This window comes from Erinaceus europaeus, chromosome 9 (genome assembly GCF_950295315.1).
Source record: "Erinaceus europaeus chromosome 9, mEriEur2.1, whole genome shotgun sequence".
Classification (NCBI taxonomy): Eukaryota; Metazoa; Chordata; class Mammalia; order Eulipotyphla; family Erinaceidae; genus Erinaceus; species Erinaceus europaeus.
This window is the reverse complement of record NC_080170.1, coordinates 23,897,828-24,186,185: the sequence shown is the minus strand read 5'-3', so window position 1 is coordinate 24,186,185 and position 288,358 is coordinate 23,897,828. Positions and strand designations below refer to the sequence as shown.

Sequence of the window (288,358 nt, the reverse complement as noted above, 5' to 3'; positions counted from 1 at the left end):
ACCTAGAGATAGTGTGTTGTTTTGTAGAAGTTACTGGATTGGATTCCCTACAATTTTGCTAAGAATTATTTTTTCATTTTTTTAAGTTCTTTTTTTTTTTTTTTTTTACTTTTTTCTTTTTACCAGAGCACTGCTCAGTTCTGGTTTATATTGATGCAGGAGATTGAACCTGAGACTTTGGACCTCAGGCATGAAAGTCTCTTTGCATAACCATTATGCTATCTACCCCCACCTGGATTTTTTTTCTTTTAAAATATTTTTATTAGTGATTTAATAATTGGTTTACAAAATTACAAGATAACAGGAGAAGAATCCCACTACCAGAGTTCTGTGTCCCCATTTCCTCCACTGGAAACTGCAGTGGCTCTCCAAAGGTCACAGATATGGGTTGACTATTATTCCTTATAGCTATTTGTCTATCCATCTCTCTATATTTCTGCCCATTTTTTCCTATGGTCCTGCCTCCTCTTCCTTTCTAAATCACACCTACACTTATTACTACTTCCATATGCCTTTCCTTTTTTCCTCTTCTCTCTCTGGGTCCAAATGGAAATGGAGTCATTTTCCCCTAACATTTCTCCCCCTCTGAAAGTATTGACTAAAATTCTTTTTGGGGTGACTTCTGTAACAGCTTCTCCACTGGACTTGGACTTTAGCAGGTTGATCCATACCCCCTCTCCCAGCCTTTTCTTTCCCCAGTTGGGTAGGACTATGGAGAGGTGAGGTCCTCTGCCTACAGAGTTCAAGATGGAATCATAGTACCATCTGCTATTTGGTATCTGAAAGGTAGTAAGTTATGAAACAGGGCAAAATATTTAATAAAAAGGAGCCAGAGGGGTCGGACGGTAGTGCAGTGGGTAAGGTACACATGACACAAAGCACAAGGACCAACATAAGGATCCCTGTTTCAGCCACCGGCTCCCCACCTGCAGGGGATAGCTTCATATGCAGTGAAGCAGGTCTGCAGGTGTCTTTCTCTCTCCCTCTCTGTCTTCCCATTCTTTCTCAATTTTTCTCTGTTCTATCCAACAATGACAGCAATAACAGCAATAGTAACAACAATGATAAACAACAAGGGCAACAAAAGGGAAAAAATAGCCTTCAGGAGCAGTGGATTCATAGTGCAGGCACTGAGCCCCAGCAATAACCCTGGAGACAAAAAAAAAAAAAAAAAAAAAAAAAACAGGAGCCAGAAAGGAAGAATGGAGCAGGTGAGAATGGGAATTTTAGGGTGGTAAGAAGCTAGGAAGTCTATATTAGGTATATTCCTATGGGTCCATGACTTTAGTAATTTTTGCTTTAGAATATTGTCTGGGAAGATGCAGAGTCCAGAATAGATCCAGAAAGCTGGATTAGTACAGAGAGTAGCTCCTAAACTTGAAGAGAATATATAATAACAATTAACTGTTTATCACATTAGATTTTTTTTTTTTGCTAAACACTCACAGGAGATGTGTAGTTTCTCTTATTTATTTATTCCTTTTGTTGCCCTTATTGTTTTATTATTGTAGTTACTGTTGATGTCATTGTTGTTGGATAGGGCAGAGAGAAATGGTGAGAGGCGGGGAAGACAGAGAGGAGGAGAGAAAGATAGACACCTGCAGACGTGCTTCACCGCCTGTGAAGTGACTCCCCTGCAGGTGGGGAGCCCGGGCTTGAACCGGGATCCTTCCTCTGGTCCTTGTGCTTAGCGCCACCTGCGCTTAACCCTCTGCGATACGGCCCGACTCCCCGTGTAGTTTCTCTTGATGTCTTAACTCATTACCATCTCAGAGTGATATTGAATTCAGGATACTGACTCTGGAAGTAATCTTTCTCTTCTGTTTGGGAGAAAAGTTGTATGGACAACTTGTGCTACCTCTTCCTTCAATGTTTGATTACTATATATTTCTGTTTTAAAAAGGGGATCAGATAGCATGTCCATCAGGAGAAAATCAATGCCCAGCCCTCCCACCTCAATTTTTTTTTTAATTTATCTGTGGGGGCCTGGTGCTGGCACATCAGGTTAAGCGCATAGGAGTAAAGACTGGGGTCCAAGCTCCTGCTCCCCACCTACAAGGGGGTCACTTCAGAAGCTGTGAAGTAGGTTTGTACGTGTCTATCTTTCGCCCTTCCTCTTTATCTTCCCCCTCCTCCACTCTCAATTTCTCTCTGTCCTGTCAAATAGAATAGAAATTAAAAGGAAAAGAGAAGAGTAGTGAAAAGAAAAAAGAAACTGACCAGTGGGCATGGTGGTGACAGCATTGAGCCCTAGCGATAACACTGGTGATGATGAAAAAAATAAAATTACATTTAAAAGATTTGTTTATTCATTTATTTCATGAGAGATGAACCCACTGCATCACATGCAGTGACTATGCTGTGCAAAGAACCCCTTACACAACGAAAAGGGTAGGAGACTCACTCTGTTATCTTGAAATTCCTCTATGGGAATCTATAGTTCCCAAATGAGATTGTTGGAGTCTAAGTTTCAGGAAAGAGGAAGAAGTGTCCTGATTTGTCCTTAAAACTTTTTCTAAGTGTATGACTTACAAGAAGTCGGGGGAAAGCAGCCCTACATCTGGACATACACTGATGCTTGGGGACGCCCCCCCAGCTGCCTTCCCTTGGGCGATCCCCTCCCTGCTCAGGGTCCCAGATGCGCGCAGACCAGAGAGGTGACACCCAGGAGGTGAGTGGCATCATCCTGCTGGCTTCAGCCTCCAGAAAAGGAGAAGAGGCTGGGCCCGGAGGGTCTCCCGAGGCGGGGCGGAGGAGGAGGGAATGCAAAACAGAGCCTCGCCCCTGGCGCCTGCAGAGCAGCCAGCAACGCCCATCTCTATAAAGGCTGAGCTGCCCTGGCGGAGAGGATTCCCGCAGCTGTCAGAGTCCTTGGCCACGGTCTTCCGGGCGACCACGGGCGGGCAGGCAGGCAGCAGCACCCTGGCTGATGCGAGGCAGCCCTAGCGGAGCCCAGCAGTGAGAGCTCAGGGTGAGCGCGCAGCCAGCTCTGGGGCCCTACGTGGGTGCAGTGCCCGGGCAGCAGAGGGTGAGTACCAGGGCCACCCCGCGCGCACTGGGGCAGCGGGGCCCAGGCTCCGATCGCAGGGTCCCCACTGTGGGCGTGCTACCCAGGTGTGCCACCCAAACGGGGTGGGAAGCTGGGTCCCCGCGTTCACCCCGAGTGGCGCTTGCACGGGGACCTGGAGCTCAAGCTTTAGGCTGTTTCTCAATCCCATGTGACCCAACTCTGGAGAGGACGCGCCAGAAAAAAAAAAAAAAGGGGGGAAGGGGGGGGACCCAGGAAACTTTTTCCCTCCAGGAGGCTTTTTTTTTTTTTTCCTGGAACTATGCTCTTTTCACCTGGACCACAGTGGGAAGTCTGCAGACAGTTTCCACCCAGGGCAACAAGTAACAAGTTGTGATGTTTCTAAGGTGATACAAGTGATCCCCAGCCTTCCCCTCTGCTTTCTAGGGCGTCACCCCCACTTCACTTAATATCTCCCTGTTTCCCTGCCTACAGACCAAGCATCCCCCACCCCTTGGGGCAAAGTCTCCCACCCACAAGTATATCCAGTTGTCCTTGGACTTCTCAAATTTAAGACAAGAGAAACCAGGGTGTCTTCATGCCCTCAACCACCTAGTCCTGGCTCCTGCTTATATCTGACAAGGCAGGACTATGGGATCTTTTCTACTCCCATGAATGAACAGAAACCCCTCCCCACTGACCCCTACCTCCTCTCCACCACTCATTCTGGCATCTCCATGTTCCAGTTCTCTCAAAGGTCTATCTCACTCGCCTGCTATGCCAACCTCAAACATTTCCCCCAGCCTTCAGCAGCTTCTTGCAACCAACCTCTGCCCCATTCACTTCATCTCCTAAGATCTAACCCTAAGACCTAACTGGAGCCTTCACTTCCCTCTCCCCCCCCCCACCCCTCCCAATTTTTGCTTGCTGGTGACCTCAGTAGCCATCCCCACCATACCATAGTCACCACCCCAGGGCTCACTTCCTCTGAGTTCACATTTGTTACTTGGCTATAAGTACTTCCAGAGTCCTTTCAGTAAGCAAAAAGGAACAGCCAGGGAGAGAGAAGAAGGTGGCACGCTGAGTTCTATTGTGTAAATTCATTGAGGAGCAACTGGTAGCTTCCTGGGAAGCTGGCCTGGGCCCCAACAACCATCTCCTGTGAGTGAGCACCTGAGGGACCTCAGCGAGGGCCCCGGGCTTTCTTCCTCTAAGCAGAAATTACACCCCTACAACCACTACCATCATAAGCCTTTTTTCAAAAGCACCTGTATGCTTCCCTTGTCCCAGGTATGTTTCTTGGACTCCAATACCCTCCCATCCCCATCCCTTTCTTCCAGTTTGGTTTCACCCCCTTCATGACAGACAACAGGATCAAGGAAGTCCCCCCCAAAACCACCGCCATTACCACTACCATACCAGAGTGGAGACACCTACTGAACCAGCTGTGAGCACTTAAGGGACATTTAAATCTCTGAACCTCTGGCAGCATCTTTGTAGAAAGTTCTCTCCAGTGGTGAAATTATTTCATTCTTCTTGTATTAGTATTATTATTATTACTATTATTATTATTATTATTCTCAAGTCTACAAAAATTTCCCACTGGCCCACGGCTGGAGTTCTCAAAGCTACCTCATTAACCCTTCTGTTACAGTATCTGCTCTAGAAAAAAATCATGATGTTTTGACAGTGCTAGTGCCAAGTGCCCCCCTCCCCTTCACCCCGCCCTCCTCTTTTTTTTTTTTTTTTACAGCTATGGTGACTGTAACCTGGCTTAAGGTTCAGGACTGGCCCCTGGTTGCTAGGTCTCAACATTTATAGTTGTGTGATGACCAATGTCAAGTCTGTCATCTACATTGTCATCCATACCCCCCCCCCACACACACACACACACACACTACCTCTCCACTCCCTTTCCTTGACTTTTTTGTCTTTTGTTCTTGTCATGAGGCCTTGATTTCTGGTGTGGCTCTTCTTTGACCTTAAAGGGAGTCAAGTGCCCCAACTCAGAAGACAACTGATTTTTTTTTCTTCCACTGGTGTTTCATGATGCCAACATGTCTTCTTAGAGATTTATATAGTGTCTCTCTGTCTCTCTCTGTTTGCAAATTTTTCCTATCCTCTTTAACCTTGGATAGTGTTCAGAATAAATAAATAAATACATAAATAAATAAATAAGACAAATCTGTGGATAGTTCAGGTTTCTTAACTTACTCATATTCTTATACCTTGGGGCTGAGATTTCTGTGCCTGTGTGTATTTAATGTTTAATTTTTTGCTGGTACCATTTATTGCCATGGTTTTGATCATCTCTAAGTGGCTGTTTACTATACCTCAGCTGGAAGGAGGATAGTGAAAGAAAAGTTCCCCTGCTGTTTATCCAATGCCCAGGAAAAATGCCTAGCTGGCAAGGCATTTTGACACCCATAGCTGACATGCCTGGTGCAATTACAGTTTTGTCTGTGCTGTGCTAGTGTCCCCTTCAAGCAGCTGAGGAGTTGCTGTGTAGTATCGTGCGTTCAAATGAATTACATGGACCAAGTCCGAGTCCCAGCACACGTCCACATCCTGGCTGCCGGGTGCAGGCGCCTGCCCTTTAGCCTCACGCTCCTTAAGTTTATTCACTGCTTCCCCCACCCTCCTGCTCATCCCAGAGGACAGGATGCCTGAGACTTCCAACAAGGCTAGCAAGTGAAGAATTACTTCTACAAACTTGAAATTCATCCAAACCTTATAAAGTTGAAAAAGCTGTCCTGAAGATACCCCATAGCCATGAACAAATAGGAGCCAAAGCAACAAACTAAGACAAAGATGACACCAAGTATGGGTTAGAAACACACTGCCCCTGCATTATCTAGCACACTGGACACATTAGCTTTTAAATCCATAGACACGGGGGGAAGAGTCGCTGTTTCTCTTCATAATATCCACTCAAAGTCATTAGATGATGTTTTTCTTCTTTTTTTAAATAGAGAAGAAGAAACAGAGAGGGAAAGAGAGAAACAGACACAGAGGCAGAAAGACAGTGATGTAACTGCCCCACTCACGAAGCTTCCCCTGTACATGGTGCTCCCATGTGGTAGTCTAGATTGAACCCAGGTTCTTCTTGAATGTGATAAAGTATGCACTATACCAGGCCTCTACATGGTTTGTGTTTCCAACATAGGTGACTATTAAAATAGTGTAGCGAGGGGCTGGGCGTTGGTGCACCTGATTGAGCAAACACATTACCATGTGAAATGATCAGGCTTCAAGCCCCGGCCCCCACCTATGAGGGGGCAACTTTATAAGTGGTAAAGTAGTGCTACATATGTCTCTTTTCTCCCTTTTCCTCCCCCCCACCCAAATTCTCTCTGTGCTATCAAGTGAAAAAGAAAGGAGAAAAAGGAGAGAAAAAAAATAGTCTCTGGGAGTAACAGATTCTTCAGTCACCAAGCCGAAGCAATAACCTTGGTGACAAAACCAAACAGGTTGTAAAGCTCCCATTAGCCAAATAAAGATTCTTCTATTTCTAGTCTTAAGTGTAACTATTACTGTTCATTTTCTATTTTCTATGGAATAGAGATATTTCTCACTCTTGAAATAGCCTCCTATATAAAGTCATTCTCTTCAAAGAATATCCATAAAGATTTTTTGAATATCCGTAAAGATTTACAGTGATGTTCAGCTACTTTGGCAAGTGAGCACCATTGTCCTATTAACCTTTTTAAATAAAATGTTTTAATCCAAGCAAAAAAAAAAGTTACAAATCTGTTACATATTTCAGTAGTTAGTGGCTATTCCACTAACTATATTGTATTACATATTATCTAGTTGTGTAAGTATAACTACACAATATAATAACTATAATACATTTCAGGGTTGGAAATAGAAACAAAATATATATATATATATTTAGAGCAGTCACAGATAATGACAACTGAATCTTTATTATTCACTGCAATTGTTTCAACATTTCAAGTTTAGTATCTGATGTTGATGCTTTCTCTTTAATGCAGATGGCCACAGGGAGAAAAAAAATCTTTACATATGAAAACCAAAATTATCTTTCAAAATATTCTACTAATACAGAGTTCACAATACACCTTAAATATTATATAACTACTTTACAGTGTTTATCTCTTCAGAGCTTGACTTAGAAGTGTTTTTGTGTTCTTCAATTCCTAAATAGGTGCTTAATCTAAGTGTCTTAACTAGCATCTATTTCTTTCCTAGACCAAGAATATTTTAAAATGTACTGTCTTACATTGAATTTTCAAACATTTGCAAGTTTAGAAAATGGGTGTGCATTATTTTTCATAGCTAATGTTTCCTTCTTTATTTTTTTAAATTTTTTATGTTTATTTATTTTCCCTTTTGTTGCCCTTGTTGTTTTTTTATTATTGCTGTAGTTATTATTGTTGTTGTTATTGATGTCATAGTTGTTAGATAAGACAGAGAGAAATGGAGACAGGAGGGGAAGACAGAGAGAGGGAGAGAAAGATAGACACCTGCAGACCTGCTTCACGGCCTGCAGGTAGGGAGCCAGGGTTCGCCTGTCCTTGGCGCTTTGTGCCATGCCATGTGTACTTAACCGCCCGACTCCCTAACTGTAATGTTTCCTAATGTTCAAAGTTCTTAGCTGTCCCTAAATTTTAAATCATAGACTTAAGCATAATTAAGGTTGGATCTATTTTTTTGCATCTTCTTGTTCATTTTATATACCCACAAGTGGCTTTGTTCCTCACCAATTTCTGTTTAAATCTTATTTGGATCACTATAAGCCCAAGCTGAGCAACACACTGGTTTAAACATAATTTTTTTGAAAATGCTAATTTGCTTTCTACATTTACTTTAGTTTTTTTTTTTTTTTCATTTTCTAATAGTCAAATATGTTCTTGTCTGCTTTAGAAAATGAATTTTTGTCTGTGGAATTTACTAATAATAGTAGTAGATAAAGGTAGATGGAAACTACAGATTTGAATGATATTAGGTTACTTGGATCCTGTAGTTTTAGAGATGAAAAGGTAAGAGAGAAAGAATTTTTCTGATCTCATTGACGTGTATTATCCTATTACCTGCAATAGAATGACTCAAAATTGATGCTTTATTATTTGTAGTTGGATAACTAAGTATTAATGTCATTTTTTTTTTTTTGTCTAAAGCAGTTATGGCAAAGGGAAAGTAGAGGAAATGATTGGAAAAAGAAAAATTGAAAAGAATAAAAGATTAAAACATCAAATCAGTGATTCTTAAGATTTAGGGAAAAGGTAGGGTAGTCATATTACAATTATCTAGGGAACACTGATTTTTTTATTTTTGTTGACATGAAATTGATTTAAAACTTTGTGTGTGTGTGTGTGTGTGTGTGTGTGTGTGTGTGTGTGTGTATGTGTGTGTGTGTTTATATAGGTTTCAGGTATATAGCATTATGTCAACTTTTTTTTTTTTTTTTTTTTTTTACCAGAGCACTATTCAGCTCTGGCTTATGGTGGTGCAGGGAATTGAACCTGGGGCTTTGGAGCCTCAGGCACTTTGCATAACCATTATGCTATCTACCCTCTGCCCTATAAGTCAACATTTTTAATACTACATTATAATAATCACTAAGTCTAGTTTCTATCTACCAACATACAATTGACATCCTTCACTGTCTTTCTTCTCTGACAAAAACCATTTTGGGAGGCCAGGCAGTGGTGCACCTGCTTAAATAAACATAGTATTAAGCACAAAGATACATGTAAGAGCCCCCACTCCCCACTAGCAGGGGGGACACTTGACAAGTGGTAAAGCAGGTCTGAAGGTGTCTTTATCTCTCCCTCTATCTCTTTCCTTCCTCACTCGATTTATCTCTGTCCTATCCAATAAAATGGGAAAGGAAGGAAAGAAAAGAAAAGAAAAGAAAAGAAAAGAAAAGAAAAGAAAAGAAAAGGCTGCTATGAGCAGTGGATTTGTAGTGCAGGCACTGAACCCAAGCAATAATCCTGGAAAAAAATAAAATAAGACAAAAACTATTTTGTTCCTATAATCTAAGAGTTTGTGTTTGTTTTGTTTATTTAAAAATAGAGGGACTGTTTTTATTTTTATTTTTTAAAATTTTACTTATTTATTAATGAGAAAGATAGGAGGAAAGAGAGAGGGAGAGAGAGAGGGAAAGAGAGACAGACAGAGAGAGAGAGAAAGAACTAGATATCACTCTGGTACGTGTGCTGCCGGGGATTGAATTTGGGACCTTATGCTTGAGATTCCAATGCTTTATACTCAGTGCTGCCTTTTGGACCACAGAATTGTGTTTCTTTATTTTCCATGTGTGAGTGAAATCCCACACAATTTTCCTTTCTCAATCTTATTCGATATAGCATAATTCCCTCTGGGCTTATTCATAATATGGCAAATGAAAAACAATCTATCTTTTTTAGCATTCCATTGTGTGTATACATCTCATCTTCTTTGTCTAATCATCAGTTACAGGGAACTTAAGTTTGTTCCCATATCTTGGCTATTAGGAATAATGCCACAATGTACCAAAAGGTACTTAATATCTCTTCAGATTAATATCCTGTAAACAGCATTTCAATTTGTCATCTGCCATCTTTATCCCCTCCCCTCCTCCCTATACCCCTGAGGAAAAGCAGAACTATAGAAATACAGGGGTAGTAACAGTTTACAGGCAGTGACAGTAAAATGACCATCTTGCAAGTTTTGAATTATACACACAAATGCCCTGCAGATAGTAAGCAAAGTTTCTTAGGGCTCATAAACAAAAAAATGTCAGGTTTTTCTCATAACCCTTTAGAGTCTTGCTACCCTCGTGAAGCCCCCATATTCCTGACCATAGCCGAATGTAATCAGCATTTAATGTTGTATTTGTTTTCGTGGAAGATTAAAATGTCTCATAGAATTTCTTTAAGCAGACTTCATGCATCTAGGATTTTACTGTCAAGTTCATGTGTCAAAATCTTTTGACTAAAACTCTTCTTATTATCCAACACAAATGAAGTTTATATTCTTCTAAATCCATGGATTATGCCCTAAGAACAAGAATGTCCCATTCATCCAGATTTCTGTCCATTTAAGTGATATTTATTTTCCTAAAGCACATCTTATCATGGTATCTTCTAGCCCTTAATCTTCATACACTTAGTTGTTGCTACTTTATCAAGAATGAAAAAAAGAATGGGTGGGGCTAGGCAGCGGAGCACCTGGTTAAGCACACATGTTACAGTGTACAATGTCCCAGGTTCAATCCGCTGACCCCCACCTGCAGGGGGGAAAGCTTCATAAGTGGTAAAACAGGGCTACAGATGTCTCTCTGTCTCTCTCTGCCTCTACCTCCCCCCTCACCTCAATTTCTGTCTCTAATAATAAATAAAAATATTTTAAAAGAAAAGAAAAAAGAATGGGAGATGACTACTGCATAATGGTTCCTTCAGTTTGTCTTGACTTTGATCTAGTACTTTAACAGTAGAGAAATACAAATCTATTTCTCTTCTTCTTCTTCTTCTTCTTCTTCTTCTTCTTCTTCTTCTTCTTCTTCTTCTTCTTCTTCTTCTCCTTTCTCTTCCTCCTCCTCTCCTCCTCCTCCTCCTCCTCGTTCTTCTTCTTCTCTCTCTCTCTTTCTCCCAGAGTACTCCTCAGCTCCGGTTTATGGTAGTGCCTGGGATTGAAGCTGGACCTCTGGTTAATTCTCACTGGTTTAAACCATATGATAGAACACCGTATAGTCATTACATATTTATGTAAACACACTAAATGTTTATAAAGACTTGTTATACATACTTTTGAAATTTAATGCCAAGGAAAGAAAACAAGAACTGAAAGTAGCAGTACAGAAAACATAAATCATGAGTGTGGTCCAGTGTGTGTATACAATTGTTCAACTACTGTTCAGAGTTCAACTGCCGTACAATAACCATCAAAAGTTTAGTTTTCGATAAGGCATTGGACTCTCAAGCATGAGGTCCTGAGTTCAGTCCCCAGCTGCACACGTACCAGAGTGGTGTCTGGTTCTTTCTCTCTCTCCTATCATTTCTCATGAATGAATAAATACAATTTTAAAAAGAATGCTTTTTAAAAAGGTTAGTTTTCATACAACACCTGCAGCTTGTGTTGTTTGTGTTTGTGTGTGTGTTTTTGTGTGTGTGTGTTTGTCTCCAGGGTTATTGCTGGGGCTCAGGGCTGGCACTATGAATCCATTGCTTCTGGAGGCCTTTATTTTTTTTTCTTTCCCTTTTGTTGCCCTTGTTATTTAGCACGGTTGTTGTCATTATTGTTGTTGTTATTGCTGTCATTGTTGTTGGACAGGACAGAGAGAAATTGAGAGAGAAATTGAGAGAGATGGGAAGACAGAGAGGAAGAAAGAAAACAGACATCTACAGATCTGCTTCACTGCTTGAGAAGCGACTCCCCTGCAGGTGGGGAGCCTGCGGCTCCAACTCAGATCCTTAGGCTGATCCTTGTACTTCAAATCATGTGCGCTTAACCTGCTGTGCAACTGCCCAGCCCCTGTTTACTTCCTTTGATTGCTCTGTTTCTTTATAATCCACAAATTCGTGAGATCACGTGCGTTTGTCTTTCTCCATCTAACTTATTTTCCTAGCATAATACCTTCCAAGTCCACTCACACAATAACTTTTTCCTCTTGATTTTTCTTGCTGTGCTCTCAAAATTTTCTTTCTTTTTAAAAGTATTTTATTATCTTTATTTATTGGATAAAGATCCAAGAGGGAAGGGGGAGCTAGAGAGGGAAAGAGACAGAGAGACACCTGCAGGCCTGCTTCACCATTTACAAAGCTTTCCCCCTGCAAGTAGGGACTGGGGGCTCAAACCCAGGTACTTTCGCTTTATAGCATATGTGTTCAACCATGAGCACCCACCATCTGATCCCATCAAAATTTTCTATAACAGACTTTTATTATTTTTATGCTTCTTGCTTGGTCTTGGAGTTTCTGTTACTTTCTGGCTAACTCTCTCTGTATTTCAGACAAACTCTCTTAGGGAGTTGGGTGGTGGCATCGTGGGTTAAGCGCAGGTGGTGCAAAGTGCAAGCACCAGCACAAGGATCCTGGTTCGAGCCCCTGGCTTCCCACCTGCAGGGGAGTCACTTCACAAGTGGTGAAGCAGGTCAGCAGGTGTCTGTCTTTCTCTCCCCCTCTGTCTTCCCCTCCTCTCTCCATTTCTCTCTCTGTCCTCTCCAACAACAACGACATCAATAACCACAACAATGTTAAACAACAAGGGAAACAAAAGGGAAAATAAATAAATAAAATAAAAATTCTAAAAAAAAAAAGACAAACTCTTGACTCTCTAGAGAATGATGCTATCAAAGCTGACTCTGATTCTTTTTTTTTTTTTTCCATGAAGAACACTAACATCTTATATCAGAGTTCACAGTCTTCATACCACAGTGGTGTTTTACAGGAGAAACCATCTTATGGGAAACTTCTCCTGCTATAACAACAAAACTACCAAGAAATGGGGATTCAAAATCGATGCTTTTAATCTGAAATTCTTCCATATAGCTGTTCTAGCACAGCTATTTAGAAAAAGACTGTTACCTAAAAAGTATCCTATCCACACATGTTGAATAAATCTTCAGCATTAAAATTTTTTTATTATTTTTTATTTATTCACTTTTGTTGCCCTTATTATTTTATTGTTGTAGTTCTTATTGTTGTTGTTACTGATGTCATCGCTGCTGGATAAGACAGAGAGAAATGGAGAGAGGAGGGGAAGACAGAGAGGGGGAGAGAAAGACAGATACCTGCAGACCTGCTTCACCGCCTGTGAAGCGACTCCCTTGCAGGTGGGGAGCCGGGGGCTCAAACCAGGATCCTTCTGCTGATCCTTGCACTTGGTGCCACGTGCGCTTAACCCGATACGTTACTGCCTGACTCCCAGCATTAAAATTTCTTATATATAAAAAAATCCTCCAAATACATAACAAAAAGTATTAATGGCTTTATCTACATAGGTTAAGAAGTACCACAAACAAAGTTATAAAATAAATAGGAACTTGGGAAAGGCATCTGCTCCATGTTAAATATAAAATTTCAGTTTCCTTATCATATCATGGGCTCTTTAAAATGGGAAACGATAAACATTTAATTAAAAAATGAGCTAAGGCTATAACTGAGCAAAAAGATAAGTACACAGAATGATAAGAAACAACAGCAACAAAAAAGAAACTCAATTCCATTCATAACTAAAGTAATACAAATCAAAATAATTATAAATTATTTCACTGGCAAGTTAAGAAAAAATTAAGATGTGATAAAAGCCTACATTTTTTGCTGTCATAAATGGTGCAACCTTTATAGAGGAGAGTTTGCAAGCATTTTTTTTTTTTCAAAAACTTGTTGCTTCGACAATTAATGTCTGGATCATATCAGATTGATATAATTATGTTAGAACAACAACAACAAAAAAAAAAGCTTCTGTGCAAATATGATCATTTAGGTATTTAGCCGCCAAAAGGGAAACTGAACTGGAAACTGTAAAGCTCATTATATGGAAGGAGTTGGCAGAGTTAATAAATAGTCATGCACTGGGGAAACAGAAGACTCCCTGACCTTCAAATGAATGAGTAGATTTAAGCCTGCTTGTGTTGAAAGTTGTGTGAATTAGATCATCAGCTTTAAAAACAAAGAACAGAATAGTGTGATAGGTAAAAAGAAACAAAAAGGATGTGCACATTTAGATACATGGCCTGTACTTTACAATCCTACAAGGGTACATAAGCAACTGGGAGTGTGGGGGAGCAGGGTGCACCCCGGAGAGCACAAGCATCAGCACAGGCTACCAGACACAAGGACCTGACTTCAAGTTGCCAGTTCCCACCTGCAGGGAGGAAAGTTCACAAGCAGTGGAGTGGAGCTGCAGGTGTGTCTTTCTTTCTCCCACCCTTTCCTGCTCTCGCCCTCTCTGTTCTTTCTCTGACTCTATGGGATAAAGAAAGACATGGTCCCCTAGACCAGTGAAGTCATCATTAAGGCAGCAAGTCCCAATGATAACTCTGGTGCCAAAGGAACGGAAAGGGGACAAAAGGGCGGGGGTGGGGGTGGGTGGGGTGGGCGGTAGCACAGTGGGTTAAGCGCTCAAGGACTGGCACAGAGATTCTGGTTCGAGCTCCCGGCCCCCCACCTGCAGAGGGATTGCTTCACAGGTGGTGAAGCGAGTCTGCAGGTGTCTATCTTTCTCTCCCCTTCTCTTTCCCTCTTCTCTCCATTTCTCTCTACCCTATCCAGCAACAATAACAACAATAACAACCACAACAGGGCAACAAAAGAAATGGGGGAAATAGCCTCCAGGAGCAATGGATTAATATTGCAGGCACCGAGCCCCAGCAATAACCCTGGAGAGGGAAAAAAAAAAAAAAGAAGAAAGAAAAAGGAAAAAAGAAACTCATAGTAGAATCCCTGAGAAGCAGATGCAGAGAGACAACTCAAAAGGACTAGGAGATGTTTACTTTCATTTTATAGTCTTGTTTATATTCTTGCAGTTTGACAGTTAATACTATGAATGATTATTACATGAAAAATAAAAACAGAAAGAAAAAAATCTGAGCTTTATGAGGCTTTTCTTTAGCTATGAAGCAATGGCTCTCATGTGAACTTGACATTAAAAAGGATCATGTATCAAAGTTGATTTTACAGATATCAAAATAAAAACAAAAACCAATCTGTTTCTTACATTTAGTAGGAAGTTAACAAAAGGTTCTGAGAATAAGGTGGCTCAGTTTGGGGGCCAGGCGATAGCTCAACCAGTAGAGCACATGCCTTAGTATGTGTGCCTCCCTGGTACTACATGAGAGCATCCTGGATAGCACTGGTGAAGCTCCATGGGGGCTGGGGTCTCTGTCTCCCACTATTTCTCTCTATCAGCAGTAAAAACAATCCAGGGCTGAGGTGGTGTTACACCTTGTTGAGCACACATGTTACAATGCGCAAGGACCCGGGTTCAAGCCCCCAGTCCCCACCAGCAAGGGGAAAGTTTTGCAAGTGGTGAAGCAGGACTGCAGGTGTCTCTCTTCCTCTCTCCCTCTCTTATCTCTCCCTCCCCTCTTGATTTCTGGCTATCTCTGTCTAATAGATGAAGATAATTTTAAAAAATTAAAAGAAATAAAAATAATTCTAATTAATCCAATCTGGAAAAGTAGAATTGTGTATTTTCGAGGTCAGGTGTGCATGCACACACACACACACACACACACACACACACACAGACACACGTTGTTTGCACCATTCTACAACACACATTCTTTTTCCTTTTCTCTTTCCCTTGTGGATAGCTGCAAGAATGTGGGTGAAGACAGTGGCAACAAGCAGGAAGGAGATGAAACTTGGTGCCCCCAGTCTCCCAACATAACCTTATGCTACATAAGTCAAATTGTCTTTTGTATGTGGGCCAGATGGTTCCATTCCCTCCAAAAACACCCTGAAGATGTAGCATTAACACTGACCCTAAAATAAAAACCGTCTAATCATACTCAGTGAACCGCATTGATCTTTTTTTATATTTCTTTCCAGATTGAATGCGTGGAATAAAAAAACAACTGGTGTAAAATGACTGGACTCTGAATAAGTCGCTGAGGCCATCCCAGGAATTCTGAATCCAGGTAAAGATCTGACAGCTCTAACACAGTCTTGGCCAGTGGATTTTCTCTAACGTGTCAGTTGTAGGGTAGAACAAGAAGCCACTCACCTGTGTGTGGAGAGACAGAAAGAGAGGAAACAGAAAAGAGTGAAATTCTGATCTTCCCCCAGCCTGTTCGCTGTATAGCTTCAGGACATATTTGTTTAAGCAGTGTCAGCATTACCTGGTCGTTTATTGATAAACTATGGGAGAGACCGTCAACCCCTTGGCTCTCCTAGAAGCCTCAGGTAAGGACTCAAAGGTGCTTTCCATAGTTGGATCATAGGAAAACCAAGTAGAAGGAAGCAGGTTCAGGCCCCTAGTCCCCACTTATACAGGGGAAGCTTCATGAGTGGTGAAGCAGTGCTAGAGTGCTCTCTCTATCTATCTATCTCCCTATTCCCCTTTTCCATATCAATTAGTCTTTGTCTTTATCAAATTAATAAAATATTTTTTAAAAGAAACTTATTAATAAAGGGATCTTTAGCAATACCCATGCAATCCAGGTACATGTCTTGTTGTGTTACACAGTGGCTATTACATTCAGAACGGGTCAACCAAGGACTGTTGGCTTGTCACAAAGGCAAAAAGAAAACAAATGAACAAAAAAAGAAAACAAAAAACAAACAAAAGAAAAAGGTTGGATTTACCCATCACACATATTTATTTTTCTTTTTTTAATATTTTATTGATTGATTAGTGAGAAAAATAGGAGGAGAGAAAGAACCAGACATCATTCTGGTACATGTGCTACCGAGGACTAAACCCAGGACCTCATGCTTGAGGGTCCAATGCTTTACCATTGTGCCACCTCCCAGACCACCACATATTTCTTTTTCTACTGACCTTCCCCCACTCAAAATTTTAGCTCAAAGAAAAAACCTTCAGTTTCTCAGGAGAGTCATTTCTTAAGTCCCTTCAAGAAGAATAGAAAGAAAGAACATTGTTCCCTTCTGCATATGTCCTGTATATCCATTTTCTCAAAGAAAACACTGAGAGGCAAGGATGTAGACAGACAGGCATAGGTTAGGAATGACTTTATTCTGTGTTCAATGGGCAAATAGGGAACTCACTCAGGAAGGCATTCTATGATGGTGTTAGGAAGCTATTTAGGACTGTGTTAATCTTGGAGACAAAAATAGTAACATTCTGCAAGGTTCTGTTACTGGAAATCTTTAGGGGATGTTTTTGAGGTGGAGTCAAACATGGGAAGCTAGGTTAGGCAGGCATGTTTTTTGACAAAAATCAACCACTAGAAAAGTGATTTAAAATGCATGTGCTTGAGAGGCAGATTCTTAAAACAGAAATCTCTTTAGCTTTTGTTTTTTAGACAGAGATAGAGAGACACATAGGGGGAGAGAGAGAGAAGAGAGAGAGAGAGAGAGAGACCCTGAGACCACAGCACTGAAGCTTTCTTCATTATGGTAGTGGCTGGACTCAAACCTGGGTCAAGTTCACTATCCATGTGAGCTATTTCACCAGCCCTGAAATCTTTTCGTTATAGCCCACGAGCACTGAACAGACAAGAGTTCTAGTCTGTAGCATCCTGTCCTCATCAGCTTTGCAGCAGAAGTAAGGACATTACTCAAGGGGTTCCTGTGGAAAATACAGTTCTAACATCAGCCTCTTCTACTGTTCTCTTTGAAGTCCTTAGTTTCTGACAAATGTTCATGCACTTGTAGCAAACATTTCAAAATAACTATTCCCTTTGCTTAGAGATAACAAAACCCTACAGAAAGTTTTTAAAAACTTAACTTTTACACAGCTTTGATATCTTTAGATGAGTAAGCAACTCATGTGTAATTTTTATCCTAACCCATATGAAATGTGAAATACAAAAAAAAAAAGTTTCCTTCTTGCTTTCTTTCTTCCTTCCTTCTTCTTTATTTTTTCAGAAAGACCTCTGAACTTTGCATTGTCATTTAAAACTCTTGCCAACTCAGGATGAAAGAATTTTGGTCTCTTATTGACTTCAAACAGAAGAGTGTAAACAGCACTCCAGAGCACTGTTTTAGAGACCAAAAAGGATTTATGTTGCAGGCTCTATTTGGAAAATAGGAAAAACCTAAATAGGACATTTTTGAAAGAATAGATAAAGATTAACTCTAGTGTTTGACAAGATGTGCACTATCCACTATGGCAGCCATCTGCCACATGTGGCTATTTAAGTTTAGATCAAGTACAGTTAAATTAAAAACTCATCTCCTCAGTTTACTATTGCATTCCAGGTACTTAACAGACAGAAAAAGATCTGAGTTTTTTTGTTTGTTTGTTTGTTTGTTTTGCTGGGGCTTATTCCTGGGGCTTCATGCCTACACTATGAATCCACAGCTCCTGGAAGCCATTTTTTCCCCCGTTGTTATTGTTTTTTTATTGTTTTTGTTGTTGTTGTTTTATAGGAGAGAGGAAGAGAAAAAGACACCTTCAGACCAGCTTCACTATTTGTGAAGCGAGCCCCATCTTGCAGGTGGGGATCTGGGGGCTCAAACTGGGATCTTTGCTCCAGTGAACCATGTGCACTTAACCTGGTGTGCCACCGCCCAGCCCCTGGGGGATCTTTTATCATTACAGAACTTTGTATTGGACAATACAATCATTTGCTAAAAACAAATAATTTCATCGCTACTGGATGGGGGGGATGTTTAAAGTTTATTTGGGAATGTTTAAATATTTTTAAAGTTCAGGAGCTAGGTGGTAGCGCAGCGGTCTAAGGGCAAATGATGTGAAGTACAAGGACCAGCACAAGGATCCCGGTTCGAGCCCTGGGCTTCCCACTGGCAGGTGCATTGCTTCACATGTAGTGAAGCAGGTCTGCAGGTGACTATCTTTCTCTCCCCCTCTCTATCTTCCCCTCCTCTCTCCATTTCTCTCTGTCCTGTCCAAGAGTAATAACAACAACAAGGGCAACAAAAATGGGGGAAAAAATGGCCTCCAGGAGCAATAGATTTGTAGCGCAGGCACCAAGCCCCAGCAATAATCCTAGAGGATATATATATATTTCCAGTTTTTTCATTTGTAAACTATACAGTTATTACTTATCTTCATACTAAAGTATATAGAGGGAGTCGGGCGGTAGCACAGTGAGTTAAGCGCAGGTGGCGCAAAGTGCAAGGACCAGTGTAAGGATCCAGTTTGAGCCCCCGGCTCCCCACCTGCAGGGGAGTCGCTTTGCAAGCAGTGAAGCAGGTCCAGAGGTGTCTATCTTTCTGTCCCCTTCTCGGTCTTCCCCTCCTCTCTCCATTTCTCTCTGTCCTATCCAACGAGGACATCAACAACAATAACTACAACAATAAAACAACAAGGTCAACAAAAAGGAATAAATAAATATTAAGAAATGAATAAAGTATATAGAACTGAGTCGGCAAAGGTAGCTCACTACAGCTGCTTTGCTATACACATAACCCAGATTTGAATACAGCCCCTAATTCAGTGCTGTGGCATCTTTCTCTCTCTGTCAATCTTTCTTTGTCCCCATCACTTTCTATATAAAATAGTTGGCTTAAAGTGGTGAATCCCCGGCAAAAATAAACAAACCTATAGATCTGTGTATATGTCTATATGCACTTCACAATGTTAAGAGATATTCCTATTTTCCAGGGAGATCATGCAGAAGTAGAGCACAGGGCTTGTATGTGAGAGGTCCCAAGTTCAATCCCCAGCTATCAGGTTCCATAGCCAGAACTGAGTAGTACTCAGATCAAAAAAAAAAAAAAAATTCTGAAAAGAAGTACACATAAGTATGGTAAGCAAAGTATATAGCTATTGGCTGTTTCACCTGCACCAGATGACATCTGCAAATATGCAAGACTACAAAAGATATAGTATCATTTTTAAAGGTCAATGTTTTTTTTTTCCTTTCTTCTTTATATCCTATGAGATTTCTTTTCCTACAGTGACTAATATGTCAAAGTTGTACTGATTCAATGACATTTCATCATTTTTGGTAGCAAACTATAGAAATGATACCTGAAAGTACGGCCTTAAGCTCATCTTTTTTTAAAGAAACCAGCTGAAATATATATATATCCCCTTATGCTTTTACCATGCTTATAAATAAGACGTTCCAGTTTCCATTTCCCAATTATATGCATCATAGATAATAGTACTTTATTTTTTAATTTTTTTTTTAATATATATTTATTTATTCCCTTTTGTTGCCCTTGTTTCATTGTTGTAGTTATTATTGTTGTCGTCATTGTTGGATAGGACAGAGAGAAACGGAGAGAGAGGAGGGGAAGACAGAGGGTGAGAGAAAGACCACTTGTGAAGCGACTCCCCTGAGGTGGGGAGCTGGGGGCTGGAACCTGGATCCTCACGCCACCCATCCTTGCGCTTTGCACCACGTGTGCTTAACCCGCTGCACTATCGCCCGACTCCCCTATTTTTATTTTAACATGCTCACCACCTGTTATAATATATTATTATTATTGTTATTATTTTGTGCCTCCAGCGTTATCGCTGCGGCTCGGTGCCTGCACTGTGAATCCACAGCTCCTGGAGGCCATTTTTCCCATTTTGTTGCCCTTGTCGTTGTTATTGTTGTTGGAGAGGATAGAGAGAAATTAAGAGAGATGGGGAAGACAGAGGTGGGCCGAGAAAGACACCTACAGACCTGCTTCACCGCTTGTGAGGCAACCCCTTACAGGTGGGGAACCAAGGGTTCAAACCGGGAAACTTATGCTGGTCCTAGCTCTCGGCACTATCTGCGCTTAACCCGCTGTGCTACCACCCAGCCCCCTATAATATATTCTTACAGTCGTGAGTCATCCTTTTTTCCACTAACTGGATCTCATTATTAAGATTTCAATCTCAATTACTTCCCAGTCATACCTAGTAATTCAATTATACATTAATGGTTGTGTGTTACACAGGCAAAAAAATTAAAGAATTAATTTGTCTTTGAGTTATTGAACTATCAAGGGTTTGGGGGGGAAATGCTATGTAACTATCTATGAGAAAAACACGCATTCAGCCAACATTCCTTTTGCAATTTCAAGACTGTTCAGTGAAAACCTTGAATAATAAGAGTTTGGTTGTTAGGAAGACGTATCAAAGATGTATCCCAAAGTTCCAACAAAGAAAGAAAGGTAAAGATTAGCTATTGCTTCTTTAATAAAAGATAAAATTTTCTTTATAGAGTATAACTTCATATAGTGCCTTACACAGGTTGCCGACAGTAACATTGTTCTTCAACTTGCATAATATAGCTAGAAATGATTAACACATCATTGACTGTGTAAGAGATTCTGAATGTGATTTCTATCAGTCATTCTAACAATTAAAGAAACTCAGAGAATCTTCTTAAAATGTGTATGCTCTCTTTTGTCGATAGTAAGAAGTTTGACTAGTACCAAAAGTATACCCATCTATCTTCATCTGGTTGGTCATTCTATTTAAGACTCTTGACTTCAGAGATACTGGAGTCATTTCTGTCTGAGGTTTTTTTTTTTTTTTTTTTTCACCAGAGAGGGACAGAGAGAAGAGAATGAGAGAGGAAGAACAGAATACTGTTCCGCTCTGGCATATGCATTACCAGGGATAAAATCTTGGACCTGGGGGTTGCCAAACCCTGTGTTTATCATTGACTTATCTCTCCAGGATTCTTTTTTAATTCCAAAAAATTAAATTTTGTGCCTGAAGTCACAAAGTTTCCAGGTTCAATTCCCAAAACAACCATAAACCAGAGTTGAGTAGGGCTCTGGCTTCTCTCACTCTTCTGAAAATGAATAAATGAATCTTGAAGTAAATATATTTCAGAAAGGCCTCTAATACATTAGAATTGTAACAATATAGTACAGTCCTAAAATTTGTTATCTTTGACACATTTTCCAAATTAGAACAAATGCTGGACTGTGCTCAAGAGACTCTGTTATAACTTAGGGTCCAAAGACAAGCCCATGTCATAACTCATGTCTCATAATTCAGCTCACAGCTCCTCTCATAACTTCAGGCTAAAATTCAGTCAGTAGGGACACAGAGTCGCAGCACCAAGTGAAAACTTTGCATACACGAAGCCTTGCCCCCCCCCCCCAATATCGCATTAAAAACAAAAAGACAGGGGAGTTAGGCAGTGGGTTAAGCGCACATAGCATGAAGCACAAGGACCGGAGTAAGGATCCCGGTTCAAGCCCCCAGCTCCCCACTTGCAGGGGAGTCGCTCTTCAGGCAGTGAAGCAGGTCTGCAGGTGTCTATCTTTCTCTCCCCCTCTCTGTCTTCCCCTCCTCTCTCCATTTCTCTCTGTCCTCTCTAACAACAACATCAATAACAACAACAATAACTACAACAACAATAAAAAACAAGGGCAACAAAAGGGAAAATGAATAAATATATAACATTTTTTAAAAAGAAACAAATAGAGCATCATAAATTTCAGAGCCGTGCTTTGATCGCTTGATCTCTCTCATAAAATAAAATCCAATCAGTAGCAACCTCTTCCTCTTTTCATGTAGGCAAAGCACTCTCTACACAGCATGATCACCACAGAAATCTTTCAGAAGCACTATCAATAAAATCAAGCAGTGGGGGGATGGCTGTCTGTAATCTAGAACCTGGGCCTTGGTTTCCTCAATCATACTCCCATGTCAAAGAGAACTAGTTGGCTATTATGTTGTCTCCTGACTCTTTCAGCCCTCTGGGGTGGTGGAGTGGGAGGATAAAGCATCAGTCTTTCTCAAAATTAATTAGGGCCTGCTTTGATATGTGGCATTTGAGTCAAGGATGACAACTGGTTTCTCATAAAATACATAGTACTGCTATGTACCACTAAGGAGCCAGCCATACTTCACTCACTAAACCATGAGTGAATGAGTGCCCTTGTCTAACATAGAGATGATTTTATTTTTTATTTAATTTTAATTTTATTAATTTAATTTAATTTTATCTTATTTTTGCCTCCAGGATAGTGCTGGGGCTTGGTGTCTGCCCTATAAATCCACTGCTCCTGGAGGCCATTTTTTTTCCATTTTGTTGCCACTGTTGTTATTGCTGTTGTTATTATTGGTGTTGTTGGATAGGACAGAGAGAAATCAAGAGAGGAGGAGATGACAGAGGTGAAGCGAAAGATAAACACCTGCAGACCTACTTCAAGGCATGTGAAGCCACATCCCTACAGGTGGGGAGCCAAGGACTCGAACCAGGATCCTTGAACCAGGATCCTTAAGCTGGTCCTTGCGCTTCACACCATGTATACTTAACCCTCTGCGCTACTGCCCAGAGTAGGAACAAATTTTTAGGAACAACGGAACAAATATGGAAAGTTGCCCTGCAAGAAGTATTAACTCACAATGCATCAGCTTTGGAGCAACTGAAATAGTAATAGGGTCCCCCCCAGCCGGCTTTCTATTGGAATTTACATTTAATTAGACAGATGACTTAAAGCATACCATCTGAATCAAGGAGTGAGAAATATAATATGAATAAATTAAAGGGGAGGGAAATATATAATATAAATAATGAATGCCAGACAGTTTTTTTTATTATTCTAGCTTCCTCAAGATGTATGATAAACTTAGCAGGCTTAATTTGACATGTTAAAATGAAGACATCTGTGTAATCTATTGCGTGATTTTTACCTCCCAAGGAAAACATGTTTTTTTTGGTTTTGTTTTTTTAGTTTCTATATGGTTACCACCTATAAATGCATATCAGTTGGAATATATGTATATGTTTCCCAAGGAAAAGTAATTCAGCAATCCTCTTAAGCAATTCATTCTAACAGTTAAGACCCATTAAGCTAAATGGAAAAATTAATTTTGCAGGAAACTTCTATTCACTGTGTATAATTAGTTTTAGTTAACTTTATTAATGAAATGTCGCAAATCAATTAGGTTTGCAATAATCAGATGCTGAGGACCCAAGAGGAGCCATGCCTCTCAGAAGAGGGAAAGGTGTTAGACAATTTAGTGGCAAGAAAATGTAATTAGAGTTGATCACTGGAGTGCTCCTGTCCTGATGTGGAACAGTCATGTAACCAAGTCTGAGTATTTGTAGTTGCAAAGAGGTGTTAAAAAAGTGTCACTTAGAATATGTCTCCATGGTTCTATGGACCATTGAGTTGGTTCCAAGGAGACCTTGCAGGTCACAGGTAGATAGATAGGTTTTCTTCTTCTTCTTCTAGCGTTTGCCCTTCTTCAACCGTAGCCAGTCAACAGCATCAGGTTGAGCCTGATGTAAAGTTTCGAGACCTCATTTGAATCTGGAGAGGTGGCAGTCATTGACTATGTGGGTCATAGTCTGTCTGTAGCCGCAGGGGCAGTTCAGGTCGTCTCTGGCTCCCCAGCGATGGAACATAGCGGAACATAGCGGCGCACCAGCCATGGCCTGTTCGATAGCGATTGAGGAGGGCCCAATCATAACGTGCTAGGTCAAAGCCGGGTTGACGCTTGCAGGGGTCTGTGATGAGGTGTTTGTTCTTTACCTCAGCTGACTGCCAACTCTGTTTCCAAGAGACTGGAACAGAGAAGTTCAGTGTAGGCGTAGGGGACCAGATTGGGTGACGAGACGTCAAGCGTTGAACAGGGTGGGCGAAGATATCCGCGTATATTGGCAGGTCCGGTCGAGCGTAGACGTGGGAAATGAACTTAGATGATGCCGCATCCCGACGAATATCTGGCGGGGCGATGTTGCTAAGAACTGGCAGCCATGGAACCGGGGTGGAACGGATGGTTCCAGAAATTATCCTCATGGAGGAATATAATTTGGAATCGACCAAGTGGACATGGGGGCTGCGGAACCATACTGGGGCACAGTATTCTGCAGTGGAATCGCATAATGCCAGAGATGATGATCGTAGTGTGGAAGCGCTCGCGCCCCATGAGGAGCTGGCCAGTCTTGCAATGATGTGATTCCTCGCGCCCACCTTTGCTGCAGTTTTTATGAGATGTTCGTGAAATGACAGAGTGCGATCGAGAGTAACGCCAAGACAGACTGGCTGGGCTTCATGCCGGATTCTTGTATCGCCAAGCTGCACATTAAGCTCACGCGAGGCCGAGGCATGGTGTAGATGGAAAACAGATGATACCGTTTTTGCAGTGCTAGGGATTAGTCGCCATTTTTTACAGTAATCAGATATCAGAGACATGTCTTTCGTGAGTGTTTCCTTGAGGATGTCGAACTTTGATGCTAAAGAATATTTTCAATGTCAGGTAGTAATCACACTTTGATTTTTGTATTTATTTATCCATTTTATTTATTTATTTATATATAAGTGTTTTTGTTTTTTTTTTTAACAGAGCACTACTCAGCTCTGGCTTATGGTGGTGCAGGGGATTGAACCTGGGACTTTGGAGCTTCAGGCATGAAAGTCTATTTGCATAACGATTATGCTATCTACTCCTGCCCTATGTTTTTGTTTTTAACCAGAGCACTGCTCAACTCTGGCTGAAGGTGGTGGTAAGAACTGAAGCTGGAAACTCTAGCCTCAGGCATGAAAGTCTTACATAAAACACTATGCTATTTCCCCTAGTCCTGAACCCGAAAGTCTGTGAATTAGGTAGTGCATGAAGTCTCTGTCACTGACCTTTCTGCTCACACATGGCACTCACTGCCCAGATTCTTCCTGGCACAGAACTTCAAGGCCACGTGAGCTGCAAATTAAAATGCGGAATTTTAATTTGCAGCTCACGTGGCCCTGAAGTTTGGTTATTGAGCATGTCAGAGCAATCCTAAACTTTCATCCCTGGGACTCTAAAATTGGAAGATCAAATAAATGTCATGACATGAACAATCCTTTTGAATGAGAATCACAAGAAACAAAAGGGGCTTCTTTTCAAGTTTAAGTTTGTTGTTTGTGACAGACTCTGCTGCAGGTCAGACAACTGGTACTTTTCCTGGACACCTACTGTTCTCAGCACAGTTCTAGCTATTCTCAGCATGGTGGACAAAAGCCACACAGACAGAAATGCCTGGCCTCACAGAACTTCCATCTAACTCATGAAGGTAAAAACAATGGCATCAAGTATACAGTATGTTGGTGACATGAAGACTGGGAATAGAGTGGAGATACATCAGTGAGGAGGATGGCAGTTTTAACTGGGGGATGATGCAGTCTTAAATACCTTTTTAGGGAAGGAAAGAGCTCTGGACTGTTTGGGGGCAAAATGCAAATGCAAAAGCCTTGAGGCACTATTATGCTATTATATTCAATGTTCAGCAAATAACCTCATATCCTCAAGAACCACAAAAGAAGAATGGATAACAAAAGAGACGGCAGGGATTGAAGAGCATAAATGGACAGAAGAAAGGAGACTCTGAAGGAGCTAGAGACAGATCTAGAATGCACAGTAGAAAAGGGAGACAGAGTGGTCTGGGAGGTGGTGCAGTGGCTAAGGAACTAGACTCTCAAGCATGAGGTCCTGAGTTCAATCCCCTGCAGCACATGTACCAGAGTGATGTCTGGCTCTTTCTCACTCGTCCTATCTTTCTCATTAGTAAATAAATAAAATCTTAAAAAAAAAAAAAAAGGGGAGACAAAGAAAGAAAAAAAAAGGAAAGGGAGGCAAATGCTTTTAGTGGTGACCACAATAAAGTATATCCTGACGCTGACTTGTAATTATACATACTTGAAACATAGATATACCTGATTCTACTTGAATACAGATACTAATAAAACAATCTAAGTGGTTTAAAGGCCTAACATACCTTGAAATATTCTTTAAAAATGCTTTCAAATTTGGAGTTGGTTTTTTTTTTTTTCAATTCAACCCCCACTAGGTCCTCCTCTTTCATCATGTTCCAGGACCTGACCCCTCCCACCTCCCCACCCCACAGTCTTTTACTCTGGTGCAGTACACCAACTCCAGTCCAAGTCTGCAGTGTTTTCCCTTCTGATCTTGTTTTTCAACTTCTGTCTTTGAGTGAGCTCATCCCATATTCATCCTTCTCTTTCTGATTTATCTCACTTACAGTGATTCCTTCAAGCTCCATTCAAGATGGGGTGAAGAAGGTAAATTCACCATTTTTAATAGCTGAGTAGTATTCCACTGTAAATATATATATTAACTTACTCAGCCACTCATCTATTGTTGGACAGCTGGGGTTGCTCCCAGGTTTTGACTATTACAAATCTGGAGGTTTTGAAAAGAAGTCAGGTCCATGATTCTGTTGTTGTTGTTGTTGTTGAATTATTTTGGTCAGTTTACTGCTCAGCTCTGATTTATAGTGTTGCTGCTGATTAAATTTGGGACCACCAAGCCTGAGACAAGACAGTCTGTTCTATAAACCATTAAGCTGGGGGCTGGGCTGTAACACAGAAGGTTAAGTGTTCATGGCACAAAGCACAAGGACCCATGTAAGGATCCCAGTTCAAGACCCTGGCTCCCCACCTGCAGGGGAGTTGCTTTGCAAGCAGTGAAGCAGGTCTGCAGGTGTTTTATCTTTCTCTTCTCCATCTCTGTCTTCCCCTCCTCTCTCCATTTCTCTCTGTCCTATCCAACAGCAAAGACAACAATAATAATAACAACAATAAACAACAAGGGCAACAAAAAAGAAAAAAATAGCCTCCAGGAGCAGTGGATTTGAAGTGCAGCCTCCAGAAGCAGTGGATTTGAAGTGCAGGCATTGAGCCCCAACAATAACCCTGGAGGCAAAAAAAATAAAAAATTAAGGTACCCCCTTACCCCAGGTCTATGATTTAATCTCCAATGACCAGTTCTGTGACTGCCACTCAAACTTTGGAGATTTGCATCTGATGCTAATTCCCCCCCCACCCCACCCCACCCCCCCCACCCCCCCCCCCCCCGCTTTATTTGGCACTTTTGGTTTACCTCAGAAACACTTTGCTTGTAACTGATGGAGAATCCCATGTCTCCAGATCTGGAAACAGAACTCCGCCAGTCACAGACAATTAGAGGTACACAGAGCTGCCAGTGAAAACTGCCTTCTGAGAGAACAGCACCAAATTGCAAAGTGATCACCTTTAGTGATTTTTGAAATCTTTTTATTATCTTTATTTATTTATTGGATAGAGACCATCAGAAATTGAGAGGAAGGGGGGGACAGAGAGGGAGAGAGACACCTGAAACCCTACTTTACCACTTGTGAAGTTTTCCCCTTGTAGGTGGGGACCAAGGGCTCAAACCTGGGGCCTTGCACACTGTAACATGTGCGCTCAACCCGGTGCACCACCACCCAGATCCCTGATTACTATTTTTTTTAATGTTTACTTATAAAATGGAAATGCTGACAAAACCTTTACTGATTATTGTGTTTCAGCTATTTTATCTCCTAGCCTAACAGGAACAAAATTCTAAATGACTATAACTAGAGATTATTTGTGTCTAAATGAATATAACTGGAGATTATTTGTGTCTAAATGAATATAACTGGAGATTATTTGTGACGGTCTCTATCCAATAAATAAAGATAATAAAAAAATTAAAAATCACTAAAGGTGATCACTTTCAATTTGGTGCAGTTCTCTCAGAAGGCAGTTTTCACTGGCACCTCTGTGTACCTCTAATTGTTACTGGCGGAGTTCTGTTTCCAGGTCTAGAGACATGGGATTCTCTATCAGTTACAAGCAAAGTGTTTCTGAAGTAGACCAAAATATATTTATTTTGATACAAAATAAATATATAGATGATATACAGTTAAAATGTAACTAATCATAAAATCATTGCTAACTATACTTAAGAATAAAATTATGTAAATGGAAATTTTTTTAATTCAACTCACTCTGTGTACAGAGAATCTAGATGAAAAGGAACATACTTGACTTTGTATTATTTCTTAGTGGTACTGTTTTTCTCAGAACGCCCAAGCTTTTTCCCTGTCCTGCTATGCTTCAAGATTTCCTAATGGGGATGAGGGGGGAAGAGGCACACTTAGCAATCTGCATTTGCAGGTTGAAAATAAGAAAATGAAGACTAATAGTTTCTCTCCTGCTAATTTGATTTTCTACAGCTTCTCTCCTACCAGCATAGACAAAGGATTTAGTTACTATTTCCAGCAGATGGGGCCAAGAAAAGACTAACATCTGTGATATCATACTTTCCCCCAAATGGGCTGGCTGCCTTACAGACCCTCCATTAGAGACTTCCCAATGAGGAAGGAATGAGAAATGATCATGAACAGAGTGAGGGGGGAAAAAGGGGGAAAAAAAGAAAGGGGAAAAAAAAAAAGCCATTTGCTTTATTCTAGAAAAACAATGGCCCATGGTTAGGACATTCCATGACCCAAATGTTTTTAAAAATAAGTTGACTTCCCATCAAATAAATGCCATTATTTTTTAATTGATTCTTGTGAGTTTTATCAAATAAGATTGTAGCAAGTGCTTTTCTTTTTTAATTTTTAATATGTATTTTTATTTATTTATTTTCCTTTGTTGTAGTTATTATTAACGTTGTTGTTATTGATGTCATCATTGTTGGATAGGACAGAGAGAAATGGAGAGTGGAGGGGAAGACAGAGAGGGGGAGAGAAAGATAGACACCTGCAGATCTGCTTCACCGCCTGTGAAGCGACTCCCCTGCAGGTGGGGAGCCAGGGTCTCAAACTGGGATCCTTATGCTGGTCCCTGCGCTTTGCAACACATGCACTTAACCTGCTGCACTACCACCTGACCCTGTAGCAAGTGTTTTTCAAATTATTCTAAACTTGAGAAAATTCATCAATAGCTATACACAATTATTAGAAAACATTTTAATATCAGAAAAATTAAGCTTCAGGAGTGGTGTAGGGCTGCAGGTGTCTCTCTGTCTCTCTCCTCTATCTCACCAACCCTCTCAACTTCTCTCTGTCTCTATCCAATAATAAATAAATAAAATTTTAAAATAATTAAATAAACATTAAATACAAAATTAAAAACAAGCCATAAAAAGTTGATACGTTTAGATCTGGGGAAATAACATAAAGATTTTACAGAAAGACTTCTATGCTTGAGGCACCAGTGTTTCTAGGTTCAATGTCCCCCACCACCATAAGTCTGAGCTGAGCAGAGATAGATAAAAAGAAAGCTAGATAGAAAGAAAGATAGGGGGCCGGGTGGTGGCGCACCTCGTTGAGCGCACATGTTGCAGTGCACAAGGACCGGGGTTCGAGCCCCCGGTCCCCACCTGCAGATGGAAAGCTTTGCAAGTGGTGAAGCAGGGCTGCAGGTGTGTCTCTGTCTCTCTCCCTCTCTATCTGCCCTACCCTCTCGATTTCTGACTGTCTCTATCCAATAAATAAAGATAATTAAAAAATTTTTTTAAAGAAAGAAAGATGGAAGGAAGGAAGGGAAAAAAGGAAGGAAGGAAGGAAGGAAGGGAGGGAGGAAGGATAAAGAGAGAGAAATGGAGGGAGGGTGAAGAAAGGGGGGAGAAAGAAAGGGAGAAAATGGAGAAAGGAAGGAAGAAAAAGAGGGAGGGAGGGAAAGGAGAAGGAGAAGGAGGGAGAAAAGGAAAGAGAAAGTTTATTTTGAATAGTATTCATTAAATCGAGTTAATTATTTGTGAGATCTTGTGGCATGTGATCACACTAAATCTCCACACCGAGACCCAGAGAGTCTGTGACTTGAACAGATTAGGAACAATGAGTATCCTGATTTGAACCCAGAATATTTTTAACCCATACCATAACTACATTCTTTATCACTGAGCTACTGTGGCTCTTAACCCTGAACTGTGTCCTGGCCTAGTGCCGCTTTGGCACAATAGAACTGAGCCCTTTGTCCTCAAGAGGCGTGGAGCTGCTCAGTGGAATCCCAGCCTCCACCTGCAGTGGCGCCACACAGAATCACAGTTACCTCCTCAAAGCCGTGGTCTCTCAGAACTAAGCAGGAGACTACTAGAAACAGGTTTCGACTCAGTCCCTCCCTGAATTGAGAGAGACCTGGTTGGGAGGTTTAGTCTGTCTGTGTGTGGTTAGTGTTGGTCTCTGCATCAAAATTTAACCCTAACTGAACTTCTGGTGTCATTCCAGTTCTTGCTTAATGGTACAAAAAGCTATTTATAAACATAGAGGAATTCATTCCTAGTACCATTTATGCCATTAGCATCTTATAAAATCAGTCCTCTGAGGAAAATAGAACACTTTGAGACTATGACGATAAATAACTTTGAGGTTTGGAAGACAGTTCAGCGGTGGAACACAAGATTTAGGAACCTGAGGGCCCAGGTTCCATCCCCCAACATGGCATATGCCTGAGTTAAGTGTGTTCTGGTGTCTTTCTCTCTCATAAACAAACATGTCTTTAGAAGCAAGCTTAAAACAGGGGCTTCTATTTTCCTCAAACCAAAACTTAAATGTTGGTTTGAACTAATCTGCACTTTGTGTCCCTAAAAATGGCTACACCGAGGCCAAGCTGCCAGAATCACCTCATTTACATTTTCTTACTCCACCAGAAAGATCAAAACCTCTAGAGGCTAGATTCTCCTATTTGCCTCACTTTGTTACACACAGGGGAGTCTGGGGGCCCTCAAAGCTAACCAGTGCCAGAACCAGAACTGGAATTTGGGACTGACTCCAATACCCAGTTCTGATCATTTCTTTCCCAGCTGTAAGCCATCAAACTCTCCAGAGCCTGACATCTTCCTACTGCTAGTTAATTAACTGCTACATTATCTGCATTATTTTTTACATATATGTATACAAGCGAACGCTGTGCTGGTATTTAATTATAGGTCTGTACTGATATTGGGTGCAAGTGTAAACCGGCATCTCTTTGGGGGTAATTGTAGAAGAGACAAGAGTTCTGACAATAACAATGTGTAGGACTGGGTAAAGCAGATATTTTTCTGTCACATTTCAGTAGGGAGATTATTCATTCACATGCCGTCATCCATACACAGAAATGCAATAGGACCTGGAGGGAGGGGGGAAATTACTGCTTTAACTAATGTGATCTGTAGTCCAAATTACTGCACTGTGTACTAGTTTCCCTTCTGCTGAGGAATTGATCATTTGGATTATGTAGACAAGCAGAGTGAGACATTATTACTAAAATTATCTTTGAATCCCAGCTTTGAGGACTGTATAAAAACACTAAGCAATTCACCTTCGAATACAGAAAACGTTTTTTTTTTTTTTAAAGGATCAGTGTGGATCCTTTTTCCCTCTGTTAAATATTAGCCTTTGAAAAGTAACACTTGCAAATCAATGTGTTTTAATAGAGTGACAAGAAAAGCTACACTAGACCTGGGTGTGTTTCTGGAGGCTAGCCTGTGAACATTATGCAATAAATGCCTTAGAAGAAGAAAGAGCCTCTTAGCATTCCTCCTTGTGGGGCAACAAATGTAGCCACTTGATCGATTTGCAGGCACCATTAGAATCTATGAAAATCTAGTATGAGAATCCCAAGTTCCTGGGCTATACTCAGTAGATCACAACTTTTATGCCTGGGACGTTTCTGAATCTCTTAGTATGTGAACATATGTGTGTTCTATGCTTTCTGAGGCCTGCCACAAACACCGCAGAAGGTTGCATCAGATCATCAGGTGTAAAATGGAGCACCCCATTTTTAGCTTCCTGGAGTTCAGAGTCTGCACTGTTGATATTAAAAAGGATTCCCCTGTGAGCTTTCAAGTCAAAAGCCCCAAAAGAAATCAGGAGAATCCAGCTAATAGCGGGTTACCACTAGAGTCAGCACCACTATTATAGTTCTAACTAGTCAACTTCAGGCTCGTACTTCTGTTTATAAAAACTGCAGAGGAGTGGGGATAGATAGCATAACGGTTATGTAAAGAGACTCTCATGCTTGAGGCTGCAAAGTCCCAAGTTCAATCCCCAGCAACACCAGGGGGAAAAGACAGCTCTGAGGTGGAAAAGAGACAAAAACCTGCAGCAGACTCCTCTAAAGGAAGCCTATAAGAAAATTTACTTTTATTGTAAGCTTGCATGATCAGGAGAAGAAAATTTTGTTAAAACTTTAAAATAAACAACTGAGAATTCGACTTTTCTTTTGTTGCAAGGGGGAAAAAATCTTTAAAAATTAGATAAAATATAATCATCCTAAAATATGTTGTGGTGAAAAAATTATTTTTTTCATTACTGCGGGGATTAATGGTTTACAGTCAACAGTGAAATACAGTAGTTTGTACATATGTAACATTTCTCAGTTTTCCACATAACAATCTAACCCCATCCCACCCCCACCCCCTGGTTATCTTGTGCCAACATGTTCCAGGACCTGAACCCAGCCCCCAACCCCAGAGTCTTTTACTTTAGTGCAATACAAGAAAAATGTTTTTTTTTATAGGAGAATTCATTCTCCTGACTTGTGGCTGATGGATTTCTTCATTTCAGTAGGTAAAAGTGAACCCTGTTGTCCAGCAAGAGAGACTAAACTCGCCTTCCAAATGGAAGGGCTCCTGTTAGTATTTCCCTTTCTCATTTCCTAAAACACTATTATTTTTATTCTCTAATGCTATAGCCTTAAAATAGTTTAAACCCTAAAACATAAGGATGCGTACAAAAAAAGTGCAAGCTGAAAGGCTGAGTTAGTGGAGTATGATTTTGTAAAATAGGTAATACAGACCTCTAGTGGTTGAATAGCTTGAAAATCTCTGCAAGGAAGGGGAATTGTATGGCAAGGGGAGGGGGAAATTACTAGTGAAAATCAGTCACAGCACACACACACACACACACACACACACACACAGCATGTCTTTATTTATCTTTCCTATAAACCACAAAGTAAGATTATGCTTCTAGGGAAGGTGGGGGGCTTTCCTGAATTCTAGAATCAGCAAGGACCCTCTCACCACTGTCCAGCAACAAGTCTGGACCTGTCTTGCTTTACTTCTAAAAGGCTAGCATTTGTTTAAGAATTGGGCTTTCGGGGTACCAGGCAGTGGTGGGTCAAGCGCACATGGCACAAAGAGCAAGGACCCACCCATTCAAGGATCTGAGTTCCAGCCCTCCTCCCCACTTGTGTGTGTGTAGGTGTGGGGGAGTCACTTTGAAAGCGTTGAGGCAGGTCTGCAGCTGCCTTTCTTTCCACCTCCTGTCTTGGTTTGTCTCTGCTCTATCCAGCAGCAGCAACAACAACAAAGGAAAAAGGTGCCCTCCAGGAAAAAAGACGCCTTCTGGATTCAGAGTGAAGGCACTGAGCCCCAGCAATAACACTGGAGGCAAAAATAAGGGAGGGGGGGCTTGCAAATGTTTGTTATTTCTAAGAGCAAAACCCTGGCATAAGGTTTTGCTCTCCCCTCCCCCCCATCCCCATGGGGCTCTTTTCTCTGTATTCCAGATTCCCTGTGACCACACAGGAGCCTCTCTCCAAGTGCACAATAAGGGAAAAACTATTATAATACAAACTTAAATGATGGCTAAATGTCCCTTTAGACTATGTTTATCAAACTGAATGGACACCAGTATCTCAAAGAGAATCTCATTTAAATGCAGTTTATAACTCAGTAGGTGTGAAGAGAGGCCCCAAGGTGGTTTTACTAAGATGTTCCCAGGTCGAGACTGTGCCTTGTGCCCGGGAACACACAGTGGTCAGCAAGGTGATGCTACATTTCTGTCTTTTTTTTTTTAATTTTTTTATTTTTTTTAATATTTATTTATTCCCTTTTGTTGTCCTTGTTGTTTTATTGTTGTAGTTATTATTGATGTCATCGTTGTTGGATAGGACAGAGAGAAATGGAGAGAGGAAGGGAAGACAGAGAGGGGGAGAGAAAGACAGACACCTGCATACCTGCTTCACCGCCTGTGAAGCGACTCCCCTGCAGGTGGGGAGCCAGGGGCTTTGCGCCACATGTGCTTAATCCACTGTGCTACCGCCTGACTCCCTCTACATTTCTGTCTTCCGTGACATTTTCTGTTGTCCTGGTTTCATCTTTTTATCATTAATGGTTTCATCTTCTTTTTCATTTGATAAATTGAGTTTTCTTTAATTCTTTGCTTATTGGATAGAGACAGCCAGAAACTGAGAAGAAGATGAGCTAGAGAGGGAAGGGAATAGAGAGATACCTGCAGCCCTGCTTCACCATTTGTGAAGCTCTCCCCCTGCAGGTGGGAGCTGGGAGCTTGAACCCAGGTCCTTGTGCGGTGTAACATGTGTGCTCAACCAGTTGTGCCACCACGCGGCCCCGATAAATTGAATTACTGAAGCTTTACAAGTATGCCTTCACTTTGCTAGACATAAATGTAACTGAGCCCTGTTATTCAAATCTTGTAGCATTAATCATACTTGTAAAAAATGTATTCAATGCCCACTGTTTACACTGGAGAGTTGATGGAGGTGTTGGGAGAATGGATGAGATCCGGATCTGTGCTTGTGAAAAAAACTATTAAAGACTCAAATATATCCACACTGTAAAATCAAGGAGAATAAAAAAGCACAAGCCAAAACCTTAAGAGTCCACAGATCCAAGTAAAACAGAAAATATATTTTTCTTTTTGAAAATATTTATTTATTTATTATTGGATAGAGACAAAGAGAAAGTGAAAAGTGAGCGGGTGATAGAGAGGGAAAGAGACAGACAGACACCTGTAGTCCTACTTCACCACTCGTGAAACTTTCCTCCTGCTGGTGGGGACCAGGGACTTGAGCCCAGGTCCCTGTGGACTATAATGTGTGTGCTCACCCAGGTGCACCACCACCTGGGCCCAGAAAATATATTTTTTTCTGATGAACTCTGGTATAATCCCATCATCCAAATAATGTCTTTACTATATAGCATGCTGTCAATGTTAATGTTAGAACTTATGTAATGTGGTAGTCTTAAAAAGCCTCATGCAAACTTATAACAATTGAGTCTGAAGTCAAAAATAATATATTAAGGAGCCATAGCATGGCAGGAGTACATAAATTATCATCATGGCTCTGCATGAGCTATAATTCACAGGTTTGGCTCAGGCACAACTCAGATGAAATAATTAACTATGTATAGTACTTTAAAAAGTACTATAAAAGTAATTACACTAACTGTCTCATACCGGTTTGACTTAAATAAACATGCAATGGAAAAGCCATATGATTTTTTGTTATTTTTTTCCTGATATTACTATTTAAGTAAATTGGAATTTTGGTATGTCATAAGAAACTATCTTCTCTTTAAAAAAAAATCACTTCCTTTTCAAATGCTAATAATACACTAATTCTAATTCTAAGCTGGATGAATTCCATATATTTATAACTGTAGACAGATGTTCTCAATTAATAGTTTTATATACTCCCTTTCACAGGAGTTTGGAGGAAATTATGATTTTAAATCAAGGTATAAATAATTTTTTTTTTTTGTAAGAATGTGCCAGGTAATTGTTTTTGCCTCATGGGTTTTAGGAAGAAGCAAGCTGCCTTTAGGCCCTTCCAGCAGGGCCACAAGGAAAAGGCAGGGTCATTGAACGGCAACAGGTAGAACAAATGGCCTCTTAAGTCAAAAATAAAAGATTCAGGAGATTCCTACTAGGGAGAAAAAACTCATACCATGTAGATCCCATTTGCAAAGTTTATTGTCAGTATATGGGCACTTTTTTGCTGGATTCATAGACTATAACATATCCTCCCTATCTTTAATCATTGACTTTTAAAAAACTTGGGTCCACTTATATGTGAATTTTCTTGCAACAGACACTTGTAAATGTATGGCATATAGCACTGTGAATGTGTTTCCTTTTCCTTGTAATGGCCTTAACATCTTTTCTCTAATCTCCTTCATTGTAAGAATGCAATAGTGGGACGGGTGGTGCTGCGCCTGGTTAAGTGCCCATATTACCAAGTGCAAGGACCTGGATTTGAGCTCCCTCTGCTCCCCACCTGCCAGGGGTCCACCACATGAGCGGTGAAACAGGTATGCAGGTCTCTCTCTCTCACTCTATCTATCTATCTCCCTACCCTCTCTCAATTTCTGCCTTTCTTACCTAATAAAAAGAATTTGACACCTAAAACTTGTACAAATTATATGTAAGTTATGCGTCTTACTAATAAAGCTTTCAGTAAAGTTTGGGGACAGTCACAAGTTATACATCTCCCCCACACCACCTTAAGCCAGAGCTGAGTAGTGTTCTCGTAAAAATTAAAAAAACAGAATAGAAAACAAAAGTTACATATTGATTGTTGACTCCACAGATATCGGTGCTCCTAAGCCCTGCCTTGCTTAAGGGTGTGCTCTATTACTGTCCACATTTTACAAGTTTTACTCAGTGGTTCTTCCAAAATCAAATAGCACACACAGATTAGGATCAAAATTCAAACCCAGACATGTGTACATCTCGCCGAGATGGAGTTACTGAAGTAACTCACCTTAAAAGAACAACTTTAAAAACAGACATAATTTCTTCCTTAGATCTGGGGTTCGATTCCAACAGTCTAAAATGTCCCATTAGTACCATAATGCCCCAGTGAATGCTTGCTTTAAGAAGGGGGTCTTTGTGGGCTGGCAAGATGGCTTACCTGGGAGTGTACCTGTGTAGTCATGCATGGGACCCAACTTCGAACTCAGCCCTTGTGGTACTTGGGGGAAGCTTTGGTGCTGTGAGGTCTTTGCTTCTCTTTCTCTGTCTCTCTTGTTCTATCTGAAAAACTCAACCCAGCTCCATGAAGCCCCAGAAACAATGACAAAACAAAAAAGAGGGGTAGTGGGAGGAGCAGGGGGCTTAGAAGCTAAAGACAGGAATTCCTAAGCTGTTCTCATTTCAGTTCCATCTGCCCTGGCTTGCTTCTGGATCACGGAACAGAATCCCTAACCTCCCATGAACTGACACCATTCTGCTCCATCATAAGGACTCCTCAGTAAAGCAGCCACCAGCTTTCCTCAGCAGGGTACCTGCTGAGCTCTCAGCCCACGTGCTCAGACCTCCATGCTCCACCTCTATTTCCTGTATCATCCTGGAAACTCTCTAGTTTGGTGCAAGGAAATGCACCTTTATTTCTCTGCCTAACATGAAATGAAAACAGAAGTCAGTACTCCTGGGAGTCGGGCTGTAGCACAGCGGGTTAAGCGCAGGTGGCGCAAAGCACAAGGACCGGCATAAGGATCCCGGTTTGAACCCCAGCTCCCCACCTGCAGGGGAGTCGCTTCACAGGCAGTGAAGCACGTCTGCAGGTGTCTGCATTTCTCTCTGTCCTATCCAACAACGACGACAACAACAATAATAACTACAACAATAAAACAACAAGGGCAACAAAAGGGAATAAATAAATAAAATAAAATATTTTTTAAAAAAAGAAGTCAGTACTCCTACAGTTTTCTTTGTTTAAAATATTTTTTCAAATATTTTATTGATTATTGGATACAATCTGAGAGAAATTAAAAGGGGAGGAAGAGATAGAATGGGAGAGCGACAGAGAGACACCTGCAGCCCTGCTTCAACACTTATGAAGCTTTCCCTCTGCAGGTGGGGACCAGGGGCTTGAACCCGGGTCATTGCACACTGGAATGTGTGTGCTTAACCAGGTGCGCTACCACCTGGCCCCCTTCCACAGCTTTCTACCCTTCCTAACCAAGACCCACTCTATAAAATCAGAAACTCTTTACCCAGCTAAGAAAATAATTAAGGCAAACATACCTCTTGTCCTTTTATGGAATTCAGCATATTCACATTAGAATCAAACTATTGGTCTTGCAAAACAGAGAGATCAGTTAACTTGACCAGAAAAGTTTAGAGAGCTAGAGTCCTCCTAAGTGTATATATGCTAGAAGCCCTTAAACCAGGTCAGAAGTGCAGGAGAGGTCTGTTTAGCATCTTTATGGGATTTTCCCCCCTTTGCATCCACTGAAAATATTTCAAAGCAGGTTACCTCACATAAAATTAGAAATACCTAGTGTATCTCAAAAATGCCAGCCTGTGTCTCATACAATAACAAGTGGCTGTAACTAGTGATACAAGGGCGGACTCTTTCTCCCCACTATTAACCTAACTCGCCCAAGAGACATTTGTGCATCTAGCAGAGATGGAAAAACTGAAGTAACTTCTCCTCACTCTCATCACCCCCGGACCTATGCTCCCATCTCTCTTGCCCTGTCTTTGTGTCCGTGAACCCTGGAGCAGGTAATTACTATGGACAATTCCAGCAATAAAATATTGTGAATTTCTGATTCAAGTCATTTCAATAAAGGCAAAACACAATAGAGAATAACAGTTTGACTCCATTATAGAGTAAAACAGACTCTACCTGCATAACCTCACACCGGAAACACCCTTTTAAACATAACAGTGCATGTTTAAAGGGATAAAGGACCTCTATACCTATATATCTGTATTTCTCTGAAGAAAAACAAAAAAAATCACCCATACACTTCCTTCTGTAGCAGAAATTTTTGACTTCCGTTTCCACATTGAGATAAACCAACTTTTCAAATCTAAATTAAAGGCCTTAGCTGCCCAGTGACTTTCTATAAAGAGAAAAATCTTCATTCATCATCATAATATAAGCTATGAAATTTATCTAGAGAATGGCTTTAAACTGATCACTGATATAGTACAACCATGGCTACTGCTATAGACTGATTTCTAAACATCTTTTCTCTGAGATGGAACCTGGTTATGTAAAGGCATCCAAAAAATATTAGCATATTGTGCTGTTTTCACAAAAAGTTCTAATGAACTTCACAAATCTGCTTGCTCTATTCAAAGCACAAAAATATTTAGCCTAATTTGCTTTTCTATGATTTTATATGGGGATAAAGTAATACCAAAAACGTTATTACCAGAAACAATATAGTGTTGCATAATTATTAGCAAGTGAGTCTCATGAAATCATAAAGAGTAGCAATTACAATGTATTGAGATGGATAATTCAAGAGAGATATGAATGCTAGGGGAACTAGGGGCAAAAAAAAGTTTCTTTCTCTGAATCCTACATTTTTAAGGAAACTATTACCGGTTAATCACTTGAGGTATGATTCCTCAAACATAGGTGTATAGTGTAATATTTTTATGACCAATTTAAGGTAGTAGTAGAGTGATCTAGATTTTAGTAATTTTTCTTTTTTTTTTTTTTTAGAAGAGCTCTGCTCAGTTCTGACCTATGGTGGTATGGAGGATTGAACTTGGGATTCAGACCCTCAAGAATGAGACTCTTTGCATAACCATTATGCTCTATGTTGTCTCCCATTCGTAGTCCTTCATCTGTACTTTGTACATTCATAGTTTCACTTCTCCTAACAAATAGGTCTTTGGGTTGTTTTCTGAGATGAACAACAGATTGGATTATATTGACAGCCTCCATACTGGAACTCCACAGATTGGAGTGTCGGGGTTCTAGCATCATTCTGACGTGTTTCTTGACCACTTTTAGCACATAGAGAGTAGGATTTTATGGGGTAGTTTATTTAGTATTTGTGTGGGGATATGTGAACATAGGTAAAGATTCAATCACAATATTTCTTGTTGAATTTATGCAATTTTGAATCTCCCCACGTTTTACTTAACCCCCCATCTTAAGTGAATAGAGTTAGTTTCTATCCCGTTTTAAAGATAAGCAGAATTAAGTCAAAGGGGATGAGTCAACTAGCCAATTGCTCTGCCTAGTCGGAGACAGAGCCAGGATTTTAGCTGGCCTCTGTGACCACAGAGCTCATGCTTTGTTTATTTCCTATGAGCCAATAGACTCAGATAGCAGTAATGTTCCCTTCTAAGAGTCTAAATGCTGAGCATACACCTCTTGATATATAAGCCAGCTTTGTACTTTAGCCATGTTATCAGGCTTGTTTTTATTGTGTCAACTCATACTAAGTAGATAGTCTATATCTTTTGATAAATACATATTTTTAAAAATATAATCTGGCAACATCTTTCCAAGGACAATGTAGAGGCTTTATCTTATTCTTATTTGTCAGATCAGAGTGCAATAAGGGTTCAGTGGTTTGCTTGAAAAGAATCTTAGTTTATATAGAGGCAAAGAAAAAGTCTTATACCCCCACCCCCAGCTCCCAGTCCTATAACCAAGTTCTCCACTAGTATCTGTTCTAAGGGTTCTCAATCTTTGATTCTCCTACTAAATCCTGCAATCAACTGATTTCTACTTTAGTTTCTTAAAGTATATTTCTTTCTTACTCACTGCTTTTGGTATTATATATTAAGATCAGTACTAGTATTCACTTTATCTTTCTACTAATTAATGTTCCCATCTGATTATCTACTTTTTAAAAATACTTTTATCTATTCATTATTGGATAGATACAGAAAGAAATTGAGAGGGAGTTAGATAGAGAGGGAGGGAGAGAGAGAGATACCTACAGCCCTGCTTCACCTCTCATGAAGCTTTGTCCCTGCAGGTGGGGACCAGGGGCTTGAACCTGAGTCCTTGCACACTGCAATATGAGTGCTTAACTAAGTGTGCCACTGCCTGGCCCCTGATTGCCTACTTTTGTACTTTGAGGTTTTTTTATCTTTTTTTCTTTATTTCTGTTCTTCGCTAACTACCCTGGAAAGGCTGCCTGAATCTTTTTTGAAATTATTATTTATTCTTAAGACAGAGAGTAGTAGAATAAGAGAGAGAGAGAGAGAGAGAGAGAGAATGAGAATGAATGAATAGATTACTGCTCAGTTTTGACACATAGTGGTGCTAGGAATTGAACCTGGATCGAACCCCCAAGCACGTTAAGTCTTCTGCACCAATGTACTGTGCTATCACCTTGGCCCTGCTTTCATCTTTTGATATCTCTAATGTTCTCAATTCAAAATCTTTGCAAATGACCTTGTTTATTTCCCATGTAGTCATCTACCATGACTTCAAATGCCCTGCTCAAGTGCTAATTATCTGGCAACAGTATGCAGAGAGACTACACTCTGTGATGAGAAAAATGTACAGTGGTATTTCCTTAGCAAAAAAAAAAAAAAAAATTACACACACACACAGAGAATGCTGTTAGGATGAGAAAAGAAATCATCATTTGCTCAGATTTTGGATGATATTGTAGACACAATGGTGATTCCCCCCTCCCCCCCGAATTCATCTGTAAAGAATTGTCAGGGAAAATACCATGGGACCAAAGAAACAAAACGTTTGTCAAAGAACTCTAGTAATATGCATCTTTTAGAAATTCCAGAATGGTCTTCTTTAGCTAGAAAAACAGTTACTCATTCCTTTCTGATCCAGGAAAGAAACTGGGGAGGGGAGAGAAGTAATAGAGACTCAAATCAAGTAATTGACACTCTTGAGTTGCCAACCTTCCAGAGATTGTCCTTTGTAACTAGGCATGTTTATCCTTTTCACTTCTCACTTTCCTCTAATTGCTTTAATTCTAATGAGAGTCTGGATGACAAGTTTCATTCAGCATGTTTCTCTACACAGCGAAAAGAGGAAATTCAAAGTTGAATTTGCGTTCAAATAATACTAAGTCAGTTTAGATTGACTCTTTGGCCTCAGTCAGGTTCCTGGCAGAGGTGGTGATGCCACCAGAGGGCAGGGTTGGTCTGACTTCTAGGCTTGACAGCAGCTTCCTCTGTCCAAAGACAACACTGAAGTTGAAGCAGCAGCCATTAAGTTCCCAGAAGGCCTCTAATTCTCTCTTCCGGTATAGCTGTGCATAAGCCCCAGAGTTCTGGACAACACTTAGGGTAATTTCTAGAAGGAAGTGGCACAACAGAGAGTCAGTCAACTGGAGGGTTCAGAGCTCCTCCAAAGTGTTCACCATGACCTTGGACTATTGAGAGTTATCTGACAGGATTTTATCTTTAGAAGGATCTATAGTTTTCCTAGGAGTATATGATTGCATATGTTTACTTTATTTATTTATTTATTTATTTATTTATTTATTTATTTATTTTGGATAGAGACCTAGAGAAATTGAAAGAGATTAGGGAAATAGGGAGAGGAGAAGAGAGAAACTTGCAGCACTGCTTTACCACCCACTTGTGAAGCTCCCCCGCCCTGCCCTTCAGGTGGGGACAGGGGGCTTGAACCAGTATCCTAGCAACATGTATGACTATGATACATGAAGCAATTTGGCAATTTCCCTGTAAGGTTAGGTTTCCCTCTGATAAAGAAGTGTTGATTTAGAGGATGAAGAGATGACCTTGCAAAAAACAATAAAGAGGGGGCTGGGCAATGGCACACCCAGTTCAGTGCACACATTACCATGTGTGAAAGCCGCTCCCCACATGAAGGGGAGAAGATTCACAAGCCAAGCAGTGAAGCAGATACTGCAGGTATCTAATCTCTCCTTCTTTCTGTGTGCCTATTGTCCCCTCCCCTCTCAATTTCTATCTGTACTATCAAACAAAAAATAAATAATTTTTTTTACAAAAAGGAAAAATGGCTTCTGGGAGTAGTGGATTAATTGTATAGGCATGAGCCCCAACAATAACCCCAGTGGCAAGAAAGAGAGAGAGAGAGAGAGAGAGAGAGAGGGAAAATTTGGCCAAAATGTAAAGATATTCTCTCTAGAAGAATCTTAATCTTCCCTCAAAAGCATTGTATTCACTTGTCAGGGATACCATGACAAAATACCACTAAGTGCCCAAAGCAACAAAAATATATTATCTTACAGATCTAAGGTTGGATGCTCAAGACCCAAGTGCCATCACAGTTCATTTCTGGTGAGACTTCTCTTCCTGCCTTGCAGACAGCACCTTCTCAACATAACCTCACAAGGCTTCCCCCCCCCCCCAAGCATGGTCTTAGTGTCTCTTCCATTTATTAGGTGAACATCAATCCTATTAGATCAGGGTGCAAGATTTATAACCATGATCAACCTTCACTGCCTCTTGAAAGGTATCATCTTCATGGACAGTCCCATGGGGGATTAGAGTTCAAGCTATGGATTTGGGATGGAGGGCACAATTCTGTCAGATTAGCACCACATTTGGCACAAAGCACACATTCAAAGAATCATAAATCAACAAAGTTACTATTGCTAATATTAAGTCACTACTGAAAAGCTTCATTGTGAACCAGATAGGAGCAGAAATAGCAGAGAATAAAACAACTGTACATCAGGCTATCTTACTTAAACATGAATATGTCACTTTGTGATAAAAATGATGAGGCTCAAAAGATTAAACTGAAGCTAATCACTTCAAGGATGTTTGTCCTTTAAGTGAAGGTCAAAGGGCAATGGCTCCTGCACCTGCAGCCTCTTATGATGAGTAATTAATGGCCCGGAAGTAAATGTTTAAGTGTTGGGCAGGGGGAGGTCCTATGCGTAAAGAATACTATGTAAATAGGTCTCCAAGAGGCAGCTTGAAAATGATCATTTACTTTCACCCTCTTAATTTGATTGATAAGCTTTACCTATCTCACAAGAGATAAGAACAAAATTAATTAGGAAGAAGGGGAGGCAGGGGCGGGGCCGGTTTAAACGGTCATGATCTTCAGCTAGAACCAGGCCACAGTGGAGATTTTGAAACTTCAAAGGAAGATGAGTCTTCTTCAGCCAAAAGCATCTGTTTAGAAAGTCCAACGCATGCCATATATATTGTCCTGGCGTATCATTAGGAGCTTTTTTGGATCAAGAGAAATTCTACTGTCACATTTCCTACTGCAAGTTTCCCTCCCTTGCTCCAGTTGCTTGGGAATAGACTGGGGGCTTGTAGTGCTGTGAATATGAACAGAGTAACCTCAGCTTATTGCAAAATAGTTGACCTGGGGGTCAGGCCATAGCGCAGCGGGTTAAGCGCACATGGCACAAAGCGCAAGAACTGATGTAAGGATCTCCGTTCAAGCCCTGGGCTCCCCACCTGCAGGGGGGGTCTGAAGGTGTCTTTCTCTTCCCCTCTCTGTCTTCCTCTCCTCTTTAAATTTCTCTCTCTTTCCCAACAACAACATCAATAACAATAACAATAATAATAACCACAACAAGGATAAAACAACCGGGCAACAAAAAGGAAATAGAAAAAAAAAAGTAAAAACCTAGCATGTCCAACAGAAAGGGCATGGCCAGTCATATAAGTACAATGCTGACATACCGTTCAATCATAAATAATCATGTTTAAATATAATGTGATAACAGGGTCACTGCTATGATAGCAAAGTAAAAAAAACAGTAATCTCCAAATCTGTACTAAATATGATACACATGCAAATATCCTGAAAAAATAACATCAACAGTTTTAAGACATGTTGAGAGCAAGCATCACTGATATACTGTAAAAAAAAAAATAGGAGACTTTGTTTTGGTAGGATAGAGAGAAATTGAGAGGGGAGGGGAAGATAGAGAAGGAAAAAGAAAGATAGACACCCATAGACTTGCTTCACAGCTTGTAAAGTGACCCCTTGCAGGTGGGGAGTCGGGGGGCTCAAACCAGGATCCTTGAGTTTCCTGCTATGTGTACTTAACCCACTTAACCCTGTGCTCTGCTACCAGATCCCAGGAGACTTTTAATACCATGGGGGGGTGGAGGGGCTAATAAGGTGTTTTTTTGTTTTTGTTTTTCCCCCAGCAAGCTCAGGAGATTGGCAGGCACCAACTTGAGCAGTTTTGTTGTTGGTAATAAAGGTACACAGCCCTTGAGGAAACTGAAGAGAGAAGAAGAAAACTTGTCAGGGCTACATCAGAAGATGGCGACCCCAGTGTGGTGCTGAATGTTTAAGAATCTCCTTTGGGGCTGGATGAATGCATGCACAGTATCATGTGCGAGGACTGGGGTTCAAGTTCCCAGTCCCCATTTGTGGGGAGAAGGCAGGAGCTTCATGATCAGTGGAGCAGTGCTGCAGGTGTTGCTTTTTTTACCATCTCTCCCTCCCTCTCTATCTCTCACTGTGTCTCATCCTCAGTCAAAAAAAAAAAAAAAAAAAAAAGGCCAGAAAGCGGTGCGTCCATGAAGAGTTACCCTGTGCAAGGACCTAATTTCAAGCCCCCAGTCCCCACCTGCAGGATGGAGCATGAGTAATGAGTGGAGCAGGAGCTTCAGGTGTTAAAAAAGAAAAAAATCCCTCCTGTCCTCAAGGAATGCTATTATAAGAGCATTCTGCACCTTTGGATACAGAAATAATCTATGTCCACTTTCCCAACCAAAATATTCATCCTATTCTGACACACAGAGGAGAAATAAGCAATGAGAGCCAACAGTGGTGTGTTAGCTTATTCAGCTCTCTGGAAAAGGCTTCCCTCCGCCCCTCCCCCCAACGCTCAGAGGACACCCAAATATCAGAAATACATTTTTAAATTTCAGGTCCAGTGTGGGACATCTGGCAACTCATTTATTGCTAATGAAGTTTCCACAGGAAGCTGCAGTTGCCGACGCCTCGTTCTATCTTTCAGTTGGCAGAGTGTTGTTTACCTGCCAGGGGCCCAGCACCTATGTATGTCTCTTAGCCCAGGCTATTTATTTAATTAGAAAGCACAAGTAGGGAGCCAGCTGGTGGCGCACCTGGTTGAATGCACATGTTACAATGCACAAGGACCAAGGTTCAAGCCCCCAGTCCCCACCTGCAGGGAGAAAGCTTTGCGAGCGGTGAAGCAGGGCTGCAGGTGTCTCTCTGTCTTTCTCATGCACTACTTCCCCCTTCCGCTCAATTTCTGGCTGTCTCTATCCAATAAATAAATAAAGATAATTTATAAAAAAAAGGAAGGAAGGAAGGAAGGAAGGAAGGAAGGAAGGAAGGAAGGAAGGAAGGAAGGGAAGAAAAGCACAAGTAGCCCCAGAAAAAAATGAGTGGAGCAACAAATAATAACAGATAGCAGAGTCTTGACTTTTCCTTACAGTCAGAGAGGCAGGAGCATTATAATTTATATTTTAAAATTCAGTTGGGATTTGGAAGAATGATTGCAGTGGCAAAACTCCACTCTGGGCAGCTTCTCAATTATGCTCTCAGTTTCTCTCTCGGCGCCTTTCCATCTTCCAGGTACTTCAGCTTCTAATTCCAACATCACATATGATTTCTTAGTTCCTCTTGCCTGCACTGGAGACAGGCATGGGGTTGTGGTGGTGGGGGAGGCAGGGAGATGGCCCTTTACACTATAGTGTGATTTTTTTTTCTTTTATTTAAGAAAGGATTAATTAACAAAACCATAGGGTAGGAGGGGTACAACTCCACACAATTCCCACCACCCAATCTCCATATCCCACCCCCTCCCCCATAGCTTTCCCATTCTCTATCCCTCTGGGAGCATGGACCCAGGGTCACTGTGGGTTGCAGAGGGTGGAAGGTCTGGCTTCTGTAATTGTTCCCCGCTATAGTGTGATTTTAACACAGCTGCCCCAAACTCCGTTACAGGAATTCACAGCATCTTCAAGATGCAAAACTTTACTATTTCATCTTCCCAACAATGCTGTTGTATTACTTTTTAAATTATTTTATTTTTTATTTATAAAAAGGAAACATTGACAAAACCAAAGGATGGGGGGGTACAAGTCCACACAATTCCCACCATCAGAACTCCATATCCCCTCCTCTCCCCAGAATGTGAGCTCAGATCTGCAAGGATGCAGAGGTCACACAGGCTCCTAAGCTGAATATGGGCCCCAGATCAGATCAAATTGATGAGGTTTACAGTCAATAATATTTATATATATATATATATATATATATTTATTCCCATATTTGGGAGCTACTCTCTTCCTTGATCCAGCTTTCTGGTCCTTTTTCCAGCCATGACATCATCTCCCCTAGACAATAACTTGGATCCACCTGCATATCAGATGTCAGATTCAGGGAAAAAAAAAAAAAAAAAACTAGTATAGTCACGGCCCCTTTGGAATATAACTAAAATAGGCCTACTAACTATCTACAAAACGGAGGGGCCCCCCCACCCCCACAACTCTTCATCTGCACTATTCCAGCCTTTAGGTTCATGACTTTTTTTTTTTTTTTTTTTTTTTAAGAAAAAGACAGAAAAGAAAGAGCGAAAGAGACCACAGCACAGAACCTTCTTTCAAAGCTGTGGGGCCCAGGTCATACTCATGGCAAAGTAGCACATTATCAAGTCAGCTATTTCATAGCCACTGCCAACAACATTGTAAAAGGGATTGAACAGGTTTTTGGTTTTTATTTATTTTTCTTTGTTTGTTCATGTTTGGCTTCTGTCTGGATTTTTGTTATCCCCAGGACTTCACTGCTCCGAGCCAGCTTTTTTTTTTTTTTAGGAGAAAAGAGATACCACAGTACCAAAGCACCTCCAGGGCTGTGAGGGATCTGAACAAGGACCTTCCTTCCTTCCTTCCTTCCTTCCTTCCTTCCTTCCTTCCTCCCTCTCTCCCTTCCTTCCTTCCTTCCTTCTTTCTATCTTATTGGATAGAGAAAGAAAGACATTGAGAAAGGGGAAATACAGAGGCAATATATTTCTTTCGAGTGTCATGACACTCAAAAGAAATGAAAATGAGTCTTCTTCTGACTATTTGCATTTTCCTAATTGTGGCTTTTAAAGAGGTAATTAAATTTAGCAGTATACTTTGTATATATATATATATATATATATATATATATATATATATATTTAAAAAAAAAAAACCAAACTCATGAACTACAAAGGATTCCAATCCCCAGGGAACAGAAGAAAACCTACAGGTCGATCAGATGTAGCCTGAGGCCCTTTCTCAAACATTTGCTGCCACAAGTATTATATGTAAAAGCTAGGCAATAATCGACTGCTTTACCTGTTTTTCAGCATTAATCAAATTCCTTATTACAGTTCTTGAAATAGGAGCAATAGGTTACAGTAATGAAAAAACTATTGAATTTCTGAATGAAAAATTCCATTAATCTTTGGCACTCCCAAGTTTCTTCTTATTAAATTCATCTTATTTGCAGTAGAAGAGATAGCTCAATAGGTAGGCTGCCTGCACTGCCATACTGATGGCCCAGATTCCAACCCAGGCACCACATAAAGAGGTGCTATGATAACAGAGGAAGCTCCAGTGCTATTTTCTCTCTGTGTGTGTTTTCGGGGGGAAAAAAAAAAAAAAAAAAAAGGGAGGGTCCAGAGGAACAACCCCCCTGTCTTGCATCATAAAATGCAAGATTACATTTTCAAAGTACTTTTGTGTTTCCCAAAGACCTTACTTTTTATCTTTAACAAATGATGAACCAGGTGTGAGCAAATGTTGATATTCCCATTTGAGTATTTATAGTCTTGAAGGGGAGAAGTAGAACTCTCCCACTGGCAGAGTTTGAACTACCAGCCTGCAATGGTTGGGCTGGTTAGTAAAGTTTGGCTTTGTGGCAGGCCTCAGGCACAGGGCTTCTCTGACAGCCTTCCTGCTTTCTCTCAGTTTTTAGATTGTTTTCATGTAATAAAAAGAACAGTATAGAGTATGCAAAACCAAGTGTAACCATATCATACAGTCAAATAAATATTACCCTTACAGAATTCATTTTCTTAGGACACAATGACTCTGCTCTTCAAAGCATTGACTAATACAATACTTCAAAGTGTTATAGTAAACAATATATCAATTACCTTGAGCTTCTTTTAGAATATTCTGACCTATTCTCTGCCTCTCTCTGGACCAACTGCATCATAGGAACTATCTGCTAAGTTTTAAATTAAGTGGTGTGTTCCCTACAAAGAACCTGGGAACTGGCTTATTGTGTTTTTATAAATAATCCGTACAATTCCATTTCAGACTCCTTTCAAGGGGTGATAAAGTTTTTGTTTTTGTTTTTGTTTTTGTTTTTCTACCAGAGCACTAGTCAGCTCTGGCTTTTATTGGTACAGGGAATTGAACCTGTAGCCTCAGAGCCTCAGGCATAACCTGAGGCATAAATCTTTTCACATCACCATTATGCTATCTTCCCTGCCCGGTTGATGATGTTATGCACTTCATAACTGCAGTGCATGCTTTGATTATTTTTTAACATTTATTTTACTTATTCAGTGAGAGAGAGTGGGTTGGGTGGTGGTGAGGGGCCGGGTGGTGGTGCACCTGGCTGAGCGCACATGTTACAATGTGAAAGGACCTGGGCTTGAGCCCCCAGTCTCCACCTGCAGGGGGAAAGTTTTATGTGCGGTGAAGCCTTGCTGTAGGTCTCTCTCTCACTCTCTATCACCCCTTCCCTCCCCTCTTGATTTCTGGCTCTCTCTATCCAATAAGTAAATAAAGAGAACAGAGAGAGAGAGATGGTGTGTTGGTATAGAACCCAGGACCTCAAGACATGCAAGTCCTGCACTACAGAGCTAAGTCATCCACTCAGCTATGCTTTTTATCCTCCCCTCCCTAGCCCTCCCCACCCCTCCCTCCTCCTCTTCCCTTCCCTTCCCTTTCTTCTTTGCCTCTAGGGCTATTGCTGAGGCTCCATGCTGGCACTACAAATCCACTGCTCCTGGCAGCCATTTTTTTTTTTTTTGCATGTTTATTGGATAGGACAAAGAGAAATTGAGAGAGGAGGGGGAGATAGAGAGGGAGGAGAGAGAGTAGACATGCTTTAAAAAAAATTTTTTTTGAAGCACAATCACAATTTTACATCATATTGCCAATGAATAGTACAGGGGAAGGCAGATAGGTTCACAGTCACTGGAGCAACACCAGTTAGTTAATCTAGACACAACTCAAAACCATAACTTTGAAATCCTTACCACTGAGTCACAATCACTACCCAAATACAGTTCTTTGAGTAGATGTTGATCTTAAAAGACCTGAGGGTGGGAGGAAGGACATAATCTTAGGTGTGTTTATGCAGCTTCTGTACTCCTCTACTGTAAACGTTAGAGGTCATTTTACTTTTAATGGGTTTAGTTTTTTAATATTATTAAATCATTGTATCATTAATATCTATCAATAAAAAGGTGACTGGTTTAGTGACGTACCAGGGTCATTCTGCAACAACCTTTGTCTTCAGAAATATTTACATATTTCAGCACTTCAGATTTCTCTGTGTGTCAACTCCTTGAGGATATATACATAAGTTGAGAAACTGATTGGTTCAAGGTCACTTTCAGACAACTGAAATTAAACCTACGGACAGGACCAACTATTTGTAAACCGTCATTCAGTGATTATTCCTCCTGCCATCAGGACATTGGAAATATGGAGAAACATGTACAATAGACTAAATATTTAACACTTCTAGCTTCACTGAAAAATTATAGTCATGAGATCTGCATAATGTTAAAAACCTTAATCTGCAATGAATCGCCACCAACATAAAACCCAGAGTTCATATAAATTCTACAATATTATCATAATTTCTTGAGGGAATAAATTAATTAGCACTTCCTTTCCCACCCTAACTTTCCTCAGATCCCTTAAAGAGGAATTTAAAATGAGGTAAGCAGCTTTGAGTGCCGATTCAAAGTCTCAAAGAAGCAAATGTAAAGATTCTGCACAGTGAAATCTTGGATGGTGCTCACATGTTGGATAAAGATGGCAACTGAGATGCCCACATCAGTACCATTTTTCTTCAACTATTGAAAAAGATTTGTGACCAGTCTCCAAGAGCCATATTATTCAAAATGGCATTTCCTTTCCCTTGACAGCCAAGATACTGCACCTTTGAAATGTGATTATGATTCCCCTGGGGAAATTCTGTAACTTCCTAAGTTGAAAGAACTTGGGAGTTTCAGAGAACAGGGATTTGTTTATATACATATTTCATTCTAAGAAAGCCTTCCATGGCCCTCTATGTTAACAGAATATGAATATTTTATCATGCAAACATGGCAAAGCAAGCTTTTTGAGCATGCAATTATACATATCACATATCTTCTACCTCTATCTGTTTCACTTTTTTTTTTTAATCAGGCAATTGAAAATAACCAAAAGCTTTGGATAGAGAAGAGTAGGAGTAATTGAAGGAATGAAGGGAATTTTGGGCTGGGGGGGGTCAGGACTTGGGATATTTATCACAACAGGGTTGTGTAATTTATGACAAGTAGCTTCTAGAGAAGAGCAAGAGAAATTCCAGATTATGACTATTACATTTTTAGATATCAAAGAATTGAGTAATATACCAGAAGCCGAAATGTGGAGTTAGCAGTTTAGTTACATATATATCCAGAAGGAATACCTGAATACCTTTTGATAAAGCTCAGTTTTTTTTAGGTTCCCAGTTATTTTTGGAATGGTGCAAAAGGGAGAGATATTTGGACAAGACAAAACATTTAATTACTATCACCCAGCTGGTTACAGTTGATCTATCCAGCAAGAATAAAGCAGCTTACACAGTTTTCTTGTGAAGGCAGACCACAGATGATACTGACCTAGAAAGAGGGTCAGAAGCCACTGTTTACCACTTAGACATATCACACAGCTATTTATTAAATATGAAGAGATCGAATATCCAGTATTCCACTAGTATTGCTTGAATAAAATTTGTTTTATATTTAAGAGAAGGATCCAGGAATTGCAGAAGTCAACAAAAGCAGCTCTACAGAAGAGGATTTAAGTCAGAAGAGTTCAGTTGCTGACCAAGAGAATGACTTGCTTTCTCATGGACACCTGACTTGAATGCAGTGCCCAGCACTTTCCCATGGTGCCAGGTTCTCTAGCAAGCTCCCTCTTTCTTGGAAGCCAGAATTATTTGAGTGGAGAAAAGAGCCAAACAAAAGGGATAGATGCTTCATCTAAGGGCATAACAAGGCTGGGAGGAAAACGAAGAAGGACAAGACAATAAGCCAAAATGTAGTGGATTCTAGCAATAGAGCAATTATCTCCAAGTAATGTGTAGAACAGTAACCACTGGTCTAAGCAGCCATGGGAACTCTCCTTCTTTGTCTAAACACATGACATACTATATCATATTTCTTTTTTAAGCTTCTGTATTTCTTTTTTAATTGCTTTTAATCATTTTTTAATTGATTTAATGTTGAAGAGAAACAGAGAAGAGAAAAGACAGAGAGAAACTGAGAGGAAAGGAGGACTGGGGACTTGAACACACAGGTCCTTGTGCACTGTGATGTGTGCACCTAACTAGGTACACCAACGCCTGGTCGCCATCACATTTCTAAATAAAAATTGAGAGTCCATGGGCCAGAGGAGAGCCAACACTAGAAATACAACTAAGATAAAAGTCAAGGCTGGAAGTCTAGAACTCTAGTCATATTCTGAAGGAAGCTGAAACTGGATTTATTTTTTTAATTTTATTTATTTATTTATTTTTGTTTTTGAGAGAGATGCAGACAAAGACACAGAGAGAAACACCAGAGCAGGGCTCAACTCTGGCTTCAAGGGAGAGATAAAGAAAATTACTTTTGAAACAGGATGCTTTGTTGAGTCGTCCAGTATGACAAGCAAATGACTCACAATCACTGGCCCACTCTTCTTGATATCCGATAAAGATGTTCCGATAAAAGATTATGTTAAAATATAATTACTTGGTCTTTTAGTTCTCTATTACCATAGGAAACTATGGAGTATTTTCTTCCTTTATATTGCTAACTCATTACAGAAAAAAAAGGAGTTCATAATGAACAATTTAATTAGATTGGTTCTGGGTGTGGGGGGGACATGCCTAAAAGCTTAAGACAGTATTAATATTCTAATCAAAAGTCTTGGGAAATATCTTAGTTTAAAAAAATAAAAGGAAAGGAAATCTTTCTTGGGCTTGTTTTGAAGGACCAAGAAGGTAATCAATGATTACAAGGCCATGGCTACAAAAACCAGCAGGGACAAAGAGCATCTGGGGCCATTAGCAAACTGAAAATTCCCACCTGACTCATGGCAAATTTATTCAGCTGCTTATGGCTAGTATTTACTCAGGCTATGAAGACCAGCCACTTAGTGTTTTGCCTTTCAATGGCAAGAGAAAGATCTTACCACTAATAATTTCTTTTTTTAATCTCTCTCCCTTTTTGGGGGGGGTTGTGTGTGTTTGATGGCTGTGTTAGGACTCATCTTGCATTAAAATAAAAATGATAAAAAAAAAAATCAAAAGCTTTATAAGTAACACTATCTCCTTTCTTCTTCTTCTAGCGTTTGCCACTATCTCCTTTAATTCCTATAGCAGCCAGATGTAGTTAGGATCACTGCCACTGTTCCCATGTCTTACAAATGAAGAAACTGAGGCTCAGATTCAGAGAAATGGGCAGACTTAGCCAGAGCCACATCAATTAGTCAGTGGCAAAGGAAGATTCCACTGCATGTGCATTCACTCCAGACTACATCGTCCCCAAGGAGTAACAGTGTATGGAATACACACAAGCCACAGAAGCTGGGAAACAAGCTAGGGGGAGAATCAAAATACGGGGCAGGTGACTCTGATTTTATGATTATCGTCCCATCTAAGAACCCTGCTGCAGGGTGGGGTGGGCAGTAGCACGGTAGGTTAAGTGCACATAGTGCAAAGCACAAGGATCCTGGTTTGATACCCCAGCTCCCCACCTGCAGGGGGGGTCACCTCACAAGCTGTGAAGCAAGTCTGCAATTGTCTTTCTCTCCCCCTCTCTGTTTTCCCCTCCTCTCTCAATTTCTCTCCATCCTAAAATAGTCCTAAAAACAATGGGAAAAAGATGACTGCCAGGATCAGTGGATTCATAGTGCAGGCATAGAGCCCCAGTAATAACCCTGGAGACAAAAAACAGAGCTGCTAGGGAAAGAAGCATTTTCTCTGGGGCCCCCAGGTAGCTTTTCCTAGAAGTTCCATCTCTCCTTCAGCTCCTCACCAAAACAGCGAACTTTCAGCTTCAAAAAGAAGAGAACCCCAGTCTATCCCAGTCATGTATGGTCAGTCCAACTCTAAGACTGTAAGACTTCCGTTTACCCCTCTTTATAGACAACTGAGTTCCTCTAGGACAGCTTGTGTTAACACTGCAGATGAGAGGATACTGTTTCTTATGTGTCGACCCAGTCTTTCTCTCCCTCCAGGGTTATGCCTAAGGATCAGTGCTGGCACTACGAATCCACTGCTCCTGTTGACCATTTTTATCCCCCTCCTGTTTTATTTGTCAGGACAGAGAAATTGAGAGGGGAGGGGAAGATGGAGGAGGGATAGACAAGAGAGAGACCTGCAGACCTGCTTCACTGCTTGTGAAGTGTTCCCTGGTCCTTAGGCAGATCCTTGTGTATAGTCCTAAGTGTGATTAACTGCTTAACCTGCTGTGCTACGGCCCACACCCCCAACACACACACACACACACACACACACACAGGCTATCTCATATCCTGAGCACATTCAAACCCCACGCCCTCTTCCAGATGGTTGAGCAACATCTATAAATTTACAAGAGCTATTTCCTATAGATGACAAGGTGAACATTAGCAAGAAGAAAGTTCAAGGGGGGTGGGGGGAGTCCCGGGGGGGAGTCAAGAATCTCTACTCCACATGGACTAGCCAACTGCTTATTTTTAAGTTCTACCCACTTCTCCCCCTCCATACCTCCCTCTACCCCCTCCAGGGTTATCATTGGCAGTTGGTGCCTGCACTACGAATTCACTGCTTCTGAAGGTTTTGTTTTGTTTCGTTTTGTTCTTCCTTTGATTTTATAGGATAGGACAGAGAGAAGTTGAGAAAGAAGGGGGAAGATAAAGAGGGAAAGAGAATGCTAAACACCTGCAATTTGCTTCACCACTGTGATGCGACTCCCCCCACCACCACCCGCAGGTGGGGAACCTGGGTTCATTCGTACCCAGATCCTTATATGGTTCCTTGTGCGGGTCCCTGTGCTTCCTGTGATGTGTGCTTAACCCAAAGTGAAAGTGCTACCTTCTCCAGGAAGCAGCCCTCACCACCATTCTGTGTGGGCCAGTGGCAAACAGGCCATCCTATATGCCTTTGGTATTCAACACAGTGAAGCTAATTCTATCTTTAAGGCTCTTATTCCCCTGACTGGACTTAAATGTCACAGTGGAGGAAGAGGCTATGGCTCCATTTATTTTGCCTCCCAGACCCCAGCACAGAGTAGGTGGTCAATCACTAGGGGGTGACAGGTTACCTGCCCATTAGCACACAGTCTTCTGCTCTTCCCTTCCCTCTCAAGGACCAGAAAATGTGTTTCTTTAGCAGATGGGAAATTCTTGTACATTCCTGACATAAACATTTATGTCAGATGCTCTTCTAACTAGTATATTTAGTGCTATATCTAAAGTTTTTCAAATGATCTGCTCACTAAAACAATAAATATCTCACTAAAAAAAAAAAGTCCAGGACTGCTCCCCTAGCTATTCAGAGCAATCCAGTAGATCCATGTGAACAGAAAGAGCACCTGACCTCAGCTTACCATGAAGAAGTTATTTATTTATTTATTCTCTTTTGTTGCTCTTGTTGTTTTATTGTTGTAGTTATTATTGTTGTTATTGATGTCATCATCATTGTTAGGACAGAGAGAAATGGAGAGAGGAGGGGAAGACAGAAAGGGAGAGAGAAAGACAGACACAGCAGACCTGTTTCACTGCTTATGAAGCGATTCCCCTGCAGGTGGGGAGCAGGGGCTCGAACCAGGATCCTTATGTGGGTCCTTGAGCTTCAGGCCATATGCACTGAACACTACTGCCCAACTCTCCGAAGATGAAGTTCTTAACTATGTTCATGAGTGAGTCCTTTCAAATGCAAACTTTTCCCCCAAAGAGATTCTATTACAAATGATGGTTCCAGATAAGTTGATACAATTCTATGAGCTCTAGACACAGACATTATGGAAAAAAGATGATCTGTAGGCCCTTCATAGTGGGGTCATGAGAGGAAAGAAGAATGTCTTGCCTTCTCTTAGGTACCAAGGACTCCCAATGCATCAAGTTTATCCTCTCCTATCTTTCAGCGTCCTTGTTCCCAAACTGAAGCAAATATTTTTTACCTCTGATCCAGTTTTCAGCTATGGAGCTCATCCAGATTCCTTTAAATCTTTGAGATTCTTTAACCTTGACATTTCCAGTTTTTTTTTCCCCTAGGCAAAAATCCAACTAATGTCAGCTGGATTTAGAAGAACAAATAAGCAAATCAACCTACATTAAGGCAGAAGTGACTGCTAACCCATGAAGCTTTGATGAAACATTTAATTTTTAATAGAGAATATTTGTGTGCCTAAATGAATGTATATATCTAAGTTGTCATTTCAGAAACTATAATAAAATGAACCTAGGGGAGGGGGGAGGAGCACAAGTCTAGGGAAATCCTTCGGGGTGAGGAAGAAATAGGACAGACCTCCCTGAAAGCCTAGAGCTAGTGTCTTTGAAATTGTTGTCCTCTGCCTACTGGGATGGGCCCCACTCTTAAACACCTGATAAAGAAACCCATGAAAAGACAAGTTTACAGGCATCACACAGCCTCCAAATCTGCCCGAGGCACCAGAGCAGCTCATATAATGGAACAGCCAGGGGCTGTCCAGAAAAGTCAGGAAGGCTCCACTAAGGAAAGGATCTTGGGGGATGATAGATAATGACTGTAGAAGCCAATGCCCCTATGAATGAAAGACAGAGAGAGAGAGAGAGAGAGAGAGAGAGGAAGAGAGAGAAAGAAAAGAGAGAGAGGAAAGGTCTTTGGATTATACAAGAAGCAGGCATTGAGGACACACAGTCAAAAATGTGGGTGTGGGTGGGAAGAATAATTGCCTACTTGGAAGAGGCAGAAAGGCAATTTAAGAGTCCTTTTCAGGAAAAGGGAGATAGTAAAGTCTTTTGCAAAAAGACTTTCATGCCTGAGGTACCACACAACCTAAGTTCAATTCCCAGCACTATCTCAAGTCAGAACTGAGTGGTGTTCTTACAGTCTTGTCCTGTCAGCACCACTTTGTAGCAGGATCTGTGCTCTTCAGTGGATGCCTTTGACTGGCCAGCACTGTTTGACTCATCTTCATCTGTAGATGCCATAATGAAATCTTTATCCAGTGCTTCTGTGTGTCCCGGTTTTCCTAGCCTGTGCCCATTGCTGACCCTGACTTCAGAGCTGGCTAGTGCCACATATGGGGGTGGTACCCTCACCTCACCGCTACTTCAACTTCCTGACGAACTTTTACAGGGTACGTTCATTTTCTATAGTACATACGAAAGCAGTTTTGCTGTTTCAGTAAAAGTGATCAAATTAATGGCAGAAGACTTTGTGGGGTTTATTCCTGAGGCATCTTTTACTTTTCCCTTTTGTTGCCCTTGTTGCTTTCACATTGTTGTGGTTGTTATTATTGTTATTGATGTCATTGTTATTGGATAGGACAGAGAGAAATGGAGAGAGGAATGGAAGACAGAGGAAGAGAGAAAGACACCTGCAGACCTGCTTCACTGCTTGTGAAGTGACCTCCCTGCAGGTGGGGAGCTGGGGACCTGAACTGGGATCCTTACACTAGTCCTTGCTTCACACCTTGTGCACTTAACCCTGACAATCCCTCTCCCGAAGACATCTTTTAAAAATATTTATTTATTTGCTAAATACAGAAATTGAGAGGGGAGCGGAAGACAGAAGGGGAGAAAAAGAGACACCTGCAACACTGCTTCACCACTTACAAAGCTTTCTCCTGAAGGCGATGGCTGGGGTCTTCAACCCAGTCGCTTGTGCATTATAACATGTGCACTTAGCCAGGTGCACCCAGCCCCCATCCTGAGGCACCTTATATTTGAAGAATTGCTTGCTTGTGCCTTACAAAATATATCTCTTATTGATAATCACAATCCAGAAATGCTTGTGAGGCACAAAAGATAAGAGTTTCAGACTTCTTCACTAGGCTGACTTTAAAGTTAAAGAATAGCAGGGGTCAGGCTGTAGTGCACTGGATTAAGTGCACATAGTGTGAAGCACAAGGATCCCAATTAGAGCCGTAGGCTCTACACCTGCGGGGGGGGGGGGGGGGTCACTTCACAAGCGGTGAAGCAGGTTTGCAAGTATCTACCTTTCACTCTCCCTCTCTTATCTTCTCCTCCCTTCTCAATTTCTCTGTGTCCTATCCAAATAAAATGGAAAAAATGGCCACCAGGAACAGTGGACTCATAGTGTAGGCATCAAGCACCAGCAAGAAGCCTGGGGTCAAAAATAAATAAATATAAAGAAATAAAGTTATATAATAGGTGGTTATCACCTCTCCAGAGCCTTACACCACTAGGGTAAGATAGAAACAGGCTGGAGACAGGGAGTTGGGTGGTAGCGAAGCGGATTAAGCACACATGGTGCAAAACACAAGGACCAACTTAAGGATCCCGGTTTGAGCCCCTGGCTCCCCACCTACAGGGGAGTTGCTTCACAGGTGGTGAAGCAGGTCTGCAGGTGTCTATCTTTCTCTCTCCCCTCTCTGTCTTCCCCTCCTCTCTCCATTTCTCTCTGTCCTATCCAACAATGACATCAATAACAACAATAATAATTACAACAACAAAACAACAAGGGCAACAAAAAGGGAATAAGTAAATTAAAAAAAAAAAAAACAGGCTGGAGGTATAGATCCACCTGCCAACCCCCATGTCCTGCAGAGAAACAATTATAGAATCCAGAACTCCCACCTCTGCACCCCTCAAAAAAATTTTTTGGTCCATCTTCCTGGAGGAAGGCAAATGTTAGGGGAAGATGACCAGAGGGCACAGAACTCCAATTCTATTAGGACCCAGAGACAGAAAAAGGAAAAGGGAAGGAAACTCAGAAGGACTAATGTGTGTAGGTGTCAATTAGAAGAGAATAAAAGGCAGGACCATAGAAAAAAGTGGGCAAAAATATAGACAGACAGACAGACAGTCAGTTACAGAAATAATAGTCAACCTATAACTGTGATCTTGGGAGAATCACTGCAGTTTCCAATGGAGTGGATAGGGACACAGAACTCTGATAGTGGGAATGGTGTGGAATTGTACCCCTATCATTTTGTAATTTTGCAAACCAATATTAAATTAATAATAGAAATATGAAAATTAGTTTATTAGGAAATATAGCAGATGTGTTAACTCCTCTGAAGTTAAAGATAAATTACTTAGCCCTGTTGACCTCAGGGAGAAACCGGAGTCTTTCTAAACAACTAATTAGATTGAGTAGTGTTTTCGGAGATTTTGATTGTTCTGTCATCAGTTTTGCATTTGCATCTGGATAGTGTACCACTTTACCATGTGTGCAACCCAGGTTCAAGCAAGACCCCATGGCACTAAAGGAAACTTTAGTGCTACTCTCTTTCTGTGTGTGTGTGTGTGTGTGTGTGTGTGTGTGTGTGTGTGTGTGTGTGTGTGAGAGAGAGAGAGAGAGAGAGAGAGAAAGTCGGCCCAGAGTGATGAATTCCCAGAGATCATTAAGAGAGAAAAGGAAAGATATAAGGAAAAGAATGGAACAGATAAAGTGACGCTATAACAAAATCTTGCTCTATAACTGCAGATCCAAGGTTTACTCGAGGGGAAGAAGAGTGGGGTCATGTGGGAGGCTTCCAGGGCTGTAAGAGGAAAAGGATATAGCACTTTGGTGGAGGGCGGGATGTATTGACACACATTTTGGGGAAGATATGAAATTGTACCCCTGAGCCAGGTGACAGAATACCTAGTTGGCCACACACATTACCATGCAAAAGGAACTGAGTTCAAGCCCCCCAAGTCTTCACTCGTAGAGAGGGAGAGCTTCACAGGGAAGCAGTGCTACAGGTATATCTCTTTCTCTTCCCATCTTCATCTCCCTCTCTTTTTTTTTCTTTTTTCTTCTTTCTCTTTCTTTCTTTCCTTCTTTCTTTTAAAAAAGAGACATTAACAAAACCATAGGGTATAACCTCCCTCTTCTTTTTTAACCTTTCTCTGTTCTATCAAATAAGGGGGGGGAGATATGAAATTATAAACCCTGAAAAAAGTCTCAAAATATTTCCTCAATAAAAATCTAATGAAATAAAAATAGAAATAAATAAGAGAACCTGGATAAGTTTGCCTACATAGGACATTACTTCTATTTTTTCCATGAGAGGGGATGTTTATCATGTCTTAGAAAGCACTATGTTATACTCTTAAAAAGTACATTTAAATATGTAGTCTTGAACTTGATCAGTTTAGTTTTTATTTAGAATATATTATCTAATTTCCCCCCAAGACAAACACTGAGTTACTGTAATTACAACTGAGAAATAAAGCTATTCACAGCCACAAGTTAATTATTCATATACTTCTTCATTTACCATTTGATTAGGGGGCTAATGGTTTATAATACATGTTAACACATGGGTAAATTTCTTGTTCCAAATAGTAGGCGTCTGCAAAATACTCTCACCCTCCCCAATTTAGGTCTTTTTCTCTCATCATACACTAGGGCCCCAAAGTACCCCCACCCCTTCCTTCCTTCCTTCCTTCCTTCCTTCCTTCCTTCCTTCCCTTTAGTGTAATGCACCAAACTTGTCCCTAGTTTTACTTTCTGTTTCCCCATTCTATTCTTGTGTCTTAAATTCTGTTCATGAGTGAGATCATCCCATATGCATCCTTCTCATTCTGGTTTATCTCACTTAGCATGCTTCCTTCAAACTCTATCCAGGATGAGGTGAAGACAGTGACTTCATCCTTCTTAACAGCTGAGTAGTATTCCACTATGTACATATACCCCATAACTTTTTTAACCACTCCTCTGTTGTTGGGAACATCAAATTTAGAAGTTTTAGCACGGCATTTACTTCTTTTTATTTTTTTCCAGGTGCATTTGCCACAGTGTCTGACACAAATCCCCCCCCCCCCCAGGTGATCAAAATGATGCTCAACGCCTCCACCGATGATGGCATCAAAAGAATTCAGGATGACTGTCCCAAAGCCGGCAGACACAACTACATATTCATCATGATCCCCACACTATACAGTATCATCTTTGTAGTGGGGATTTTTGGAAACAGCTTGGTGGTGATTGTCATCTACTTTTACATGAAACTGAAAACTGTGGCGAGTGTCTTTCTTTTGAATTTAGCCCTGGCCGACTTATGCTTCCTGCTGACTTTGCCACTCTGGGCAGTCTACACCGCCATGGGATACCGCTGGCCTTTTGGTAATTACCTGTGTAAGATTGCTTCCGGCAGCGTCAGTTTCAACCTGTACGCCAGTGTGTTTCTCCTCACCTGTCTGAGCATCGATCGCTACCTGGCGATTGTCCACCCCATGAAGTCCCGCCTTCGGCGCACCATGCTGGTGGCCAAACTCACCTGCATCGTCATTTGGCTGCTGGCTGGACTGGCCAGCTTGCCAACCATCATCCACCGCAATGTATTTTTCATTGAGAACACCAACATCACAGTGTGCGCTTTCCATTATGAATCCCAAAACTCAACCCTCCCCATCGGGCTGGGCCTAACCAAGAATATCCTGGGCTTCTTGTTTCCGTTTCTCATCATCCTGACAAGTTACACCCTCATCTGGAAGGCCCTGAAGAAAGCTTACGAGATTCAGAAGAACAAGCCAAGAAATGATGATATCTTCAAGATTATTATGGCCATTGTGCTTTTCTTCTTCTTTTCCTGGGTCCCCCACCAGATCTTCACGTTTCTGGATGTCCTGATTCAGCTGGGCATCATCCACGACTGCAGAATCGCAGACATTGTCGACACAGCCATGCCCATCACCATCTGCATTGCTTATTTTAATAACTGCCTCAACCCCATTTTCTATGGTTTCCTGGGGAAGAAATTTAAAAAGTATTTCCTCCAGCTTCTAAAATACATGCCCCCAAAGGCCAAGTCCCACTCAACCCTGTCAACAAAGATGAGCACGCTGTCCTACCGCCCTTCGGATAACGGAAGCTCATCCTCCAAGAAGCCAGTCCCTCGCCTTGAGGTGGAGTGACAGACATACTGTAACCCCGTCTCTGAAGTCATCTTGGGAAAAGAAGGGACAGAGAGCATTCCTACTCAGCACTTCACTCCCCTAAGAGCGCTAACTGACTTTTCCAAATTGAAAAAGATGGTTTATGCAGACTGATGTTTCTCTTAAGGTTCTGAAGAAAAGCTTTCCTTTCCCTTTGTAGCAAAAGCCAACCAAGACACATTCTGCATTATCTGAGAGATGAACACGTGAAGGTGGAAGTCAGAAACTGAATGGAATATTTTACTAGCAAAAAAAATATTTTACCGGCAAAAAAAAAAAAAAAGCACTCTAGAGCCGGGTGGTGGTTGAACCATGTGCAGAGACCTGAGTTAAAGCCCCTTATCCCCACCTGCAAAGAGAAAACTTCAAAAGTGTTGAAACAGTACTGTGCTGTAGGTGTTTCTTTTTTCTTCTCCATTTCTCTTTCTCTTGCCTGCTCAATTTCCCTCATCTGCCCTATCAAATATAAAGAAAAAAAAAAAGCACTCTCTTCAATCTACTCTTATCTTCCTCCTCCTCTCTCTCCTTTTTTTTTTAATGTGCACATAAATGTATTTAGAATATATTGGACCTTTAGAGGAACAATAGGAGATCAGAGCTCTCAGATTCACTCTGTTGGATTTCCATAAGGGCAGGAAAGCTTTTGTGCCTCGTTAGTGATTAACAACTGTGGCCCACGTGTTCCTGCTACGACACATTCTGTCAAGGACTGGCTAGGCTGTAGTTGTCAAGTTTCTAAAGTGTTTGTGGAATTCAACCAGTGTCTCGTAGCTTCATGCTAATAAAACAAGCCAGTTCAAATGGTTTACTTGTATAATGTTACTGAAGTCAGTGTATGTAAGTCAAACTACTTGTAAAAGTGTTTCTCTGGCACAAGGTAATTGTATCTTCCTGGTCATATTATTTCATTTCAGATCTGAGAAATACATATATTTTGTGATTAAAAAAAAAGGAAGAGTATGTATCACAAAGTATGCTTCACTATTTTGAAAACTATATAGTTTACCTGTATTTGTCTATGTACATCTATATCACTAGCTGTTGTTACTTGTTTAAAATTCAGCAGTTATATTTATATCAAAATAAAGGAATTTTGTTATGATGTATGTAATCTTCATTACTTAAAATAGAAGCAGATGACTTGTAACGTGTGATAGTTGTGGAGAAGGCAGACATATTCCCATCTCAATTTTGAAACAGCAGACAGCTGAATACCTTTAACTGATGTCTTCCTCAACCACTGTGCACTCTCTCAGATCCCTTCTGCCTTCCCTCAGAGTCCACAATTCTACTGCCATAGACAACAAGTCTCCTATTTATCTTTTATTCTCCCTGCCTTTATTTCTTAAATCTTAAGAAACAGCATTATTTAAGGGGTCAGTGGCGCCCTCGGTTAGGTGCACACATTACAGTGTGCAAGGATGGAGGTTCAAGCCCCTGGTCCCCAACCGCAGGAGGAGAAGCCTCATGGGTGGCGAAGCATTGCTGCAGGTGTCTCTCTGTCTCTCTCACTCACTTCCCCCACCCCCTCTCAATTTCTCTCTTTTTTCACTTATCCAATAATAAATAAATAAATTTTTTAAGTGAATTGTTATTTTAAAAACAGAAACAACATTATTTGTAATAGCCCAAGTTTGGAAATAACCCAAATATCTAAACACAGATGAGTGGTTAAGAAAGCTGTGCTGTGGGAATCAGGCACAGCGGGTTAAGCACACATGGCACGAAGCGCAAGGACCGGTGTAAGGATTCCAGTTTGAGCCGCCGCCCCCGCTCCCCTCCTGCAGGGGAGTCACTTCACACGCGGTGAAGCAGGTCTGCAGGTATCTATCTTTCTCTCCCCCTCTCTGCCTTCCCCTCCTCTCTCCATTTCTCTCTGTCCTAATAATGACGAGATTAATCACAACAATAATAATAACTACAACAATAAAACAACAAGGACAACAAAAGGGAATAAATAAAATAAATATTTTTTTTAAAAAAAAAGCTGTGCTGAACATATACAATGGATTACTACTCAGCTGTGAGAAATTATTAAAATATCCTTCCCTACATCTTAGATACTTTGAAGAATCCTGTTAAGTGAGGTTAAGTCAGAAGGATAAAACTGTAGGGAGGAAACTTCACAAGTGGTGAAACAGTGCTGTGCTCCAGGTGTCTCTCTTTCTCTCTCCATCTCTGTCTCCCTTGCCTGCTCAATTTCCCTCATCTGCCCTATCAAATATAAGGGGGGAAAATGCACTCTCTTCAATCTGCTCTTCTCTTCTTCCTCCTTCTCTCTCCCTTTTTTTAATGTCCACATAAATATATTTATAGTATATTTCACACACACACACACAATTATTTAAGTGAGGTAAGTCAGAAGGACAAAGCTGAGTACCCTATGATCTCACTTGTTTTTGATAGTGCATTGTGTTAAACTGTTTTCCAGAAGACATAATTTCAGTACTGCCATCTATATGGAAGCATACCTCACTACAGGCCCAGCATCATGAAACAGGCCATCGATTTCATCAAAAAAGGGGATTTTACTGGAAGGGTACAGTTGCCCCATGCGGGGACAGAGATACAAATGTCCTGAAGAAAGTGTTGGAGCCTTTCTGCTCTTCTGTCTCCAGAGAGTCTTTCACTTCTTCTAGAAGTTGAGGTGTTCATTTGGCCTAAAAAACAACTGTCAAAGGATTGAGGTGGCAGAAATGTGTCAGAAGGGGCCTTAGTGGACTGCACAGAATGTCCACAAGTCAGTCTATGACAGTCACCTTCTCAAGTACAGTTATTCTGTGAACATGGATGGGGGGGGGGTGTTGAGTGTTATGTGAAAATTGAGAAATGTTACGCATATATCAACTACTGCATTTTACTGTTGACTGTAAACCATTAACCTCCTCAGTAAAGGTAAAAAAAAATTCATTGTAAAAGTGAAAAAGAAACTTAAAAAAGTAAATAAATACAATATTAAGTTTTTTTTTTTTTTTTTTTAAAGAACTAGGTCTAGGACGCTCTTGAGATGCTTAGGTCCTTGGCCTTATCTGTGTCTAATGTCCACCTGTGTCCCTGCCCACCTTCCACTTGGGCATCAGAAGCCACGTCTGTAATTGCACCATAAAGCAGAAGGGCCTATAGCTGAGCTCTCTGCATGTGTTCCTTCCTGCTGGACTGATAAGAATTCCCCTTCTGTGGACGCCAGCCCATCACTCACTGTCCATTAGTGGAAAACATACCAGTCTAGGTCCCAAATTATCCGAGGGCCTATCTTAATAAAGGTCGTGTGGCCTGTCCCTCTCTCATCTCTCTTCTTTAGAGGGTGGAAACCAGAACACCCAGTACTGTGTGTGTTAAAGGGGGTTGGGGAGGGGAAAGAGAAGTGGCAACACAAAAGACCTGCAGGGATCTTTTGGGATGAAACTAAGGGAACATATCATTTTTTAATACTTATTATGAGTTAGAAAATGAGAAGGAGACTCTCATGCCTGAGACTCCTATATTCCAGGTTCAATCCCCCGCACCACCATAAACCAGAACTGAACAGTGTTCTGGTAAAATAAAATAAAATAAAATATAAATATAAAAAAAAATAAAAGGAGAAGGAAAGGAGAAGAGAGAGTATGGGAAATGGAACCAGAGACACACTGCCAGCTCTGACTTTTGCGGATGGGCTAGCTTTCTGGCCCACAAATCCATTTATTTATTTATTTATTTATTTATTTATTTATTTTACTTTTTGTCGCCCTTGAGTCTTTTTTATTATTGTTCTTGTTGTTATTGTAATTGTTAGATAGAACAGAGAGAAATGGAGAGAGGAGGGGAAGACAGAGAGGGGGAGAGAAAGATAGACACCTGCAGACCTGCTTCACAGCTTGTGAAATGACTCCCCTGCAAGTGGGGAGCCAGGGGCTCGAACCGGGGTCCTTATGCCTGTCCTTGCACTTTACATCACGTGCACTTAACCCACTGCACCACCACCTGACTTCCACCCACAAATTCTTTACCTCATTTCACTTTTAGTGGTTTACAGTATGGTTGTTGACACATAGGTACAGTTTCTCATTTTCTCACAGCAGATGTCTGCAGAACACTCCCACCCCAAGGGCACCTATTATTAAAAACTATTAGAAAACCCTTGACTTGGAACACTGGCAAATACTCTTCTTGTTACCTGAGAAGCAATAACATGTGATTTCGACTATGGCTCAGGTAAACTAGAAAGAAGAAATAAGCAACTCCCACACCCTCTGAGAGCACCTCCACATGACCTGTAAGCTCCTAGACCCCACCCTTTCTCTAGGACCTGGCTGTTCCCAGGCTCTACTGACTGAGCTAGCCAGGCCACCCATGAACCTGGCTGTTCTCAAAATGCCACAGAACACAGCATCATATGTTGCCAGGCCCTTCAGCAAAAGCCTTCCTTCGACAAGTTCATCCTCCTTAGTAGAGAAATCAGGTAACCACTATCTTTTTTTTATTATTTATTTTATTTATTTATTCCCTTTTGTTACCCTTGTTGTTTTATTGTTGTAGTTATTATTGTTGTTGTCGTCATTGTTGGATAGGACAGAGAGAAATGGAGAGAGGAGGGGAAGACAGAGAGGAGGAGAGAAAGACAGACACCTGCAGACCTGCTTCACCGCCTGTGAAGCGACTCCCCTGCAGGTGGGGAGCCGGGGTTCGAACCGGGATCCTTATGCCGGTCCTTGTGCTTTGCGCCACCTGCGCTTAACCCGCTGCGCTACAGCCCGACTCCCCGGTAACCACTATCTAAAGAAAGCATTTTCACCCTGAAAAATGCTCAATTTACACATAATAGCTTTTTAAAAATATTTATTTATTTATTACCTTTTGTTGCCCTTATTTTATTGTTGTAGTTATTGTTATGGATGTTATCATTGTTGGAATTGTTGGATAGGACAGAGAGAAAGAGAGAGAAGAAGGAAAGACAGAGAGGGGGAGAGAAAGATAGACAACTATAGACTTGCTTTACCGCTTGTGAAGCAACTACCCTGCAAGTGGGGAGCCGGGGGCTCGAACCAGGATCCTTATTCCAGTCCTTGCACTTTGTGCCACCTGCACTTAACCCACTGCGCTACCACCTGACTCCCTACACTTATTAGCTTTAACAAACAGTAACTTCCATGGTCGTGGAAATAGCTCAGCTGGTAGAGTGTGGGGCTTGCATGCCTCATAGTCAGAGTTTCAGCCCAACCCTGTATGTACCAAAGGTCTGTTCTACCATCTCGTCCCACCTCCCCATCTCTCTCCCTCTCTTTCTTTCCCTCTCTCACTCTCACATGAAACTCTCTTGATTTAATAGGGAATAAATAAACACATCTTTAAAAAGGAATAAAGCTACGCTAGCTCTCACAAATAAAGAAACAAGACAGCACAATAACCGGCAATGAGAGAATTTAGCTTTAATAATATTTAACTATAAATTATTCACACAGAGGCGCTTTGTACAGTAACCTAAATCTTTAAATATGCTGAGAATTATCCTTCAAGCAGTAAGATAGGCACATGTTAATCAGTGGACACATGGGAAGGAAAGTTGATGAATAAATGATGTTCATTTTGAAATTATTAAAAGTCAGTTTGCTATGATGGTTGTATTGCATCAAGTATTGAAATAGTGGCGAGTCCTATTTGCCCCTGGGACTAACTCTTAATTTTTTTTTTCCGTGTCTTGGAAAGCTTTAAAATGAACTGAACAACTTAAGAAATAGTAATGTGAAAGTCAGGGGCGGAGCCAAGATGGCAACTTTGGAGCCATAACTGCCCTGAGCTCAAAGAGACAGCAACCTGCATGCAACCCGGAATCCGCTGGATCTGATAGGATATTGGGCTGTTTGTAGGAGGGTGAACACAGCCTGGTCAGAGTGACACCAAAATACAGTCCCATAACTCTCTCTTGGGCTGACAAACTGAGATCAGGGAATAAACAAAGGAAAATGCTTTGATTATTTCTGAGCTCACCCCCCCACACACACACCCCAATACCAGCCCTCAGGGGCAGCTCAGCTGCTCCTAGCAGGCTCCCTGCTTAGCTATTTTCTTTAACAAGATTCCTGGCTCTTCACTGGTGTCATTCCAACCCTCTTCCTTTAACCTCTCTCTTTTATTTAAGTGGCTGGAGCTCTATATGAGTGACAATATACCTGACCAATCAGAGCCTCATCCCTACCTGGGAAAGACTACCTGGAGGGTTGTTGGTTTTTTGTTGTTGTTGTTGTTGTTGTTGTTGTTATTTTTTTTTATTCTTCTCACAATTGGCTGTCTTTGTCCAGGGTGTCTGCAGCCAATCAAGCAGTCCAAGCTGCAGACTGACTGTTAGGGGTTTTCTACTCTATTTTATTTTATTACTACTATTATTATATACACATATCCCTTTTCCATCCATCTTCTTCAGGTTGACCAAAATTAACCATTGTCGTTTTTTCCATTGCTAGACTACCGGGTGTCCTATCCATTGTGAGAGGAACTTGTTTCTCTCTACCTCTTCTCTCCACTCTCCTTTCTTCCTCCTCCTAGCTCATTAAAAAAAAAAAAAAAAAACTCTTTCCTTTCACTGCCCTTCCTTTATTCTTCTTTCTTTCTTTCTTCCTTCATTTTTTATTTATTCTTTTCTTCCTCCTTCTTTTGTTTTCTAAATTCCAGTGAACTGTCAGTTACTTGCTTATAAATGATTTAGGGGATGATATCTAACTGGAGTGGACTCTTTGTGTGGGGGTCTTCTCTACTTCCCTTTCTCCCCTTTCTATTCTTAGAATTTATAGTGGACAGTAGAATTGCATAATTGCCTATTCTTGCTCTCCCTTTTTTCCAGTCTCTTTCTTTTTCTTTTATTTGATTGCTATTTTTTCTTGGATTGGAGGTACTGTTAAGCTAAATGGTATTGGCTGAACTGCATTAATCCTTGCCTCAGTTACTATTGCTGTAATTTCTGAGGTTGGTGACTGCACTTGTCATAAAGGTCTTCATTATAGTGTGGCTTGTACTCAAAACACAACAACTGAAGAATGACAGAACAGAAGAATAAAAACCGGGAGTCGGGCTGTAGTGCAGTGGGTTAAGCACAGGTGGCACAAAGCACAAGGACTGGCATAAGGATCCCGGTTCGAACCCCGGCTCCTCACCTGCAGGGGAGTCGCTTCACAAGTGGTGAATCAGGTCTGCAGGTGTCTATCTTTCTCTCCTCCTCTCTGTCTTCCCCTCCTTTCTCCATTTCTCTCTGTCCTATCCAACAACGACAACAACAATAATAACTACAACAATAAAACAAGGGCAACAAAAGGGAATTAATAAGTAAAATAAATATTAAAAAAACAAATACCTAAAAAAGATAAATAAAAACCACATCAATTTAAAAAAATGGCTAAATTAAGAGCAAATAAAACTGCTGTCACAATGAATCAGGACAGGAGCCCAGAAGAAACTCCAAATCAATCAGAAGTAACCATAGATAGATAATAAAAGTATACAAGCAATAGTAAATCTAATAATCATAGAAATGAAGACTACTATGGAGGAAAGGGCTAACAGAATAAGGGAAACAACAGAGGATAACCTCAAAGAAAATACAAGCTACCTCTAGGTAATTAGAAAAATAAAAGCTGAAATAGCTGAGCTAAAAGGCCAATTAGCAGAACAAGCTAATACTATAACTGAACTGAATTAAAAAGTGAGGGGAGGGAAAGAAGATTTACAGAAGCAAAAAACAAAATTAGCTAGACAGAGGATGAGCTAGAGAAAACTAAGAAAGAGGCATAAGAGCTCAAAAAGAGATTGAGAGACACTGAAAACAACAACAGAGACATATGGGATGATCTCAAAAGAAGTAAAATTCATATAATTGGCCTACCAGAGGAAGAAAGAGAGGAAGAGGAAGTTAATATACTAGAGGAAATAATGGAAGAAAACTTCCAAAATCTAAACAACAGAAAGGACATTAAGATTCAAGAGGCCCAGAGAGTCACAAACAGAATCAACCCAGACCTGAAGACACCAAGACACATCATAGTTACAATGAAAGAAGCAAGGATAAAGAAAGGATCCTTAAGTCAGCAAGAGAAAAACAAAAAGTCACATACAGGGGAAAACCCATAAGACTATCAGTAGACTTCTTCACTTAAACTCTAAAAGCCAGAAAAGAATGGCAAGATATCAGGATTGAAACCTTGAATGAAAAAGGGTTTCAACCAAGGATACTATATCCTGCTAGACATTCATTCAGACTAGATGGAAGGATCAAAACCTTCTCAGACAACAGTTAAAGGAGGCAACCATCACCAAGCCTTGCCTGAACGGGGTACCAAATGACCTCTTATCAACAAGAACATCACTATAACACTTGCCATATGTCAGAGCAAATAAAGAATTGTTGAATAATAGCACTGCAATACATTCAATCCATAATATCAATAAATGTCAATTGATTAAATTCACCCATTAAAAGGCACAGAGTGGGAAGGTGGATTAGAAAGCACAACCCAACCATATGCTGCTTGCAAGAATCCCACCTGTCCCAATAAGACAAACACAGACTAAAAGTGAAAGGATGGAAAACTATCATACATGCTAATGGACCACAAAAAAAGGCAGGAACAGCCATTCTCAACTCTGACACCATAAACTTAAATTAAATAAAGTAATAAGAGATAGACAAAGCCACGACATAATGATTAGAGGATCCATCAATCAAGAAAATTTAACAATTATTAATATCTATGCACCCAATGAGGGACCATCTAAATACATCAAGCACCTACTGAAAGAACTACATAAATACAACAATAGTAATACAATAATAGTAGTAGATTTCAACACCCCACTCTCACACTTAGACAGCTCAGTGAAGCAGAGAATCAACAAAGAAACAAGAGAATTAAATGAAGAGATGGACAGACTACACCTCCTGGACATTTTCAGTCCTTCACCCAAAGAAACTGGAATACACATTCTTTTCAAATCCAAACAGCACATATTCAAGGATAGACCACATATTAGGCCACAAAGACAGTATCAACAAATTCAAGAGCATTGAAATAATCCCAAATATCTTCTCAGACCACAGTTGAGTAAAGCTAACATTCAACAACAAATAGAAAATTACAAAAAGTCACAGAATTTGGAAACTCAACAACATACTGCTTTAAGAACCACTCTGTCAGAGAGAAACTCAAGCAAGAAATTCAAATGTTCCTGGAAACAAATGAAAACGAAAACACAAGTTACCAAAATATTTGGGACACAGCTAAAGTTGTACTAAGAGGGAAATTCATAGCCATACAATCACATATTAAAGAACAAAAAAAGTTCAAATAAACAACTTTACTGCACACCTTAAGGACTTAGAGGAAGAGGAACAAAAGAACTTGAAAGCAACCAAAAGAACAAAAATCATTACAATTAGAGCACAAATAAACAACATGGAAAATAAGAAAACCATAAAAAAGATTAATGAAGCCAAATGCTGGTTCTTTGAAAAATAAGATTGACAAACCCATAGCCAGACTCACTAAAAAAAATGAGGGGAAGACTCAAATTAATAGAATTGTAAATGATAGAGGAGATATTACAATTGACACCACAGAAATACAGAAGATCATGCAAAACTTGTATGAAGAACTATATGCAACCAAGCTAGAGGATCTGGAAGAAATGGAAGAATTCCTAGAAAAATGTCCCTTTCCAAAACTGAACCAAGAGGAACTACAAAGCTTAAATGCACCAATCACAGACAAAGAAATCAAACAGTTATTAAGAATCTCCCCTGAAAACACTTAGAATTGCCAAAACCATCTTAAGGAAAAGAAACAGAAATGGAGGCATCACACTCCCAGACCTTAAACTATATTATAAAGCCATCATCATCAAAACAGCATGGTATTGGAACAAAAATAGGCACACAGACCAGTGGAAAAGAATTGAAAGCCCAGAACTAAACCCCCACACCTGTGGGCATCTAATCTTTGATAAGGGGGCCCAAAGTATTAAATGGAGAAAGGAGGCTCTCTTCAATAAATGATGCTGGGAAAACTGGGTTGAAGCATGCAGAAGAATGAAACTGAACCACCTTATCTCACCAGAAACAAAAAATCAACTCCAAATGGATCAAGAACCTGGATGGTAGACCAGAAACTATCAAATACTTAGAGGAAAACATTGATGGAACATTTTCCCACCTAAACCTCAAGGACATCTTTGATGATACAAATCTAATTGTAAGGAAGACTAAAGCAGAAACAAGCCAATGGGACTACATCAAATTGAAAAGCTTCTGCACAGCCAAAGAAACTATTAAACAAACAAAGAGACCCCTCACAGAATGGGAGAAGATCTTCACATGACATACATCAGACAAGAAACTAATCACCAAAATATATAAATAGCTCAGCAAACTTAGCACCAAAAAAGCAAATGACCCCATCCAAAAATGGGCAGAGGATATGAACAAAACATTCACCTCAGAGGAGATCCAAAAGGCTAACAAACACATGAAAAACTGCTCTAGGTCACTGATTGTCAGAGAAATGCAAATTAAGACAACACCTCACTCCTGTGAGAATGGCATACATCAAAAAGGACAGCAGCAACAAATGCTGGAGAGGCTGTGGGGACAGAGGAACCCTCTTGCATTGCTGGTGGGAATGTAAACTGGTCCAGCCTCTGTGGAGAGCAGTCTGGAAAACTCTCACAAGGCTAGACATGGACCTTCCATATGATCCAGTAATTCCTCTCCTGGTATTATACCCCAAGGACTCTGTAACACCCAACCAAAAAGAGGTGTGTACTCCTATATTCATAGCAGCACAATTCATAATAGCTAAAACCTGGAAGCAACCCAGGTGCCCAACAACAGATGAGTGGCTGAGAAAGCTGTGGTATATATACACAATGGAATACTACGCAGCTACTAAGAGCAATAAACTCAACTTCTCTGACCCATCTTGGTCAGATCTAGAAGGAATTATGTTAAGTGAGCTAAGTCAGAAAGATAAAGATGAGTATGGAATGATCCCACTCATCAACAGAAGTTGACTAAGAAGATCTGAAAGGGAAACTAAAAGCAGGACCTGAGCAAATTGTAAGTAGGGCACCAAAATAAAAACCCTGTAGTGAGGGGTAGACATGCAGCTTCCTGGGCCGGTGGGGGGTGGGAGTGGGTGGGAGGGATGGGTCACAGTCTTTCGGTGGTGGGAATGGTGTTTATGTACACTCCTAGTAAAATGTAGTCATATAAATCACTAGTTAATTAATATGAGGGGGGAAAATTAATTGTATGTCTCGAAGTTTTTTAAAACACAAACTTAGTCTTTTTAATATATAGGCTGTGTATTTGATATGCAGACTCTCTCAAAAGCCTAGACCAAGTAGATCAGAAGCAACCAATAGCACCACTATATACAAGATACTGGATACTTTACAGCAAACCCTTACAAAAGGACTTTTCAAAGTTAACCCAATTACCAAATAACATTAACTATCGATTGTCTTTTGGAACCCTAAGACAGCAGGAACCTCACATCTCCACTATAGAGCCTCTACTTCCCCCAATCCTGGAACCCTTGGATAGGGCCCACTTTCCCGTATGCCCCTCCCAATCCATATCAAATAATGTTGCATCTGCCGATCGCAACTTAATCAACGCAATGATTGCCACCTCAACATGATTCACCTCAGACTGTGTCCAGAGACTTCACATGTGGAAATGACAACCCTTCAGCTTCATTACTCTGGTGAGACCTTTCCTTTCATAGTATACTCTAATTCCATCCCAGGTGGTTCACTTTCTAACAAAGTCCCAAATCCTAGATATACACCAGTTTCTATGAGAGAGAGCATATGTTCACATGTATCCATAAACTACTGCAAAAATATACCTGAAAGCAGAAGTACACTAGAGTTTGCAGTGAGTACCCAACACTTCCTCTCCACTATTCCAAGCTTTGAGTCCATGATTGCTCAACAATTTGTTTGGCTTCATATGTTAACTCTCTTTTCAGTCACCAGGTTCCAGATGCCACCAGGATGCTGGCCAGGCTTCCCTGGACTGAAGACCCCACCAATGTGTCCTGGAGCTCCGCTTCCCCAGAGACCCACCCTACAAGGGAAAGAGAGAGGTAGACTGGGAGTATGGACCGACCAGTCAACGTCCATGTTCAGCGGGGAAGCAATTACAGAAGCCACACCTTCCACCTTCTGCAACCCACAAAGACCTTGGGTCGATGCTCCCAGAGGGATAGAGAATGGGAAAGCTATCAGGGGAGGGGGTGGGATATATGGAGATTGGGTGGTGGGAATTGTGTGGAGTTATACCCCTCCTACCCTATGGTTTTGTTAATTTATCCTTTATTAAATAAAAAAAATTTAAAAAAAAAAAAGAATTTCCCCATCAACAAAAGTCCTGGACCAGATGGCTTCACAAATGAATTCTACAAAACCTTCAGGAAACAGTTAATACCTATACTTCTAAAGCTTTTCCACAATATCGAAGAAACAGGAACACTACCTTCCACCTTCTATGAAGCCAACATCAGCCTGATTCCAAAAGCAGATAGGGACACAACAAAAAAGGAAAACTACAGACCAGTATCTCTCATGAACATAGATGCCAAAATATTAAACAAGATCTTGGCCAACCGGATACAGCAGTATATCAAAACAATTCTTCATCACGACCAAGTGGGATTTATCCCAGGAATTCAAGGTTGGTTCAACATATATAAGTCAATCAATGTCATTCACCACATCAATAGAAGCAAAACCAAACACCACATGATAATCTCAATAGATGCAGAGAAAACCTTTGACAAAAACCAATATCCATTCATGCTTAAAACACTACAAAAAATGGGAATAGACGGGAAATTCCTCAACAGTGGAGTCCATATATAGCAAACCTGCAGCCAGCATCATACTCAATGGACAGAAACTGAAAGCATTCCCCCTCAGATCAGGTACTACACAGGGTTGTTCACGATCACCATTACTGTTCAACATAGTATTGGAAGTTCTTTCCATTGCAATCAGGTAAGAGAAAGAAATCAAAGGAATACAGATCGGAAAGGAAAAATCAAGCTCTCACTGTTTGCAGATGATATGATAGTATACATAGAAAAACCTAAAGAATACTGCAGAAAACTTCTGGAAGTTATCAGGCAATTGAGCAAGATGTCAGGCCACAAAATCAATGTACAAAAATCAGTGGCATTTCTTTATGTAAACACTAAACCTGAAGAAGAAGACATCCAGAAATCACTCCCATTAACTGTAGAAGCAAAATCAATAAAATACCTAAGAATAATGCTGACCAAAGAAGTGAAAGACTTGTATACTGAAAACTATAAGTCACTATTCAAGGAAATAGAAAATGATACCAGGAAATGGAAAGACATACCATGCTCATGGATTGGAAAAATAAATATCATCAAAATTAATATTCTCCACAGGGCCATATACAAATTTAACAGGATACTCATCAAAGAGCCACCAAGCTTCTTTAAGAGAATAGAACAAAAACTACAATCACTTATCTGGAACCAGAAAACACCTAGAATTCCCAAAACATTCTTGAGGAAAAGAAACAGAAGTGGAGGCATCACACCCCCAGATCTCAAACTACATTATAGGGCCATCACCATCAAAACAGCCTGGTACTGGAACAAAAATAGGCACACAGACCAGTGGAAAAGAATTGAAAGCCCAGAACTAAACCCCCACACCTGTGGGCATTTAATCTTTGATAAGGGGGCCCAAAGTATTAAACGGAGGAAGGAGGCTCTCTTCAATAAATGATGCTGGGAAAACTGGGTTGAAGCATGCAGAAGAATGAAACTGAACCACCTTATCTCACTAGAAACAAAAAATCAACTCCAAATGGATCAAGAACCTGGATGTTAGACCAGAAACTATCAAATACTTAGAGGAAAACATTGATGGAACACTTTCCCACCTAAACCTCAAGGACATCTTTGATGATACAAATCTAATTGTAAGGAAGACTAAAGCAGAAACAAGCCAATGGGACTACATCAAATTGAAAAGCTTCTGCACAGCCAAAGAAACTATCATACAAACAAAGAGACCTCTCACAGAATTGAAGAAAATATTCACATGCCATACATCAGACAAGAGGCTAATAACCAAAATATACAAAAAGCTCAGAAAACTTAGCAACAAAAAAAGAAAATGGCCCTATCCAAAAATGGGCAGAGGATATAAACAGAACATTCACTACAGAAGAGAACCAAAAGGCTAACAAACACATGAAAAATTGCTCCAGGTCACTGATTGTCAGATAAATGCAAATTAGGACAACATTGAGATACCACCTCACTCCTGTGAGAATGGCATACATCAAAAAGGACAGCAGCAACAAATGCTGGAGAGGCTGTGGGGACAGAGGAACCCTTCTGCACTGCTGGTGGGAATGTAAACTGGTTCAGCCTCTGTGGAGAGCAGTCTGGAGAACATTCACAAGGCTAGACATGGACCTACCATATGACCCAGTAATTCCTCTCTTGAGTATATACCCCAAGGACTCCATAACACCCAACCAAAAAGATATCTGTACACCTATATTCATAGCAGCACAATTTGTAATAGCTAAAACTTGGAAGCAACCCAGGTGCCCAACAACAGATGAGTGGCTGAGAAAGCTGTGGTATATATACATAATGGAATACTATGCAGCTGTTAAGAACAATGAACCCACCTTCTCTGACCCATCATGGACAGAGCTAGAAGGAGTTATGAAAGTGAGCTAAGTCAGAAAGATAAAGATGAGTATGGGATGATCCCACTCATGAACAGAAATTGAGAAATAAGAACAGAAAGGAAAACTAAAAGCAGGATATGACTAAATCTGGAGTAGGGCACCAAAGTAAAAACCCTGGGGTGAGGGTGAGGGTGGACATTTGGCTTCCCGGCGCTGCGGAGGGAGGTGGGGGGGTTTGGGGGGTGGGATGGGACACAGTTTTTTGGTGATGGGAATGCTTTTTATGTACACTCCTATTAATTTGTAGTCATATAAATCTCTATGTAATTAATATAACGGGAAAAATTGATAGTATGTCTCAAACATTTTAAAGCACAGACTGAGTATTTTTATTACATAGGCTGAGTCTTTGATATGTTGACTCTCTCAAAAGCCTAGACCCTAAGACAGCAGAAACCTCACATTTCCACTATAGAGCCTCTATTTCCCCCAGTCCTGGAACCTTAGGGTGGGGTACACTTTCCTGCATGCTTCTCTTAATTCATATCGAATAATATTTTATCTGCCGATCCCAACCTAATCAACACAATGAGTGCCACCTCAGCATGCTTCACTTCAGACTGTGTCCAGAGACTTCACGTGTGGAATGACAACCCTTCAGCTTCATTACTTGGGTGAGACCTTTCCTTTCATAGCATTTTCTAATTCCATTCCAGGCGGTTCACTTCCTAACAAAGTCCCAAAACCTAGATATAGACCAGGTCCCGTGAGTTAGAGTATATGTTCACACGTATCCATAAACTAGGGCAAAATATATACCTGAAAGCAAAAGTACATAATAGTCTGCAATGAGTACCCCCCAACACTTCGCCTGCACTATTCCAGCCTTTAGATCCACAATTGTTCAACAATTTGTTTGGCTTTGTATGTTAACTCTCTTTTCAGCCACCAGGTTTCAGATGCCAGCATGATGCTGACCAGACTTCCCTGGACAGAGGACCTCACCAATGTGTCCTGGAGCTCCACTTCCCCAGAACCCTGCCCCATTAGGGAAAGAGTGAGGCAGGCTGGGAGTATGGGTCGACCAGTCAATGCCCATGTTCAGCAGGGAAGCAGTTACAGAAGCCAGACCTTCCACCTTCATATCACAATGACCTTGGGTCCATACTCCCAGAGGGATAAAGAATAGGAAAGCTCTCAGGGGAGGGGAATGGGATACGGAGATCTGGTGGTAGGAACTGTGTGGAGTTGTACCCCTCTTGTCCTATGGTTTTGTAATGTCTCCTTTTTAAAAGAAAGAAAGAAAGGGAGAGAGAGAGAGAGAGAGAGAAAGGAAGGAAGAAAGAAATAAAGAAAGAAAGAAAGAAAGAAAGAAAGAAAGAAAGAAAGAAAGAAAGAAAGAAATGTTAATGCTTGCTTAACCTTTCAGAGTTGGAATACAGCTCATAGAATTTCTTTCCCAAGCCTGACTAAGCTCTGCTATACTATATGGGAGCTTATAGGTTGCTAAATCACAATTTTCAGGAAACAAGCTTCACTGAGGTCAATAAAATAGCTCACTGAGATAGTGTACCTACTTCACCATGCACATGACCCAAGTCTGAGCCCAATACACATCATATTAGAGGAAGCTTCCATTTTGTGGTATATCCTCTCTCACTCTCACACACACACACACACCTCCATCCTCCTTCTCCCTCTCCCTCTCTCAAAAAGTTTACTCAGAGCAGCAAAGCCCCAACAATGATAAAAAAAAAAAAATCAGAAAGTAAGCTTTAAGTCTCCAATAACCACCGCCAACATTCATTAAAAAGCCCTCAGAGTGCACCAGAGAGGAGCTCAGGCACCAGGCACGCAGATTTCTGAGCAGGTGTGCTATGAATCAGTCAGCACTGTGTGAAAAACAACACCCTACATGTGATTTATTTTGACTGCTGGCATTCCCCTGACTGTTGTCATTCTGTAGAATTTTCCAAGTGGTACTGAACTGACACAGAGAAGATATATATTGCTCAGAGCATATCGTGGCAATTTTCTAAAGCTACACCTCAATCTGAATCATTAAAAACAGGTAACACAGCAACACACCGAGACCAAAAGAGAAGAATCTTCAAGTATAAAGTCTGACACCCTTGCAAGAGAAGTAACACTATTCGCATTCATTAACATGACAAATGAGTGGTTGTAAATATATATATATATATATATATATATATATATATATATATATAATCTTTTCCACCAATGCTATACAACCTGTACCGTAATTTCTTGAATCCCCTCCCATCTGCTCTACTTTATTCTAGATGTATCTTCTTAGTTCCCAGAATTATTGCAGATGAAGGGAGGGCTCACTCCCATGGGCAACTCATCCAACAAAGAATGCCAGAAGACCTAAGCCAAATTTATCTCTCCATGCCAGCTCACAGTGGGACAGGCACATGTGTTAACCGAAAGTTTCTATCCTGATTTTGTAAAAAGAAAATGAGGTATCACATTACACCTTTGAGAATGTCATATATTTGAAAAGACAGTAACAACAAATCTTGGAGAGGATGTGGGGAGAAATGGAGACACTCTGGGGCCGGGTGGTGGCTCACCTGGTTGGGTGCACAGGTTGCAATGCACAAGGACCTAGGTTCGAACCCCTGGTCCCCACCTACAAGGGGGAAGCCTTGTGAGTAGTGAATCAGTGATTCAGGTGTCTCTCTCTCTTCCTTTTCTACCACCCCCTTCACTCTTGACTTCTGGCTGTTTCTATCCAATAAATAAATAAAGGTAAATTAAAAAAAAAAAAAAAGACAGGAAAAAGGACACTCCTTCACTGTTAGTGGGAATATAAATTAATTCAACCTTTGTGGAAAACAGACTGCAGATTTCTCAGAACACTAGAAATACACCTGCTGTATGGCCCAGCAATTTCTTACTTGGGGATTTACCCCAAGGAAACAAAAACACCTATCAGAAGAGATCTCTGTATACCTTTGTCCGCAGAAGCACAATTTGTAATTGCCCAAGCTTGGAAGCAACACAGATGTCCAATGACTGATGAGTAGCTAAAAAAAAAAAAAAAAAAAAAGATGGTTATACTAGTTTCCCCACCACCACCGCTGCCACCCACCGAGCCTGAAATCTGATATGCAGGTGGATTCTAGCTATTGTCTGGGGAGATGATGTCATGGCTGGAAAAGGACTAGAAAGCTGGATCAGGGAAGAGAGTAGCTCCCTAATATGGGAAAGGGGTATAAATATTGTTGACTGTAAACCCCATCGATTTGATGTGATCTGAGGCCCATATTCAGCTTAGGAGCCTATGACCTCTGCATCCCTGTAGATCTGAGCTCACATTCTGTGGTCATGAGTAGGAACATTCCAACCAGGTTCCAGATGCTAGCATGATGCCGACCAGACTTCCCTGAACAGACAACCCCACCAATGTGTCCTAGAGCTACACTTCCTCAGAGCCCCACCTGACTAGGGAAAGAGGCAGGCTGGGTGTATGGATTGACCAGTCAATGCCCATGTTCAGCAGGGAAGCAATTACAGAAGCCAGACCTTCCACCTTCTGAATCCCACAATGATCTTGGGTCCAGAGGGTTAAAGAGTAGGAAAGTTATTAGGGGAGAGGATGGGATACAGAGTTCTGGTGGTGGGAATTATGTGTAGTTGTACTCCTCTTATCCTATGGTTTGTCAATGTTTCCTTTTTATAAGTAAAAAAAAAAAAACCTATGGTATATATACATGATGGAATACTACTCAGATATTAATGATAATGAAGTCATCTCCTTTGTGTCATCCTGGATGGAACTAGAAGACATATTATTAAGTGAGATAAGCCAAATAAAGGACAAATACCTCATGATTTCACTTGTAAGTGGTACGTAATCACTAGGGATAAGGAGGGAGAGCACAAAGCGAAACGTGAACCAGCATGGCGTATTGCATCAAAACAGGGAACTCTGGGGAAGGAGGAGTTGGAGAGGGTAGAAGAGGACTTTGGGACCCTAGTGCGTAATGAAATAATGCTCATGTGACAATGATTGCACTGTAAAGCATAAACCCCCTCAATAAAGTTAAATGCATAAATAAAAATAATATAATCCTTTGGTTGCTCCACAGGGAGAGGCAGGATTTTCTCGGGGTTTCCATTTGAAGCATAAGTGAAAAGCCAACATATGAAGCCGACATACTGAAAAACTGAACCGAGAAATGGAGAGAAACCACAACCTTATGACATCATTTGAGAATCGACTTTCTGTGCCAGGAGCTAGCATTAACTCTCTGGACATTGCTTTTTCCCTTTTCCTTCTTCCAGCTGATGATGGGTTTCCTATCAAAATGATCCACTGAAATCCAGTCTTCAACAAAATCATTACAGCTACCACTTAACAAGTTATTTTATGGAACAACAGTTATACAGTTATATTCATTATATTATTCAATACTCACAATGACTAATCTTATCATTTGTGTTATTATCCACTGAAACTAAAAAAATGGCTTAGAAATTTTGCATAAATAGCCCAAGAAAGTAGGATTGGTAAATGCTAGAGCTGAAATTTGAACAGTATGCTTTTATTTTTAAACAATATTATTGGTCGGGGGGTGACAGCGCACCAAGTTAAGCTTACATAGCACAAAGCACAAGTACCCACGCAAGGATCTCTGTTCAAGCCCCTGGCTCCCCACCTGCAGGGGGTCCCTTCACAAGCAGTGAAGCAGGTCTGCAGGTGTTTGTCTTTCTCTCTCCTTCTCTATCTTCCCCTCCCCTCTCATTTTCCCTCTGTCCTATCCAATGGGGGAAAAATGGCCCCCAGGAGCATAGTTCAGGCACCAAGCCCCAGAGAAAACCCTAGAGGCAAAAAAACAAACCAAAAGTAATATTGTCCTCTCTCCTCCAAAGAAAAGCATTACAAAACAGGGGCCACATAAGCACTCCCAAAATATGACTCATATCTACTTATTCAAAATCAGCAGGAACAATATTTTACTGTTTCTTAAATTCACATTTGGTAGTTTTCACACTAGAATTTCAGGAATCTTTATTGTAGAAAGCTGGGCTTGTTAACAAGAAACACTAATTTGCCCTTACACAGCATAACAGTGAGTTTTACATCTATTGTAACTTGATTAAGATGGGTTTATATTAAGCCTATCAAATAAACAGGCTATAATGGCTAACTATCACAGTAATTAGTTCAGTGAGCTTGTCCAGTCTGCAGCCAAGAATTTAGTGCTTATAAAACAAAAGAAGGAGGAGATTCCTACATTAATTTTTGTGTCAAAATACAACTTCTTCCTGTCTGATGGAATGATGTTCTTTTGGGGAAAAAAAAACTATTGTGAAAAACTATACTAGAGTCTGAAATGGGTTTCCTTTCAAAGCATACAGTTCAGAGTTGGCAATCAATTTAAATGAAGAATAGACCTGGCAGGAATCATGAAAGCAACAGTGTGGTTGATTTCATCAATTCTCAGAGACTCGGGGATATAGGTGTGATAAAATCACAGTCATGAATCCAAAAAACAGTGCTAGCAAGGGCACAGAGAATCATCCCAAAATCCAAGGCAATGTGAGCTAAGGAGATCAGCGCTACTGAACAGGTGAGTGGCAAATGCTAGAAGAAGAAGAACAGGTGAGTCATTCTCACTGCTGCAGCTTTTGGTTCTGGCCACTTAAAGGCAAAAACAAGTGGCTGCACATGAAGCTTTAAAAAAACAAGATAATGAGGGGGCCAGGCAGTATCGCATCTGGTTAAGCGCATGTAATGTGAAGCACAAGGATCCACGCAAGGATTCCGGTTCAAGCCCTGGCTCTCCACCTGCAGGGTGTGTAGGGGGGAGGTCATTTCACAAATGATGAAGCAGGTCTGTAGATGTCTCTCAATCTCTCTCCCTCTCTATCTCTCCCTCCTCCCTCAGTCAATTTCTCTCTATCCTATCAAAAACCATGGGGTAAAAAAAAAAAAAAAAGATGGCCACCTGGAGCGGTGGATTCGTACGTAGTGCAGGCACCGAGCCCCAGTGACAACCCTGGAGGCAAAATAAATAAATAAATAAATAAAAATTAAAAAGCAAGATGATTTATCCATGGAATAAGACACTGGCTGAAATCTGACATGGTCATCCTGGCAAAGATGAGTCAGAAATGATAAATAAAGCCCATCACAGTAAGGAAGTCAGTCAGAGGGATAGGTGGGTGATTCTCCAATCAGAATGGGTCTGATGAAAGCAGACATTGGCAGTCTGTGGAGAAATCACGCCTTATCCAATTCTGAGAGGAAGAGTTCTACTGAGATCCAGTGGGGAGAGGTCAGAGATGTAGCTAAACATCTAATGGCACAGTGGGGCTGGGTGGTGGCACACCGGGTTGATCGCACATGTGACAATGAGCAAGGACTGGGGTTTGAGCCCTCAGTTTCCATCTGCAGGGAAAAAGCTTTGTGAGTGGTGAAGCAGTGCTGCAGGTGTCTCTCTGTCTCTCTCCTTCTCTAGTACCCCCTTTCCTCTCGATCTCTGGCTGTCTCTATCCAATAAATAAGTACATAAAGATAATTTTTAAAAATCTAATGATATAGAGACAACCTACAAAAAATAATCTATTAATAGTCAAAAATATCACCAGTGCAAAGGCTGAAAATACTGGGGTAAAGAAATTATAGCGCCACTTAAGAAGTGTGAATTAGTTGTCATGCACAGTGACAAATACAAAGTGATGGTTTCTCTTTCTGTGTGTGTATGTAGATCCAGAAGTGGGATAATCAGATCATTGTAGACATTTTTTCTTTATTGGGGGATTAATGGTTTGCAGTTGATAGTAAAATATAATCTGTACATACGTAACATTTCCCAGTTGTCCACATAACAATTCAACCCCTTCTAGGTCCTCCTCTGCCATCATGTTCCAGGACCTGAACCCTCCCCCTCACCCCAGAGTCTTACTTTGGTGCAATACACCAACTCCAGTCCAAGTTCCATGTAGACTTTCTATTTTTGAATTTCTGAGGAATCACCAAGCTGTCTTTTCACAATGAGTATAATAATAAATAATTTGAAGCAATAACCCTTTGAGTCTGATCATACATACACACACACACACACACACACACACACATATTGCCACCAAGGGTTATCATTGAGGTTTGGTGCCAGCGCTGTGAATTCACCACTCCCTGTGGCCATTTTTTTCCTTTTTAATTTTCTATTTTATTGGATAGAACAGAGAGAAATTGAGAGGGACAAGGGAGATAGGGAGGGAGAAAGAGAGACACCTGAAGACCTGTTTCATCACTCATGAAGCTTCCCCCCTGCAAGTGGGAAGTGGGGGCTCAAACTCAGGTCCTTGAGCATGAAAATGTGTGTGCTTAACCAGGTGCACCACCATCCAACCCCCTTGAGTCAGTTTCTTATATGACTGTTGTAATGTTCAGCAAAAAGCCATGAACTTCTTACCACCAATTCAATGAAAGTGGTGACTTGAGTCCCTTCATTGGTGTACTGGACAGAGACGGCAGCAATGCACTTGTTGGGTCCCTACCAACCTTCCAGGAGATTGACTCAGAAACCCCAAGGAAGTCCAGGATTATTGGAATAGTCTATCAAGGATAGATTTTTATGGTCTGATCCTAGGAATATGCTTTTCCCAGTTTGGTTGAGAAGTCCTCTCCACTATTCCACACAAGCTGTGAAATGTCCCTGTTCACATGACACAGGTGGGAAGCAGTTGCAAATGTGTTACCCTTGTGCACGTGCACACACACTGACACACACACCGCACACACCTCATTCACAGGCACTAAGGGAGACAACTCTTGATTCAAAAATCCCTCCATTCCTCTGAGCATTTCTCCCAAGACCCAATCCCCTGATCCACAGTGCACCTTCATCCTATTTCACACATCACCCCTTTCCTTCTCTGCCCTCTGTGCTTTCTGACCATTACCTTCCTAAGGGAAGCAAACCCAGTTTCTCTAATTAGATCACAAAAAGCCTGACCACTCATCTCGTTACCAACACCCTGCTGACTCTCAGACCTGCCCTGGAAGGGACTCACGTCTTACACACACACACACGCACACACCAAGCATACCTGTAGAGAAACTTCAGCACACACCAGAAGGACAAGAAGCTGGTTAGCCCCTTGGTGACCTTCTGACAAGAAGGAGGACAGATTCTTAGTGAAAGGATGGTTTCAGAATTTGATTTTATCCAGAATGTCTGGTCCATCAATCCTCAAGCTTTTCTGCCAAGCTTCTATGTCACTTCCTGCTGTGTCTACTTTCCCAGACTCAGCCCCTAAGGTCCACGTGGACATTCATTCATGAGAGCACACCCAGGGGGTTCACTCAGTGAATTTTTAAGTGGAGACACCTTTTAGATACTTCCTTCACCACCACCACCCCCCAATCTATTTAACATGGCCCTGGGCTTGGTTTTTCGGAAGCTATCCTCCTGCACAGTTATTTGAAAACAATATCTTCCCTATTTTCAAACACAGACAACTGATTAGTGAGTACCTAGAAGCATGCATTCAAAGGGTTTTCTTCACTGACAAAGTCTGAAGTCTAAAAGTTATTAATTTTGTTAAAATAATCATACACAGAAAAAAGTACTCAGGTGCTGGAAAGACAACTCACAGGTAAGGTGCCTGAAAAGGCAGCCAAGGTTTGCTACCCAACACCATATGGGAGGTGCCACGCCACTGAAGGAAGCTCTGGGACTGTGGCTTCTGTCCTCTGACTCTCTCTCTTCCTCTGTCCCTCTATTTAAGTGAAGAAAAAAAAAGTGGCCTAGAAATACAGCGCCCCGCCCCCCGCCCCGGCTCAGAAACAAGTATATAAAAGTGGTGGCAGGTAACAAATTTGACTGACATTAAAGATTCATTGTTGTTCCCGTCCCATGAACTGTTCTTTCCATAGCCATCTTGGCTAAACTTTTGCTTGCCAAAAGGACCTAATTTTTTTTTTTAATTACCACCAAGTTGTCACTAGGATCTAGTGCCAACATGATCCACCAATCCAGGCAGCCATTTTGTGTGTGTGTGTGTGTGTGTGTGTGTGTGTGTGTGTGTGTATGTGTTTCTCTCCCTGACATTTATGCAGGCTGGCTTCTGTTTCATTAAAAATGTTCTATAAAGTCACTCAGGTTAACAATTGTGGAAAATAAAATTTCATTAGTCCTGAAGCCCTTTCACTTTGCAGCTGATCTCCACTCCCCACTACAACTCTCCTCTCTCTCTCTCTCTCTTTCTCTCTTTCTGTCTCTGTCTCTCTCTCTACCACCCTCCCTCCCTATGCACCCTTCTCTCTCCCCCACACCCCTTGAATAGAGACAAGAAAGCTCCCCCTTGGCTTTTGTCTTTGACACAAAACAAAGCCCCACTCAGGGAGTGAAAGTTAAGACATGGAACTCCAACTCTTAGTAACCAGACAGGAGGCAGTGAAGGCTAGAACAGATGTTTCCAGTTCTCTTAAAATCACGTATTAGCCACCAAGTTGCAGATGCTACCATGACACCATCCTGACCTCCCTGGACAAACAACCTCACCGCCAATGTGTCCTGGAGCCCTACCCCACTCAGGAAAGATAAAGACAGGCTGGGAGTATGGATCAACCTCTCACTGCCCATGTCCAGTGGAGAAGCCAGACCTTCCCCCTTCTGCTCCCCATAAAGATCTTTGGTCCATACTCCCAGAGGGATAAAGAACAGGGACTCTTCCAATGGAGGGAATGGTATATGGAACTCTGGTGGTGGGAACTATATAGAGTTGTACCCCTCTTATCCCACAACTTGTCAATCATTATTAAATCACTAATAAAAAAGGGGGAATCACATATTAGGTGGGTTGAGGAGACAACATAAAGACTTTCCTGCCTGTAGCTCTGAAGTTCCAGGTTCAATCCTCTGCACCACCATTAGCCAGAGCTGAGCAGTGCTCTAGCACCTCTCTCCCTCTCCCTATCCCTCTCCCTCTCCCTCTCTCTCCCGCTCTCTCTCATTAAAATAAAGTAAATCAGGGGCCAGGTGGTGGCGCACCTCGTTGAGCGCATGTATTACAATGTGCAAGGATGCAGGTTCCAGTCCCTGGTCCCCACCTGCAGGGGGAAAGCTTTGCGAGTGGAGAAGCAGGACTGCAGGTATCCCTCTGTTGCTCTCCCTCTCTATCACCCCTTTCCCTCTTGATTTTTGGCTTTCCTTATCCAATAAATAAAGATTTTAAAAAAATATAAAAAATTTTTTAAATAAAGTAAATATCCTTTGTAAAGGCAATCTTGATTACAGGAAAAATCAATTACAGGAAATGACGGCAGTCGGGCGATAGCGCAGCAGCTTAAGCTAACTTGGCGCAAGGAGCAGTGTAAGGATCCTGGTTCGAGCCCCCGGCTCCCCACCTGCAGGGGAGTCCCTTCACAGGCGGTGAAGCAGGTCTACAGGTGTCTATCTTTCTCTCCCCCTCTCTGTCTTCCCCTCCTCTCTCCATTTCTCTCTGTCCTATCCAACAATGATGACATCAATAAAAACAATAATTACAACAATAATTAAAAATAAATAAATAAATGGCATGTCATCTCCCCCAGAAGGCACTGCAAACTTAGAGCTGGGAAAAGCAAATTTGCAAAGTTGCTTTAATAAACCCAACACTGCTTGTCTTCACTAATCCTTCATAGTGACAACACCCAGGGATCCCTGCTTCCTACTAGGAAGTCCCACAGCTTGCAGTGCAAAGGGCCTATGGAGGGAGGAATGGAAAACTGCTTTAGGATTGCTCTCCTTCAGACCAGCTTTTCTCAGACTTCATGAAGAGTGTGGTGGTCAGACGTCAGAGGTCAGCCAGAGTTCAAACTCCAATCTCCCACTTCCTGGAGATGTAAGGCACATGCTGAGCAGAATTTCCTATATGTGAGTGTCACATAAACATAAGCCTTAGGGAGCTACTGCTGAAATTTATCTTGTGGAACTTTTTTCATTTAGCTTGAAAGACAGGGAGAGAAATTGCAGTCCAGCCCCACCTCCCCTGATGTGGCTCCACCTTCCCCCTGGGGTGCCTGGTCTTGAACCTGACCTGAGGCATGAAAAGGCAGGCTCCTTACTCAGTGAACTCTTTCTCAGGCCTCTCTGGTTGCTTCAGGTGTGGCAACTAATTGTGAAACACGGAGGATGCCTCCAAACAATCACAACAGAAACTAAAAGCCCTGAAAGAATTCAAATAAGAAAGGAAGGACTTTGCAGACCACAAACCAAGGACATGAGAGTGACTCTAGGATCCTTTTGAGTCTGTAGCATCTCTGACTCTGTCCTGGTTGTCTAATTTGGCCTTGCTTGGAGGAACACGTTGTGATTTCCTTGTCTGTCAGATGACCACATTCAGATTTTGTAGGGACAGTCAGACTCCGCCCGTGTGGCAAAGCTCCGTCTCACACAGGCCGTCTATTGAAAGATGCAGAGAGAGAGTCGTTCTATCTCTCAGGTTTATCTCCTCTCAGATGCATATGGGTGCACAGCAAGCAGGCAACAATGCCACACTTCCCTGGTCATTGAATTTCCTGTGGTGCACTTCTTAATTAAAACCAGCATCACATATATGACTGCCGAAAGTGCCAAAAACCTGGCCCGTTTAATGGCCAATCAGAGAATGGCATGATCATAAAATCCACTTGAAAACACTTTTTTTTCATCCCTCCCTGAGGTGAATACAAGTGAAGCTCTAATATTCTTAATTGTTTTCTACCCAGGCTTTCTGGTTGTCTTTTTTTTTTTTTTCAATACCGCCTCATTATTTTTTCAGTACCACAACTTCCATCTTACATTTGTCATCAGATGTAAGCCTGTGTTATAACAGTTCATTATGAGTTTGTTGTTCTTGTTGTTGTTTCTTAGCTCAAGTTTATAGCAATGCCAGGAATTAAGGAATAATTTGAGTGAGAGACACATACGGTGTTGCCTGGTAACACGGGCTGATCTGTACAAAGGCGTAAATTGCAAAATTTCATAGCAGCATAAAAACTTTTACTGGCACTTAAGCATATTTTTCCCTGATTGAAGCAGAATTCATGCAACAATTACAACCACATGACAAAAGCTGGTAATGATTAGCCTTCAAAAGCGGCTGTTATTTCCTGACAGTTCCAATGCTGTTTTTATTTGTTTCACAAGAAGAAAAGCATCAAATTCTTGAGGGACTGGTCTCAAGGACCAGGCAGAGTTGAGCCTCATAACTAGCCAGTGCCTCCATTTAAATTATAGCTTCCAAAGGAAAATGGAAGAACTTTATAATAAATTAGAATTGTAAGTAATCTGTGTCAACTAAGAGCAGCTCTAAACACGTGGATCAACACTTAGAAGCCGCCTTCTTGAAACATTCCCAAGACTCTTACTGACAAAAGAATTACATGATGCTAGAAGCCAAGAAGGTTATTTTCACTTGTTGGAACAAATATATATTTTTTTGTTGTGGTCACTGACGCTTCATAGCTCTAGGTCAACTTTTTTTCAGACAGAAAGACAGAAAGGGGGAGGTGGCAGTGGTGCACATGGTAGAGCACACATGCTAAAATGCACAAGGAGGGCCCAGGTTCAAGCCCCCATCCCCATCCCTGAAGAGGGAATGCTTCACAAGCAGTGATGCAAAGCTATGGGTATCTCTCTCCCACTCTATCTCCCCACCCCCTATTGATTTATACCTCTATCAAATAAATATTATTTATTTTTAAAAGAATGGACATATACCTTTAAATTAAAAAAAAAAAAAACAGTACTGAAGCTTCCTTCAGTGTGGTGGGGACAAGGTTTGAACCTGGGTCATGCCCATGACAAAGCAAGGGCATGATCCAAGTGAGCTATGCTGTCAAACCAATAACAAATACATTACGAAATTCTCTTTAAGATATCTTCAGAATGTGTAGCTATTGAAGGGAAAATCATACCCTGTTGTTTGCACATGAGCGCACGCGCACACACACACACACACACACACAGAGAGAGAGAGAGAGAGAGAGAGAGAGAAACTGTTTTCCTGATGGCTGGATACTGGGGTATTTCTTTTTCTCTAACAAACACATGTTGCTATGAATAGATTCACCTATGTCAAGGGATTCATCCCATAGCTCAATGAAATAGAGGGAGAAACACTTTGATCCTTTCATAAACTTTTCATTCTTCTAACTCTGGCTTGAATTTAAAAAAATGCTTTTAAAAGTCCACTAAGTGGTACAGACACAAAAGAAAGCATTATGAGACACATGGGGAGTCTTGGATATTCAGGTTTAGTTTTTCCAACATTTTTGCAGTGGGACTGCCTGGTATATAGTTTAATAAGTCCTAATTTTCACTCAGACCTCATAACATTAAAGCACTAGTTTGATTTCTCAGAATTTCCAAACCCAATATAGCTAAAGCAAGATGCTTACAAAGATGCTGCCAGTAGAAACTGAATAGGATGGGGAGTGGGGGGGAGAAACTGAATAGCATGGCAGTGTGAAAGAAATGGTGGGCATCTAAAAGTATGATAAAAATCAGCTAGAGGAATCCAGCTAATTCAAAGAGCCCATCAGTGACTCAGAGTCCATTAGTTCACTATAGAAATGACACTTGGAATTCATGAAATAGTCCAGAGACATGGCAAATCCACAACCTAGTTAATGGCTCTGGGTCCTTGAGAAAATTGCCCAGTTTCAGGAGTTTAAGTTTCCTTCCCCATAAAAGTAGGAGATTACATTGCTCCCTTGTGTCCTGGTACATGATGGAAGGAAAGGACCCAGGCTGGGGGTGAGAATATTTCTGCAGACCTGTCATGAGTAGTGGGAAAGGTACCTATGTGTGAAGAGCTATAATGTAAGCCATTAATTTGCCAATTTAAAAATTAGTTAGACACTGGATTCCATGAACTCTGAAATTCCTAACAGCTCCAGGATTCTATAATGCTTCCACTAGGCTGTAAGTCCCCATGGCTTTGCAGTTCTAAGAAGAAACACAGAAACAGGTGGTCTGAGCTCAGAAATTCAAATCGGGCATACTTATTCCACAATGACAGAGGTCTAATAAATTTGCAAGCACAGCATTTCGTATTTCAAAACTGAGACCTACTGAAGGCTGGGCGGTGGCATACCTGGTTAAGCACACATAGTACTAAGTGCAAGGATCAGAGCAGGGAACTGGGTTCAAGCCCCTGCTCCCCACCTCTTTGGGAATGCTTCACAAGTGATGAATCAGGTCTGCAGGTGTCTTTATCTATCCCTCCCCTCTCAATTTCTCTCTGTCCTATACAATAAAATGGAAAAAAAAAAAAAAAAAGACACCAGGAACAGTGACTTCATAGTGCCGGTGCCAAGTCCTAACAACAACCTTGAAAGCAAACAAAACAAACAAACAAAAAAAATCAAAAGCCACCTACCTAATGATTAAGCACAGTGCTCAGCATCTAGGGAAGACTAAGCATCTCCTGCCCAATCACTGTCCCTTCAGTAGACACACAAACAAGTTTTGCTTTTGGACCACAAGAGGCTGTATGGAGCAAGGCCTCTGAATATGCATGTCGACTACAGACTGAAAAATAACAAAATCTGAAAAACTTATTTGTAAAGTGCAGTGCATCGCCTAGCTCGTGTGTTGACTTGGTGACAATTTAGATACTAATTTCTGATTAAATTTTAAGGCTGATCCAGTCAGATATTTTGAAAATAAACTGACGTTTGTCAAATAAACCATAATGATAAATGAAACATGTTTTCCATGCTGTTAGAAAGCAGTAGGAACATCAAACTCTTGAATAATCACTAAACGGATTGGATGGATTATGAATATTTTATGTTCTATTAAAGCAAATAATTCATTCAGAAAAGAGGATAGGGAGTATGAATTTGATACTCTACTAAAGCTAAAAGAGGCATAATAAGAGTAAGTGAACCTCTGAGCCTCTTCCTAGAATTATCCCAAAAAGAATTAGTTATTAAATCCCTCCACAACTTGTTGCTAGTCTGAATAAAATAAAAGATACAGTCTCTGTAGAGTTTCAAAAACATATCCTTTGAGATTTCCCAAGTCTCTTTTAAAATTCATTTTATACTGCATTGTCAGAAAAGCCAGAGGCATTTCTGACAGCCCAATATTTTTACCTCAAACACTGAGGCAGACAGTCTAAACTCTCTGGAATATTAAAGCCATATGTCAACTGGCAGTATATGAGGCCAGCAAAATAGCTCATCTGGATAGTGTGCCTGCTTCTGTCATGATTCAGAGCCAGATTCAGTTCTGACGCCCACAGCACTGCAGGAAGCTTCAGTGCTCTGATGTATTTTCCTCTCTCCCTCTATTTCTCGCTCTCTCAAAAAGAAAATAAAAAATTGACATGCAGTGGTGGTGGAGGCGCTGTCACGGCTACTGTCAGACAAAGTCCAAGCAAGCCAGGACTGAACTGAAACTACCCATCCTTTTTGTGTAATGGTGGAGGTGACGTCACGTGTGTTGCCAGACAAAGTCTGAACAGACTGGAACCTACTGCAGAGCGGGAAGTTCTACACTAAACCGAAGCTATTTGTTTTTAATTACATTGATAATTTGAGGACTTATTAGCTATATTGCAAATACACAAATATAACCTGGGGACTATAGAAAGAGATCCCCAAGGGAAGTACAGGGTGACAACAATGATGGCAGTGAGTATGACAAGACTGAAAGTGGCCTAGGAGCAGAAGCTCATTGGGAGGCTTTCAGAAAAAGAGCTTCTTATCAGCACTACAGCTTCTCAATTAGTTGGACTCAGACCAAAAGCTTGTAGCATGAGTGGCAGACTGTGACCTCCACCTAAATATAAAGAGGCCCTATTGCTTACCCTCACCCACAAATACCATGCTTCCACTTACAGGCATCCATGATGAGTATTAGGTTGTGTAGTTAAATAGCTAATGTTAGGATATACGGGTAGAAGTAAGTAAACTTTCATTAGCTAAAAGTCAGTGAACTTTCATATATGCAAAGGCTAACCAGAAAAGAGCCCCCATGGTGTGTACTTACTTAACAGCAGAAGTTTTCTGTAGGTGGCCAGCCTACTATGATCTAGTTAGACCCAAGGTTAAGAAGAAAAGCTATTAGATTTAGCTCCAGGGGGAAAATGTTTATTCATACAGAAGGTCAGAACAGGGAGATGGTCAAAACACAGATGGTCATTTCAAGGGAAAATTTACACTACTCCAGACCAAGGAAACTTTCAAAGGTAGATTTAGGTAGATTTAGGATGTCCCAAGCCTAGGGAACTTTCTAAGGAAAACATACCTATAATAATAATAATGTTGTTGTTTAAGGTTATTCCTGATGCTAATGAAAACAATCATACATGATGTCATCTGTATCCTTGATGTTAATGAAAAAAATCTTACATAATGTCAATTACATCCAGGCAAAAAGTGTTTAAATAATAAACCTCTGTAGACAGAAGGCAAGGACGCCTCTCTCCAGCACCTGAAGCAGCTGATGTGTCTCTCACTTCATTCATCTCACCAACTCCCCCTTTCCTTCAGGGACTCTTAATTACTTTCGCCAGGGCCAGCTCCAGGCACAGTAGTGAAACCTCCCTCATAACCAGTGAATAAAAACTTACATTATTGAATTTTATTTTTTATTCAAAAATAAAATACTTTGGGGTAAATCTCATGAAGGAGGTAAAGGACCTTTACAAAAACTATAGGACATTTCTAAAAGAAATAGAGAAGGACACACAGAAGTGAAAGAACACTCCTTGTTCCTGGATTGGAAGAATAAACATTATTAATGTGGCCCTTCTACCAAAATCAATCTACGATTCCAGTGCAAATCCCTTTCAACAACATTCTAATAGCTTTAAGCAAAATAAACAACTTGTCCAAAAATTTCTGTGGAACCACAAAAGGCTATGAATTGCCAAAGCACTCCTGAGAAAAAAACAAAAAATATGAAGGTACCATGCTCCCCAACTTCATTTTATACTACAAAGCAACATTAATCAAAACAGCATGATACTGAAATAATTAAGAATGGAGACTTGGACCAATGGAGCAGAATCAAAAACCTAGAAATGAGCCCAAACTCAGATAGCCACATAATATACAACAAAGGGGCCAGAACAAGTAAAGGGGGTAAAGAAGGCTGCCTCAACATAGGATGATGGGACAACTGGCCATCCTCATGTAGAAAAGTGAAACTAGACCAGCCTCTACAACCTGTCACCAAAGTAAAATCAAAATGGATCAAAGATCTAGATATTAGACCAGAAACTCTAAACTTTATAGAAGAAAATATCAGTGAAACTTTGCAGGACCTTCACATCAAAGATGTATTTGGATATTCAACCTCCTGGGTATGACAATGAAAACAAGAGTAAATAAATAGGATTACTAAATGGGAAATAAACAGGAAACTAAGGAGCTTCTACACATCAAAAGCAAACTCCCCAAGAACAGCCACACAACCCAGAGTAAATGGGAGAAGATATTTGCACATCACACATCAGACAAGTGACTGACATCAAACTTCTATAAAGAATTGGTATGGTTCTACCAAAGAAGAAAAAGTAATCCAATAAAAAAAATGGAGCAAATAATTAAACAGACAGTTTTCTAAAGAAGAGCTACACATGGCCCACAGACACATAAAGAAATGCTCCATATCACTTACCATTAGAGAAATGAGAAGGGGCCTGATGGTGGCGCACCTGGTTAAGTGCATGTATTACCAAACACAAGGGCCCAAGGTCAAGTCACCTGCAGGGAGAGAAATGAAAATTAAGACTATACTGAGATACCATCTCACACCTGAGAGAACAGCTTACATTAACAAACCAGGAAATGACAGGTGTTGGAGAGGTTGTGGGAAAAAGGGAACTCTGTTATATTGCTGGTATAACTCTGTTATAACAAACTGGAACAGCCCCTTTGGAAAACTATATGGTTTTAACAATACTTAAATAAATAAAAACGGAATTACATTATGATCTAGAAATACCACTGTTAAGCATTTATGATCTAGAAATACCACTGTTAAGCATTTATCCACTGTTAAGCATTTATTTTAACAATACTTAAACAAATAAAAACGGAATTACATTATGGTCTAGAAATACCACTGTTAAGCATTTATCCAGTGGGCACTCAAACACTAATTAGAAGAGACACATGAACATTTAATAATTATTTTAGACTCAAATTGACAGATGGAAACTTTTGTGAATATGTTTTCTTTTTTTTTAAAAGCAAACTTACAAAGAGTGGGAAATCTGTTTTTTAAAAATGAAAAGCAAAATAGCAGCCAAACTATCTCTAAGACTTTGTGGGAACCATGCTCTGCTTGGGTCTTTCCCCACTTATATGAGTTATGTTGGATACAAACATTGCTTCAAGTTTAGAAGTAAACAAACTTTCTCTTTTTTTAAAAAATCTTTTTGTATTATCTTTCTTTATTTATTGGATTAAGACAGCCAAGAATCAAGAGGAAAGGCACTGATACAGGAGAGAGACAGAGAGACACTACAACACTACTTCACCACTTGTAAAGCTGTCCCCCTGCAGGTGGGGACTGGGAACTCGAACCCAGGTCTTCACACATTGTAACATGTGCGCTCAACCAGGTGCACCACCAGCCAACCCCAACAAGTTTCCTTTATAAATATAGACTTTAAAGTTCATCTAATAAATTTCCCTAACACAAGTGCATTAAAAGGTTCTATCTAAGGTGCTGGGGGAGGTAGGCAGTGGTGCACCTGATTGCACAAATTACAGTGCTCAAGGACCCAGGTTCAAGCCCCTGTTCCCCACTTGCAGGGGGAAAGTTTCATAAGTGGTGAAGCAGTGCTGCAAGTGTCTCTCTGTCTCTTTCCCTCTTTATCTCCTTCTCCCTTCTCAATTTATTCCTGTTTCTATCAAAAAATATTTTTAAAAAAAGAAGAAAGAGAGAGAGAGAGACCTGCAGTACTGCTTCACTACTGTGAAACTTTTCCCTCTGCATCTAGGAAGTGGGGGGCTTGAACCTAGGTCCTTGTGCATGGTAATATGTGCACTTGACCAGGTGCCCCACCATCTGGCCCTAGATGTTTTATTTTAAAACATTTCCCTTGAGAGAGGCAGACTGGGAGTATGGACCGACCAGTCAACGCCCATGTTCAGCGGGGAAGCAATTACAGAAGCCAGACCTTCTACCTTCTGCAACCCACAATGACCCTGAGTCCATGCTCCCAGAGGGATAGAGAATGGGAAAGCTATCAGGGGAGGGGGTGGGATATATGGAGATTGGGTGGTGGGAATTGTGTAGAGTTGTACCCCTCCTACCCTATGGTTTTGTTAAGTAATCCTTTCTTAAATAAAAAAGAAAAAATATTTCCCTTGTTATTTTTTTCCTTATTATTGAAAGGAATGATGTCAAAGCTGGATGGATGTTTTCATGCCCTAGACTTTTGAAAATGAGTTATCTAATGGATTACAGCAATACACTTTTTCATTTAAAAAATACCTTCAATCATGTTAAAAAAATTTTTTTAAATAAATGAAATGGTTCTGTCTGGACCAAAAAGATGATTCACTTGGTAAGTGCTATACAACAGAGGAAGCACCTGCAGTGTCTCTTTCTCTGTTTATTTATTTAATGTGTTTTGTATTATCTTTATTTACTTATCGGATAGAGACAGCCAGACAACAAGAAGGTAGAGGGAGGTAGAGAGGGAGAGAGACAGAGAGACACCTGCATCCCTGCTTCACCACTCATGAAGATTTCCCCCTTCAGGCAGGGGCCGGGGGCTCAAACCCGGGCCTTTGTGCATTCTAACATGTGCACTCAATCAGGTTGCCACCACCTAGCCCCTCTCTTTTTCTATCTGAATGAAAAAAGTGACCTGGAGTGATATTATGTATGGGTGAATCACCAGTTCCACACAAAAAAATGAATGGAAGGAAGGAAGGAAGGAAGGAAGGAAGGAAGGAAGGAAGGAAGGAAGGAAGGAAAGGAAAGGAAAGGAAAGGAAAGGAAAGGGAAGGAAAGGAAGGAAGGAAGGAAAGAAGGAAGGAAGGAAGGAAGGAAAGAAGGAAGGAAGGAAGGAAGGAAGGAAGGAAGGAAGGAAAGGGAAGAAAAGGAATGAAGGAAGGAAGGAAGGAAGGAAGGAAGGAAGGGGAAGGAAGGAAGGAAGGGAAAGAAAGAAAGAAAGAGAGGAAGGAAGAAGAAAGGAAGGGAGGAAAGAAGGAGAAAGAAAGAAAGAAAGAAAGAAAGAAAGAAAGAAAGAAAGAAAGAAAGAGAAAGAAAGAAAGATAGAAAGAAGGGATTTAGAAAAGAAGAGTTCTACCTTTTAAACAATGAGCAACAGACTTTCACAATCACCAGCTAGTCAAGGATTTGCAATGGGAGCGAAAGGGGTGGGGTGGAGAGGTTAAGCATGAATTCCAGTTTGTGTTGCTTTGCTCTTTGAGAGAGTGGTTCCCAAAACCTTACGGAAAAGTGGAAGAGCCAAAAAATCATTTCCAACTTGGAGACACTGAGAGTAAAATAGGTCAAAGTCCAATGCATCTATTTTCCATCATTCACACATCCAGTCCTCGAGCAGTTTGGAGTCCGCCAGAATTGTCTGAGACCTGGGGGATTATAATGAAAATATCTTACAGAACAATGTGTTCTCCATAGGTTTAAATGCAAAATGAGAGCCCAACTTTTTATTACTCGTTAAATGAAATGTGCAGTCTTCTTCCCCCCCTCTTAAGGTCAAGTATGCAGTCCTTTGGAAAAACAAGCCATAAAAGCAAGATTAGAGAGAACAGAGGAAGTCATCATTTTCTCCAGCCATAAAGGAGGCAGCATCGTTCCATCAATCTAATGTATTTCTGTAACAGCAGTGGCAGCATGCGGCGGAGCTTAAATTGTAGCGACAGTATTTAAGAAAAAGCTTGGATTAAAAGAACACCAAGTACGCAGTGTAAAGCACAAGAATCCCAGTTCGAGCTTCCGGCTCCCCACCTGCAGAGGGGGTCACTATGCAAGGGGTGAAGCAGATCTGCAGGTGTCTGTCTTTCTCTCTCCCCTTCTCTGCCTTCCCCTCCTCTCTCCATTTCTCTCTGTCCTATCCAACAACAGGAGCAGCAGAAACAACAACAATGGAAAAATGGCCGCCAGGAGCAGTGGATTTGTGGTGCAGGCACCGAGCCCCAGTGATAACCCTGAAGGCAAAAGAAGAAAAAACAAAAAGAAAGAGAGAAAGAGGAAGGAAGGGAGGAAGGAAGGGGGGAAGGGAGGGAGGGAGGGGGAAAGGAAGGAAGGAAGGAAGGAAGGAAGGAAGGAAGGAAGGAAGGAAGGAAGGGTACACCAAGATGAGATGGACAGCATCTACATAGGATAGGTTCTTTTTATCAATGCCATTTATTCCTCTAGCACCCACTTACTATTATATAACACTGTGTCCAACTTCCATGGAAACAATACCTTCATGAGGACCCCCCCCAAATAACATCATACTGTAAATCAAAATGTGCATAGCTAATGACCAATGGGGTACAGGTGGTCCATGCTGTGATCTATGAGGTGGGAAACCAAAGTAATCTATAAAGTCAGTAGACGCCAAACTTGAATCAATGAATGAATGTAATGTCTGTTAGTTCACTTCTGCTTTCTTGGAAAGATTTTATTTCTTTTTCTAAGAGAGAGGGGAGGGGTGGTTAGGTCAGAGGAATACTCAGTTCTAGTATGTTAAGGTTCCAGGGACTAAACATGGGACAACTGCGACCTCAGGTATACAAGTCCTGTGCTCTAATGTTAAGCAATAACCCCCCACCCCATCTCGTCTAGCCCCTCTTGGAAAGATTTATAACTCTAAAACTCAAGCAGGCAGGCTGCCCATCCTGAGTGTTGCTATCAGGACAGACATCACGCAACAGCTTATCACAAAGACAAATATTTTGGAGTGTGTGACTTCTGCAAAGCACCTCCCTTCATCACTGAGCCAGTTCCAAAGCAGCGTCCATTTTCAGCAACAGCTGTCAGCTATCTGTCATGTTCAGGGCAGTGAGGCTTTTGATGGACTCTACTCAAGGCATCTGGATCAACTGGAAGCCAGTTTGAAAAATGTGTTTAGGAAAGTCAAGGAAATGACCTGTAACATTACAAACACGCCACAGCGTAAGTGAGATCCTCACCCGTCTAGGCTTATCAAGTCAGGTCATCTAGGAAGGCTGGATATTGGGGCCACTGTTTAGGCTCCTCATTTCATGTTTCAGGGCTTTCTGGTGGCTTCCATTTCTTATCTGTCTTCTTTTCAATGATGTATGACATTCTCTACAGACTCTGGTGCCCCTCTAAGACAAAATGTGAAAGGCAACCCTACTGTCTAGAAGGTATGACAAACCAGAGCTAGAAAGAATAAATCCTGCCCTGGGGTGGGGGGAAGGCAGGCTGGGAGGAGGGGAGAGTGGGACAACTCCAGGATTCTGCAAGATCCACAGGAGAGGATTTGGGCTTGTTTGGACTGTGGCTTTGGGGGCTCAGTTATTTTTTTTGTTTGTTTGTTTTTTTCTAGATAGACGGATGTTGAAACCAAGTCTCTGTGCTAACATAGATTAAGAAAGATGCCTAAGCCTAGGCCAGTTTGGTGGTTTCTTTCTGGTCCAGTAGTCTGTTCCCCTAATAAACAAGAATCTGCACAAAAAAGAAAAACTGAACTGGTGGATAAGCTAAGGAAATAGCAAACCCCACTCAGCATTAAAAACACAGCAGAAACCTCCACAGGCCCAGGAGAACTGGAAGGGGGCCAGAGATATGAGTGCCAGAGAAACTCAAGAATCTCCTTCAGCCATCAGTGTTTGGTTTTGTTTGTTTCTCGTCGTATCTCATAATAAGACCCAGGATATGACTAGGCACTGCTAAGTAGGAATGCTGAGCTCAGCAGAAACTGGTTTAAAAGAAATCAAGGTTTAAGACTTTTCAAAGCAGTCTTCCTTATCACACTCTTTTCCCTAATTATTTTAATTATATTTATTTGCTTATTGGATACAGATAGACAGAAGTTGAGAGGAAAGGGGAAACAGACAGGGAAAGAGAGAGAGACTTACAGCCCTGCTTCAACATTTGCAAAGCTTTCCCCCTGCAGGTGGAGACTGGGGACTTGAACCTGGGTCCTTGCACATTGTAATGTGCGCTCAATAAGGTCTGCCACCACCTGGCTCATCTTATGATACTCTTAAGCTAGACATTCACCAGACTCTAAGCTGATGACCAATCTGAAAAGAACATTTACATCAAAAAAAATTTTGTGCTTTTTTTTTTTCCTCCTAGCAAGGCTATTGCTGGGGCTCAATGCATGCACTATGCCTGCACCATTCCTTGTGGCCATTGTCTCCCCCCCCCACTTTTTTGGTTAAAGGTACTTGACTTAAGAAAATATTTATTTATTTATTGCATATAGAGAGAGAGAAATTGAGAGGGAAGGGGAAGATGAAGGGGGAGAGATAAATACCTTCAGCACTGCTTCACCACTCACAAAGCTTTCCCCATGCAAGTAGGGATCAGGTCCTTAAACTTTATAATATTTGCACTTAGCCAGTTGCACTACCATCTGCCCCAAACTCTCTATTTTTTTTTTTTTACAAAAAGTGAGATACAGAGAAAGAGACAAATAGTGATAAGGAGGGAGAAAGAAAGAGATACAGAGAGAGAGAGAGAGAAAATGGGAGAAACACTGTTGCAGGTGTGTTTTTTTCTTTTTCTCTTACTCTTAATGTTCCCCTTCCCTCTCAATTTCTCTGTTTCTAGTTACTAAAGAAAAGAAACAAGAGAGGGAGGGAGGGATGGACAGAGTAAGGGAGAGAGTGGAGAAGGAGAGGGAGAAGGGAAGTGAAGAGAGAGAGAGAGACCATTGGTAATGGTAGATTCATGTAGATAAAGAGCCCCAGTGACAACCCTGACAGCAGTTGGAAAAGAAAAGAAGGAAGGAAGGAAAGAAGGAAGGAAGGAAGGAAGGAAGGAAGGAAGGAAGGAAGGAAGGAAGGAAGGAAAGAAGGAAGGAAAGAAGGGAAAAGGAAAGAAAGAAAGAAAGAAAGAGGAAAAGGTGAAATTTGCTTAATTTTAAATCTTAATCTTAAAGCTACTCACTTCATTTCTCTGAGCCTCTGTTTAATATTCTGACAAAAGGAGACACAATTCAACGTCAGGGATTTGGGAAAAGCAGAGCGAGAGATGTGTGTCAAAGCATGTGGTAGGTCCAGGGCTAATAAATGTTGATAACTGTGACGATAGATATCCGGAGACTGAAAAGGAACATCTCCCCAGTTCCTCAACTTGAGAATGTGGGAGATTAAAAGGTCTACATCTGGAGCATCTTAAAAACAAATGAATCCATTTTCACAGTCACGAGAGTTCCTAGTTGGTTTCCATTCCCGTGGCACTTTTCCAATACCAGGAAAATGGAATTGCACCCTCACTTCCAAGGTTCTGATGCTATGACAAGAAGTTAAGAAATCACTGAGTCTTCATAACTGCTGATAGAGGTAAATAATACTTCCATTTAATAGAAGAAGGCTCTGAACGTCTGGAAATTAGAGTGAAAACCTGAACCATACCCTCTCTCATGACAAAGTCTGTGCCCTCCCCACCACACCATGCTGCTCCTACAGTTTCCCAGCACCAACCCTGAATCATTACTTTCAAAATGGCTGACAAAGTACTTCCCAGTCACTTTCTCACATCAAATGATATAACTCTTACAATGATCCTACTGAACAGATGTTATCACTGTCCTTAGAGCACAGATATGGAAGCTGAAACCCAAAATAGGAAGCAACTCAACTTGTCCAAGGTTAAATGACTAGTGAGAGTTGGGATTTAATTCCAAACCCATGTAGGTAAGCATTAGCATTGGTGTCCTTTCTCCTCTCCTCTCCTCTCCTCTCCTCTCCTCTCCTCTCCTCTTCTTTCTCTTCTCTTCTCTTCTCTTTTTAAGGTGTATTTTGTGTAAGATGCTGAGAGAGAAGCACCACTCACTCTGGCATAACGTAGTGCCAAGACTGAACCTGGTGCTTCTGGGGCTTTAGTCATGCACATCCAGCTCTCCCAATGCTGTAATGCAGAGCTACCTCCTTATCCCTCTTGGTGCTCTTTTTTAAAAAAAAAAAAAAATTATTTCCTTCTTGTTGCCCTTGTTGTTTTTATTGTTATTGTTACTGATGTCACTGTTGTTGGATAAGACAGAGAAAAATAGAGAGAGGAAAGGAAGACAGAGAAGGGAAGAGAAAGATAGACACTTGCAGACCTGCTTCACCACCTGTGAAGCGACCCCCCTGCAGGTGAGGAGCAGGGGACTTGAAACAGGATCCTCACGCTGGTCCTTGCACTTTGTGACACATGCTCTTAACCCACTGTGCTACTGTGCAACTCCCCATCCTGGTGCTCTTAACCCTTGATGGATGTGAGGAATTTCATCACAGAAGCAAAATGACCTTCCTAAGAATACATAGCACAGAGACCAGAACTTAAACTGGGACTCAGTTCTCACTATTGCTGGGTTATCACTAGGGCTCAGGGCCTGCACTACAAAGCCACTGCTCCTGGCAGCCCTTTTTTCCATTGAATTGGATAGGACAGAGAGAAACTGAGAGGGTAGGGGGGGAAAAGAGGGGAATAGAAAGATAGATACCTACAGACCTGCTTCACCACTTGTGAAGCAACTCTCCCTATAGGTGGGAGACAGGGGCTCAAAGTGGGATCCTTGAGCCAGGTTCTTGTTCTTCATACTATGTGCGCTTAACCCACTGTGCTACCACCTGACATCCAAAACAAGATTTTTTTTTTTTTATGAAGAACCTACCAGTTGTTAGGCACCAAGCTACGCACTTGATGATTAACTTGATGTCTCAGAATGACCTGGGCGTGTGAAAAGCATTTTCTTCCTTAAATAGAACAACTGTAAGAAATGGTTATGGAAATTCTGTGAGGCTTGCTAAGCAGTAAGCTAGAAATTCTGGATTTAAACTCACTTGCATCAGTTTTTAATAAAGGAACAGGTGAGCTGCAGCATTTAAATGAGATAAGTAAGAATCATTCTGAGGAAGGAAAGAGACCATTCAGTAGGAAATGAGAGAGAGATCACAGTCATACGGGGATGTCATCAGTTCTAGTTGTGGTTCGTTGGAAGCAAAAGGCAAAAAATGGACAATGTAATTTGCGTTCAATTTAATTTATATTATATAATAATGTTAACAGATAATATATATTTTTATAATACTGAGGGACTAGTTGCTTGGGGGCTGGAAAGACAACATAATGGTTATGCAAAAAGTCTTTCAAGCCTGAGGATCTGAGGTACCAGGTTCAATCCCCAGCAACACTATAATCCAGAACTGAGCAGTATTTCTAGTGTCTCTCTTTCTCTCTCTCTCTGTCTCCGTGTGAGTATATTTCCCTTTGTATCTACTCTTTTGTATTGTTTATTTACCTCCTCCCGCCAGTCCTTAAATGGGGTGTTGTTGTTTGTTTTCTTTTCTTTTCTGTCACACTAATTCCAATTAACATCCCTTTCTGAAGACACAAGGGTCTGGAATTACTTTCTCCTGAGAAATGTGTCTAGATAGAGTTCTTTCCTTCTTCAGTAAGTGATTCCTCCACTGTAAGGAAATTGTTCAAAAATAAGTCATAGATTCTTCATACTCTTAAGGTTTTTCAAAGGACTCAAAGAAAAGAAGGAAGAGGAGAGGGGAAAGAAAGGGAAGGGTAGTGAAAGAAGGGAATTCAATCATATAAACCAGCATCTAAGATGTGTACAGGTTTGTATAGATGAGTTTCTCAAAATGCCAAGAATCAGTTGACAATTGTCTTCTCTTACATCCTCTTGTACACGTATCTCAAACTCCCAGTAATTTCATGTTGATGACAAGGACTGACATTCTTAGGTGCTGGTCATTCTTAAGTACTAGATGTAACTGATGACTTATTTCTTATTCAAGTATCAGTAACAGGTACATTTCACGTTTTGTTCACTTGCTCTAACAGAAATGGGGCAGGGGTGGGGGGTGTCAGGCAATGGAACCCCCAGTCAGATGCACATATTACCATGTATGAGGACCCAGATTCCAACTCCCAGACCCTACCTGCCAGGGAGAAGCTTCACAAGCAGTGAAGCAGGCCTATGGGTGTCTATTTTCCCTCTCTCCTCACTCCTCTGTCAATTTCTCTTTTCCATCAAATAGTAGGAAAAATGAAGGGGGGGAAATAGCCATCAAAGGTGGTAAATTGATAATGCTGGCTCTGGGCCCCAGCAGTAACCCTGATGGCAAAAAAAAAATAATAATAAAATAAAAAGTAAAAGTAAATGGTTTAGGTGAGACCATAGCCCTGGTTCCATGATTTATGAAACAGTTTCATATCGGAAGCTCTGAGACCACAGATTCAATCCCTGGCTGAGCCATAAACTGGAGTTGACAAAATAAGTAAAGAGATGCAAGGTCTCATTCTCTGTGTGTAGATGGTCTCACCCTCTGTGTACCATTCTCTCTGTAGCTCTCTCATTAAAATAAAATAAAATGCTTAAAAATGAAATAAAAGGGTAGACGGAGCCAAGATGGCAACGTGGACAAATAACCTGGTGTGAGCTCTGAAAATAAGCAGCTTTCAACTTGGGGTTCTCGGGAAAGGCCACCAGGTTCCAGATGCTACCATGATGCCAACCGGACTTCCCTGGGCAGACGACCCCACCAATGCGTCCTGGAGCCCCGCTTCCCCAGATCCCTGCCCCACTAGTGAAAGAGACAGAGAGGCTGGGAGAATGGGTTGACCTGCCAACGCCCATGTTCAGCGGGGAAGCAATTACAGAAGCCAGACCTTCCACCTTCTGCATCCCACAGTGACCCTGGGCCCATACTCCCAGAGGGATAAAGAATAGGAAAGCTCTCAGGGGAGGGGATGGGATATGGCACTCTGGTGGTAGGAATTGTGTGGAATTGTACCCCTCTTATCCTATGGTTTTTGTCAGTGTTTCCTTTTTATAAATAAAAATTTTTTGAAAATGAAGTAAAAGGGAAATACTGAATGATCTCGCTGATATGGGAAATATATTGTAAAATGAGGGAACAAAGTTAAATGAAATCAAAATTTTAAGGGGCTGGGTGGTGGCACACTGGATTGAGTGTAAATTTTATAATGAGCAAGGGCCTACATTGAAGCCCCCAGTCCCCACCTACACAAAAGTAAATATTTTTATTTGCTACTTTTCTTAAAGTTCAGAATCTCATTCTCTTGGGTGTATTTAAAGAGGAAAACAACTGGATGTAGTTATTCAGCTTTTAATTATAGAGCCAGATTTTAAAATACATTAATTTTTAGTGGTAACCATAAAAGTCTGCTTGAAAGCAAATATAGATGTGATTCCATGGACTGATAATTAGTAGCATTTCTTATTTCAGTGACTATAAAATTTAAATTGTAGTGCTTAGGGCACTAAGGGAGACCAAAGTTTGGCTAAGTTATAGAAGTTTATTTGAGCTTGATTTAAATAATCATACAACAGTTGTTCCTTATCCATATCATATTCCAATACTAGTGACAATATCCCTTTTAGAATGCTTGACAGTGATGTGAAATTAAAAGTACCTTGTTCATTTGCAAAATCTCTTTTTCACTCCCAAATATAGAAATAATCTTCCAAGTAAAACTCCTAGAAACAACTTGTATGGTCCCAGCTCTAACTTTCATATCCTCTCTCTCACTTTTCTCTCTTTCTCTGTCTTCTCTCTCTCTCTCTCTCTCTCTCTCCTTCAAAATAAAATCTCCAAGGCCATAGGAATGCAAATTTGTCCAAACTCTGTGGAGAGAAGTCTGAAGAACTCTCAGAAGGCTAGAAATGGACCTACCCTATGACCATGCAATTCCTCTCCTGGGGATATATCCTAAGGAACTCAACACACCCATGCAAAGAGATCTGTGTACACATTATGTTCATAGCAGAACAATCTGTAATACCTGGAAGAAGCAACCCAGGTGTCCAATGACAGATGAGTGCCTGAGTGGGTTGTGTTACATACAAATAATGAAATAGTCAACTATTAAAAATGGTGAATTCACCTTCACCTCATCTTGGATGGAGCTTGAAGAAATCATGTGAAGTGAGATAAGTCAGAAACAGAAAGACAAATATGAGATGATCTCACTCACATACAGAAGTTGTAAAACAAGATCAGAAGAGGAAATACAAAGCAGAACTTGGTCCTGCAGTAGGTATATTGCACCAAAGTAAAGGACTGTGTGTGTGTGGGGGGGGGGTGATTTGGGAGGGGGGTGTTCAGGCCCTGGAACATGATGACAGAGGGGGACTAGTGGAGGTTGAATTGTTCTATGGAAAACTGAGAAAAGTTTTGCATGTAGACTATTGTATTTTACTGTCAACTATAAACCATTAATCCCCCAATAAAGAAATTTTAAAAAATCTCCAAGGCCTGGGCAGTGATGCACTTGGTTGAGAGTGCACATTACTGTGTACAACGGTCTGAATTCAAGTCCCCCACCCCAACGTGCGGGAGGAAGCGTCATGAGTGGTGAAACAGTTTTGCAAGTATCTCTGTCTCTCTCCCTGTCTCCTTTTTCTCTCTCAATTTTTGTCTCTTTTCAAAATAAGGGAATAAAATAAAATGCCCATAGTCTTTGAGTATGTTATGCTTCTTTTGGTGTTTATTTTAAAAGCAAAAGCAAAATGGAAAGAAAAAGATCAGTTAGTTCTTAAATCACAATTTTAATTACTTAGTTTTTCCTGCTCCTCAGCTTTAAGTATCTTATTTTAACAAACATCCAGGTAAATCGCTAACATTCAATAATAATCCAAGCCAGAGGGATTTCTCTGAAGATTTTAGTTCTCATTTTTATTACACATTATTTTTACTGCCTTACATAACAGACACCTGATAATTGTGTATTATGTCTCCTAATTTAATCATAGTTCAGGAGTATCTTCAAGCTAATGTGTTGTTTTCGGCTACATTATTTGTAATAGTTACACATTATTCCATTCCATTATAACTTACCTCAACAGTCCACTGTACATTTTTTTCTTTATTGGGGGGATTAATGGTTTACAGTTGACAGTAAAATATAATATTTTGTCCATGTGTAACATTTCTCAAATTTCCACATAGCAATTTAACATCCCCTAGGTCTACCTCGGCCATCATGTTCCAGGGTGTGAATACTTCCCCCAACCTCAGAGTCTTTTACTGTTGCTTCATAGACCCTTGGTCCTTCATGTAGAGCTAGAACTGCAGACCCCTGGAGAAAGTGTTCGCTAGAGAACTGAACTTACAGAAGTGGAGGGGGTGGGTTGCAGGAGTAGAAGGGGTACACTGGAATTTGTTGGAGGGGTACTGATATTTTGGTAGTGCATATGGTGTTTCAACATTCTGAGGAGGTGTGAAATTGTACTTCCAAAACATTTATATTCATGCAAAGCCAGTTTACATACAAAGCAGATTAACTTTAAAAAAAAAAAGAGGGGGCTGGAAGGTAGCTCACCTGGTTGAGCACACATGTTACGGTACCCATGAACCAAGTGTAGGTATGACTTAGAAAGGAAGAGACGGTAAGACCATAGAAAAAAAATGGACATAAGTAGGGCACCAAAGAAAAAACCCAGTGGTGAGGGGTAGACATGTAGCTTTCTGGGCCAGTGGGGGGTGGGAATGGGCGGGAGGGATGGGTCACGGTCCTTTGGTGATGGGAATGGTGTTTATGTACACTCCTAGCAAAATGTAGACATATAAATCAGTAGTTAATTAATATGAGAGGGGGAAATCAATTGTATGTCTCAAAGGTTCTCAGGAGACAAACTGAATCTTTTTAATAGATAGGCTACGTATTTGATATGCGGACTCTCTCAAAAGCCTAGACCAAGTAGATTGGAGGCTTCCAATAGCACAGCTATATACAAGATACTGGGTACTGTACAGCAAACCATAACAAAGGGACTTTTCAAAGTTAACCCAATTAACAAATAATGTGATGATAATATTAACTATTGATTGTCTTTTTGAACCCTAAGACAGCAGGAACCTCACATCTTCACTATAGAGCCCCTACTTCCCCCAGTCCTGGCACCCATGGATAGGGCTCACTTTCCCGTATGCTTCTCCCAATCCATACCAAATAATATTGCATCCGCCGATCACAACCTAACCAAAGCAACGATTGCCATCTCAACATGCTTCACCTCAGAGTGTATCCAGAGACTTCACGTGTGGAATGACAACCCTTCAGCTTCATTACTTGGGTGAGACCTTTCCTTTTATAGTACACTCTAATTTCATCTCAGGTAGTTCACTTTCTAACAAAGTCCCATAACCTAGACATACACCAGTTTCTGTGAGAGAGAGCGTATGCGCACACGTATCCATAAACTACTGCAAAATATATACCTGAAAGCAGGATTACACTAGAGTTTGCAGTGAGTACCTCCCCAACACTTCCTCTCCACTATTCCAATCTTGGGATCCATGTTTGCTCAACAAATTGTTTGGCTTTGTATGTTAACTCTCTTTTCAATCACCAGGTTCCAGATGCCACCAGGATGCTGGCTAGGCTTCCCTGGATTGAAGACCCCACCAATGTGTCCTGGAGCTCAGCTTCCCCAGAGACACACCTTACTAGGGAAAGAGAGAGGCAGACTGGGAGTATGGACCGACCAGTCAACGCCCATGTTCAGCGGGGAAGCAATTACAGAAGCCAGACCCTCTACCTTCTGCAACCCTCAACGACCCTGGGTCCATGCTCCCAGAGGGCTAGAGAATGGGAAGGCTATCATGGGAGAGGGTGGGTTATGGGGATTGGGTGGTGGGAATTGTGTGGAGTTGTACCCCTCCTACCTTATGCTTTTGTTCACTAATCCTTTCTTAAATTAAAAATTTAAATAAAAAAAAAAAAAAAAAGAAAAAAAATGGACAAATATATATATAAATAGATAGCTCGAGAAATAATAGTCAATCCATATCTGTGACCTCAGGAGAACTACTGCAGTTTCCAATAAAGGGAAAGGGGACACAGAACTCTGGTGGTGGGAATGGTGGGAATTATACCCCCGTTATCTTGTAATTTTGTAAATCAGTATTAAATCACTAAAAACTGTTTAGTCAATAAACATACTTAGGATATACATGTGTGTATGTGCACATACACATTATACATGATCACGTTCTTAGAATTCCTAGAAACAGGGGTGTGAGTGGTGGTACACCTGGCTGAGCTCACACATTACCATTGATAAGGGCCTGGGTTTAAATCTCTGCTCCCCACCTCAAGGACCAACACTTCACAAGCAGTGAAGCAAGTCTATAGATGTCTCTCTTCCCCTATTCCTCTCCCCCCACCCTTTCAATTTACCTCTATCTCATTTAATGAAAAAAGAAAGGAAAGGAAAAAAATGGCTGCTGGGAATGGTGGACTTGCATTGCCAGCACCAAACCCCATTGACAAAAAGTAAAATAAAAATGCAAAGAAACAAAGAATTCCTAGAAATTTAATCACTATGTTATCAAAATTTATGTGTCCAGGGCCAGGCAGTAGGTAGCGCACTGGGTTAAGCATGCACAGTGCAAAGCACAAGGACTGGCACAAAGATCTGGGTTCAATCCCCCACCACCACCTTCAGGAAGGTCGCTTCACATGGTGAAGCAGATCTGCTGGTGTCTTTCTCTCCTCCTCTCTGTCTTCCCCTTTCTCAATTTCTCTGTCCTATCCAGTAAAAAACAACAATAACAGCAACAACAATGAGAAAAAGAGATGGCCTCCAGGAGCAGTAGATTTGTAGTGCAGGCACAAAGGCCCAGTGATAATTCTAGAGGCAAAAAAAAATATGTGCACAATTTCATGATAACATATGATAACTCAAATGATGGAGTAAATTAAGGTTTCACAGGATTTTGGTGGTGGGTGTAGTGTGGAACTGTAACCTGGTAAACCACTATTCAGTCACCAGTTTTAAAGATTTAACTAAGCTTTTACTTCAGTATGCTATATTTTTTATTAGTGATTTAATAATGACCAATAAGATTGTGGGATAAAAGGGGTACAATTCCCACCACCAGAGTTCTGTGTCCCATCCCCTCCCTTAGAACCTACACTATTCTTTATCTTTATCTTTCTGGAAATATGGACCAAATATCTTTATGGGGTGCAGAAGGTGGAAGGTCTGGCTTCTATAACTGCCTCTATATTGTACATGGGCATTGGCAGGCTGATCCATACCCCCCACCCCACCTGTCTCCGTCTTTCCCTAGTGGGGCAGGGCTCTGAGGAGGTGGGTTCTAGGACCCATTGGTAAGATCATCTGCTTAGGGAAGTCAGGTTGGTGTCATGGTAGCACCTGCAACTTGGTGGCTGAAAAGCATTAAGACATAAAGCAAAACAAATTGTTTAATGATCAGGAACATGGTCATAGTTTCCTACCAACATATGAGTGTGCCCAGCTCACAGCACCAGCCATCCCACATTTCTGTGCCTTTTTGCCCTCTGATAATCACCATAGTTTTCACAAAGTCAAAGAGACAGTTTGATTGCTATCTTGTGGTTCATTCTCTTTAGTTATCTATATTCCACACATGAGTGAAACCATCTAGTAGTTATCTTTTACATCTATACTGACCTAACTTAGCACAAATATGTCCAGTTCCATCTTATTTGTCCTCAACAAGGTAGTAACACCTTTTTAAAAGTGGAGACTACTCATCAACTGCCTTTGTCCAATTGTCTGTTGAAGGGCATTCAGGAGGACACCATACTTTGTCTACATATGTGGAGGTATATACATCTTTTCAAATTAATGTTTTCCATTTCCCTACTGAATCATAAGATAGTCCCATGATTATTTGTGTAAGGATTCCCCATACAGTTTTCCATAGGGTGCAGCAGAGATATTGTACTTTTAGTTTAGAAAACAGTAACTGCAGGGAGTCGGGCAGTAGCGCAGCGGGTTAAGCACACTTGGCACAAAGCACAAGGACCGGCATAAGGATCCTGGTTTGAGCCCCCAGCTCCCCACCTGCAGGGGAGTCACAACACAGACGGTGAAGCAGGTCTGCAGGTGTCTATCTTTCTCTCCCCGCCTCTATCTTCCCCTCCTCTCTCCATTTCTCTCTGTCCTATCCAACGACGACATCAGTAACAACAATAACAGCCACAACAATAATACAACAAGGGCAACAAAAGGAAATAAATAAGTAAATATTAAAAAAAAAAAAAAACAGTAACTGCAGAAGTCCAAGATGTAGTTTTCATTGCTCCATCCACTGATGATATTAGTCATGTTTTTCCAGTTGCTTCCAGTACCAGCCAACCTCTTTCTCGAAACAGAACCTTTCCATTCCGACATCCCATTATGAACTCTCTTTTCCTGATACTTTGTTTTTGATCAGGACACCACTCTGCTGTGGCTATTGATGGTGTTGGATATAGAACTTATGACCTCTTGCATGCAGATCCCATGTACTACCACTTGGCTGTCTCACGGGCACTAAATCAGCTCCTTTTGATCTTCCCACAATCTCCAAGTCCCCGGAGAAGTCCTGTTTCCACTTCTCCTTTGGGTGTCCCTGCTGGAAGGTCCCCTCCCATGAAACTTACAGTCACACTCTGCAGAAAACTTTGCACTTCTTTCTAAAAACTGCAGTGCAGTGTTGCCTTCTTATGTTAATTTTTATAGCGCACTCTTTCACACTTGACAGATTATATTCATTTTTTTCTTTCATAAATCAAGTTGCTAAGTGCTAATAAAACATGCAATAAAAAAGGTAAATGGTTCCAGTATTAATCTTAATTACTGCCTCCCAGAATATGAGTTTTAAAGCTATATCGTCATGTTACGTAAGCCCTGGGGACTGCTTGTCAGTGTCTTTTATACATAAGAAAGCCTCATTGTGACTGTCATCTAACTTGTGTCAAATCTGTTTTTTTTCTCCTCCTGGAAAAAAAAATGAAAAGAAAAGAAACCTCAATATACAGAGACTTATTGGGTAGTTTAGTGAGGGAGTAAGAAGCCCATAGTAACCTAACAGTGTCCATGACCTTGACTTAGCCACAGAGAAACACACTCCTATGGAGCTGGCCTGCTCATATGCACTTCAGAAAAGCAGATCCACTTGATAGATAGCGCATCAGGGAAGATCAGATTCTGGTGAAAGGTGAGGGGCCATGAAAATGCAAGTTTTTGCCATTTCCGGTAGGAAACATCCCGGACAAGCACAAATTCTGGGGCTGCCAGTGGCTGTCAGGTCTGAGCTGATGAACAATTAATATCATGAGTGCTGCCTGTAGTGCTCAGGATTTTCAGAGTGTTTTAGGGTCCCTTCTCTCAGTCGTGACTCACAAACTTGTGAGAGGAGCAGCTGCTGTCATGTTCGTTTTGCAATTTGGATGTGGATCCAGAAGAAAGTTAAACTCCATATCCGAGGTCACCCAGAGTTTTCCTGACATCGCCTACTTAAGCATTCATGACTGCTGACACAGGAATGGGGAGGACAGACTGGGAGAATGAATGCCATCTGCACCTCTCTGGGGACAGCCTTTCTGATAAATTACTACAGACAACTCCAAATGCCCAAGTACACCTAACCCTTGCTAATATTTGGTAACATTGCCTGCGGGATTCCTGCAAAACAGCAAAGCTGTGGGCTGAAATGCAATGGGAGGTGAGAAAAAGAAAGTACATTGCTTCCCCCCCCTCCATCATTTTATTGTGGGGTTAAAGGTTTACGGTACAGTTGTTGACACATGGGTACAATTTCTCATCTCGCCATGCTAAGTGTATGCAAACATTCTCATCCCCAACTTAGGTCCATTTCCACCATCACACACCAAGACCCCAACCCTCCTTCCCAGCCCCACTCCTTGTGCTTGCCCCTCCCCATCCCACCCCCCCAACCCCCACCCCCATCACACAGTAGCAACAAATGTTGGGAAGTTGTTGAGGTAAAGACACCCTCCTGCACTGCTGGAGGGAATTCAAATTGGTCCAGTGCCTGGACCAATTGGAGAGCAGTCTGGAGAATATTCAAAATGCTAGAAATGGACCTGCTCTATGACCCAGCAATTCCTCTCCTGAGGAATCAAAGGAATCAAAGGAGCCAAAGGAATCAAACACACCCATCAGGATCCCCGTCTACCTATGTTCATAGCAGCACAATCTGCAATAGCCCAAACTTGGAAATAACCCAAGTGTCCAACGTCAGTTTAGTAGCTAAGAAAGTCATTATATATATACATACATACAATGGAATACTATTCAGTTGTTAATGATGAAGCCATCTCTTTTGCTTCACTGTTGGATAAAGCTTGAAGGATTCATGTTAAGTGAGATAAACCAAAAACAGAAGGATGAATTGAATACTGGGTGATCTTCCTCACAGGTTGAACTTAAACAGTAAGGACAGACCAGGAAAGCACAAAATAAAATATGCACCTTTTTTTTTTTAATACCTGCCATGATCTACTCCTTCTCTATTGATAAATAACTTTTTGATGGAATTGGAATAGTTTTCATTTACAAACACTGAAGTAGACCGGTTGTATCTATGAAAGCACTAGATGTAATATATATATTTGCCTCCAGGATTATGGCTGGGGCTCAGTGCCTATAGTACAAATCCACTGCTCCTGGCAGCTATTTTTTTTTTTTGCATGTTTATTGGATAGGACAGAGAGAAATAGGACAGAGGGGAGGGGAAGGCAGGGGTGGTAAAGAAAGATATACACCTGCAGATCTGCTTCACCACTTATGAAGTAACTCCCTGCAAGTGGGGAGCCGAGGGCTTGAACTAGGACCCTTGTGGGGGCACCGGGGCCCTTGCACTTTGTACATCACAGCCCTGTCCTGGAACTCTGTCATTTTTCAGTATCTATACTGACTATACAATGACTATACATCATTCAGTATTCACCAATCCCCATCTGCCTTTTTTTTTTAATTTCTTTACTGTGTCCTATACTGAAAATATATTTTTTTCAGTGTTCAGGGAAGTTAAGTGACTTGCACATCACATAGCTACTTGACTCACCTTGTCCCCAGCCCAGTGTTCCATTCCCAAACCTTCCCTTCAACCTTTCCTCAGATGGTACAAATAATAGTCTCACATGTACACAAAACAAGACCAAGCAAGACACTTTAATATGGGAGAAGACCTAAGTAGAGGGAACAAATTAGCAATAAGAGCTCCTCACTCATTGAATTTGAAAGAAATGCTGAAGGGTGGGGGTAGACAGCATAATAGTTATGCAAAGAAACTCAAATACCCTAGAATCTTAAAGAAGGGGAATTCATCATTCAGTATTCACCAATCCCCATCTGCCTTTTTTTAAAAAATTTCTTTACTGGTGTATTAATGGTTTACAGTCAACAGTAAAACACAATAGTTTGTACATGCATAACATCTCCACATAACAATACAGCTCCCACTAGGTCTTCCTCTGCCATCATGCTTCAGGACCTGAACCCTTCCTCCTAATCCAGAGTCTTTTACTTTGGTGCAATACACCAACTCCAGTCCAAGTTCTGCTTAGAGTTTGCCCTTCTGATCTTGTTTTTCAACTTCTGCCTGTGAGTGAGATCATCCCATTCTTCTCTTTCTGACTTATTTCACTTAACATGATATCTTCGATCCAAGATGAAACTGAGACCTTGGAGCCTCAGGAATAAGAGTCTCTCTGAATAACCATTATGTCTTCTTCTACCCCCATTCACATTTCTCAGTTTTCCACATAACAATTCAACCCCCCCTCTAGGTCCTCTTCTGCCATCAGGTTCTAGGATCTGAACCCTCCCCCTCTACCCCAAAGTCCTTTACTTTGGTGCAATACACCACCCCACCTGCATTTTAACTTAAGAACATGAACAAAGAGAAGAGTAGAAACTTGGACTAGCCCTGGAAACTAAGTTCTTGGATCTATAAGCATCATCCATTCAATCAGATAGACTGCTGCACACAGAAGGAAATCATGTATATTTTCTACAGAAAGCAAAATCATAGTGAGTACATTAGAGCTGTAGTCTTGGTCCAAAGAGATAGTTCACTGGGTAGGGTTCTTGCCTTGCCATGCACATTGCCCAGGTTCAAGTCCTAGCAATATATGAGAGGAAGCTTCAATGTTTTGATATCTCTTCTTCCTGTTTCTCTCTGAAAATTTGGGGCCCTAGTCGAGGAGTCCTGAGATTCCCAAACAAACATGATGGGCCTAGACCTCAAATAAATCCATCTCTCCATTGTTACCGGTCATCTCTATCAGGAACAACAAAACAGACCCCTTTGTGGACCCCCATAGCACCTTTCCCTCCACTTGGATCAACAAAGGTAGAGAATGTTCCATCCTCTGAAGGGAGGCTGGACAACATACTCTATGCTACACCTGAGGAAGATGGGTCCTGATATTGGGGCAGCTTGGAATGTTCCTACTGATGACCACAGAATGTGAGGTTGGATCTACAGGGATACAGAAGTCACATAGGCTCCTAAGCTGACTATGGGCCCCAGATCAGATCTGCAGGGAAGCAGAGATCACATAGGCTCCTAACCTGAATATGGGCCCCAGATCAGATCAAATTGATGGGGTTTACAATCAACAATATTTATGCACCTTTCCCATATCTGGGAGCTACTCTCTTTCCAGATCCAGCTTTCTGGTCCTTTTTCCAGCCATGACATCTCCCCAGACAATAACTAGGATCCACCTGCATATCATATTTCAGACTCAGGGGAAACAAAAAACTAGTATAGCCACAGGCCCTTTTGAATATAACTAAAATATGCCTACTAGCTATCTACAGAATGGAGACCGCCCCTGCCCAACTCTTCATCTGCACTATATCAGCCTTGAGTTTCATGATTAGCCAATAACTTATTTGGCTTTATAAGTTAACTCTCTTTTCAGTCACCAGGTTCCAGATGCTAGCATGATACCAGCCAGACTTCCCTGGACAGACAACCCCACCAACGTGTCCTAGAGTTCTGCTTCCCCAGAACCCCTCCCCACTAGGGAAAGAGAGAGACAGGCTGGGAGTATGAATTGACCTGTCAATGCCCATGTTCAGCGGGGAAGCAATTACAGAAGCCAGACCTTCCACCTTCTGCATCCTATAATGACCTTGGGTCCATACTCCCAGAGGAATAAAGAATAGGAAAGTTATCAGTGGAGGGGATAGGATATGGAGTTCTGGTGGTGGGAATTGTGTGAGTTGTACCCCTCTTATCCTATGGTTTTGTCAGTGTTTCCTTTTCTAAATGAATAATTTTTTAAAAAGTGGCCTGGAGTTGCCATTTCTATAAAAATAATAATAACAATAATAAAAAACAAAGCTCTAGTTGTGTTTTTTCCTGTTTACTCCAGATACTAACTTTGATACCAAGATTCATGAATACATTGGATCAGAAAGAACTTGGCGGTGGAGTGGTTCTTGAGAGTTAAAGTTGTCTGACTTGGAGAAGAATGAACACCACTTGTGGCTCTGGAGCCAACTTGGAGCTTCAAAAAATTCCTTTTAGTCACACCATGCTCTAAGCAAAGTCCTAACATAGCCCTTTTAGCAGCAAGCCAAGGACTTTGCACTGAGGAGGTTGGGGATTTTATTTGTTTTCCCTTTACTCTGTAACCATGACTTTCCTAGCATTAAAGAGCACATTGTTCCTCTACTGAGCTCCCATACTGGTCCCCACAGAACTGACTTGGCACCCAAGGCAGTGGAGTTAGGAAGCCCACAAAGTCTCCAGAACAAGGAAGTGGTGGAGGCACATAACATGCAGTTGAGTGTTCTCCCTGGCAGGGTGAGGGCAAGCCTCATTTGGGCCTTAAAAGCTTGATGCCAACCACAAATGAGGCAGGCCTGAGAAGCCCACTTCTTTCTATACAAAGCAAGGAAGGCAATGTCAAAACTGCATTTTAGGTGTTTGCATAATCTCTCTACATTAAAAGAAGGAGGAGGAGGTGGAGGGAAAGGGGGAGGAGGAGGAAGAGGAAAAGAAGAAGAAGAAGAAGAGGATGAGGAGGAGAGGGGGAGGAGGAGGAGAAAGAGAAGGAGGAGGAGAAGGAGAAGAAGAAGGAGGAGGAGGAGGAGGAGGAGGAGAAGAAGAAGAAGAAGAGGAGGAGGAGGAGGAGGAGGAGGAGGAAGTGGAGGAGGAAGAAGAAGAGGAAGAAAAAGAAGAAGAAGAGGAAGAGGAAGAGGAAGGAGAAGGAGAAGGAGAAGGAGAAGGAGAAGGAGAAGGAGAGGGAGAGGGAGAGGGAGAGGGAGAAGAAGAGGAAGAAGAGGAAGAAGAATTACACTCCCATACATGGAGTCATTCAGCTGTGCACCCCTTGTGTCCCAGCCAAAGCTCTTCACATCTCTGACTGCCTCCCAGTACCTGCAGGTCAAGTGTCCCTCTGAGAGCTTGGAAAGACAAGCCAGAAAGATTTGGAGCCAGTGCTGGGGACTGAGGAGCGCAGATGGCCAGTTAGCGATGTAATCTGTGTATCTGAGAGGCATGTGCTAGGAGGAGGCAGCTGCACAACCAAATGAATCAGCCACAGTTTTTTTTCCGTTGTTGTTTGTTTGTTTGTTTTTGTTGTTGTTGTTTTTTTAAGAAGAGAGGGTAGGTTGGAAGAGGGAGAAAAGTTTCAAATGTATGCAGCTGTGTAGGGCTGTAATCACTGGCTAAAACTCAGAATGGGATGCCTAACTGATTCAGGGTTTTCCCAAAGCAAAAACATATGGTAGATGAGAGCTATCATCTACTTTACTAGGGGGACTGTGGGGTGAAAGAAGTATCATTCTCCAAACTGAACTTTAACATGCTAGGTCCAGCATGTTCCAGGTATGTTGGAACATGTGATGTTACAACTGGGCATTAAAAGAAGATAGAGAGGCCCACGTCTCAACAAAAGCATTAATCTATCCATATCATTTCCCTAAGGACAGAGTGCAGGCAACACTTCTACTCTGTTGATCACTTTAAGCATGTGGCCTGAGCTGTCTGGCGGCATACAATCAGAACATGCTCTCTGGGCCTGGTGTAATCCATAATGTTGGTGCAAGCTTGAGCCACATGAGCCATGCTGAATGCTAATCGCATTTCTCTATCTAAGCCTCAGAATGGAAACTGCCAAGATCAATTCATTTTGATAAATCAACTGTTTCTGATGACTATCTATGTTGAACTACAGCTGTTGTGCTTTTTTTTCCCCCCTAACAAAAATGATGATGAAGCAAGCCTGTTTAACTATTACTCGTGTTGTTTTAATGCATTAATGAATTTCTCTGGGAAGGCTCTTAGGAAGACTTTTGATCAATTATTGCATACAAATAGGTTAAAAGGAAATACATCATAATTAGACTAACAAATCTTCAATAAGGTGGCCTCTCCTGGTGAATGAATTCCTTGGAGATGGGAGAGGAGTGCTTTACATTTTTCTGTTTATTGATTTTCATACTTTACAACATGATGGATTGACCAAAACTAGCTTATAAGCATTCTTTGTCTATAGTTTAATGGAAGGGAAAATATACCTTTTGTTCTTTTTAAAAATCCCATAGAACTGTGGCAGTAAATAGGCATATGGTATCCAGCAATACTACTGAGAATGTCCACCCAGATCAAACTGAGGAAATGTATTTCAGCTGTCATTACATTTCATTACAGCCCCTCCTTGACTGTGTTGATGTTGCCAACAAGAATCCTCACTAGATCGAAGTGATTGGAATCAGGCCCAAGACAGCTGTGGCCTAAATGCAGAAAACTAAATGATCTCCAGTCTCCTGGATACCAAGAAATAGGCTATATCATCGATAGTAAGTGATCCTGTTCAGTACCTCAGTGTCACTCATCTAAGGAGGACACATTTTGTGCAGTCCGGTGGCTGCTGTTGTTGACTAAAGTTTCAGAAAATAAAGTGATTCTCTTTCCCTTCAAGTCTTTAGCGGCACAGGTGGGAGTCCAGATACTACGTGGCCCCGAGAAAATGTCAGGTGTCCAATAGAAAAGTCAACAAGCCAATCTGTTATGTTGCCTTCGTTCCTAGTGATTTTTATTGTCCAGTAATTGTGGCAAAACTGGCATGTAAGCATATTCTAGACTAGTGATTGCCAGGTAACATGTGCAGCACGATTCCAGATGACTAAAACGTGCACCTTACATATTATTTAAAAGGGAGTATAAGTAACTATGTGAAGAAAAAGTTGCCTGTCAAAACTCTCACAAGAAACCTTATCCTTTGGTAAGAAATTTGCCCTCTTATAGCTTCCTGCATTTAAAGACACTTAGCATTATGTTCTACCAGATGGAACTTGATGAACTGGAAACTTTATGGGTGAAATATGATCATAGCCACTGGGGCTTTATGCCCAAATAGAATAGTCTCTAATCACAGACGCATTCACGGAGAGAATCTGTGCACCACCTTTTCCTGTCCCAGAGAAGAAGCCAGAAATAATATCTTTAATGTGCCTTCATTTGCCCAGGGCAGTGAGTTATCTATTTGTGTCAGAGGGTCTCTCCCCTAGAAGTCTTGAGACTCCTAGTTCATACATCTTCTTGTTGCTTGAAGTTTTATTCCTCTCTGTAGTACAGCTTCTCTATAAAAAAAAAAAAAAAATCTCCTCTTCATTATCATCGTGATGTCATTTATGAGGTAATTTATAAAAGTGTGGATGTCTTTGGAAGACTGGTGCTGATTTAAGTCACTAATAACTAAGTTCTGTGTTTCTACAACTTTTCTTCTACCATCAAGGCCTGGATGGTGGTGCACCCAATTTAGCACATGTGTTATATTACATAAGGACATAGGTTCAGTCCCCACCTGCAGGAGGAAAGCTACAAGAGCAGTGAAGCAATGCTGCAGATTCTCTCTCTCTCTATCTCTCTCCTTTCCTTCTTGATTTCTCCCCAAATAAGTAAACAAGTTAAATATTTTTGAATAAAAGAATACATCAAGTCGATACTTGTTCCCAGTCTGCATGAGGTCAAGCAGTGCTGGACTTACTCCATCAGCTCCCACCCTGCCAGCCTGGGTTCTAAGGGTATAAACATCTCAGGCACATTGTAAACTGCTCACATGGGAAGCTCTGCTCTCCAGCTCAAGGTCTTAACTTTCTTTTTGTCATAGATCCCTTTAGTATCTGGTGATGCCCATGGATCCTCTCTGAGAATCTTTTTAAAACCACAAGATAAGGGAGTCGGGCGGTAGCACAGCGGGTTAAGCGCACGTGGCACAAAGCACAAGGACCGGTGTAAGGATCCCGGTTTGAGTCCCTGGCTCCCCACCTGCAGGGGAGTCGCTTCACAGGCAGTGAAGCAGGTCTGCAAGTGTCTATCTTTCTCTCCCCTACTCTGTCTTCCCCTCCTCTCTCCATTTCTCTCTGTCCTATCCAACAACAGTGACATCAATAACAACAATAATAACTGCAATAAATCAACAAGGGTGATAAAAAAGAATAAATAAATATTAAAAATCACAAGATAAAATCCATAGCATTGTGAAGAAAATGAATTGTGTGGAATCACAGTTGTGAATACTTAAAATACACAATGTGACATCTGCTTTTTATGAAAACATTGAATACAATGATCTAGTAGCAAGTCTATCCATGACCATGGTTTCAAAGAAGTTAAGATCATAAGCAATGTTTCAAGATATCTGCAACTGTAGCCTCATGCTATGAAAATATTTGCTGTCTCTGTTCAAGGCAAAGTCATGTATATTGCTAACATGACAGTAGTATGTACCAGTATTCATAGCTGAGCAAAATACTTTCAGCCAAGTGAAAAGAGACTGTAATTTTTCTAAATATTAATTCATGGGAGACCAGGCAGTGGCACACCAGGTTAAACACACATAGTATGAAGTGCAAAGATCTGGGTTCAAGCCCCCCAGCTCCCCACTTCACAAGCTGTGAAGCAGGTCTACAAGTATCTTTCTCTCTCCCTATCTCCCCCTCCTCTCTCAATTTCTCTCTCTACCCTATCGAATAAAAAATAGAAAAATGGCTGCCAGGAGCAGTGGATTCATAGCACAGGCACAGAGCCCCAGTGATGACCCCTGAGGCAAAACCAAAACAAAACAAAAAACTTAACTCATGAAATACCTGGATCTCAGGTGAAAAACTGATTTGGCAGTAGAAAGAAACAGGGAAGAGTCTTCTCTACGGATTTTTATTTGTCTTTTTCACCAGGCCTTGTCCTGAATCTCTCTAACCCCTTCCCTGCAATAGCTCTTATTATTTCACTGTATCTGTCTTCCTCTCAATCTTTCCTCCCTTCCTCCTCCATTTTGTTCTCTTATCTCACTTATTCATATAGTCCACTTCTCAATACACTCAGCATATGGGAAGCTCTATCAAAGACAGACCGCTAACTTGTTCTCTTCATGGCAAACTGTGAAGATCCACATAAAGAAAGAAATGCAGGATGAAATGCAGATACGGGTATGAGGTGGGTGTAGCTCACTCTAGATCAAAAGTTGCTGGAGCTCCAACCTCTTTGTCACAAGTAAAAAAATAAATAAGGAGTCGGGCGGTAGCGCAGAGGGTTAAGCGCAAGTGGTGCAAAGTGCTAGGACTGGGGTAAGGATCCCGGTTTGAGCCCCTGGCTCCCTACCTGCAGGGGAGTCGCTTCATAGGCGGTGAAGCAGGTCTGCAGGTGTCTATCTTTCTCTCCCCCTTTCTGTCTTCCCCTCCTCTCTCCATTTCTCTGTCCTATCCAACAACGACATCAATAACAACAATAATAACTACAACAACAATAAAAAGGGCAACAAAAGGGAAAATAAATTAATTTATTAAATAAAAATAAGTAAATAAATAAATAAAATGAGGAAATGCCTTCTAAAACTCACAGTATCCATACCCAATCCAGAAAGGAGTCAGTTCTCAGTAAATAATGTGTTGATCCATCCAACCAATATATCTTATATCAAATAATACCTCAAAATATGAGAACAAAGCACAGTTGGACCTTTGTTCAGTTCAATGATATGCAAGGAAGAAATCCCTTGACCTGTTTAGAAACCTATTTTGTTCTTCTGCCTGGTAAAAATGTGTACCAAATGATGCACTAATGCTGTGGCATTCCTACACACCAATGCTGACAAAAGTATGATTTTTAATTTCAACTATAAGCATCACGCCTAGGACTATGACATCTGTTTTGATAATACATTACAAAAAAAAAACATCATATCTGTGTGCAAAGAGAAAGGACAACAGGAGTATGATTTCCATTAAGGAGAATAAATTAAAATTTTGTGACTTGAGTACTTTGAAATCCAAAGCTCATTGATTTCACCTAGGAACTTTCAAAATAATGGACTCTTGAAAAAGGCATAATGATCTTGAAAAGTAGGGACGTGATTACAAATCCTCTCCTTTTATTCATCCCATTCAGATATAATATCTATAAAAACTTTACGTCAGGGCAATAATCCCTTACTATTTCCTCTTTCTCCTTGGTCTTTTCATTTATTCATTTCCCATTAATCGTAACATTGAAATAAAAAGAGAATGAATTTTTTAAAGTCACTTTCCATTCTGGAGCTTTGTTAATTTCTTCTACGTGCATTTCAGTGTTTTTAATTTGTATCTAGGGGTGAACATGGTGACTGCATTATGTGCTTATCGCTCCAGACAGCAGCCATTAGCTGGGTTAGCCAAATCCTCCACCTGGCCACCATCAACATATGCACAGCACCAGGAGCGAACAGGAGGCTGAGTGTTCCTTAGGGCCTGTTTCCTTTGGTATTCAAAAGCCACACTTTCTCCAGTGCTGCCGCTGGTGATGGAGGCAGATTTACAGAACTCACATCATCTCTGATCCTAATTCCAGCAGACAATGAACATAGTCGTATCTTTATTCTAATACTTCAGCACTGGGTGCAGTTTTCCTCTATTTAAAAGGTACTGTACTAACAAAAAAAAAATTAAGGTTGATTGATTGCTTGATTGATCTACTTATTTATAGAAAAAGAGAGAGCCAGAGCATTGCTGTCATAGTCTTGCAAGTCTTGTGTTCTACCCATGATACAACCTCCCTAGCTGTGAGGAATTTTTAAAGTGCCTTTAGTGATTTGGCATTGAATGAGAATTCTGGGGTGTGTGTATGAGAGTTGGGAGAAGAGAGAATGCTCTCAAACACATGCACCCATGTACTTTAATATGACAAAGGAATGTTCTGTGACATTTGTTGAGTTGTCCCACAATTTAACTCAACTCTGACACCATCTACCATCTCCCTGGAGATATTATCTTATCTAACCTACAAGTAGTTCAAGGTCCTACAAGATTGATGACACACCTGCATCAATTGTCAGCTGTCCTTCTGACCAATCTGCTACAGACTCAATGTCCCTATTGACTCTCTTCCCAAGTTTGTCTCATTTGCTAGAATGAGTCTCAGAACTAAAAAAAAAAAAACCCTTTTATTCCCTTGTCTATGATCTTACCATTAGTTTATTACACACACACACACACACACACACAATTTAGTAATGGCTAGATTAAAGAGTTGCACAGGGCAAGGTGTGAGGAAGATGTGCAAAACTGTATGCTATTGAATAATTGATGAGGCCTGTGTGTAATATATCCTCCACAAAGCAAATTATCTCATTTTTAGCTAGCTGGAAAAGTCATCTGCTAAATAGCTTGTTCTTGCTGTGTTTATTTAAACTGCTGTGTAGAACTGTAATGGAGGAGCCTAGTTCTAAGCCTAGCCCACAAATGATGTCACATCAGTAGCTTTAGAAATAATAGCAGGCTAGTTTAGCAAGTAGGTGAATGAATGAAACCATATTCTTGGTGTGACTGTATCACTACCAATTTAGCAGAAATGTTCTAGAAGTATTGTTACTGGGGTTATTTTGGCATTCATCACCATCACATTTCCACTCCTACAGCTAAAAAAAATGCAATTGGACTCCAGATACCTATCTCACTCTCTCATATTCTCTCTCTCTCTCTCTCTCTCTCTCTCTCTCTCTCACCTCCGGAGTCATTGCTGGACTTGGTGCTGGCATTACAAATCTACTGCTCCTGGACAACATGTTTTTCCATTTTTATTGGATTAAGAGAGGAGGGGGAGATAGGAGATAGAAAGACCTGCTTCACTACATATGAAGCATCCCACTGCAGATGTGGAGCTTGGGGCTCGAACCTGAATCCTCATATGGTTCCTTGTGCTTAACCAGGTGTGCCATCGCTCGGCCCCTGAATCTAAATTTCTCTGCAGTAGAAGAAGCCAGACAGTGGGGCTGGAAGAAATTTTCCAATCTCTTAATGTTTCTGGTAAGTTTGTAAACTGCACATGGTTCTTGATCTAAAGTAGTTTTAAGAACATTTTTTCCCTCTTGGCCCCTATGACAACCTTAGTCCTAGTTTTCAATTGTGAAAGAACCTTCAACCATTAAAGTGCAAAAAGTGGGGGGGGGGTAGGAGATAATACCTTCAAGGCTACAGTTTTAAAGATTTTAATAGCTATACTGACTCACAATCAATAGTCTAGAAGTTACAATCATAGGCTTTCTGGTAATATAAGCAGAGTAGTACATATAATGTATATGCTATTTTTATGGCAGACTAAAGCTTGCAGATAGTCACTAGTGAATGACAGCAAAATTGTACCAGATACCAAGAATTTTTTTTCATCTTTTAAGATTTTTAATGGGGGAATTAATGGTTTATAGTAAGAGGTAAAGACAGCTGTTGGTACATGTGTAAAATTTCTCAGTTTTCCGCAAGACATTCTAACAGCCTCCCCCACTTAGGTCTTTCTCTAACATTGTGCACCAGGATCTGAAAGCCTCCTCACCAGAATCCTTTGGTGCAACACACCAAACTCATCCCAAGTTCTGCTTTGTGTTACTCCTTCTTTTCTTATTTCTCAATTTCTGTCTATGAGTGAAATCATCCCATATTCTTCCTTCTCTTTCTAGCTTAGCTCACTTAACATGATTCCTTCCAGCTCCATCCAAGATGAGGTGAAGAAGGGGAAGCCATCATTTCTCATAGTCGAATACTATTTCATTGCGTATATAAGCCATAACTTTCTCAGCCACTCATCTGTTGTTAGACACTTAGGTTGCTCCCAGGTTTATGCTATTACAAATTGTGCTGCTGTGAACATAGGTATACACAGATCTTTTTAGATGGGTATGTTTGGTTTCTTAGGATATATCCCCTGGAGAGGAATTGCAGGGCCATAAGGTAGGTCCACTTCTAGCCTTCTGAGAATTCTCCAGACTGCTCTCCACAGGGATACCAAGATCTGTTGGTTGTGCTTTTCATATTCATACTCATTAGTATTTTAATTTTAAGTATATAGAAATGTCTCAACACAGAACCATGTTTAAAATCAAATAGGTCTCTTGAAATCATATCCTTAGTTTTATTAAGAAATCACTATATATTTACTCAAGGGGAAATATACACAAAAGTTTATATGGGAATATTTAATGGAACTACATAATAACCAAAGAGCAGGAATAATTCAAATGTCCGGCTTCCTACACCATTTACGAAGCTTCCCTTCTGCAGGTGAGGACTGGGTGCTTGAACCCAGGCCCTTGCACATGGTAGCATGTGCACTCTGCCAGGCAAGCCACCATATTGTCCCCTTGTTGGCGTGTTTCTGTTCATTTTTTAATTTAGTTTTATGAGTGACTTAATATAATTCCATACGGTTCCCACCACCAGAGTTCTGTGTTCCCACTCCCCCTGTTGGAAATGGTGATGGTTTTCTCAAGGTCATAGATATGGACTGACCTTATATCTATTACTATGCATCTATATATTTTTTTCTCATTGGCTTGTTTTTAATACTCAACTACATGTAAGTTGTTAATATGCACAAATCACTAGCAACACGCTTAAGAAGTGTCGGGCTTCATTGACAGGAGACAGACGACCCGGGACTCATGGCTGGGTTGTACGCCTATACCAAGCTAGACTAAACTAACAACTAACTAAAACGAACAACGTTGTCTTTATATATACTTCCCAAGTAGGGTGTGAACAGGATGTGATGCAGAGAGGGTGGAGAGAAAAGTGACTGGTGAAAATCAGGGTGTGACAAGGAGAGGATCAGGGTGTGACAAGGAGAGGGGGTGGAGCAGGTGAGAATTCTACCACTAAACCACCAATGCCCTGGAAGGAAGGTGGTGCTTTATGTAAATGTAAAAGTGATTTATGTAAAATAGACAGCAGTGGTTATGTAAATAGAATACAGTGTTTATGTAAATAGAATGCAGTGTTAAGCAGGGGGGATTTAAACCAAATGAAACAGAAGGGGTTTTTAAAAGCAGAATTAGAAGATACCAACAAAGAAGTACATGGAAGGGACAAGGTATTAACAGTGTCAGGGAGTCAGGCGGTAGTGCAGCGGGTTAAACACAGGTGGAGCAAAGCTAAAGGACCAGCGTATGGATCCCAGTTCGAGCCCCCGGCTCCCCACCTGCAGGGGAGTGGCTTCACAGGCGGTGAAGCAGGTCTGCAGGTGTCTATCTTTCTCTCCCCCTCTCTATCTTCCCCCCCTCTCTATTTCTCTCTGTTCTATCCTACAACGATGACATCAGTAACGACAATAATAAAACAACAAGGGCAACAAAATGGAATACATAAATAAATAAATAAATAATTAATTAACAGTGTCAGTGCACAACTTTCATATCTGAACTTGTCTCCAGTCTGTGTTTTGGTCTTCTGGCAACCATATATGCATTAAGCATGAGAGCTTCTCACCACAGCCATGAAGAACGCATGGAGCCCTCTGTCCTATCAGGGGATGTGAGCCTCCCACTGGACACCGTCTGGCCACAGTGGACATTACAGATCAATTGATCTGATGCTGTGATGAGATTCCATTGTGTGCTACTGACTTATGAGAACATTTTGTTTTTACTGCTTTTGTTGGGCACATGCTAAGCAGAAATGATGTCAAAGATGGGTATATATGGAAAACTAGAAAAGAAAAAAAAGACTGGGAGCAGAAAGAAAGATGAAGGGAAGGGAATGGAGAGATTTCTGTTTTGTTTTGCTTTGCTTTGTTTACTCATAAAGGCTTTTATGTCAGGGATGTGAGGATTAGTTTCTTCAGCTGTGTCCTCTCTGTCTCTGAACTCTTCACAGTTTGTCATTTGGTCCTGTCTTTCTCTTGATCCACTTGTCAGCCTGTCAGCTTAAATCTGCCATCAAACAAAACTTTTACCAAATGCACTGGACTTAAACCAGTTACCCTTCTCTGGATTTTATCCTCTGAACTAAATTGTGTGTGAAAATTACCTTTTATTGACTTGTGTGAGAGCCTTATACAAACAACTGAGGGCTGATTCCTACTGTCCACTGCCAAAAGCACCCTCTGTCCCATCTGTTGGCTGTACATACCATTAAGACTTTTATTGGCCTCAGAAACAGAAAACTCATTTTTATAGTTTGAGCTAAAAATAAAAAAAACGAAAAACCTACAAAAGGCCTTGAAAATCAGTTTCCACTGGTCCCATTAGCCACCGTATCTGAGCAAATGCTGCTAGAAGAGCAGGTTGGTAAAACCACATTGGTAATTACGGTGGAGCAATGAAGAAATGTAATTTCACATCTGTACATTCATGCTTTGCATTATACTGCTCAAGTATACCCACTGTCCCTCTACACCATGATTTTCAAAATTTAAGTGTCAAAAAAAGAATTAGAAGCTCTGCACCAAATATTGTAATTCCTTTAAAAAAAAAAAAAAAAAGAGCTGCACTACAAAGTAAAGACATGGGGGCAGGGGTAGATAGCATAATGGTTATGCAAACAGACTGTCACGCCTGAGGCTCCTAAGTCCTAGATTCAGTCTCCAGCACCACCATAAGCCAGAGCTGATCAGTGCTCTGATAAATAATAATAATAATAAATAAAGACATGGCACAATAATTACCAGAAGAAGTCAAGAACTTTCTTAGAAATGGCAAAGAAAAAAAAAAAAAAAAGAAAAGAAAGCTTAACCATTAGGGGTCCAAGAAGAACTAATGATCTTTTACCAGAAGAAAAGAATAAAATCATGGAGCCTAATATGGCTTTTTTACAGTTCTGCTTACAATTACGCATTAAACAATTTACCCCTTGTGGATGAGTTCCTAAAGCCTGCTGAGATGTTGCACTCAGAGAAAGGAGTCCATGCTGTTTTTCTTCTGCTGTGGCTTATTTTTATTAAAACAAAACAAACAAAAAAACTTACAATGACTAGAAAAAAAAATCCACTTCTGCTGAATTGTCCTCTCTCCAAGAAGATCAACTGCATGGGTGAACATTTGTCCAATGTTTGCAGTAAGTCCAACAATAAAAGACAATGAATGGCTCACACATGCATGCCCAGCCAATGTCCTATGGGCTGGAATTCATAAAATAAAGGCAACAGATGGCATACCTAAATTTAATCTGCTATTTGATTTACTCTTGTGTTACAAGTCTGAAATACTGATACTGAACATTTATCTAACGCTGTTAGGAAACACAAGGCCATGCTTTTAGCACCATTGGCATCGATTCTGCTGCAGAATCATCAATCCTGAGCCTGGAAAGTATAGCCCATCCAAAGAGGTGCCCTCCTCAGACTCAGAAAGGACCTGTCAGCAGTCAGCTATCTAAATAGTAGGAATGACACCTCATGAGGTTTGAAGTCATTACTCTCGACAGTAAAGCAACATCAGAATCAACCAAGAGGAAGACTGTGTCTTTGATTCTACTATTCTAATTTGAAATTTGAAAGGATCTCTTTGTGTATTTCAGTCTTACCTCCCAATATGCCCTGAGAAAACTAGAGTTATGAGTGACGGATCAGTGTGATCACTTTTCATTGTGTATTCTCTTGAACGCTGTGCCATGGTTTTGATTATCCATGGGTATGTATACAACAGACTTATCTTCTAGATCACCACATTCTACAGCGAAAACTTCTGGAGTCTTATGTTACTGCTTCTGGCAGCTGTCAAAATAATTCCTGCTGACATGGTCTTTAACAGACTTGCCTCCAAGTCAGATCAATGTTGGGGAGGGGTCACATGCTGTGCTGCAAAATTAGGTCATTAATTGTGAAATAAGTTCAACCCTCCTTGCATTCAGAGAACAAAATTCTGCAGGAAAAGAAAAATATGTAATCAAAGGCTCTGAAATCTTCTTAGAAATCTAAATCAAGGTGGCAATTTGGCTATTTAATTCTCAGAGTTCTCCAGGTGGATATGATTAGTTTTAAGTGTGGTGATGTAATGCTTCGTCTTCCAAAATATTGCTGCTATAGTACTTATTTCTCCATAAAATATCCCAGCATGAGAGTATGGATCGACCTGCCAATGCCCATATTCAGCAGGGAAGCAATTACAGAAGCCAGACCTTCCACCTTCTGCATCTCATAATGACCTTGGGTCCATACTCCCAGAGGGATAAAGAGTAGGAAAGCTATCAGGGCATGGGATGGGATATGGAGTTCTGGTGGTGGGAATTGTGTGGAGTTGTACCCCTCTTATCCTATGGTTTTGTCAGTGTTTCCTTTTTATAAATAAATATTTAAAAAAATAAATTAAATTAAAAATATCCCAGCGTTAAAATAATCTCTCTTCAGAGGGAAAATCCATGTGCTGACATACATCGCACCAATCACTTTACGGAGTGTTCCAATGTCAACCTCTCTGCAAATGACTCCAAGGGAATCTTGTTACCCACTTGTTACTATCAAATGTCAACCAGGGACATCATCACAGGACTAGTCTATACAATTACCTCCTAATAATATAATAGAGAAAAAATGCAGCCTCAATGACTTGGAATTTGAGAACATTAAAAAGGGAAACCTGCTGGTTTGAACCAGATTGCCAAATGATAGCATCAGCTGCGTTATCTGTGTGCCTGGGGCGGGGGGGGGGGGGGGGGGATGGCTGCCTTTCCAAACTAATTTTAAAAGTAAATTGAAATCGAACTAGAGCCATGCAAAGTAGAGCACAGACCTTTTCTGAAGATGTACAGTAAGCAAAGAGTAAACAGGTTGTCAAGAAATATCAACATTTTCCTTTTCTTAATTGATTTTATGCTTTTATTTCTCTACGGAAATGGCATTTGATACAATTAACATTTGTTTACTCTAACCCTGTCCTTTTCTCAAAGGTTTTAAGGATTTTTAATATTCCATGACATTAAGGGTAAATACAGCTCCCTGTTAACCTTGCCAACTTGGATAAAGCAAATATGTGACATACTTCAGTTAAAAGTGAAGTGTACATCTTACAAGTTTGTTTCTAATAAGAATTACTATGGAAATATTACTCCAATTATAATGTGGGATGTATTCACTTAAAAGTTCAAATGTAAGAGAATTTCCCCCCTAAAACTCATTATCTGAGACACGAAATATTAAGATGGGCTGTAGGAATTCATAAAGATAAATGTGAGTAAGAAAGCAGGTTGACTTATTTGGCATCATTCCAATTTACCTCCTCATTCCTCTGTCCTGATTAATTGCCCTCAGCAAGGTGCTGGAGCCTAGTAATGCTGTTTTCTTAATTCCTGTTGATAGAATGTTGATATAAGGATAGAAAAGGACCAACCACCTTTTAACTGCCCCATTCTTCATGAGTTAATCAATCATAACTTGTCCATGTTAATTATCTCCCAAATTCCAAATAGAGATATGCTTACAGTTTCTAAATATTTGCATGATTAAAGATGTTTTCTTTGTTTCAATAAAGGTCCTGAAATTGATGATTCAGGTGGTAAGATTTATGGGATGAAGATGTCCTGTTTATCGTCCAGAATTTCAAAAATGGTTTGTAATTTAATAACAAACAACATTTCCATCAGGGATATTCAGACTACTCCCATTAATGATGATAATCATGTTTAAATAGATGTACAAATATCTCAGCATCAATAAAAGCCAAGTAGAAAAAAAAATAGCCAAGAAAATGTTCACTCTCCCTATTCACATTCATAAGAAGACGAATTTGAATATAAAATACAATTATACAAAACTATCAGGCCATCATTGCACCTGGACAATTGCTTTTGCCCACTCCAGGCCAATACCAACAGATTGGGATCATCAATCAGCTATCCCCATCAAGTTATAGGAAGATTCTAGCTGTCCCACAAACACTGGACAGTTTGATCAAGATAAGAGGTCTGAGTAGAATTTTTACCAACTTGACTGAACCTATTAGCTATTTTGCTTAAATACAAACAAAGCTATGTCTTTCCAGAAATAACTCTCCACTTTAGTAGCTCCCCTTTTCTGTCACCCAAAATTTCTATTGTGTTTTTTAACAAGATTTGTTTTTTTAAGACTTTTTTTTAAATCTTTATTTATTTACTGGATAGAGACAGCCAGATATTGAGAAGGAAGGGAATGATAGGGAGAGAGACAGAGAGACACCTGCAGCCCTGCTTCACCACTCATGAAGCTTTCCCCCTGCAGGTGGGGGCTGGGGGCTCAGACGCAAGTCCTTGTGCATTGTAACATGTGCGCTCAACCAGGGGTGCCACCACCCGGCCCCTATTTTTTTTATTTTAATTATCTTTATTTATTTATTGGATAGAGACAGCCAGAAATCAAGAGGTAAGGGGGAGACAGAGACAGAGAGACACCTGCAACCCTACTTCACCACTCGTGAAGCTTTCCCCCTGCAGATGGGAACCAAGGACTCAAACCCGGGTCCTGTGTACTGTAACATGTGCGCTCAACCAGGTGTGCTACCACCTGGCCCCTCTACTGTGTTTTTAACCTCAAAATCAAAGCAACAAATATTCTGTAATGGTCTAACAATAGATAATTGAAGAAGGAGAAGGGACAGGAGGAGGGAAGAAGAGGAAGGAGGAGGAGAAAGAGAAGGAGGAGGAGAAGGAAGAGAAGAAGGGGAAGGAGAAGGAGGAGGAGAGACAAGATTTCTGAAGCTATAATTGTACATATTTTTTCCTGTTATCATGCAATTGACACAAATACATGCAATTGACACAAATATCATGCAATTGACACAAATGTAGAAAGTACTTAAATTGCTCTAGCTCACCTGTGATTTAAACAGAAAACTTAAATTCCCTGACTTACCACTCCTCACTGGTATCATCTAAGGACAATGTGAAAAACAGCCCTCAGCTTATCCCCACACCCATAGCTCCAACTAGCACTCAAATTGTGAGAATAGTTTACCCCAAATCATTAATTGACCCAATTGTTAAAACCACACCCTAAAACAAAGAAGGAAGATGTCAAGAAAACTCCTCCCTTGCTATTTGTACCTCACTGCTTGCACTCCTGGCACTGTGGGGCACAAACACCAGAAATCCAGACTTTTCCTCTCTGCATGTGTCATTGCATTTAGCCCAGGAATTACATTGCAGTAGCAACAAACTCTTTGGCCTTGAAACAGACTATGGAATTCACAAGGCCAAGCTTTAAGTTATCATGATTCCAATTGTGACCCTGGTCTAGAATTTCTCAAAACATATCCCCCAAATCACTGGTCAAAAGTGATGCTTTTGAAGAAAACGTTTCCTAGTGCAAAACATTAGTCTTTGAATATTTGCTGGACTTGGACAGACCAGCAGTCTACTTAGAGACATTTGGGAATCTCCATAGCAGAGTCTCTCTCTGATGATTTATAATACATATTAAGGACTTAAAAAAAAAACCTACAGTAAAGAAGCCTGTTTGTTTTAGAGTCTAAAGCAAATACATTTGACCTCAGAACCCTTTTCTATATAGCACCAAGGAACATGCTCGGGGAAATGCTTTCCAGAAACTGAGATATCACATAGGAGGAATTAAAAAACCACAGGGCAGTTTTCAGTTTCTGAAATCTCACGCTGGTACATGAAACACAAACAGACACAAAGGTGTCTCTTAGCTTATTAATCATCAAAGCTGTGCATAAATTTCAATAACTATGAAAAAATTATAGCAACATACAAGAAAATATTTTAATTAATGACTATAGATTCCAATTGTTGTTCATTTGAATTCACAACTCAAATAAACTCTAGTAGGTTTACAGTTCCAAGTACAACATTATAAGTTATCAACAGGAAGCTTGGCAGCAGCGCAGCAGGTTAAGTGTACATGGCACAAAGCACAAGGACCGGCTCAAGAATCCTGGTTAGAGCCCTTGGCTCCCCACCTGCATGGAGGTCTCTTCGCAAGTGGTGAAGCAGGTCTGCAGGTGTCTTTCTCTCCCTGCCTTCCCCTCCTCTCCTCCTCTCTCAATTTCTCTGTGTCCTATCCAACAACAATGACAATAACAACAACAATGATAAACCACAAGGGCAACAAAAGGGGAAAAAATAGCTTCCAGGAGCTGTAGATTTGTAGTGCATACTAAGAGCCCCAGCAATAACACTGGAAGCAAAAAAAAAAAAAAAAAAAAAAAAGTCATCTACAATTATTTACTCTGATAGTGTACATTTGTCATTCTTTTTTTAGCCATCTAGGTAGAAGATCCTTCTCTGTGTTTAGAGAATATTCTAGGCAAGGGTCAGAGCAGGTATGCATACTTCCTGCAATCAAAACTTAAAAGGATTTTAATTTTTCCAGCATGCATTGTAGTTAAAACATTGCCCTATTACAACTTTGACTTGGGAACTGGTGATAAACATAAGTAGAAAAGAAATTAAGAGAAGAAGATTTATTGTTCAAGATCCTTCCTTGAAAGTTTGGTGGCAAAAACATTAATAACTGTATTAGATATTTTGGTTGAGAATTATGCTAAGAGTCTACAGATAGTCCCATAACCTAAATCTGGCCCATTCACACAGTCAGCATACTGATCATAGAGCTGGTTCAAGGACAGAGAGGTGATGTCCCAAGCCAACCCCCTGAGACATAACCCGAATATTTAGGTCAGAGAAAAATAAATTTTCCTATATTTAGGTAAGAGGAAAATAAATCTTCCTATCTTCCTCCCTCCCTTCCTTCTTCCCTCCCCTCCTCCCTTCCTTCCTTCCTTTTTCGCCTCCAGGGTTATTGCTGGGGCTCAGTGTCTGCACCACAGATCCACTGATCCTGGTGGCCTTTTTTTCCCCCATTAGATAAAACAGAGAGAAATTGAGAGATGAGAGGGGACAGAAAGACAGACACCTGCAGACTTGCTTCACGGCTTCTGAACCGTGAGCTCGAACCTGGGATCCTTGTGTGGTTCCTTGCACTTCTTTCTATATGTGCCTAAGCTGGTGTGCCACCACCCAGCCCCTAAAGAAATTATCTTTCCAACAGGAGTCCCAATTCAATGAGATAAAAAGCTGGAGTGGTCAGGACGTGGTGCAGTGGAAAGCATTGGATTCTCAACCAGGAGGTCCCAAGTTCAATCCCTGGGCGCACATATACCAGAGTGATGTCTGGTTCTTTCTCTCTCTCCTGTCTTTCTCATGAATAAATACATAAATTCTTTAAAAAGAGAAAGAGAGAGAGAGAGATAAAAATCTGGATCTCTTAATGGCTATCCTGTTATCACATGGCAGAACTGACCAAAATGAGAAACTCCAACTTAACAACCCTCATCAACTGAACTTATAAAGCTAACAGTATTTCTAAACTTTGTAATTACAAGACTTTTCTATTTCACTCATCAGTTTAGATTGGTATTGTTATGGATGGTAGAACTGCCCTATAATCCCTCCTTTCAGGCCATGGTAAAGTTTATGCAACAGCTATTAGATCTTGTTGCACCTGTATTATTGCCTTGGACAAAGTGCAGCAGTCAGTACTAAAATTTAAGAAGAAATCTACTTGACTTTCTAAAACAGATACTAATTATTCATGGAATTTTTTCAGTTAGCTGACGCCAATGTTCCAGATTTGTTTTACCTTGCTAGCTGGTATCCTGTTGATATTAACATGATTAATTAGTTAAAAGCCATACTAAACCAATGAATGGATTTAGTCCCAGAATCTGTCAGATAATCAGTGACCAACATATTACACACATGAGAAAATTCATCAGAAGTTCAGAGTATGTAGAAAGGGATAGATACGGGGGGAGGAGCAGGGGAGCCAGTGGTGCACCTAGTTGAATGTTACAGTGCACAAGGACCAGGGTTCAAGACCCCAGTCCCCACCTGCAAGGAGAAAGCTTCACAAGTGATGAAGCAGTGCTGCAGGTGTCTCTCTCCCTTTCTATTTCCCCTTTCCCTCTCAATTTCTGGCTGTCTCTATCCAATAAATAAATAAATATAATTTTTTTATTTTTAAAAGGGATAGATACTCTTGAGAGACAGTTCTCAGGAGTCACTCTATTTCTGCACATCTTGGGACAGCTTGCTTTTTAAAAAATTTTCATTTAGTAATGACTTAATACTGATTCACACAATTATAAGATAACAGGGATATAATTCTGTACCATTTGGACCACCAGAGGTCTGTATCCCCATTCCCTCCACTGGAAGCTAAAGCAGATCCCCCCAAGGCTTCATACACAGGTCAACCACCATTTCTACAACTATCCATCTGTATTTACTATATTTGCCCCCCCTTTTTTTTGCTATGGTCCTACCCTCTCTTCCCTCCCAATCACATCCACACCTATTACTATTTCTTAATGTCCTTACTTTCTTCCTCTTCTCTCTCTAGGTCCTGATAGAATTGGGTTTCAGACCCCTCTAGTCATCTTCCCTAACATTTATCTCCCTCTGGGAGTATGGACCAAAATTCTCTATGGGGTACAGAAGATTGGAGTTGTGGCAGGTGTCTATCATTCTCTCTCCCTCTTTGTCTTCTCTTCCTGTCTATATTTTTCTCTGTCCTATCCAAAAAAAAAAATAAAAATAAAAAATGGCTGCAGGATCAGTGGATTAATACAGGCACTGGGTCCCAGCAATAACCCTGGAAGCAATATATATATTGTTTAGCATAATCACCTCCAGTTCCAGCTGTCTTGTCCTGAATGTTACATGTCATCTATTTAACAGCTGGGTTGTTTTCCATATAAAATATATTCAATAATGCCTTTACCTTGTCTTCTGTCAGTGGGTATTTAGTTTGATCCACTATGTTGACTACTGTAAATAGTAAAGCTACTAAGAGAGGGATGCATACATCCTCTTGAATGTGTGTTTTCATTGATTTACAGACACCAAATTAAAGGCTCAATTTGTAATTATTTCCATTCTCACCCAAATCAATTAATGAAGTCCCAATCAAAATTACAGCAAGATAATCTCACAGAAATTGGCAAGTTGGGGAGTCGGGCTGTAGCGCAGCGGGTTAAGCGCAGGTGGCGCAAAGCACAAGGACCGGCATAAGGATCCCGGTTCGAACCCCGGCTCCCCACCTGCAGGGGAGTCGCTTCACAGGTAGTGAAGCAGGTCTGCAGGTGTCTATCTTTCTCTCCTCCTCTCTGTCTTCCCCTCCTCTCTCCATTTCTCTCTGTCCTATCCAACAACGATTACAACAATAAAACAACAAGGGCAACAAAAGAGAATAAATAAATTAAATAAATATTAAAAAAAAGAAATTGGCAAGTTGATATTGAAATAATACATACATATACTAAGAATAACCAAAGTAATTTGGTAAAGAATTAAGTTGGAAAATTATATATGATCTGATAAAGACTATGAGGAATAGTAATCAAGACAATGTAATGATACACAAAATTAGAAAAATATATCAATGGAACATGACAGAAAAGTCCAGAAATTACTCCTACATGTGTCCAATTGATTGAAAAAGCAATAGTGAAAAACTCTCTTTTAAAATAGTACTGAATCTATTGGTCATCCATATTTTTAGATATCTTATTCACATTTTATACTATATATGTATGTATATATAGAATATATATATATATATATAGTACACAAAAGCATAAGCAATTAAATTTAAAACCTTAGGATAGAAAAATAATTCTTGGAAAGAACGAAAAAAACAAGGTTGAATAAACTGAATTTAAATCAACTCATCAAAAATTACATGGAGATAACAAAAATTCAAACAACATGGAAATATTTCTTTTTTAATATATTATTATTTATTTATCTTTTATGAAGAAGAGAACACAAGACTGCTCAATTCTGGCTTATGATGATGCTGGGGACTGAACCTAGGACCTTATAGCCTTAGGCATGGAAGTTTCTTACATAACTATTATGCTGTCTCTCTATCCCTAAAAGAAATATTTCTAATATGTAACTATAGCAAAAGACTGGTACCCACACCTATGGACATCTAATTTTTGATAAAGGAGCCCAAACTATTAAATGGAGGAGAAGGGTCTCTTTAATAAACGGTACTGGGAAAACTGGGTTGAAATGTGCAGAAGAATGAAACTGAACCACTTCATCTCCCCAGAAACAAAATTAAACTCCAAATGGATTAATGGACCTCCACATGACCCAATAATTCCACTCCAAGGAGTATACCCTAAGGAGTCAAGCACACCCATTCAAAAAGATACGTGAATATCTACATTCACAGCAGTACAATTCATAATAGCCAAAACCTGGAAACAACACAGGTACCAAACAAAAGATGAATGGCTGATACACTGTAATAGTACTCAGCTATTAAGAATAATGAACCCAGGGCAACAAAAGGGAATAAATAAATGAATAAATATTAAAAAATAATAATAAACCCAACTTCTCTGACTCATCCTGGATGAGCTAGAAGGAATTATGTTAAATGAGATAAGTCAGAAAGAGAAAGATGAATATGGGATGATCCCACCCATCCACAGAAGTTGAGAAAGAAGAATGGAAAAGGAAACACAAGCAGATAAACTGACTGAGTTTGGTGTATCGCACCAAAGTAAAAAAACTCTGAGTAGAGGGGGAGGGTAGGTTTTCACCTCCACTATAGGGGGTTGGGGGTAGGGACACAGACCTTCGGTGGCAAGAATGGTGTTAATATACACTCCTATGAATTTATAGTCTTATAAATCACTATTTAGTCAATCTGAGAGGGGAAAAATAGATTGACTCTCTCAAACTTTTTGATTCACAGACCCCAGTATATATTCTGAGTATATATTCCTTCAATCTAAGAACTAAAGGTTTCAAATTGGTAACCTGATTGAATTTTAACAGTGAGCTTAAATTGTTAATGAATTGCTAATATGACTTTTTTGAAATGTTAAATCATCTATAATCTTAGGCCAGGAAGAACAGAAGCACCTGGTTGTTTCACTATATAAGATATAGTTATTTGTAAATAGCATACAATGACATAAACCATGTGTAAGGTCTTGTATGGTACAGTAAATCCTAACCATAGAACTATCAAAGTAAACCAAATTTCCAAATAACTTGGTTATAACAATAGCTATCTGTTGCCTTCTTAAACTCTAAGACAGAAGGAACATTCCCCATTCTCTATAAAACCCATATTTCTTCCAGTCCTGGAACCTCTGGGGAGTGGTTCATTTTCCTTCATGCTTCTGTCTATCCAGATATACCATATGATAGTGCATCTGCTGATCTCAGCCAATCAGTACAACCAGTAGTACCACCTTGACATGTTTCACTTCAGACAGTTTCCAAAGATGCCAGGCCTGAGATGTCAGTGCTTCAGCTCCATTACTCTGGTGAGACCTCTCCTAGCTCTTAGGACCCCTTACTTCCGTTTTGGGTGGTGTACTTCCTAACAAAGCCACAGAACCTAAATATAGATCAGGGTCCATGAGCCAAAGCACCTGTGTATATGTATCCGTAAGTTAGGGGGAAATATATACCTTACAGTAAAAGTGCACAATTGATTATAATGACTCAATAAGTGCAGCAGGCAAAAAAAGAAAACATAAAATACTTAATCAAATAGCTTCTACTTAGATGTAGACACCCTCCTCACCTACATCCTATCTCACTTCCCTCAATCACTCTAAGGTTAACCTTGCCAGATAAAGTAAGGACTACAAAAGCTGAATATGGGCAAGAAACTGGCATAATTTAATGCTGGCTCTTTTGGTCACTACCAGGCCACCCCATCATCTTAGGCACTAATCAGGGAATCCTGGGATTCCCACATAGATATGATGGGCCTACACCTCTAACAGCTGCCTCTGTCCACCACTGATGGTCATCTCCATCAGAAACAGCTAGCATGCAGGTGGGCTACAGGTATTGTCTGTAGACACGGTGGCAAAGTTGGAAATAGGACGAGAAAGCTGTATCAGGAAAGAGAGTAGCTCACAAATATGGATAAGTATGTAAATGCTGTTGACTGTAAACCTCATCGATCTGATCTGGGGCCCATATTCAGCACAGGAGTCTGTGCAACCTCTGCATCCCTGTAGGTTTGAGCTCACATTCAGTGGTCATAGCAAGGGACATTCTAAGCTGCAAGTTAGCTGTCGGGCTTAGGCAAAAGTTAGTAAAGTCATGGGCCCCTTGGAATATACCTAAAATTGACTTCCTAGCTTTTTCCAAAATAAAGACCCCCAAATCTCATCTGCTATATTCTTTTCTTACCTTTGGGTTCCTGGTTATTAAACAATTTATTCTGCTTTTTATCTTAATGCTTTTCAGCCACCAAGTTGCAGATGCTACCTGATTTCCCTGGGCAGACAACCTCACCAATGTGAACTGGAACCTCACCTCACCAGAGCCCTTGCCCACTGGGGATAGAAACAGCTGGGAATATGGATGGACCTGCCAACTTCCATGTCTAGCAGAGAAGCAATTACAGAAGCCAGAATTTCCACTTTCAGCACCCCATAATGATTCTCCTAGAGGGATAAAGAAAAGGAAAGCTCCCAATGGAGGGCATGGGATACAGAACTCTGATAGTAGAAACTATGTAGAATTATACCCCTGTTGGCTTACAATCTTGTAAATAATTATTAAATCACTAATAAAAAATTTAAAAGGAGAAAAAATAATAATACTACCAAAATATTAGAACTAACTCAGAACAACAGGACACTGAGAGAAGACTTAGATGACTTAACTACTGTGGAAAAACATTTGGCAAAGTCTAGTAATGTTAAACCCTTGTCTACATCAATATTTGGCAATTCCACTTATGAGATTTTTACCTCTGCCAAAACCAAAAACCTATGTCAGCAAAAGCACTTACACCAAATAAAAGCTTATTGCATTTTCATTCATAGGTAACTCAGAATTGAAAACAACATAAGTGTTCATCAATATTAAATTAGATAAATGAATTTTATGTCCATATAATGGAATAATACTTGCTAATGAAAAGGAGCACACCAATAATACTAATAAATCATCAAAATGTTACCTTGAATGAAAGAAGCCACACACAAAAGAAAATATATACAATGGCTTTATTTACATGAAATTTGAGTAAAGGCAAAATCAAATTATGAAAGAAGAGTTCTGATTGGGCACTATGCTCTGCCCTGGTCCAGCTTTCTAGTTCTATTCTCAACTCTGACACCATCTTCCCAGACAGCAGTTTTAGCCCACTTGCATATTAACTGTCAGGCCCAGGCAAAAATTAGTAAAGTCATGGGTCCCTTGGAATATACCTAAAATAGACTTCATAGTTTCTTCCAACATGAAGACCCCAAATTTCACCAGCTATAGTCTTATAGTTCCTGATTATTAAGCAATTTGTTCTTATATCTTAATGATTTTCAGCCACCAATTTGCAGATGCTACCATGACACCAACCTGACTTCTCTGAGCAGGTGACCTCACCACCAATGTGTCCTGGAATACCTCTCTCCCCAGAGACCTATTGCAATAGGGAAAGATAGGAAAAACCTGGGGGTAAGGCTAGAACTGTCGATGTCCATGTCCAGCATAGAAGCAATTACAGAAGCCAGACCTCCCACCTTCTGCACCCCACAAAGATCTTTGGTCCATACTCCCAGAGGGATAAAGACAAGGGCAGCTTCCATTGGAGGGGATGGGATATAGAACTCTGATGGTGGGAACCATATGGAATTGTACCCCTCTTATTCTACAATCTTGTCAACCATTATTAACTTACTAATAAACAATGAAAATAAAAAGAAATAAGAGCTATGAATAGCAGCTATTTGTGAAAACAATGTAAGTGCACACTGGAAAGTGTGTCATGGAATTTGATAATGAATTTGTGTGTCATGGAATTTGATAATGCGTGTTGATCCCACAGGTACATACATTTACTAAAACACATCAAGCTTTACACCAAAGTCTATAGGACATATTATACGTAACTCTCAATTAAAAGTTAAAAATCCACAAAATTGCTTTTATGAAAAACACATTTAATTCCACACTAGTCAAGGTCAGACATCCAAATCAGATCACTTGAACTTGCAGTTATTTGCTCTGTTTACACAGGTGCTGAGAAAGATATCCCCTCATACTTTACACAGTTACCAAGACAACAATGCCAGGAAAAATCAATAATCAAAATTTGATAGTGCCTGCTTGTAATCAGAAGAAAAAAAAAAAAAGAACACCTTGGTTTATAAAAGCAGGTGAAATCCGTCCAAAAGACTGATTCAACACAATGTTGGCGTTTCTGGTTCTCCTGTCTGTGGCCTTAGCATCTGCTCACCTTCATGATGAGCACTTTGAAGGGTAAGTGAGTAGATCCTTGAAGAAGCAAGTTCCTCTTGCTTGCTAGGCCACCCCCACCCCACTCAAAATATGAATGCATTATTCTCTTTTAAAGTTTCTCTTCTGCTGCTCTCTCTTCAGTGACAAAGTGTTCCGGGTTGATGTTGAAGATGAAAGTCATATCAACTTACTGAAGGAGTTGGTGAACACCATGCAGGTAAATAACATTTCCATACTCTAGGTTGGCTTCACATGTACTGTAAAACCATAGATTGCATTGTGATTCCACCAAAAGACTGACACAAAATGTTAACTAGCAAGAAGACACCTGCAAAGGATTTAGTGACACAACACTGGTTTTTCCTGCCTAAATTACATTGCCATAGGCTCTGTGGTATTATAAATCTGTGGGAATGATTTAAAAGAGCTGACAGAGCATGACAAGTGGATGAGTTAGAACCGCCACAGAGGTCATAGAATAGCTAATGTACAGTCAGGTCCTTTCCAAGCCAAAAGAGAAAAGTGATCAACTTGGATATTACTGAAAAACTGGGCTCTTGTCCAACTTGAAATTCATTTTTGTATCCCATGGATTATCCGTTCTCTTTGATTTTATTTCAGTCCAAGTCAAGCAGCTTGAGTTTTCATGACCTTGATTCAAGACCTCTTAATGATACATCATGGGGTGTGGGAAGAAAGTAAAAAGCCATGAATGATTTCCATACTTTTCCTTTACTTAAAAGCCTTCAAATCTCTATGCTACTTTTACAAACTACATACAAAAGAGAACTGACATTATTAATTATATAGGCTATGGGGGGGGAGCTATTGCTGGCCACAAATAGTTTGCTTGGGTTACTGCTATATATATATATATATTATATGAATCAAAATTATATAAAAGTCTCTAAGCATCTATCCATACATCCACCATCTATTTGCCTATCCACCTTTCAATCTAGCTTTCTTTTTATGTGGTTTTTATTTTATTTATTTATTATTGGATAGAGACATAGAGAAATTGAGAGGGAAGGGGAAGACAGAGAGAGACAGAGAGACACCTGCCATCCTGCTTCACCACTTGTGAAGCTTTCTCCCTGCAGGTGGGGGCCAGGGGCTTGTGTGCACTTACCCAGGTGCACCACTGCCTGGCCCCTCAGTATAGTTTTCTACAGGTATAGCTTTCTATAGGTATTTGTATTTTAGCCTTTAATATGTGGAGTAGGGAAATAGAGAATGGCATAATCTAAAACAGATAGAAAACTTTAGAATCGAAAGAGAATATAGAGCTATATATTCCAGCCTTCCAATAAATTATTGAATATCTTCCCTGAAAATAGCTTCCCTAGTTGCTAATCCTGATAAAGCCTGTTTGAATATTTTCAGTCATAAGTCCAGTGAAATAGCTCACTTGGATATTGAGCTGCTTTGCCATGTGTGGGACCCAGGTTCAAGCCCAACCATCATTGCAATGAAGTGTCCTTTGGTGCTCTGTTCTCTTTCCATCTGTTTCTATCTACAGAAAGAGAGAGAGAGAGAGAGAGAGAGAGAGGAAGAGAGAGAAAGAAATACTTCCATTCATAATAGAAATATTACCTATCAGGATACCTCAACTGTCTTACAAGTCAATCCAATTGCTATACTCAATTGCTATACTCAAAGCTGAAAACTCCCTCCCCTAATTTTGACCAATGGATGATCCAAACATTATCTTACTTCTTTTTTTAATATTTATTTATTTTCCCTTTTGTTGCCCTTGTTGTTTTTTTATTGTTGTAGTAGTTATTGTTGTTATTGATGTCCTCATTGTTTGATAGGACAGAGAAATGAAGAAAGGAGGGGAAGACAGAGAGGGGGATAGAAAGAGAGACACCTGCAGACCTGCTTCACCACCTGTGAAGCAAATCCCCTGCACGTGGGGAGCTGGGGGCTCGAACCGGGATCCTTATGCCAGTCCTTGCGCTTTGCGCCAGGTGCGCTTAACCCACTGCAGTACCGCCCAACTCCCCATTGTCTTACTTCTAAGATTAGTCCTCTCCAGGTCATCCATCATTCTTCATAATTTCTCTTGGAACTCTAGACAAAGTTCGGTCTTTCTGTCTATATTTCTAATGGATTTCTGAATTGATAATGGATCTCCAGGTATTCTGTGATGACTAGTACATACTACAGGACCACTGTTTGCCTTTATCTAAACAGCAAGAACTTATTAATAGGAGCCAAGATCTCTTTAGCATCTTGAACAGTAATCTGAGTTTATGTTAAGTTTATGACCAACCAAAAAGTTTTCTTCTTACTTGAATCTCCTTCAAGCAGGACTTCTTCCTTACTCTGCTTGCCTAACTGATTTTGTTTTTCACCTAAAGGTGGGATGTTTTATTTACTGTTAAAATTTACCTTGATACATTATTTTCATCATACTAAGGTCATTTTAAAGATAAGTTCAGTCATGCAAGGAAAACGATTGTTCTCCTTAACTTTGTATTACCAGCATGATTGATAAGAATGCCTTCTCCATTTTTACCTCTGTCACTGGCAAAAAGAAATACGAAGTCAGGGGTCAGCACAAAATTAGAAGCTTCCTTCATGGTCTATTCATTCAATACTTATTTATCATGAGTCACCAATGTGCCGACACACTGTTAAGCACCACAAGTGATTCATTAATCAACTCTCCTTGGTTCCATTTGTTCAGTTTCCCATGTGAGGTGGGTGTTAACTTCAGCTAACACAGTGCCACTTTGCAGCATGGAAGGAAGAACAAAAATGCAATAAAAATTTGACTGAGTGCTTTATAAGATCAAGACTCAGTATTCTCTCATACTAGTGGGCTCTTCCAATAATAAGATGAAGTTAATTGGGCCTGATTTACACTCACTTTCACTGGTTCCCTGGTATTACAGCTTCCTTTTCTAAATATTCACAATCCATCTGCTTCTAGTTTGTCCTGTACCTTGGCCAGAGGCCATGTCTAACCTCAAGAACTCCTGCTTCTAAGATTCACCTACTTTTGAAATCCAAGACTTTCCCTTCCACAACTCAGCGGCCCCTTCAAGCATCAATTCTTGAACCCTTAACTGTAGAGAAAGCTTGGCAATAAATAACATCTGTGGGATATTTTTTGAGTGATGCAAAACCCAACATTTCAAAATTCAAGAACAGTAAATCTGGGCTTAGACCACCTGGGTTCAGCTCCAGGCTCTGCCACTTGCTAGCTGGATCTTGAACATCTCTCTAGGCTGCACATTTTCTGTGTGTAAGGTAAGGAGAATAATAATAACATTTACCCTACAAGAGAGCTGTGGGATTTAAAAGAAATAAGTAAAGCACTTAGGAAGACCTGTCATAATGAGAATGACATGCCTGCTTTTATTATTATCATTAGAACTGGGATTTTTGTTTGCAGCTTACTCGGCCAGTGTGAACACTTCTCCTCTCAGTTACCTTGGGCTTTAATATTCTCTTAATATTGCTGCTAAAATTAAGGGATGTTTTTCAGTGATCAAACACATGACTTGTATGCACAAGATGCTCAATCCAGTCCCTTGCACCACATATGCTGTGGTACTCTGGTCTCTCTTACTCTTCCACTAAAACAAACAGATAAATGTTTGGGGGGGTTGTTTGTTAGTTTTTAATAGTAGGAAATAGAATTGGGGAGATAGTTCAGCATCAAAGCACATAGAATTTGTATGTTCGAGTCCCCAAAGGTCCCCAGATGCAATTCACAACACCCATCATGTGGCAGAGTTGAGCCTGCTTTTATCTATCCTTCATTCTCTCCTTCTCCTTCACACATACTTCCTCTCTCTCTCTCTCTCTCTCTTGCTTTCATAAAAATAAAGATGCTTTACTGATGATAGTTGTATTTCTCAGTAGAACTAGAAGAAACAAAATACAATATGATCCAAAATAAGAAAAAAAACAAGCGACAGAAATCAAATTACTTTCCCTCCTTCAATTGCACACATCATGTTTTAGCTCTAAGCAGTGGAGCTGTATATTTCTTCTTTATTCACCTAACTTCCCACATTCCCAGAAAGAATGTCTGTATTTCCCTTATAAATCGTGGTAGTGTGACCTATTCAGGAAGTAGCCTTCCTGATAAAATAGTCATAAAGGCATCAAGTCTTTGTACACATCCTTGGCCATTCATCCTTCCTCCCAACTTTTCTTTTTTAATATTTTATTTGTTTGTTTTGGATAGAGACAAAAGCTGAGAGATAAGGGGGAGATAGAGAGAAATAGACTGAAGCACTGCTTCACCTGTCATGAAGCTTCCCCTCCAGGTGGGGACCAGGGGCTTGAACCAGGGTCCTTACGCATTGTAATGTGTGCACTCAACCAAGTACACCACCACATGACTCCCCTCCAAGTTCTCCTCCTTCCTCCTTCCTTCTTTCCTTCCTTCCTTCCTTCCTTCCTTCCTTCCTTCCTTCCTTCCTTCCTTCTTTCCTTCCTTTCTTCCTTCTATATATTTTTGCCACCAGGGTTATTGCTGGAACTTAGGTGCTGGCACTTCACATCCATTATTCCTGGTGGCCGTTTTTCCCATTTTTATTCCTAATTTATTTGATAGAAAGTGAGAAGAGCATGGGATTTAGAGAGGGAGAAAGCAAGACAGACACCTGAAGACCAGCTTTACCACTTATGAACCACCACCACCCCCCCCACTGCAGGTAAGGACCAGGGGCTTGATCCCAGGTCCTTGCACACAGTAACATGTGCTCAGCTGAGTGTGCCACCACCTGGCCTCCCCTCCCAGCTTTTCAACATGTCCTTTCACAAGCCGAATGCTTTGAAAAATCCTGTGGTCACAATGCACTCTAGCAGCACCCACCCCCATCCTGTGGTCACAATGGACTCTAGCAGCACCCACCACAGCCATCAGGACTATACATGTTCTTCATTGGAGACTTTCACAGTAAACTCTATTCTCTCTCCTCTGAACTTTCTTGTGTTATTGTTTCTCCAGTTTAAGGTGCATGCTTATGCCCAAAGTGGTACAGTGACTGTCTTCCAGTGTTTCCATCATTCCCACAATAACAAGTTTCTATCCGCTACTTGTAACTAGGTCTATAGTAGGATTGCATCATCAAAATAAATTGGGTTTAACAGCTGTATAATTCACAGTCAAATGCATTGTAAAGAAACAAATGTGTGAAGAAAAAAAAAGAGACCCACTATCACTATTCTTCTCTACAGTCATGTTATTCCTAAAAGAACTTAAAGTGGACACATGACTTTATCTTGATTTTGTGCTCATTTTGTCATAAAATTTATGAAGGTTCTTTCCTTACTTGGCTGATAACTAGAGGGCTAATGAAGCTGAAATTCTCATAATGTTACCATGTAAAGATATTCTTTTATAATAACCTTAGTTTCATAATATTTTTAAATGTAGTTCATGGGGGCTGGGTGTTGGCACACCTAGTCGAGTACACAATTCCAGTGTGCGAGACTCTAGGGTCAAGCTGCTGGCCCCACCTCAGAAGCTTCATGAGCAGTGCAGCAGTGCTACAGGTGTCTCTCTGTCTCTTTCCCTCTCTCTCTTTCCCTTATCTCTTGACTACTCTATGTCTCCCTGTTCAACAAATATACAATTCAAACCTTCACATCTTAGATCTATTCTATTTCTGTAATTTAGAGATGCCATTCACATGATCTTCTTTTTTTATTTTTATTTTCTTTATTTGATAGAGACATGAATCAAGAGGAAAGAAGGAGATAGACAGGAAGAGAGACAGAGAGACACTTGTAGCACTGCTTCACTACTCAGAAAGCTTTCCCCCTGCAGGTGGGGACTGGGGGCTTGAATCTGGGTCCTTGCGCATTGTAACATGTGCGTCCAAACAGGTGTGCCACCACCTGGCCCCCATGATCTTCTTATAGAATTTATCCCAATTTAGCTCCTGTGATAATGTTTTGAGTTTACTGATTGTAACCATACTGGTTATTTTGTTAAATAACTGTGAGGCTCTATAATTGCTCTAAATTTTTGGCTCCATTTCTTCTAAGAAACACTAAGGACTACCTCCAGGAATGAAAATCAGTATAGACATGCAAGACTCCACAGTGTAGGATCTTGATGTGGTTGATAATAAATTTTCTCTATGTCAAACTGAAAAATTTTAAGTGACCCCAGGTTAGGTCTGCATATCATCTGTCAAATAAATTTATGAGTTTTTTCTGCCTCATTTTAAAATATCCATCAACCTCTCAGCAGAATTTTAAATGCCATTCTCTCCCCATATACTCCCCCCACCCCAATATTTGCAAGAGCCAAAACCAATGAACAAGAAAGTAAGAGGTTAGAGAAAGCAAATTACAGTTTTGTAGCAGAAAGAGAACTTCTTTCTGTAAGGCACTCGGGCTGTTTTAAAATGGCATAATACAGTCATGTTAGTACTAGGAATATCAACAAAGATATTCTGCAGGTGTTTGTTGCTCTGTATGGAAAGTTGGCATCTTAGAACAGGTTCTTCAAAGCAGATTCTCAAAGATTCAAAGAGAAAGATTTCTGTTGAGTAGTGCAAGAAGCTTTAGTAGAGAAGTGGGGTATGATGTGGAGAAAGGAAGGCAGCCAACAAAGGGAAACACTAATCAGAAAGCTATTAGCGAGGTCAAATAGAGCTTAATCATAGAGGTGCAAACCATATGCCTACTGAGAAGAAAAGGAATTAGAGTATTCAGACATTCATTTTGGGGGGTCATTGGTTGAGCACCACTCTGGATATTTCTTTGGCAACTCCTGCCTGCTTTGAGCTCTTAGTGTAGTGTTTCCCAGTTCTAGGCAAAGAGCTTTGTGCTTTGAAGCAGAGCTTGGCAGTGGGGAGCCCCCTGAGTATACTTCAAATCCTAAGAGTTCTACATGGGAAAGGCTGTCAATTTGCCTAGAGATGCCTGAATGGGTTTTATGTACTTCATCAATTTCAAATATCTGCATCTATAATATATATATATATATATATATATATATATATATATATATACATACCACCCATCTATCACCCTACCTTGTGATGACAAGTGTTTATTAGGAACACAAATTCAGAGATAACTTCTAAAGATACGCTTTCTCCTAAGGTAAAGTTTCACTGCCCTTATCACCCTTCTATTCACTGGCTAGAATTTCTCACCAGTCTCTGGAGTTCTCTGTCCTTCTCATGATGTGCTCTCATGTTCCCTCTACTATCACTAACCTCTTATCTCTAGTCTTCCATCTTTGACTCACTGTATCATATACTGCAACCAATATTTATCAACTCTCCATCAACCTTTCTTTTCAACACCTTAGTGACAATCACACTCATACTCACTTTTTTTTTCTTTCAAGAATCCCTTCTGATATAATCCCAGTATCCCCAACTCCCACTGTCGCTAACATTTCATATGATTTGATTCAGGACTTGGTACCCACTGGGCTTCGGCAGTGGTTTGAAGATTACCAGAACTGGATAGGGGCTATTAAATTCTTCACAGCTGAATCTAAAATGGGGTCCTCTGAATTTCTCATCAGTTTCTACTAAGCAAACTCTAAGTCTGCTGAAACAAACTTCCATACTTCAAAGCAATGATACTGGTATCACCTAATACATCCCCAACTTCAGACTAGCTCATCCACATCTAGACAGGGATTATGTAAACCACAGAGGCAGAGAAAGGCCCAATATCAGGCTCTCCTCTGACATCCACATCTTTACCCAATTCACAAAAGAATTCAATGAGAGAAAGCATATCTTTGATTAAGGGTTTTTCATGAGAAATGGAAATCTGAATTCACATATCTCCAAGGAGAAAATGTTAAAATCATTAGCTATATGATCCTATTATTTAGGGGCATCATTTTGCTGGAAAATCATCTCCATGAGGACAGAATCTAAGTTTGATTTGCTCACTTGTATATTTCTAGGCTCAAGCACAGAGCTTAGCACACAGTAGGTCCTCAATGATAGCTGATGACTAACTGAACCAATGACAATGCCAATACATTACTGAATTCTTGAGGATATTTTGTTTTGAACCATGGTGCCAAAATGTTCACTGTGGAAAGATTTCCCACCCCTATCGCATCCTTCACAGACCAGAGATGGTTCTGGCCCCACATGTATCTGATATGTACAGCAATGAGTTCTAAGATAAACTCATTAAAATGAGTCCATAGAAAATGAAAGGGGGGGGGGAATTCGACTTCCGGAGGCGGAGCTACGAGCAGCAGATCGCTTTCTCTCCTCTCCTCTCCCAGATCAACTAGGAATACCAAAGGAGACCACCCGGACCGAAACAAGACAGGACTAGAATGACCACAGGAACCCAGTAAATCACCCATGAGTACAAACACGCGTGGCTGGTGACAGAGAGGAGAGAGGGGCCTAAGGAGAGATTAAGTGGCTGCTAACAGTTCAACAGTTTATCATTGGAGACATCACCTCCAGTCTGCTCCACAACAAGGGGACAGCTGAAGGGAGGAAAGGACTCTCCAGAGACTCACTAAGTGCAACTCTGAGTCTCCATTGCTACTACCCTCAGAATCTGGAGCAGCAACAGGGAGGGACACCAGGGGACAGAGATCTAACCGGGAAACTCAGGAGAAGACCTATACCTCGGTGGCATAGCTGAGGGGCTGTGAAAGTCTCTTTGCATAACCACTAGATTATCTCTGCCACACCCTGCTTTATCTCTTGGTCAGGAGTCAGTGATTAAGCTAATAAGCCTATTGATAGTTTAAAAGCCCTCAGGCTCCCATAGCCTACAGGGAAGAAAAAAAAAGAGGCTTTTACACCACTGAGCTCCAACTCAGGGATTGAAAAAACTGTTAACATATATGAAATGGTTAAAACAACAAGAAAAAATATTGGAGACTCGAACCAGGACAAGAGTCCAGCTAAAAGTCCTCCAGAGGGTGAAGCACAAAACAACGAGTTCAACATCCAAACATTAGCTAAGGAAATAATAATAGGAGTGAGTAAAGAATTTGAAAAAATTGTAATCAGAAATGCAGGAACAACAAATGAGAAAATGGAAGAAAATTCTAATTATCTCATGGTTATTAGAGAGCTGAAAGCTGAAATTGCTGAGCTAAGAAGGCAACTAGCTGAACAAGCTAAAACAGTATCAGAGCAGGGCAACAAAATAGATGAACTCCAGAAAGCAGTAGAGGGCAGAGAGAATAGAATCTATGAGGCTGAAAACAGAATTAGCAAGATTGAGGATGAATTAGAGACAACTAAAAAAGAAGTAAGAGATCTCAAAAAGAGATTAAGAGATGCTGAAAACAACAACAGAGTCCTATGGGATGACTTCAAAAGAAACAATATACGCATTATTGGCTTACCAGAGGAAGAAAGAGAAGGGGAGGAAGAAAGCATTCTCCAGGCCATAATAGCTGAAAATTTCTCTAGTCCAGACAACACCAAAGACAAAAGATTCAAGAAGCCCAGAGGGTCCCAAACAGAATTAACCCAGACCTAAAGACACCAAGACATGTCATACTTAGATTAGAAAGGAATAAGGATAAAGAAAGGATCCTCAAGGCTACACAAGAAAAACAGAGTCACCTACAAAGGAAAACCCATAAGATTAGCAGCAGACTTCTCCATACAAACAAACACTACAGGCCAGAAGAGAATGGCAAGATATCTATCAAGTGCTCAATGAGAAAGGCTTTCAGCCAAGAATACTACATCCTGCTAGACTGTCATTCAGACTAGATGGAAGCATCAAAACCTTCTCAGACAAGCAACAGTTGAAGGAAGCAACCATCACCAAGCCTGCCCTGAAAGAAGTTCTGAAAGGTCTCCTATAAACAACCAGACCACCACAAATAGGACATATATCAAAACACTCTAAAACTCTACAAGAATGGCGTTAAAATATCTTCAATCTTTGATATCAATAAATGTCAATGGCCTGAATTCACCTATTAAAAGACACAGAGTAGGAAGATGGATCAGAAAACACAACCCAACAATATGTTGTCTACAGGAAACTCACCTAACTCAACAAGACAAACACAGACTTAAAGTGAAAGGATGGAAAACTATCATACAAGCCAATGGTCCACAAAAAAGGGCAGGAACAGCTATTCTCATATCTGACATGATAGACTTTAAAACAGATAAGATAAATAAAGATAGGAATGGACACTACTTAATGCTCAGAGGATCAGTCAATCAAGAGGACTTAACAATTATTAATATCTATGCACCCAGTGAGAAGCCATCTAAATACATCAAACTTCTACTGAAAGAGCTACAGCAATATATTAATAGTAACACAATCATAGTAGGGGACTTCAACACCCCACTATCTCAACTTGACAGATCATCCAGGAAGAAAATCAGTAAAGACATAAGGGAGCTAAATGAAGAGATATATAAACAAGAACTATTGGACATTTTCAGAGTAATTCATCCCAAGAAACTGGAATACACATTTTACTCAAATCCACATGGATCATTCTCAAGGATAGACCATATGTTAGGCCACAAAGACAGCATCAGCCAATTCAAGAGCACTGAAATCATCCCAAGCATCTTCTCAGACCACAGTGGAATTAAACTAACACTTAACAATCAACAAAAGATTAGTAATAGTCCCAAAATGTGGAAGCTCAACAGTACACTTCTTAACAACTTCTGGGTCAAAGAGGAAATCAAGGAAGAAATCAAAATGTTTCGAGAGTTCAATGAAAATGAAGACACAAGCTATTAAAATCTTTGGGACACAGCTAAAGCAGTCCTAAGAGGGAAGTTCATAGCTATACAAGCACACATTAGGAAACAAGAAAAGGCACAAATAAACAGCCTGATTGCACATCTTAAAGACCTAGAAGAAGAACAACAAAGGAATCCTAAAGCAACCAGAAGGACAGAAATCACTAAAGTTAGGGCAGAAATAAATAACATTGAGAATAGGAAAACCATACAAAAGATCAATGAAAGTAAATGTTGGTTCTTCGAAAGAGTAAACAAAATCGACAAACCTTTAGCCAGACTCACAAAACAAAAAAGGGAGAAGACCCAAATAAATCGAATAGTAAATGAAAGAGGAGATATCACAACAGACATTGCAGAAATTCAACATATCATGCGAGGCTTCTATGAACAACTATATGCCACCAAGCTAGAGAACCTGGAAGAAATGAATGATTTCCTAGATACCTACCAACTTCCAAAACTAAGTAAAGAGGAAGTGGATAACATGAACAGGCCCATCACAGCTAATGAAATTGAAACAGTTATCAAAAATCTTCCCAAAAATAAGTCCTGGACCAGATGGTTTTACAAATGAATTCTACAAAACTTTCAAAGAAGAACTAATACCTCTACTTTTAAAAGTCTTCCAGAAGATTGAAGACACTGGAATACTCCCTGCCAGCTTCTATGAAGCCAACATCACCCTGATACCAAAAGCAGACAGGGACACAACCAAAAAAGAAAACTACAGACCAATATCTCTGATGAACATAGATGCAAAAATATTGAACAAAATTGTAGCCAACCGGATACAGCAGTATATCAAAAAGATTGTTCATCATGACCAAGTGGGGTTTATCCCAGGCATGCAAGGTTGGTTTAATGTACGTAAATCAATCAATGTGATCTACCACATCAACAAAAGCAAGACCAAAAACCACATGGTCATATCAATAGATGCAGAGAAAGCCTTTGACAAAATACAACATCCCTTTATGATCAAAACACTACAAAAAATAGGAATAGATGGAAAATTCCTGAAGATAGTGGAGTCTATATATAGCAAACCTACAGCCAACATCATACTCAATGGTGAAAAACTGGAAGCATTTCCCCTCAGATCAGGTACTAGACAGGGCTGCCCACTATCACCATTACTATTCAACATAGTGTTGGAAGTTCTTGCCATAGCAATCAGGCAGGAGCAAGGAATTAAAGGAATACAGATTGGAAGAGAAGAAGTCAAACTCTCCTTATTTGCAGATGACATGATAGTATACATGGAAAAACCTAAGGAATCCAGCAAGAAGCTTTTGGAAATCATCAGGAAATACAGTAAGGTGTCAGGCTATAAAATTAACATTCAAAAGTCAGTGGCATTCCTCTATGCAAACACTAAGTTAGAAGAAATCGAAATCCAGAAATCAGTTCCTTTTTCTATAGCAACAAAAACAATAAAATATCTAGGAGTAAACCTAACCAAAGAAGTAAAAGACTTGTATACTGAAAATTATGAGTCACTACTCAAAGAAATTGAAAAAGACACAAAGAAGTGGAAAGATATTCCATGTTCATGGGTTGGAAGAATTAACATCATCAAAATGAATATATTACCCAGAGCCATCTACAAATTTAATGCTATCCCCATCAAGATCCCAAGCACATGTTTTAGGAGAATAGAAAAAATGCTACAAATGTTTATCTGGAACCAGAAAAGACCTAGAATTGCCAAAACAATCTTGAGAAAAAAGAACAGAACCGGAGGCATCACACTCCCAGATCTCAAACTGTATTATAGGGCCATTGTCATCAAAACTGCTTTGTACTGGAACATGAACAGACACACTGACCAGTTGAATAGAATTGAGAGCCCAGAAATGAGGCCCCACATGTATGGACATCTAATCTTTGACAAAGGGGCCCAGACTATTACATGGGGAAAGCAGAGTCTCTTCAACAAATGGTGTTGGAAACAATGGGTTGAAACATGCAGAAGAATGAAACTGAATCACTGTATTTCACCAAATACAGAAGTAAATTCCAAGTGGATCAAGGACTTGGATGTTAGACCAGAAACTATCAGATACTTAGAGGAAAATATTGGCAGAACTTTTTCCTGCATAAATTTTAAAGACATTTTCAATGAAACGAATCCAATTACAAGGAAGACTAAGGCAAGTATAAACCTATGGGACTACATCAAATTAAAAAGCTTCTTCACAGCAAAAGAAACCACTACCCAAACCAAGAGACCCCTCACAGAATGGGAGAAGATCTTTACATGCCATACATCAGATAAGAGTTTAATAACCAATATATATAAAGAGCTTGCCAGACTCAACAACAAGACAACAAATAACCCCATCCAAAAATGGGGGGAGGACTTGGACAGAATATTCACCACAGAAGAGATCCAAAAGGCCGAGAAACACATGAAAAAATGCTCCAAATCTCTGATTGTCAGAGAAATGCAAATAAAGACAACAATGAGATATCACTTCACTCCTGTGAGAATGTCATACATCAGAAAAGGTAACAGCAGCAAATGCTGGAGAGGTTGTGGGGTCAAAGGAACCCTCCTACACTGCTGGTGGGAATGTCAGTTGGTCCATCCTCTGTGGAGAACAGTCTGGAGAACTCTCAGAAGGCTAGAAATGGGCCTACCCTATGACCCTGCATTTCCCCTCCTGGGGATATATCCTAAGGAACTCAACACATCCATCCAAAAAGATCTGTGTACACATATGTTCTTGGCAGCACAATTTGTAATAGCCAAAACCTGGAAGCAACCCAGGTGTCCAACAACAGATGAGTGGCTGAGCAAGTTGTGGTATATATACACAATGGAATACTACTCAGCTGTAAAAAATGGTGACTTCACCGTTTTCAGCCGATCTTGGATGGACCTTGAAAAAATCATGTTGAGTGAAATAAGTCAGAAACAGAAGGATGAATATGGGGTGATCTCACTCTCAGGCCGAAGTTGAAAAACAAGATTAGAAAAGAAAACACAAGTCGAACCTGAAATGGAATTGGAGTATTACACCAAAGTAAAAGACTCTGGGGTGGGTGGGTGGGTGGGGAGAATACAGGTCCATGAAAAATGATGAATGAAATAGTGGGGGTTGTATTGTTAAATGGGAATCTGGGGAATGTTATGCATGTACAAACTAAAAAAAAAAAAAGAAAAAAAAGAAAATGAAAGGTGGTGGTGCCCCTGATTGAGCGCACATATTACAGTGTTCAAAGACCCAGGTCCGAGCCCTGGCCCCCACCTGTAGGGGGAAAGCTTCACAAATGGTGAAGCAGTGCTGCCGGTGTCTCTCCGTCTCTCTCCCTCTCTATCACCCCTTTACCTCTCTGTTTCTGACTGTCTCTATCCAACAAATAAATAGAAATTTAAAAATTAAAAGAAAGAAAAGGGAAAGCTTGATTTCTCTCTCTTCAATACACATATACAACTCTAGTTAGCTCCTCATCATTCAACAACCTTATCTGTTAATATAGACATAACCGTCACAATAAGCAACTGCTCCAGAAAATACATAAACAAACAAATTAATTAATTAATTAATTAAATAGAAATGACCAGTTGTAGAATATTCCAGTTAACTAGCCTTGCAGGAAGTAATTATGTGTTTTTCATGCCTGTTGATAACCAATTAAGCCCATGTATGTAAGTATGTATGTATGTGTAAACATTTTTATTGACATCTAACAGCTTGTTTCCAACCATTGTTCACTCAAGGGAGAACTTTTTAAGAGGTATCATGGATAATTTAATTTAGAAAGTAACTCAATGAAGTAAAACAATAATGGATTTGTTGATAAGAATTCATGTGTTAAATTACAGTTGTTCAATACAATGTATTTTATTCCATATTAAGATTGACTTCTGGAAGCCAGATTCTGTCACACAAGTCAAGCCACAGAGCACAGTTGACTTCCGTGTAAAAGCAGAAGATGTTTCCATCGTGGAAGACTTTCTGGAGCAGAATGAACTCCCATCTGAGTAAGTTGATATTTCATGGATATTAGAATTCTCTCCTAACTATCAAATGATCTGAGCCTCTGAAAAATCCTCGGGAAATAAACACAAGACAAAGAGAATTTCTCTGCTAGGCAGCCTCAAGTACGTCATGCTAGCGCTAACATGGACTCCAAATCTTAAGGCTTGGTGGATTTTGTGTGTAGAAATTAATCTTATAAAAATGTTTTTATAGGGCAGGGTGGTGGCATACCTGTTAGAGTTCACATGTCACCATGTGTGAGAAACCAGGTTCAAGCCAGTGGTCCCCATCTGTAGAGGAAGCTTCATGAATAGTGGAGTAGTGATATAGGCATCTCTCTCCCTCTCTGTTTTCCTCATCTCTCTCAATTCCTCTCTATTCTTTCAAATAAAAGAAAAAAAGTAGAAGAAGAACATGGCCACTGGAAGCAGTTGATCAGTCCTACAGGCACTGCACCCCAGTGATAACCCTGGTAGCAATTTATAAAACAAATGGTTTTGAACCCAAATCTCTAGGCAGATGTCTGACTTGTTACTGTTTTACAAGGGGTATATAAACTACCAATCAAGCCAACAACACTCTGTTATCAGCTACATATGGTTCTCATTCTAAATCATAACAAGTATTCTTTTTTTAAAGATTTTTTAAAATATTTATTTATTCCCTTTTGTTGCCGTTGTTTTATCCTTGTAGTTACTGATGGTGTTGTTGTTGGATAGGACAGAGAAAAATGGAGAGAGGAGGGGAAGACAGAGGGGGAGAGAAAGACAGACACCTGCAGATCTGCTTTCACCACCTGTGAAGCAACTTCCCGGCAGGTGGGGAGCCGGCGGCTCGAGCTGGGATCCTTGCATTGGTCCTTGTGCTTTGCGCCACCTGCACTTAACCCGCTGTGCTACCACCCGACTCCCATAAAAAGTATTCTTTTCAGGTGAGCAATCCCACTGAAAGCTACAGGGTTCTCGACCCTTTGGGTTAAGGATTGTAGTCTTAATTTTTATTGTAATTTAGTCAGAGTGTCTTCCCACATTTCTTTCCCCTAAGGACCTGTCACTATCTCTAGAGGTAGAAGAAGGCATGGGGGGGAAAAGTAGTGAAAGAAAGAAAGTACATCCCCAGAGACCTCAAGTTCACAAAGTTGATCAACCAACACTGATTGGTTTTCCCACTGAGAGAAGAATGTCCTACTAAACAGAGATTGTTGTCCAACTGTTGCTCCAACACATAGAGAGTGCCTACATGTACCAAGTACCACAAAAGGATGAAAAGATTCCCCCTTCAAAGGAAGACCAGCTTAAAATAAAAAATTGCAACAGTGTGTAACAGAGGTTAAAAGGGGTAAAAAGTTGTAGATGCAGGAGAAATGATAGACCAAGCTTGGGAAAACAAATCAAATCTAGGAAACAAAACTTCAGCTGAGAATTCACAGATGAGCTGGAGTTAGCCAGACAATGGATAACCATACTCTGAATAGAAAGCAGACTTAATGTTCCAGCTTAGAACCGAGAGAAGCCACACGTTACACTGTTCAAGGACCCAGGTTCAACACTCCCACCCCGACCCCAGATACAAGAAAGAAAGCTTTGGGATTAGTGATGTAGTATTGTAGGTGTCTCTGATTCTATCTAACAAATAATAAACAAATATTTTTTAAAACTTTAATGTGATTTAAATAATTTTAATATTACAAAGTGCCTCTTGGGGGATTACAATTTAAAAATAGAAAGCAATGTAGCAGTCAGAATTGTCACCTGTCACGTCTATACCACCATCAGAAGAGATGCAGCATACTAAAACAAGTAAATGCTTTCACAGAGAAACAAAACTAAAAGACTGGATTCAAATAATGATTCTGTAACAACTACCTGGTTATGTGACCTTAGTGTTCTGAACCTTCCTGATCTTTAGTTTCCTTACCCATAAAATGTAAATATGACATGTCTGTCAAAAGGTTGTTGTGAAAATGAAATAAACCTATGGAAATACATAGCAGCTTCTATTATTATTGCTGAAAATACTGCTTCACTACTGTATAAAAGGATATGTATACATTTTAAAGGTCAGCAGACACTCCTGGGTTTCACCCCACAATCACGTTTCACAGAGCTTAGCTACTTGCTTCTGCCTGAGGGAAGTGTCAAAACAGGACCTATAAGAACTGGCTGCATCTTTGAAAACAAAAGACAGCTTTAAGTTTCCAAATGTGATTAAGATTAGTGTCTCTGACATTTTGTTCTTCTTAATACACTAAGAAAGACTCCTAAAAGCCTAAATGCTAGGGGCCTACAGTAACATTCCAAAACATGAGTTTATTGTGAATTATTTAAGAAAAACAAAAGGCAGTTCAAAGACAATAAGCTAACCTTAACCATCTGAATGATGTCATAATTCTCCCCAAGCCACCAAGCAGTAAACTGATTTCTAATCACACGTCAGTCTCTTTTTGTCAGGTAGAAAAGTCAAACCCTCTTTTTTTTTCTTTTTTTTTTAAACTTCAGGGGAACCATGCATGAATGTTGTCTCATTTAGGATAGAGACTATTCCCTGGGGGCTCAGATTTTGTTAATTTTTGCATCTTTGTTCACTGCTTAACATATTTGTAGCATATAATTTTCTAAATATTAAATAATAATAAGTTCCTAGAAATCCTGAAGAAACCCACAAGCAATATCCTTCCCAGGCCATGAGCAGTCCCTGTGCAGACCATTATTCCCTCATATAGTAACTAATGTGTATTTAGATGGTTTCCTGCCCGCAAGAATTTGCAGGTGTGTTTGTACATAACAAGAACCACTGCATGTGCTCCACCAGAGAGAGGAAGAGAGAGAGAGAGAGAGAGAAAGCTTCTTAAGATTTTTCCAGGGCTTCCAATCCTCTTCACTAAGTCTGGCATCATTTGGCAACTTTAATCAGTTACTAATGAAAGTAATTCTGAAAAAGTAGTAAGGTCATTCTGAAGTGCCAGGAGGGGAAAATCAAAATAAAATGTGAAAACACACACATACATACACACACACACACACACACACACACACACACACACACACACACACACACACCACTGTTTCTGTTTCTAAATGCTTATGTTGCACTGTTAGGGTATAGAAAGACTCAGCCTAAATCTCCAACTTATGATTCTGAAGCCAAGTTGACAAACTTTTTTGCGGGGCAAGGTAGCCACTGTAAATTCTCCCTATGGGGGTTGGGTGGTGGTACAACTGGTAAAACACAAGTTCCTATGTGTGAGGACCCAGGTTCAAGACCCCAGCCCCCACCTACAGGGGGGAAAGCTTCACAATGAGTGGTGCAGTGCTGCAGGTGTCTCTCATTCTCTTCCCCTCTCCCCCCTCGCTCCTTATTTCTCACTGTCTCTATAATAACTAAATAAATAAAATTTTAAAAATAATAATTCCTCCTTATAAACTGCATAGAAGCTGACTTGGCCTTATACAATCCAGAAGGAGACACATTATTGCCAACTGCCTCTATCATCATTGTCTGCATATTTCAGGTTCATACAGTGAAGTGTCCTCCGATAGGGTACAGAGAAGTGATGCTTAACAGCAATGGATACGGGGGCCAGGTGGTGACTAACCTGGTTAAGCACATACATTACAGTGCACAAGGACCCGGGTTCAAGTGGTGAAGCAAGGCTGCAGGTGCTCTTTCTCCCTATCTCCTTCTCCACTCTCAATTTCTCTCTCTGTGTGTCCAACAATAAATAAATTAAAATAATTTTTAAAAATAAACAAATAACAGCAATGGATATACATAGTCAGGAAACTGAGCACATAATTCTGTTTTAGGAATCTGAACAGGGAAGAAAAGTGAGTCTTGTCCGCACATGGTGTTTCTGTCTGTTGGGAGTCCCTGTTAGCTAATTTGCCTGCATATTACACAAAAACAAGTTGGTTGGCACTATAAAAGGAACATACAAAAGTGTAAAATACTGTATATGCCTCTATAGTTTGGAGCTATCATGTGGTCCCTATTCCATGAAGAGGCATTGTTTTAATCTCCTAGAAGAGAAGCTCATTATTTAGTAATAATATTTTATAATATAGCTAAAGTACAGCTTTATCTTGAATCTAATAAAATTAAAGAATCATAAATCTGGGATAGATCAATTGAGGTCAGTACCCCCCCCCACCTTCAGGCCAAAGCCAGCCCCATATTACTACCTGACTCAGATGGTTCTTATATAAGTTAGTGATGGTTCTTTTATAAGTTAATTGAGGATATTTTACTATGGGAAGACCTACCTTAAATTTCAGTGCTTTTTTTTTTTCTTGCATCTCCATCCTGGTTATTAATGAGAGGGTTTAATATTTAACATAGTGATATCTCAGACAGAATATCTTACTCTTGGTACCAACGTCACTGATTCTCCTAAAGAATTTGAGGACTAGGTGAAAGAGAAAGGATATCTGGAGAGGCCCTCCCAGCAGCTGCTTTCTGACAGGTCAGAGCTGTAGAAACACGCAGCCACTGAAGGTTTTGAGGCTGTGCAACACCTGGGAGCAATTAGTTGACTTTTTACAACAAACTCCCTCAAAGAAACCAGGTGGCCTCCTTATGATTGTTCACTTGGTTGCAGACCATGGAAAATCTTGCTAAACTGAAAGTAAATGTCATGTACCACTTCCTCTTGGATTTTGCACTCATTTGGTCCAAGTTTATCATTGCTAAGCATAATTTTGTCTTTCAAATCGATGACCTTGGAACACATTTGCATCCTTAAAGGTCTCTGCCTATGGACTTCAAGTCTTCAAGGTTGTACTTTTTCCATTGTTGTTTTAGTGGATTTTTTTTTTAAGGTGCTTTCAGGAAATTTATTGTAGTATTGAGAACAAGGAATATAGGATAGTTTTAGAAAGAGATTTGCAATGTTCAATTTCCTCTTTGTTGTAATGTATTTTATAGTAATTTAATAATGACAAACAAGATTGCAAAATAACAGGGGAACAATTCCACACAGTTCCCACCACCAGAGTTCTGTGTCCCATCCCATCCCTTGGAAACTTCCCTATGGGAATATGGACCAAAATTTTCTATACGGTGCAGAAGGTGGAAGGTCTGGCTTCTGTAATTGCTTCTCCGTTGGATGTTATTTTAGTTTTTAAATATATTTGAAAATTATTGCCCTATCCTATCTCTTTTTTTAATTATCCCTATTTATTTATTGGGTAGAGACTGTCAGAAATCAAGAGGGAAGGGGGTGACAGAGAGGGAAAGAGACAGAGACACACCTGCAGCCCTGCTTCACCACTTGTGAAGCTTTCACCCCGCAGGTGGCAACTGGGGATTCAAACCTAGGTTCTTGTGCACTGGAACATGTGCAGTCAACCAAGTGTGCCACCACCCAACCCCTCCCTAACCTATCTCTATGCTATAGATTTCACTGTTCTTTTGTTAGATTTTTTGTTTTTAATTTATTTCTGCTCTAAATTTTATTATTTGCTGTGTTTTCCATTTCTTTTCAGCCCTGATTTTTTTATTGGATTTCCTTTGTTTTGTTTTGTTTTGTTTTTTTGGGGGGTGTTCTTTGTTTCCCTAAATGGCAGGAGAAAAGTCAGGCCAGCTGTATGGCACAGCCCCAGTAGGCTAGGGTTAACCGCAAAGTGGGGAGTCCTGGACTAAACTGAAGCTATTTTTCCTTACATTGATAATTTAAAGACCTATTGACTATATTGAATATGCACAAATAATACCTGGGAACAATAAAAGGAGATCCCTGGGGGGAAGTACATTGTGACAACAATTATGGCAGTGAGTGTGACAAGATTAAACATGGCCTAGGAGCAGAAGCTGCTGTACCCATTGGGAGGCTTTCAGAAAAAGAGCTACTTATCACCACTATAGTTTCTCTATAAGCTGGACTCAGACCAAAAGCCAGGATTATGGGTGGCTTGTAGTATGCATGGCAAACTTTGATCCCTATCTAAATATAAAGAGGCCCCATTGCTTACCCTCACCCACAGAAAGTTAGTAAACTTTCATTAGCTAAAAGTCAGTGAACTTTCATATATGCAAAGGTTAACCAGAAGAGAACCCCATGGTGTGTACTTACTTTACAGTTTATTCATACAGAAGGTCAGAATAGGGTCAAAACATAGATGGTCATTTCAAGGGAATTTTCAAGGGAAAATTTAGACTACTCCTGACCAAGGAAACTTTCAAGGGAAGAATTAGGCTACCCCAGACCCAAGAAACTTTCAAGGGGAGATCAGAATGCCCCAGGCTTAGAGAACTTTCTAAGGAAAACATACCTATAATAATAATAATGTTGTTTAAGATTATTCCTGATATTAATGAAAACAATTATACATGATGTCATCTGTATCCTTGATGTTAATGAAAAAAATCTTACATAATGTCAACTATATCTGAGCAAAAAGTGTTTAAATAATAAACCTCTGCAGACAGAGGACAGAGACACCTCTCTCCTGCACCTGAAGCAGCTAATGTGTCTCTCACTTCATTCATCTCGCCAACTCCCCCTTTCCTTCAGGGACTCTGAATTACTTTCACCTGGGCCGGCTCCCAGCACCTAACTCCTTCAGGTGTGAGGTCAAATTGAGCTTTGTGGGCCTGTATTATCATGATTGTCCTACTGCTCCGATTTTATCCCATAGATTCGACAGCTCTTATCTTTATTTTCATTTATTTCCAAGAATTTTAAATTTTCCTCTTTTTCTCCTAGACTCAACTCAGTAACATCTTGTTAAGTCACCATATGTTTGAGTCTCTTCCAGCTTCATTTTATAGGACTGACTACTAGTTCAATTCCACTTGGATCTAAAAATTATATGCCTGATCTGGTTTCTATATGCATGAATTTACCAATGCTACTTTTATGGCCCAGCTTATTTTCTTTTTTATTTTTATTTATAAAAAGAAAACACTGACAAAACCATAGGTTAAAAGGGGTACAACTCCACACAATTCCCACCACCAGAACTCCATATCCCATCCCCTCCCCTGATAGCTTTCCTATTCTTTATCCTTCTGGGAGTATGGACCCAAGGTCATTGTGGGATGCAGAAGGTGGAAGGTCTGGCTTCTATAACTGCGTCCCTGCTGAACATGGTATTGGCAAGTGGATCCATACTCCCAGCCTGTCTCTCTTTCCCTAGTGGGGCAGAGGTCTAGGGAGGTGGAGCTCCAGGACACATTGGAGTGGTCGTCTTTAGGTGGTACTGGGGATTGAATTCATTTTACTTATTTTATTTTTATGAGAGAAAGAGAGAGAGAGAGACCAGAGCACCACTAAGCTCAAGCACATGCAGTGCCTGGGATGGAATCTAAGACCTTGTGCATTTAAACCCTATGCTCTATAATTAAGCTACCCCCGAATCTTCTCCTTTATCCTTTACTTAATACTATGTTAAGATGGTTAAACCCACCTAACTATAAAGCAAATGACATTTAGTATTAATTTACTGCATTTTCCACAAAGACACAAGTTCATGCCCAAGTTAACAGAATGAAGAAGAGGCCAGGAGGGAGATTCATGGGCTGTCCCTGACATACTTTCCTGCAGTGTCCTTGGGGCATCAGGAGGAGAAGGGGGCGTTTGATGTGTGACTGCAGTTCTCTGTGTACCAAATAAAAACATTTCAAGGTTTGACAGTGAGGAATGAGAGTTCACCAAGCTAGCCTCTGTCTTCACTCTTCACAGAGCTATGTTCAAGGATGTTAATGTTCACAAGGTTGTAACCCTTCAGATTACACGTGCCACTCAAACGTAGCCAAGGGGAATAGATTCAGACGTGTTCACCTCTTCAGGCATACCTCTTAAATAACACTGTTCGCCTGAATGATCACTTCTAGTAAAAAGGTAGGCCTCATTGATTTTATCACCGACTTCCATGCTATTTTGCTATAGAACCATTCTTATATTACATTAAGCTAGTCAAAAGGCAAGTATGCAGACACTAGTCCTAGTAACCCAGTATTCTTTTGCCTAATAAATCTTGAGCTTGTTACTTTTTTTTCTGAATTCCCAGCCATCAAGGTACTTTTCTTGAAATCTAGAGATATGTCTTAGGTCACCATGTCCCAACATACATAGGACTAAGCTGTGAATGTCACTTCTAAAGCCAGGAAAATCTTCTCAAGTAGAAAGACCACAGAGGAAAGTTCAGGTGCGCGCTGCTGTGTGTCAGCCCAAGTCCCTGACTCAAGGTCGACAAAATAGCAGGGGAAATCATTCTCTGAGTTTAGAGCTCAAGAATAGCCATATAGATGAGGCTTGAGTCAAAGAAGACTCTGCCAACACAATGGAATACTACTCAGCTTCTACAAATAGTGAATTCACTGTCTTTACCTCATCTTGGATGGAGCTTGAAGGAATTATGTAACCAGAAAGAGAAGGATGAATATGGGATGATCACATAGACATAAACTGAAAATAAAAGAATAGAGGGAAAATACTAAGTAGCACTGGGACTGGGTTTGGTGTATTGCACCAAAGTGAAGGATTCTGGGGTGGGAGAGGGTAGTGTTCAGGTCTGGAACATGATGGTGGAGGAGGATGGAAGTGGGGGGGTTATGTGGAAAACTAAGAAATGTTACACATGTACAAATTGCTGTCTACTGTAAATCATTGATCCTCCGTCCCCCACAATAAAGGCAGAAAAAAAAAAAGACTGTATCTTGGTCACTTCCATGAATATCTCCAAGGTCAAATATGACAAATGAAAAATGCATTATAGCATCTGCCAAGCAGTGGTGCTGAGTCTGTGTGTGTGATCCTTGGGAAATACACAGATATATTCACAGGAGCTTCCACTTTGGTTCACTGCAGGATATTGATAAACAACCTGAAATCTCTGTTGGAGGACCAGTTTGACAGCCGGGTCCGTGCGACTGGACACAGTTATGTCAAGTACAACAAATGGGAAACGGTACGATTTGCATAGGACATAGCCAGATCTTTCTGTGGGAACTGAACCAAAAGCATCCTACTAATCCACCAATGGTTCCATTTGGTAGATAGAGGCTTGGACTCAGCAAGTCGCCAATGAAAACCCAGACCTCATCTCTCGTAGCATTATCGGAACCACATTTGAAGGACGCAATATGTACCTCCTCAAGGTAATCATCTTAAACTATGACCTCAGCAAGTCTGAGGGCTTTAAATCAATGAATTCTAACACATTAACATCTGTTTCACAGACGTGCTCATCCCAAATATTGTTATGTCTTTCGCTGCCTATGTCCCCCAGGGAATCATTCAGATTCCCCAGCTTTTTTTATCATAGGTGGATTCTTCCATCATTATTTTGATTTATTCAAAAAGAAAAAAGTGCGATGAAACGTAAGACGTCCCATAAATTTAACTACATTCCTGTAAGCAATGTAAATGATCATCTACCTTGATGAAATTCTTCTCCCCCAGATGTTGTTTGCAAATCCATTTGCTAAAAAGGTTCATAAACCTCATGTCTATAAGCATCTCAACAATTTGTTTCCGCCTTCCTCTCATGCCATTTTTTTTATCACGTAATTCTAATGAAGAAATTAAAAGACAGGGATAAATGAGAGAGAAGGACAAATTCATACAAGATTAGTAACAATCATGATGGCTTCTAATTACTCATTCAGTTGTCTTGGTCATGTCACCTAATAATAGCAGCCCAAAATAACCTCCATGTGAGTACAATTAAGCAAGGTAATCAAGCATCGCCTGAAAGTACAAGCTTGTCAAGCTTAATAAAAATAATAAACAGTCATGTAAGCCCTCAGCTCAAACACTGTGTCTAGAGGCAAGAACATTCTGTGTTAGGATTATGTTTTAATTGAAGCACGGGCTGTATTTCTTCCTGCTGTCAAGTTTCACACCTGTTGAGGCTGAAGCGCAGGATGCTGTGAATGTAAACTCCTGTATGTGAGGCATCACAAGTTCTACTCTGTCTTGGTGGCAATAGGTTGGCAAAGCTGGATCAAATAAGCCTGCCATTTTCATGGACTGTGGTTTCCATGCCAGAGAGTGGATTTCCCCTGCATTCTGCCAGTGGTTTGTGAGAGAGGTGAGTACCCACAGTGGTCTGGGAAAGGACAGAAGGAGAAGTTTTTGTTTGTTTGTTTCTTTTTTAACTAACAGCTTATAGCCTCACATTAATTAAAAAAAGAAAAAAGATTATAATGCAGAAAAAAAAAACCTTAAATCCAGGCTCCCATTTTAGATATTAGTTTTAGCATTCATTGAGCAAGTCACATATTTATAAGGTGTTAGACAATTGCCAAATTATATTTATTTGAATTTGATTCACTTGAACTTAGTCATCCACATTTAGTGCTAAGATTGTTAAGTGTTAAAGTGGATTGTTTCTTGGAAAGTTAGTGATAGAGCCAGCAAAATGGCTCAGCTGGATAACTGGCCTGAAATGCCATGTGTTCAACCCAGATTTGAACCCAGCTCCTACAACATTGGAAGGAGCTTTGGTTCTGTAGTCACTCAGTCTCTCTCTCTCTCTCTCTCCCTCCCTCCCTCCCTCCCCCTCCCCCCTCTCTCCCTCCCTCCCTCCCTACCTCCCTACCTCCCTCTCCCTCTTCCTTTCCCCGCCCCCCCCCCATCAATCAGAAAAACCCAATCTGGAATAGTAAAACCCCAATGATTACAAAGAAAAACAGAAAAGGACATTGTTAATCATGGAAACCATAAATTTGGTCATTTGTTCCTGGATAATAGCCATTCCATTCTAGTCCCTACTCAGATGACATTATTTTTCACTCCTTATAATATTTTTAAGATTTTATTTTTATTTTAATGAGAGAGATACCAGAGTACTATTCAGCTTTGGCTTATGTTGATAAGCCTGAGGCATGAACTTTTTTTTGCATAACCATTATGTTATCTCCTATGGCCCCACTTGTTATAATCCTGATGATATGATACTAAAACAAAAATAATAGTGATAAAAAAGTGAGTATCTCAGAAACTTAAGAATGGAAAACAGCTATTTTAAACAAAACAATTGGTGAGTTTTAGTAATTACTTTTTATTTATATTTGATTCTATATTTTAATATTTTTTGTTTTTATTGAGGGGTTATTAATGCTTTATAGTGAAGTTATTTATTGGTTGTTTCCTTTTTATTTCTTTTTGGGGGGATTAATGTTTACATTCAACAGTAAATACAGTAGTTTGTACATGCATAACATTTCTCAGTTTTCCACATAACAATACAGCCCCCACTAGGTCCTCTGCCATCCTTTTCCAGGGCCTGTACTCTCCCCACTACCCACCCCATATTGATTTATTTTTAATGAAAGACAGATACATAGAGAAAGATACTGAGAGGCCAGAGCACTGCTCAGCTCTGGCTTATGTTGGTGCTGGGGATTGAACCTGGAACCACAGAGTCTCAAGCATGAATGTCTTTTTTTGCACAGCGATTATGCTGTGTCCCCAGCCCAGTAATTGCTTTTAAACATGAGCAACATCCACCTCAATAGTGGACAATTTTATTGCCAAAATCAACATTTATCCAGTCTATATAAATACTGTCGTAGAGGAATCTCCCATTCCATTTTCCCATGAAACTCTGCTTTGTCAACCACACACAGGCTATTCGAACCTACGGGCATGAGATCCACATGACAGAACTTCTAGAACAGTTGGACTTTTACATCTTGCCTGTGGTCAATATTGATGGCTACGTCCACACCTGGACCAAGGTATAGAAGTCAGTTCTGGGAGAGGTGGATGGCACTAAAACCAACAACTTCTGCAATCCTTGTCCTAATTGTATAATCCACTTTCAGAACCGAATGTGGAGGAAGACCCGCTCCACCCATCCTGGTTCTAGTTGCATTGGCACAGACCCCAACAGAAACTTTGATGCTGGTTGGTGCCGTAAGTATCTGGTTACTTATTCGGCCTGCATCTGCTAAAAACAGAGGAGCAAGACATAAGCCATCTAAAAAACACAACTGACAGCAGAAAATAGTTCATACACAAGGGCCCATAGAAAAAAGAAGAAGAAGAAAAAATAACCAAAAAAGTAACATGTGGGGGCCAGGTGATAGTGCAGTGGGTTAAGTGTACATGGCATAAAACAAAAGGACCAGTGTAAGGATCCTGGTTCAAACCCCCAGCTCCCCACCTGCAGGAGAGTCACTTCACAAGTAGTGAAGCAGATCAGCAGGTGTCTTTGTCTCCCCGTCTCTGTCTTCCCCTCCCCGCTCAATTTCTCTGTCTTATCCAGCAACAGCAATAGCAATGACAACAATAAAAATAAGTACAACAACAATAACAAGTACAACAACAAGGGCAACAAAATGAGGGAAAATGCCCACAGAAGCGGTGGATTCATAGTGCAGGCACCGAGCCCCAGCAATAACCCTGGAAGCAAAAAAAAAAAAAAAAAAAGTTACATGTGTAAAATAAGAAAAAATGCAAATTTTATATGCCAGGCTTCTGACTTTCTAAAGGCATAAAAGAAGCTATAAGTCAATAAAAATTCATGGTATGTTCTTCTGTAGCCTCAACTGTACTAGATGATGGAAACAGGAGACTGAGCAAAGTCACCAAAATCCCAGTGCTTATGGAATATACAACCTGGAGAATACAGGCATTAAAGAAGTGTTTAGATAGGATGGCACCAACCCCTGTAGAGACTAATTTCTTCCTGTATATGCACACCTAGGAAACTCTGATCTATTACTCAGGCACAAAGAGCAATTAACAACAACAGTAGCAAAGCACAATTATAACAATACACTACAACAGTTTGGACTACCTCGTTGTCTAGCTTTCATCCCAAAGTGTTATCTATTTCCCCACAGTAGGTCACTGAAACTGTAGAGGGAAGCTCTACCAGTCAGATAGAAATTTCTCACTAGTGGTCTGGGAGATGTCGCAGTGGATAAAGCATTGAATTCTTAACCATGAGGTCCTGCGTTCGATTCCCAACAGCACATGTACCAGAGTGCTATCTGGTTCTCTATCTTATGAATAAATAAATAAATTATTTTTAAAAAAGAAAGAAAGAAATTTCTCACTAGTATTATTAGTTTGACTATATGGTTCTCGTCATGTAATGCCACACAGAGAGACACATAGGTGATTTCACATTCACCTTTCTATACACCCTGTTAGCTAAAATCACACCACTTGACTTTTGCCATGACATGTACACAATGTATAAGCTGGATACCCTTGAGGCTGATGCTAAAGACTCCTACGTAAGCCACCTTTTTAACTCCTTCATCTGAAACTTGGAAACAGGCCCTGTCAGAACCTCAGTAGTCGGCCATTTGCCATAAACAGTCTATGTGTGTTTCTCCAGAAATCGGAGCCTCTCATCAGCCATGCGATGACACTTACTGCGGCCCTTCTGCAGAGTCTGAGAAGGAGACCAAGGCTCTGGCTGACTTCATCCGCAACAACCTCTCCTCTATCAAAGCCTATCTGACCATCCACTCATACTCCCAGATGATGCTTTATCCTTACTCCTATGACTACAAATTGACAAAGGACAATGTTGAGTTGGTAAGTAGTCATGGGCATAGATAAGGATTTCGCTGTTGAGTTTTTCTTTGTTTTGAATTCAATCCCCCCCTCCCCCAAGAAAGTACAGGAACAATTCCTAGAAAGTCCATCATTGAGTTTTGGTAAGAGAAGTGAAAACAAAATAATAATAATGACAATAGAAATGTGTAAGGAATCTGGACTTGGCTGGGTAATTCAGCTAAAAGCAAAGATGATTTTGCAGCAGGAAATGGTACCACACCTATCATTATTTTTCACTGATCTTCAGAATAACTATAGTCATTCCCCCTACTCTATCAGAATATTGAATTGTGTGATGGTTTCATATATATTCAACCAAGTTTCTTGACCACATACATAATCTTTATAAGAAAACCAATATTGCCAAGTTGTTCTGAGCTGGACTTGTCAAAGAGAGAGCATGAGAGATAGCATTAGGAATTTGGTACTTTTGGTTAATAGTAAGTTGCACAATAAGATTCTAAAGTTGCTTCTTCCACTGTTTGCTTTGGTGAGAGACAGAAGTCAGTAAATTGATGGACATGCCATATGAATAAGTTCTTACTGGTTATAAGAAACAATACAGGGATCATGTGGTGGTGCATGTGGTTGCAAGCACATGTTACTATGCGTAAGGACCCAGGTTCAAAGCCCCATTCCCCACCTGCATGTGGAAAGCTTCATTAGCAGTGAAGCAGTATGCTGGCATATCTCTATCTCTCTCTCTCTCTCTCTCTTTCTCTCTCTCTCTCCCTCCCTATTTCTATTTCTCTTTTTCATTTCAACTTCTCTGTCTATCCAACAAAATAAAATAGCATAAATAAGTAAATACATCAATATTTTAAAAGAAGCAATACAAAGACAGTTAAGCACCTATGAGAAAAGCTATCAGTCTTCATGGAGACTCAAAACAGAGTCACATGAAAATGTAAATAATTTAAGAGTTTTGTAATTAATATCACACATTAATAAATAATATTTTATTTATTTATTTTTTAGACCAGAACACTGCTGAGTTCTGGCTTATGGTGGTGCTGGGGATTGAACCTGAGATCTTAGAGACTCAGGCTTTTAAGGCATTTGCATAACCATTATGCTATCTCCCCAGCCCCACTGAATAATATTTTAAAGAAGCAGATTTGAAACCTCCAAATGATTTATTTTTGAACTTGTGAACATCTGTCTGCCATAAGTTGAAGGCAATCATCTAAATATGCTTAGTATAAAATTTAAAACATTTAGGTTAAGCAAAAAAATATATATATATATATGTATATATATTCCACTCAATGATTTAGAAATTTAATTTACCTAAATGCATTGATTTGAAGTTCTAGTACCTTTCAAAACTAGGAATCCCTTTTCTGACACTTTCATATCCAACCCTTTAAAGATCAAATAAAATGTGTCATGGTATAAATATTTTTTCTGAGGAGTAAAATGGAAAAATAACTCAGATTTGGAAGAAATATTTGGCTACTTCCTTTAAAAAAAAAAAAAAAAAAACAATGTTGTTTTCAGAAAGCTTCCCATTGTCCCTACCCAAAGCCAAAAAAGAAAAGAAAACATCACTAGTTGGAACCATGAAACATTCAGGTTTCCAACTATGCTCTCTGAGCACGTCCCACTGGGCGCTCACAAATCAGCTGTCCCAGAAATGGGTGTGGTCAGCTCATCATTTCTGTCCTAGATTGCTGGCCAACAGGAGCTAGGAGGCAGAGACATGTTGTTTACTTAATTCACGCAAGTACGCATAAATTATGCCACATCCAAAGACAAAAGCACAAAGCCAGAATAACTAAGAACTCCTGAGTTTAATAAATAAAATATCAAACCAGCAACAGAGCGATACTTTAGCATTACAGCACAGGATTTGCATGGCGGCAATCCCAGAGGCCTCAGGTTCAATCCCTAACTCCACTATATGCCAGGGCTCAGTGGTGCTCTGATCTCCCTCTATGTCTTTATCCCTGATAGAAAAATGGATCAATAAAATTTTAAGATAAAATTATAAATCATACTAAGTACAGCAGTGATCAGGATATGCAGTTTGCCTAATATCAAATAGTTTCAAACATAGATAGTAATAGACAGATTAGATGCTAACTACAAAGTTTAAACTCTTCATTGGAAGTGAGTTGGCACACAAAGCTTCAATAACTTTTTTTTTAACTTGAAGTGAAAGCTTAAGTCATTTTGTGGTCCGGGAGGTGGCGCAGTAGATAAGGCATTGCACTCTCAAGTGTGAGGTCCTGAGTTCAATCCCCGGTAGTGCATATAGTGATGTCTGGTTCTTTCTCTCTCTCCTCCTTTCTCATTAATAATATATATATAGAAAGCTTAAGTCATTTTAGCAATGAGAACTGCATCACCCAATGTCTCCATATAATAATAATCTACTCTAGCAGTCTACAACCATTCTTTGAAAGCTCTATCTTGAGAATCATATGAATAATTTTTTGTACTTCCTAGTGGGAGTTTTAGCCATGAAAAGCCCCCAAACTCAAGAGTTACCAAGTCCCACAGGTCAATACACATGTGCCCTAAATGGAATAAAAGTTTTCTGAGAGATTTAAGAGTCACTGATACTATTCTCTAAGAGTCACTTGTTCATTTAAAAAAATACAGGAAAGGGAGCCAGGCGGTAGCGCAGCGGGTTAAGCGCAGGTGGCGCTAAGCACAAGGACCGGCATGAGGATCCCGGTTCGAGCCCCCGGCTCCCCACCTGCAGGGGAGTCGCTTCACAGGCAGTAAAGCAGATCTGCAGGTGTCTGTCTTTCTCTCCTCCTCTCTGTCTTCCCCTCCTCTCTCCATTTCTCTCTCTGTCCTATCCAACAATGACGACATCAACTACAACAACAATAAAAAGACAACAAGGGCAACAAAAGGGAAGATAAATAAATAAAATTACAAAAAATAAAAAATAAAATACAGGAAAGAGAGGAATAAGGAGAGAGTTCAGCTTTAGAGTATATGACTTGCATGACTAGGGCCCTAGAAGCACCAGGTTCAATACTCAGCAGGACAGTCTGATGAAACTGAGCAGAACTCTGGTCAAATTCCTCAAAGGAATGCAAAACAGACATTGTTTTATACTGAAGTAAATATATCTGTAATTTATTTTTATACTTATAAAAACTTGTAAGATTGATAGTCAGAAAAATGTTTCAAGAGAAAATAGGCTGTAAACTCCAAGAAATTATTCCATTACCATTCTCAACCCAAATTTAGACTGTATCTTAAGTAGCAATCCTTTGATATCTGAATCATGATTTAAAAAAAAAAAAAACTGTGGCTCTTATTTCTAAAAAGATCTTACATGCAGATTGCCGGGTAATTACTCATATCATGAGATAACTTTCAGAGGAAAGAACAGCAGAGCTATCCATGCAAAAATAAAATAAAATATTATAGAAACGACAGAAGCATTTGCATTTTTTACAAAAAGAAGACTACCAAAAGATATAGTTTCAGCAGATAAATGTATTAATAGTAAGAATTTATTACATATAAACTGACTTCCAGTCTGCAAATTCCTTTTACATGGAGTCTAATTATTTTAAAAGTACAAAGTGCATTATGGGTTTCCAAGGGCTTCATCAACAGTCTGCTTCCTCTGTGTGGACTGCTTCAATATAATACTATCACTAGCTTTCAAAGAAGTTTTTAAGTTCAAGAAAATAATCCATATATATTCCCAAACTTCTGTGATATGATGAAATTGTGAGTTGTATGATATTGTCTAGGAGATAAAAACTTGGCAATATTATTAAAAAGTCACCCAATCCTATCCACATTTTTGCATTTATTAAACATAGACAAACTCCCAATCTTTAGTCTACCTTTCCCCCTTCTTCTTCTAGCGTTTGCCCTTCTTCCATAGCCAGTCAACAGCATCAGGTTGAGCCTGATGTAAAGTTTCGAGACCTCCTTTGAATCTGGAGAGGTGGCAGTCATTGACTATGTGGGTCATAGTCTGTCTGGAGCCGCAGGGACAGTTCGGGTCCTCTCTGGCTCCCCAGCGATGGAACATAGCGGCTCACCGGCCACGGCCTGTTCGATAGCGATTGAGGAGGGCCCAATCATAACGTGCTAGGTCAAAGCCGGGTTGACGCTTACAGGGGTCTGTGATGAGGGGTTTGTTCTTTACCTCAGCTGACTGCCAACTCTGTTTCCAAGAGACTGGAACAGAGAAGTTCAGTGTAGGCGTAGGGGACCAGATTGGATGACGAGACGTCAAGTGTTGGACAGGGTGGGCGAAGATATCTGCGTATATTGGCAGGTCCAGTAGAGCATAGACGTGGGAAATGAACTTAGATGATGCCGCATCACGACGAATATCTGGCGGGGCGATGTTGCTAAAAACTGGCAGCCATGGAACCAGGGTGGAACGGATGGTTCCAGAAATTATCCTCATGGAGGAATATAATTTGGAATCGACCAAGTGGACATGGGGGCTACGGAACCATACTGGGGCACAGTATTCTGCAGTGGAATAGCATAATGCCAGAGAGGATGATTGTAGTGTGGAAGTGCTCGCGCCCCATGAGGAGCTGGCCAGTCTTGCAATGATGTTATTCCTCAAGCCCACCTTTGCTGCAGTTTTTATGAGATGTTTGTGAAATGACAGAGTGCGATCGAGAGTAACGCCAAGATAGACTGGCTGGGCTTCATGCCGGATTCTCGTACCGCCAAGCTGCACATTAAGCTCACACGAGGCCAAGGCATGGTGTAGATGGAAAACAGATGATACCGTTTTTGCAGTGCTAGGGATTAGTTGCCATTTTTTACAGTAATCAGATATCAGAGACATGTCTTTTGTGAGTGTTTCCTCGAGGATGTCGAACTTGGATGCCTGAGTTGCACAGCAGATGTCATCGGCGTAGATGAACTTCCTTGAAGAAGTTTCTGGGAGGCCATTGATGTAAATATTAAATAGCGTAGGAGCCAGAACAGAGCCCTGGGGGAGGCCACTTGAGACAGGTCTCCATCTGCTAGACTTGTCACCCAGATGCACCTGGAATCTTCTGTTTTGGAGAAGAAACGAGATAGTGTTGGCCACCCATGGAGGCAGGCATCTTGAGATCTTGACTAGGAGACCACGGTGCCAGACCGTGTCATAGGCTGCTGTGAGATCAACAAAGACAGCACCCGTCTTTAAATTCTTCTGGAATCCATTTTCAATGGAATCCATTTTCCCCCAAAAAAGACCTATACAACATTGTTTAACAGTAATAGCAACAATGCTACATCTAAGTTCAGAAATGGGGTCACAGAATAATATTTTGACTATTATCTTGGCTCACTCCCCAGATTGCCCAAATGAACAGCTAATATTCTCTTCAAAAACATACTGTTCTAGGACATGAATCTTGCATCACAATTCCATAGTAGAAGCACTCAAGTTTTTATACTTGGAAATCTAAGAGATTCTCTGCTTCTGTTTTCTCATTTCCCAGCAGAGACAACAAAGGTCTAAGCCAATTTTAGCAGTAGAAGTTGCCCTGGGCCTGGAACTATTAGATCCTGAACAATTTCTCAGGCTGGTCCCATTTCCAAAGATACACATGCATCTCTTGTGGTCACATCCTATATGATTGCCCCAAAGAGCTGTCTTTTATGCCACAAAATATATCCTCTTTATTATTAATTTAACATTGGTTTACAGTAAAGTTTGAGGTATGATGCTGTAAACATTGTTGTAAAAATGTAAAATTTTAGAAATATACTTTCACATTATGTGTATAAGACCACACCTACCACTAAAGTTCCAATGTCATCACCAATATACATCTTTATTATTTCTGTCTCCAATTCTTGCCAAAATCTCACAGTAATCAGCTGAGATGCCTACTATCTTGGGGCCCAGTTTTATAATTCTGGTCCCTAATTTCATAGGCATACATTCATTAGCCAGGAAAAAGATGACATTAACCCAAGGAAAGATGGCAGTCTTTCTGGTAAACAAACAAACAAAAATGGTGGGGCTGGGCGGTGATGCCCCTGATTGAGTGCCCATGTTACAATGTTCAAGGACCCAGGTTCAAGCCCCTAGTCCTCACCTGCAGTGGAAAAGCTTTGCAAGTCATGAAGCAGTGCTTAGTGAAGCAGGTATCTCTCTCTCCCCACCCTCTTGATTTCTGGCTGTCTCTATCCAATAAATAAAGTTTTTTTTTAATTTTAACTGGTTAAGCTTTACCAAAATAGGGATGCTATTCTGAAGTTTACTACCTCCTAGTGCAATGGCATTTCATAACTTCTGAAAGTCTTAGTTAATGAACCATCAAGATAAAAGGCAACCATAAAGCAAGACCAAGACTAGAAATCAGCACAAAAGGCAAAGGGAAGAAATATTGTGAGTAGGAGACAGACGATTATGGGGCAGTGCAGACATTGATACAGCTGGCACATGTCCTTGCCTAGTGCCAAATATATAAGACCTCAGTTGTGCTGACAGGCAGATGACCAGTTTCTAGGACAGCCAGACCTTTAGCACATAAGACATCTGCTTTGGGAATGTTCTCAGAATTTCTGTTCTCACTGAAAAGATGTAAAATATTTAAATTACAGCTGCAGAATTTCTTTGATTGGAGAAAATGGTTGCTAATGGACCATTATACATCTGTAAGTGACTTCAGAGCCAGTTAAAATTGTCCTCCAGGGCCTGGTCAGTACCTGGCTCATCAGACAATTGTGAGAAATGTGGCAGAGTGCCTATTAAGTATTTAGCACAAGCCATGGCTCCTGCCATGGAGAACAACAGACTTTATTGAAATAAAGTGCAGATGTCAGGAACCATATAAGAGAAATATAGAATGGGGGGGGGGTTCCAGTCAGGCACAGAGTAGGAATTTCAGGCAGCAAGAGACAACGCGTGGTGAAGCTCTTCAGTACAAGTTGAAAAGATGAGATTTGTTTGCCCTGAGCCTTGAACAATGAGGAGGATTTAGATGGTAGAGAGAAGAGTCAACACATTTACAACAGAGAAAAGACTGGGAGAGTGGAAGAGAATGGTATCATTCTGTTTTGAGTGCTCTTTTTGGGGCAAATGTGGGAGTGAGAGGTCTAAGTTCTAGAGAGATTTGAATGTCAGAAATGAACCCAGAATCCAGGAGCTCACAGCCTGGGGAAGATGGTCACCAGGTCAAACACAGGACTCCCTGTTAGGTCTGAACTTTAGATAAACAATATTTTTAGTGTTTAGTATGCTCTAAATAATATGGGACAGAATTATCCTGGAAAAGTAGTCCTTGGAGTCCAGGGAGATAATTCAACATTAGAGCAAGGAATTGTATGCCTTAAGCTCAAACCTCAGCTTTGTATATTCCTGAGCTAAGTTGTGCTGCTTTAATGCCTCTCTCTCTCTCTCTCTCTCTCTCTCTCTCTAGACAGGATTATCACTGGGGCTAAGAATCTCCATAGCTACCCCACTCTCAGCATCCTTTTTTTTTTCTTCTTCTCCTTTCCTCTAGATAAAGGGTAGGAAAGGGATAAAAAGGGAGCAAGATACAGAAAGAGAAAGATGGGTAAACACCACAGCACTGCTCATATAAATCATTTTTTAAAAAAAGAAGTGGGCTGGATAAACAGCAAACAGCTCCCCGTGTAGGCCACGCCATGTGTGCAGCCCAGAGTCAAACTCCAGCACCACATGTGAGGGGCGATAGCACCAGAGGAAGCTGGATAGCCTACAGTTTTTGCTAAACCTGTCAGCCCTGCTGAGAAAGTGGCTAATTTTGCATCTGTGTTTAAGAAAACCCTGGCTAGTGGTCAACAGAAAAATGCTTAGCTGGAGCCAGGAGGTGGTGCACCTGGTTAAGCATACATATTACAGTGAGCAAAGACCTGGGTTCAAGCTCCTGGTCCCCACATGCAGGGGGAAAGCTTCATGAGTAGTGAAGCAGAGCTACAGGACTAACTCTGACTCTCTCTCTCTCTCCCCTTCCCTCACAATTTCTCTGTATCAAATAAATAAATAAAGATAATAAAAATAAAAAAGGAAAAGACTCAGATATTCAGAACACTCCCAAAACCAGTCGTGTTCCTTTTTTCAATTTTATCTCTAAGATAGACTCTGGCTTCAGTTATTCTTGTTTACCTGACTTTTTAAACTATAGTACTGGGGAATGAATCCAAGACCTTGCACAGCTGAATGGATCTTCCCCAGGCCAACGTTTGTATTTTTAATGAGGTGGGGGAGGTGGAGAGGAAAGAGTAATATGCATAAAAAGTAGAGAGACACTATAGCATTACTTCACCATCCTTGAAGCTCAGTGTCATCCACGGTGTTCCTATGTGGTGTTAAGGTTTGAATCCAGGGACCCTTATAGGGACGGGCATCTGCGCATTACCAAGTGAACTATCACTCAGGCCTACATCTAACTTTCCTTTAAACTAATGTTGCCTCAGGAAACATTTGTCATAACTGTGGGATTATTACTGGTATGTAGAGAGTGGAGAGCCTCGGTACTGGTAAACAACCCCTACACACACAAGGCAAAGAAAGATTGAGTTCAACTCAATCTTGTCCTTGTGACCAAGAACACAAGGGTTGAGAAATCCTTCCTTAAACAGTGATAAGGACAGAGCCACATTTCTGGCCAAAGGTCCAGGCTCTTGCAGGGTCCCACTCTGCTCACTAATAGTTTGCAATGTTCTGAAGATTTCAAGTGCAAGAGACTCTGCACATGGCCATTAGGCAGCATTAGTCTTTTTTTAATAATTTGGAAGTAGCACCACTTCTACCACACACAGAAACAAACAAACAAAAAAACTCTGGACTTTGCAACTTCAGCAGGCTCATAATTACCTTTGGCCTTGAATTTAAAAAAAAATACATATATATATATATTAGCCAAAGAGAAAAATTTGACTCCCATCAATAGACGAACTCCCACATCCACCTTGGGCTCTGCAGACAGGCCAAACTCTGCTCCCCTTACCCAATCCCAACCCAAACTCCTCACACTTCCAGTAAGAGGGCTTTGCCACTCAAGCTTGGGCCTGTCTCCTCTCCTCCTCCTTCTCAGAAGCCCACTTGCTTTTTTTCAAGGCCCAAGGACTTCCTTCTTGAAGTCTGGTTACAGGCCTTAATGGCCTTCTCTTTTCTGGCATCAAAATGATCGAAGTTCAATTTCTCACTGATCCCTCCCTAGGCATAAGTTACCCATTATCACAGGACAGAAGGAAGGAAGCTACAGTTAAAGATCCTTTTGATGCTGTCCTTATCACATGCACTCACCCAGAGGGATGGTTAAACTCAGCATTTTAAGTTAGAAAACAAGGTAGCCAGAGAAGTGAGCTTAGCAGGAGAGTGTAGGATTTGCATGCATGAAGTTCTGAGTTTGAGCCCTGGCACCACCGCATATGCCTGATAGAGGCTCTGGTTTTCTCTCTTATAAATAAATAAATAAATAATCTTGTATATAATAAGTTAGAAACAAAGTTTTAAAATATCTCCTTAGAATTAGCTCACACCCATCATCAATTTAGTTTGGGGCTTGTATTATGACAGTGATCCCATGGATAGCTAGAAATGGCAGCTTCTTGCGGCTGTAAGGTCCCCAAGCAGTCAGGAGAGAACGGCTCCCTCATCTATCTCTTTCTCTCTCTCTCTCTCTCTCTCTCTCTCTCTCTCTCTCTCTCACACACACACACACACACACACACACACACACACACACACACACACACACACATCCAAGGCAGGTCAATAGCAAAGAAAACTCATTTCTTATTCCATGCACCAGCCCTTAAGTTGCACAGCCTGGAGAACCATTATACTGGTCTGAGACTCCTTTGTTTCTTGAGCTTTGAACTAGATGTGACATTTTAGCCTCTCTCTCTCTCTCTCTCTGTCTCTCTCTCTATCTCTCTCTCACTCTCTCTCTCTCTCTCTCTCCCCACTCCCCCTGATGCGTGCCTTCCCTCTCCCTCCCCCTCTCCCTCATCCCTCTCCCTCTCCCTTTCTCTCTTTCTCTGTGACCATGACCTCTTTTTAAGAAAATAGGTCACCAAAGAGAACATGTAGAAGCTGAGGTGGGGGGTTAATAAAGGTTAGCATATTTGGCCTTGACTGCAAGCAACGTTTTCTCAGAGACCGATTTATATTTAGCTTCCCTTCTATGCTTTACAAGTAGCAAAGGCAACTCCAGCAACATTCCTTTTGAAGTATTCCAAGGCCACTTGGAAACGTGAAAAAGAACACAGAGTTTAAGACAAGAAGAACCCAGTTCAAGTCACTCACGTCTGGGACTGAGTGCCCTTGGGCAAGTTCTTTCATCCTCTCTAAGTTTCAGTTCTTTTATCTGTAAAATGGAGACAAAAATACCCAGCCCTTATCAGAGCTTTATAGAGTCTAAGGTTTTATGTAAATGTTAATTCTTATTTTGAATCAGGAGAGCAAGGCTATAAGATGTCCCTCAAATGACAGTTTGTTGGAAGAATATCATTAACAGGACTTCCAGGGTAGGGGAAGCACAATGCTGGATATTAGGTTGCGTCTGTGGGTCTCTGGTCAGCTATCTTAGTCTCTTTTGACAGACAAATACTACAGAAAGGAGTTGACCTTCCACCATCTTAGCTCTGCCCTTCCTGGGCACGGTCAGTCTTGATTTCAGATGGAACCCTCCCTCCCAGCCAGCTGCCCCAACGTGGCATTCCATTCTGCTAGAACATTCTGCCTCAATGAAATGTGGCCAGATACTGTTGGGAAGATAAATGAGTAACATTTATGAAAGTATTTTGAACTTTTCCAAAAGAAAAGACCCACACTGATTCTGGGGGTTTTGTCAAGTTCATTGGAATTTGAGATATTATAGTTTGGTTGATAAGTGTCTACTCTGCTCTGCCTTCTCTGTCTCTTGGCTTTAGAGAGTGTAAAGAATAGGGTCCACAGGTTTTATTTCTTGTTAAATGAATGGAGAGTCAGGAAAATGGCTCCTTTGGATAGTGTGCTGCTTTGCTATGTGTGAGACCCAGGGGCTAGCCCACCGCCTCTGCACTCAAAGAAGCATTGGTGCTGTGGTCTTTCTTTCACTATCTCACCCTCCCTCACTCACTGTCTTTCTGTCTCTATCTGAAAAAAAAAGTCTTCCAAGATGGTGGAACCTCAGAGATGACCAAAGGAAACAAAATAACAAGAGAGAAAATGGAAATAAACAAAGTGCACAACAGAGGCCAGTATTTAACTGTGACAGCACAGTACCTGTCACTATCCTGGAACTGCCCTGCAAGCATTCTTAGCCTCCACACAGGTGGTTTGCAGGTCAGCCCTTAGCAGAGCTTAACTCACTGCAGACCCATCCAAACTGGGCCCATTTATACTGGCCAGAGAGCTTAACCTAAGACTCAGCCATCTAACCATGTGTTGGGGGCCAGGCTGAACCGAGTGCCTCCTAAAAAGTCAAGGGACAAAAGTGACTATTTTAAAACTGGTTCTGGAAGAACAATAGTCTCTATGTGAGTAAAAGAAAAGAGGAGTTTGGGAGTCAGGCGGTAGCGCAGCGGGTTAAGCACATGTGGCGCAAAGCGCAGGGACTGGAGTAAGGATCCCAGTTTGAGCCCCCGGCTCCCCACCTGCAAGGGAGTCGCTTCACAGGCGGTGAAGCAGGTGTCTGCAGGTGTCTATCTTTCTCTCCACCTCCCTGTCTTCCCCTTCTCTCTTCATTTCTCTCTGTCCTACCCAACAATGATGACATCAATGACAACAACAATAATAACTACAACAATAAAACAACAAGGGCAACAAAAGGAAAAATAAATAAATAAATAAATATATTTTTTTTAAAAAAAAGGAAAAGGAAAAAGAAAAGAGGAGTTTAAGAAAAAAAAAGGGAAAGGTACCCAAATTCAAGCAGAAAAAGAGAGGCTGGAGAGAGGATGGAGAACTGATTCAAGAAACCTGACCTGGAAGGAGGGTGGGGATGCATAGTCAGTGATGCTGTTCCCAGAGGAAAAAGGGGCTGAGAGAGGAGAGGAGGGTGGGCCGCCCAGAAGGTGGGAGAGTCCATAGACACTGTCAGAAGACAGGATGATGAAGGGCAGACGTATCGAGATGCAAGAGCGGTGAGAACGAGAGCCCAGGCTGAGGCACATGCTCATCGTTCCTTCAGTGCGCACCAACGGCAGCAATCAGCTAACAGCCCTTTGAAGCGAACACCAGCCTTAAGATTTTTGTGTCAGCAGCAAAGGGAGAGCAATCATTCCCAAAAGTTGCCTATGAGATCCAGAAAGCACTCGGAATGAATAAATAGAAAGCATTTGTTTGATTATCTCTATACATAACCAGAACATCATTTGAAGAAAGGCAAACTGAACATTTTTCTTGGCCTCTCCCAGCAGCGGTGATTAAACTGCTAAGTTAATGAGTCCAACAATATAACAGATCATGGATAGGCCCTTCCATTTTAGTTTCATAACGCAAATATTACCTTATATCAGTAAATATGCCCCAAAACTGAAAGATCAATTGCCACCCAAGGGGGAGTTGATAAATAGGTCAAAGATCTTCTGGTCTTAAATCTTCTTTAGTTTTCATGACTTTGGAACTAATCTTGAAGAATTGTTTTTCCTAGCTTCAATGAGATACAGTCAACATAGAATCTTGTGTAAGCTGCAAATATACACTGTGATGATTTGATGCATCATCGATACATCATAAAGTGTTGACCACAATAAGGCTTAATAAGCACACCCTTCACCTCATGTAATTACAGTTGTGTTTGGTGTTGTTATGGGGAAAAGATTAAAGTTCTCTCTTAGCAACTTTTAAATATATGGAACAGTACCGATATACCTTGGATCCCCCAGAACTTCTGAAAATTATATTTTATATGGGCTGAAATAGCAATACAACTCTATGATTTCTTCAGTTTAATATTAACTTAACATGTGCTTTCTATGTTTGATGAAGTACCAGGCAGGGCTGCCCAGTAAGAGAAAAAGAACAAAAAAATAGAATGAGTATCTCACTCTGTTTCACAACTCTACAAAGTGAATTTATCTCTCTGCATTATACAAACTCTGTACCTTATTCTGATTTCAGTGGGCTACAGGTCTGGTACTAACTTCTGAAAGTTAGAGAAACAATCTATGTCTGGTGTCATAATTTGAATAAGAAGAACTATAACACATTTAGGTCTTGACAGCAGTAAGAATAAAGGCACACTTCAGTTCACCAGTTTGGAAAACAACAAGAGGTGAAATCCTAACATTTTCAGAGTAAGTCAGTTCCAAGAAATTGATTGAATCATTCCAGTGGACCAGAGACGAAAATCCTGATTTAACTTGTATAATTCTTTGTGAATTTGCGAACTTGACACATGGTTGATGAAGGAAGCATGAACTCTTTGGGAGTTGGAGCACTGGAAATTTTACTATCATGCCCTCATCCAGCTGACCTAAGACTCTACTCACCTGGTTTTAATATTAGAACAAGGAATAAGAAAAGTTGGTTCTCTGTGACTCAAAAGAAAAGAATCTCACCTATTTCCAGGCATATGTACAAGACATAAAATTATGATGCCGAAGTATGAAATACAGCTAGTTTTATAACCGGAATGAATGATGGCTGAATTCGGGGATAAGCAGTCCGATTATCACATCTATCTTCCCCAGACAGTCTTGCTTTTCAAGTCATCTGTGAAAACAGGCAGAAGGCAGGGGCTGATGGGAACTTTACTGTGGAGAAAGGAGACAGGGGCTCAAGCTTCTCCATGAGAAGCTGGGTAAGTTCTGGGCCTTATGGGAGGGTAATTCAGATTATTATTTTTTTTTTACTTTCTTTTTTTTCAATTATTTTTAATTTAATATTTATTAGATAGAAACAGAGAAAAATCAAGGGAAAGGGGTAGATAGAGAGAAAGAGAGACACCTACAGACCTGTTTCACCACTTGTGAAGCTTTCCCCCTGCAGGTGAGGACCAGTGGCTTGAACCTGTGTGCTTTCACATGGTGACATGTGCACTCAACCAGGTGTGTCACCACCTGACTCCGGGAATTCAGTTTCTGACCAAAATAATAATAATAATAATAATAATAATAATAGAGAAAGGGAATGCAAAGGCATGCATGCATGGTGTTTTTGTTTGTTTGTTTTTTACATAAATGTTTTGTGTTTTACATAAATGTTTGTTCCTTTTTTCCTATCATCTTATGGGGAGGTTAATGGTTTACGGTACCATTGTTGACACAGGGAAATCTCTCACCTCAGGATAACTGTCTGTAACACACTCTCACCTCAACTTAGGTCCATTACCACCATCATGAACCAGGGCCCCAGCTCCCTTGCCTCCTTCCCCAGAGTCCTTTGTCTTGGTGTAATACACAAAAGCCAGTCCAAGTTTGACGTTGTATTTTCCCTTTCCGTTGTCTTTGTTTCTTAAATTCTACCTGAGTGAGATAATCCAGTATTCATACTTCTCTTTTTAGCCTATCTCACTTAACATGATTCCTTCAAACTCCACCCCCTCACCCCCACCCCTGACATGGAGAAAAGGAGATGACTGCATCATTCTTAAGAGCTGAGTAGTATTCCATTGTATATATACCACAACTTTCATTTTGCTGTCTAAAAAAATCTTCCAGTCTGAAATCACCACTCATCCCTAGAACTGTCTGTCCCTTCCTGGGGTTTCCTTGCTGTCACTGAGCATGGCACAGGCTGGGTGTTCAGTCCCATGTATGTTCTCTAAGCTCCTGTCCCAGCTCTCATAACCCTCTCATGACTCAGTCTTAACTTTACAAGCTTCCATGTTTCCAGGTGGTTTTTCTGCTTTGTTTGGAGTTATTTTTCTACATGTGATTTTTTGTTTGTTTACCTATAAGAGGCAGACAACAAAATGATTTGGAAGGAAAAGAGAGAGAGAGAGAGAGATCTTTCCAGAGCTATAAAAACCTGCTTTTCTCTTGCAAGTTTCAGGGAGAAGAGAGACTTGCCAAACTAAGCCTTAGAAGGAATCTGATCCTTAATACAAGTGACATTTTACTGTGTCAGTAAAGGAGATATCTGTGACAATTATAGGTCACAAGAGCCTCTTTCTTTATCCAGGTTGAACTAAGGTTCGAAGAAAGTATGTCTTAGCAAGACTTAAAATTCCAGGGCGGTGGGGGGGGGGGGGAGTGCAATTTTGTTCTATGTGAATAAAAAGAAAACCAAGGGAAAGAATGTCCTCTGGCTAAAAATAGAGTTTTTGCTAAGACCCATACTTGACTGGGTCAGAAATGATTTAAAATAAATGTAAGGTACAGCCCAGGGAGGGGACACAGGGGTAGGGCATCTTAGTACAAGGCCCCAAGTTCAAGTTCTGCCTCCACATAGGCCAGAGTGATGTCACTCTTCTCTCTCACTCTCATATTAACAAGTAGATTTTTAATACTTTATAAAATAAATATAAGAAACTAATTAATTGAAATTAAGAAATAATTTAATCATTCTTATTCTTCCAACGGTTGGTTACTGGACACATCCACACGGCAAACCCTGGGCCCTAAGACAGTGAAAGACATGCCACGAAAGTCATGAGACATAGACTCTGTGTGTGACCAAGAGAAACAGAGTGAATCTTCGCTCACTGAGGACCTTAGGAAAAAACAACCTTTTTCAGAAATCATTTGGAGTTTACAACTAAGTTAACTGGAAAAAGAAAAATGGGCCAAACACTGAAAAAGAATGAAACATGAATCTGAATTGTAATATATACCTTCAAGGTCTGAAGAAATGGCCTGGAGGTCACATGCAGGTCTGCGGCTGTGTATCAGGGTGTGTTTTCATTGCTTTGTTCACGACAACTGGGTCTTTTGCAGAATACCCTGGCAAAGGCCACTGTGAAGGAACTGGCCACTCTGCATGGCACCAAGTACACATATGGCCCAGGAGCGACCACAATCTGTAAGTGTTTGTTTCAGAAATGTGCAAAGAATCTGCATGTCTGAAAAGGCCACGTAAGGTTCTCGGGTCAGAAGAACAGCTCACTTGAATAGTGCGCTGCTTGGCCAAGTGCACTGCCCAGGTTTGAATTTGACCCTCATGGCATTGAAGCAAGCTTCAGTGTTGTGGCTTCTTTCACTCCCTCCCTGCTCTCTGCCTCTTTCTATCAAAAAAAAAAAAAAAAAAAAAAAAATCTCAAGGCATTCTGTTTAAAGCATGTGGCTTTTGCCTGACAGTAAATTTTTTATAAGATAGAGCATCCATGTTCTATTTTTTTAAAAAAGCAGAAGTACAGAAGCATTTCTCTGTCAATTCTCAATGAGCACCTCACAGTCAGCAAGCCCTCAGAAGGTACTGGGGACAAAGGAAGGAAGAAGGGAGGGAAGGAGAAGGGGAAGGATGTAGAACAGTGAGGCCTTCAAAGAAAGGCCTAGGCACGCAAGGACTAAAAAGACAAGAGAGATGTTTTTGCTTATCCTCCCTGGGATCTACAGTGCGACTGGAAAAGACTCCTGATCTTTAGGATATTTTTGTAAAAAAAAAGTATGATCTTTATTTATTGGATAGAGACAGCCAGAAATTGAGAGGAAGGGGAGAGAGAGAGCAACAGAGAGACACCTGCAGCACTGCTTCATCGCTTGTGAAGATTTCCCCCCTGCAGGTGGGGACTGGGGACCTGAACCCAGGTCCTTGCACATTGTACCATGTGTGCTCAAACAGGTGTCCCATCACCCAGCTCTGATCTTTAGGATTTTCTTTTTAAGTTTCTTATAGAGGACAGTGAAATATCATGAAGGGAGTTCACCAGAGGCCCCGGAGATCCCAGGTCAATCCCTAGCACTGCCATATGGCAGAGCTAAGCAGTGTTCTAAGTCCCCATTTGTTCTGAAAATAAATGAACTCTTTTTTGAGAGAGAGAGAGAGAGAGAGAGAGAGAGAGAGAGAGAGAGAAAGGAAGGAGAAAAAGAAAAATTTGGGGCCAGGTGGTGACATACTTGGTTAAGCACACATGTTACAATGTGCAAAGACCCAGGTTTGAGCTTCCAGTCCCCATCTGCAAAGGGAAAGCTTCACAAGAGGTGAAGCAGTGCTGCAGGGGTCTCTCTGTCTCTTTTTCTCTCTATCTCCCTCTCCCCTCTCAATTTCTGACTATCGCTATCCAATAAATAAAGATTACAAATATTTTTTTTAAAAAAGGAAAACTTTATGTAGAATACAAGCTTCCATACTCTTAACATTTTTCCAAGCTACTCTAAATCAGATGTTTACTGAAAGTGGTCCCCAACAGAAATAACCTGCCTGTCCAAATACCTCACACTTCTTGTGTGCTTTATTCAGATCATTTCAGTGTGGTTCCTTTGCCCATTATCCTGTAGACCCTCAAAGGGCAGAGACTTTGTGCTCCCCACCCACCCACCCCTTCCAGGCCACTGTAAAGCTGAGCCTGAAGACTGCTGCTCCGTGCTGGCTGTACAGTTGTTAACTGAATGATAAGTGAACACATGACTGAATGTGTGGTCCATCTAACAGTGGCAGCAAACAGTTATTGCATGAAGAACTGAATGAATGCTAACTCGGGTCAGGATTAGATTGAAACAGATGCGCAGAAGCAGCCACTGACGTCATAGTCCACTAACAGTTCCTCACTCAGCACAGCCTCTGAGGGGTTTGGGGTCCTCTACTCTCCCCAATCATCATGCAGCATGTTTTTTATTTGTTTGTCTGTTTGTTTGTTTGTTTGTTTGTTTTTCCCTTAGCAGACCAGCACACTAGCCATTCATATTCATATTATCATATATAACCAATGACTTACTCCCTGAGGTATGAAGCATATCACTCCCACTAAGTAAGCTGAGAAGACTAGACTCATCTTTCAAATCAGCCTCCACATCTTTTTGTTAATGTTTTATTCATTATAATTATATATATATAGAGAGAGGGGGGGGGATATCTGGGAAGACTAGAGCACTGCTCAGCTCTAGCTTATGGTGATGCTGGGGATCAAACCTGGGACCCGGTGGCCATTTTTTCTGTTGGATAGGACAGAGAGAAATGGAGAGAGGAGGGGGAAGATAGAGAGGAAGACAGAACGATAGACACCTGCAGACCTGCTTCACCACTTGTGAAGCGACTCCCCTGCAGGTGGGGATCCAGAGGCTCGAACCAAGATCCTTACTCAGATCCTTGTGCTCTGCACTATGTGTGCTTAACCCAGTGCACTAATGCATCACCCTCTGCCCCTACATCTTTTATGATCCTGTTTCCCAGAAAACTGACAGACCTCTAATATGTTACATGGTGAAACATTTGTAATTATAAGTGGAAACTGGTGGCATTAAAAAAAAAAACCCTCCAAAATTTAAACCTATTTTTTTCTGTTGTTTGCACATTTCAGATCCTGCTGCTGGGGGCTCTGATGACTGGGCTTATGATCAAGGAATTAAATACTCCTTCACGTTTGAGCTCCGGGATAAAGGACGCTATGGCTTTATCCTCCCGGAGTCCCAGATCCAGCCGACATGTGAGGAGACCATGTTGGCCATCAAGCATGTGGCTGCCTACGTCCTGGACCATCTCTACTAGTGGGAAAGGCAGACAGCCTCGTCTCCCATGCTTGCGGCTTCTTTTCTGTCCTCAATTCTTATTTGTGTTTACCTGGATGTCTTCCAGATACTGATCTTTCTCTGAAGCTTCTGAGTCTATTACATACATGGGGGTCTTTTCATATTGATCACAATAAAAGGGAATCATTGTAACTGAAAAACCAGGCAGATTGTCTATTTTGGGGGGAGAAGGGGGAATGGTGTGAACAGGTGGTAATACAGGCTCATCATACAGAAGGGAAAGTCCCAAGGTGGCTGACCAGCCCAGCCCTTCAGGGTACAGAGATGCAGTTTATAATGGAGGGAGAAGAAACTGAAGGGGAAGGTGAGGACTGGAGAACATGGGAAAGGCAATATGCATTCCCATTTAGTTTTCATCTCAGCCATTCAAGTCATATTACGAGCTGTCCAGTGCATGTCACCTTGTTATGCAACTAAAGATGTGACAATGACAAAGAAAGGAAGCAATTCCTCCTCCTATAGCTGTATAGATAATCTGGGGAAATGAGCCTGAAACAAATAATTATCGAATTATTTAACTGGTGGTGTTTTAATGTTCATCAAGCAAGTTAAGTGCTGGACAGACCATATGAAGAGGACATAGAATGGGTGGGCAGACAGCATAGTGTCTATGCAAAGAGACTTTCATGCTTGAGACTCCCAGTTCTCAAGTTCAACCCCAAGCATCACCATATGCCAGTTAAGTAGCACTCTAATAAAGAAGGAAAAGGAGGAGGAAGGGGAGAAAAAGAAGGAGAAAGATATACAGGAGATCAGGGAAATGGTTCAGTGGTAGAATGCATATCTTCCATGTGAGTTAGATACCCACGCCTCAGAAAAGAAAGAAAGAAGGAAAGAAAGAAAGAAAGGAGGGAAGGAAGTTAGGAAGAGCAAAACCGAACACCATAAATGGAGCAGTCTCTGATGTCTCTTTATCACATCCACAATAAAAACAAACATGAGAGAGACAGTCTCCTGCCTGATATAGGCAGTTCTCACAGGAAGTGCTGAACCCAAAAGAATAAGTCACCATTTTCTAGACAAAAGGTCAGTGACTGGAAAATGTAAGCGTTTCTGTGGTATCAAAGGAAGAATCTCGAGTTTAGGAAGGAAGGCTGGTGTGGAGATTGGGGAAGGAGAGGGGTCTGAGAACAATGGGAAGCTGTTGAGGATCATAAACTGTAGCAACATGGCCAGAGTTTTCCAAATGGCAAGCAGGCTGACTAGAGGCAAAAGAAAAGCGTGCCAGGGCCCCTGGTTGGGTCCACTGGGGCATAAGGAAATGAAGTCAAAAACTCCTCCCTCCATGACTTGTACGGCACACCTGACCTAAAGTTATCCAGAATGAAAACTGAACATACTGATGTTAGAGGTTGTTAGACTAAGTTCACATTCTAAAATACAACCATGTGTGTTTAGGTTATAAATGGGGGGTCTCTTACTTTAAAATCCTAAGACACACTCATTTGTTTCCTATGGGATTCAAGGAAAATATGGTTCCACATCTAGAATATTCCACGTGTAGGCTGTGTTGAAGTGTTCAAAATAGTACTCTTGTTCATTCACAGAATCCTCTGCACGTCACAGGGATTTGTCTGGACATTGTCAAACTGAAGAATGATTAATTGCATTGGTTGACCACTAGGTGGTAGCAGTACTGCTACTTCAACTTGGCCTTCAAAATAATCTAGTTAGGCACATTTAAACAGAACAGGGGGGGGGGGGACCACATTGTTAATTAGAAGGATAACCCCATCACAGTTACCTGAGTGAAACCATTCTGCTAAAATTGCATTATTTATAGAGTCCACTGGACACTCCTTATCCTGCCTTTAACAAGTACAACTGACCTCTAAGGATCTCTGTGAACCAAAGTTCAGAATTCATGTGGTAAACCATGAAGAACCATCCAAAGTCCTTAAATTGAGTGCTGTAAAGTAGAAATTATAAATACATTTTTTCCCTAATAATCCCAAATATTTTAAAGAATAAGAAATAGAGAACTATATATGTATTATCATGGAAATCCCAAATGTCCAAGATTCCCTGTACCTGAAGATATCTTTGTTCTCTCTTTTACAGATTGAAAGATAGTAACAAGTAGACTAGGAGTGTCACTTGCCTGAACTCAGTTAAGAGAAATTAAAAAGAATAGTCTCTTTTATTTAGCTCCTCCCAAAACAAGGGCACTGTACACCCTCCTGCCTGCCTGCCAGAGACGCCTAAGAGTCCCTGCCAGCATTGCCACCAGGAGCCCTAAAGTATGAGGACACTTCTCTCTCCTTGAATTTCCTCCCACCTCCCAGGTCAGACTCTGAGCTCCTCCCTCAGTGCCAAACTCTCAACACCCCAAAGCAGCATTTAACGAAACAGCCCAGGAATGGCCCCCTGAACCTTTCCATTCTCAAACACTATAGCTTCAAAATAGCAAGAGTCCTTTTCCAAGTCTGAATCATGGAAATCGTACTTATCTGGTATCATAATCCATGTATTCATTTGGTTTGCCAGCTAACCAATATGAACAGGTCAAGAGAGATTTCCAGGCTAAAAAGGGAAGAACTCTGTCATTAATAAATTATCTGAGGGCCAGGTGGGGTACTGATGATCCTCTTGCCCGTTCTGGCCAGCTCTGACACTGCCTACAGACATCCATGTATTTATCCAGAATGCCACCTTGACTGCAACTAACCAAGACAAGTTTTCTTTGAAGCATTTTGTGGTAGTTTCTTTTGAACATTACAAACACAACATCCAAAACAAAAGGCCACAGATTCTTCTTTAAACATATAACTTATGAATATCTAAAGATATTCCAGACATTTATCAGATTTTAACTGAAGATAGATAACTATTGGCACAAGCCTAAGAAATCACAAGAGAATTTTCACAGCCATTGTCTAGGCATTTTTGCAGAATGTTAATGTTTGAAAATATGCAGAAAAGCAGGACTTTAAAAAATAAGACAATGTCTTGGGCAGGGGTAGATAGCATAATGGTTATGTAAAGAGACTCTCATGCCTGAAGCACTGAAGTCCCAGGTTCAATCCTCTGCATCACTGCAAACCAGAGCTGATTAGTGCTCTGGTAAAAAATAAAATAATTTAAGCCTAGGTAAGGATATACTACTACCAAAGCATTCTAGAAATCTAAAAAATCCAAAATGATGGAAAATTGTAGCCAGGTGAAACAATTTTCCATCACTTTGTAAAGAGATTCCTTTAACCAATGAGAGCCCACACTAGCCTATAGAGTCAATCCTAAAATGATATGGTGTCCAACCATTACTCATCCTACTCCATACACATGCCAGCCAGGACTTTTTATAAATCTTGGTGCAATGATTTATGGCTGTACTGAACTATGCCTGCCAAGAGATCATGCCTGTTCAGAGAACAAGCTTCACAGTATTCTTAGAATGCATCCATGGCCCTGTTCTTCAGAGGCTAAATAATTGGGGAGGAGTCTGTAGTCTTCAAAGCATCGCATGCCTATGCCTTATTCTAGAAATAGAGTGTCTGTCATTACAACGAAGTCAATGATTCACATAGACCCAAATCTTATCCTAAGAGATAACAGGATCCTTTAACAATTTTTTAGAGTCTCCAGATAAGATAGAAGCGTCTTTCCTCAGTGACCTGAAAAACAGCCATTGAGAATTCCTCACATAGCTTTTAAACTAACAACTCTGGAAAAGGCTTCAAGAGAAGATGTCAGAAGGCAAGATTCCAGGGTAATTTCTATCTTCTTCTTCCCACTACTTAAAATGTAGATTTTAAGAAGCTGTATTCTCTCTTTCTTTCTTCCTCTCCCTTCTTCCTTCTTTTCTTCTTTCTTTTTTCTTTTTTTACCAGAGCACTGCTCAGCTCTGGCTTATGGTGGTGCAAGGGATTGAACCTGGGACCTGGGAGCCTCAGGCATGAAAGTTTGTTTGCATAACCATTATGCTATCTATCCTGCCCCAAGACGTTGTTTTCAATGAGAGCATATTACTCCTACAATCAGAAAATAATTGTCCAACAGGAAAATCTATACTATGAAAAGTATGTCTTGAACTAGTCATCATGGAAAAAACAGAAGATATTTCACCCTTAAAAGTCACAGTTACCACTTAATCTGCCACGGGATACACAATCAGTTCTGCAACTGGACCAACTGTTAGTCTGGTAACAGGGCCTGGCAGTGTTATCGAGCACCTCAAGGGCACAGGAGTCTCTTCAGTGCTGCCACCCGCCATGTCTCCCACTCTCATGCTATCTCACTTGGTCCTCAAGTCACTTGTAAGACTCCCATTTGCACCCCCATTTCATAGCTATGGAATTTATGGTCAGAATGACCAGGCAGCCTGCTCAAGGTAAAGGAATTCCTTTCTAGAGGGGCCACTCTGAGACTAGGTCCAATTCAAAGTCAAGTTCTAAGTTCTGCCTCTTCCTCTGCACCTCTGCAAATGCTCCTTAGAGAAATGGAGTAGGTGACGGCTGGGGCTGGAGTTCAGTGACACAGTGCATATATCCTGTGTCTGAGACCCTGGCTCTGAATCTCAGCAGGATAGCTCAGCATGTCAGAGCTGTCTGTGATGTTACTGGGGAGATGTCTTCACTCCTCTCCATCTGCTTGGTCTGCAATGGAACACTTCACCCGTATCTCTCTCATTAAAATAAAAAAACAATAAAATATTTTAATTTCTTACAATTCCTTGCCTAAACAATGGGTATTTTCAGTTATCAGAGGCATTGTACTTTGTACTTCATATACTCTCTCTCTCTCTCTCTCTCTCACACACACACACACACACACACACACACACACACACACATTGCATCTAGTGCTAAAGTGGTGCTGGCACTAAGAATCCACTGCTCCTAGCGGCCATTGTTTCCATTTTTTGGATAGGACAGAGAGAAATTGAGAAAAGAGGGGACAATAGAGAGGGAGAGAAAAAGACACCTGCAGACCTGCTTCATTGCTTGTGAAGTGACCTTCCTGAAGGTGGGGAGCTGTAGTCTCGAACCGAGATCCTTACACAGGTCCTTGGGCTTCGTACTATGTGTGCTTAACCCAGTGCGCCACTGCCTGGGGGGGACGGGGGGGGAATCCCCTTCCCCCTTCCCTTCTAGAAAATAACATGAGGAGACATTTCATCCTGCAGACCCTGAGGAGGAAGTCAGCTGCTCTTCCAGATAAGAGCCGAGGCATAAAGCCAGCCCTGGTGTAGCGGCCGCAGAGAAGAACCATGCGCTTCCTACTGCCCCTGGGGTTGATCACCACCAGTCTTGCCTTCTCTCAAGTTCGCTTTGACAGGTAAAGCTTGCATCCCTGGCTTCCTAGCCCTCCATGGGAAGAAGTTTAGGAATGGCCCTTTCATTTTTAACTTTCTTTTATTATTATTATTCATAATAATTTACTTATCTGATAGGACAGAGAGAAATGGAGAGGGGAAGGGTAGGTAATGGGGAAGAGAGAAAGAGAGATAGCTGCAGCAGTGCTTCTCCCCCTACAAGAGAGGACTGGGCGCTTGAACCCGTGTCTTCGTGCATAGTAGTACATGCGGCTCAACTGGGTGTGTGCCACCACCTGGACCCTAGAGATGGTATTTGTAGTCACAGGTTTCATTTTCTGCATTCTCACAGAGAGAAGGTACTTCGCGTGAAGCCCCAGGATGAGAGACAAGCAAACATCATTAAGGACTTGGCCCAGACCAATGAGGTAATGCACAGAGAGAGCAATTGTGTTCTCTCTCCATGGCCTCTAAAAGCTGTTTCCTTTGTTTTATGTTTAATGCTCACAGAACTGCCAATACGCAGGTAATGGCAAGGACTTGGGAGTTCTTGGGATGATTCAGTGGGTTCTTCATACTACACTTGTTTTCATTTTCCCCAGACTACCACTTCCCACATGCCCTCCCCACCAACTTTGTAAGTAATAGCCATTCCAGGACCTCATTTCTCTCCCTTGTCCTCTCATCCTCTTCATCCCGCCTTGATCTCCATCACTGATATAATTTCTATTTAAGAAACACTTAAATAGAAAGGAGAGAGAGAGAGAGAGAGATCTCACCCAGTAGTGTGTTGGTCTCACTACGTGTGCCGGCCCATGTTCAAGTTTCACCACCACATAGGGTATGTTATGCACCATGGTATCTATAGTATCTCTACTTCTTCTGTCTATCTGAATAAGACAAAGGCTCAGAGTGGGGAAAGTATTCCCCAGCTGCACACACACAGACACACACACACACACACACACACACAGACACACACACACACACACACACACACACACACACGTTCTGTTCTGTAAACTTGAACCAGAACCATAAATAACCTAAGTATGAGGAGAGGTCAGGCCATAAATAAGAGAACGAAAGAGAGGGGGAGAGAGAGAAGGAGAAAGAGTGAGAGAAGGAAAGAGTAAGAGAGAAGAGAGAGAGAGACAGAGAAGAGACAACTGCAGCCCTGCTTCACCACTCATGAAGCTTCTCCTCTGCAGGTGGGGACGAGGGGCTTGAACCTGAATCGTTGCACATAATAACATGTGCATTCAACTGCCCAGCCCAGAGTCAATTTTTTCTCATCAGATAGCTAGTCAGCATTTCAAGAACTTAACTGATGATAGCAAAACTGCATTCTCTCCAGAAACAGAATCACATTATTTAAAAAAAAAAAAAAAAAAACTTACTTGGATAGCATGTTCCTTTCCCGTGTGAGACCCAGGTTCAAGCCTGACCCCACCACCACCACAATGATGGAAGTTTTTTTGCTATGGTTCCTCTCCCTCTCTGAAAAAAAAAATCAGACTGGAACAATGAAGCCTCAGAAATGAGCAAAAAAAAAGTTAGATTTGTTTCATTTAATATAATCTTATTATTAATTTAATACTAGGTCACAAGATTAGAAGATCACAGGGGTATAGTTTCATACCTTACCCACACCAAAGTTCTGTACCTCCACTCACTCTACCCCATTACTTTCATAGTTCTCAAAAAAAAGTCTTAAAGACAGTTTGGTTATTCTATATTTTTTTCTGCAAGTTCACACATTCCATACATGAACAAAACTATCTAGTAGTTGTCTCTCACCAATTCACCTTCTTCACTAGGCATGATCACCTCTAGATTTTAAAAGATCACTCTTAAAAATCCAGCAGGGTGTGTTGCAGACACAAAAAATAATCAGGCATATCACAGCAAATATGATTTTAAAAAAAACTTACTGTAAGTCTAACTGAGCAAAAGCCAAGTGTTGTATAGTAACATGTAGAGAGGTTTCTGGAGAGGAGTGTGTTGGGACCATTCTTGCTGGGGGGGCTCAGTGGGCCTCTGCCTCTAAATGGCTGTGGCAGAACCCACTCTGAATGCTATGTGTGATACCTTCCTTTATTGTAAAAGTAGAAATCCTCGTGTGTGTGTGTGTGTGTGTGTGTGTGTGTGTGTGTGTGTGTGTGTGTGTGTGTAAGTGTGTGTGTGTAACTGAGGCCATAAATATGGATCATTTATCACTATGGGCCACTCTTTTTTTTTAATTCAAATAAGAACATTGGGTGGAGAGAGAAAGAAACACTACAATATTGAATCTTTCTCCATTGCCATAACACCTCCCATGCAATGCCAGGGTTCATGCCTAGGTCAAGGGCATAGCAAAACCCGACCCAGTGAGCTCTCTTTCTGACCAGATGCTTTTAAGTTAGCATAAACAGGTATTAATTTAAAACAAAAACATTCATTCGTAATTGTGTGTTGAGTAAGCAGGGAAACAACTATCACTGATACTGAATTTATCTCCACAGCTTGACTTCTGGTATCCAGATGCCGTCCACCATGTAACTGCCAACATGACTGTAGATTTTCGAGTTAGTGAAAAGGAAGCCCAGTCCATCCTGGCTACCTTGGATCAAAATAAAATGCACTATGAGTAAGTCTTATGCAAATGTTCATATGTTTTGAAGACTGAAAGTTCTGAGAGTTTTGAAATTGAGAAAAAATACTAATTAGTAGTTGAATTCTATAAAACAAAAGCTCTAGCTAGGAGATAAAATATATGACTGTTTGTACTAGCATGGCAGTGAAACCAAATAGGACCACTCAATCACCATCTTAAATTGGCTCTGAATGGCATTTGCCTAACATCACTAAAGCCTACAGGTGACCTCCAGCCACACATTCCTGCATTGGAATTCTCCTAATGCTTATAAGAGAGTCCCCATTGTACTGTAACAATAAAGTGATTACCACTGAGTATTTGTATAAAATAATGGAGCTCTTAGGTGTGTCATCTTGGTCCCACATATCTTTTTTAATGTTTTATTGATATTTATTTATTCACTTATTGAACAGAAATAAGGAGAAACTGAGATGTAAGGGGAGAGAGAAATGGAGAGAGACAGAAAGACACCTGCAGAATTGCTTCACCACCTGTGAAGCTTTCTTCACACGCACACGCACAGGTGAGACTGGGAGCTTAACCTCGAGTCTTTGCATATGGTAACGTGTGTGCTCATCAAAATGTGCTACCATCTAGCCCCTGGCCCCACAATATCTTGAGAGGCAAGTAGGGCAGGCATTCCAGTATTCTAAGCAGTGTACAAGTTAAGAAGTCAAGACCTATGGAAGTTAGACACAAAGACTCACATCAGAAAGCAGAGTCCCAAAAATCTAGGTCATGGGTATACAAAGAGATTCAAAGATGTAAGTGAATTAGAATTAGTTTTCACCCAGCAGTACTGCAGGTGTCTCTCTGTCTCTCTCCTTCTCTATCACCCCCTTCCCTCTTGATTTCTGGCTGTCTCTATCAAATAAATAAAGATAAATAATTTTAAAAACAACATAAAAAAAAGAATTAGTATTCACTCTTGTCCTTCTGACTTAACTCACTTAATATGATTATCTCTAGTTCCATCCATGGTACAGTTAAACAGAACATTTTTGTCATATCTTTAAAAAAAGAAAAAGACAAGACATCTCCAAATAAATGCTTATCTGTAGCATGTAGGGAAAATATAAAATATATAATAAATAGTTTTTATGAAAGAAATTATTTCTGACATAAAGCAAAACAGTGGATTAAGAGTTAAATTCAAGACAAGCCAGTTCTCAAATAGCCAAGAATGCAGAATTGAACCATTTTGTGTCCGCAGAAGAATGGTAAAGTGGAATTTACTGAGCACAAAACATGGACCATAAACAGATTGGACCCCAGTGCTATGAACAAGAGCAATGACTATTACAAATCACCATCTAATCTAGAATATGTGCCTTTATATTTTTCACACATTCAGTAATTTGATGGACTGAATGGGCCTGTTTAACTCCCTCAGTGTTAGTTCTCCCAGAAGCAATTTTATTGAGACCCTCGCCTATCAATTCACTGCTAAATCCTAGTTCACTCTCCGTTGACTTGGTATTTCATGTCTCTGCTACTTAACTTAAAGCTGTAGTGTAAAGGGCCATCTTCTGGCTGAGGTAAACAATGATCCTACTGGAGTCTGTGTTGTATAATTTAATTTGAAGAGCAGGATAGAAAATTGGAGTCTTGTGTTTCCTCTAATATCCTAGCAACATCAACAAAATCTAGTTGCCCGAGATGAGTATAGATAGTGAAATGAGTCACTGTGACGAAAGATACCTAGTTGGGTGACAGCCTTCCATTTTTAAAAATCACTTTATTGAGGAAATGTTGATTTATCAGACCGTTGTTGTCACAAGGGTACAGTGGCACATCTATCTCCCAAGAGGGGTGTCAACACACTATACCCACCACCAAAGACAGTCTTACATTTTAGCAACTAGCTCATATCAACCATCTCCCTCTTTGGTCTTCTTCACTTGTATTTTTGAAATAATTCTAACTCTAACAGAGGTCAAAATACAGACCCACACAAGTAGTGTGCTTTTCACTTTGTCTTGTGGCAAGATACTTGACTCCTATCTTCATCAAGAACCCAGTGTAAATCCACATATAAAGATTAGCCTTATTTAATTAGGACATGATTTCTAGAAAATGGCCCCAAATTAGCCAGTTGTGGGAAAGTCACATAATTAGATAGTTACCTTCCTCAGAAATATAAATATGTAAAGTGATCTGTGCAGACAAGAACTACTTAAAATCTTGTCTCTGAGTACTAACATATAATTAATATGCAAATAAATAGCTAATTTTATTTGCATATTAATTATACATGTTGCTTGGTGTCAGTCAGTAACAGAAGAGAGTTCTAAGAACAGAAACATCTGGTTGGACCCAGGCACCAAGCTGAATGAAACTATATTAAGAGGTTGGTTTGACACAGCGATTTACTTAGACACCCTTCATTAGACAGTGCATATAAACCACTACTTAGTACAAAGCATCTGTGTATGAAATTCCTTTAATTTTCAGAAAATCAAGTAGCTTAAATAGAACAGATTATAAAGTACTGTTTGCTCGTTTTTTACTTACATTTCTACAAAACTCACACAAGCCCAAGTCCAAAAAGAAAGTTCTACATCAATAACATAAAGAGCAACTGACAAACATAAACAAGCTGGTAAATAAATGTCTCTAGAAAATCATACCCCTTTTGGCTTGAGCCTAGAAAGACAGATGCCATATTTAGATTCAGCAGTTAAAAACCTTAGTCTTTACAAATCTTTCACACTTTAGGCAGTCTCCAGCATTGTCTTTACTTTGATCAAAAGTTGAAATCAGAAAGTAAAGAGCCATTAATGAAAGGTAATGCAGAAAAACAACTATTAGTATGATATTAAAACTCCAACAGCACAATTAAGTAGAATCTTATTAAGACACACATAAGATTATGTAGAAAATGCAAAAGACATCTACACCAGTGATAACACTTCATATTAATACTTGATTACCTAATCATGAAGACAAGTTCATATTCCATGTACACACACAGTCCTATCAAATAAGTATTTCAATCAAATAAATCATTCCAGTGTATCCCTCCATTCATTCTTCTTTCTGCCCTGAATTTTTATGTTTCTTGCCTGAGATGTCAGGGTGAAAAGCGTAAGGGTGTAGCAGGTAAGATTCTGGATTCTGAAGTTGGGTTTTCTAGACCCATTTAAACCATATATCTGATGCATTTGATATTTAGCATTGACAAATAATTCAACTTCTCTCCACTTCCTTTTCTCCTTTCTCCACCTCTAGAACTTTTTTTTTTTTTTTACCAGAGCACTGCTCAGCTCTGATTTATGGCAGTTTGAGGGATTGAACCTGGGACTTGAGAGCCTCAGGCAGGAAAGCCTCTTGCATAACCATTAAGCTATACCCCACCCCTAAAACGGTCTTTCATATGTGTTTCATGAATCACCCTTTAGCTGGTTTCCCATCTAATTGTTGATTTTTTTAAATTATTATTATGTTTTACCAGAGCTCTGCCCAGCTGTGGTTTATAATGGTTGTAAGGATTAAATCTGAGGCATTGGAGCCTCAAGCACTTAAGTATTTTTGCATAACTACTAAGCTATCTCCCCAGCCCTCTCTTCTATTTTAAGAATTACTGTATTTTTATTTATTGAAAAAGAGAGAGAGAGAGAGACCAAAACATTACTGCAGCACATCTGATGCCAGGGATTAAACCTGAGACCTCATGCATCCAAGTCTTGAGCTTTACATGCTGGGTCACCTCTAGGGCTTCAAGTTCCATTACTATGGTGACTGTAAAGGAAAGACCACTCACATGTGTGTGTACACACGCACACATGCAGACACGCACAGACGACACGCACACGCACACGTGTCCAAGGCAGAAACATGTAATACCCATAGTTTCCGATTTCTTCTTTCTTGTTCTCTAAGAAGAAAAAAAAAAAGAAGAGGCAAAGAGAAGCCATTTCGACATTGTCGAAACAATCTATCTTGCCTCTTTTCCCAACTTCTCACCTGCTGCTTAACTTTGGACCTTGAGAGCTTGTTTGGAGGTTCTAGCAGGGGAGCGCAGCTACTCTGTATAACCTGAAGACCCGTTGTCTCTATCAGGGAAAGCCGTCCTCTTTGACCAAGCACGCAGCTTCAGTAGGGATGCACATGGAGGGGTGAGGGAGGAAGGGGACACCCACCTAGCCAGCCAGATCAGCTGAATCAACTCTGGCGATCAATGGGGTGACAGATGTCGCAGCCAGATCTCCCTCATATCCACTGCTTAACTTTGGAATACAGACTCCTGGGTCAACGAGGTAAATTTTTCACAAACCTCAGAGGAGTAAGAATATTACTGGTCTACAACCCAGAGATTTCATTTTCAGGGAGTAAGATGTTTTTGTATAATGGTTCACAGTTAAATTACTCAACTTGGGTATCTCTGGGTTCAAATCTAAACTTCTGTGTTTTGTCTGTTGTACTAACTTTGAGATATATCTAGCCCTTGTAAAATAGAAGAGAGTGGTATTTATTTAAGAGTGTAGACATGAAATGGCCTGGGAGGAGAGAAAGAAAGAGGTTAAAGCATTGGACTCTGAATCCCGAAGTCCTAGTTTAACCCTGACATTGCGTGTGTTAGAGTAATGCTCTGGTGTTTTCTATCTCTCTCTCTCTCTCTCTCTCTCATTAATTAATAAATAAAACACATCTTTTTAAAAAATAGTGATGTGAAGATTAAATGAAGGAATGCAAGGAAAGTGCAGAGCAGAGTGCTTGGTGCATCTGCAGTTTTAAAAAAAAATTAAGCAAACCTAGGAACCCTAACATTTAAGCAAAAATAATTGCTTAAAAATTCATCTGCTTCAGCCTGTTTCCTGGTTTGTGGAAGGGCTCATGAAAATAACATCTGGCCCTAGTTCTAAATTTCTAGCTTTGGGCTTCATTTCCAGTCCCTATCAGTGACAATCTGGCAATGTTCTGAGGTCCTCACACAGCTGCGCTCAGGAAAGGTTGCATCTCAGCCCCCCCCCCCCCCACAATCTTCTTTTGCTGCTGTTATCACAAGAGCTAAATTGATATGTGTAAGTCTAAAAATAAGCTTGGATGCAAGCTTCCCGTGACTAATTAATATTGCCTTATGCTACAAATCAACCTCCGGGACCACAAAATGTCTTTTTTGCCAGCTTTCCTGCATTTCTATTAATGCAGGTGGAGCCGAAGCATGCCCTCTGCAGAGATAAGAGCAATTAAATTAAGTCTGTAGTGACCACCCAAAGTAAAAATCTCTAAGCTTCTCAGGTTTTTAATGCAACATACCCCACCGGAAGCCAACATTGTCACAGTATTTTCTCCCCCCGCAGATATTCGAGATTCATCATAAGTCAAACTCCAGGCAAACAGTGAGTTAGAGATAATGTACATAATAATGTGGTTGTCAGTGCTGCTAATGGAAATCAATATTCATGAGTCGTATACTCGGTCTCCTGTGCTAAATAAACTCTAATTAGGAACCGACCTCCTTTATGTTTTGCTTGGAAACTCAGATCAGTCAGTCAGAGAGAAGAACCTGGCATGTAGAGTGGGATTTCCAGCATCACAGTTTATTATCATGAGACATTAAAAGAAATCAGAGTCTTAACAACAACACATCATCAAAGCTGGGTTTTGAGGCCGATTAAGTCTAGGAAGTTGGAGTTGGTTTTGTGATTTGATTTCATGATTATAAGGAGGTTCACTGGAATGTCATCCTCACCACACCCCAGGCTGCCATTTTAGTCCTGGTATAAAAGTGAGAGAAGTGGAGACTCAAAGAGATAAATAAAGATTGAAATGTCTAGGTTCAAGGCTGCAGTCCCCGTGTGCAGGGGGAAGCTTCACAAGTGGTGAAGTAGTGCTGCATGTGTCTCTCCCCCTCTCTAGCTCCTGCTTCAAATTCTCTCTCCAGTAAATAAGTAAATAAATATATTTAAAAAGAGAGAAATAATGTGCCCAAGAATACATTATATATGAAGTAACTAAAATGAAGTTGGTATGCAAAAATGTCTAGCCATAGAACTTTATCCCACTAGCTCAATGGATCCTTATTTAATAATATTTATCGAGGTGGGAGAGTGTTTTGTTTTCCTAGATTACTAGAAAGAATGTTAAAATTGATCAAATATATAAATTATCAAATATATAAATATATACATATATTTGATAATTTTATAATTATAAAATATATAAATTAATTGATAAAATATATCAATTATCATCTTCTTACATAGGACTCTGCTAAGAAGGAAAACACATACTCATCAACCTACCTATGTGAGAAAAAGGGAAATGTAGTCAGTCAAATCAGAAAATTGTTAAGCGAACGACAACTTTGAAAAAATCCTTTCAGGAAGTCGGTGGTAGAGCAGCGGGTTAAGCACAGGTGACACAAAGCGCAAGGACCGGTTTAAGAATTCTGGCTCAAGCCCCGGCTCCCCACCTGCCAGGGGGGTTGCCTCACGAGCAGTGAAGCAGGTCTACAGGTGTCTTTCTCTCCCCCCCCACCGCGTCTTCCCCTTCTCTCTCCATTTCTGTCTATCCAACAATGATGACATCAATAATAATAATAACTACAACAGTAAAACAACAAGGGCAACAAAAAGGGAATAAATAAATAAATAATTTTTTTTAAAAATCCTTTCAGGGGTCAGGTGGTGGAGCACACCATGGTAGAGCACACACATTACAATACAAGCCCCTAGTCCCCACCTACAGAAGGGAAACTTCCTAAGTAGTGAGGCATTGTTGCAGCTGTCTCTCCCTCTCTACCTCCCCCTTCCCTCCAATTTCTCTGTCTCTACCCTAAATAAATAAAAGAATATTTTTAAAAATCCTTTCACTATTTCATTAGAATATTTCCATTATGAGCTAGAGTTCTTTCTCGCAAAAGAGAATATACTGAATATAGTTTGTCATTAGTTAAAAGAGTATCCTTATCCACAAGAATCCCCCCTACTAAAATAGAAAAGAATGAGATTCTCAAAGGGTTCATGAAATTATCCATTTGCTCCATCACCTGAACCCAGTGCCAAAGACCACTGGTCTCTATACCTCTTTTTCTTTTTTTCTTTTTCTTTCTTTCTTCTTTTTCTTTCTCTTTTCTCCTCCAGCTCCTTCTCCTTCTTTTCCTCCTCTATTTTAAATAAGAGCACTGATCAGTCTAGATATAATGGCGCTGGGAATTGAACCTAGGACCTTGGAACCTTAGGCATAAAATTCTATTGCATAACTATTATGCTATATCCCCACCCCAGCCCATTTTTTGTTGTTTGTTATTAACTATTTATTTTATTTTATTTATTCCCTTTTGTTGCCCTTGTTTTATTATTGTAGTTATTATTATTGTTGTTATTGAAGTCGTTGTTGGATAGAACAGAGAGAAATGGAGGGGGGGAAGACAGAGAGGGGGAGAGAAAGATAGACACCTGCAGACCTGCTTCATTGCTTGTGAAGTGACTCCCCTGCAGGTGGGGAGCCGGGGGCTCCAGCTGGGATCCTTATGCCAGTCCTTGCACTTTGCGCCGAACACTTAACCGGCTGTGCTACCACCAGACTTACCTATTAAGAGTATGCTCGCTTTCAGAGAGTCATCTTCACAGCAACATTCAATGCATTTCTCTTAAGCCAAAAAAGACTTTTAGAATTGTTTCTCTTTAACCTTCTGCATCCCACAATGACCCTGGGTCCATACTCCCAGAGGGATAAAGAATAGGAAAGCTATCAGGGGGAAGGGATGGGATCCGGAGATCTGGTGGTGGGAATTGTGTGGAGTTGTACCCCTCTTATCCTATGGTTTTGTTAATGTCTCCTTTTTTAAATAAATAAAATAATAATAAATAAAATTTAAAAAGAATTATTTCTCTTTTAAAAATGGGGATCTTTGTTATCTGGATTATATAAACATACTATGACTATAAAATAATATATTAAAATATTTAGTGATAAAAATCTATGCATTTATAAGGCAATGAACAAAAGTGATTTGATCATGTCAATAGCTCTACATTATTAACCACAAAATGGTATCAATATTACACTTAATATTGAAAGACAGGTTTTCTTGTTTAAAATCAGAAAAAAAGACACTCGATTTCACCACTATGATTTTTTTTCAATGTTTAGAGAGTTTAGTGAATGCAGAAAACAAGAAGAAATGTTGAAAGCATAATGCAGTAGAAATAGCTACCCAGAAAGTCCAAGAGACAAAGCTAATAAATTCATAGATGTAAAATGTTTTTTTGTTTGTTTGTTTTTCATTTACCAGAGCACTAATCAGCTCTGGCTTATGGTGGTGCAGGATATTGAACCTGGGACTTTGGAGCCTGCCTCAGGCAGGAAAGTATCTTTGCATAACATTATGCTATCTACCCCTGCTGGATGTAAAATGCTTTTAAACTAATAAAGTAGATGATAGATGAGCATAACCAAAGCAATTTCTTAATCTACAAGTAATAACCAATGAGAAATTATTAATAGTGGGAATAGTAAGTAGTGAGGTAAATTCCAATAGTTAGCAGGAAAGAAGTCACTCATAAAATTAATAAGACATTTTACTGAAGAATCAAAAACACAAGCCAATGGTTTTCCTTGTTAATAATGTTGTCTTAATTATTTGTAATATGATAATTCCCATCAAAAGTTCATTCCTTCTAATAATTCTAATAATTTATAAAATGATTCAGGGGGAAATTCATGTAAAATAAAAATGTGAGGTCTTGGGTGGTGGTGCACCAAGTTGAATGCACACATTACAGTGTGCAAGGACCCAGGTTCAAAGATCCTGGTCCCTAAGTACAGAGAGGAAGCTTCTCAAGTGGTGAAGCAGGTCTGCAGATTATCTCTCTTTTTCCGTTTCCCCTTCCCTTCTCGATTTTCTCCTGTCTCCATCAAATAAATCAATAAAATTTTAAAAATAAAAAGAGATACTTACTCAAGATATTTTTAAAAAACAAATAAGGGGATATTGTATTCAATATTAAAATCTACTAAGTATAGTTTGATTTGGTTTTCCTGGTTGTTTATTTTGTCTCCAGGATTATCACAGGGACTCTATGCCAGTACTAGGAATCCACAGCTCCTGGTAGCCATTTTTTCGATTTTTTGTTTTGTTTTGTTTTGTTTTGTTTTGTTTTTTTAAATTTTTTATTTAAGAAAGGATTAATGAACAAAACCATAAGGTAGGAGGGGTACAACTCCACACAATTCCCACCACCCAATCTCCATAACCCACCCCCTCCCATGATAGCTTTCCCATTCTCTAGCCCTCTAGGAGCATGGACCCAGGGTCATTGAGGGTTGCAGAAGGTAGAAGGTCTGGCTTCTGTAATTGCTTCCCCGCTGAACATGGGCGTTGACTGGTCGGTCCATACTCCCAGTCTGCCTCTCTCTTTCCCTAGTAAGGTGTGTCTCTGGGGAAGCTGAGCTCCAGGACACATTGGTGGGGTCTTCAATCCAGGGAAGCCTGGCCGGCATCCTGATGACATCTGGAACCTGGTGACTGAAAAGAGAGTTAACATACGAAGCCAAACAATTTGTTGAGCAATCATGGATCCCAAGCTTGGAATAGTGGAGAGGAAGTGTTAGGGAGGTACTCACTGCAAACTCTAGTGTACTTCTGCTTTCAGGTATATATATTTTGCAGTAGTTTATGGATACGTGTGAACATAAGCTCTCTCTCACAGAAACTGGTGTATATCTAGGTTATGGGACTTTGTTAGAAAGTGAACCACCTGAGATGAAATTAGAGTGTACTATAAAAGGAAAGGTCTCACCCGAGTAATGAAGCTGAAGGGTTGTCATTCCACACGTGAAGTCTCTGGACACAGTCTGAGGTGAAGCATGTTGAGGTGGCAATCGTTGCGTTGGTTAGGTTGTGATCGGCAGACGCGATATTATTTGGTATGGATTGGGAGACGCATACGGGAAAGTGGGCCCTATCCAAGGGTTCCAGGACTGGGGGAAGTAGAGGCTCTATAGTGGAGATGTGAGGTTCCTGCTGTCTTAGGGTTCAAAAAGACAATCGATAGTTAATGTTATCATCACATTATTTGGTAATTGGGTTAACTTTGAAAAGTCCTTTTGTTAGGGTTTGCTGTACAGTATCAGTATCTTGTATATAGCTGTGCTATTGGATGCTTCTAATCTACTTGGTCGAGGCTGTGTATTTGTTATGCGGACTCTCTCATTTTTTCGATTTTATTGGATAGGACAGAGAGAAACTGAGAGGGGAGGAGGAGATGGAGAGGAAGAGAAAAAGATAGACACCTGCAGACCTGCAGGTAGGGAACCGGTGGCTCAAACCAGGATCCTGGAGCAGGTTCTTGCACTTCCTACTATGTGCACTTAATTGGGTGCACCATTGTCGGGCCCAATCACTTTTTGGCTTTGTCTATTTGCTTTTGCCAGAACACCACCACTCCAGGTCAGCTTTTTCAGAGAAAGGTGGCGGGGAGGGAGAAGAAGAGAAAGAGAAATCACAGCAATGAAACATCTCCCAGTGTGGTAGGGGCTGGGCTCAAACCTGGACTATAATCATGGAGAAACTCCATTTTAATTGCCCCACAGCTACATGTGACTGGAAACTAGCATAATGGTCAACTGAGTTCTAGTTAAAAAAAAAAGCAAGGGAGTCGGGAGGTAGTGCAGTGGTTAAGCGCACGTGGTGCAAAGTGCAAGGACTGTCATAAGGATCCCGGTTCGAGCCCCCGGCTCCCCACCTGCAGGAGAGTTGCTTCACAAGCAGTGAAATGGGTCTGCCGGTGTCTATCTTTCTCTCCCCCTCTCTGTCTTCCCCTTCTCTCTCCATTTCTCTCTGTCCTATCTAACAATGATGACATCAATAACAACAACAACAATAACTACAACAATGAAAAACAACAAGGGCAACAAAAGGGAAAATAAATACATATAAAAGATAAATAACTAAAAATTAAAAAAAAAGAAAAAGAAAAGCAAAAGACAGGGGGCCAGGCGGTGGCACATCAGGTTAAGTGCACATAGTACAAAGAATAAGGACCTGTGCCAGGATCCCATTTCAAGCCCTGGGCTCCCTACTTACAAGAGGGTCATTTTACAAGCAATGAAGCAGGTCTACAGGTGTCTATATCTCTCTCTAACTTCTCCCCTCTCGCTTTTTCTCTGTTCTATCGAAAAAATTGGGGGAAAATGGCCTCCAGAAGCAGTGGATTCATAGTGTAGGCACCAAGCCCCAGCAATAACCATGGAGGTAAAAAATAAATTTAAAAAAATGTTTTAAGCAAAAAATGTCTAAGAAGATAAGGGAGAAAAGCCCAGCTAGAAAAACAGGGCAAACTTGATCTAAGAGGAAAGGGAAGAGAAAATAACTATCAATGAAAGGCAGCTGTGTTTTCCTTTCTCCACTAAATGTGTATTTTGTCATTCCCCTGCCAAACAGAATCTTGATTCATGATCTGCAAGAAGAGATTGAGAAACAGTTTGACATTAAGGAAGAAAGTCCAGGTAGACACAGCTATGCAAAATACAATAATTGGGACAAGGTATAGTAAAAGCAAAAAAGAAAGGTTGTACTTCAACCATTTACCCTTCACATTTGCTGTCATTTCATTTTCTCTTATTATAACTCATCAAATTTGGTTTTGCTCTAAAGATTGTTGCCTGGACTGAAAAAATGGTGAATAAGCGTCCTGAAATTGTCTCTCGTATTAAAATCGGAGCAACTGCTGAAGATAATCCTCTGTACATTCTCAAGGTAAAAATCCAAAAACTACTGTCTCTTATTATTGTCCATAAGCTTTATTTTAAAAGTTACTTTGTCACAGAGGGCAGGGGTGGCACACCCAGTTAGACACACATAGTACAAAGTGCAAGAACCTGCCCAAGGATCCAGTTTCAGGCTCCTAGTTCCCCACCTGCAGGGGAGTCACTTCACAAGAGATGAAGCAAGTCTGCAGGTGCCTGTGTTTCTCTTGCCCTCACTAGCTTCCCCTCCTCTTTCAATTTCTCTCTGTCCTATCCAATAAAATGGGAAAAGAATTGCCTGCCTGCCAGGAGCAGTAAGTTTGTAGTGCAGGCACCAAGCCTCAGCAGTAACCCTGGAGGCAAAAAAAAAAAAATTAAAAAATTACTTTGTCACAGAATTGGATAATCTTAAAACAGAAAAGCTTATCTTTTAAATCTTAACCTCCAAGTGGCCACTCAAGAATAGAATCGACAAGTGGTTTAAGGTGAAACCAAAGAAGTCCCCTAAATAAAACATTTTATTAGACACAGTGGACACAGAAAGTCATCAGATCCTACATCTCTTCCACAAGATTTTAACATGTCCTTATGGATAAAATGAAATTCAAAGGAACTGATCGATAATATCATGAAGAAATTAGAAAGGAAAAGGGTTGGGCGGTGGCACACCTAATTGAGCGCACACACACGTTACCATGTGTAAGGTCTTAGGTTCAAATCCCTAGTCCCCACCTTCAGGGGTAGGGGGAAAGCTTCACAAGTGGTGAAATGGTATGCAGGTGTTTCTCATTCTCTTCCTGTCTTTTTTATTAGTATTTCCTTTTTTACCAGAGCACTACTCAGCTCTTATTTATGGTGGTGCTGGAGACTGAACCTGGGACTTCAGAGCCTCAGGCATGCATAATCATTATGCTGTCTCCCTCATTCTATCTCTCTCTTCCTTCTTTATTTCTCTGTCTTATTTATTGGATAAAGACAGAGAGAATTTAAGAGGGAAGAGAGAGATGGAGGGAGAGAGAGACAGAAAGATACCTGCAGTGCTGCTTTACCACTTGTGAAGTTTTCTCCCTGCAGGCAGGGATCAGGGACTTAAACCAAGGTCCTAGCATGTGGTAGGTAATATGTTTAGTCAGCCAAGTGCACCACTGCATGGCCCCAATAAATAAGATATTTTTTTTAAATAGAAATTGAAGGATCACAGGATCTTAGAATAGTAAGTGAGGTATTTGAAGACCGTGATGATGGAGCATTTCCTTTTATAACCAGCTAACAATTGCCATTCAGCTGTTGCTAGAATTTTATATTAAGATATTGCTCTCTGAAGCATCTCCCTAATAACTGGGAAGACCTTCCCTCCCTGAGCCCCCACTCATTTATTCTCTCTAACCACCCAAAGCACATCTCAGTTCTCTTGGAAGTGCCAGACCTCTAGATATTCAACCACTCTCCACTGCAAACACAGTGATGGCGTCTTTTTCTCAACTCTAGGCTACAAATCTCTGGTTTATGAAGCTAGAAAATTAAGAGGAAGTGGTAGCAACAGAAGCAACCCTGTAATCTGCTTCTGAAGCTAAAGCATAGTAGCAATAAAGAACATCAATAACCCGTGATTTTTCAAGCCCTGAAAGCAATTCTGATACTAGGAAATTTTTTTGTAAGCTATAGCATATAATAGAGTGTGAGTTATATCTAGTAATGTGAGAATGTGTGCCAGTATCCTCCCTGAGAACAATCTGTGTGCACACAGACTCATTCAACAGGAGGCGGAGGAAGAAGTGCTAGAAGAATATGAATGAGTTGTCTGACAACAAAGGATTGGTAGTGTGTGTGTTTGTGCAAAATAGTCTCTCAAGGTTATGTTCAAACAGATTGGGGGAAAGGATGAAAGCAAAAAGGCGATCTTTATGGACTGCGGCATTCACGCACGAGAATGGGTCTCCCCAGCATTCTGCCAGTGGTTTGTCTATCAGGTAAGTGAATCAGGATTCACCTTCAATTGTCAACTTCCTGGCACTTCAAAGCATAGCAAGACTTCTTTCTAGCTGAAGAACACAGCTCCACGTAAGTAGAGGAGCCCATATTTCATTGTCAGGAAATAAATGCTCTGGATTTTACTCAGTTTGCGCAAAACTGGCACCTTTCTGAATACTTCTTTAATGTTAGATGGCATGAAATTAGGAGTGTGTGTGGGGGGGGGGGATATGATAGTTTTTACTGTATTTAAGTATGGAAAATGTGAAAGTCTCTTCCTATCGCGACCTACTAATTTGGCTTTTCTCCAATAAGCTCAAATCACAGGTCTTCAGTTCCTGTTTAAATAGTTCGCTAAGCCACAGAATTTTCATACTTAGTATTTCCTTTCCAAGGTAACACTAACTCTGTTGTATTACAGGCGAGTCCAGTTTATAGGTTTAGTATCTCCTCTCACTCTGTGTTTATTGTAATCTGACCACTTATTTTCCAGCCTTGCTGTTCTGTCAGTTTGAATACACAAGACACTGATGAAACCTGTATGACCATGGCTTTCTAGGCAAGGGTATTCACTAGAAGAATTGATTTATTTTAGTGTTTGTTGCAGCTCTTCCCACTGAGAGCAGAGAGCTCCCCATATTCAACCCATAAAGAAACATGCATCACAGGGTTCCCAAGTCTCTTGGCTCCAGGCCAGAAGCATCTTGAAGACATGGTTCCGGAATAATAACAGAGACTATAGATAGCCATCGAAAATCCAGATAACCAGAGACATTCCAGTTCAAGGTGATTTTTTTTTTTAAGTTGACTGGTTGGAGCTAAATATGCTGGAGCTATTTTTAATATCTATTTACATATTTTATTTGATAAAACGGGAAGTGGAGATAGAGAAGGAGATAAAGAGAGACACCTGCAGCACTACTTCACTGCTCATGAAAATTCCCCCCTGCAGTTGGGGGCTGGGAGACCGAACTTGGGTCCTTGTACCAGGTACTGTATTTGCTCAGCCAGGTGTACCACAACGTGGCCCCTGCTTGAGCTATTTTTTAAAATAGATGATTATATATATATTTATTTATTTATTTATTTATTTATTTATTTCAGTAGATACAGGTGGAAATCGAGAGGGGTGGGGAGACAGAGAGGAATAGAGAGACAGCACTGCTTCACCACTTGTGGAACTTTCCTCCTGTAGGTGGGAGCCAAGGGCTTGAACCCAGGTCCCTGTGCATTGTAGCATGCACACTCAACCAGGAACACCACCACCTGGCCTTTAAGATCAGTTTTATTTAATCCTCTTTATAACTAATTTTTTTAAATTTTTTACTTATAAAATGGAAATACTGAGACGACCATAGGATAAGAGGGGTACAATTCCACACAACTCCCACCACCAGAACTCCGTATCCCACCCCTTTCCTCCTCCTCCTCCTCCTTCTTCTCTATCCTTCTCTCTCTCTCTCTCTCTCTTTCTCTCTCTCTGATAAAAAAATAAAAGTTTTAAAATAAATATATCACTTTTACAATTAGCACAATCAAGAAGTACAAGAATTCACATAATCAGAATAGAGATCTCATGCCCCTCCTCTTCCAAGCCTGATAAAAATGGAGAAATACTGGTGAGTTTAGACTCAATTTCAATTTACCTAAAGGATGTGAGGGAAATAATCCATTTATACAAATTATACAGCCAAATTTTCACTGGGCCTCATTTCTTCCTATAAAATATATCTTTCATGTTACATTTGGATTGCTACAATTCTCAAGAATTAAATGATTCCTTTAAGAATGTTTAGTCCGATTAATTTTTCTGACCTGAAGAAGTGTCTTTTTTTTTTTCCTGATATCTATCTGGGTCAATTATTCTTCTGGAGTTTAGGGCCCATGTGTTTGAAATCACATGATCTTGTACAAATGATCTGAGAAGTGGTTGTGACCGCAGCTTTCCACCTGGATACAAAACTTCACACTGATGCTTATTTCCTTTCCAACCTCCTACAGGCGACCAAAACATATGGAAGAAATAAAATCATGACCAAACTCCTAGACCGAATGAATTTTTATGTTCTCCCAGTGTTCAATGTTGATGGGTATATCTGGACTTGGACAAAGGTACTGCTATGTTGTTGCCCATTTGCACTGAGATAATGTGTTTACTGACTCTGATGCACACTGTTAGGCATGAAGTTCAAGGCTGGTAAGACCAGCTCACTGCAGTTCAGAAAAGCCTATCTGTGAAAAAAATATATATATCAATTTCAGACAAAAGCAAGCATGTTTCCTGGTGGCATATATGTTCTTGAAATCATATGAAATGTTTGCAGCCGAAGGTAACAGTGTGGGGAAGGGGAAGGGGGAAAAAGCAGCAATCATAAGCCAAGTGTATGTTATATGATATGACAAAGCATATCCCAGCTAAATTAATAGTGTAAAATAGAAGTGACAGTAAATACTAAGACACTTATGAGCATCATGGACACATTGATTTCAAAGCAAATGCCACTGGACCCCATCAGCATGGCATCTGAGGCAGAATAGTTAGAAAAATAAATAAAAGAGTGACACAAATATGTGTTTTAACAGGATCATGTACTGCCCTGCTGTTGCCAAGATTAATGCTGACTAGCCAAATAGACACTATAGCATCAAATTCCTTCATGAAAATTATACTCTAACAAATACAACTTGACCTGCATCATATATGAATCTATAATTGGTGAAAGATGGGATAAAGTTATCATCTAAATTATAGGCAATTTCAGAATATTGCTGACTATTTTCTAGTACTGAGAACTAATCGAGTTTATTTGAAAAAAAAACTAACTGAATTACTTTATCAAGACTGGATAGACTATTACTATAAAAACACAAATGTCTTAAGGATATTACAAATTATTAGAAAACAATTTTTTTCTTTTAATGAGGCTCCTCGCATAAACCAGGTAGGTTGCAAATAAAGATACCGGCACCTGCAGAGAGAATTCGAAATGATCAAATTGAGGAATGCAAACCGTGTGGGTACAAACACTGACTTCATTCCATCCTGCAGAACCGCATGTGGAGAAAAAATCGTTCCAAGAACCAAAACTCCAAGTGCATTGGCACTGACCTCAATAGGAACTTTAATGTCTCGTGGAATGGTGAGTAGCAGACTTGATTTCTAGGAGACAAGCTACCAGGAGTGTTTAGTCACTGAATCTAGCTAAACCAATGATTTCAGAAAGGAAAAGGATTCCCTGTGTAAGTACTAGTTTTCTTTTCTGTAAAAATGAGAGTGAAACCTCACTGGCATAGAAATGCAGACACAGAATGTTTTGTTGTATTGGATGAAGAAAAGGGAAGGATACAAACCATCTCTTATTTGGGGGACAGTTGATAGCTCGTGTTAGGGGACAGGACTTAAAAATGCCTGAGACCCCAGAGGCCCCAGGTTCAGACCTTAGTACCAGAGAGCAGTGCTCTGGTCCATCTCTCTTTCCCTCTCTCTCTCTTTCTCTCCCCCCCCCCGATAAAAATAAGTAAATAAATGTTTCAAAATAAATATATCACTTGCACGATCAGCACAATCCAGAAGTATAAGAAATCACATAATCTGAAGTGAGATCTCATGCCCCTCCTCTTCCTGGCCTGATCAAAATGGAGAAATACTGGCAGTTAAAGCCAACATCCATATAGTTCTTCAGATATTTAGTGAGCATGTATGAAATATGTGAGGCAGGCAGCACATATACTAAAACTGGAACGATACAGAGACGATACATCCTTGGCCCCTGCACATGGATGACATGCAAATTTGAGAAGCATTCCATAATATACATATACATACACATACACATATATATGGCAAAGAGCATGTCAAAATTGATGGACCACAGAAACCTGCAACGTCAGATGAAGCTAGCGGTTACAGGAATATGACTATCACATGCCCCTTCAAGAACTTACCTGTTTGCAACGCTCTCCTTTATCAGATGTTGTTGGGAACAATACTTGAGGGCTAGAAGCCAGCTTAGCTGGTATAGTGCACATCTTATTGGACATGACTCCCTGGATTTAAACCCCAGTACCAAGTGGAAGCACATGGCACCAAGGGAAGCTCAGTGAATGGTAGGAGAGTTCTGTAGTATAAGTCCTCCTCCCCCTCCTCCTCCTCCTCCTCCTCCTCCTCCTCCTCCTCCTCTCTCTCTCTCTCTCATAAAAAATGCAACTATTGGGTCTGGGGAATCCACTCAAAAGTATCATGCATGTGTGAAACCCTAAATTCATTCCCCAGTGCCAACATTAAAAAGAAAGGAAGGAAGAGAGGAAGAGAGGAAGGGAGGGAGGGAGGGAAACAAAATATATAAAGACTTTGAGAGAACAAAGGGGGATTCAAGTGCTAGTGTTACGTAAAAAAATATATATATCCTCAGAACAGCCCCACGTGTTAGAGCTCTGAATGTTACAGCTTAAGAACGATAGCTCTGAGTGTTACAGCTCAAGGTTGTTACAGCTCCAGGTGTAGCAGATGCAAAGTACAAGTCTGAAGCCAAAACCATGTGGAAGACAGGGAGATACTTTATTACACCAGCGGAATCTACCGGACTCCTGCCACCCCAGATTACTCACCTGATTTAAAAAGCCTTTTATATACCCTTCAAACCAGGCAGCATGCATTGATTGGTTACTGGGTGGTTTTGAAAAAGATACACTTTAATTGGTTACAAGGTGGTTACAAGGTGCACCAATCAGGTAAGACCAAGGATGAGGCGGATTGGCCATATTCCACATCCAATCAGGACTGCCAAGATAAAAGTGCATTCAATTTAGTTAGCGAAAAGATTCAACCTCATTGGTTACATTTCTAGTCCCCTAGGTTTGCTTCTTCTTCTAGTGTTTGCCCTTCTTCAGTCAACAGCGTCAGGTTGAGCCTGATGTAAAGTTTCAAGACCTCCTTTGAATCTGGAGAGGTGGCAGTCGTTGACTGTGTGGATCATAGTCTGTCTGTAGCCGCAGGGGCAGTTCGGGTCGTCTCTGGCTCCCCAGCGATGGAACATAGCGGCGCACCGGCCATGGCCTGTTCGATAGCGATTGAGGAGGGCCCAATCATAACGTGCTAGGTCAAAGCCGGGTTGACGCTTACAGGGGTCTGTGATAAGGGGTTTGTTCTTTACCTCAGCTGACTGCCAACTCTGTTTCCAAGAGACTGGAACAGAGAAGTTCAGTGTAGGCGTAGGGGACCAGATTGGATGACGAGACGTCAAGTGTTGGACAGGGTGGGCGAAGATATCTGCGTATATTGGCAGGTCCAGTCAAGCGTAGACGTGGGAAATGAACTTAGATGATGCCGCATCCCGACGAATATCTGGCGGGGCGATGTTGCTAAAAGCTGGCAGCCATGGAACCGGGGTGGAACGGATGGTTCCAGAAATTATCCTCATGGAGGAATATAATTTGGAATCGACCAAGTGGACATGGGGGCTGTGGAACCATACTGGGGCACAGTATTCTGCAGTGGAATAGCATAATGCCAGAGATGATGATCGTAGTGTTGAAGCGCTCGCGCCCCATGAGGAGCTGGCCAGTCTTGCAATGATGTTATTCCTCGCGCCCACCTTTGCTGCAGTTTTTATGAGATGTTCGTGAAATGACAGGGCGCGATCGAGAGTAACGCCAAGATAGACTGGCTGGGCTTCATGCCGGATTCTCGTAACGCCAAGCTGCACATTAAACTCACGCGAGGCCGAGGCATGGTGTAGATGGAAAACAGATGATACCGTTTTTGCAGTGCTAGGGATTAGTCGCCATTTTTTACAGTAATCAGATATCAGAGACATGTCTTAAGTGAGTGTTTCCTCAAGGATGTCGAACTTTGATGCCTGAGTTGCACAGCAGATGTCATCGGCGTAGATGAACTTCCTTGAAGAAGTTTCTTGGAGGTCATTGATGTAAATATTAAATAGCGTAGGAGCCAGAACAGAGCCCTGGGGGAGGCCACTTGAGACAAGTCTCCATCTGCTAGACTTGTCACCCAGATGCACCTGGAATCTTCTGTTTTGGAGAAGAAACGATATAGTGTTGGCCACCCATGGAGGCAGGCATCTTGAGATCTTGACTAGGAGACCACGGTGCCAGACCGTGTCATAGGCTGCTGTGAGATCAACAAAGACAGCACCCATCTTTAAATTCTTCTGGAATCCATTTTCAATGTAAGTTGAGAGGGCCAGGGCTTGTTCGCAGGTAGATCTTCCTGGGCGGAAACCAGCTTGGGCGGGTGATAGGAATTTCTCTGTAAAATGAGAAATACGTGACAGAAGCAGCCTCTCAAGGAGTTTGTAACACACGGAGAGGAGAGAAATTGGTCTATAGCTGGCGGCCAGTGTTGGGTCTTTCTTTGGTTTCAAAACCGCTATTATCTTCGCACGACGCCAAACTTTGGGCATAGACTCAGATTCCAAGATGTGGGACAGGAATGAAGTGAGCCACTTCTTTGCCGTGGGACCCAGGTTAAGAATGAGTTCTGGGGTGATGTTATCATAGCCAGCAGTTGTTCCCGGTTTAACCCTCTTCAAAGTGTCTTCCAGTTCAGACAGTGTAAAGGGAGAGAGTTTTGGAGATGGACAAGATAACCGGAAGTGGGATGACCACTCGTGGGAAATTTCTCTTTTCCAGACTGGGTCGATCTTAGCACGTCCAACTTGAGTTAGGTGACTGGCCACTGAGTTTGAAGATACGGGAGGATGGGAGACGGGAGGGGGTTGGCTACTGGCACCCAAGATACAAGTGCATTCAATTTAGTTAGCGAAAAGATTCAACCCCATTGGTTACACTTCTAGTCCCCTAGGTTTGCTGAAATGCAGGTACAGCGGACCACCTGCCTGTCCTCCATGGAATTGGGGAACATTTTATTTCATTAGTGCATGATGGTGAAAGAGGACCTAGGCTAGGCTTGAGAGTGCTTTTCAGAAAATTAAGAAATCTTACACATGTATAAAAAACAGTATATACTGTAAACCACTAATCACCCAACTCTATTTTTTTTTCCCCCTCCAGGGTTATTGCTGGGCTCAGTGCCTGCACCATGAATCCACCGCTCCTGGAGGCCGTTTTTTTTCCCCCATTTTTGTTGGCTTTGTTGTGGTGGTGGTTATTATTATTATTGCCATTGCTGATGTTGTTCGTTGTTGGATAGGACAGAGAGAAATGAAGAGAGGAGGGGAAGACAGAGGGGGAGAGAAAGATAGACACCTACAGACCTGCTTCACCGCCTGTGCAGCAACTCCCCTGCAGGTGGGGAGCCAGGGGCTCAAACCGGGATCCTTACGCCAGTCCCTGTGCTTTGCGCCACATGCGCTTAACCCACTGCGCCACCGCCCGACCCCCCCAACTCTATTTTTAAAAAGATAGAGAGAGACTCAGGCAGTGGCAGTGGTTCACCTGATTAAGCACACACATTACAATTGATCAAGGACCCAGGTTCAAGCCCCTGGTCCCTACCTTTAGGGAAGAAGCTTCACAAGTGGTGAAGCAGTGTTACAGGTATCTCTCTGTCTCTATCTTCCTATTTCCCCCTCCACTCTTAATTTCTCTCTATCTCTATCCAATAATAAAGTTAAATCTTTAGTTCTTAATTCCAGCATGCTGAGTATGTTAGTATCAGCTCTCCTGAAATAAGACTTGCCTCTTATATCAAGTTAGAGACACTCAGACTCAACAAAGGTAATCCATACCAGTCCTGAGTGAATTTCAGTACAGACTGAATTGTAACTGGGGGTCACTTAGCTTCTGGCAATCAGTTCCTTCTGATATATTACTCTTGTGACCCTAGGAAACAGAATTAAGATAAACCAGGCAGAGAATATTCCAGGAGACCAAACCTGATGACTTTCATGAACAAAGTCTTCATTGACCAGAAATCAGCCTTTATAAACCAAGGAAGCTCAAATGTTTAAGACCTTAGAGGAGGCAGGGGTTGTACTGATTGGAAACAGACTGCTATCTCATCTACTGTGTCCTCCGCAGCTTTTCCTGAGACCAAGAACCCATGCAGTCCTCTCTACCGGGGCCCAGCACCAGAATCTGAGAAAGAGACAAAAGCTGTGACCGACTTCATTCGAAGAAACCTGAAATCCATCAAGGCCTACATCACTGTGCATTCCTACTCCCAGATGCTACTGTTTCCCTATGGGTACACACCAGAAATGCCTCCTACCTACAAGGACCTGGTATGAAGGCGGAACCCGTGTGGTCTATGTGGTTGAAACATGTTTCCTTTTTCTTTCCCTCCTATTTTAAAAATCATTTTATTGGGTAGTTTACCATACAGTTGCTGACACCTGGGTATAATTTCTCATCTCCCTGTGATAGGTGTCTGCAGGACACTTTTACCCCCAACTTTCCATCCTCGTGCACCTGTAACACTGAGACGACTAGTGAAGTTCACCTTGTTGGACTTAATCATTTAGTAAAAGAATATAGTTGGGGGGGCCAGGCAGTGGCGCAGCGGATTAAGCACACAAGGTGCAAAGCGCAAGGACAGGGCGTAAGGATCCCAGTTCAGGCCCCTGGCTCCCCACCTGTGGGGGGGGGGGAGTGTCGCTTCACACCGAGTCCCAGTAATAATCCTGGAGGGAAATAATAATAATAATAATTAAAAATAAAAAATAAAGAATATAGTTGATAAAATCTTTTAGTGTGATGCTAAGATAAAGTAAACAGAAATAAATGAAAAAACTATCTCATCCAGCCTAGAATTTTATTCCAGCAGAGATCACTGTGTGTAGTTCAGCATTTACTCTGGTCATATCGCTAAATCATGAACAGAGAAAGACCAGTCGAATAGCTAAGACAACTGCTTTAAAGAGGTCTGTTGATTTGAGAAGATTTGTTAAAACCTCAAGATTTCAATTGTTATTTTTAGCCTCCTGATCAACTTAGAAATGATACTTTTTTTTTTACTATCCAAAGAAAGAACATTATATATTTGGTTTCCTCACAGAGAACACACTATCTTTTCAGAGCTACGATCCACTAGTGAGCATCCTTTTACATTCTGTAATAATTTTATTACATGTGTTTAAAAAACCCTGTGAGGAGCAGCGACAGAGCTCACCTGGAGAGTGCGCCTGCTTTGTCATGAGCACCATCACCATCGCGTTAGATCCCTGCCCCCACCCCACTGGAAGATGCCTCTGCACTGAGTTGTCTTTCCCTCTTTCCCTCTGTCTCTCTGTCTGTCTTTCTCTATATATCTGAAAAAGTTGACTCACAGCAATGAAGCCACAGCAACAACAATAAAAGAACACACACACACACACACTCCCCACACTGCTATGTGAGAGTCTTAGGGAATCAGAAGAATTGGCAGAGTTAATGTGTGGATGAGAGATAAATAGTTTTTATTTGCAACCATGGAAATAAAATAAAATATTTAATAGATGGAGCTCAATGTTCCAGAACCCATGGTGGTTGCAGATAAACACATCCAGTAAAAGCTGTTTTAACACATTGTCTCCTAAAATCATTTTTTAAGAAACAAGTCATGATTATTATTTTGACTTCAGTTAACTGTGTTCAGCACACTAGCATTTAATTTCAAATTAGAAGAGAGATTTGAAACAGTAACATTAAAACCACTTGTGTATAAACTACAAATAAAATATATTAGCACGGGGGCAGATAGTATAATGGTTATACAAAGGAACTCTCATTCCTGAAGCTCCAAAGTCTCAGGTTCAGTCCCCCACACCACCATAAGCCATAACTGAGCAGTGCTCTTGTAAAAGAAATAAAATTTTTAAAAATATATGTGTATATATATACATGTATATATGTATATATTTATATATATATATATGCAATATGTGATCTAACTGCTTAATCAGTCTAGAAGAAATCTACATCCATGAGTTTACTAATTGATGTGACTATACAGCAATATGATTCAATCTGTCCGGAGGTAAAATATGTTCTGTCAATAGAGAGACATACAAAGATGCACACTACAAACTATTCTGAATAAAGTATGAGTTATTACATGGCAACTACACTAATGTATTTCTTGGTTATAAACATTTTACTTATAGGCAAATATCTTTACTGAAAGTACAAATAGATATGCTAGTGACTATCTTCTATTAAAGTTTGTTCCAATAAGCATTTTCATAGCTCTAAATAATAATGTGCATTAAAAGTCATAAAATGGCAATCTGGAAGAGAAATTCTAATGTGATTGCTGTGCTGTGGTAAATAAAAAGCAACCACTCTGCTCCTTTTGGCATGTGAAACTCAGGTATGGAGAAAGAAAATCCATAAAGAATCTATTGTAATAAAGAATCTATTGAGACAAAGGAAAGAAGAAAAGTTGACTTGGGAAACAGCACACATATCTGAAGCCCAAAAAAGAGAATAAATACGTACGTGAGAGAAAGAAGAAAGAGTGTGTGATTTTTTTTTTTGTAAAGAAAGATGGATAAAAGAAATATGAAGGGAATGATGGAGGAAATAAAGAAAAAAGAGGAGGCCAGGTGGTGGTGCACCTGGTTGAGCTCATGTGTTACAGTGCACAAGGACCCTGGTTCAAGCCCTAGTCCCCACCTGCAAGGGGAAAGCATTGTGAGTGTTGAAGCAGGGCTGCAGGTGTCTCTCTCCCTCTCTATCATCCCGTTCCTTCTCAATTTCTGCCTGTCTTCATTAAATAAATAAATTAAATTAAATTAAATAAAGTAAAAGAGGAAAAGGAGAAGAAGAGTAGAAACAGAATAAAGTATGGTGCTACTGTATATAACTGACTTCACATTCAAAAGAGACTCTATAATGGCAACATACCTTAGTAAAAATTAATTTCTCCTTGACTGATTTCAGTCTGATCAGTAAATGCCAACTAACCACTAAATACTACGCAGTGATTCCTCTTTAACTTCTCTTTTTCTCCAGAACAAAGTTGCGAAGATTGGTACTGACGTTCTGTCAACTAGATATGAAACTCGCTACATCTACGGCCCAATAGCATCAACAATTTGTAAGTTTCTTCTATTACTTACATTGTCCATTTGTCTAATTCTTTATTATAAATATTTTATTGCATACATTGTAAGTGAGGGTGAAAACATCTGTAGTTGCTAATTTATATTCCAGTTTCAAGGTAGATTCTGAATTGTAATACATGAATCTAAGGGATAGGTTCCACTATTTGGAGAAATGAGATCATTCTCTATACAAGAGCAATAGAAGCTAATCAAGACAAATTCACAGTTTAATTTGTCCGCCTTTGTGTTTTGTACCAATATCACTGACCCTCACGGGAACTAATGAGAATCAGAATGAATGATAAATATTTTTAAACCATTTGACTATTTTTTCTTCTCCTCCTCCTTCTCCTCCTTCTTTGTCATCTCCTTCTTCTTTCTTTATTTTTTTTTTATTAATTAACCACACAGTTAATGGTTGCTGACACAATGGGTAAAATTTCTCATCTCACTGTGATAAGTGTCTGCAAAACACTCTCACCTCCAACTTAGGTCCTCAGCAACTTAAGTCTACTACATTCTTTCTTCCTTGGTCTGATCCCCAAACATGCAACCTTTGCCCTAGTGGGTAAGCAAGATTTGGCCACATCAAGCTGTTTCTTGTCCCTTTTATCTTCTCCTTCATTAAATGTTTGTCCGTAACCTGCATAGTGAATTAAGAAGAAAGGCCACCAGTTCACATTCCCTGTCTTTTTTTTTAATATTTATTTATTTATTTATGAGAAAGATAAGAGAGAGAGAGAGAGAGAGAGAATTAGACATCACTCTGGTACATGTGCTGCCGGGGATTGAACTCAGGACTTCATGCTTGAGAGTCCAGTGCTTTATCCACTGCGCCACCTCCCGGACTACTCCCTGTCTTTTATTTGGTAGTCTCTATACCTCTTCCTACTACATTTTTGCTATGTTTAAACTGTGTCTTTTTTGCATATTTGAATTACTGACTTTGATTTCTTGGCCTGGGTTTTGTGTGAGTCTCATTTTATAAGGAGTTAGCAAACTGTCTGCAGAGGGACAGACAGTAAGTAGTAGTGTTAGTTCTCTCTGAGGACTGGCCTCTGTTGCAGCTCCTTAATTGAAGCATTCTTGCTTGATAGGAACTGTAGATAGGACTTAAGCAAATTGGGCATGGCTGCATCCCAACGAACTCTCACTTGCAGAAGCAGAAAGTCAGCACTAGTTTTCCAGCCCTGCAGTATAATAAATACCATTTGTGGTCACTTGTTGAATTTTTCTTACAAATCAGGCACTCTGATTTTCACAATCTCAGTAAATCCTCTTAGCAACCCTCTGAAGTAGGAAGTACTAGTAATTAGCTAAATCAGGGCTCAATTCTAGGTTTGAAAAAAATCACAATCTCTATGACCTTGACCACTGTGCATATTTTTTTCCCATTTGGCTTAGTAGCTAACACAACCCAGCTGTTCTGTTGTTGAGCAACAAAAAGAAATACATTCGGCTTTCACTGAACAGAGACCATAAATTCAGAACCTGAAAAACGAGACTAATTTTTCTATTTTAAGACCCCACTGAACTTAGTTGGGGGAGTATTTAATGTCATGTTGGGGGGGATATAGAAAGCTCTTTGTGGGAGTCGGACGGCAGTGCAGTGGTTAAGCGCACGTGGCACAAAGCGCAAGGACCAACGCAAGGATCCTGTTTCTAGCCCCCAGCTCCCCACCTGCAGGGGAATGGCTTCACAGGTGGTGAAGCAGGTCTGCAGGTGTCTATCTTTCTCTCCCCCTCTCTGTCTTCCCCTCCTCTCTCCATTTCTCTCTGTCCTATACAACAACGACATCAATAATAACTACAACAATAAAAACAACAAGGGCAACAAAAGGGAATAAATAAATATTTTTAAAAAGCTTTTTAAAAAGAAAGTTCTTTGTTATAATGTTTTTTATCTTTTTATTATTATTATTTTTGGATAAAGGCAGAGAAATTGAGAGGGGATGGGGAGATAGAGATAGGGAAAGAGACAGGAAGACACCTGATTCACTACTCATGAAGCTTTCCCCCTGCAGTTGGGGACCAGGCGCTTGAACTCGGGTTCTTGCACACTGTAATGTGTGCGCTTAACCAGGTGCACCACCACCTGGCACCAGAAAGCTCATTTTGTAGAGCGCATTTCTAAAACCTCGTGCCACCATGCCAGGGGAAACCCCAATTCCCCAACCCTCTCTTATCCTGGAAAAGGTGAAACCATTCATGCACAAGGCCCCCCTGATGGCACACAACAATAATAACAAATAAAATTCACCTTTCCTCCGTACCAAGTCTGAGCTTCAGTTGCTCTGTCCTCTCTCTACTAGTTTTCATCTTTGACTTCACTCCCCTAACTTCTGAGTTCTAAAAAACAATTCCATACCATCTTCTTCATCTGTGCATACTGCACCACCACCCACCCTCCATGATGTCAAGTACAGTGTGTAAATGAAAAGCATAACAGGGGCCTGAGCGTACCAGGTTAAGTTCACAAAGTATTAAGTACAAGGACCCATGCAAGGATCCTGGTTCAAGCCCCTGGCTCCCCAACTGCGGGGGGAGGGGGTCACTTCGCAAGGTCCCTCCTCTCTCAATTTCTCTCTGTCCTATCCAATAAAATGGAAAAGTCTACCAGAAGCAGTGATTCATAGTGCAGGCACCAAGCCCCAGCAATAACCCTGGAGACAAAAAATATATATATTTACAACATTTGCATGGACTTGTATAAATTGCATGAGTAGATAACCTATAAAAGTATTGGCCATTTCAATCTTCTTTTTAACAAATTAACACATCCTTAGTGAAATTTCATAATTTCACTAATTGATATAGGAAAAGTTGTACTTGAGAGCTGAATACATTTTTTCTTCTTTTTTATTTTATTGGAGAATTAATGTTTTACATTCAACAGTAAGTACAATAGTTTGTACATGCATAACATTTCTCAGTTTTCCATATAACAATACAACCCCGACAAGGTCCTCAGTCATCCTTCTTGGACCTGTAGAGAGCTGAATACATTATTAAAGTAGTTGGCTTAAACTTTCTTTATCTTCTCACTATAGAAACAGTTTGTCCTGTGAGGGTAGATAGCATAATGGTTATGCAAAGAAACTCTCATACCTGAGGCTGAGAAGTTCCAGGTTCACTTGTCCACACCACCATAAGCCAGAGCTGAGCAATGCTGTGGTGAAAGAGAGAAAGGAAGGGAGGGAGGGAGGGAGGGAGGAAGGGAGGGAGGGAGGGAGGGAGGAAGGAAGGAAGGAAGGAAGGAAGGAAGGAAGGAAGGGAGGGAGGGAGGGAGGGAGGGAGGGAGGGAGAAAGGAAGGAAAAGGAAAAGAAAAAGAAAAAGAAAAAGAAAAAGGAGTTTGCCCTAACTAACAAGGTGGACAGTAATAGACTTGAGCTATTAGAGAGACTGCATTTTCACCTAAGTTCTCTGTACAGGTTTTCAGGTGGCTTTTCACTTGGTTTCTTCAGCTGCAGCCCACTGCTGCCTACACCAATGTGTACCCAGAAAACAGACTCAGTTTAGAAGCCTGGCCTAAGCAAAATGTAGTTCTGAAATTGCAGCACATATTTAAAATGAATGGTGACTTTCAAAGCCATGATTGCTTTCTGCTCTACACTCTATCTAGAGCACGACTCACATTCATTACCACAATTAGCTGTACAGATCATTATTTTCATTGCTATTGTTCAACTAGTTAATCTCCATTTCAAGAATTCATGAGCATTTCTTTCTAATTAAATATTTACTGCTTATGTTTTCCAGACCCGACCTCTGGTTCTTCTTTAGACTGGGCGTATGACCTGGGCATCAAACATACATTTGCCTTTGAGCTCCGAGACAAAGGCAGATTTGGGTTTCTTCTTCCAGAATCTCGATTAAAGTCAACTTGCAAAGAGACCATGCTCGCTGTCAAATTTATTGCTAAGTATATCCTCAGACATGCTTCCTAAAGAATCACCCTCCGTTTAGAAGTCAGCTAACCCACCTTTGTGCCTTTTACCAGAATGTAATCTTTTAATTCTTTTCAGATGCAGCTTTTGCCTCACCTGAATCCATCCCTTTCTTGCTCACTGAGCTCCTACTTTTTTTTTTTTGGCTTGTTTCTTTGTTTTAATTTACCCTCATTAGTACAGCACAGCTTTAAGTGAAAGCTTGTGACTGTCTTCTTTGCTCCAAGTAAAGTCTGATGCCAGCACATAGTATTTTGAACGTTCCAAAAGAAATGAAAAACTTTGGCTTCCCCAGATCAAATTTTCACTGTGAGATTCATCATTTGGCATGCTGCTATGTTAAAAAATAAAGTGCATTCTAGTACTTTAAAAATGTGTCCTCTGTTTTTAATAACTTGAATTTTCCACATTTCCCTATTATCATCCATAATCAAATATCAGCCGCCAGAAAGATGGCTTACTAGCTAGACCATAAGACGTCCTGCAAGAGTTTCCTGATTTAAACCCAAATACTGCATATTTGGAGTGGTTCTTTTGCCTCCCTCGTTGTCCCACCCCATAAAATTAATTAATAAATAAAAATAATCTGGGGGCCAGATGGTGACGCACCTGGTTGAGTGCACATGTTACCTTGCACACAGACCCAGGTTCAGGCCCCCACTCCCACCTGCAGGGGGAAAGCTTCACAAGTGGTGAAGCAGGGCTTCAAGGGTATCTCTCTGTCTCTCTTCCTCACTATCTTCCTCATCCCTCTTGATTTCTCTCTGTCAAATAAACAGATAAAATATTTTAAAAACAGAATAAAGATAATCTGCTAATGCTGCTTATCAATCCAATAACAGATATTTAAACTTCTCGAAGACAAAATTTGCCTAACTAAATATTAATAGAAGTAAACATCGGGGCCAGGTGGTGGCGCACCTGGTTGAGCGTACATGTTACAATGTTCAAGGACCCGGGTTCGAGCCCCCAGCCCCCACCTGCAAAGGGAAAGCTTGTCAAGCTTTCCCTACAAAGGGAAAGCTTGTCAAAGCTTGGTGAAGCAGGACTGCAGGTGTCTCTCTGTCTCTCTCCCCTCATATCACCCCCTTCCCTCTCAATTTCTGACTTTCTCTATCCAATAAATAAAAAAAAAAGATTTAAAAAAGAAGAAGTAGACATTGCTTATATACTCATAAAACAAAAGAATGGTCTAGTAAGAAATGAAGTGACATATGTATGTAGAGATGAATCTCAGGGCTTGTAACAATCAGTCCTGTTTTCATCATATATATATATATATTAACATATATTAAATTTAAAAGAGCCTAACATCACCTGCCATCATCAGAAGAAACCACCTCTTACAACATCTCTAAGCAGTTACATTCAGCTGTGAGCCCTGCCCTCCCAGTAGACATCAAGGGAATCTGGAAATACGGCACAAGTTGAAGAGAAAAAGTCGTGTTGACCAATGACACTCAGAGCAGTGACTTTGTTATTGAATGCCAAAGCTCAGTGCCTGTAACTCAAAAGCCACTATCTGAGAAAGAAGGATTGGTGAGAGGAAAATTGGTTTATTCAGATGCTGAGATGGTAGACCCATGTCTCCAAAAACCATTTAACTGTCAGACTGGAGTTTTAAGGCTTTATAGACACAGAAAAGGAAGGGGAAGTTAAGGAAGTGGTTGTTAAGCTAGTGTAGGTGACGGGTCTGCTCACTAGGTCATGTGTCTGGTTCCATTCGTTACCCTGTTCAACACGGCCTGATAATTTTTTTTTTTTTTGGCTTGTTTTGCTTTTTTGCCTTCAGGGTTATTTCTGGGGCTCGGTGCCTGCACTATGAATCCACTGCTCCTGGTGGCCACTTATTTTTGTTTTGTTTTGTTTTGTTTTTCATTTTCTTATTGGTTAAGACAGAGAGAAATTGAGAAAGGAGAGGAAGATAGAGGAGAGAGAAAGACAGACACCTGCAGATTGTCCACCTTGTGAAGTGGCCCTCCCACCAGTGGGGAGCCGGAGGCTCGAACTGGGATCTTTGTGCTTCATACTATGTGTGCTTAACCTGGTACGCCACCACTTGACTCCCCAGCCTGGCAATTTGTTAAAAGCAAAATGAAGGTAACATTGTTATGGAAGGTTTGCATATGGAGGTCTCCATGCTGAGAATCAGAAACATCCCCAAAGGACATTTCTTCTCTGCTTTCCATCCTTGGCTTGTCCGTGGTTTATCAGGGACACATACACAATTAATGAAGACATTCCTTTCTAGCTGTTATGGTAAAGTAAAGATAGCAAGAGAAAGGAAAGCATGATATCCCCGCTTACTTATTCAACTCAGAAAGGACAAAAAGAAATTGTAACCTTAAAATTTACATAACTAGGAGGTCGGGTGTTAGCGCAGTGGGTTAAGTGTACATGACACCAAGTAAAAGGACCAGCATAATGATCCCGGTTCAAGCTCCTAGCTCCCCACCTGCAGGGGAGTCGCTTCACAGGTAGTGAAGCAGGTCTGCAAGTGTCTATATTTCTCTCCCCCTCTCTGTCTTCCCCTCCTCTCTCCATTTCTCTCTAATGATGACGTCAATAACAACAACAATAATAACTACAACAATAAAACAACAAGGGCAACAAAGGGAATAAATAAATACTTTTTTAAAAGGGAGCATATGTCTTCTCTCTTAAAAAAATAATAACAACAGTAATAACTACAATAAAACAAGGGCAACAAAAGGGAAAATAGAAGAAAATTTACATAACTAGTTATAACTCCAGTGTGTCTTTAAGTGGAAAGAGTGAAACAGATCATCTAACTGTGGAACATTGAGCTGTGCTGACCTATTATGCAGAAACAAAGTCTTACACACAATTTTATGTGAGCCACTGGCTTATCATAAAAATCATGTTGCATTTTTACACAGAAAAACACAAGAAAAAAATGTCATGACTTTTCCTGACAACCCAATACTATATAGCATATGGAATTTATGAACTACGTGATTTAATTTTTATATGTGAGAAAGAAATAGCTTGGATGGCTAAAAATAACTTTTAAAAAAGCCTAGCAAGAACATGCCTTGTAAACATTGATTTAACCGCTGCAGAAAGATAGAAACAGGCTAGGAGTATGGATAGACCTGGCAACATCCATGTCAAGTGGAGAAGCAATACAGAAGCCAGAACTTCCTACTTCTGCACTCCAAAAAGAATTTTTGTCCATATTCCCAAAGGGATAAATTCTAGGGGAGATAACCAGAGGGCTACGGACCCAAAGCATTTGTCACCAGGAACCTTATTTGTATACCATCACTTGAAAGAGGAACAAACCTGGAAAGCTCCAGAAGAAGCCAGATCGTTTCTTTTATCTTTTATTTAAAGAAAAAAGGAAGGACACTGGGGAGAAATAATAGGTGTAGATGTGACTTAGAAAGGAAGAGAAGGGAAGTCGGACTGTAGCGCAGCGGGTTAAGCACAGGTGGCACAAAGCACAAGGACCAGCATAAGGATCCGGTTCAAGCCCCCAGCTCCCCACCTGCAGGGGAGTGAAGCAGGTCTGCAGGTGTCTATCTTTCACAGGCAGTGAAGCAAGTCTGCAGGTGTCTGTCTTTCTCTCCCCTTCTCTGTTTCCCCTTCTCTCTCTATTTCTCTCTGTCCTATCCAGCAACAACTACAACAAGGGCAACAAAAGGAAATAAATAAATATTTAAAAAGGAAAGGAAGAAAAGGCAGCACCTTAGGGGGGGAAATTGGGCAAAAAAAGATAGATAGATAGATAGACAGATAAGCAAACAGATAGACAGATATAAAATCATCCCACATCTGTGACCTTGGGAGAACTACTACAGATTCCAGTGGAGGGGGTTGGGGACACAGAACTCTGGTGGTGGGAATGGTATGGGATTATATCCCTATTATCTTATAATTTTTTAAATCAATATTAAATCACTAATAAAAATGAAAAATCAAAAAATGATTTAATATTGTTTTACAATATTGTAAAATTGTAGGAATAGAACTTCACAGCTGCATATACATGTGTATGAGAATCACTATACCCTTTCAAAATCACTATGCCATCACACCCAAGAGACCCCTCTGCAGACTCCCTTCGTCCTACCTTTCCGTTCCCTCTTATAATCACTCTAGCTTTCACAAAATCATTGCTTATCATAATTGAATAGCTTCTGAATGACATCTCAGGTTACTGAACTTCTTTTATCTCAGATGACTTGCAGGAAATAAAAAAAAAATCTGAAATGGAATTTCCACATTCCAGTTTCTAAAAAATTAACACTTCATCATTCTTCCTTTTCCAATTTTTCATTTGTTTGTTTGTTTGTTTTTACCAAAGCAAACTCTGACTTACGGTAGTGCAGGGAGATTAAATCCGGGACCTTTTCCAGTTTTCTTCCTACCAAATTCACCCAAGTGGCATTTATCTCTGTTTGCAGAGAATGTTTCCTCTCCTTTCAGTGGTGACAAGCAGAAAATTATGAGTGGAACTTAAATGAAGAGTCACACATATATACATGCGACCTTTACATTAGAGTATGCTGTTATTTAAGATCACATTCAAAGCAACATTTGTGAAATACTGCAGATAAAATGAATACTTGGCAATATATCACAGGTTATGCCTTCACACTTCTTTCTCCTTTTTGACACAATTGTATTTCATGATTAAAATACGAAGCCATTTTTCTGTAATCAGTTAAAATGAGTCATAATAGCATCTTGAAATTTTCAGCAGCATGGAGGCTACTGTCAGAAATTCCTTAGGCAAAGCTTTTGAGAAACTCTCTTGCATTTCATTGTCACAAAAACTCATTATGCCAGGATAGATCTAAGACTGCCTGAGAACATTCATCGAAAGGTTCTAATTTTGTCATAAAAATTTGCTCTCATATGAACTTAGCATAAAAAGGTCTCCGTCCAGAAAACAGGAATTGAAATGGATTGATTATCATTTGAACTGCTTTCTTGCTCACTTATCCTTCAATTACAAGCCTTAAGTTCACTGGTGTCAAGAGAGGTTAAGCCAGAGGGGGAGGAAAACTGTAAAACCATTTTTGAAATATGTGAGGGAAATTTGACACTTAATGTTCCAATTGCATTATTATTGCCATTATATCACTGGAGTGTGTATTGATTCATTTTTCCATTGCGGATTAAAGTCTTAAAAGACTATTCATGAAACAAAGAAAAGAATCAATATCACTTCAGAAATTACACTGCCAAAACCCAAGGGGGGTTTGTTGTTTGTTTGTTTGTTTGTTTGTTTTTGCTTGCTTGTTTGCTTTGTTTTGTTTTCTGTTTTAAAAAATCTCTAACTGCTATGAAAGAAAAAAAAATATCTATGCTTTGGAAAACTCAAATTCCAAGAGGTAATTAAAATTTTAATGGGACAATGCAATGAGGAGGGTGAGAAAAAAAAGTTTTGAGACTCACAGTCATTCTAACAGCAATGAGCATATAAGAAGTAACATCTGTATGGCGAAGATAATTTTTAAATTGCCTTTAGTTTCATGTTGCCTCTGATGGCAACAACTAAGATATAAAATGAGGAACATGGAAAGCCATCGTGTGTGTGTGTGTGGGGTTTTTTTTGTTTTAAGATTTATTTTATTTATATGCATGAAATAGTTTCACATGAGACAGAGAGAGATGCCAAAGTACACATGCCCTAGGGATCAAACTGGGAGCCTCGGGCATTTGAAAAGCTATTGTCACTCCCATTTTACATATTAGAAACTATGGCTCAGGGGCTGAGTGGTGACACACCTGACTGAGCACACATTTTACAATGTGGAAGGGCCCAGGTTTGAGCCCTTGGTCTCCATCTGCAAGAGGAAAGCTTCACGAGTGGTGAAGCAGTGTTACAGCTGTTTCTCTGTCTCTCTATCTCCCCCTTCCGCTCAATTTCTGGCTGTCTTTACCCAATAAATAAATTAAAATGATTTAAAAATTCAACAAAAAAGGGAGTTGGGCTGTAGCACAGCGGGTTAAGTGCAGGTGGTGCAAAGTGCAAGCACCGGCTTAAGGATCCCAGTTCGAGCCCCCGGCTCCCCACCTGCAGGGAAGTCTCTTCACAGGCTGTGAAGCAGGTCTGCAAGTGTCTCTATTTCTCTCTCCCTCTCTGTCTTCTCCTCCTCTCTCCATTTCTCTCTGTCCTATCCAACAACAAAGACATCAATAACTACAACAATAAAAAAACAAGGGCAACAAAAGGGAATAACTAACTAACTAAATATATATATTTTTAAAAAGCCCAATGCTTTATCACTATGCTGCCTCCCTGGGCCACAAGCACCATATTTTTTAAAAAACTAAACAAAAAAGAAAACAATGATGGGGTGGGGGTGGCACCCTGGGTTAAGTGCACACATTACCATGCACAAGGACCCAGATTCAAGGCCCGCTCCCCACTTGCAGGGGGAACACTTCACAGCTGCTCAAGTAGATCTGCAAGTGTTTCTCTTTCTCTCTCCCTCTCTAACCCCCTCCTCTCTCAATTTCTCTGTCCTACCCAATAAAAAATTTAAAAAAGGAGAAGAACCCATGACTCAAAGGGCCCATGTGACTTGCAAATTTATAGAGCTGAAGACTGAAAGTAGATTTTCACAATCGAACCTCAAGTTCTTTTCACTATACTACTGCCCGCTGGCAAAGTTCTCTGCAAAGTGGAGAAAGAGGTGGTTATCCAATTTCTGAGTCATCAAAATTAGCTCGTAATTCTCAGCCTAGCAAAAGGTGTGCCATCACAACAGCCCAGCAGATCCACATCTGGATGATGGGCAGCAGGGATTCTCACGTTTGAACACACATCACAACCACTCAGGGGAGCTTACTTTGAAAGGTCATCATTTGTGGACTGGGAGGCGTTGCTACAGAAGCATGAGGTACTAAACTCCATCCCAGGTACTGTACATGCCAGAGTGATGTTCTTATTCTCCCTTCCTTGCTCTCTCATTAATAAATAAATCTTTTTCTAAAAAAACTCATCATTTTAACTCCCCCCCCCCAGAATTTCTGAAACAAATATATCTGAAATGGAGCAAATGAATTTTCTTCTTTTTTAAAAAAATATTTATTTATTCCCTTTTGTTGTCCTTGTTTTACTGTTGTAGTTATTGTTGTTGTTGTCATCATTGTTGAATAGGACACAGAGAAATGGAGAGAGGAGGGGAAGAAAGAGAGGGGGAAAGCAAGATAGATACCTGCAGACCTGCTTCACCGCTTATGAAGCGACTCCCTTGCAGGTGGGGAGCCAGGGGCTTGAACCGGGATCCTTATGCTGGTCCTTGTTTTTGGCGCCATGTGCGTTTAACCTGCTGCGCTACTGCCTGACTCCCCTTCTTTTTTTTTTTAAGATGTATTTTTTTTGAGAGAGGGTACTGTGGATCAAACCCATGACCTGTATTCTTATTTGAGTCCTGTACTCTTATTACTAAGCTACTTCTCCAACTACAAAAATTTTCATTTTTATGGAGTTCTCAATAATTCTGCTCTTGTAAGAACTACAGATACAAAATAATTCCAACATTTCCTTCAGTCTTAATGATTGCATTTTTCAGTAATTTTAATGATCTTTATCAGACTGTACAGTTTATTAGCAGAAATAACTGACTCATATTTTCTTCAATTAAAATTATATAAAAATAAAACATATGGAATGGAATCATATTTCTGATTCAATTCTTATTGTCTACAAAAATGTCTGTGGAACCACAGAGGCTAGTGTTTGAAGACAGATTTACATTCATTAAATACATTACACGTGAAAGCAGTTTAAAAAGACATAAATAAGTAAACCAAAGAACCTTTGTTTTGCAATCTTGTTGCTTCTCAGATTTTAAGATCACTAGCAGTAATCTATTTTTATTATTCCTATTCATATTTTATTCACTAATTTGATTTTTTTATTTATTCCCTTTTGTTGTCCTTGTTTTTTATTGTTGTAGCTATTATTGTTATTGTTACTGATGTTGTTGTTGTTGGATAGGACAGAGAGAAATCTACAGAGAAGGGGAAGACAGAGAGGGGGAGAGAAAGATAGACACCTGCAGATCTGCTACACCACCTGTGAAGCAACTCCCCTGCAGGTGGGGAGCCAGGGGCTCGAACCGGGATCCATACGCCAGTCTTTGCACTTTGTGTCATGTGCGCTTAACCTGCTGCGCTACCTACCACCCGACTCCCTAATTTGAATTTTTAAATGTGCTAGGTTTCGCTATGTTAAATATCACATCCAAATCCATTTTTAGGACATACAAAACAAAAGTGATTTCCACTCAGGCACCAATTCACTCTGTCTTTATCCAACCAGGGACACTCCAGTTGAAAAGCCACTGTACAAAGTCCTGTGGCAGTGAGAGTAGCTTTCTTACTATTAAAACTCAGCAGACCTTGTGAGAAGTTCTTGCGGAAGTATTTTTGGAGTTAAAGGCATTGTTTCATGACGCCTGAGGGAAGGACTCCAGCTGATCTGGCTCTTTGGCTGTCATTGGAAAAAGCTCAGGCAGGGTAATGGGATAATCTGACGACTTTCCTGTGTTCAGGCATCCCTTGATATAGCCACTTGACAAAGCGCAATTGTACCTGCTCCAATTACATTTTTTTTACAAAGGCAGAGGAATGAAGCAAGGTAAGGTACAAGTGTCTGGTAGTTTTTTGGTCAGGTAGGAAAAAAAAAATTAAAAAGTCAGATTTTTCCTAGTCCTTTCTCTAAAATATCTACCCTCTTCCAGAATTAAAGTATTTTGCCTCTAAGCTTCATCTTAACTCAATAGTTCATTGTATTTAGTCTATAAAAAAGCAAATTTTTGAGCTGAGTGGCCTTGTCTCTCACTTTGGACAAGACAGTCTTGTGATTTTGGCATGTTTAGTTTAATTCTGTTTACTTTTTTATTTAAGTAAATTTATTATATTTTAGGTTAAAAGGGAAGTTAAAGATCAATTATTCCCTTATCTTATTTAAACCAAATAGGCCTTTGATACACACAGGTCAAAAAACTTAAGGGAGGACACAAGAATAGCATTTGAATGAATACCAAATGTCACTCAAACGTAGCTTTGAAGAGAGACTTCCCTACCCAGGAGCCACAGCCCATAGCCCCACCTGTAAAGCCTTTAGTGTTATGTTTCACATAACAGTGTCTTGTTGCTGAGGACTTATTCTGATGCAGTCTCCGCCCCCAGGTTTTCCTATGCCTCGCTAAATCCTAGAGTGCCCCCTTTCAACCAATCCTGGCCCTACACGTCACCCCTGGTTGCCGCCCAATAAAAAGCCCCCTCACCCCTCCCCTCGCTCTCTCTGGGCTCTCGGCTCTCCCTCTCTGAGGTCTCGCTCCCTGCTCTCCCCCCGTGGTCGGCCATTGCTGGCTGGCTCCACGTGGTCTGAACCAAACCTCCCCCCCATCCTATAATAAAGATCTGTGTACCCCTTTGCTCTGGACGTCCGCTCTCTTCTCCGCGGTGCAGCCCGACACCAGACCACCTCAACAACATCTGGCGCCCAACGTGGGGCACGAACCCACGACCCTGAGATTAAGAGTCTCATGCTCTACCGACTGAGCTAGCCGGGCATGTCTCAAGTTTGGTAATACTAACTTAACGGTCAGAAGTGTAACCCTACAGCTACACTTTTACCAGACAAGGTAAATATTAATAGTTAAGGTAACTTACTATTTAGGTAAAAGTCTAAATGTTCAACGTGACTATTCATTCCCAAAACTAAACTATATAAATTTAATATACAGGACACCTTTGAAGGGCCCCCAAAGGTGCCCTGTAAACTATCTTGTGGAAATTAATCCACAACAGATCTGGCATCAATCTGGCACTGTAAACGTTAAAATCATTGTCACGAATATGCGTTAACTCTCTAAGCAATTTGAGTCTGTTTAAAATACATATTTTAGCTAAAATTGGTCTCAAGATCCTGCGGTAGAGGCTGCTACAGGAGGTCACATTAGATGACCTTTTAATAAATCATAAAGAGATTCTAAACCAATTATAATCATCGAGGTATCAACTATAACAAACCTATAACTTGTTACCAGTTCAAATTAACCACGAGAAGCAGATTGTTTGTGTTTCTTTCACAGGAATCCCAGAAAAACCATCTGAACCCCTGCACACCCTGACGTCACTCACTAGATGGCACGACTACCGTGGCACACCCCCCGAAACCCTAGATGTCACTCAACGTGATCTGAAGAACCTGATACACGAATTCCAAGGACAGAACTTTCTTCATGCCTGGTTACCGTTCCTGCTTCTGACCTGCTTGTTACGTGTTGGCAGTTCCAGCTAGCTATCTACAAAAGAGCAACATTCCAGCGGCTGACCTCCCTCATGCAGCGTTGCATCCCCTGCCAATTCCTCCCCTAGCCATCTACTTTGGACTGAGACTTGTATCGGACTTTCTGACATACCCTATATACATTTTACACAATTTTGAAGCAGCTTATTTCCCTTCACGCTGCTGGTTTTTCATAGACTAATCCTGAGTAATTCATAGACTTTACAGACTGTTGCCTTGAGGACTATACAATGCCAAATAGCCCCTCTGTTTGGTGGGTCATGCCTCCTGCCGCCCCCTCATTATGTACCCTTGCCCTTTTCCCCACTCAAGCAGGGAATGTTCCTTTACACACCAATCCTTCCCTTCACACCCCACTGACTTTTACTTCTCCCCTTCGTGTCCCTTCCTATTTTGTTATGTCATTTAGGCTTATGTCCAAAAGGTTTCTGCCCCATGATAGTCTTTTATAGACTTTGTACATCTTATGCAATTACTAGATAGAAAGATAGAAAAGATGTAGAGATACTGTGAAGAGATGGTTGAGCAGGCTGCGCTTAAACCTATGAGATGAGTCTCTCCAGGTAAGTCTCTCTCTCTGAAGAGGGGTTGAGCACAGGAGGACATTTAAATCTCACAAGGTTGGCAGCCATTTAAGCCTTCCCTCCTCCACAGAAAGTCCTACATCTTCCCACCTGAGCATGGCATTCCTCCAAAACATTTAAGCATGCTCCATTTTTCTTTACTGTGTCCATTTAGATATAAAGGGATAGGAGGAGATGTTGCTGAGGACTTATTCTGATGCAGTCTCCGCCCCCAGGTTTTCCTATGCCTCGCTAAATCCTAGAGTGCCCCCTTTCAACCAATCCTGGCCCTACACGTCACCCCTGGTTGCCGCCCAATAAAAAGCCCCCTCACCCCTCCCCTCGCTCTCTCTGGGCTCTCGGCTCTCCCTCTCTGAGGTCTCGCTCCCTGCTCTCCCCCCGTGGTCGGCCATTGCTGGCTGGCTCCACGTGGTCTGAACCAAACCTCCCCCCCATCCTATAATAAAGATCTGTGTACCCCTTTGCTCTGGACGTCCGCTCTCTTCTCCGCGGTGCAGCCCGACACCAGACCACCTCAACAACAGTGTCTGTATCACATAGTTATTGTGAAAAATTTTAAATAAGCGTAGAAAGCATACAGGTTATAGTTGTTTGGGTTTGCTCAATAGTAAGGTACTTTCCAGAACTCAAAACAGAGACCACTGGCCACCGAGATGCACTGAAGTATTTCTCCAGCAAAAATACAGGAGTCTTCCCTGTTGTGAATTTGCTAGAAACTATTTTCACCAATTAAATTATGTTCATATCAATAATTCCTGATAGCTATTGCTTTGCTAATTTTTTATTGCTTTGCTACTGTGTGTTAAAGATTTCACAGAAAGGCTGTAAGTCATGCTTTCCATGAACCCTGAGAGCTAAATCTCATTGTCGTCACTCCATTTCAACAGAAGCCCACATGAAAGCAGAGAGCAGTTAAATAACCAACTCAAGGTCAAAGAGCTAATAAATGATGAGATGGGGAAGCTGGAGCCTTCAGTGTTTTTCATCAGTACACTGAACTCTTTCTATTCAATGTGTGGGCCTCAGATCAAGGGCCTCAACCTCACCTGGGAGGGAGCCTGTTAGAAACCAGGGTGGCAGCACCACATTCACGGAGACTCACCCACCACAGCTGGTGCCAAAACACTGCTCCACTGCCTGAGATGTTTACAGCTGGAGAGAGATTTAAATCTAGACCATTGCTGGCACTGACAGGATCTCATGCCTGAGAGAATCAAGTGCCCAGGCCCTCAAAAAGCTACACCGAGACTTATTAAAAGAGACAAAAATTGAACTAAGTAGATCAACAACTAGAACTAAACGACATCCCAGAGGTCATGTTTTGGTGAAATCGAGAGGAACAGAGAGGGAGGAGAGACAGCATAGCATCAGTCCGTAACTCCTGAAGCTTCTTGCCCCACTTCAGGAAACTCCCATTTGGTAGCCTGAAATAACGTGCTTACTCTACCACGTAAGCCACCACCCAAGCCCAGAAACATTTGTTCTTAAAAAGCAAACTTGAGATCTTTTTTTTATTTCACCAATACATATGTACTTGAATTATGGTCAAAATCATCTCTTTTTTCCCCAAATATAAATGCAGCAGAAACCAGGAAGGGTAGAGTTTCACAAACACAGAAGCACTGTGAGAAGAAATTTTTAAGCTGATCTACTTTTTGAGCTGTTCAAGTTCTTGGCTTTCACATAAAACCAAAAATAGAGGTGGGGTAGGGTGGAAGGGAGAAGGCTCCTAAGCAGGAAACGTATGTTTAGCACCCATTTAGAGTTTTGAATACAAATATAAATTAACAAGTATTTAATGTTCTTTTCAAAAACACTCCGCAGTGATAGTCTATCAAGCACTCGTCCCGAAAGCTGAAAGCACAGCAATAAAATCTCATTTCAGGCTGAACCCAGAAACACAAAGTCAGAAGTGATGAAGCCATTATCGTTTGCGAGATTAAAAACACTCAGTCTCAATAACAACTCAGACCCAGTTCAGAGTAACAGCTTCAGTCTATCAGAGTAAATATTTTATGTGCCAAAATATGTTGGAGATATAGTCTGTACCAAATTATGTGTTTAATTAGTTGCATTTCATCAGATGCCATTATACCAAGGCTTGCTCTTCTCTGTGACATCTTTTGTTTTCCTCTTTATCAACTGAGTAAAACAGTCACTGGAAACAACAGCATTTGGAAAACAAGACTATTACTCCATCTTCAATATTCCTCAGCTGAACTCTAAAAATCTCCCTTGTCATAATGCTCTTTCTAAACAGTGAATAAATGGTGTGTTTTCCATTAAATTTTAATCAGATTTTTTTAGTGTGTCATTTGTTTATTTTTGGATAGAGACAGAAAGAAATTGAGAGGGGAGGGAGAGGTAGAAAAGGAGAGTGAAAAAAGACATACCTTCAGCATTGCTTCACCACCTGTGAAGCTTCCCGACCTGCAAGTGGGGACTGGGGGCTTGAACCTGGGTCTTTGCACACTGGAACATGTGCATTCTACTAAGTGCACCACCGCCAAGCCCTACCTTAAGTCATATTTTCAAGTTTTGAGTTCTGAGTGTCACTGCTGACATGCTGGGCTCCAGTCAGACAGAACAGACATAGCTGGAATTCCATGCCAGGTACTTTTTATTCCCATTTTAATTAACCTCCCAATAATATTATGGGACAGGTGTAATCAGCTAATATTTTACAAAGGAGGAAACTAAGATCTAGAAAACAGAGAGACTCACCCACAGTCTTCATCACAAGACAGGTGGCATAAGGACTTGATAATACCCAGTCTGAGGCCCTACAAGACACCTTCTAGAAGTGACCGTCAACCCTTGTCGTTCAAAACCGCCTAGAGAGGCAAGGGAACTGTTTCCTGGGGAACAGAAGGAGAACTGGCCAGTGAGGACACACAAGCACTGAATAACAAAAGGAAAACTGAGCAGCCATCCCAGCCACACTTTGACTCCTGCCTCTACCCCACTGTGGTCCCAGGAAAACAAGTGGTGACAAACAAGTGCTTCCCTAATAATGAAGAGGAGAGAGGAGTGTGGCTTCTCAGAGTACAGGTGCCCCTAAGAACTGATCGCCTTCATCCAGCAGGTCCATGACAGCTACTTCCCAGTGAATTTCAGCACGGTCAGTCACATAGTAGCTTAGACCTAAGAAACCTAAGAATATGGATTGTAGCATGGCTGCCTGACCCAGTGAAAGCGTGTTCTTTATGGTCGTAGCCACCTCTGCGGCTCTAACCCAGGGTTGCCAGGAACCTGGAAACTGAGCTCCCCACACACAGATAAGCCTCCTAGCCTCTCCAAGGACACTGCTGAGTGTCATCCTCTCTCCTCTGCAAATGCAGCATTTGGACCTACATTCACACTTCAACTCCGTGATCAACTGTTTCCTCTTTTTTTTTCTTTTTTTTTTTTTGAGGGTTACGGTTTACAGTCTAGTCTTTAACACATAGGCACAACCTCTCATCTCCCTTTGGTTGGTGTCTAGGAGACACCGCAGGACCCTGACTCCTCCCCCAAAGTCCTTTGCTTTGGTGCAGTCCCATCTTTTGCCTGTACTGTTCTCTGCTCTTAAGTCCCACCTACTCGTGAGCTCATTCAGTTTTGGCCTTTCTCTGTCTGGCATGTCTCACTCAACATAATGCCTTCAACTGTTTCCTCTTAAAGTCTATCAGTTCCCATAAGTGGGCTGGACCATGTGCTGCCCAAAGAGGAAGAGGAGCACATTTTAAAATGACACATGTAGGGCTGGAGTTAAGAGCCCATGGAGTAGAGCACCTGCCTGGCTATTGGTCCACAAGCAGTGAAGCAGTGAAGCAGGTGTCTTTATTTCTCTCCCCCTGCCTTCTCCTCCTCTCTCAATTTCTCTCTGTCCTATCCAACAACAACAGCAGCAGCAACTCAGGCATCCAAGTTCGACATCCTCGAGGAAACACTCACGAAAGACATGTCTCTGATATCTGACTACTGTAAAAAATGGCGACTAATCCCTAGCACTGCAAAAACGGTATCATCTGTTTTCCATCTACACCATGCCTCGGCCTCGCGTGAGCTTAATGTGCAGCTTGGCAATACGAGAATCCGGCATGAAGCCCAGCCAGTCTATCTTGGCGTTACTCTCGATCACACTCTGTCATTTCACAAACATCTCATAAAAACTGCAGCAAAGGTGGGCGCGAGGAATAACATCATTGCAAGACTGGCCAGCTCCTCATGGGGCGCGAGCGCTTCCACACTACGATCATCCTCTCTGGCATTATGCTATTCCACTGCAGAATACTGTGCCCCAGTATGGTTCCGTAGCCCCCGTGTCCACTTGGTTAATTCCAAATTATATTCCTCTATGAGGATAATTTCTGGAACCATCCATTCCACCCCGGTTCCATGGCTGCCAGTTCTTAGCAACATCTCCCTGCCAGATATTCGTCGGGATGTGCGCCGCTATGTTCCATCGCTGGGGAGCCAGAGATGACCCGAACTGCCCCTGCGGCTACAGACAGACTATGACCCACATAGTCAACGACTGCCACCTCTCCAGATTCAAAGGAGGTCTCGAAACTTTACATCAGGCTCAACCTGATGCTGTTGACTGGCTACGGAAGAAGGGCAAACGCTAGAAGAAGAAGAAGAAGAAGCAGCAAAAACAATGGAAAAAAGATGGCTGCCAGGAGCAGTGGATTCATAGTGCAGGCACCGAGCCCCAGCGATAAACCGAGAAGGAAAAAAAAAAAAAAAGGAAGAAAAAAAATAAATAAACATTCAGAAGGATATGCTAAGTCTCCTTGCTATGTATCTTGGGATGGCAGGTAACCTGAGGGAAAACCAGCAGAGTATTTCCCAGTAGCCATTTCTCCATCTTTGCTCTTTGGTCTTTCCTTTTGATCAAAACAAGAAGAGTATGTCTGCTTTGTCTTTCTTTTTTTTCTTTTTTTTGCCTCCAGGGTTATTGCCAGGGCTCAGTGCCTGCACCACGAATCAATCCACTGCTCCTGGAGGGCATTTTTTTCCGCTTTGGTTGCCCATGTTGTTTTAACATTGTTGTGGTTATTATTGTTGTTGTTGTTGCTGTCATTGGATAGGACAGAGAGAAATGGAGAGAGGAGGGGAAGACAGAGGAGGAGAGAAAGACAGACACCTGCAGACCTGCTTCACCGCCTATGAAGCGACTCCCCTGCAAGTGGGGAGCCAGAGGCTTGAACTGGGATCCTTACGCCAGTCCTTGCACTTCGCACCATGTACGCTTAACTTGCTGCGCTACCACCAGACTACCTATGTCTACTTTTTCTATCTCCAGAGGAACCTGGAAATTGTACTATGAGAGGCAGAAAGTAGCCCAGAGGTGATGTTAAAGCCACTGAAAGGTCATCTGCTCCCAGAGTTTCCTTTTTTGTTTTTTTCATTGTCGCTGGGGCTTGGTGCCAGTACTATGAATCCACTCCTGGTGAGCATTTTTTTCCCTTTCTATCTTATTTGATAAAACAGAGAGAAATGGAGAGGGGGGTGTAGAGGGAGAGAGAAAAATGAACACTGTAGCACTGCTTCCCCACTCATGAAGCTTCCACCCTGCAGATGGGGAGCAGGGGCTCGAACCTGGGTCCCTGTGCATGGTGATATGCTTTCAACCAGGGACCAGGGGTGCCACAGCCTGCCCCCTTACAGCTTCCTTTCGTTTTGTTTTATTATCTTTATTTGTTGGATAGAGACAGCCATAAATCAAGAGGGTAGGAGGAGATAGGGAGAGAGCAAGAGAGTCACATGCAGCCCTGCTTCACCACTACCAAAGCTTTCCCCCTGTAGGTGGAAACCGGGGCTCGAACCCAGGTCCTTGAGCACTGTAATATATGCCCTCAACCAGCTGCATCTCCACCCAGCCCCAAGCTTCCTTTCTAATGTGGTCCCTCTCACCCCACATTTTTTATTAGTCTCTGCTTCCTGGGGCACCCCAATTAAAAAGGAAACTAGAGAATCTAGCCAGATCATCTAGAAAAAATAAAAGAGAAGTCTGTCTGAATAATTCATTTACCATCTAGGATTACTGACAATTAAGGCCTAAGTACAAATCAACTGATGAATGAATAAAGAAAATGGAATATACTGATGCCATGGGTTACTATTCAGCAATAAAGATGAAATTGTACCATCTGCAGAAAAATGGTTGGATCTAGAGGTTCTTAAGCTAAGCGAAATAAGGTAGAGTGAGAAGAAAGAGGGGCATGGTATGATTTCATTCCTGTGTTATGTGTAGAGAAAACAAACAGGTTAACTAAATAAAATTATAGTAAGTTTTTTGACTGTAGGACAAGTTAGTGGAAGGAAGGAAGGAAGGAAGGAAGGAAGGAAGGAAGGAAGGAAGGAAGGGGAAAGGAACAGAAGGGAAAGGAAGGGAAGGGAAGGGAAGAGTGGGGAAGGGTGGAAAAGGGAAGGTCCGGAAGAGAAGGAGGAAGGAGGAGAGGCATGGCAGGGGAATTGTAAATCAGATTAGTAGGGAGTATATGTTTAGTTTCAGTAATGCACACCTATATAATGTTATTTCAATAATACTTCAATTCAAATAATTTTAATGAAACCTTCTCATGGTGTTAGTCATTAGAGGGGAAAAATGCAACTGGCCATTCAGTGGCCTAGCCAAAATCTATGGAACAGCGAAGAGCCAAATACCATCCACCAATGGTATTATTTCCTGATACATCACAGACGCATTAATTATGATGGAGAAAGAATGAATCTGGAAATGATGGGGGAGCATTCTTTTAAGAAACGATCTATCATGCTGCTCCTGGTGACTCCCAAGGGGGCTCTAAGTAGAAAATGACTCACAATAGCAGAGTTCAGGATATGAGGTTATTTGAGGAATAATAGCAGATTTGTTGCACCACTGTTTGCATTGTTAAGTATGAATGTAGCAGGTCTTTTTTTTTTTTTTAATGTGTCTAAGTAAGTCTAACTAGACTTAGCTTTTGGGAGCACAGGGCCAAAATGGCTAACCGGAGAAAACCTGTATTTACTGCCTCCTGAATTCATACCAAAGTTACACCAGCATGTGAAACAAGTTGCAGAGAAACAGACCTGAAATCCAGAGGGACAGGCTCCCACAGCAAGAGGCAAAAGGGCATTAACCAGTCGGTGAGGACACAGAGATGACTCTGGAGGCTGTCTATTGAAAGAATACATCTCTGAAGAGATCTGTGCAGCAAAGCTCTATTTGGAATAGCCAGAATGTGGAGACAACCTAGACATCCCATGATGGATGAGTGGTTGAGAAAGTCAGGGCAAAGCTGGCAAAAGAGCTCCCTGAGACAGTGTACCTGCACCGCCATGCACAACTGCCTCTAAGATTCTAATACACAGAGTGTAATGAACTCTCTCTCCTTACAGAGTTACGCAGCCAAATCTTTTCCCACATGACTTTCCCACACTGCCAGTGTGCACCAGCCAACAGCCGTCTGACTCGCCAAGGGAGCTTCAGGGGGGGAGGATGGCGGTTTTTGCCCATGCAAACAGAGATTTTAAACATGTTTGCATGGTTTTGTCCATCTGCTTGCCTACCTGGGATCTGTCAAAGAAAAGCAAGTGCCCAGGATGATGGGTAGTGGTGCTCCTGGTGGAGCACACATGTTAAAAAACCCACAAGGACCCAGGTTCAAGTCTCCAGTCCCCACCTACAGTAGGGGAAGAAAAACTGTGTTGCAGGTATCTCTCTCTTCCTCTCTATCTCCTTCTTCCTTGTAGATTTCTCTCTGTCTCTATCTAATAAATAAGTTTAAAAAAAAGAAAATTAAAAAGTGAGAAGGTCCCTGGGTAGATGACCTCACCAATGTGTGTTAGAACCTCACTTCTCCAGACCCCTTTCCCACCAGGGGAAGATAGAAACAGGCTGGGGTTATAGATCCACCTGCCAATGCCCATGTTCAGAGGTGAAGCAATTACAGAAGCCAGAACTCCCACCCTCTGCACCCCAAAAAGAATTTTGATCCATACTCCCAGAGGGATAAAGATGATCAAAAAGCTCTTAACTCCAATTCCATCAGGATCTGGAGAGGAAAAAAAAATAGGAAGGACACTCAGAAATAGTAGGTGTGACTTAGAAAGGAAGATAAGGTAGAGCCATAGAAAAAAATTGGGTAAATATATATGAATATAGATAGATCATTATAGAAATAATAGTTAACCCATATCTACGATCTCGGGAGCACTATTGCAGTTTCCAATGAAGAGAATGGGGACACAGAACTCTGATGAAGGGAAAGATGTGGAATTATACCCCTACTATCTTATAATTTGTAAATCAATATTAAATCACTAATAATTTAATATGTGAATCCAACCTACAGCCTGGTAGTGAAATCAAGGCAGTCCTAGAGCCCAAACAACAGGTAACCCAACCCACAGACTCACAAGGCAGAAAATTCATGTCATAGGAAATCCCTCAGGATTGTGACACTGCTAAACAATAAAAATAATACAAGGATGAAACAAATTATCTCACAGAGTACTTAGCTCTTATTTAACCAGAGTGAGCTCAGGAAGCTTACAAGCTAAACAGCACTGATATCAGAAGCATCTTCCGAGTTCTTGTTTAAAGATCCTAGCAAGTATTCAAGATGTAACACATATGACTTTTTTGCATATTTTTATATCCAATCAAATCCACTTTGAGCACCAGTCATTAGGTTGGCAAGAAGTCTCAAGTCTGTTTCCCTTTGGACTGCTCATCACATTTATTTATTTATTTATTTATTTATTTTCCATGATACAAAGCCCCAAACTTTTATGGTTCCAAACACAGGGAAAGGGTTAGACTTTGGGACAATTTATGAGAGTAACACTAATTTCCAAGAGTACTTTTGCGCCTTTCTGGTGCCCCTCAGCCCTCAAACTATATAAGTAACGCATGCTCTCTTCTGGCTATAATCTGAGGGAGTGGATGTTACCCATTGTCTTAATTTATATTTATATTCCTAATTACTTCAATTAGAATTAGAATTAAGAAAATTTTACAGGGCTATTTGGGAGTAATGGTGGTTTTACAAAAAAAATAATAATAATAAGGGAGATGGCCTAACACCATTTTAATTTCATGTAACTTTAAAAAATGTAATCAGAGTAGTGTAAAAAAAGAGAAGAGGACTGTCTTAAGTGATATACAACAAGCTTGGGTATAAGCAATTAAGTATATAACAGAATAAGTATAGACAAAACCACTGAAGGGATAACATTATTCTTGAAGGGCAGTTTGGCAAGACTTATCCAGAACCATAAAACGCTTACATCCATGGACTTTAATCTCATTCTCAAAATAAATGTAAACTGATAACTCAAAAAGAAAAAAAATGTTTATAAAATAGTATATTCTTCTCTAGTGAAAAAAAAAAAGCTTTGGTGTGCTTGGTATGTAATCTTGGTACTTAATGTATTAAAAATAAAAATAAACAGAGAGAACAAACCAAAAAAATAATGTGGCATGAAAAAAGCAAGCAATAGAAGGAAATGTGATGGTGTGTGGCTAGAGACTGAAAGTGAAGCACAAAGAGCTGAAATGATCATCTACCTAGTAACGTGTAAAATATATGTATTACCTTTATTGATTAATGCATGCATTGATATAAATTGTACAGCATCATAATAGTTTATTAGGATCAGTTATGTCAAATATTTTCTATTTTACATGTGTATCTATATTCTAAACGATCTCAAAAAATAAAAATAAAACAGTGAGACAAAACTACATGTGACTTAGTTCTGGCGGAGGGGATACTGGCCCCTGACAACAATTAACAAGGAGCTGAAAGATCCATTTTCAGCTGCTAGTAGAGTCAACAGGCAACACTTCTCACTCAAAATTAACTAAACACCAAGCAAGGTGGGAGGGAGGTGCATAGTATAGAAGAAGATAAACATGTGAACCCCTGAAAGGAAGACAGAAGACAACCCATCCAGAGATGCTGGGACCAAGGTAAGTTCACAGGAGCTATCTTCCCCCAGATACCCTGACCTCTAAGCAGGACTCTAGGACTGAGTTGTGAATGATGGTATTAAATAGGAGTATAGTAGACTCCCTCCACAGCTGATGGGTAAATATCCACCATGTCTCGGCTACCACCTTCTTCCTCCATCCCTGTGGCGAGGAGATGGCAGAACTGTAGTGTGTAGGGGCCAGGCAGTGGCACAGTCTGTAGAGCATACATGTCACTATGTGCTTCTTCTTCTTCTAGCGTTTGCCCTTCTTCTGTAGCCAGTCAACAGCGTCAGGTTGAGCCTGATGTAAAGTTTCGAGACCTCCTTTGAATCTGGAGAGGTGGCAGTCGTTGACTGTGTGGATCATAGTCTGTCTGTAGCCGCAGGGGCAGTTCCGGTCATCTCTGGCTCCCCAGTGATGGAACATAGCGGCGCACCGGCCATGGCCTGTTCGATAGCGATTGAGGAGGGCCCAATCATAACGTGCTAGGTCAAAGCCGGGTTGACGCTTGCAGGGGTCTGTGATGAGGTGTTTGTTCTTTACCTCAGCTGACTGCCAACTCTGTTTCCAAGAGACTGGAACAGAGAAGTTCAGTGTAGGCGTAGGGAACCAGATTGGATGACGAGACATCAAGCGTTGGACAGGGTGGGCAAAGATATCCGCGTATATTGGCAGGTCCGGTCGAGCGTAGACGTGGGAAATGAACTTAGATGATGCCGCATCACGACGAATATCTGGCGGGGCGATGTTGCTAAGAACTGGCAGCCATGGAACTGGGGTGGAACGGATGGTTCCAGAAATTATCCTCATGGAGGAATATAATTTGGAATCGACCAAGTGGACATGGGGGCTACGGAACCATACTGGGGCACAGTATTCTGCAGTGGAATAGCATAATGCCAGAGATGATGATCGTAGTGTGGAAGCGCTCACACCCCATGAGGAGCTGGCCAGTCCTGCAATGATGTTATTCCTCACGCCCACCTTTGCTGCAGTTTTTATGAGATGTTCGTGAAGTGACAGAGTGCGATCGAGAGTAACGCCAAGATAGACTGGCTGGGCTTCATGCCGGATTCTCGTATCGCCAAGCTGCACATTAAGCTCACGCGAGGCCGAGGCATGGTGTAGATGGAAAACAGATTATACCATTTTTGCAGTGCTAGGGATTAGTCGCCATTTTTTACAGTAATCAGATATCAGAGACATGTCTTTCGTGAGTGTTTCCTCAAGGAAACACTATGTGCTAAAATCCAAGCTCAAGTCCCTGGTCCCCACCTGTAGGGGGAGCTTCACAAGTGGTGAAGCAGGTCTCTCTCCTTCTCTCTCTCTCTTTCTCTCTCTCTCTATCCTTCTCTCTCTCTCTCTCTCTCTCTCTCTCTATCTTCGCTTTCCTCTCAGTTCTCTCTGTTTCTAACAATCCATCAATAAATAAAATTTTTAAAAAGAAGGTAAAGATAAAGATGAAGATGAAGGAGGAGGAGGAGGAAGAAGGAGACACTACATGTGTTCTATGTAAGGAGCTGGAAACAAGAGTTCTGCCCACAGGAAAACCACCCAGAAAATCCTGGCCAAGAGCATCTGAGTTGGATTTGGCATCCCCTGGAAAGAAATCTTCCCTGGATTATGTCGCTTAGATTTGCATCTTAACATATCACTACAGCATAAACCTAATACAGATGATAGGGACACACAGCCATGAAAACTAGACTGAGCAGTTAATTGTCCAAAAACTGGGCACAATGGCCCCTATCCACAAAGCCCTCAGAAGCAGATTGAGAAATATCATTGGTGACCCATGAATGGGCTGGCACAGGGCTGCACACTACCGGATGGCTGAAAAAGCAGGCAGAAAGATGCTTTGCCCATCCCTGCCATCTGCTCTGGCTCTGAAGTGCAGTCACTGCCAACCAAAACTTGGAGCAGTCTTGCTTCCCCTCCCTACAAGATGCTTTCCCTCCTCTCCCACTCTCCTCACAGCCTCACCAGACTCACTACACATGAAGGAACACGACGGAAGTGGTAGACGCTCCCTTTGCTATCTCCCCTAATCCTCCGTCCTTCCTTACTTCTCTGCTCTGAATACATGTCTGTAACTTCTGCCCCCAATCTGATACCTTTTTTTCAGAGGGGGAGATTAATGGTTTACATAAATACAGTTTGGAGTACATAGGTAAGATATCTTAATTTTCTGTCAAACATTCTCAGTCGCACTCTATGTAGGTCCTCCTCCTTCACCAGGACCTGAACACCACCAACTACCACCCCAGAGTCCTTTACTTTGGTGGAATATACCAAACCCAGCCCAAGTTCTGTTTTGTGTTTCCCCTTTCTGTTCTTATTTCTCAACTTCTGACCATGAGTGAGACTGTCCCATATCCATGCTTCTCCATCCGACTTATTTCATTTAACATGATTCTTTCAAGCTCCAATTTTATATTATCACTTACTAGGTGGGTCTTTGTCCCAAAGGAGTATATAAGAGTGTGGGCTGTCTTTAAGAATTTGCCAAAATATTATCTTATCCTATGTAAGCCTTCTTCAACTTTTTTTTTTCATTTGGCATTGGAGTATATAAGAGTGTGGGCTGTCTTTAAGAATTTGCCAAAATATTATCTTATCCTATGTAAGCCTTCTTCAACTTTTTTTTTCATTTGGCATTGTATTTCTATTAGACCATATGAATACACCTATTCACACTGATATAATAGTTCACTCCTTGAAATGGCATATGTCTATATAATGCACCATATTTTTTTCTTTTCAATAAAGATTTTATTTACTTATTAATTAGAAAGAAAGGAAAGAGAAAGAGCCAGATATCACTCTGGTACATGTGCTGCCAGGGATTGAACTCAGGACCTCATGCTTGAGAGTCCAATGGTTTACCCACTGTGCCACCTCCTGGACCACCATATTTTTCTTAATTGCTTTATTGGGGGATTAATGTTTTACAGTCGACAGTAAATACAAAATGCATAACATTTCTCAGTTTTCTACATAACAATACAATTCCCACTAGGTCCTCTGTCATCCTTTTCCAGGACCTGTGCTCTCCCCCGTACCCACCCCATAGTCTTTTACTTTGGTGCAATACACCAACTCCAGGTCAGGTTCTACCTGGATGCATTATATTTTTATCATTTTCCATGCTTCTATCAATTTGTTGTCTACACAACTTGGTTATTGCATGTAATATTCCTAAGAGTACTTTTGATGTCTAATTGTGTGCATTTGCACGCATTCTCTAGAGCACATATCTCAGTGTCTGGGATCTTTACATTTTACTGATTTTAATATGAGAGAGATACATAGAGAGAGAGAGAGAAAGAGAAGAGAGCACTGCTCAGATCTGGTAGTATGGAGGGTTGAACCTCAGACTTTGGAGCCCCGGGCCTGAAAGTCTTTTTTGCATAACCATTATGCCATCTCCCACAAGTCTGTGATATTTTATTGTACTCAATATAAGTCAAATTGCTCTGACTGTGCCATGCGCATCAACACTGCCATCCACAGTGTATGATTTTCTAGTTCTTCTCACCCTCAGATATTGAATATTTTCAGAATTCTGGTGAATATCCAGTGCTCCTTTTAAACCTCTTTTTATTATTTTAATTTATAAAAAGGAAACACTGACAAAAACCATAGGATAAGAGGGGTACAACTCCACACAATTCCCACCACCAGAACTCCGTATCCCACCCCCTCCCCTGATAGCCTCCCTATTTATCCCTCTGGGAGTACTAAATTTCATTTTTAATTGTTTTAATTCTTAGCTTTCTGGTGACCAGTCAAGTTGAGCAAATTCTCATGAGTTTACTGTCCACCTGGATTATAATCCTATTAAATCACTTGCTCATATCTGTTATCCATTTCCAGTGGTATGTTTTATATATGTATTCCCTTTTGTTGCCCTTGTTGTTTTTATTGTTGTTGTAGTTCTTGTTGTTGTTATTGATGTCATCGTTGTTGGATAGGACAGAGAGAAATGGAGAGAGGAGGGGAAGACAGAGAGGGGGAGAGAAAGATAGACTCCTGCAGACCTGCTTCACAGCCTGTGAAGCGACCCCCCTGTAGGTGGAGGAGCCGGGGGCTAGAAACAGGATCCTTGCGCTTCGTGCCACATGCTCTTAACCTGCACACTACCACCCGACTCCCTGGTGGGTTTTTTTTTCTTACTAAAATAAGGATTTCCTGTATACTCAAAGTGCTAATTCTTGACCAGTTGCATGCTTTGCAAATACCTTCTCTCAGTCTGTTCTTGTCTATCCTCTTTGCTAATGAGTTGTTCACCATAGAAAACTTAAAAATGGGGGCCAGGTGGTGGCGCACCTGGTTGAGCATGTTACAGTGTGCAAGGACCTGGGTCTGAGCCCCCAGTCCCCACCTGCAGGGGGAAAGCTTCACAAGTGGTGAAGCAGTGCTGCAAGTGTCTCTCTGTCTCTCACCCTCTCTATCCCTCCCTTCCCTCTCGATTTCTGACTGTCTCTATTCCAATCAATAAATAAAAATAATTTTAAAAATTTTAAAAAGAAAACTTAAAAAATGGAGCTGGGAAGATAGCATCATGGTTACGCAAAGGATTTTGATGCCTGAGACTCTAAGGTCTCAGGTTCAATACCCAGCACCACCATAAGCCAGAATTGAGCAGCGGTTTGGTAAAAACAAAACAAAGCAAAACAGAAAATAATAAAGCTTAAAAATGTACGCAGGAGAAATCTTTTCATTAGTTTCTTAATTTATTTCATGATTTGAACATGTTCATTTCTGAATCAAACCTACACCACTGATTTATAATGTCAACTTTGCCATTTACCATCTGCCTGTACATAACAGCATCTCCTGCTCTTAATCTGCCCTTCCCATGTGTGTTTTATTCCTCTATCGATTACCTTAGTTCTTTAACTACCATAACCTTACCCAAAGCTTTGATACATGCTAAAGCATCTGCCAAAATCCATATTCGTAAATCCATTTTGCTATTCCTGCCCTAAAACTCTCCAAATACACATTAGGGTGAACATATAAGTTTTATCTCAATAAAAGGATTTTTTAATATTCAGAAGATAAATGTTCTCCTATGCAGTTATCTTTTTAGGATTGGGTATATGAATAATGTTAAAAATGGCCAGCAAGAAAACTAAGTAGTGATTTTTGTTTCAGTTATCAGAGAACATTAGGTATCCTTATTATACAAAATTCTTGAGAAAGGTGCAGGAATTTGCCTGGTTAGGAAGAGTAGATGTGACATTACTCTTTTGGAATCGCAGAAATTAGCAACCCATAAAGAAATCCTAATAAATAAAGTTGTCAACAGAGTGCATTTCAAGAACATTACCCACTGCAAGATAAAAATAAACCTCCCTCAATTCTCTACTGTTCAAGAAATTTGGACAGTGTATTAGTCAGGGCTCTCCAGAGAAAAAGAACCAACTGAGAGGTGTATTTTAAGGGGCTGGCTTATGCAAGCCTGGAGGCAGACAGGTGCAAAGTCTGCAGCACAGGCAAACCAGCTCCAGATTGGGATAAGCCACATACATCAAAAATCAAGTCAACAGTAGCATTTCTTCCAGTAGATTCCTTGACATGTACTGCTCAAAGCAAAGAGTCCTCCTAAAACAAGGCAAAGACACCTACATTTCTTTTTCTTTGATGTCAGGGATCGCATCCAGGACCTCAAACATAATAATCACATGCTCTACCCCAGAGCTACAGCCCTTGCCCCGACCTGCACTTTTCGCTACTTATGTGACAATTTTATACTCTCCTTCTCTCATCTCTCTGAGATATCAGGGAAAAGAACCATAGCAGGCATTTATTTGAACTGGTTACATTTACTGCATCCAGCTCTAGGTCCCTCATTTTGTTTTGTTTTTTAAAAACTATATTTAATTTAATTTAATTTGGATGAAGATAAAGAGAAATTGAGAGGGATGGGGGAGATAGAAAGAGACATCTGCAGTACTGCTTCACAGCAGGTGAAGCTTCCCTCCTGCTGCAGGTGGGGACCAGGGGCTTGAACCTAGGGTTCCCTGCGGATGGTAACGTACTCAACCAGGCACATTACCACCCCAGTTCCCTCGTTTCATCAGGACTCCTCTCTTCCGAGCCTAATTTAATTCCAAGATGATGGCTTAAAGTGACCCTTTCAAGCCATGGTTTGCTTCCACAGAAGGTATATGATTTTTCCATCTGTGTAATGCTTCCTCAACTCTTCTTCACTTAACATGTGCAGGAGTAGAATCAAGTCCAAGGAGATGACAGAGATTTTCACAGACTTAACACATGTTGACTTAAATTGCCCATTTCTTCCAACTTGGCTGGTAATTTGGCGGGTGGAGTTTCTAAATCTTAAACATGCCTGTCAGGATTTCTATCAAAGGCCACTGGTCAAGTCAGTGTGTGTTGTCTCGTGACTTCCTGTCTCCCACAATCACATAAATCCCAAACCCCAAGGCTGAGCGCTGAGCCAAAAACATGCCATATCTACAGTGACACAAAAGAGCTTAACCTTGAAGTGCATCATAGCAAATGGAATCCCAGCTCTTGCCAAAAGCTTTGCAGGCATCTGTCATAACATTTATCTCCCTTCAAGCAACAGCCTCAGCAACTCATGCTGATTTCTAACACTACAGCATTGGTCCAAGTCTCTCCCGCTCCATCTTCCACAGATGCAAAGAGCAGGCTTCCTGCTTACACTCTGCAAACCTTACCTTCTTTCCATTACAGGGTTGCCCAGTTCATCCTTCCACAAAACTTCTTCCGTGCTGGTGAAAAGCTCCTCTGAAGGCCGGGTAGTGGCGCACCTGGTTGAGTGCACACGACAGTGTGCAAGAACTCAGGTTCAAGCCTTCAGTCCCCTCATGCAAGGGAAAAGCCCTGTGGGTGGTGAAGCAGTGCTATAGGTGTCTCTCTGTCTCTCCCTTGCTATCTCCCCCTTCCCTCTTGATTTCTGGCTGTCTCTAGCCAATAAATAAATAAAAATAATAAAAACTTAAAAAAAGAAAAGCTTCCCTAATATTTTAGAGGTTTCTTTTTTTAAGAGAAAGAAAGAGAAGGAGAGAGAGAGAGAGACTACAGAGCCGAAGCGTCCTTCAGTGTGGTGAAAGTCAGGTTCGAACCTGGGTCAAACAGATAGCAAAGTAGTGAACTATCGAAGTAAGCTATTTCACTAGCTCTGGAGTTATTTTTTAACTCAGTCTTCCATTAATACCAAACATGTCTAATGATGTTTCATTATAGTTGATTCAAACTCTTTGAGTTCTTTAAGTAATGTATGCACATGGCGTGTCTTTCAAAATTCCAAAAACAAAAGTCTATGTTCCCAGGGACCAGGTGATATGTATCTGGTAGAGCACTCATGTTATCATGTGCAAAGACTGGGGTTCACTCCTCTGACCTCCACCTGCAGGGCAGTAGTGAAGCAGTACTGCATGTTGTCTCTCTTCCTCTCTCCTCCTTCTCCACTGATTTCTCCCTGTCTTTATGCAGTAAATAAAATAGTTTTTTAAAAGTATATGTCTCACATGTGCAAGGGTCCTGATTTGAGCCCCCAGCTCCCACCTGCAAAGGGGTCACTGCACAAGCTTTCTCTCTCCAGCTGTATCTCCCCCTCCTTTCTCAATTTCTCTCTCTCCTATCCAATAAAAATGGGGAGAAAATGTCCACCAGGAGCAGTGGAATTCATAGTGCCAGCACCAACCCACAGCAACAACCCTGGGGCAAAAATAAAAATATATTTACTCACTCCTTTAGTTAAGGAGAGACTGATATCTAGTTATCTGAGAGCTAGAGACTTAGTGGCCTTCACAGTTAGATGGCTTCTTTTTTCAAGCACTCATTCAACTCAACCCTAAAGAATCCCCTTTCGGGGGCCAAATGGTGGTGCACCTGGTTGAGTGCACACATTACAATGCACATGGACCCAGGTTCAAGTCCCCGGGTCTCTACCCGCAGGGGGAAAGCTTCACAAGTGGTAAAGCAGTGTTATAGTTATCTGTCTCTCTCCCTCTCTATCTCCCCCTTCCCTCTAGAGTTCTGGCTGTCTCTATCCAATAAATAAAGATTTAAAAAAAGAACCTCTTTTCTCTTTATCCATAACTTCTTGGGCAGAACCTACCACTTTCTTACCACTTTCAGTTAGATCTCATTTCAGTTAGATTGAAAGTTCCCACTTCATACCCACTTTAAGTCTCTCTTTTCTCCTCTCTCCTCTCTCCCCTCTCCCCTCTCCCCTCTTTTCTCTCTCTCTCCCTCTCTCTCTCTCTCTCTCTCTCTCTCTCTTTCCTCACTCCTCAGTGAACACCTAGCTTTGCCTGGATTTTGGAGGAGGCTCTTCTTTTGGTGTTCGGAGGGAAAGGAGAGGTTGTTTTGCTGGATCAGCTATTTCCAATTAAGAGTGAGGCATGGCTTAGTGGGGAGAGTGCACATATTACCATGCACAAGGACCTGAGTTCAAGCCCCCAGTCCCCACCTGTGGAGGGGGATAGCTTCATGAATGGTAGAACAATGCTGCAGGTGTCTCTCCTCTCTGTCTCTCTCTCTCTTCCTCTTTTTCTCCCAATTCCTGTCTCTCACCTCTATCACAAAAAAAGGAAGGAAGGAAGGAAGGAAGGAAGGAAGGAAGGAAGGAAGGAAGGAAAGAAGGAAGGGAGGGAAGAAGGAATAGTGGCCTTATTGGAATGGATGGGACTGTGCAGGCACTAAACCCAGTGATCTGGTGGTAAAAAAAAAAATTATTAATAATAATAATAAGTGCCTTTCAATAAAGAAGCATATTCACTTAGCTTATCCTTTGTTTCCCAAAGTTTATGAACTAAAACCACTGCCACTGTTTTCTATGAGGGTTCTCTTACTCACCAGTAAATTCCATGGGAGTGTTTGTTTGTTGTTTGTTTTTTCAGGATGCAGTTTGGGACATGCTGAATGAATTGTTCTATGGGATATTTATTTATTTATTTATTTATTTATTTGCACTGTTCATCTCTGACTTCTGGTGGTGCTGGGGATTGAATTTGGGACTTTGGAACCTTAGGCATGAGAGTCTCTTTGCATAAACAGTATTCTCTCTCTCTCTCTCTCTTTCTCTCTCTCTCTCTCTCTTTCTCTCTCTCTTTCTTCCCCACCTTCTCTCTCATATATATGTTTCTTTTAAAAAAAAAAAAAAAAAAAGTAAGAGTACTGCTCCAGTGTTCTCTCACTCTCTTGTTAATGAATAAACAAGTAAACAAATAAATAACTAAGATATGACCCTTGAAGGAGAGGAACTGGCCATGGTGAGGCTGGAGGTTGGAGGGAGAGAGAGTAGGGAAGGATAGTGAATAGCCCTGGCTTTGGCGGCTGGCAGACATGCAGGAATCCCACATCCCTTGAGGACAAAGTCCTCTCTAATCTTGTCTGTCACCAGTGGGTGGCCATCACACTAGGGCTTCATCTGTGGGTCAGTCATGAATGGGGAGCAGAGGGGAGACTAGGACTGAAGGGAACTGGAGATGAGGGGAGGGAATCTGAACAAGGCTGACAGCAATGACAATGCTCAGGGGAATCCTGTGGAGTCAAACATGAAGCAGGGTATGTGGCCATCAGGCAGCAGAAGTCAAAGTACTTGACACGGGACTTGGGATAGAGGCAAAGATTTCAGAACTAAGAAACAAGACTTTGGGTGAAGGGCAGCAACTTTGGTGCCACATTATCTGAGTTCGAATCCTGGGCCCTCCACTGTTGTGTAGGGAAATGACTAACCCTCTTTGGTCCTGAACTTCCTCAATCTTTTTTTCTTCATTTTTAAATTACCTTTATTTGTTTGATATAGCCAACCAGAAGTCGGGAGGAAGAGGGATATAGAGAGGGAGAAAGACAGAGAGACACCTGCAGCACTGCTTCACCACTCATAAAGCTTTCCTCCTGCAGGTGGGGAACAGGGGCTTGAATCCAGGTCCTTGTACATTGTAATTTGTACACTCAACCTGATGCAACATCACCCGGCCCCTTTACTCATTCTAACAAAAAAAAAAAAAAAAAGGATTGAACAGCATTAGACTCAATGAAGAAGTGTCCATAAAGAGCCTAAAACAGTGTTTGCTTCCAGGAAGAATGTTCTTCTCCTAGGCCTAGTGAGAAGTTGAGGGTCAGGACAGCAAGTGGACAAAAGGAGAAGTGAGGATAGTGAATACCTCATGTCTTAGTTTTTGCTTGCTTGCTTAGATAGTTCTAGAATGATCAACAAGTCGGGAGAAAGGCCCTACAGAGAAGTACAGTAGACACCAAGTGCATGGATCCAGGTTCCCCACCTGCAGGGGGTCACTTCACGAGCGGTAAAGCTGGTCTACAGGTGTCTATCTTTCTCTCTCCCTCTTTATCTTCCACTCTCCTCTCAATTTCTCTCTGTCCTATCCAATAAAATGGAAAAAAAATATATTAGTCTCCAGGAGCAGTGGGTTTGTAGTGCTGGCACCAAGCCCCAGAGATAACCCTGGTGGCAAAAAAAAAAAAAAAAAAAAAGTAGGATACAACCTATCCAGGCTAATCTTTTCACTGCCTCTAAAAGCCTAGCACACAGGAAGCAAATCTAAGCCTTCCAGTATCAACTAAGTAAGTGGGGGGAGATAGCATAAGGGTTATGCCATGAGACTCTCATGCCTGAGACTCTGAGGCGCCGGGTTCAATCCCCCCCACACACATTACCAAAAGCCAGAGCTGAGCAGTGTTCTAGTAACTAAATAAAATAATATTAACTCAGCATCTTTTTTTCCGAACTGGGTAGAAGACCTGTATCATCTATTAAGAAAGAATTCTAATTTTTTTTTAGTAACATACCATAGAATGTCTACAATGACGACATCAATAACAACAATAATAACTACAACAATAAAACAAGGGCAACAAAAGGGAATAAATAAATAAATATTTTTAATAAAAGAAATGACTTTTATAGAAAAAATGACATTGTAGACAATATAGAGAGAGAAAATAAATTTTCTGAGTGACTTAGAAGAAAAAAATTACCTTTGTATCATGCTTTTATTCATTAGGCTTAAAGGATCACAAAATCCCTTCCCAGCAGACATTTTGCTCCCTTCTTCCTTTCCTTCCTTCCTTCCTTTCTTACTTCCTCCCTCCCTTCTTTCCTTCCTTCTTCCCTTCCTTCCTTCCTTCCTTCCTTTTTTCCTTTCTTACACCTTTCTATTTTTGCAGAACTAGGGCTTGGAGCATGCACTATTTTCTGCCTTGGGTCAGATTTTCAGTTAAGTTAGAGACACAGAGTTAGAGAGAAGAGGCCAAAGGGATAATACAGCACTGGAGTTTCCTCTGATACTGTAACATCTTTTATGTGGTACTGGTCCGTAACTGGGTTGTGTGTATGACAAGGCACATTGTGCCCTACTTGGTGAGCTACCTCCCTGTCTTCATAACAGCCTTTAAAAAGCAGGTTGGATGTTTTCAAGAAAAAAAAAAGAAATAAAAAAGTACTAAAATAAAAAAAGAATCCTAATAAATAGAGACATGTATGGGACTGTGAAGCAGCACATCCTATAGAACGCACATGTTACTATTCACAAGGACCCAGGTTCAAGCCCCAGGTCCCCAGTTGCAGGGGTGAAGTTTCACAAGGAGTGAAGCAGTGCTGCAGCTGTCTCTCTTCCTTTCTCTCTCTCCATCTCCCCTTCCCTCTCAATATCATGCAGCATCAAGCCCCAGCAATAACACTGGGGGCAAAAAACAGGTAGACCAATAACGAAGCAAACAAACACGCACATGCGAGAACTATGACATGACGTTCTGCACGACCCCACCCAGACTTCCAGCTCCCACTACAAATACAGCTGTCTCATCTTTGTGCAAAGCTGTTTTAATTTTTCAGGTGTATTTATGCATATATATATTTAACAAGAGAGATCTAAAGGGAACCAGAGCATCATTTTTATATATGTGGTACCAGGTGTCAAACCCAGGGCCTCATAAATGCAAGTTTCCCAAGCTACCACTGAGCACCCCCGCCACACACACACACACACACACACACACACACACACACACACCTGGGTCACTTTACCCAGCATGTTGCCCATTCTTCATCATGAACAGTTTTAAATAAGCAAAAGGGAAAACGATATTGGCGATATTCACCATTCCTCCTTTGCAGTCGAATGGAATATTTGCACCTTCATCAGATTTCTTTTTAAATTAATTTCTGAAAATCCATTTTACTAGAGCTGTGACCATTTTCAAATGCAATTTGGGGAAGGGAGAGGAATTTGGTTCGCAGAGTTCAAGGTGGTTAGAAGAGAGTGGGATAGGACCCCATGTTTGGAAAGTAGTGGTGGCGACTTATTTATTTTTGAAATAAACTCTTAGGAAGGTTTAACAAAACCTGTAAGTCTTTAAAAAATAATAGTAATAGAGGGTCGGGCAGTGGCACACCCGGTTAAGCACACACAGTACGAAGCACAAGGACCCACACAAGGATTTCAGTTGGTTCGAGCCCCCAGCTCCCCATCTGCAGGGGGGTCACTTCACAAGCAGTGAAGCAGGTCTGCAGGTGTCTGTCTTTCTCCCCCTCTATCTTCCCCTCCTCCCTCAATTTCACTCATCCAATAATAATGTTAAAAAATGGAAAAAATGGGGGTCGGGTGGTGTTGCAGCGGGTTAAGCGCATGTGGCGCAAAGCGCAAGGACCAGCGTAAGGATCCTGGTTAGAGCCCCCAGCTCCCCACCTGGAGGGGAGTCGCTTCACAGGCAGTGAAGCAGGTCTGCAGGTGTCTGTCTTTCTCTCCTCCTCTCTGTCTTCCCCTCCTCTCTCCATTTCTCTCTGTCCTATCCAACAACGAACAACATCAACAATGGCAATAATAATAACCACAATGAGGCTACAACAACAAGGGCAACAAAAAGGGGGAAAAATGGCCTCCAGGAGCAGTGGATTCATGGTGCAGGCACCGAGCCCAACAATAACCCTGGAGGGGGTAAAATAAATGGAAAAAATGGCCTCCAGGAGTAGTGGATTTGCAGTGCAGGCACCAAGTCCCAGAAATAACCCTGGAGGCAAATAAATAAATAAATAGTAATGATTCCACAAGCATTGAGGTGAACAAGACAGAGTTAAGAGCAGTTTGGCTGAAATAAACAGAAATTAGACTTCTGGTGGAGTGAAGGGTTTTTTTTCCCCCTTCCCCCAAATTATTTCACATTCATTATGGAACAGAGATCTGCTTTGTTTCGTAGTTCCAGTGCAGCACCCATAAACATGCAGTCTGGTGTGGGCTCAGGAAACACAGAGACACATAGTGGACCTATTTCAAGTCCACACAGCAACAAGGCCTTGTCATGAATTCATCACTATCCTGTCACAAATATCCTCCCAGGAGGCTTTTCGTTGCCTGGTGACACCTAAAGAAAGGAGTTGACATGCAGGAGAATGACACTGCACCACTATATTTCACCAAAAACAAAAGTAAATTCTAAGTGGATCAACGACCTGGGTGTTAAACCAGAAACTATCAAATACTTAGAGGAACTTGTCTGGCTTTGTATGTTAACTCTCTTTTCAGCCACCAGGTTCCAGATGCTAGCAGGATACCAATCGGACTTCCCTGGACAGACAACCCCACCAATGTGTGCTGGAGCTCTGCTTCCCCAGAGCCCTTCCCCACTAGGGAAATAGAGAGACAGGCTGGGAGTATGGATCGACCTGTCAACGCCCGTGTTCATCGGGGAAGCAATTTTACAGAAGCCAGACCTTCCACCTTCTGCATCCCACAATGACTTTGGGTCCATACTCCCAGTGGGCTAAAGAATAAGAAAGCTATCAGAGAGGGGATGGGATACAGAGGTCTGGTGGTGGGAATTATATGGAGTTGTACCCCTCTTATCCTATGGTTTTGTCAGTGTTTACTTTTTATAAATAAATAATAATAATAAAACTAACAAGGGGGTAGAAGTGACTTTTCTGCATCCCCGTAAAGCTCAGAGGAGAAGGAACTATTCTGCTTTTAATTTGCACTGATGCAAATAGACCATACGGCTTTCTGAATGGCAGAAGAGTGCACTATGATACCAGCCAGCTAGCCCTAGACCATTTCTCAAGTCTCAAGTCTCTTGGAATTGATGACAGCACGGAAGTTAATCTAGAAGGCCCACCAGTCCATCTAGCTTCTTCTGCCCCTAGTGGAAAAAAGGGAGATTAGCAGGTGATGTGGTGGAGAAATCAGAGCTGCCTGAGGTACTTTGAGAAGACAGAGTCACAGACAAAAAGCATCCCTTTCTCTGTGATGCAGTGTTGAAATGATTGAAATGAAAACAGAAAATAAAACTGCCAAGAAGTCAAGTTGAGTGTAGAAGGTAAATCTTATGCGAAAATGTAAAAAGTCGGCAAGTCTAGTTCAGCAGTGAGATGAAAGCAACCGGCAGATTGAGGAAAATAGGCCATTGGTGATCTTCATCCCATACAACAGACATGTTGGGATTTTGTGACAGGACTTAGTGGTGCTGGGAAATAGCTCACTTTACTATGTTCAAGGGCCCAGTACCATATGAGAGGACTATGCACAAGAGGTACTACAGTGCTCCCTCTCTCTCACTCTCTCACTCTCTCTCTCTCTGTCCTCTCTCCTCTCTTCTCTCTCTTAAAACAAAAAAATAGAGTCCACTGGGAATGGTGGAATCCCACAGATGTGAAGCCCCAGCCCATTAAAGATTACTATACTTTTTTTTTTAAGAATAGCATGATCAGGCGGGGGATAGATAGCATAATGGTTATGCAAAGAGACCCTCACGCCTGAGGCTCCAAAGTCCCAAGTTCAGTCCCCCACACCACCAGAGCCAGAGTTGAGCTCTGGTAAAAAATAATAATAATAAATATAAATATATATACACATATGAATAGCATTATTAGGGCCTAGGCAGTGGCACACCTGGTTGAATACACCCATTACTATGCCCAAGAACCCAGGTTCAAGACCCTGGTCCCCACCTGCAAGGAAGGGAAGTTTCATGAGTGGTGAAGCAGTGCTGTAGGTGTCTCTCTCCCTTCCTCTCTATCTCCCTCATCCATTTCAATTTCTCTCTCTCCTATCAAATATGGGAAAGAAAAAGAAGGGGGGGAGAGAAGGAAAAAGAAAAATAGCTGCCAAAAACAGTGGATTCATCATGCAGGCACCAAGCTCCAGTCCTGATGGAGTTGAAGTCCAGAGCCCTCTGGTCATCTCCCCCCTGCCACCTCTCCTCTGCAGGGCGTACGGATCAAAATTCTTTTGGGGGTGCAGAAGGTGGGAGTTCTGGCTTCTGAAATTGCTTCTCTGCTGGACATGGACACTGGCAGGTCAATCCATACTTCCCAGCCTCATAACCTGCTTTTTTACCTCTATAATCTGAGATCTGTGACTAACTCACACCAGTACCGGGTCTGTGGATTGGCTGGGACAGATGGTTATTTGCACTTCTCATCTAGAACCTTCTTTCATCCTCCTTCTCCAGTCAGCTCCAGCAAGTATCTAATCATAGCACACCCTTTAATTTTCCAAATGGTAGTGAAAATCCTGCATCTGGGTATATGGCAAATAAATGAATTTGAATGCTAGCTAATGCAACTGTATTCATCACGGTGAGTTATTTAAGATCCATTTTCTAGTAAAATTTAAAAATCTAGTAAGCAGATTTTTAAATTGCATCTACATGAAAGCTCTCCCCAACCCCCCCAAATATAAATATATATATATTATGGAAGACATTTAGCTCTCCCTTTTTTGAGAGAGAAAATCTCAAATGCTTTTCTCTCTAAAACAAAACACAATCATCCTTTTCTCTAGGCAGTGGAGTCTGTCCTCAGGTCATCAACACAACAAGGAACAGAACAGTAGCAACTTAAGAGAAAGCCCTGATGGTAGAAATGAAAGCCAGCATGAGTAGATTTAATGTCAAAGCAAAAAACAAGAAGAGGAAGGGGAAAGAAAAAAAAAAAAAGAACTCCAGGAGTTGACTTAAGTGAGGGTGATGCCAATGTAGTGTTTCCTTATAATGATTTTAAATAGAAATTACGATTCGATTCAATCACAAATATAAGTAAATTGTAGACAGTGAGGCGAACAAATCGGTTTCACTGGGATTCACGGTGATTATCAAATTAGCAGCTACTCAGGCACCGCTAAGCGTTTTCCCTCTTCTTGGTCTCCTGAACTTCAGCTTCCCGGTGATGGCAATGGTGGCAGCTCGTCAGGCTGTATTTTAGTTGTGCTTTTATCTCCCGTGTGTTTGCTTTTGTTGCTTGGCAAAGTAAAGGGAATTAAAATTAAAAAAAGAAAGACAAGAAAGCACAGAGAGGGAGAGCAGTGGGGAAGTGAGAGCTGGTGCTTGCAGCTGCTTTAAAAGGTGAGTGATATTGCTTGAAGGCCTAACATCTGGCCCCCAGACCCATCCCTATCTGACTCCTGGACCTCTGCCCAACCACCACCACCTCCTCCCCATCATCAGCTCCACTCCACCCACACTGCTCTCCTGGCTGTGTCTCCACACACCATGTATAACTCCTGCCACAGGGCCTTTGCACCTGCTACTCCCACTCCTAGAGCAACCCTTGCCACCTCTACAAAGTTCACTGGTCCACTCCAGTAGGGTCTAGGTTCAAGTGATTCTCCCAACACACACAAACACAATTGGCTCTTGCTAAACAGCACCTCCTGTCACTATGCTCTCCTTTGCTATTTTTTTTCTCCCCAAAACATTTGCTACCACCTGACTTAGCATATGCCTACTTTGTGCTTCTCTGTTGAATGCACCCCCATATCACTCAGGAGATTCTAAGACACAAAGCCCAGCATAGACCTGGGAGGGGACAGATTGAGAAGCTGGAGGAGTTGGCAGACACCCTGGGTAAGAACTACTGGTAGGGGAGGTGAGGAAGTGCTGTAGCTTTTGGAGACTGGATAAAAATTCCAACTTGACAGAGGGCCTGGTGGTAATGCACCAGGTTAAGCCTACATAGTGTGAAGCCTAAGGATCCTGGTTCTCGCGTCCCTGGCTTGCAGGGGGGTTGCTTCACAAGCAGTGAAGCAGGTCTGCAGGTATCGATCTTACTCTCTCCCCCTCTCTTTCTTCCCCTCCCCTCTCCATTTCTCTCTGTCCTATCCAACAGCAACAACAACAACAACAACAGCAAGAACAACAATGAGAAAAAAAACGGCTTCCAGGAGCAGTGGATTCATAGTGCAGGCACGGAGCCCCAGTGATAACCCTGGAGGCAAAAATTCCAGCTTGGCAAACAAGGGACATTTCAGCTCCAAATTCAGTCAGAAACATGGTAGCAATGACTTCCTGTTCCCAGGGCGGTGTGAAACTGCAAGGGACAAGGGAGGGATTGGGAACTGAGAAGTGCCCAACATTCATTATCAGTGCCCTGCCTCCCTGCCCTGAAAGTGAACTCCTTAGGCTTTGGAGAAAGAAACAAAAAACACGATCTACTTGTAATTAGAATCTCTAACTCAGATCATTGCTCTTCTGTCAACTCTTAACTGTAAGCCCATTTTTTTATGGAGGGGAAGGGCAGACACGCAAAAGAGAAAAATCAAATTTGATCGATACTATGCGGTCGGTACTATTTGGCCAATCCAGGTAAGTTCATATTCTGAGGTCCAAAACAGCCAGCAGTAATGCTTGTCTGCATTGCCCCAGAGCAGTGGTGGATACATGGTCACCCCCTCCCCACCTCTGGGGCCACGTGTCTCTGGACTTAGTCCCTGTCTGGCTCATAAAGGGGGGTGGGGGGGGGGTGATGACCAGCAGGTGGGGACGGGGTCAGTGAAAGTGCCATCGAGAAAAAACTAGAGACCAAAGACAACGCTTGAGGTAGCACCAGCAGACACGAAGCATTTTGAAAACCGTAGCTCTAATCACAGGAGAATCCAGCGTGAGCTCTGAAGGGGCAAGGTCCTGCATCATAAAAAGCAACTGTGGCTTCTAGCGGGGGCCTACTTGCCCACTGAAGAGGCTGCCATAGCTAACGTGGCTCAGAGACTGATGGATGGATGGTTGCTTTTTATCTCAGAGATCTCCAGGAAAAGAAAAAAAAAAAAAAAGCTTAAGGACACACAGGCGGGGGCATTTGTTATTCATGTTTATGTAGCCAAGGAAATAAATACTGTACAGACTTCCACAAACAGCCAGCACTAGCTGGGCTTAACTGGACCAAGAGTGACACCTAGTGGACGAGGTTTAATAAGTATTTCTGTCTCGAAGGAAAAAAAAAAGCTAGAGTTCAGTTTTTCTAAAATGATTGCTGGTAAATAAATAAAGTTATCACACATATAAATCATACCAAATTATAAGAAATATAAATGTAATGGAGGGCTGGGTGGTGGAGCGCCGGGTTAAGCGCACATAGTACTAAATGCAAGGACCCACACACAGACCCCACTCAAGTCCCCAGCTCCCCACATGCAGGGGGTGGGGGTCACTTCACAAATGGTGAAACAGGTTTGCAGGTGTTTATCTTTATCTATCTATCTATCTATCTATCTATCTATCTATCTATCTATCCAATAAAATGGGAAAAAAATGGCCACCAGGAACAGCAGATTCATAGTGCAGGCACCCAGCCCCAGTGATAACCCTAGTGGTGAGAGAGAGAGAGAGAGACAGAGAGAGAGAAGGCTACTCAAACCTAGAAACCACACCAAGGATCCCATGTCCCCACAACCTGTCTTTGTCTAGGAATTCCGAGCACAGTAACACGATCTTGTTTCTCCTTTTAAGAAATGGCTCCTCCCCTACTTCCCCCAGTCCTGGAACCCTTGGATAGGGCCCACTTTCCCTTATGCCTCTCCCAATCCATATCAAATAATATTGCATCCGCCGATCACAACCTAACCAACGCAACGATTGCCACCTCAACATGCTTCACTTCAGACTGTGTCCAGAGACTTCACGTGTGGAATGACAACCCTTCAGCTTCATTACTCGGGTGAGACCTTTCTTTTCATAGTATACTCTAATTTCATCTCAGGTGGTTCACTTTCTAACAAAGTCCCATAACCTAGATATACACCAGTTTCTGTGAGAGAGAGCTTATGTCCACACGTATCCATAAACTACTGCAAAATATATACCTGAAAGCAGAAGTACACTAGAGTTTGCAGTGAGTACCTCCCTAACACTTCCTCTCCACTATTCCAAGCTTTGGGTCCATGATTGCTCAACAATTTGTTTGGCTTCGTATGTTAACTCTCTTTTCAATCACCAGGTTCCAGATGCCATCAGGATGCTGGCCAGGCTTCCCTGGATTGAAGACCCCACCAATGTGTCCTGGAGCTCAGCTTCCCCAGAGACACACCCTACTAGGGAAAGAGAGAGGCAGACTGGGAGTATGGACCGACCAGTCAACGTCCATATTCAGCGGGGAAGCAATTACAGAAGCCAGACCTTCTACCTTCTGCAACCCTCAGTGACCCTGGGTCCATGCTCCCAGAGGGATAGAGAATGGGAAAGCTATCAGGGGAGGGGGTGGGATATGGAGATTGGGTGGTGGGAATTGTGTGGAGTTGTACCCCTCCCACCCTATGGTTTTGTTAGTTAATCCTTTCTTAAATAAAAAAAAAATTTTTTTTAACTTGGGTTGGTGAGATGTTGGAGCACAGGACTTGTACATCTGAGATCTCAAAGGCCCCAAGTTTGATCCTGGTACCTGCTATGTTCCAGAGCTGAGTGCTGCTCTGGTCTGTCTCTCTTCCCGATAAAAATAAATCAGTCTTTTAAATATACTTTGTAAGTTTCACCTGTGTGTAAGATTATCTGCTATTCATCCTTCTCTTTTCAGCTTATCTCACTTAATATGATTCCTTCCAGTCCCATTCAAGGTTAAATAAAGGAGATGACTTCATTATTTTTAATAGCTGAGTAGAATTCCATTGTGTATGTACAGCACAAATCATAAGCAGAACTTAAAGAAATAAAGGCAGAAAGGAAAAATACAGAATAAAGTCTGGACTGAGCTCAAAGGACTCTGGGGAAGGATGGGGAGGGACTGAAAAAGGTGTTGAGGCACTGGTGCATGATGGTAGAAAAGGACCTCTGTTGAGGGCAGGAGTGTTTTGCAGACACCTGCCACAGGGAGATGAGAAATCATACCCAGGTGTCAGCAATGGCAGTATCTGTCGGGAAAATGTGAGGCACCTCACAAAGCATTAAGCCAGCTCCCCCTGCTCCACCCTGCATTCCTGATACTATGGTCTATCTACATAATCATTGTTTTGCCTGAAAAATCCCCACCCATTCTATTCCTTTGATCTATCTTCTTTCTACCCTCGAGACCCTCCCTGCCTGCAGGGTAATATTAATCCTACAAGTAAAAACTCTCGCAATAGTTGCTAAGGAAGTTTCTACCTTCCCAGCCCCCTTTTGCCTTTCTCTGCCCCTTTCCTAGAGATTTCTGTTTCTGACTTGCCACTACCGGGTCTGCCTTTTAAAAGCTTTGGCTCTGTAATCAATAAAGATATTGCATTGCCTCATGCCATGTGTTTGGTTCCTGAACCATCTCCCTTGTGTCACTGAGTGAGTAGCAGCCCAGGCTGGCTCTGGTCACGTTCTCTCCAACCCAGAGAGTACACGCCCAGGAAGAGGCACCCACACACTAGCCTGGCAAGTGTTAACCATTAACTTCCCATTAAATGATCTGGAAAAATCTTTGAAAAAATTATTTGAGGGAGGCGGGCGGTAGCGCCGTGGGTTAAGCACATGTGACACGAAGCGCAAGGATAGGCGTAAGAATCCTGGTTCGAGCCCCCGGCTCCCCACTTGCAGGGGAGTCACTTCACAGGCAGTGAAGCAGGTCTGCAGGTGTCTATCTTTCTCTCCTCCTCTCTATCTTACCCTTCTCCCTCCACTTCTCTCTGTCCTATCCAACAACGACGACACTGATAGCTACAACAATAAAAACAACAAGGCCAACAAAAGGGAATAAATAAATATTTTTTAAAATTTATTTGAAACAAAAAACTTTCCAAAGCCAGGCTGACAACAGTCAACAACTGTCAACAGCCTTCATAGTTAGCAAATACGTAAACCACCAAGAGCTATGATTTTTCCAGCTGCAGGGCATCAAAGTTCCTTTACCTGCCTCTACCAAGACTTCTAGGACTGAATTGAGGAAAAGACACAGCCCCAGGGCCCATGCAGTGTCATCTGAACCCTCGTCTCTAGGCAGGGAGCTGGAATCTCTGCTCCATGAGGTCTCAATGCGCTGCTCAGAGTTTCAGTCCAACCTATCTGCTAAGACAGCTGCACCTGGGTTTCCCTGTTGAGAATCATAGAAGGCCAAGGTCTGTCATGCTCTGAGCCATCAGCACAGCAATTCCCCTTGAATGTGCTCACCAGTTCTGACCAAAGAAGCACGAGACAAGAGTAACAAGAAAAAGGTATTAATAAAAATATATCTTCCTATACATGTTGAAAGAGACCCAGAAATTCTGAGTGACACACCACATGCCCTCAGATGCCATTTCTTTTCTTTTCCTTTCTGCTGGCAGGGCTATCGCTGGGGCTCAGTGCCTGTACTATGAATCCACTGCTCCTGGAGGTCACTTTTCCCATTTTCTTGCCTTTGTTGTTGTTATTGTTGCCATTGTTGTTGTTGTTGTTGAAGGACAGAGAAAATCTGAGAGAGAAAGGGAAGATGGGGGAGAGAAAGATAGACACCTGCAGACTTGCTTCACCACCTGTGAAATGAGCCCCACAGTAGGTGGAGACTAGAGGCTCGAACCAGGATCCTTGTATTGGTTCAGACACCATATTTAAAGTTTTCTTTTTTCTTTTTTGTAATTTTTATTTATTTTATTGATTCCCTTTTGTTGCCCTTGTTGTTTCATTGTTGTAGTTATTGATGTCATCGTTGTTGGATAGGACAGAGAGAAATGGAGAGAGGAGGGGAAGACAGAGAGGGGGAGAGAAAGACAGACACCTGCAGATCTGCTTCACCGCCTGTGAAGCAACTCCCCTGCAGGTGGGGAGCTGGGGGCTCAAACCGGGGACCTTACGCCGGTCCTTGTGCTTTGCGCCACCTGCGCTTAACCCACTGCGCTACAGCCCGACTCCCAGACACCATATTTAAAAGGCTTAGCTTACTCAGAGAATATTCAGGAGAAGGAAAGGAAGGTCAGTGAGGATGGTTTCCCAGAAAGATTTCCCTTCTACCTTCTCCAAAGATCAGATCTTTCCTGGAAGATGCTCTTATCTTTCCAAGATCTTCTTCATTCTCCCTCAGGAGCCCTCCTATCAAATAAACCTTTGGTGTTTCATTGTGTGTGTGTGTGTGTGTGTGTGTGTGTGTGTGTGTGTGTGTGTGTGTGTGTGTGTGTGTGTGATTTTTTGGTTTTTGTTTGTTTGGTGTTTTTGTTTTGTTTTGTTTGCTTTGTCACTGCTGGGACTTAACCTTCACTCCTGCCAAGAAGGGGTGGGGGGGAGGCAGTACAGCACTGAAGCTTGTGTGTGTGGGCCAGGCTTGAGACTGAGGTGTACACACAACAAAGCAGGAGCACTATCCAGTGAGCTTTCTTGCAGGCCTGAAATCAACCTTTTGCCAAAGGCAAATCTGGGCTGGGGGTGGCAGAATTTTGCTCCACCATACTAGCGAAACAATACTTAGTTATCTGAAACTAGAGGTAAAATGTCCTCATCAAAAGAAAAATGTTTTAACTGCTGGACTAGAAGACCAAATAACGTTTATGAATAGGGAAAGGGATGGGTCAACTGGAACAAAAAGGTGAAGGAGGAAGGTCGGCTTTCAATGGAAGACTTCAGGTAGCAGATACACATGCTGTTTTCAATGGTACACACAGGAGGAAAATACAGGGCTGAAAAGACAGTATGCTGGTTATGTAAAAAGACTTTGATGCCTGAAGCTCCAAAATCCCAGGTTCAATTCCTGATGCCATCATAAGTCAGAGCCGAGCACTACTTAACTAGCACTTGCTCCCTTGTGCAATCTCTCTCTCTTTCTCTCTCTCTCTCATAAAAATAAAATATTTTAAAAAGAAAAACACAGAGAAAACAGATGTGGATATGTCTGCAGTTCTTTCAGATCTAAAAATCACTCTGTGAGGTGAGTGACACAGAAATGTCCTAAGCCCACACTGATTTCTTCATAGACCCTGGGGTCTGACACATAGAGAGAGGTGGCCATCATCAGGAGTGGCTGGAGCAGGAGGAATTCATCTTTTCCAAAAACTTTGGGTTTGAAAAGCCAAAGGAGTTCACTCACACCCCCCTCTGACAACCCATTTCATTGTTCACACCCTGGTGGTTTGTTTCCTGCTGTTGGAAGTTCCTGTCTATGCATCCATCTCTCCTGCCACATTCCCACTTCAGCAGAAGCAGAGACACTGCCTTATTCATTTGGGACCCTGAGGGGCAGGGGAGAATGGTCGGCATTCAATAAATTAAATGGCCACTCAGTGAGCAGCTGAGAAACAAAGGCAGGAAATTAATCAAATGAACTGCCAACACCTTTGCCGACTTTTGAGTTCCTATCATCTACACCATGATTCTCTGATTCAGGAAAGGGCAGAGAGACAGCATAATGGTTATTCAAAAAGACTTTCATGCCTGAGACTCTGAGTTCCCAGGTTCAATCCCCAGCACCACCATAAATCAGAGTTAAGCAGTGTTCTGGGCTGGTGTTCTCTCTCTTTCTCTCTCTCCTCTCTTCTCTTCTCCTCTCCTCTCCTCTCCCTTTTTCTTCTCTCTCTCTTTCTCAAGTAAAATATTTTTTTAAATAAGAGTTAAGTATAAATCCCCAGGGAAGACTAAATCAGAAGAGTAGGGGACCATGACCAACCAAAAAAGGATTAAAACTCAGATGGGGTAGATAGCATAATAGCTATGCAATGAGATTCTTGAGTCTGAGGCTCCTAAGTCCCAAGTTCAGTCCCCTGCACCACCACAAACCAGAGCTGATCAGTGTTCTGGTATTAAAAAAAAAAAAAATCAAAACTGTGAAAGAGGCCCAGCAAGACAGCTCATCTGAAAAGTGCACCTGCTTTGCCATGCACACCACCCAAGTTCAAGCCCAGCTCCAACCACGACGGAGGAAGTTCCAATGCCATTAGTGGCTTTCCCTCTCTTTCTCTGTCCCTCTGACTCCATCTCTGAAAAAGTCAGCCTGGAATGGCAAAGCCCAAGCAATGACAATTACAACAAAAACTGTGAAATGAGTTTCAAGAGACACTGGGTGAGATTAGTTTACACCCAACACCCTTTGCTGAAAAGATAACTGAGCTTTTTAAAAAAAAAAAATTATTTATTCATGAGAAAGATAGGAGAGAGAACCGGACATCACTTTGATACATGTGCTACCAGAAATCAAACTCAGGACCTCATGGTTGAAAATTCAATGCTTTATCCACAGCACCACCTCCAGGACCACTAGATAACTTAAATAACTGAACTTGACAGCATAGTATTATCAAGCTCTGGGAGCTGACAATGAACACGTTGTGACAGAAGAGGGCACACTTTACAGAGATTTGCACTTAGTTGTTCCGTTTTGTTTTTTTATTATATGCATTTCTTGGATTGAGGCCGTCAGAAATCGAGAGGGTAGGGGAGATAGAGATTGAGAGAGACAGAGAGACACCCTATAAAATTGCTTCACCAGGAGCCAGGCGGGGGCGCAGCGGGTTAAGCGCACATGGCGCAAAGGGCAAGGACCGGCATAAGAATCCCAGTTTGAGGGGCCAGGTGGTGGCACACCTGGTTGAGCGCACATGTTACAATGTGCAAGGACCCAGGTTCGATCCCCTGGTCCCCCCCTGCAGGGGGAAAGCTTCACAAGTGGTGAAGCAGGACTGCAGGTGTCTCTCTGTCTCTCTTCCTCTCTACGCCCCCTTCCCTCTCAATTTCAACCTGCCTCTATCCAATAAATAAATAAAGATAATTAAAAAAAAAAGAATCCTGGTTTGAGCCCCCCCATTCCCTACCTGCAGAGGATTTGCTTCACAGGCGGTGAAGCATGTCTGCAGGTGTCTATCCTCTCCCCGCTCTGTCTTCCCCTCCTCTCTCCACTTCTCTCTGTCCTATCCAACAATGACAGCAATAACAACAACAGTAAACAACAAGGGCAACAAAAGGGAAAAAATTAAAATAAATAAATTTTTTTTAAAAAGGAATCGCTTCACCACTCACAAAACTTCCCCCTGTAAGTGGGGACCAGGGGCTTGAACCCAGGTCCTTGTGCATTGTAGCACGTGTACTCAATCAGGTGCACCACCACCTGGCCCCAGCACTTTGTTTTGTTTCTCACCAGGGGGCCAACAGAGAAGTCAGTCAAAGCATTCTTTTCCTAGGAAGGTCATAATTCTCCCACACAAGCAAAAAGAGAAAAGCAAATGTTTAAAAAAAAAATTGGGGAGGAAAAATACACAGAACTTTGGTGGTGGGAAGGTGTGAACTATACCCCTATAGCCCTGTCATCTCATAATCCTGTAAATCATTGTTCAATCGATTTTTTTTTCCTCCTTTACAAATACACCACTTCTGGAGGCCATTTTTTCCATTTTTGTTGTTGTCAGACAGAGAGAAGTTAAGAGAGGACGGAGAGACAGAGAGGGAGTGAGAAAGACACCTGCAAACCTGCTTCACTGCTTGTGAAGCCTCCCTGGTGCAGGTGAGGCACTGAGGGCTTGAACAAGAATCCTTGCAAGGGTCCTTGAACTTAGTACTATGAGCACTTCACCAGGTGTACCACCGCCTGGCCCTCTATCTCCCTGATGTGCTCTTCTGCACCCAGTCATCTGTGTCTCTGTCAGCTTCACAAGAGCAGAGACTGTGTTCTGTCTTATCTGCAACTGTATGTGTGGGCCTGGTATAGCGGGTGTCTGAGGGAACTAGATCTGCTTGCTTCAACAGTTGAAGCCAGTCCTGGTTCCCTCTTTTTTCACATCAGAGTCACTCATCCTTTCCAGAATTGAGCTAGATACCATGCAGGGGCTTTCAAGACTGATGTTCTAACCCTCTCCTCCTTCCCCAGCGTACCTTCAGTGCCTCTCCCCACCTGCAAAGCAGTCTTGGTCACACCCAGGCCCCTTCTGTGCCTGCAAGACTTTACTGCTCTTTCTGTGTCATCCTCAAAACCCCCTACCACCTTGTCTCCCCATGGTAAAGACATCTCTGGTCCTGCTTCCACCCCAGTCATCGGCTGACTGTCCCTCTGTCCTATATTTATGTATCTCTTGGTTTCTCATACAGTGCAAGAGAATAAACCCAGGGGTACTGTGCATGTCTGACACCACCACTGGATGGCCTTCCCAGACTACTTTATTATTTCTTCACAAGAAAAAAAATATTATAACACTATTCCACCATCCATGGTGCTCCCATCTGGCACTGGGGCTCAAACCCAGGACTTCACACACAGCATAGTGCTGAACACTACAGGGAGAGTTATCCCCTGGCCCTCCATCTGTACAGCTCTGTACGATAAGTTACAAATCATTTCTCCACTTACCTTCCTCAGGGAAGGTAAAAATCATAATGTGATTTTTTCTTTTTCATTTTAACCTAAGAGCTGCTGAACACTAGCTTCTGGCGCTGCCAGGAATCGAACCTGGGACCTTGGAGTCCATTTAACTTTCTTTTTTTAATTTGTCTTTTTTTTAATGGCTTAATTATTTCTGTCAAGTAGAGACAGAAAAAAAAAATTGAGAGCAAAAGGGGAGATAGAAAAGGAAAAAGACAGGGACCAGACAGTAGCGCAGCAGCTTAAGTGCACATAGCACGAAGAATAAGGACTGGCACAAGGATCCTGGTTGGAGCCCCCGACTCCCCACCTGCAGGGGAGTCGCTTCACAGGCAGTGAAGCAGGTCTGCAGGTGTCTGTCTTTCTCTCCCCCTCTCTGTCTTTCCCTCCTCTCTTGATTTCTCTCTGTCCTATCCAACAATAATGACAGCAATAACAACAATAATAATAACAACAACGATAGGCAACAAAAGGGAAAAAATACCCTCCATTAGCAGTGGATCTGTGCAGGCACTGAGCCCCAGCAATAACCCTGGAGGAAAAGAAGAAGAAGAAGAAGAAGAAGAAGAAGAAGAAGAAGAAGAAGAAGAAGAAGAAGAAGAAGAAGAAGAAGAAGAAGAAGAAGAAGAAGAAGAAGAAGGGGAGGAAGAAGAAAAGGAGAAAGACGCCTGCAGTCCTACTGCACCACTCATAAAGCTTTTCCTCTGCAAGTGGGGACTGGGGACTTGAACCTGGGTCTTTGCCCACAGTAACATCTGTGTTCAACTAGGTGTACCACTGCATGCCCCCTCCCTTAACTTTCTCTACCAGAAGATACACTAAAGAACATTTCCAGCAGAAATTTGCAGGACATTTGCAGAAGAAAATGGTCCTCTGAGAGTCTCATTAGAGCCAAGGAGATAGCTCAGTGGTAGAGAGAATCTTATAAAGGAAGCTCTGCTTCCAAATTGCAATGGTTAGGAACATGGTGGCATGTCACATTCTACCAATACTTTACCCTTCCTACCACAAAGAGCAAGGGCCTCAAATTTAAATGCTCACAGCTAGGCTCCAAGTGAAATAAATGTGTGGTCTTAGTCTGCTTGGGGGTAGCAGAACAAAATATTGCAGATTGGGCAGCTTAGCAGGTGCTGGAGACTGGAAGTCCAAGTCCAGGTGTCTTAGGGTTGGTGTCTGACAAAGCCTCTCCCCTCCCAGCTGCCTTCTCCCACGTCCTCACGTGGAGCAAGCTCTCTGATGTCTGCCTCACTTTACCTCATTCTCTGTTGGTATGCTTCTAATTCTGCTTCTAAAAACCCCTTCTGTTTCATTGGTTTAATCCCCCCTGCTTAACACTGTATTCTATTTACATAACCACTGTTAACTAAGCACCCACATGCTTACATGGCATTGGTTTGATCCCACTTAAAGCTGCGGTCTATTTACATAAACCACTGTTAACTAAGCACCACCCTCCCTCCAGGGCATTGGTGGTTCAGTGGTAGAATTCTCTCTCGCCTGCTCCGCCCCCTCTCCTTGTCACACCCTGATTTTCACCAATATATTTTCACTCCACCCTCTCTACGTCACATCCTGTTTACACCCTACTTGGCCAGTATATATATATAAGGATAGGTAGTTTTAGTTTAGTTTAGCTTGGCTTAGATTGTGCTGCGTTCCGCATGAATAAAGAGATACTGCGTACAGCTCAGCCATGAGTCCCTGGTCATCTGTATCCCACCTGCGAAGCTCAGCCTAACAATTCTCTTGTCAAAGTCCCTGTCTCTAAACACTGTCCCTTCAGGAGTTAGTACTTGAACACATGACTGGTCTGGAGAGGGGGAAGCATAGGTCAATAAATGACAAGGACAAAGTGACTTAGTGGGAACTGGAGGGTTGTCCCATCCACATGGAGAAACTGCTATGAAGTTCAGACTGCCTCGCCAATGTGTCCTAGAACCTCACCTCTCTAAGAGTCCTACCCCACTAGGAAAAGACAGAGACCAACTGGGGGTCTAGATTGACCTGCCAATGCCCATCTCTAGCAGAGAAGCCATTACAGAAGCCAGAACTCCTTGCTTCTGCATCCCAAAAAGATTTCTGGTCCATACTCCCAGAGGGGGAAAGTGTTAGGTAGAAGATGATGAGAGGGCCCTGAACCCCAGTTCCACTGAGACCCAGAACTTCCATGACAAAGAACCTCATTTTTAAACTATCACTGAAAGAAATTTTAGAGAACACCTTATCTGAGAGGGAAGAGGGAAAAGGAAGGACAACTATGAAATTATTTCACTCACAAGTGGAATATAGAGAATTGAAACACATGAACTTGGGAGGGGGGACCCTAACTATCACCCTGGGAGAACTATGGTATTACTATTGGGGGCTGGGGTGATAACACAGAAATTTGGTGGTGGGAGTGGTGTTGAATTATAGCCCTATTACCTTATAATCTTGTGAATCATTCTTAAATCACTATAAGACCTTCTTTTGTAAGTTTAACACATGGTCCCAGGCCTGTTGAACAAATCTACTATTCCCCAACTTCCAAGATTCAAAAGAAGCTGGGTACCTAGGGCCCCAGAAACCTCAGGTTCAAGCCCTGGTACCACCAGATGCTAGAAATGAACAGAGAGGTGTGGCCTCACTCTGTTCAGAAGGAATCTGGAAATCTGGATCATGCTTGGGTGAGACCTCTTGATTTGATTTTATTTTATGTTCTTAATCATTTTATTGTGGGGTTAATGGTTTACAGGACAGCTGCTGACACATAGGTACAGTTTCTTATCTCCCTGTGACAGGTCTCTGCACAACACTCACCCTCAATGTGGGTCCTTTTCCACCATTAGCACCAAGATCCCCAAACTCTCTCTATCTCCTCCCTCCCCTCCTTCCCCAGAGTCCTTTGATTGGATGAAATAATCTCTTAATTTTGAAATGTCAACAACAGAAAATGAAGTATCAATAATAAGATGAGACATAAATATCCCTCATTCTATGTTACAGGCCTGAGGTCACATGAGATGAGGAGCAAGGGGCCACCAGAGGACAGGGGACTCCATGTCCTGTGGTGGAAGGAAACAGTACTCTGGTGGTGGGTGAACTCTGCTGACATATTTTGGGGAGGTGCAAAACTTTATCCCTGAGGCAACTACCGACTTGTAAAGGAGTATGTCACAATTGAGAGAAAGAAAGAAAGAAAGAAAGAAAGAAAGAAAGAAAGAAAGAAAGAATCAAAATGGGGGGGGGAGATGTCAGTCAGTAGGTGGGACTGGGTGGTGGCACACCTAGTTGAAGCATATGTTACTATCTCTGAGGACCTGGGTTCAAGTCCTGGGTCTCTACCTGCAGGGGGAAGCTTCATGTGAGCAGAACAAACAATAAGAGGGTACAGGATTTGACCTAGGAGCAATGCTGGCAGTTTTCTGGGCTGTGGTAGAAGCTGAAAAATCCTTGTTAAGTGTTCCCTGGGAGGCTCCTGTAATGGAGGCCTGGGTGGTGGAGCGCCGGGTTAAGCGCACATAGTACTAAATGCAAGGACCCACACACAGACCCCACTCAAGTCCCCGGCTCCCCACATGCAGGGGGTGGGGGTCACTTCACAAATGGTGAAACAGGTTTGCAGGTGTTTATCTTTATCTATCTATCTATCTATCTATCTATCTATCTATCTATCTAATAAAATGGGAAAAAAATGGCCACCAGGAACAGCAGATTCATAGTGCAGGCACCCAGCCCCAGTGATAACCCTAGTGGTGAGAGAGAGAGAGAGAGACAGAGAGAGAGAAGGCTACTCAAACCTAGAAACCACACCAAGGATCCCATGTCCCCACAACCTGTCTTTGTCTAGGAATTCCGAGCACAGTAACACGATCTTGTTTCTCCTTTTAAGAAATGGCTCCTCCCCTACTTCCCCCAGTCCTGGAACCCTTGGATAGGGCCCACTTTCCCTTATGCCTCTCCCAATCCATATCAAATAATATTGCATCCGCCGATCACAACCTAACCAACGCAACGATTGCCACCTCAACATGCTTCACTTCAGACTGTGTCCAGAGACTTCACGTGTGGAATGACAACCCTTCAGCTTCATTACTCGGGTGAGACCTTTCCTTTTATAGTACACTCTAATTTCATCTCAGGTGGTTCACTTTCTAACAAAGTCCCATAACCTAGATATACACCAGTTTCTATGAGAGAGAGCTTATGTTCACACGTATCCATAAACTACTGCAAAATATATACCTGAAAGCAGAAGTACACTAGAGTTTGCAGTGAGTACCTCCCTAACACTTCCTCTCCACTATTCCAAGCTTTGGGTCCATGATTGCTCAACAATTTGTTTGGCTTCGTATGTTAACTTTCTTTTCAGTCACCAGGTTCCAGATGCCATCAGGATGCTGGCCAGGCTTCCCTGGATTGAAGACCCTACCAATGTGTCCTGGGGCTCCGCTTCCCCAGAGACCCACCCTACTAGGGAAAGAGAGAGGCAGACTGGGAGTATGGACCGACCAGTCAACGCCCGTGTTCAGCGGGGAAGCAATTACAGAAGCCAGACCTTCTACCTTCTGCAACCCACAATGACTGTAGTGTTTGTCTCCTCTCAATCTCTTCCCTCCCCTTTCCATCACTTCCCAAAGTTGACCTATTCAACCTCACACACTTACCGTCTTGGACTTCTAAAGGCCTTTAGGTGGCCAGAAAGATAGAACTGCTAGAACATGGTAATGTCACTGGCATGCCTGAGGCTACTGGTTTGATCCCTGGTGCTTCCTGTACTGGAGTTATGTTCTAGCCTCTCTCATAACCATGTGAAACTCTCTCATTATTGCTCATAAGAAAAAAGTAAATCTGGTGTTTGTTTGTTTGTTTGTTTGTTTTTGCCACCAGGGTTATTGCTAGGGCTGGTGCCTGCACTACAAATCCACTGCTCCTGGAGGCTGTTTTTTCTTCCACCTTTTGTTACCCTTATTGTTTTTTTATCATTGTTGTGGTCATTACTATTGTTGTTATTAATGTCCTTGTTGGATAGGACAGAGAGAAATGGAGAGAGGAAGGGAAGACAGAGAGGGGGAGAGAAAGATAGACACCTGCAGACCTGCTTCACCGCTTGTGAAGCGAACCCCCTGCAGGTGGGGAGCCAAGGGCCTGAACCGGGATCCTTACTCCAGTCCTTGCACTTCGCACCATGTGGGCTTAACCGGCTGTGCTACTACTGCCCGACCCCCAGTAAAACTTTTTCTTAAAGACCATTAGTATCATGTTTGATATGATTAATTATCAATACGAACAAGAATGACTGTAAACATCAAAGGAAAAAATAAAAGGTGTTTTGTTTGTTTTTGCTTCAAGTGATAAGACTTCATATAATGGGTATGGTAGGGAGAGAATATAGTGAAGAAAAACCTCCATTCCTGCAACATCAAAGGACCCAGGTTCAATCCCCAGAACCACCTGAAGCCAGAATTTACCAGTGTTCTAGTGAACAATAACAAAAAAAAAAAGAGTATGGTAAGAGAAAAGAACCAAATAACCTCGTTTAGTTATTGGTCAAGGCCATAAGTCATCGCTGGAGATATGAAATCAGGGATAATAAGTATCCCAGATCTTTGGTAACAGCTATGAATTCAGGCTGGCATGACCACACCTGAAGATAGCACTTGTCATATCTTGGTTGGCTTGTCAAACACAGAAGACCACCCATGGGACACACAATGTCATGAGAACTGAGAAATGGAAGCAAGTGCCCAGGGTACACAGATAGCAATGATATGCTGTACAGCTCACTTCTGGAAACAGTGACAATAAGTGCTTTATAATGTAACTATTCATCTCAATACAGTCAGTGCTGAACCTAGAACAAAGTTCCTATCAAGAAAAGACTGATTTGGACTTGACAAAGAGAAAAGTGTTTTCTTAAAGGGATAATCTGAGAGACCCAAGTGAATGTACACACCATCTTGCACTGGTAAGTCAGTTTAGCAGGTGCGCCTAATCTGTTCCTTGCAAAAAGAGAGACTTGGGGCCACAGAAATAGTGAGAATAAATGAGCTACAGGTATGCCTGATTTTTGTTTCTCTGGTCTTCTTTGGGTTATTACTGGTGGCATCAAATATATTTCTGAAAGCTTCTAGTATATCATCATTCCAGTAAACAGGTCCATCATCATTCCAGAAAACATCAAATATTTACTGGAAGGGGGGGGACAGTTTAAAGGAGGAAAAATGTGGTTTTGAGGTTGTCCTCTCAGAGTATCAACAGAATCAACAGCTTCCAGGTTTAGTATCTTCTGCCAAACTCGTTCTTCTTCCCCTCCTCTCTCCCAGGGAAAAGGGAAAGAGTTGTTCTGACATGTAAGACATAAACAAGACCTTGAGGTGCAGATACCTGCACCTCCCCCCAAAAAAACTTGCTAATAACCAGCTCAAGGGCCATTTCCCCTAAGAAGTTAACCCATATTTAAAGCAACCTCATCTTCTTCCTCCTCTCCCCAAATTAGCTTCCTCTGCAGATATCTGTGTTTCATTAACTTAACTGATATTTATTAAGAACTTACCATGTTGTGGTCTGGGAGGTGGTGCAGTGATAAAGCTTTGGAATCTCAAGCATGAGGTCCTGAGTTCGATCCCCGGCAGTACATGTGCCAGAGTGATGCCTGGTTCTTTCTCTCTCCTCCTGTCTTTCTCATAAATAAATAATAAATAAAATCTTTTTTTTAATATTTATTCCCTTTTTGTTGCCTTTGTTGTAGTTGTTGTTGTTATTGATGTCATCGTTGTTGGGTAGGACAGAGAGAAATGGAGAGAGGATGGGAAGACAGAGAGGGGAAGATAAAGATAGACACCTGCAGACCTGCTTCACCGCCGGTGAAGTGACTCCCCTGCAGGTGGGGAGCTGGGGTCTCAAACCGGGATCCTTATACCGGTCCTTGCATTTTGCGCCACGTGCGCTTAACCCGCTGTGCTACGCTGACTCCCAATAAATAAAATCTTAAAAAAAAAAAAAGAACTTACCATGTGGGAGGCTGGGTATCAAACATGGAGAATATTGCAATAGAAAGATGACAAGATGACCCCGGAGGTATACAGCAATGGAGCTTTGCAAGCATGAGCTCCTGAGTTCCACCCCCAGTGCTGCTTATGCCTGAATGATGTTGTTGTCTACCCCTCCCCTGTGAAATAGCAAAATAAATCTTAACCTGGGAGGTGGCACAATGGAAAAAGTGTTGGACTTTTCAAACGTGAGGTCTTGAGTTCCCTCCCCAGTGACGCATGTGTCAGAGTGATGCTCTGGCTTTCTCTCCTTACATCATTCTCGTCAAGACTTCTTTTTAAAAAAAAAAGAATAAAATAAAATAGATAAATCTTTAAAGAGAGAGAAACATAGTCTCTGTTCACAGATTTATCTATGTTACTTATGCACTGGCATTCCAGTGAGAAACAGGTGGAAAATTAGCAGGGCGGGTGGTTATCAGGGTGCGCCTAATTGAGTACACACATTACAATGTATAAGGACCTGGGTTCAAGACCCCTGGTTCCCACCTGCAGGGGGAAGCTTCATAAGTGGAGAATCAGAGATGCGAGTCTCTTTACCCTTCCCCCCTCTCTGTGTGTGTGTCACTCGCTCTCTCTTTCTCTCTCTGCTTCTTGAACACCTTCTTCCCTCTCAACTTCTGTCTCTATCCAAAATAAATAAAAATATATTTTTTAAAAAAGAGACAGGCAGAAAAATAACCTCACCAATATCTAAATACATTGCCTACTGTTGCTTGAGGAAACACACTATGAAAAAAGTTGATTAGGCAGTGCCTGCCTTCGGAATAACTCATACATTTTAACAACTTTTATTTTGGATGATTCTCTAAAATCCCCCCAACCTACTCGCCCCCTACTCTCTCACCTATACCCAGAGCCCACTGCCTTCATGCCTGGAGTATTCCAGAGCCTTCTAACTGGCCTCCCAACCTCTTTCACCATCTATTATGTTAATCATTTTAAGTCTCCAGATTAATCTGACCTGGGGCCCCGCTTTCCTCATGAGTTTTTCTCTCATGTATAATATAAGGCTTCAAACTATCTGCAAGAGAAAGTAGAAACTAATTAACTTGTTCTCCAACTCTGCCTCAACCTGGCTCACCACCACCTAACTCAGTTCTACCTTCCCAACTTGACCCAACATGCCATGCACTATGTCCATGCTCTCAACACTTGTAATCCAGCTCAAGATTCCTTCCAGCCTATTCAGAGTGACCCACATCCAAACAAACAGCCTCCTCTCTCAAACAGCTGATGCACTAGGTCATGCATCCTCTCCATGTAATGCTTAATACACAGCAGTGAATCCGGTCCACTGTTTCCCTCATGGGTCCTGGCTCACCAGTGAGATAAAACATACCCTGCGCATCATTCAGAGAGAGGCAACTGGGACCCAGTGTTTCACAGCTTAATGGTTTTCCAAGAGAAGCCAGAAATCCAGACCATTATGCAGAATCTTCCCATTGTGTTCTGAATGTTGACAACTAACTGACGTGCAGACACTGTGCGGACCAAATCTGATGCACCTGCAGGTCAGCCAAGGGATATATTAGCATACTCTCTGAGCAGTGAGAGAGAAGGGAGAAATGAGCCAGCACCCAACAGGTAGCAAAGGCAGGGAGAAACAGGCAGTACTTCATGGAAACACGAGGGGGCAATAGCGAGCTGAGCAGCTTTGTTAAAGGTGGCCTGTGCAGAGGCTCCCCTGGCAGTAGCCTATGGAGAGGCAAGCAGAAGGGACCACACTTAGGCTTCCTGAAGAGCGTCCTGCAGCAGCTCTGTCCAGACCCATCCACTTCTCTGCCCACGGATGATGTTCAGGGGCACATTTTAAAAATACATAAAATAGGGGCCGGGTGGTAGCGCAGCTGGTTAAGCGCACATGTTACAATGTGCAAGAACCTGGGTTCAAGCCCCCCCCACCCCCATCTGAAGGGGGAAAGCTTTGCAAGTGGTGAAGCAGGGCCGCAGGTGTCTCTCCATCTCTCTTTCTCTCTATCTCCCTCTCCCCTCTCAGTTTCTGGATGTCTCTATCCAATAAATAAAGATAATAAAAAATTAAGAATTTATTTTTAAAAAAATACGTAAAATGGTGGCCAGGAAGTGGGCTGGGCGGTGACGCATCTGGTTAAGCACAGATAGTCTAAGCTCAAGGACCCACTCAAGGATCCCAGTTTGAGTCCCCAGCTCTCCATCTGCAGGATGGTCACTTCATATGCAGTGAAGCAGGTCTGCAGTTGTCTACCTTTCTCTCTCCTTGTCTGTCTCCCACTCCTTTATCAATTTCTCTCTGTTCTACCCCCCCCAAAAAAAAGGGAAAAAATGTCTGCCAGGAGCAATGGATTCCTAGAGCTGGCACCAAACCCCAGCAATAACCCTGGAGGCAAAATAAAGGCCAGGGGAGTGAGTTCACCTGACAGGACACTTGCCTTAACCATGAGCAAGGGCTTGGGTTTGAACCCTGACACTACCTGGAGACCATGGCTGTTACCAGGGAGGCTCCATGAATGGTGAAGCCGTGATGTAGTGTCTCTCCTCTCTGCATCTTTCTCCTTCTCTCCACCCCCCCCAATCTCTAAACAATGAAAGAACTGGGCCCAGGAAGTCAACTCATTGGTATCACCCACGTGAAAGTCCTTGAGATCATTCCCCAGAGATGCATAAAAAATGGAGACACCCGCCCAACTCTTCATCTGCACTACTACAGCCTTTAGGTTCATGATTACTCAACAACTTGTTTGGCTTTATATGTTAACTCTCTTTTCAGCCACCAGGTTCCAGATGCTAGCATGATGCCAACCAGACTTCCCTAGACAGACAACCCCACCAATGTGTCCTGGAGCTCCACTTCCCCAGAGCCCTTCCCCACTAGGGAAAGAGAGAGGCAGGCTGGGAGTATGAATCCAACTGTCAACGCCCATGTTCAGCAGGGAAGCAATTACAGAATCCAGACCTTCCACCTTCTGCATCCCACAATGACCTTGGGTCCATAGTCCCAGAGGGTTAAAGAATAGGAAAGCTGGGAGTCAGGTGGTAGCACAGCAGGTTAAGCGCATGTGGCACAAAGTGCAGGGACTGGTTAGGATCCAGGTTCAAGCCCCGAACTCCCCCGAATATGGAGTTCTGCTGGTGGGAATTGTGTAGAGTTGTACACCTCTTATCCTGTAGTTTTGTCAGTGTTTCCTTTTTAAAAATAAATAAATAAAAATGTAACTAAACCATAAAAAAATAAGTCTAGGGCTGGTGAGATAGCTCATGTGGACAGTGTGCTGCCTTGTCATGTGCACGTGCCCATGTCTGAGCACGGCCCTACCACACTGAAGGAAGTCACAGTACTGTGGTCTCTCCCTCTCCTTCTCCTTGTCTTTATTTTTTTTTAAATTAGTCTGGGGGGTTGGGCAGTAGCGCAGGTGGTAGTGCAGTGGATTAAGCGCATGTGGCGCAAAGCACAAGGACTGGTATAAGGATCCTGGTTCAAGCCCCTGGCTTCCCACCTACAGCAGGGTCGTTTCATGAGCGGTGAGGCAGGTCTGCAGGTGTCTGTCTTTCCTCTTCTCTGTCTTCCCCATCTCTCTCTATCTCTCTCTGTCCTATGCAACAACGACAGCAATAACAACAATAGTAATAAAAAATGATAAAACAACAAGGGCAACAAAAGGAGGAGGGGAAGGGCCTCCAGGAGCAGTGGATTTGTAGTGCAGGCACTGAGCCCCAGCAATAACCCTGGAGGCAAAAAAATAATAATAATAAATGTGTATAGTCATGCTGGTAAAATAAATAAATAAATAAAATAAGTACCAGGGTGATTCAGAATGGAGTATGTTCAGGTTTTTTTTTTTTTCTCCTGATTTTAAAAATAATTAGGACATTTTCTTGGACCCATGAATCTTGCTGCAACCTCCTGCAACTAAAGAAGCTGCCTCAGCTCTGCAATGCCAGCTGATGTTCTGGGTGAAAACACTTGGCTGTTGATGCCTGGCTTATGTCACTTTAAATAGTGACATAAACACATAAATAGTGAATAAACACATCCGAAGCCATGGTGGAAGGGGGCCACCTTCTCGTGCACATAAAAAAGGATCTTGAAAACAGACTGCATTTGTTCAAATCCCAGGTCTGTCAACATGAATTTAAGTGACACCAAGCAAGCCAGGTAGCCTCTCTATATTTTGATCTTTATATCTGTAAAACAGAAATAAGGAGAAATAATGATCATTTTCTGTGACACGTGAGTGGGTTAGTACATGTAAAAAGCTTAGAAAGGGCCAAAGAGATAGCTCACCTGGTAGAGCACACACTTTACCATGCCCAAGGATGCAAGTTCAAGCCCCTAATCACCACATGGGAACCCCTACACACAGGGAGTTTCATGAGCAGTTCTGTGATATCACTCCTACTCTCTGTCTCTGTCTCTGCCTCTCTCTCTCCCTCTCCCTCTCCCTTTCCCTCTCTCCCTCTCCCTCTGTCTCCAGAGTTATCACTGGAATTTGGTGCTGGCACTACAAATCCACTGCTCCTGGAAGCCATTTTTTCCTTTTTTATTGGACAGGACAGAGAGAAATTGAGAGAGGAGGGAGAGGCAGAGAGGAGAAGAGAAAGACAAAGAGAAAGACAAAGAGAAAGAGAAAGACCTGCAGACCTGCTTCACCGCTTGCAAAGCAACCCCCTGCAGGTGGGGAGCCGAGGGTTCAAACTGGGATCCTTACATTAGTACTGTGTGCACTTTACCTGGCACATTACCACTTGGTCCCCAAGTGTGTGTGTGTGTGTGTGTGTGTGTGTGTGTGTGTGTGTGTGTGTCCTTCTCTCCCTCTTTATCTCTCATGTTCTATCTAATATATATGAATTTGCCTGGAGCAAAGGAATCATGTAGACACTGCGCCCAATAATAATCCTGGTGGCAAAAGGAAATAAAAACTAACTTAGAAAAGTATAGGGGAGCGGGTGGTGGCGCGCCTGATTGAGTACACACGCTACAGTGTGCAAAGACCCAGGTTCAAGCCCCCGGTCCCCACCTAGAGAGGGAAAATTTCGCAAGTGGTGACGCAGTGCTGCAGGTGTCTCTCTGTCTCTCTCTTTCTATCATCCCCTTCCCTCTCAATTTCTGGCTGTCTCTATCCAGTAAGTAAAGATTTAAAAAAACTAAAAAAGAAAGAAAAGTAGACAACAAAGGTAAGAAATGAATGTTAGTTATTTCTAACTAACATTATTCTAACTAAATGTTAACTAAATTATTATTAACTAACTAAATTATTATTCTATTATTAGTTAACTAACTAAATTATTATTCTAACTAAATGTTAACTAACTAACATTATTCTAACTAAATTTTAACTATTATCATTAGTTAATCTTGTTGCACCCCCACTACTGATCTGTTTGTTCTATGTTTCTGGATATTGATAAAATTATTAAGTTCTGTGTAAAACCTCTTGAAGAGGAACTGGATGAAATAACACAGTGGTTATGCAAACTTTAGTGCCTTATGGCTCCAACATTCCAGGTTCAATTGCCAGAGCTGAGTAGTGTTTTGGTTAAATGCACACGCAGGCATACACACACGCACACATGCATACACACCTCTTGAAAAGCCAGTCTTTTTCTGGTCATGAAAGCATCATGACTTCCTAAAGTTCACTACATAAAATTCAAAAGATAAATGAATAGCTATAAAGACTTAACTCAGCTGGTTTTTTTTTCAACTTTTTTTTCTTTTTAAAGTACTTATTTCTCAAAAAATAAAATATCTGTGTCTCAGTCTTTTTTAAATGTATTTATTTCAGTGAGAGAGACCCCAATAAGAGCACTGCTCATCTCTGGCATCTAGAGGGATTGAAGCTGGGACTGCTATCAGCACAGTTGGCACACAACTTAGTCTCTCTCTCCCTTATCTGCCAATTCCTATTTTAACTGTAAAAAACCAGCCTACATAACATCACAAACTCATTTTGTTAGAAGATGGACTGCTTTCATGTTTTCAGCTTTTCATGTAAACCTTTCCCTTTTTTTTGGGGGGGGGGGTAATTCTTTTTTATTATTTTATTTTATTTATAAAAAGGAAACACTGACAAAAACCATAGGATAAGAGGGGTACAACTTTACACAATTCCCACTACCAGAACTCCAAGCCCATCCCCTCTTCTGACAGCTTCCCTATTCTTTATCCCTCTGGGAATATGGACCCAGGGTCATTATAGGGTATAGAAGGTGGGAGTTCTGGTTTCTGTAATTGCTTCCCCACTGAACATGGGCATTGACAGGTTGCTCCATACTCCCAGCCTGTCTCTCTCTTTCCCTAGTGGGGCAGGGCTCTGGGGAAGCAGGGCTCCAGGTCATATTGGTGGGGGTTGTCTGCCCAGGGAAGTCCAGTTGGCATCATGGTAGCATCTGGAACCTGGCGGCTGAAAAGAGAGTTAACATATAAAGCCAAACAAATTGTTGACTAATCATGAACCTAAAGGCTGGAATAGTGCAGATGAAGAGTTGGGGGAGGGTCTCCATTTTGGAGATAGTTAGTAGGCCTATTTTAGGTATGGTCCAAAAGGAGCTTGGGGTATTTCTAAGCTTGAATCTGCAAGGAAGATGCTGGCTGTCCATCTTCTAGTTGAGGAGAAGTTCCAAGAAGTGAAGTCACTCACTCAGGGTCACAAAAGTGACCAAGGGCCAGAGCATAGGAAATCCCTTCTTCAGGGGAGCCTGCGACTGAATTTTGCTTTGCTCTGCAGAGACAGTAATCCTCCCAGCACTCGTGGGAAACCTTTCCCTTTTAACAATGAAAACTTTGACCCGTGTTGTAGGAAGTGATATTTTATTGCTACCAGATACGCTAAGAAAAATGAGGGCCACCTGGATCTGCTTTTATTGTCCCCACCTGTCTCCTACGTACTGATATAGCAGGTGTGTTTTGTTTTCCTTTCCAGTCAGAACTGCCTTTTGACACTACGGTTTGTGACAGGTACTATGAGCGGGGCACTTGGTCAAATATGTGTCTTGAACTGGATTTGATGTCCTGCACCAAAGCAAAGAACTCTGGAAAGGGAGATTAAGGAGGGACCTGGGTGAGAGCTGGGGGTCCCAGTGCATGATGATGGGGATGGACTTAAATTGGGGGTAAGAATGTTTTGCAGACATCCATCAGAGGGATTGAGAAATTGTACTCACATGTCAACAACTGCTCTAGAAACCATTATTTCCCCCAATAAAGTGATTAAAAAAAATACTTATGGGGAGCGGGTGGTGGTGCAGTGGGCGCAAAGCGCAAGGACCAGCGTAAAGATCCCGGTTCAAGCCCCAGCTCCCCACCTGCAGGGGAATTGCTTCACAAACGGTGAAGCAGGTCTGTGGGTGTCTGTCTTTGCTCCCCTTCTCTGTCTTCCCCTCCTCTCTCCATTTCTCTCTGTCCTACCCAACAACAACGACATTGATAACTACAACAATGAAACAACAACAAAACAAGGGCAGCAAAAGAGAATAAATAAGTAAATATTTTTTTAAAAGAGAGAGATGCTGCCCGCCCTACCTGCTGGGAGGAAGCTTCATGAGCAGTAAAGCAGGGCTGCAGGTGTCACTCTCTTTCCCTCTCTATCTCCCCTCTCCCCTCTCCATTTCTCCCAGAGGGTTAAAGAATAGGAAAGCTATCAGGAGGGGATGGGATACAGAGTACTGGTGTTGGGAATTGTGCGAAGCTGTGCCCCCTCTTATCCTATGGTTTTGTCAATGTTTCCTTTTTATAAATATTTTTTTAATGGGGGGGGGGGAAGTCCACCAGAAGTATAACCCTGGAGGCAATAAATATATAAGCTAGCAGTTCTGTGAGACAGTTTAGATATGGAAGATGACTTCTGGCAAGAACCAGCATCTGCAGCCTCAGATGTACAGGTCTGGTGCATTGCCACTATGCTAATTCCCCAGCCCCATTGTTAAGCCAACTTTCTTTATAGGAAAGAGATCCAATCACCACTTAGTTTGGGCATATGTAGTAACCAGTATCAAACCTGAGACCTCAAGCATGTAAGCCCTGTGCTCAGTCACTGAGCTATCTTCCTGGTCCTTTGGCTAGTTCTTAAACTGTATTCTATGTTCTTTCTGTCAGCTTCCTAATCCCCCCCTTCTGTCCATAAGTTACATTAGAAGTAGAAATTCGGTGAATGGTATTTATATACTCTTCCCATACTTACGAGCTACTCTCTTCCCTGATCCAGCTTTCTAGTCCTATTCCCAACTATAACACCATGTCCCCAGACAATACCTTTAGCCCACCTGCATGTTAGCTGTCAGACTCAGGCAAAAATTAGTAAAGTCATGGGCTCCTTGGAATATACTTAAAATAGACTTCCTACCTTTTTCCAAAATGGAGATCCCAAATCTCACCTGCTATATTCTTACCTATAGGTTCCTGATAATTAAACTATTTCTTCTGCTTTATATCTTAATGCTTTTAAGCTACCAAGTTGCAGATGCAATCATGATGCCAACCTACTTTTTCTGGGCAGACAAGCTCACTAATGTGTCCTGGAACGTGGCCCACCTCTGTAGAGCCCTGCCCAACTAGGGAACAACAAAGACAGACGGGGGTTATGGATTGACCTGTCAGTGTCCATGTACAGCTGAGAAGCGATTGCAAAAGCCAGACCTTCCACTTTCTGCACCCAATAATGCCTCCTTCTGCACCCAATAATGCACCCAATAATACCCCCAGAAGAATAAGGAATAGGAAAGCTTCCAACGGAGGGGATGGTATGCAGAACTCTGGTGGTAGGAATTGTGTGGAAACTGTATCCCTCTTAAACTGCCATTCTGTCAATCATTATTAAATCAATAAAAAGTAGAAAATCTGAGTTATAAACAGAAGCTTAGCTTGCATTTTATATTCTAAAGAGATGTCATCTTCCAATAACAGGCCTTGTGCTTATCATTAACTTAGTAGCCTTCTAGCAATCGAATACTAGAAGGGACATACACTCAAGGCAACTGAAAATAAGACAATTATAAGAAACAACAACAAAACTTCTTGTCTATATATATATATTGCATATTATATATTGTATATATTATATATATGTTGGAGGGGTCAAAGTATCAATTTTTTCTTATAGCAGGATTATTATTGACATAATAGTGACTTATGTTGTGACCTAAAGAACTGTAAGGCCAGAAGGAATCTCTCTGGTTTTTTCTATTTCTTTTTTAATTTATTGTATTTATTATTGGGTAGAGACAGAGAGAAATTGAGAGGAAAGGGAGAAATAGAAAGGGAGACAGAGAGACACCTGCAGACCTACTTCACCACTTGTGAAGCTTCCCCCCTGCATGTAGGAATCAGGGTCCTGAACTTGGGTCCTTGCACACTGCATTGTAAGAACTTAACCATGTGTGCCACTGCCTGACCCCAAAGGAGTCTCTCTAGTCAACAATCCTTCCCTCATATGCAGAGGACACTGGAGTCAGGAGAATTCAGTTGTTTCCTCGAGGACACTTTGGTGAGTTTCCTGTTCTTTCCCTATGTCTTGCTGGGCACCTTCTATCATCATTTTGCATCTACTATATGTTCTGAGTTCTTTTGGATGAATCCTTACTCTAGTGCCACAA

At 41.2% G+C, this 288,358-nt stretch overlaps 3 protein-coding genes, 2 long non-coding RNA genes and 1 other non-coding gene across 11 annotated transcripts; 4 read left to right on the top strand and 2 right to left on the bottom strand.

Annotated features, from left to right (window-relative positions):
* The first annotated feature begins 2,800 nt into the window (after positions 1-2,800).
* AGTR1 (angiotensin II receptor type 1) lies at positions 2,801-63,113 on the top strand. 5 transcript variants are annotated; one of them, XR_009551542.1, is made up of 4 exons: positions 2,821-3,028; positions 15,514-15,602; positions 37,183-37,458; positions 37,730-38,581. XR_009551542.1 is itself a non-coding variant. In XM_007518067.3 (3 exons), exon 3 carries the CDS (start codon positions 60,909-60,911, stop codon positions 61,986-61,988), a length of 1,080 nt encoding a protein of 359 aa, XP_007518129.1. In that variant the 5' UTR covers positions 2,814-3,028; positions 15,514-15,602; positions 60,856-60,908; the 3' UTR covers positions 61,989-63,113. The 5 variants fall into 5 exon arrangements, 2 of the variants coding, with proteins under 2 accessions (XP_007518129.1, XP_016041471.2); XR_009551544.1 differs by lacking the exons at positions 37,183-37,458; positions 37,730-38,581 and adding an exon at positions 25,415-26,395 and having other exon boundaries at positions 2,801-3,028; XR_009551543.1 differs by lacking the exons at positions 37,183-37,458; positions 37,730-38,581 and adding an exon at positions 17,124-17,454 and having other exon boundaries at positions 2,801-3,028.
* Positions 63,114-79,305: 16,192 nt separating this feature from the next.
* Positions 79,306-193,056, bottom strand: LOC132540366 (uncharacterized). The gene is made up of 3 exons (XR_009551541.1): positions 192,842-193,056; positions 94,365-94,450; positions 79,306-79,775 (listed from the first exon to the last, which is right to left on the bottom strand). It is a non-coding gene; the product is annotated as an uncharacterized LOC132540366 (long non-coding RNA).
* Positions 140,904-188,025, top strand: CPB1 (carboxypeptidase B1). The gene is made up of 11 exons (XM_007518066.2): positions 140,904-141,171; positions 141,292-141,367; positions 155,735-155,859; positions 164,667-164,766; positions 164,855-164,956; positions 165,790-165,891; positions 167,432-167,542; positions 167,630-167,720; positions 169,156-169,358; positions 185,163-185,247; positions 187,682-188,025. The coding sequence occupies exons 1-11, from the start codon at positions 141,101-141,103 to the stop codon at positions 187,867-187,869; spliced, it is 1,254 nt and encodes a 417-aa protein (XP_007518128.2). The 5' UTR covers positions 140,904-141,100; the 3' UTR covers positions 187,870-188,025.
* CPA3 (carboxypeptidase A3) lies at positions 193,037-224,800 on the top strand. 2 transcript variants are annotated; one of them, XM_060197545.1, is made up of 12 exons: positions 193,037-193,187; positions 193,517-193,592; positions 195,672-195,796; positions 207,198-207,300; positions 207,411-207,512; positions 209,371-209,472; positions 211,475-211,585; positions 212,523-212,613; positions 217,475-217,677; positions 220,388-220,472; positions 224,240-224,402; positions 224,506-224,800. In XM_060197545.1, the coding sequence occupies exons 1-12, from the start codon at positions 193,120-193,122 to the stop codon at positions 224,525-224,527; spliced, it is 1,251 nt and encodes a 416-aa protein (XP_060053528.1). In that variant the 5' UTR covers positions 193,037-193,119; the 3' UTR covers positions 224,528-224,800. The 2 variants fall into 2 exon arrangements, with proteins under 2 accessions (XP_060053528.1, XP_007518126.2); XM_007518064.3 differs by having other exon boundaries at positions 193,038-193,187; positions 224,240-224,800.
* On the bottom strand, positions 210,941-218,975 carry LOC132540365 (uncharacterized). Its single transcript, XR_009551540.1, has 3 exons — positions 218,565-218,975; positions 217,183-217,276; positions 210,941-211,468 (listed from the first exon to the last, which is right to left on the bottom strand). It is a non-coding gene; the product is annotated as an uncharacterized LOC132540365 (long non-coding RNA).
* LOC132540572 (U6 spliceosomal RNA) lies at positions 213,183-213,288 on the top strand. The gene has a single exon (XR_009551770.1). It is a non-coding gene; the product is annotated as a U6 spliceosomal RNA (small nuclear RNA).
* Positions 224,801-288,358: the final 63,558 nt, after the last annotated feature.

What these genes read in the sequence shown, in the direction of transcription:
- AGTR1 (XM_016185985.2), top strand. Translation starts at nt 54,879, where the DNA reads ATGCGACTCCCCCCACCACCACCCGCAG. An exon ending in CCCCCCACCACCACCCGCAG is followed by an intron (nt 54,907 to 60,855) that starts GTGGGGAACCTG and finishes ATTTTTTTCCAG; the next exon opens with GTGCATTTGCCACAGTGTCT.
- CPB1 (XM_007518066.2), top strand. Translation starts at nt 141,101, where the DNA reads ATGTTGGCGTTTCTGGTTCTCCTGTCTGTGGCCTTAGCATCTGCTCAC. An exon ending in AGTTGGTGAACACCATGCAG is followed by an intron (nt 141,368 to 155,734) that starts GTAAATAACATT and finishes TTCCATATTAAG; the next exon opens with ATTGACTTCTGGAAGCCAGA. An exon ending in ACGTCCACACCTGGACCAAG is followed by an intron (nt 167,543 to 167,629) that starts GTATAGAAGTCA and finishes ATCCACTTTCAG; the next exon opens with AACCGAATGTGGAGGAAGAC.
- CPA3 (XM_007518064.3), top strand. Translation starts at nt 193,120, where the DNA reads ATGCGCTTCCTACTGCCCCTGGGGTTGATCACCACCAGTCTTGCCTTC. An exon ending in TCTCAAGTTCGCTTTGACAG is followed by an intron (nt 193,188 to 193,516) that starts GTAAAGCTTGCA and finishes GCATTCTCACAG; the next exon opens with AGAGAAGGTACTTCGCGTGA. An exon ending in CCCAATAGCATCAACAATTT is followed by an intron (nt 220,473 to 224,239) that starts GTAAGTTTCTTC and finishes TATGTTTTCCAG; the next exon opens with ACCCGACCTCTGGTTCTTCT.